The sequence below is a fragment of the Thalassophryne amazonica genome, chromosome 6 (genome assembly GCF_902500255.1).
Source record: "Thalassophryne amazonica chromosome 6, fThaAma1.1, whole genome shotgun sequence".
NCBI lineage: Eukaryota > Metazoa > Chordata > Actinopteri > Batrachoidiformes > Batrachoididae > Thalassophryne > Thalassophryne amazonica.
In genome coordinates, this window is record NC_047108.1 from 61261629 (window position 1) to 61549986 (window position 288358).

General features: G+C 42.5%; 4 protein-coding genes, 2 long non-coding RNA genes and 1 pseudogene across 7 annotated transcripts in view; 4 read left to right on the forward strand and 3 right to left on the reverse strand.

Moving 5' to 3' along the window:
- The first annotated feature begins 16190 nt into the window (after positions 1–16190).
- Positions 16191–19233, forward strand: LOC117512264 (annotated as a pseudogene).
- A 150-nt stretch (positions 19234–19383) lies between these two features.
- On the forward strand, positions 19384–21852 carry LOC117512265. The gene is made up of 2 exons (XR_004561257.1): positions 19384–20306; positions 21204–21852. It is a non-coding gene; the product is annotated as an uncharacterized LOC117512265 (long non-coding RNA).
- Positions 21853–41385: 19533 nt separating this feature from the next.
- On the reverse strand, positions 41386–223224 carry slc16a4 (solute carrier family 16 member 4). Of its 2 annotated transcripts, XM_034172273.1 has the most exons (11): positions 223029–223224; positions 222714–222780; positions 157117–157236; positions 140875–140997; positions 130356–130488; positions 130016–130159; positions 125990–126151; positions 125188–125832; positions 90621–90832; positions 81204–81297; positions 41386–41877 (listed from the first exon to the last, which is right to left on the reverse strand). In XM_034172273.1, exons 4-11 carry the CDS (start codon positions 140965–140967, stop codon positions 41669–41671), a joined length of 1692 nt encoding a protein of 563 aa, XP_034028164.1. In that variant the 5' UTR covers positions 140968–140997; positions 157117–157236; positions 222714–222780; positions 223029–223224; the 3' UTR covers positions 41386–41668. The 2 variants fall into 2 exon arrangements, with proteins under 2 accessions (XP_034028164.1, XP_034028165.1); XM_034172274.1 differs by lacking the exons at positions 222714–222780; positions 223029–223224 and adding an exon at positions 190292–190315.
- LOC117512267 lies at positions 222711–223278 on the forward strand. The gene is made up of 2 exons (XR_004561258.1): positions 222711–222774; positions 223012–223278. It is a non-coding gene; the product is annotated as an uncharacterized LOC117512267 (long non-coding RNA).
- A 1562-nt stretch (positions 223279–224840) lies between these two features.
- Positions 224841–235247, reverse strand: lamtor5 (late endosomal/lysosomal adaptor, MAPK and MTOR activator 5). Its single transcript, XM_034172275.1, has 4 exons — positions 235102–235247; positions 234966–235027; positions 229990–230107; positions 224841–225219 (listed from the first exon to the last, which is right to left on the reverse strand). The coding sequence occupies exons 1-4, from the start codon at positions 235134–235136 to the stop codon at positions 225159–225161; spliced, it is 276 nt and encodes a 91-aa protein (XP_034028166.1). The 5' UTR covers positions 235137–235247; the 3' UTR covers positions 224841–225158.
- A 24047-nt stretch (positions 235248–259294) lies between these two features.
- prok1 (prokineticin 1) lies at positions 259295–263860 on the forward strand. Its single transcript, XM_034171586.1, has 3 exons — positions 259295–259515; positions 263002–263127; positions 263502–263860. The coding sequence occupies exons 1-3, from the start codon at positions 259444–259446 to the stop codon at positions 263769–263771; spliced, it is 468 nt and encodes a 155-aa protein (XP_034027477.1). The 5' UTR covers positions 259295–259443; the 3' UTR covers positions 263772–263860.
- Positions 263861–281449: 17589 nt separating this feature from the next.
- LOC117511637 overlaps positions 281450–288358 on the reverse strand; it is an 11028-nt gene continuing 4119 nt past the window's right edge. Inside the window, exon 5 of the mRNA XM_034171587.1 lies at positions 281450–281611. The gene's annotated coding sequence lies outside the window, so the exon portion shown is untranslated. The remainder of the gene's footprint in view (positions 281612–288358) is intronic.

Consider the following 288358-nt stretch of genomic DNA (forward strand, 5'->3'; position numbering starts at 1 on the left):
TTCATAGCCTTAAGAGTGTGCAAATCATGAATGCTTGGTCTTGTTGGATTTGGGAAAATCTACTGAATCCACTGGTACCTTGTTTCCCATGTAACAATAAGAAATATACTCAAAACCTGGATTAATCTTTTTAGTCACATAGCACTACTATTATTCTGAACACTACTGTACGTAAATGCAGTCCATTTACTGAATATGTCTTGAACTTTATTTACATCAGTTATGAAGCATTACAAACAGTATGGCACTCTATGGTAAATCTGTATGGAGTAGACAGTTCTCAAAAACTGGGTGGCTGTGCAAGAATGAAAACTGAGGAAAGCCACCAAGACACCCAGATAATTCAGAAGAAGTTATAGACTTCTGATTGGAGAAATTGTGGAGAGTGCATGTTTTACATTTTGTATCATCAGTTATACAGCTTGGCAGGGGTGGTGGCCAAGTGGTTAGTGCACTTGGTTTCGGTGAGGAAGGCTCCCGGTTCGAATCCCACCTCTGCCACATTTCTCCATGTAACGTGGAGTTGCATCAGGAAGGGCATCCGGCATAAAACTTGTGCCAATTCATCATGTAGATCCACCTTGGATTTGCTGTGGCGACCCTGAGTGCAAACAAGGGAGCAGCCGAAGGGACTTACTATCACCAGTTATGCAGCTTCATGATTAAGTGGCGTAGAGGAGGATTTTCTTAAAAAGAATAACTGATGAATCAGCTACAATTTGTCAGAAAGCACATCTGAGACACTAGCCTAGATATGATGTTTGGTGGAAAAAAAAAATCCTCTTCTATATCACTTCATCATGAAGCTGTATAACTGAGGATACAAATGCAAAACATGCACTATGTGCACAATTTCACCATTCACAGTCAGAAGCCTATAACTTCTGGCTTGTCTTGGGTGTCTTGGTGGCTTTCCTCACTCTTCTCCTTCTTACACAGTCACTCAGTTTTTGAGAACTGTCTACTCCACACAGATTTACCATAGAGTGCTATACTGTTTGCATTTCTTCATAACTGATGTAAATAAAGTCCAAGACATATTCACTGACTTGGAAATGTTCATGTATCCATCCCCTGACTTGTCTGAAGAAAAGTGGCAATAAACTGATTTACAAGTATTATACCGAAGTGTTCCATTACGTATGCAACCCATCATCTTGGCTTTTATATTTTAATTAATTTATGTCAAATTGTAGAGATTTTTATTTCAGTTTGAGTTTAAGGAAGATAGTTTTAGAATTTTTTATTTCTTGTATTTGTTGTATTTCAAATGGCATAAACAAATTAAAATGTGTGAAATAGCAAGTGTTCCCGTACTTTGGAGGGCACAGTATTTGGACAGTGACATAATTCTAATTTTGCTTCTGTACATCAAATCAAAATCAAGTCAAATCAATTTTATTTTATAGCGCCAAATCACAACAACAGTTGCCCCAAGGCGCTTTATATTGCAAGGCAAAAGCCGTACAATAATTACAGAAAAAACCCAACGGTCAAAACGACCCCCTATGAGCAAGCACTTGGCGACAGTGGGAAGGAAAAACTCCCTTTTAACAGGAAGAAACCTCCAGCAGAACCAGGCTCAGGGAGGGCAGTCTTCTGCTGGGACTGGTTGGGGATGAGGGAGAGAATCAGGAAAAAGACATGCTGTGGAAGACAGCAGAGATCAGTCACTAATGATTAAATGCAGAGTAGTGCATACAGAGCAAAAAGAGAAAGAAACACTGTGCATCATGGGAACCCCCCCAGCAGTCTAAGTCTATAGCAGCATAACTAAAGGATGGTTCAGGGTCACCTGATCCAGCCCTAACTATAAGCTTTAGCAAAAAGGAAAGTTTTAAGCCTAATCTTAAAAGTAGAGAGGGTGTCTGTCTCCCTGATCCGAATTGGGAGCTGGTTCCACAGGAGAGGAGCCTGAAAGCTGAAGGCTCTGCCTCCCATTCTACTCTTACAAACCCTAGGAACTACAAGTAAGCCTGCAGTCAGAGCGAAGCGCTCTATTGGGGTGATATGGTACTAAGAGGTCCCTAAGATAAGATGGGACCTGATTATTCAAAACCTTATAAGTAAGAAGAAGAATTTTAAATTCTATTCTAGAATTAACAGGAAGCCAATGAAGAGAGGCCAATATGGGTGAAATATGCTCTCTCCTTCTAGTCCCCGTCACTACTCTAGCTGCAGCATTTTGAAATAACTGAAGGCTTTTCAGGGAACTTTTAGGGCAACCTGATAGTAATGAATTACAATAGTCCAGCCTAGAGGAAATAAATGCATGAATTAGTTTTTCAGCATCACTCTGAGACAAGACCTTTCTAATTTTAGAGATATTGCGCAAATGTAAAAAAAGCAGTCCTACATATTTGCTTAATATGCGCATTGAAAGACATATCCTGATCAAAAATGACTCCAAGATTTCTCACAGTATTACTAGAGGTCAGGGTAATGCCATCCAGAGTAAGGATCTGGTTAGACACCATGTTTCTAAGATTTGTGGGGCCAAGTACAATAACTTCAGTTTTATCTGAATTTAAATCAGGAAATTAGAGGTCATCCATGTCTTTATGTCTGTAAGACATTCCTGCAGTTTAACTAATTGGCGTGTGTCCTCTGGCTTCATGGATAGATAAAGCTGGGTATCATCTGCGTAACAATGAAAATTTAAGCAATGCTTTCTAATAATACTGCCTAAGGGAAGCATGTATAAAGTGAATAAAATTGGTCCTAGCACAGAACCTTGTGGAACTCCATAATTAACCTTAGTCTGTGAAGAAGACTCCCCATTTACATGAACAAATTGTAATCTATTAGATAAATATGATTCAAACCACCGCAGCGCAGTGCCTTTAAACCTATGGCATGCTCTAATCTCTGTAATAAAATTTTATGGTCAACAGTATCAAAAGCAGCACTGAGGTCTAACAGGACAAGCACAGAGATGAGTCCACTGTCTGAGGCCATAAGAAGATCATTTGTAACCTTCACTAATGCTGTTTCTGTACTATGATGAATTCTGAAACCTGACTGAAACTCTTCAAATAGACCATTCCTCTGCAGATGATCAGTTAGCTGTTTTACAACTACCCTTTCAAGAATTTTTGAGAGAAAAGGAAGGTTGGAGATTGGTCTATAATTAGCTAAGATAGCTGGGTCAAGTGATGGCTTTTTAAGTAATGGTTTAATTACTGCCACCTTAAAAGCCTGTGGTACATAGCCAACTAATAAAGATAGATTGATCATATTTAAGATTGAAGCATTAATTAATGGTAGGGCTTCCTTGAGCAGCCTGGTAGGAATGGGGTCTAATAGACATGTTGATGGTTTGGAGGAAGTAACTAATGAAAATAACTCAGACAGAACAATTGGAGAGAAAGAGTCTAACCAAATAACAGCATTCCTGAAAGCAGCCAAAGATAATGATATGTCTTTGGGATGGTTATGAGTAATTTTTTCTCTAATGGAGACTAGTTTCCAAGTTTTTATTGGTGAGACTACATTCAGAGAAAAAAGGCAACCAGGAACAGTTTCTGTGTAAGTCATGATTTTACTGGTTTGGAAAAGGTGTGGGGAAGATGTGGAAGTTGGAGTGGAAAGGACATGAAGGCTACAGTGCTGGAGTAGGAACTTGACCTACATCTTCAAGAAATACATCTTTACTGCAAATGAAATCCATGGAAATTAAAAGAGAGGTCAGGGTTTATTTTTGGCTTGGTGACCTTCAAAACTAAATGAAGGCCAGTCATCATTGAACTTGACCTAGATGTTCAAAAGATGTATCCTTGATCCCAGTTTGATAAAGCTGTGTTATTTTATTAAAAAGTTATTGTAAGTACAGCATTATGGATATATTTGGCCCTATGACCTTCAAAATTAAGTCAAGGTCAGTCATCATTGAGGTTGGCTGAGACCTTGAAGGGGATGCATGTTTGCCACAAATTAGATGAACCTGTGTGAAATCCTTGCAAAGTACAGTCTTCATCACACACAGACACTTTTTGGCTCTGCAACCCTCAATATTTGGTCAAGGTCACTCATCATCAACCTTGAACTAGATCTTCAAGGGATGTATACTTGCTGCAAATTTGGTAAACTTATCTCAAATCTATGAACGCTGCATGAAGTACAGCGTTTGGATGATCTCCATGCATCAATAAAACAGTCAGATTCTGTGGAGACTTTCAAGTCCAGACTTAAGAGGCACTTATTTTCCCTTTCGTATGGCTAGCATACTGGCATAGTATGTTACTACGCTTTTTACTCTTTTAAATTCATTTCATTAGGAAACGGAGTGGGCCGCGGCCTCAACTTTATCTAAAGTCTGGGTCTTTTAGTGAAGCTTAGGGCTAGTGGCCGGCAATCACCTTAGTATTTTTCTTCTGTTTTTCTTGTTGCTTAATGCTGATAAATTATACTGTATTTGTTGTCTTTCTGATGCCTGATTCTGTTTTTTTTTTCTCTCTGTTTGAGGTGTGGCTCCATCCAGAGATGGGAGTGGTGTCTACTTCTGCAACCCTTCTGTCCTGTGCACCGGCAAAATTTCCTGTATATTCGTTTTGTAAATTGTTTTGTCAATTGTGTCGCTAGCATGGCCTGGGCAGAGGGTCACCCCTTTGAGTCTGGTCTACTTGAGGTTTCTTCCTCACATCATCAGAGGGAGTTTTTCCTTACCACTGTTGACTGTGTGCTTGCTGTAGCGGTTAGTAAGGTTAGACCTTACTTGTGTGAAGAGCCTTGAGGCAACTTTGTTGTGATTTGGCACTATACGAGGTCTGTCAATAAAGTATCGGACCTTTTTATTTTTTTCAAAAACTATATGGATTTGAATCACATGCGATTACATCAGACAAGCTTGAACCCTCGTGGGCATGCGTGAGTTTTTTCACACCTGTCGGTTACGTCATTAGCCTGTGGGCTGGCTTTGAGTGAGGAGTGGTCCACCCCTCCCGTCGCAATCTCTTTGTCTGAGAACTTCCTGAAACCTGGTGCTTGCTTGATCAATTTTTTCAAAAAATGAGCACATTGAAGTGGACACCATTCGAGAAATTCAACTGGTTTTCGTGAAAATTTTAACGGCTGATGAGAGATTATGACGTGATGCTGTCGCTTTAGGCCCACGGAGCAGGACGTCGCGACGCGCTCTGAGCCCCACTGTCTGCCTGTTTCAAGCTGAAAACTTCCAAATTTAAGCCTCTGTTGACCCAGGACATCGTGAGAGAACAGAGAACTTTCAGAAGAGGTCGGGATCAGCAGTTTATCCGGACATTCCACTGTTAAAGATTTTGTAATGAAAGAAAGTGCGGACAGGTCCGCGCGTTGGGACACAACTGGTGCCGCACGCCGCCACAGGAAAAATACCTCCGTTGGAAGCCTTAAGGACAAGTTGGAACATGTCCAGCTGTTAAACAATTTCAGATACTCACTCAACTGAAAGCCACCAAAAGCCACCTGGGTTTTCAAATGGTTATCAACACGGAGGTATTTTTCCTGTGCTGCCGCGTGGCGCCGGCTGGGTGCCGACCCGTCCGCACGTCTTTCATTACAAAATCACCTTTAACAGTGGAATGTCCGGATAAACTGCTGATCCCGACCTCTCCTGAAAGTTTTCTGTTCTCTCACGACGTCCTGGGTCAACAGAGGCTTAAATTTGGAAGTTTTCAGCTCGAAACAGGCAGACAGCGGCGGCTCAGGGCGCGTCGTGACATCCCGCTCCGTGGGCAGTTCTTAAAGCGACAGCATCACGCCATAATCTTTCATCAGCCGTTAAATTTTCACCGAAAACCAGTTGAATTTCTCAAATGGTGTCCACTTCAATGTGCCTCACAGTTTTTGAAAAAATTTTGAACAAGCAAAGCGTCAGTCTCTCAGGAAGTTCTCAGACAAAGAGATTGCGACGGGAGGGGTGGACCACTCCTCACTCAAAGCCTGCCCACAGGCGAATGACGTAACCGAAAGGCGTGAAAAAACTCACGCATCGGCACAGGGTTCACGGTTGGCTGATGTAATCGCACGTGATTCAAATCCATATAGTTTTTGAAAAAATAAAAAGGTACGTTACTTTATTGACAGACCTCGTATAAATGAAAATAAATTGAAATTGAACTGAACTGAAATTGGATGGAGGCACAGTCAACATTCAACATTTCTCAAGAATGTGTGAAATTTTGACTCACTGGGTGCACTGTTGAGAAATCTCGGTTTCTCAGAAGACAAAAGATGGCGAGCCAAGACCTACTTTTTCTGAGTCAGGCTCAAAATCATTCAGTCGCCCCTCGTACATGCTGCTATTGTCTCTGCAGTTTCTTCAGAGCTGATTGGCAACTCTGCTTGTCTGCTTGGTGTGAACAGAACTTTAGGGACAGTGGCACTAACAAGGATGGACAGGATTAGGAATGAACATAACAGAGGGACAGCTCAGGTGGAACGTTTTGCAGACAAAGTCAGACACATGAGACTGAGATGGTTCTGACCCAGAAGGATGCTGAGATCGGAGCCACCAGGCAGGAGGAGAAGAGGGAGGTGAAAGAGGAGGTTTATGGATGTACTGAGGGAGGACATGCAGGTGGTTGGTGTGACAGGGTGAGATGGAAACGAATCATCTGGTGTTGTGACCCTAATGGGAGCAGCCAAAATAAACAAGAACAATCAAGTAAGACCGCACTGTATTGATTCACAAACAATATTTAAGTAACAAATTTTAAAAAATAAATAAATGAAAGTTACATTATTTACAGCTTCTCTGCACTGTGACTGACAGTAATGTCATGACCCTCTTTCCAAAATGTTTAAATGTTCTTAAATATCTCATCCCTATATCAATCCTGAGGATTGGAACCTTTACTTTACTGGTCCATGTAACATTTCCTCATTTGTTGCAGCAAACAGACATATATCTGGCCAGCAACAACCTCTGTGTCTTGTGAGAGAATATTTGCTAGCAAAGACATTTTGAGTAAGAGGAGAAACCATCTCCTTCCTATACAGTAGAATATATTTCTTCTCTAGATAAAACAACCCAAATTATTTTGTAATGTACAGAGGAGATCCTGAGAAACCATAATAGAAACCAATATTCAGACAAATTATGTGGAAATACAAATATACAATATAAAACACATAAGAAGTACACATATGCTCTTTAAAATTACACACCAATCCAACAGAATTTATTGTTAATACTTTTATTTTGCAAATGAATCTGCATATAACTGTCAGATATCAATGTGGGAAGATGTTTTAAATATTCCAAAGATCAAATATTTGTCTAGATCAATAGCCTACTTTCATTTGAGTCAATCCCCTGAATGCGGCTACAGTTAACTCAGCTGCTACACATTCCACTCCAGGCAGCACACATTTGCATGCAGACTGCTTAATCGCTCCAATTGACAGTCCAAAATTACAAAATGTGAGACACTTCAAGGGTCTTAGAATTTCACCATTTTGCCCCTTTCTGAAGGACAAATCCCTCAAATTTGCTTACAAGATAATTCACCAAAGTATAGCAAATAATTCCACATACCTTTGGCAGAATTATCCTTTTTCTAGCAGATTTAAAACCAAACTGTTCAAAATGCTGGCATCCATTATGGGGAAGCCCCTCATTGTTATGACATGAAAGCCAAGCTGGGGTCAGCCAGTGTTTTTTACATTCCCCAGAAACCACATGGATCTGTCAGCCAACAACAGCAAAGCAGATAGCATTTTCACTTTTGGGCTTCAAAGGAAGAAAAGAAAAGAGAAACAACATAGGAAATCAACTATACGAGGGGAGGGGGAGAGAAAGTCAAAGATCGCTATGTATGATAGAAAATACTGAGGTAAGTCCTTACCTTAACATATAGACCATTTCTTTAGGAAAACCTAGACCAATGGCATGGTATGTCACTTCAGCATTTCAGCAATAAAGAAATAAAATAACAAAAGAACAATGCATTCACTAGATTTCCAAACACAGGATAAGATGTTAATCTCCTTTGTACAAGCACATACAGAAGTTGGTGAATGGTTTAAATTTTGGGATGCATCATCAGTAGTGCTCCTCCAGCTCATAGGGTGTTTTGGCCTTTCACACTATACACCCCACCGGAGGCGGCCAGCTACAGGGTGATCAGACCTGAGCTTGCATCCCATGCCCAATTGATCACGAGTCACCTTGGTGTTGAAAAGTGGATATCTCGTGGGACTATGCAAGGCAGGGGTATCAATTTCCCTGCGTCATGCCTAAGATGACTGCATACCTCCCAGCTTGCTACTTGGGGGCCCAGCTAGGGTCATCCCTCTTAATCCAGAGTCACTGGCTGCTCCTCTCTGCTGCCTCTGATGTGGTCTTGATGGCTGCGTGTTGGCTCTTGCCCCTAACTCCCAGGTCTCTCAGCAGCTTGGTGGTAAATGACATCACAAATCCTCTGCAACCCACCTCCACTTGTCGGACTTGTGTATTCCAGCCGCGATGTCGTGCCTTTGCAGCTAACTCAGCATACCGCAGGTGTTTTCGCTTGTCAATCAATCAATCAATCAATTTTATTTATATAGCGCCAAATCACAACAAACAGTTGCCCCAAGGCGCTTATATTGTAAGGCAAGGCCATACAATAATTACGGAAAAACCCCAACGGTCAAACGACCCCCTGTGAGCAAGCACTTGGCGATAGTGGGAAGGAAAAACTCCCTTTTAACAGGAAACCTCCAGCAGAACCAGACTCAGGGAGGGGCAGTCTTCTGCTGGGACTGGTTGGGGCTGAGGGAGAGAACCAGGAAAAAGACATGCTGTGGAGGGGAGCAGAGATCAATCACTAATGATTAAATGCAGAGTGGTGCATACAGAGCAAAAAAGAAAGAAACACTCAGTGCATCATGGGAACCCCCCAGCAGTCTAAGTCTATAGCAGCATAACTAAGGGATGGTTCAGGGTCACCTGATCCAGCCCTAACTATAAGCTTTAGCAAAAAGGAAAGTTTTAAGCCTAATCTTAAAAGTAGAGAGGGTGTCTGTCTCCCTGATCTGAATTGGGATGCCTCGTCCACTGCCTCCTCCCAGGGTATGGTGAGCTTGATGATATACACCTTCTTCAGAGATGGTGACCAGAGCACCAGGTCAGGTCTTAGGATGGTGGTGGAAATCTCTGCAGAAAACACAAGCTGCTGGCCAATCCACCAGCAGTTTCCAGTCACGTGCCAAATACAGCTGTTAGGCCAAGGCCTCCTCTTCCATGCTGAATATTTCCCACAATCTCAGCATGTCTGAGCACTGATGTTGACTCCTCCACTGCTGTTGCTGGTGTCCATTTGCACCCGGTAGCCAGGATTGGGGCATTGTTCCTCACCACTGTGTCCTAAGATTGGTTCAGTGTCATCTGCAAGCGTATTTTTGCACACTTGAACTCCTCCGTGAGACTGGAGGGGCAACTTGAGGATGCCATCTCCGTAGAGGCCTATGGGCCTATTTAATCCCCATTGCTCCCGTGTGGTAGTGAGCGCCTTGTATGGCAGCACCCTGACATCGGGGTGAATGTGAGGCATAATTGTAAAGCGCTTGAGTGTCTGATACAGATGGAAAAGAGCTATATAAAGGCAGTCCATTTACATTTACTTCAAGCCACTTCTTGATGTAGGCTGTAATGCCTCTTTCCAGCTTCTCTACGGTCAAGATGGGGACCTTGTAGACTGAAAGGGGCCACATCACCCGGGGAAGGAGGCCGAAATGAAGGCACCAGGTCATTAGCTTCCCCGGTAGTTGGGTGCTGTCGATGGACTGTAGCCCAGCGCTGATGTTCCTTGCGAGTTGTTTAAACTGGTCACTGTCCTTCAGGTTTGGCATCATATGCCTTCCCAGGTTTTTTATAGACTGCTCAGAAACTGTGGGGATTGAGTATCTCCGATGAAGAACTTCAGATCAGCAAGCACTCCCTTCACCACGGAGACGCTGAGAGGCTGGATGGTTTTATCTTCATACGGACCCAATTGATGTTCTCCTCCAGTTTTCTGAGCAATTTCCTGTGCATGGAGGGTAGTAGTCAGGGTGGTGATGTCGTCCATGTAAGCTCTGGTGGAGGGAGGCGCAGATAAGAGCCGAGTCACTGTCCACCTACCCCCAGCTTGAGGCTTGAATAATTATCGCCATCCGCCATGGTGAAAACCAAGGGAGAGATGGTGTATGCAGCCATGATGCCTACTTCCAGGCACTTCCATCAGGTGGTAAACTCAGGAGTTGAGAGGCAGAACTGCAAGTCTTGGAAGTATGTTTTCATCAGGGTAGTGATGGTGTCTGGAATGTTGAAATCTTAAAGGGAGTCCAGAGAGCTCATGAGGCACAGAACCACGGCATTAGCAAGATCCAGGAAGATGACATGGAGATCCTTTTCTCTAGTTTCGCAGTGGGATCTGATGCCAAATCATGCTGGAGTGTTCCAGGCACCCAGAGAAGCCCGATATCCCTGCCTTCTGCACAATGTACTGATGTACTCATCAATACATACATACTGTACTTGATCTCCCGTTGCCTCCTGGAGACCGGTGGGGTAGGAGCCTCTTTAGCAACTTTTGCCTCTTTTACTCCAAAATGTTCTGACCCATACTGGTAGATGATGTCTCCCATCTGATCCAGCTTTCTCTCTACTGTGCTTCGCAGTTGATCGAGTGTCCGGCTCAAATCAGCATTCACCATCTCCCACAGCTTCTTGTCAGCAGCACCGGGCCACTTCACCCGCAACCTGTGCCCTGGGTGCTTCTTTTCCACTACAGTCTGGGAGGCTGGGCGGGTTCACCATCTGATGTTTGTACCACCGTTGATTCTGTGCTTGGGGTTTCCACTTCCCTGACAGTGGTGCTGATGCACTGCAAGCTGTGGCTTGTATCCAGTTGCTGTGCTTCACTCGACTGATTTCACCACTTCCGCAGAAGACAGTCAAGCACCTTTTCCTTCCCTGGTGAACCCTCAACCCATGGTGAGATGTAACCTTCCTCCATCCGCATGCACAGACCTGCAGCTTGTGGCCTGCTGTTGCATCGAAAGTTCTGACGCATGCTGTGGTGTTCTCTTGTACTGTGCTTTCGTACTCATAGTCATTAATAATAATCCAGTCATTCAAAATTTTCAAATTATGCATCATTTTAATTTGCACACAATACTCTCACCTATTTATACATAGTGATGACGGTAACGCGTTACTCTCTATATAACCACTTTTTTCAGTAACACCAAATCTAACACGTTAATCTTTCCAAATCAGTAATTAGATTAAAGTTACTTCTCTGAGTCCTCGTGCATTACTATTATTTTTGTATGTGGGTCGATTGCAGCTTTAAAACAGGTGTCCTGACGAGATGCAGGGGGAGGTCTGAACTGCCCACCTCGCTCTCTTTGGTACTTTAGTATTGTTCAAGAAATTATTTAATAAGAATATTATAACAAAGTATTACAGTGAAGAAAATATGATGGAACTATAGGTATTGTTTAATTATGGACACATACGTATATGCAGATGTGTGTGTGTGTGTGTGTGTGGACATGAATGTATCATGCGTTTGTGTGAGTGTATGAATATGTGAGTTTGTGTCTGCATAGTGATATGTGTTTACGAGTCTGGGAGTATAGTGAATATAATTGGTGGTATAACGGGTGGGTGTGATAAGCTCTGCTTCAACCCACTCCCTTTCGGACACATGGGTTTGTTTTTTTGGTTAATATTATTGTTATTTTGTTATAATGTTATACTGGTTTATTTATTGTTTTTGTTAAATTGTTATATTATTAACACGTGTGCCGAATAAATAAACTCATTCATTCATTCATTTCAGTGAGCTGCGAGCACAGAGCCGCAGCCACTGTGCAGCTCAGCTCTGAGTTGAAGAACAGTTGTCTCTCAAAGCACGGCGGCTCTCAGAGCTATGGTTTTACAAAGACATTTGTACGCTTTTTATAAAACTCTGTATCGCTCTGTGTGTGTCCTCATTATAAACAGCTGATCCGCAATGCATAAATACTAACGCTTTTTTTCCCACCCAAATGCACCCAAGTCTCTTTCTGAGGATATCATGACATAAAAACACTGATACCTGTCAAGCTGGTCATTTTTTCTGCATAAATAAACTTTATCCATTCTTCCTGCTCAAACAGCAAGCCAGGTGTGAATCCATGCGGGGGGAGACAGCTCCCACAACAGCCTGAGATTAGGTCCACTTTTGAAGACATTTTTTCATACTATTACTACTACTAATGCTACATTTAATAATAATAATTTCAACAACTAAAATGTTTAGAAAGAAAAATGTTACAAAGTGTAATAGTCACATTTATAAACAATGTCGGTTATAACTATAAGTTTAACCATTACAGTGCTGTCAGCAGTTAAATATGAGATCAAGAAAGATGTTTTTATTTAGTTTTTATAAAACAAGTATTTATGTTCATTAAAGTTAATAATGGGTGACTATAAAGTAAGTACTGGCAAAAAAAAAACAGGTTATCATTTTCATGTTGAGGTGACAGGGTGTTGTCGGCAGCTGCTGAAAGTAACTAATAAAGTAACTAGTAATCTAACTTAGTTACTTTTAAAACTGAGTAATCAGTAAAGTAACTAAGTTACTTTTTCAAAGAGTAATCAGTAATTGTATTGCTTTTTCAAAGTAACTGTGGCAATACTGTTTATATACTATATACTCTCCAATTACATAACACACTACACTCTTCCCTGTCTATTTTTTTATGATTCATCCCATTTTTTATTTATAGGCTGTATGCAGACAAAAGACATATGATCAGTGACTGAGTGGTTGTGACTTTGATACAGTGACTGATGAAATCCTATTAATTGGAAAGAATTATGATTTCCTTTAAAGAGAATTCCACTATAAAAATATGTGTCCAATTTTTAGATATTGCATCCAAAATAATTTTTCTACCAATTCTAAAAGCTCCCTCCATTTTTACCTCTGCCAAGGAAGTTGGAGGAGGTATTGTTTTCATCCTGTTTGTTTGTTTGTTTGTGAACAGTCTGGAACCCATCATTTTCATTTATCGCTATGATTTTTTTTTTTTTTTTTTTACTGAAGACTCATATCCTGATAAGCAAGACTTGATTCAGTTTTCAATGTCAAAGGTCAAAGGTCAAAGTCGGGAAAAATCTTTGAAAATAGGAAAAATCCCTATCTTTAACATTGAATGAATTTTCAAAATTTCATAACTCTTTCAAAAAAATTTAATTTCTTTCACATTTGAGATCATTATGTAGGATGACATCCTTTAGACTGACAAAATTTGTTCCAGATCTGATCCAGATTACAGATTTGTGGCCATTTAAATTTAACATTGAAAACCCGATTTAATGTATATTTTTTACATTATATCTTAATCAAACATATGGAAGTTAGATGCAAACTGGCACTCACTATCGCCTGACAAAGTTTAATCCAAATCTGATCTGGATTGTGTATTTCGTGGACATTTGAATTTAATATTGAAAAGCCCATTTGGTGCACATTTTACATTATATCTCAATCAAAAGTACCTCAGTCACTCTCATTTTTCTGTTATTGATTTACCTACACCACCAAAATTGAACAGAGGTTCCAATTTTATGCCTGTTTGTCCAGTTATCAGTCAAAAACCAAGCGCCAAAAAGCAATGACAAATTGTACATAGCAGAGATAAACAATGTGAAAATGATCTAAAAAAGAATTCAGAACCCGAAAAAGTTGAAAAAAAAATAAAAAATTAAAAAACTCTGACAACACCACAAAAAAAAACTTTGATTGAAGTGCATCAGCTAAATACATACTCCTGACATTTGATCAAATCTAATTTAGCTTATGAAAAGCCACTTGTAACAGGACTTTGACCATGAAATTTTTTTCCAATGTAAAATTTTGTGGAATTGGAAACTAGTGTTGGCAGAGGTTTGCACTCTACAAGTACTGTGCTCTAGTTACGTCTTTTGTAACCAATGCATTGCATGTGCTTTAAAAATGTATTTTTACTCGATTTCAGACTTTCAGAATGACAAGGAAACGTATATTAGTAGGAAAATCAAAAGAATGTTTGTGGAGCGGTAAAGGAGGAAAATGTTATCAGCTGAAGAAAAGGAAGAAGAGCTGGCAAAGCAAAGGGAAAGAATGAAAAAGTTTTATCATTCAAAAACTGGTAAGGACAAAGAAGAGCTCATGCAGGATAAAAGAGAAAGGGCATCCAAGCTGAGGAAAGAAAAGGTTAATCCAAGAAGTACCAGACAAAGAGCTGCTGACATGTGAATGACAATGTACAAAAATATTGTATATAAAGAGGCTTTAACATGATAAGATTAGTTTCTCGTTCTGTTTTTAATAGTTATGATCAATCTTAGCATTAACCATCATGTAATAATAAGTAATCAACGTGCTAGTCATATATAAATTTTCCAGGTTTCCATAACTGATATTCATTTTATAAATTTGATAACATCATCACCAACAAACATTCTAAGCAAACACAAAAACACTGCACTAAGGATCAGGAAAAGACGGTTAAAGCTCACTGAGACGTTTATTCGTAACTATAATTTAGCATAACTAAGATTGGAAAAAAAAAAAAAAAAAGAATTAGCCAGAGTTTTATCCTACAGCCAAGAAAAACACAAACACGTAACCACTGTTCGAATACTGCCACCTATTGGTCAATGTGTTTATTGCGACATCACGTTTACCAATGCTGAATACTACTACTGCTACTATTAATAATAATAAATTTGCTTTCAGGTACAAAAATTGTACATTATTAAAACACCAGTGCACAACAAAAATCTTAACATCCATAAGAACTAATTAAAATTGAAACATCAAGTAGAAACACATAACACAAACCAACATATCTCACCAAAATAAGATAAAACCGTAAAATTAATACAGGCAACATAAATAAATAAATTAATGGGTGTAGCTTTAAAAGATTCAGTGTAAGTGGACTTGGAAATGTCAAACAGTCATTCGCCATATGTCATTTTCTTTGCTAAAAATAATATATTTGAATTTGAATTATGTGACCAGTTCTCACTACATTTAATAATTTAACAACCTCAACAGATTTACTTATATGTGACCGATGTGTGCTGTAAACTAGAGTGCCTTAATAGAGAGAGTGGCGTCAATTCAGAACATGGCGCCATTTTATTCAAACTGCGCTGAACTACTGAATGATAACCACACACAGCAACACATCCAGGTACTATAAAAATAGTTAAGCTATCAAATTTACATAAATTTACAATTCATGATGATTTATTTAATTAATTTAAAGCCTGATTTATGCAGCTGCAGCTCTGTAACTCCGTGTCATGCAATGACACGTGTGACAGTTTTAAAGATGGACTAATTTGACCCTCAACAACATTTTCTTTCTACAATCATCACCTCCAAATCAAAAGGTATTTTCCTCTTTTACCAACTTCGTGCTGTAAATCTGCGGACTTTTCGGATCCATTTTTAATCAGCGTGCGCACCGCAAATACTACTATAATATGATGACAAACGAAGGACTAAAGAAAGCAGAAAAGTGTAAAATCACAGCCTTTTGTGTTTAATTTAACAGGTGCACATCCGAGTCTGAGTCTGAGCATAGTGTGAAAAAAAGAAACGGTCAGTCTTTTAATCACAGAAATGACTCCGGCCCGACTTTCCTCAAAATGGCGAATGTCAGAGCTGAACTTTAAGATGTACCTCTGTTACTGTGCCCATCCAGACTGCTCGGGGCTTTTAATGGGAATACATTGCGATCGGGCGGGACATTTTATCCGATGTGAGTAAAAATCCATTGTACAAAATCATGTTATATACGGTGTTTATTACATGGAAAACAATACAAAATGCTGGGGCTTTTTTTGTCGGATGACTGCGAATATCTGATTTATATGATGACGAGTTTTACTGTACATGGGACTGAACAATAAATTTACCTCTCAAAGCTTTCATGATGAAGTCGGCTTCCATCCAAATTTGTGCATCCAAATGCACAGCAACCCGGCATTTTCAGCGAATAAATAAGTAAAATAACTGAATTTCCATGCAGACAGATTAACAGCGAACGCTATTTTGGAACCAAGATGGCACCATAAGTCACGTGACCGGTTTTTCTCGACTCGTCATGCACACTACTGTAAACCCACCCTGCCCAGAGTGTGCTGTAAACATTTCCACCCACTTTTATAACCAATTAGGGCGAAGGGGCGGAGTTTCGCGCAGACTTTACAAAATGGCGACTGTTGTTGATTTGTTGCGGAGTCCGTGAATAAACCGTTCGTTATTTATATATTTTGTTTTTACAAGTTTATGCATTAATTTTCAAGAAAAAAAATCACTACAATTCCAACAAGTGCCAAGGGTTGGCTCCGCGAGGACTGAAATGAAAGGTAAAGAGCGGTCGCCCATTAAAAAACGCTCCAGGGCCTTGGACGAGCTCCGGGACAGAGGAGGAGGAGGATGCCACCCGAGCAGCAAGAAAATGGGCGCTCTGTCTATTTCCACTGGTAGTAACAGTGGCAACACCTCCGCCAAAAGCGACGGCGGCTCGACCAGAAGGAGCCTGCTCGGGGAGAAGCGAGACAGAGACTTTGACGGCCACAGCCGGACTGGAAACAACCACAGCTGTCAGGGAGCCGCGGCTAGCTCGGTGGCTAAGAACCACAGCCTGGGCATGCCGTTGGACGTAGTCCCGCCGAGGGCCGCGGCGCGCGGGGAGCAGCGGGCTCAGCTGCCCGGCGCCGAGAGTGAAGTACAAAACCCTTAAAATCAGCGAACTGGGCTCCCAGCTCAGCGACGAAGATATAGAAGATGGACTTTTTCACGAGTTTAAGAAATTCGGTGATGTTAGCGTTAAGTTAAGCCGCAGCAACGACGAGCGGATAGCCTTCGTAAATTTCCGGAAGTCGGAGGACGCCCGAGCCGCCAAGCATGCCCGAGGCCGGCTGGTTCTGTACGAGAGGCCGCTGAAAATAGAGGCGGTGTACGGCAACAGGCGGAGGAGCCGCTCCCCTGTGGAGAGGGAGCTGTGCGGAGCAGCTCAGAGCCACAGGACACTTGCAGAGGCCCTTGTCGCCCACGGGGCTCGGATACAGAGACTACAGGCTGCAGCAGCTGGCCTTAGGACGGCTCCCTCCTCCCCCACCTCCCCCTTTGCCCAGAGACCTTGAGCGGGATAGGGAGTTTGCCCTATTCGAGGCCAGAACACGCCCGGCGTTCATCGCAGAACGTGCAGCTTTTCGTGAGAAGGATTTTTTATCTCCAGTAGATGACCAAAGAGCCAACAGGACATTGTTTTGGGCAACTTGGACACAGCTGTAACAGAGGCAGACTTACGTAGAGCTTTTGAGAGGTTTGGAGTTATAACAGAGTGGACATTAAAAAAGCCTCGCGGGGACAAACCAGCGCATATGGTTTTTTGAAATTTGAGAATCTTGACATGGCTCACCGTGCTAAACTCAGTATGTCTGGCCAAATAGTGTGTCGCAACCCCATAAGATAGGCTATGGTAAAGCCACTCCATCCACACGTCTGTGGGTAGGTGGTCTTGGTCCATGGGTACCTTTGGCTGCCCTGGCTAGGGAGTTTGATCGCTTTGGTACTATAAGGACCATTGACTACAGAAAAGGGACGCTTGGGCTTACATTCAGTATGAAAGTTTAGATGCTGCACAAGCGGCATGCAAACACATGCGGGGCTTCCCGCTGGGAGGTCCTGAGAGAAGACTCAGAGTGGACTTTGCAGATGCTGAGCACCGTTATCAACAACAGTTCCTGCAGCCTCTCCCGATATCTCCATTTGACATGGTGGCAGAGTCATTTGTCCATCGAGCCACACCTGAACCTTTGAGGGTCAGGGAAAGGACTCCACCTCCACTTCACTTTAGAGAGCGAGAACTCTTTCCTGGTACTGAGTGGCCCAACCCTGCTGTTCGTGAACGTGTTCGTGCCTCAGCTTTTGAGCCTCTAGACCACTTGGAACGTGATCGGCGGCCACGGGAGCCTTGGTCTTTGGAAAGGGAGCTGCAAGGACGTGAACCTGTATGGAAGAGACGCATAATGGAAGATGGTCGTCATATAGACCACTCCCCGACAGCACCGAGAGACAATAAGGCGCAGACGTACCTCTCCAGAAGGCAGTCCGGGGTAGCAGCAGAGATGGAGGGCGATTCAGTGACTCGGAGCGTCCCCTCCGGAGTGAGAGGTCCTCTCCGACACGGGAACGTCACAGTAGTATGGAAAGGGGTGGGGTTGACGAAAACTCAAAAGTCAGAGTCTCTCTGACAAAGGACCTGCAAGCAGTGTTGTTTCTACAGTGGGAGAGAGAAAGCGCAGAGCAGGAGATGGCAGTAAAGGGCCAGCTAAGAGAGAACGCTCTGATGGCAGCTCCAAAGGAGGCCAGCCATCCAAGCCAGATGGCACCAAGCTGAGTTTGGCATGGCATGGTATGCTGCTGCTGAAGAACAGCAACTTCCCGGCCAACATGCATCTTCTGCAGGGTGACAGCAGTGTAGCCAGCGACCTGCTTATTGACGGCACTACACGGCGGCAGGTGAGCGAGCTAAAGATCACCCAGCGTCTCCGCCTGGACCAGCCCAAGCTCGATGAGGTTTCGCGACGCATCAAGATGGCGGGGTCAGGAGGCTACGCCATCCTGCTGGCGGTTCCTGGAAGAACAGGGGATGCATCTTCATCTGACCCTGCTGCCTCGACTCAGCGGCCACTTCGCAACCTGGTGTCCTATCTCAACCAAAAACAAGCAGCTGGCGTCATCAGCCTGCCTGTGGGTGGGAGCAGAGATAAAGACAACACAGGGGTTCTACATGCATTTCCTCCCTGTGAGTTCTCTCAGCAGTTCCTGGATTCCTCTGCCAAAGCTTTGGCTAAAGTGAGGAGGACTATCTGGTCATGATTGTCGTCCGAGGAGCATCCTAAAAAAACAGCACACCAAGATTCAGTGTTTAAAAAACAAACAAACATACAGTTGCCAGGAACTCTTGCATGCTGTGTGTTGTGCGTCCACGGGGTATACTGGTGTGGCTTTTTGTTTTCTGGTGGGGGGGGATGTGTTGTGTTTTGCCATGTAATTTGCTAATTGGGAAGAATGTGTCTCCTTAAAAACAACAGGTGTGCTTAAAAGATTCTCAATGGGCATGTAATTGGTCAGATTAACAAACGGTAAAATGTTTCAGTGCATCAAGGCAAATGGAAGAAATGAAATGTAACTTAATTCAACAATACAAGTGGTATAGGAATAAATTTACATCAAATGCAAAATCACAGCCAGCTCTACTCTAAAAGTATATAAGCAAAATAGAATGAGTTCACCTAACTGTAAAATAAGACCGACAACAAAACTAGAAAATTTGGTCTCAAATAATGGCCACTTACATTAACGTCTCTGTTATATTGTTCAGCTTTACAAAAACATGACAAGTGTCACAATAGAGATGGCAATTTTGTAACTTTGAGCCACTTTCTAATGATTTGAATCTATTTTTCTGCAACATTTCAAAATCTGCTGTCTTGTTATTGCAACATCTGGAGTCAGAATTATATGCTATTATAAATTAGTTGAAGTGAAATTTGAGGGATGTATCCTAAGTTGTAAATGCTAAGCCTTTGAATGAGTTGGGAGCAAATTGATCTGAGGTGTTGAAATTGCCATCTCTGCTTTGGTAATGTGATTTGTTTTCATTAATTTATTTTGGATTGCATTGATACTCGTCATTGTGTATGTTTCTTTGTGTAACAGAGGGACATGGACAATGCCCATGTGATAGCTTTGCATTACGGTGCAATAATGGTTCTATGTTTAAAAATATTCCAATGGTTAAGTATCAAACTCAGACTTGGTATTTTTGAGTTTAAAGGACCATGTCAATCATTTTGGTGTGCAATAAGCCTTGCGTTACTAAATATTCTGAGGCCCAAAACTAAGAAGAAATGAAAGGTACACTTGCATTCTTTTACTGTCCATTGGTTTCATTACATTCTGATAAAACTGAAATCAGCGTGGTCATATTTAAGCAGTTATTAGAGGTGTATCCAACATCGTAAACAAGCATAACTGTACTGTGGATATTTTAGCTGTTGTTTCCACTGGAAAGTGCGAAATGATGAGCCATAATGAACTTCAAAGGTATACAGTGTGTTAAAGTTTCATCTTCCTAATATAGTAACAATTCAGTTAAATGTGAAACTTGTTAAACTTTTACAGCAGCACTACTGAGGCACTTCACAGCATGGTGCGCCGCATTAAACACTGCAGATAATTTCTCAAGTACATAACACTACAAAATGAATATTAATTTACCCATCAGATGGAGTACGAGGTCTGTCCAAAAAGTATCAGACCTTTTTATTTTTTTCAAAAACCATATGGATTTGAATCGTGTGCTTGCATGAGCCAACCTTGAACCTTCATGCGCATGCGTGATTTTTTTTCACGCCTGTCGGTTGCATCATTCACCTGTGAGCAGACTTTGTGTGAGCACTGGTCCTCCCCCCTCGTTGGATTTTCATTGCGAGGAAAATGTCTGAACGATTTGGAGCTTTGCTGCATCAAATTTTTCCAGAAACTATGAGAGACAGCCAGGTGGAAACCATTCGGAAGATTCAGACGGCTTTCGGTGATGATCCTATGGGCATCACACAGATTAAGGAGTGTTACAACCGGTTTAAAGACGGCGCACAATGGCAGAGGGTGCGCCGCGCTCCGAGCGGCCATCGACGGGCTGAAACGACCAGATCATTTCCAAAGTAAACGCTGTTACCTTTGTTAACCGCTGTTGCCGGGTCTGACTACCAGAGAAATTGCAGAAGAGGTGGACATCAGTACTTTTTCAGCACATTCCACTGTTACAGGAGATTTTGTAATGAAAGACGTGCGGAAGTTGGAAGTCTCACAGGATATGTTGTGACATGTCCAGCTCTTACACAATTCCTCGGATACTCACTCGACTGAAAAGCCACTGAAAGCCGTTTGATTCAGCGCTGCTCCAATCGTTCAGACATTTTCCTCGCAATGAAAATCCAACGAGGGGGAAGGACCAGTGCTCACTCAAAGCCTACTCACAGGCGAATGACGCAACCGACAGGCGTGAAAAAAATCATGCATGCGTACGAAGGTTCAAGGTTGGCTCATGCAAGCACACATGATTCAAATCCATATGGTTTTTGAAAAAAATAAAAAGGTCTGATACTTTTTGGACAGACCTCGTAGTTTTAGTTATTTAGCTGGCAAGTGCTCTTATGATCGCAAACCAGTGACTTATGACCTGCCAGTTTATGACAGTTGTTTTAAGATGGTAAGAGTGTTATGATGCTATTGCACTGTTATAGAATGGCTAAAGTCACTGAGCAAAACGTGCACACAGTGGCTAAATAATGTTAATGAACCAGCTTGGTCCAATGGCTAAACACTAAACAAACCTCTAAAATTGCTTGCTATGACTTGGCTGTTGCACATCCATTCTAAATATGAGCAACTTGATAATTAATGGCATATCAGAATGAAATGAAGATAATGGCGTCAAAGACAGTGTTTTAGCTTCTCCTTTTCAGTTCTGAGGTGAAGAAAATGCTTCTGTTTACTTCTGTGATACTTGCATATTTTGGCCACAACCATTGAAATGAGAAGTATGGCTTTATAAGATTTCTGTTGGACGGCAAGTAATGAATATTTTATAATTGATAAATCCAACTACAATTTTGTTTCAGTTAATCTAACAATCAGTTGTTGATTAGTCCACTGATTATTTTCTGATTAGCCAGTTATCCATTTTGTCAGTTTACTCATAACTATAAATTCTACCAGTAACTTGCAGTCTTGCATTCAGATAGTCTATCATAAAGTATTTATTTGGCAACTTTGAAAAAAAAATCCCTACATATAAAAATGCCAAAAATATAAGGCATTCATGAAACAAATCAGATAATTTTTTTGCACAAAACATTTTCCACTTTCTGAAACTCAAAAATATAGAAAACAAATTCCTAACATATTTCATAAGGTTGCAACAAACAATTATTTTAATTATTGGTTTTCTGGTGATTTATGAATTGTTCCTTAAGCTATTTGGTTCATCAAATGTCAAAAAATTGTGAAAAATATTGACCAGTGTTTCTCTAAGCCCCAGTTGATGTCTTCATCTTGCTTTGTGCACAACCCAAATATATTTAGGTTACTATCAGAGGAGTAAACCAGAAAACCAGAAAATACTCATTTTAAGGAGCTGAAATCAGAGAATTTGGTCAAAAAAACAATCAGAATGATTACTGGGTTTTCCAGAGTTTAAGTCATGTTCTGTATTGTCAACTCTTTAATTTGGAATTTTTAACCTTTATCAGTGAAGTTGAATGAGGTTACGTTTTCGCCACTGGGTGTTTGTTTGTGAACATCCTGGAGCCCACAGTTTTTCAAATATCATTATGATTTTATATTTTTTTTTACTGAAGATTCATATCCTGATAGGCAAGAACTGATTCAGTTTTCAAGGTCATAGGTCAAAGCCAGGAAAAATCTTGGAAAATTGTAAAAATCCCTCTAATGTTAAACAAATTTTCAAAAAATCCATAACTCTGTCAAAAAAGATCAAAGTTCAAAGTTCTTTATTAATCAAAGAAAGATCAAATTTCTTTCATATTTGAGAGCATTACATAGGATGGTATCCTTTATTGACTGACAAAGTTTGTTCCGGATCTGATCCAGATTACAGATTTTGTGACCATTTAACTTTCACATTGAAAACCTCATTTAATGTATATTTTACATGATATCTTAATCAAACATGCCCCAATCACTCTCATTTGTGAGAATGAGGTGCAAACTGGCACTCAGTGAATAGACTAATTTTGATCCATATCTGATCCGTATTGTGGATTTAGTGGATATTTGATTGTAACATTGAAAAGCCATTTTGATCTATATTTTGTCTTATGAAAGGCCACATCTAACAGGACTTTGACCTTGAAAATTTTTTCCATGATAAAAATTTGTGGAGTTGGAAACTAGTGTTGGCAGAGGTTTGTGCTCTATGAGTGCTGTACTATAGTTGTGAATTGTGTACATTTTATTATTGGCATTTATTCTTTTATTATTGGTGTTTATTTTGTTCAGTGCTTTGATTTCTAGGAAATCCGTACATAAATCGTTATTAAGAATGAATGCATAACGGAACCTCTCAAACTATTTAAAAAAAAAAAAGCAGTAAATACACTGTGGCTTAAGACTCTGGAAAATGCGGTAATCACTTGCAAAATATAGTAGGCAATTAATTTAATAATAGATTTCATTTAAAGTATTTTATTGTATGATTTGGTGCAGGAGTTATAGAGCTGTTTTCTCCCTACAACAGAACCATAACACTTGAGTGGTTGTTAAATTCTCCAAACATGGATTATAAAACTCTGATTTGGTGCATTCTGGTTATCAAGCAATTAACATAAATTGAGGTTCGTATTTTTGATTTGAGTGGCTCTTTATCTTTCTCCGTATAATACAGTATGTATTCACTGGTAAACTTAAACAACTGCAAGATGTTGAAACTAACTGATGTGAAACCATCGTGCAGCCATATATATATATATATATATATATATATATATATATAGTACTTTGTACAGCTCTACGTTAGAGATCTTGTGCAATGTAATTTATGGAAAAACTACTGTAGTGATAAACTTCAGACTTAGACTAAAATCTTTGATATTTGACAGCGTGTTTCGTTTTGATGCCAGTAGGTTCTCAAAGACTGACTTTAATCATTTGTGGGTACAAAGTAACAAATATAATTTGTTCATTAAGTATGCCTGTACTTTTAAAGCTCTTTGAACTCTCCAGAAGTTTTAGAGCTAATTTGGACAGTATCTTCCTCGTGCTTGCCAACATGCTTTGGAGGCTTGCTTCTTGTATTTTATGACTGCTTGTATATGTTTGTCATGCACCAGTTACCTGCTCTGAATTAGCAGATTTAAAAAAAAAAACTCAAAGTCTTTGATATGTGGGGGAGGGGAAAATTATGTTTGAACATTATACCTTCTTCATCGCTGGAGTCCTGAAGAGGCAAGTGCAGAGCACTCCACCCCTGCAGAGAAGGCCACCTAATGTTTGTGGGGCAGCATTTAAGTTGTGTAGACCTTCAGCACCTGTGATGACTTCTGTTTGAAATGGAATTTTGAGCAATGTACACTTGATGTCATGGGAATGGAAAACATCATAGAGCCCATGAGAAGCTGTTCGCATACCTGCAAGTGCATTGAGCACCTAATCTGACCGAATATCAATAAATTGTTTCATTAGAAGGGAAACCTGTTTCTTCGATGGAAGTCAGTTGAAGAAACAAGCCTTAATGTGTCTCGAAGGAGTTGTCACTTGAAATTTTGGTTTCGGCACACGAACAGGGAGACTGTTGAATTTGTTAGCACCAGAGAGGGGAGACGCCTCTTTCGTTTTGAGGATCACTGTTTGCTTTCAATCCTGTTGTGATCAACTTGGTTGCTGGTTGTAATTAACTACCCCGTTAAGTACACCTTGTACTTGGCATGTAAACACCTGAGCAAGATCAAGGAGACTCCGCTGCCCCGTCTTTCCTGCCCATGTCCAGTTTGCAGTGCAGGCCGACAAGCCAGGGATGGAGCAAGCCACAGCACACAGCGGTTTCCTGTTGCGGTTGTCGTCGCAGAGGCCAGTCGTTGCTGCGTCTTTGTTCCTGTTTCTGATAGGAGCCGAGGGAGTCCATGGCTGGCGATCACACACTCCGCTGTGGAGAATGTGAGCAACATTGCTGTGAAATGTCATAGCACCTACCGTTCATCCTGAGTGTGAACCTGCAGGCTGGTTTACTTTATTTTTTAACACTTTGACAACTTTTCATGTGATTTGACTTTATGTTTGGATTGGCTCAAATCTCAGCTATGCGAATCCTGTCGGCGCAGTCGTCTTGTTTTGCGCCAGTATGTTCTCCTCTGATTGAACCCTCTCTGAGGAGGCGAGTCAAGAAGTGCATTTGCAAAACTCCAGGTTTTATTCCACCGTGCATGGAAAATGAATATGAAAGAGGCCAAATTGTTTATTCTTTTTTTTTTTTTTTGGGTCATCGCTGGAAGACGCACACGCTTCGGACCGCTCCCTCTGCAGATGCTTCAACAACACCTGTTTACTATCTTAAAAGCCCCTTTTTTTTATAAGTTAATTTTACACAGAAAAGAAAACTTTTCCACATCCTGCGATTATACATCATAGGTACGTTGTGTAAAAGCAAGTGGTTTGCTCTCTGCTGAGGAAACATTGCCATATTCAGGACCTTGGAGCGCCTGTTTCTACTCTGAGGTACCTGACACCTCAGACAACCAGCACAGGTGACATCACAGTGTCCACTGAAATGGCAGCCTGATGGTGAGTATGGAACACAAATGCTGCCTGCCAGCTCTGTGTCGATGGCTGAGGCAGCAGTGGTAAGAAAGTGTCAGCACCACATCTTTTACAGCGTAAAATGACACACACTTGTTTTCAGATGCACATTTCCACAAGTCCTCATAGATTGCAAATGGCATCTAAAACCTCCAATGTTACTGAGGCCATTTGTAGTTGGATAACCAGTTACATAAGATGCCACTTCAAGGCCACATTCATTATTTTCTTGAATTTTTACCCAGACAAGTATTCTCAATGCTGTTAAATATCTGAAGTACTGCAGATGATTTAATTTTGGCACTGGTTGCTGCAGCTGATAACCTATTACTGACCTTTACAAAAGCATTGCACTTTTTCTCAAAGCTCCAAGATCTACATTCCGGTCTTTAAAAGCATTTGGACAGTGATGACATCTTGGTAATTCTGTATATCAGCTTTAATTCGAAGTGTTAAAATAACCATGTAGGAATTCTGTCCATTTGTACATGGAGCTCCTCCAATTTCGGGAAGCCATAAGTGAGGATTCATCTTCATATAAACTAAATGACAGGTACTTTTCTTTGGATAAGTCAGGTGATGGATGCTTTAACATTTGCATGTCAGTAAATAAGTCTTGGATTTAATTTATGTCAGTCATAAAGAAACACAAAGGGTACAGTAAATCTGTTTGGAGAAAGGTAGTTATCAAAATCTAACTAGAAGAAGCAGATGAGTCACCTTGAAAACTGAAGGAGTTACCAGCATCTGTGGGTGTGATGGGGAAAACCTGGAAGGTGCATTTTCTGCCTGTTGCATCACCAGTCAGCAACATAGTGGAGTGCAGCAGAAAAGCACTTACAGTAGGTTGTTATCTCCCATGTGCCTTCTGGAAAATGAAACGAATATTTCCTATCTTTTTAAGAAAATCCTTCTTGTTCCACTCCACCGTGATGCTTGTGACTTGTGATGCAACAGTCTAAAGTTGCAATTTCCAGGTTTTCCCCTGTCAGTCACAGAAGCCTATAGCTGCTTCAGCATTGTCACAGGTGATTATCCTCACTTATCTCCTCACACAGTCACTCAGTTTTTGAGAACTGACTATTCCAGACAGATTTGCACTGCCATACTGTTTGTATTTCTTAATGAGTGATATAAATGAAGTCCACAGTATTTTCAGTGACTTGGAAATGCTCATGTATCCACCCCCTAACATGTCTGAAGAAAATTGATGATTAGTATTTACAATAAAAGTAATAATACTTATAATGAATTTGTCCAATTACATATGAGGGATGACATCCAAATGACTGACGTTCCTACAGCTGAGTCCATAGTACAGTGTCCTCCAAAAGTATTGGAAGACTCAGTATTTCACACATTTTAATTTGTTAATGCCATTTCAAATACGAAAAATAATTATCTTCCTTAAACTCAAACTGAAAGCAAATCTCCAAAATTTGATATAAATTAATAAAAAATATAACCGCCAAGATGATGGGTTGCATAAGTAATGGACTGCTTCGGTATAACGTAATCAATGGTATGGTGTAATCAATTTTATTGCCAGTTTTCTTCAGATAAGTCAGGGCATGGATACATGAACATTTCCAGGTCACTGTCTTAGGGGAGGTGATGGTCTAGTGGTTAAGGCATTGGGCTTGAGACCAGAAGATCATCGGTTCAAATCCCAGCCTGACTGGAAAATCACTAAGGGCCCTTGGGCAAGGTATTTAATCCCCTATTGCGTCCGGTGTGTAGTGAGCGCCTTGTATAGCAGCACCCTGACACTGGGGTGAATGTGAGGCATTATTGTAAAGCGCTTTGAGCGTCTGATGCAGATGGCAAAGCGTTCAGAATAATAGTAGTGCTATGTGACTAAAAAGATTAATCCAGGTTTTGAGTATATTTCTTATTGTTACATGGGAAACAAGGTACCAGTAGATTCTCACAAATCCAACAAGACCAAGCAGTCATGATATGCACACTCTTAAGGCTATAAAATTGGGCTATTAGTAAAAAAAAAAAAAAAAGAAAGAAAAGGGGGTGTTCACAATAATAGTAGTGTGGTATTCAGTGAGTTCGTCAGTTTTGTGGAACAAACAGGTGTGAATCAGGTGTACCCTATTTAAAGATGAAGCCAGCACCTGTTGAACATGCTTTTCTCTTTGAAAGCCTGAGGAAAATGGGACGTTCAAGACATTGTTCAGAAGAACAGCGTAGTTTGATTAAAATGTTGATTGGAGAGGGGGAAACATATACGCAGGTGCAAAAAATTATAGGCTGTTCATCTACAATGATCTCCAATGCTTTAAAATGGACAAAAAAAAAAAAAACAGACGCGTGGAAGAAAACGGAAAACAACCATCAAAAGATAGAAGAATAACCAGAATGGCAAAGGCTCACCCATTGATCCAATCCAATCCAGTTTATTTATAGAGCACATTTAAAAACAACAAAGTTGACCAAAGCGCTGTACAATGACATAAAATAAATCAATAAATAAATAGATTGGCAACGATAAAAGTTTTTAAAAACAATAAAATCATCATCCTCTAGTCAAAAGCCAAAGAAAACAAGTATGTTTTAAGACGAGATTTAAAAACTAGAGGTGACTCTGCCTGCCTGATACAGAGAGGTAGGTCATTCCACAATCTGGGACCAACAACAGAAAAAGCTCTATCACCTCTACGTTTGAGCTTTGTCTGAGGAACTACAAGCAAAGCTTGATCTCGTGACCTAAGAGAACGTGATGAGGAATAAGACACGAGCAGGTCAGACAGATACCGTGGAGCAAGATCATTAAGACATTTAAAACAATAAAATTTTAAAATCAATACGATAGCGAACAGGCAGCCAGTGAAGGGTAAAAAGAATGGGCGAAACATGGTCATACCTCCGGGATCCAGTCAAAAGACGGGCTGCAGTATTCTGGACCAGCTGCAGCCGTGCAAGTGAGGCCTGGCTAATACCAGCGTACAGTGGATTACAATAATCCAGCCGAGTCATAACAAAAGCATGGATTAAAATCTCCAAGTGATGCCTTGAAAGTGAGGACTTAATCTTAGCTAGCTGCCTCAGATGAAAGAAACTTGCCTTCACAACAGCACTGATTTGTTTATCAAGCTTAAAGCTTATCCATTCTCACACCAAGGTTGCAAACCGTAGATTTAATACATTGTGTCAATGGTCCAAGGTTTATTGAACCACAACTACCTGATTTACTTGGCCCGACCAGAAGAACTTCAGTTTTCTTTTCATTAAAGAGTAGGAAGTTTGCAGACATCCAGTCTTTAATGTTCTCATTGCACTCCAGAAGGTGATTGGCACCAAAAGCATTCTCATGCTTTAGGGGCATATAGATTTGACTGTCATCAGCATAAAGGTGAAATGACACCCCAAATCTACGAAAAACTGATCCCAGCGGAAGCAAATACAATGAAAAAGAAGTGGCCCAAGAATGGACCCTTGTGGTACACCACATGACAGAGGAGCTGTGGAGGAAACAAAATCTCCAAGTCTTACACAAAAACTATCCGTTAAGTAGGATCTGAGCCATTCTAGAGCATAGCCCTGTATGCCAACCACATTCTTAAGGCGATCCAGGAGCATCTCATGATCCACTGTGTCGAACACAGCGGTCAGATCCAACAACACCAAAACAACAGTGTGACCAGAATCAGTGGACACCACCACTGATCAGCTCCAGGATGATCAAAGACAGTCTGGAGTTACCTGTAAGTGCTGTGACAGTTAGAAGACACCTGTGTGAAGCTAATTTATTTGCAAGAATCCCCTGCAAAGTCCCTCTGTTAAATAAAAGACGTGCAGAAGAGCTTAGAATTTGCCAAAGAACACATCAATTGGCCTAAAGAGAAATGGAGGAATATTTTGTGGACTGGTGAGAGTAAAATTGTTCTTTTTGGGTCCAAGGACCGCAGACAGTTTGTGAGACGACCCCCAAACTCTGAATTCAAGCCACAGTTCACAGTGAAGCATGGTGGTGCAAGCATCATGATATGGACATGTTTCTCCTACTATGGTGTTGGGCCTATATATCGCATACCAGGTATCATGGATCAGTTTGGATATGTCAAAATACTTGAAGAGGTCATGTTGCCTTATGCTGAAGAGGACATGCCCTTGAAATGGGTGTTTCAACAAGACAATGACCTCAAGCACACTAGTAAATGAGCAAAATCTTGGTTCCAAACCAACCAAATTAATGCCTCGCAGATGTGAAGAAATCATGAAAAACTTTGGTTATACAACTAAATACTAGTTTAGTGATTCACAGGATTGCTAAAAAAGCAGTTTGAACATAATAGTTTTGAGTTTGTAGCTTCAACAGCAGATGCTACTATTATTGTGAACACCCCCTTTTCTACTTTTTTTTTTACTAATAGCCCAATTTCATAGCCTTAAGAGTGTGCAAATCATGAATGCTTGGTCTTGTTGGATTTGGGAAAATCTACTGAATCCACTGGTACCTTGTTTCCCATGTAACAATAAGAAATATACTCAAAACCTGGATTAATCTTTTTAGTCACATAGCACTACTATTATTCTGAACACTACTGTACGTAAATGCAGTCCATTTACTGAATATGTCTTGAACTTTATTTACATCAGTTATGAAGCATTACAAACAGTATGGCACTCTATGGTAAATCTGTATGGAGTAGACAGTTCTCAAAAACTGGGTGGCTGTGCAAGAATGAAAACTGAGGAAAGCCACCAAGACACCCAGATAATTCAGAAGAAGTTATAGACTTCTGATTGGAGAAATTGTGGAGAGTGCATGTTTTACATTTTGTATCATCAGTTATACAGCTTGGCAGGGGTGGTGGCCAAGTGGTTAGTGCACTTGGTTTCGGTGAGGAAGGCTCCCGGTTCGAATCCCACCTCTGCCACATTTCTCCATGTAACGTGGAGTTGCATCAGGAAGGGCATCCGGCATAAAACTTGTGCCAATTCATCATGTAGATCCACCTTGGATTTGCTGTGGCGACCCTGAGTGCAAACAAGGGAGCAGCCGAAGGGACTTACTATCACCAGTTATGCAGCTTCATGATTAAGTGGCGTAGAGGAGGATTTTCTTAAAAAGAATAACTGATGAATCAGCTACAATTTGTCAGAAAGCACATCTGAGACACTAGCCTAGATATGATGTTTTGGTGGAAAAAAAAAATCCTCTTCTATATCACTTCATCATGAAGCTGTATAACTGAGGATACAAATGCAAAACATGCACTATGTGCACAATTTCACCATTCACAGTCAGAAGCCTATAACTTCTGGCTTGTCTTGGGTGTCTTGGTGGCTTTCCTCACTCTTCTCCTTCTTACACAGTCACTCAGTTTTTGAGAACTGTCTACTCCACACAGATTTACCATAGAGTGCTATACTGTTTGCATTTCTTCATAACTGATGTAAATAAAGTCCAAGACATATTCACTGACTTGGAAATGTTCATGTATCCATCCCCTGACTTGTCTGAAGAAAAGTGGCAATAAAACTGATTTACAAGTATTATACCGAAGTGTTCCATTACGTATGCAACCCATCATCTTGGCTTTTATATTTTTAATTAATTTATGTCAAATTGTAGAGATTTTTATTTCAGTTTGAGTTTAAGGAAGATAGTTTTAGAATTTTTTATTTCTTGTATTTGTTGTATTTCAAATGGCATAAACAAATTAAAATGTGTGAAATAGCAAGTGTTCCCGTACTTTGGAGGGCACAGTATTTGGACAGTGACATAATTCTAATTTTGCTTCTGTACATCAAATCAAAATCAAGTCAAATCAATTTTATTTATATAGCGCCAAATCACAACAACAGTTGCCCCAAGGCGCTTTATATTGCAAGGCAAAAGCCGTACAATAATTACAGAAAAAACCCAACGGTCAAAACGACCCCCTATGAGCAAGCACTTGGCGACAGTGGGAAGGAAAAACTCCCTTTTAACAGGAAGAAACCTCCAGCAGAACCAGGCTCAGGGAGGGGCAGTCTTCTGCTGGGACTGGTTGGGGATGAGGGAGAGAATCAGGAAAAAGACATGCTGTGGAAGACAGCAGAGATCAGTCACTAATGATTAAATGCAGAGTAGTGCATACAGAGCAAAAAGAGAAAGAAACACTCAGTGCATCATGGGAACCCCCCCAGCAGTCTAAGTCTATAGCAGCATAACTAAAGGATGGTTCAGGGTCACCTGATCCAGCCCTAACTATAAGCTTTAGCAAAAAGGAAAGTTTTAAGCCTAATCTTAAAAGTAGAGAGGGTGTCTGTCTCCCTGATCCGAATTGGGAGCTGGTTCCACAGGAGAGGAGCCTGAAAGCTGAAGGCTCTGCCTCCCATTCTACTCTTACAAACCCTAGGAACTACAAGTAAGCCTGCAGTCAGAGCGAAGCGCTCTATTGGGGTGATATGGTACTAAGAGGTCCCTAAGATAAGATGGGACCTGATTATTCAAAACCTTATAAGTAAGAAGAAGAATTTTAAATTCTATTCTAGAATTAACAGGAAGCCAATGAAGAGAGGCCAATATGGGTGAAATATGCTCTCTCCTTCTAGTCCCCGTCACTACTCTAGCTGCAGCATTTTGAAATAACTGAAGGCTTTTCAGGGAACTTTTAGGGCAACCTGATAGTAATGAATTACAATAGTCCAGCCTAGAGGAAATAAATGCATGAATTAGTTTTTCAGCATCACTCTGAGACAAGACCTTTCTAATTTTAGAGATATTGCGCAAATGTAAAAAAAGCAGTCCTACATATTTGCTTAATATGCGCATTGAAAGACATATCCTGATCAAAAATGACTCCAAGATTTCTCACAGTATTACTAGAGGTCAGGGTAATGCCATCCAGAGTAAGGATCTGGTTAGACACCATGTTTCTAAGATTTGTGGGGCCAAGTACAATAACTTCAGTTTTATCTGAATTTAAATCAGGAAATTAGAGGTCATCCATGTCTTTATGTCTGTAAGACATTCCTGCAGTTTAACTAATTGGCGTGTGTCCTCTGGCTTCATGGATAGATAAAGCTGGGTATCATCTGCGTAACAATGAAAATTTAAGCAATGCTTTCTAATAATACTGCCTAAGGGAAGCATGTATAAAGTGAATAAAATTGGTCCTAGCACAGAACCTTGTGGAACTCCATAATTAACCTTAGTCTGTGAAGAAGACTCCCCATTTACATGAACAAATTGTAATCTATTAGATAAATATGATTCAAACCACCGCAGCGCAGTGCCTTTAATACCTATGGCATGCTCTAATCTCTGTAATAAAATTTTATGGTCAACAGTATCAAAAGCAGCACTGAGGTCTAACAGGACAAGCACAGAGATGAGTCCACTGTCTGAGGCCATAAGAAGATCATTTGTAACCTTCACTAATGCTGTTTCTGTACTATGATGAATTCTGAAACCTGACTGAAACTCTTCAAATAGACCATTCCTCTGCAGATGATCAGTTAGCTGTTTTACAACTACCCTTTCAAGAATTTTTGAGAGAAAAGGAAGGTTGGAGATTGGTCTATAATTAGCTAAGATAGCTGGGTCAAGTGATGGCTTTTTAAGTAATGGTTTAATTACTGCCACCTTAAAAGCCTGTGGTACATAGCCAACTAATAAAGATAGATTGATCATATTTAAGATTGAAGCATTAATTAATGGTAGGGCTTCCTTGAGCAGCCTGGTAGGAATGGGGTCTAATAGACATGTTGATGGTTTGGAGGAAGTAACTAATGAAAATAACTCAGACAGAACAATTGGAGAGAAAGAGTCTAACCAAATAACAGCATTCCTGAAAGCAGCCAAAGATAATGATATGTCTTTGGGATGGTTATGAGTAATTTTTTCTCTAATAGTTAAAATTTTATTAGCAAAGAAAGTCATGAAGTCATTACTAGTTAAAGTTAAAGGAATACTCGGCTCAGTAGAGCTCTGACTCTTTGTCAGCCTGGCTACAGTGCTGAAAAGAAACTTGGGGTTGTTCTTATTTTATTCAATTAGTGATGAATAGTAAGATGTCCTAGCTTTACGGAGGGCTTTTTTTTTATAGAGCAACAGACTCTTTTTCCAGGCTACGTGAAGATCTTCTAAATTAGTGAGACGCCATTTCCTCTCCAACCTATGGGTTATCTGCTTTAAGCTGCCAGTTTGTGAGTTATACCACAGAGTCAGGCACTTCTGATTTAAGGCTCTCTTTTTCAGAGGAGCTACAGCATCCAAAGTTGTGCTCAATGAGGATGTAAAACTATTGACGAGATACTCTATCTCACTCACAGAGTTTATGTAGCTACTCTGCACTGTGTTGGTATATGGCATTGGAGAACATAACAAAGAAGGAATCATATCCTTAAACCTAGTTACAGCGCTTTCCGAAAGACTATTACTGTAATGAAACCTATTCCCCACTGCTGGGTAGTCCATTAAAAGTAAATGTAAATATTATTAAGAAATGATCAGACAGAAGGGGGTTTTCAGGGAATACTATTAAGTCTTCAATTTCCATAACATAAGTCAAAACAAGATCTAAAGTATGATTAAAGTGGTGGGTGGAGTCATTTACATTTTGAGCAAAGCCAATTGAGTCTAATAATAGATTAAATGCAGTGCTGAGGCTGTTATTCTCAGCATCTATGTGGATGTTAAAATCGCCCACTATAATTATCTGAGCTAAGCACTAAGTCAGACAAAAGGTCTGAAAATTCACAGAGAAACTCACAGTAACGACCAGGTGGACGATAGATAACAACAAATAAAACTGGTTTTTGGGACTTCCAATTTGGATGGACAAGGCTAAGAGTCAAGCTTTCAAATGAATTAAAGCTCTGTTTGGGTTTTTGATTAATTAATAAGCTGGAGTGGAAGATTGCTGCTAATCCTGCCCCTCGGCCCGTGCTACGAGCATTCTGACAGTTAGTGTGACTCAGGGGTGTTGACTCATTTAAACTAACATATTCATCCTGCTGTAACCAGGTTTCTGTAAGGCAGAAGAAATCAATATGTTGATCAATAATTATATCATTTACTAACAGGGACTTAGAAGAGAGAGACCTAATGTTTAATAGACCACATTTAACTGTTTTAGTCTGTGGTGCAGTTGAAGGTGCTATATTATTTTTTTCTTTTTGAATTTTTATGCTTAAATAGATTTTTACTGGTTGTTGGTGGTCTGGGAGCAGGCACCGTCTCTACGGGGATGGGGTATTGGGGGGATGGCAGGGGGAGAGAAGCTGCAGAGAGGTGTGTAAGACTACAACTCTGCTTCCTGGTCCCAACCCTGGGTAATCAGGGTTGGGACCAACAATTGTGCTGAAATGAAACAAGATGTTCAGACAGTGTTGACTTGAAGCTTTAATTCAAGAGGATGGCAAATATGTTGCATTAACTGTTTAGGAATTACATGTATTTGTGTATTTAGTGCCTCCGTGTGCTGACTGCAGAAGCAATTCAGCAACCATGAAGGTTATTTTAATACATCATCACTGATTTACCGCAGGATGCCACACTGTTTGTACTGCTTAATGATGGATGTAAATGAAGTCCAAGACATTCAATTACTTGAAATTTTCATGCATCATCCTCTGACTTGACAAAAGAATACTGGCTGTAAAAATGATGAAAGTTGAAAGTCTGCACTACAACTGTAATAGATTCATGTCAACTCCACTGTGGTGTGTGGTGGCAAAATTACAGAAGTCATCACTCAAAGGTGCAATATAAAAAATTACAAATTTACAAAAGGTGTCAGTTACATCCATGAGAACATGGATATGACTTGTAAATGATTTAGTTGCAGTAAGTTTTTCTCGTGGCAGTGATGTGTGGGTGGGGTGAGATCACAATAGGCATTTTCAGATGTTAGAGTTTTAACTCTGTGCAATAGAATTCAAGATTCAAACATTTTGCCATAAAGTCACTTTAGGGCCTATACATTGAATTATTTGTTGTTAAAACCTAAGCATTAAAATAATTAATTATAATGTTTGATAAATGTAATTTGAATGAAAATTGCATCCCCAGTGTCTTAGCTAGTGATTCGTGAAATAAAACGCTAATGCAAGATTGGCACATGGTTCAAACCTGCACTCTGTGAATCCACCCCATGTCTGCACGGACCCACTCATCAGTCTGAGCAGTGGCTTTTATTCTGCTTCCATGAGAGCTGGGATGTGCAGCACACGGTCACAGTGAGGAACCGCTAATCGAAAACTGAATGACTACTCATCAGTCTGCCAGCTTAAGTACAGTATATGTAGGAAAAACATATCCACAACAAACATGCCTTAATAAACATGGATTTTGAGGGGTTTGGTGGGATTTGCAGACTGAATTCAGTATGCAGATGTTTTTATTTTGTCCTAAACAAGCAACAGGCATGATTCCTAGGCATGATTTGAACAGTAATGGAGCAACTTTGGTGCTATGAAAGGCTTCTAGATTTCAAAGTTAAAGCACTCAACCTTAAAGATAAAACCAAATGTAATTGGTGTGGAGCTTTAAAGTTTATTATTATTATTATTTATTTATTTTTGTAAACCATCTTGTGGTTTCACAAGAACATGATGTTGACAAAATAATTATTCATCAATTATTATCCATGGTTGTCTCTGTGGAATCATACATTTAACAGGAACCCTATGAAGGACTTCTTATATTTATTTATTTATTTATTTAAATTAAAAAAGTTACACAGTTTAACAAAATACACAAAGTTTTAGAACATTCAGAATTAGATCAGGTTGATCATTAAAGGTCTTCAGAATAGAAGAATCAGCTTTTTAGCTAACAGCTGCTGGATGCGGTTTTTCGGTTTTGTTGTTAATCTTTGTAGAACCAACTTTAGATATTTTCTTATTATTTCATCTTCAAGTGCAAATCTTTTATTAACAAGGAGGGAGATTCAAGGAGTGTAAAACCTGTGCCTTGTGTCACGTTTAGGAAATCAAGCCTCAAGACCATGTGCTGGTGCCGTGTCTCGCCACGTCAGGACACTGCAGAACCACCGTGGGTCCTGGATGACAAAGTGGAGAATTCCCCTTTGGGTGACATGGTGGAGCCTTGGTCTCAACTAGGAGCAATCTGGTGTTTGAACCCCACTGTGGCTGTGTCACAAAGACATGACACCCAGTCACATATGTGTTTACGTGGTGCTGACTGTTGACAGGATTAAAGCATTTTTCCATGTCTCTTCTGCAGATTTCCACTGAATTTGCGAGCCATTGTTGGATCAGTTTCCAGTCCAGATGGCGGCCACTGTAAGTAACCACTTTGCCCTGATGTCACAAACACTAACAGTCTATGATATACTTTCAAAAAGCCATTCTGTACGTGCACTTGGTGTTCTTTCAAACTTGAGCTGTAAATAAATGGAATGACATGAGTTGTGTAATTTTTGGAGATAAGTCAATAAAAGCAGATGAAGATATTGCAATGTGTGCGTCTTTCTTTTGAGCACAGATATAAGCTGACCTGGTGACAGCGTGTTTACTGCTCACTTATCTGAATCACACAACAACAGAAGGGGCCTGTCACAAGTCACTTTATTGCAGCTGACTGTGCACTGTTACAGGGCCTAAAAATGACCCGCAGGAGCTCAGAACAGGATCTCTACTACTGATTAAACATCTAAGGTCAGTGAACAAACCCAGGACTCAGGAAAGTGACAAAACAAAGTTTTACCCTTAAATGCATTTGCTGTAATCAAGATGTAAGTTCAAACAGTTGAATACCTTATCTGTGGTATTCAAACATTTATTCAAAAGACAAAAAAAAATGCTTCCATGATACTGCTTAACCACAGTTCTTAAAATATCTTACGCAGTCTGGTAACTGATAAGCAAAATAAAATATCTTAAAGCATCAGATCATTTTCATTCATGATTTCTGGTGGAAAATATTCAGTGTGGCCCTCGGCACAAAGGCAAGCTGCTTGTGAATGCAACCTGTAAGCCAACAGAGCTTTAATAGAAGACTGCCGTTATTGAAACAATACAAAGAGCTTTGCTCAGTATTGTGAAAGTGAGCTGAGGAGGAATAATTTGGAACTAATTGAACATACATTCTTTGAGCAGAAGCCATCTACTGCCACAAGAGGGCAGTATGGCTAAACAAATATCTACAAGTGGAGTCATAAATGGCTGTTGTGGGAGGTAGTGGGACAGTATAGCAAAATAATTGTGTATTTTGTGATAAAAGCATGAAATTTGGCACACATATTCTAAATTAACTAATGTTTATTTTCAGATATGGAGACATCCTGGAGCTGACCTCTAATGAGCAGGGGTCAATAAAGAATTACACAGGGGTTAAAATTAAAAAATGCTCCAATTCTATTGAAAGGATATAGTTTGGATTAATTATGAATGAATGTTATGGAAGAAAAACAACAAAAGTGGGACAAAGATTAATATAATTTTGTACAGGGGTCAAAAGATAAAGTTACTTCAATTTTGGTAGAAAGTGATGCAGATTATTGGTTGAGCTAATAGGGTTAACAAATGGAATAGTTTTGACTGTGCTGAACGTTTGGTCTCCACAGTAAAGGTCAAACAAGGTTGACGTCCATTGGATTCTGTGACATAAGTTACCCCGTAACATAACTAAGCATGACAGATGGTTCAATCTATTCATTTTTAAAATGCTATTAACCACTAATTTGCAATTATATATATATATATATTTTTTTTTTTTTTTTTTAATACCAAAATTGAAGCAACTTTATCTTTTGACCCCTGTACAAACTGAAATTAACCGTTGTCACCATTTTTGTTGTTTTTAACCTCATAACTCCAGAACATTCAGTAATAGTCCAAAGTATATCTTTTTGGAATCTTTATGATCAGACAAATATGGTATACCTTTCAATACAACTGGAACATTTTTAAATTTTGAGCCCTGTGTAATTCTTTTGTAATTGACTCCTGTATCTCATTAGAGGTCAGCTGCAGGATGTCTCCATTACTTAATTTAGAATATGTGTGCGCCAAATTCTATGCTTTTATCACAAAATGCACTTGTTACAGAAATTTTAGCTAAGCTGTACCATTATGTTTGTTGTGTCTTAAATTATGTACATAAATGTCCAGTATGCCTTTGTTTCAAAAAAGAGGGGCTCAAGTTGTAGATTTCTAATGAGTCTTTGGCTGACATCATAGAAAGTTAATAAAGATACAACACAGTACCTTATAAGGCAAATGGTGAAAAGCAGGAAGTCTCATAAAAAAAGGTCCAACAACCGATAAGAATCATAAATAGACAACAGTGTAATTAGAAGTTGCATTGTGTTTAATTGGCTGCCTTTTTGGCACTTCAAAGGCTTTTACTCTCAGTCCACTTGGGCTCAATTCTTGCCAAAATCTTTGCAACACACAGACACAAAAATTTAACACTCTTGCATTCCACCAACCCCCAGTCCACCGAAATTAAAATGTTGGGGACGATTATGGAGCCTCTTACATCTTAGAGGTGTCAGCTTTGAAGGGCTGGTGTCATTTTGCTGCAGATTAGAGGACGATCATTCTTCATCAGGTCCTACAATGACAACTGATGAAAATTACTCTAAATACACAGTAGTAGTATTATTGTAATCAAAGATATTCAATTAAAATTAATTTGAAAAATCAATAATATGAATAAATGCTACAAATTTTAATCCTGTGCCTACACGCTCTAATATTTTAAAGCACAGAAGCAGGTATTACGGTCTTTTTTTGGGGGGGCTGGGCATAGCAGGTTAAACATTTCATCTCAGCAGACTGCAATGAAGTGCTTCGTATTCTAACCATCTGGCAGAAAAAGGTCATATGGCATGATCATAACCTTGCCCAAAGTGCGCATGTGTGATCAAACAGGAAGAAAGCAGCCGCACGCATTTGCTCCAAGTCACTGGGGACAAATATACTTCAGTTTACTGTGGACCCGGTTCTAGGCTTAACTGCATAGCTTCCATTAACATTATGTGCAAGAAATTCTGCAGTGAAAAGCGAGTGCAACTGATGCAAAAACAACACAAAGAAAGCCACTGATTACAGTGCAATGCCAGTTCCCCAAAGGTTAATGGTTTCTACACCACAATAAATATTTTCATGAGGTTTCCTTAAAATTAAGAGGAAACCAACAAATTAGAAAATATTTGTTGTTTGTTGTTAAGTCTTCTCACACCACTCTAACACTGAGCAGTATCTACAGCACATCCAGAAATTACTCACAACACTTCACTTTTTCACCATTTTGTGTTACAGCCTTATTCCAGAATAGATGAAATTAATTTTCCCCTCAAAATTCTACAATTAGTACCCCATAATGACAATGTGAAAAGTTTAATATTTGTGCAAATTTATTAAAAATAATAATAAAAAAACCCCAAAACAACAAAGAAATCACATGTACATAAGTTTTCACAGCCTTTGCCATGAAGCTCAAAATTGAGCTCAGGTGCATCCTATTTCCATTGATCATCCTTGAGATGTTTCTACAGCTTCCACCTGGGGTAAATTTAGTTGACTGGACATGATTTGTAACGGCACACACCTGTTTACATATATGGTCCCACAGTTGACAGTGAATGTCAGACAGGATTGTCGCGAGGCACAAATCTGGGGAACGGTACAGAAACATTTCTGCTGCTTTGAAGGTCCTAAATGAGCACAGTGGCCTCTATCATCCCTAAATGGAAGAAGTCTGGATCCACCAGGACTCTTCCTAAAGCTGGCCACCCATCTAAACTGAGCAATTGGGGGGAGAAGGGCCAGAGTCAGGCAGGTGACCAAGAACCCAATGGTAGCTCTGTCACAGCTCCAGCATTCTGGTGTGGCGAGAGAAGAACCTTCCAGAAGGACAGCCATCTGCAGCAATCCACCAATCAGGCCTGTAAGGTGAAACCACTCCTTAGCAAAAGGCACACGGTAGCCCACCTGGAGTTTGCAAAAAAGCACCTGAGGGACTCTTAGACCATGAGAAACAAAATTCTCTGTCTGATGTGACAAATACTGAACTCTGGTGTGAATGCCAGGCATCATGTTTCAAGGAAAGTAGGGACCATCCCGACAGTGAAGCATGGTGGTGGCAGCATCATGCTGTGTGGATGTTTTTCAGCAGCAGGAACTGGGAGACTAGTCAGGATTGAGGGAAAGATGAATGCAGCAAAGTACAGAGACATCCTGGATGAAAACCTGCTGCAGAGCGCTCTTGACCTCAGACTGGGGCGACGGTTCATCTTTCAGCAGGACAATGACCCTAAACACACGACCAAGATATCAAAGGAGTAGCTTCAGGACAACTCTGTGAATGTCCTTGAGTGGCCCAGTCAGAGCTCAGACCTGAATCTGATTCAACATCTCTGGAGAGATCTGAAAATGGCTGTGCACCGACGCTCCCCATCCAACCTGATGGAGCTTGAGAGGTGCTGCAAAGAGGAATGGGCAAGAAGACTTGAGGCTGTAATTGCTGCCAAAGGTGCATCAACAAAGTACTGAGCAAAGGTTGTGAACACTTATCTACATATGATTTCTTAGTTTTTAAAAAAAATAAATTTGCAAAAATTAAAAAAGGAAAACGTTTTTCACTTTGTCATTATGGGGTGTCGAATTTTGAAGGAAAAATTAATTTCATCCACTTTGGAATAAGGCTGCGGCATAAAATGTGGAAAGAGTGAAGTGCTGTGAATACTTTCTGGATCCACTGTACACATAAACAGACTTTTGTCTGTTAATTCAATGCTTTTTAGATCATTTTTTTGACTGTCCTTGTTAACACATATTTAACCAGATGTACAATAAAATTTAATTGCATCTTTTCTAGGCAAGGCATAATGTTTACACTACGTTTTGTGAAAATGTGATCATTTTCAGAATGAGGCAAATACCACCTTTGCAGAGGTCATTAGTGACAATGATGTGTTTGGAAACAACTGTTTTAATACAGTATGATCAGGAAGTTGTTAAACCTGCTGGATGTTGTATATAGAGGATACAAATATCTTTGGGTGTGATGCTTCTCTTTTTTTGTTGAGAATGACAGAACAAAGAGATCATACACATAAAAAATACAGTTTTGGCTTTCAAAAGTAGGAAAAAAAATCCCCATCTCTCATCTATTACATATTCTTAGTGATCATGTTACTGCAGCCATAACCACCTTCCTGGACTGTGTTGTGCTTCTGTTAAATTAAGGGTTCACTGAGGTCCCCTCCTTAACAAGGAATCACATCCAGGTTCCAGGTTTGTGGGTTCATGTCCATGAGCAATCTGTTTCAAAATCAAAGGCATTTACTGCATCTTCTCTACACAGCACCATTCTGCAGACCACTGGGAGTGAAGCAGCCATTTGTCCAACATTTGCTTTCAGTCTTCCTGGCATTTGTCCGTTTCATTCTTGCCTTCCAGTGCTGTGCCAGTGGCTCCATAAAAAGGGAGACCGAGGAGAGCAGGTAGCAGAGTCCAGCCAGAAAGAAAGAACAGTTATACGTCTGAGTGTAGTCGTACAGAAAGCCTGCAAGACACAAGCAGCACACATCAGCAGTGTTTGCCAACAACAGTGCACTGTACCCAGGGGGTACATGAGACAGGTTCTAACACAAGCATGCAAACTAGGAAGCCTTTTTTCCCACAGTGCAGACTAGGTAGAAAGATCAACATTAAGTCATTTAGTCCTACAATCCTTTACTTTCATTCAAATTTTTGGGCAGTATCTTGATCTCTTGCACATACGTGAGAGCATGTAGTGCAAATGCACTTTGCTATTTTGCATGATGCATAATCTGACACAATTGCACCCGGTGTTGGCAGATTACTGTGGAGAGGGTGAGCAAACAGCCCAGTCATTATACATTTATCAACTCAATAATTATACCCTTTCTGCTTTTAGTAAATAATACACTTATGGACATGATAACTATTGCCAGTGAAAAGCCTTTTGCCACTTGGAAGTAATTTAAAGGTGATGCAATAGTTAAAAATATAATTAAAAAGATCACCAGATCAATACCACATACCAAATACCACCACCAGACCACTCACTCACTCATTCACTCGTCTTCAACCGTTTACTCCAATTAAGGGTCGTGGGGGGCTGGAGCCTATTCCAGCAGCTGGACAGGACACCTGTCTAAACCTATTTGGGGGAGGTGATGGTCTAGTGGTTAAGGTGTTGGGCTTGAGTCCAGAAGATCATGGGTTCAAATCCCCGCCTGACTGGAAAATCAAAGGGCCCTTGGGCAAGGTCTTTAATCCCCTATTGCTCCCGGTGTGTAGAGAGCGTCTTGTATGGCAGCACCCTGACATCGGGGTGAATGTGAGGCATAATTGTAAAGCGCTTTGAGCATCTGATGCAGATGGAAAAGCGCTATATAAATGCAGTCCATTTGCAGTCCATATTTAGCACAGTTCTTTAATTTTACCTCAAAATATTTAATTTTACAAAATATATCTCGTCATTTTTGAATGGATTATCAATTAAAGAGTAAAAGCTGAAGGAAATCAATTGTAAGGTCTGACAGAAGTTTCTGTCGTAAGTATTTTAGCCATAAGTGAGAGGGGGAAGTGATGGTGTTTTTAAATACATGAAAGACACTGACTCATTGAGAGTAGAGTCTCTTTATTCAGAGAGTAAGAATATATATATATATAAAAAAAAAACAGTCAAGTGACTCATGGTGCCATCTTGGGGCCAAAATAGCGTTCACTGTTAATCTATCTGCATGTAAATCCAACTATTATATTTATTTATTTGCTGAAAATGCTGGGTTGTTGTGCATTTGGATGCACAAATAGACACAACAAGGGCTTCAAGATGTACAGATTCCCTTCAGATCTGAACAGAAGAAAAGTTTGGGAAAATAAAGTCGTGTGGGATGGAAGCTGACATCATCATCAGAGATTTGCGACATAAATTTATTGTTCAGTCCTATGTACAGTACAACCGTCATCGTATAAATTGGATGTTTTTGTGTAGTTTTCCATGTAATAAAAATTGTATACAACCCAATTCCAATGAAGTTGGGATGTTGTGTGAAATGTAAATAAAAACAGAATGCAATGATTTGCAAATCCTCTTCAACCTATATTCAATTGAATACACCACAAAGACAAGATATTTAATGTTCAAACTGATAAACTTTGCTCATTTTGAAATGGACGCCTGCAACACGTTTCAAAAAAGTTGGGGCAAAAGACTGGGAAAGTTGATGAATGCTCAAAGAACACCTGTTTGGAACATTTCACAGGTAAACAGATTAATTGGAAACAGGTGAGTGTCATGATTGGGTATAAAAGGCGCATCCCCCAAAAGCTCAGCTGTTCACAAGCAAAGATGGGGCGAGGATCACCACTTTGTGAACAACTGTGTGAAAAAATAGCCCAGCAGTTTAAGAACAATGTTTCTCAATGTTCAATTGCAAGGAATTTAGGGATTCCATCATCTACAGTCCATAATATAATCAGAAGATTCAGGGAATCTGGAGAACTTTCTACACATAAGCGGTAAGGCCGAAAACTAACATTGAATGCCCGTGACCTTCGATCCCTCAGGCGGCACTGCATAAAAAACCAACATCCTTGTGCAAAGTGTCTTACCTTGTGGGCTCAGGAATACTTCAGAAAACCATTGTCAGTTAACACAGTTCGTCGCTACATCTACAAGTGAAAGTTAAAACTCTACCATGCAAAGCGAAAGTCATACATCAACAACATCCAGAAACGCTGTCACCTTCTCTGTGCGCGAGCTCATTTGAAATGGACAGACGCAAAGTGGAAAAGTGTGCTGTGGTCTGATGAGTCCATATTTTCAATCGTTTTTGGAAATCATAGACATCGTGTCCTCTGGACAAAAGAGGAAAAAGACCATCCAGATTGTTACCAGCACAAAGTTCCAGCACATCCACCGTCTGTGATGGTATGGGGGTGTGTTAGTGCCCATGGCATGTGCAACTTACACATCTCTGATGGCACCATCAATGCTGAAAGGTACATCCAGGTTTTGGAGCAACACATGCTGCCATCCAAGCAACGTCTTTTTCAGGGACGTCCCTGCTTATTTCAGCAAGACAATGCCAAGCCACATTCTGCACGTGTTACAACAGCGTGACATCATAGTAAAAGAGTGCAGGTACTAGACTGGCCTGCGTGCAGTCCAGACCTGTCACCCAATGAAAATGTGGGGCACATTATGAAGCGCAAAGTACGATAACAGAGACTCTGGACTGTTGAACAACTGAAGTTGTACATCAAGCAAGAATGGGAAAGAATTCCACCTACAAAGCTTCAACAATTAGTGTCCTCAGTTCCCAAACGCTTATTAAGTGTTGTTAGAAGGAAAGGTGATGTAACACAGTGGTAAACATAACACTGTCTCAGCTTTTTTGAAACGTGTTGCAGGCATCCATTTCAAAATGAGCAAATATTTGCACAAAAACAATAAAGTTTATCAGTTTGAACATTAAATATCTTGTCTTTGTGGTGTATTCAATTGAATATAGCTTGAAAAGGATTTTCAAATCGTATTCTGTTTTTATTTTTACATTTTACACAACGTCCCAACTTCATTGGAATTGGGGTTGTATGACAGAGTTTGTATATCGGATTTTTGCTCACATCGTATAAACTGTCCTGTTCCAATGCAATGTATTGTGAAGTGGGACCAGAGTCATTTCTGTGATTAAAAGACCAACCGTTTATTTTTTTTCACAGCTTGCTCAGACTCGGACCTGTAGCCTGACGAGTACCTGTTAAATCAGACCCAAAAGGCTGTGATTTGACACTTTTCTGCTTTCACTCCATCTGCCATCATAGTTTAATTGTTTTTGCAGTGTGCGCGCTGATTACAAATGGATCAGAAAAGTCTGCAAATTTACAAAATGGAGTCAGAAAAAAGATGAAAATGTACAACTTACCTTTGAATTGGAGGTGATGATTGTACAAAGAAAAGCTTGTTGAGGGTCAAATTATTCCAGAATAAAGCAAAATCCAGTGACGGAGAACTTTAAAACTGTCATGCACGTCAATCAGGCTTTAAATAATTAACTGTTTTGTGTTGGACAAACTATTTTAAAACATTTATTAGGTCTACTTGTGCATAGTTTTGGAGCTTTAAGCATTGTGTCTACGAGCTTTATTACTGATATTAGGCAGAAGCTCATAGAGCTGTGTGTAATAAATGTTGTCATTGCAGGGAAAATTAACTCTCCTGTAGCTAGTTAAGCGGTGCTTTAGATTAGATTAGGAGGGGTCAGTCTTATACATTATCTGAAGAACAAAAATAACTAAATAAGAGAATCAGCTGAGTTTTTCTTGAAATTGTTGACGTTCTAATAAGCTGTCTATGTGCGGTCTGCATAAACTGCGAGTGTGTGGGCCACTGAGCTATCGAGTAATATATACAGATCATTGGATTTACTCCACAGAGACATGTTTTGAGAGGAGCGCATTTTGTGTCAAAATAAATTTTATATATATACACACACACACACACACACACACACACACACACACACACACACACACACACACACACACACACACACACACACACACACACACACACACACACACACACACACACACAAGATGAATTTTAGCCAGGTCATTGTATATTTCATGCCACTTTAGTTAAGGTGCAGTAAGTTGCATTGCATTGTGTGTATGTTGTCATCATTAATTTTCATAGAGCAATTTGCGACATTCATGAGACTCAAGTGAATGATGATAAAGGGTGACAGATGTCATATCACTGCAATACTCTGGCATGCCATACACAGCAGGTACATTGTAATTAAAAAAATGTACACCTTAACTTGCATGTGGCATGTGCCGGCCCATTCAGACTGTAATTAAAGTGCACCCTAGTACTACTATGTAGTACTTAAAGTGTGATGCTTGCTACCTGACTTGAGAACCACGTGAACTGCGAAAATAAGGGCTCCAGTGAGCGGGTCGTGGTCTAATAAATAATGAGATGGCATGCACAAATGGAGGAACAGGTGAGTTAGAGTGCACTATGCAGAATTATTATTTCAGTTGGGTTGATATGCAGACTGTAGAATATGAAGAAAAAACTGTTATGCTACTACCCACTCACTCTCTCATCTTCAACTGCTTACTCCAATTAAGGACACACAGGGGCGTGCTGGGAACATTTTTCAGCCATGGAGTTTCAGATCCAACCGGCCCACAAACCGCCAGCGCACAGAGGTAATAAGAGTTCTGCTGTGGCATTTAAATCCAGCATTTATGTGCTGACTGACTGTGAAAATTGGGTGGCTTATAATAGAAAGTAAAAGTTAGTTAGTTAAAACAAGAACGGTATTGTTAACTCACGAGTACACAACCTGGAAGAGGTGGTATAGTGGTCCCTCGCTATAATGCGGTTCACCTTTCGCGGCCTTGCAGTTTCGCTTTTTTTTTTTTTTTGTGCAGTTTTGCATGCTTTTTTCTTTTTTTAAACAGCGCATTGTGTTCTGCGTCCTTATCAGGCGGGCCGGTCGCGGCACCGGTCGGCATCACCGCGATTGCTCACTGCCTCCGATTCACTTACTGAGTCTGTGGGCTCGGTAAACACAGCAGCGGGCCACTCATACTGCCCTCCTGTCTGCTGTGCGGAATTGTGGCAAAAATCTGGCGACAGGTCCAGAGACTACGCTCGCTGTTTTGATGCGGATGTTGACCGCAGCCGCAGAGCTCCGTGGCCACCGAGAGAGGACTTGGATTCTTTGCGGGTCCCGCATCCGTACCCCCGGAGGCAGTGAGCAAAGGGAGAGCACGCGCATTGTGTTCTGCGTGTGTCTGTTTATAATGTTCTTGCCCAGAAGAAAAGAGAAGTGAGAAAATGTTAATGTTAATGCCTGTTTGAGAAAAGTGCAAAAAGTGTGTAGTGAGGGGTTTTACAGCGTTAAAACCTCTATAATAATTGCAAAAAATAGCGCTGACTACTTCGTGGATTTCGCTTATCGCGGGTTATTTTTAGAACGTAACTCCCGCGATAAATGAGGGACCACCAGATGTTGATACAGCTCACAAACTGACATCAACTGGCATATAGCCTGCTATGCCTGGCCCTATTTACCATTTCCCTTTTCGCTCTGTCTTCTTGAAAAAATATCTGTGAGCTTTGCACACTTGGCAGCATCGTCCTCCAAAGCTTTTCTTTTTATTTAGTGTAGCTTTTTCAGCTCCACCTGGCTTTTTTCTGTCCATCTTTTCACTCACGGGTAACGCAAGTCCCATCTGAGCGCACAGGGCTTGATTGGACTGAACTAACTGTAATGAATGCATAGGGGTGTTCAACATGTAATGGTATGTCCCTACCTTAGGCTTTGGAAAAGATAACAGTGTTGCAAAAGAAGCAGTCTTAAGTTATTTTCTTGTGAATTTTCGTGATTGTAAAACATTTATAACACTTAATGTCTTCTCTTTAAGATACAGCAGCCCAAGTGTCTTGCTGTGTAGCCTAACAGTTAGTGGTGGTCATATAACACCCCCTCACAACGGCCCCAGGTTGGACCAGCCCACCGGGAAAACTCCCGACTGTCAATAAAGTATAGGTCCTTTTTATTTTTTTCAAAAACTATATGGATTTCATTCCTGTGGCGGAGTGTCGCGTCCCGGCGGCTGCGTCCCGACGCGCGGACCCGTCCGCACGTCTTTCATTAAAAAAATCTCCTTTAACAGTGGAATATCCGGATAAAATGCTGAAACCGACTTCTTCTGAAACTTCTCTGTTCTCTCACGACGTCCTGGATCAATAGAGCCTGAAATGTGGAGGTTTTCAGCTTGAAACAGGCTGACGACGGCGCCTGGGAGCGCTGCACAACGTCTCGCTCCGTGGGAAGTCCTTAAAGCGACAGTATCACCTCAAAATCTCTCATCAGCTGTTAAAATTTTCACCGAAAACCAGCTTAATTTTTCGAACCGTGTCCACTTCGATATGTCTCACAGGTTTAGAAAAAATTTTGATCAAACAAAGCGCCAGTCTCTCAGCAACTTCTCAGACAAAGGAATTCCAACGAGGGGCTGGACGACTCCTCCCACAAGGAGTGCTCACAGGCGAATGACGTCACTGACAGGCGTGGAAAAACTCACGCATGCGCACGAGGGTTCAAGCATGTCTGACGTAAAAACATATGAATGAAATCCATATAGTTTTTGAAAAAAATAAAAAGGACCTATACTTTATTGACAGCCCTCGTATATATATATATATATATATATATATATATATATATATATATATATATATATATATATATATATATATATATATATATATAGCTTCATAAAATACAATATATTATCTCATATATCTCAGGTAAATCAAATCCTAGTATTTAATAAATTCAGAACACCATATATGATTCTTTAAATAAGATGTTTCTGCTTCTTCTATGGTCATGAAAGTCATATCTTATATCGACTTATCCTGAACTGGAATGCACAGCTACATGTATGATAAGGTATTTATTGGCTGACTGGATGATTGTACAGAACTCTAAAAAGGTTGTGAAACACTAATCAGCAACATATGAATCACATGAAAACAGAAAAATAAAATGTAGTATAAACATGTCTTTTTTTATCTCATATGCAGACCACATTTTGCACCTAACTATGGTCTTGTGGTTTGCAAACAGATATTTTACACTTGGTGTCTCAGAACAGTGAATGCCCATATTTTAAGAATTTTTTTTTTCCCTGATAGAGCTCCAGAGACATTCATAAATATGGTAAGGTTCATACATATTAGAAATGCAGGTGAATCTATAGTCCTGGTCAGATTTGTTCACACCCATTAATTTTAAGTCAAGCGTTTAAAAAGCAATAGTTACCACTTTTTATCCTGTTCTTTATGTTAAGTATGTATCACAGCCACTGAAGCTTTTAGCTTATTCAGAGTAGTCCCGGGGCAGCACGGTGGCTTAGTGGTTAGCACTGCTGCCTCACAGCAAGAAGGTCATGGGATTGATTCCCACCTGTGGCCTTTCTGTGTGGAGTTTGCATGTTCTCCCTGTGTTTGTGTGGGTTTCCTCCGGGTGCTCCGGCTTCCTCTCACATCTAAAAACATGCAGGTTAGGTGGACTGGAAACTTTAAATTGTCTGTAGGTGTGCATGCAGATGAGACTGTGTGTTTGTCTATATGTGGTACTGAGACAGACTGGTGTCCTGTCCAGGGTGTACACCACTTCATGCCGTATGACTGCTGGGATAGGCTCCAACGCCCCCCCCCCCGATGACCCCTAATTGGAGTAAGCGGTTGGTCCTGGTGGCTTCCCTCATTAGCTTCCTTGCACATTTTTGAAAACTGCCTACTCCAGACAGATTCACCATTCAGTACTATTGTCTTCATATTTCCTAATGATAGACAGAAACATGTTTAGTGACTTGAAAATCTTCATGTATCCATTCCCTGTGCTGTGTGGGCCGCCCGAAGAGGAGGTACTGCTGGCCCAACACCAGAGGGAGCCCTGCCTGACGTCAGGCTTCAGGCACCAGAGGGCGCAGTCGCCACACAGGAGCACCAGGAGGCCGGAGCTGACAGCTGTCAGAAATCATCCCATCATCACCTCATCCATAAAAGCCTGGGAGAGACATCACAACTCTGCCGAGTTATCAGCTTACCCGTCAGGTAAACTACTCAGCCGTTTTGTGCCGTACGCACGTGTTTTTGCAGTCGTAAACCTTTTTGTACACTTGCAGCTTGTAGCTGAGTTTGTGGAAGTTGGAGGAGTTGGCGTCTCCACTCCTCACTTCAGACTTTGATTAAGTGATACATAAGGCACTGCACGTACTCTGTGTTCCTGTGTTTGGAGGTGGAGATTATTCCCTCAGGAAGGAACTGTATTTTTGCTGACTGTTTTGCTGGGTGTACACACACCCACCTTTAACCTGTGTCTGTTTCTGCCAGCAGTACCGGATCTGACAGCTGGAAGCAGCGGCCACCTGGGGACTCAGGACTTGGCGGCTCCAGTGTGTTGCAGGTCTCCGATGGCCGTGGAACCTCGTGGGTCCTGGCTCTTCTCTGGATAGGAGTCTCCTACCCTCGGGCCTGCCCACACGTCACCTTTTGTGTAGATTGATTGACAGACTAAAAGCATATTTGGTTGTTGTGCACATTTGCAGAATAAATAGTTATTTATTCGGACTTCCTATTGGCCGTTCATTTACGCCCCCTGTCGTGGGTCCGTGTACTTACTTGGCTGTAAAAGTGATGACTTACTGTAAATGCATTTGTTAATAATTTTCATAGGTCTATTTGTGTCAGCATTTTTTATTTCTCTATATGAAAGCATTTCACACACACTTTTGTTTACACACACACTACTAAAACTGTTTTCTTGAAACTTGGTGAAAGAGTGGGATAAGGGTGAAGGGAGAAACCATTAACCTTTGTAGCAGATCTGATAAACTGGATCCAGTAAATTTGTCCATTTCTTTAACATTGCAAGACAGGACATTTTTTTGAAATTTTTGTGAATTTTATCAAAAGACAGTGGAGATATTTGAATGTAGCACTTATATATTTTTAAAGTAGACCTGCATTGAAATAAATGTGGTCAGATTTCAGAAAGAAATAGCTGATATGTATTTATAAGACCCTTGTGAATGCAGTAAAGTAAATCTGTAAGCCCAAATGTGTAATTCAGCGGAGAAATCTTCGTTTAAAAATGACAAATTTGCAGCTAAAATTTAGCCCTCTGTGAAAACAGTTTGTACAGCCGTATCATTTCCATGACGTCAGGGACAAGACGACGCGCTCCCGCCTTCAGTCCGATCCCGCATTGAAATTGATTTTATCTGTTAGTAATGTTACTTATACACGTCCTGGTTTCAACATCCAAAAGTAAGCTGCAATGAATGTGAGATACAGATCTGTGTGCTCAGATCAGCAACGACATCGACAGCGGGCGCCGTTCTTCCTCTCCCGCTCTCTGCCTCCGCTACGCTCACTGTTTTAATGCGAAGCGGCCGGTACACCTGTTGCTGCAAGGACAGACCTCTTGCGGCAAAATCCACAGCACCGCACGTCTCGGCAATCGGAGCCCCAGAGCTCCATGGACGCTGAGAGAGGTTTATATATTTAAGTCCCCCAAAATAATTTTCAAGCAAAAATAAAAGAAATGTGTACTCACCAAACGTGCCGCAAGACAATATGAAGTTTTAAAAAAAGTAGATCCTTCCGTATAAGACAAGAAAAAGGTGAAGATGCAAACTGACGTAAATCCACAAATTACAATTGGCGCAGTGCATGCTGGGAGAGGGTCTTGTCCGTGACGTCTCGGCAGTGTCCATGATGAGAGGGACAATTTGCGGAGGGCTAAATGTTAGCTGTAAATTTGTCATTTTCAAATGAAGATTTCTCCGTTGAATGACAGATCTGGGCTTGCAGATTTACTTTACTACATTCAGAATGATCTCATGTGTAAATGTAAGTCATTTTTTGTTCAAAAAATCTGACTGCATTTTTTTCAATGCAGGTCTCCTTTAAAGATCTGTTCATTATCGCTCGAGAAATTCACAAAAATGACTAATCTCACAATGTTAATAAAGAGAGGGATTTAAAAATAATAATAAAATTCTGGATCAGCTCCCTTAATTGGCTTTACTCCAAAAATTAAGAGACAATTTTTTTAAGTTTCAGGCGGGCTGTGATTCAAGCTGACTCAGATTTCAATGAAACATGGCTCAGAGATGGAACCTACCAAGAAACAAACTTTCCCAAAATTTTTCGACCGAAAACCAAATGGTGACCTTGCCAGGGGTCATCAAAGTTCAAGGAAAAATATGCAAAAACTGATATTTCATTAAATTCCCATCTTTCAAGTGGTATAACATTCAGCGTCATCAAGTCCCCAAGCCAGTTTAACTAAATGACTTATGGAGGCAAACTCTTTCATCTTACATACATATTAGGTTGGGACATCAATGGCGCTGAATATAAGGGGCGCTCAAAGTCTGGTCATTTTGCAAAATTGGCTGTATTTAAAGGCCAATAACTCTCTGCGCCATCAAGACCCCAACCAGATTTCAAAGTTATCAACAAATATAGGCCCTACTCTATGAAATGCAACTGAAAAAACATTGTGGTCTTGATGGCACTGGCCACCAGGGGGCACCAAATTACTCGACTTGCCCAATTTTAAAGAAGTTTAGCACCACCTGGTGGCCCGCGCATCAGCCCTTTTTAACAAAATTTGCAGGAGCGGATAAACCGAATTGCATGAATTACCACATGAATGCATGTATGAGCTGATGATATTTTCTTTTGATTCTCCTTCCCTTATGTACAGTCAATCCAATACATGGGTAGTGGTATCAGTTGCTATGGCAACAAGCTTGTGAACATGTCCTGCTCAATAGAACATAAGAATTTTCCTGAAGTTATTTTTCCCATACCTAAATCCTCAAGTCTGCCCAGGGAAAAGGAAATTTGAGGCATATCCAATTAAGTCATGCATGAACTCTTGTACTCCAGATTACGCAGATCGAGAGACAAATGTCAGACCAATGACCTGATTTTAAAGGGGTATCAAATCATTGTAAGAGGAGTCCCCAAAATTCTGCAAATTGTTATATAAAGTAGAGATGTTGGTTTATCCACTCCTGCAAATTTTGTTAAAAAGGCTAATGGTGTGGGCCACCAGGAGGTGCTAAACTTCCTCAAAATTGGGCAAGTCGAGTACTTTGGCACCCCCTGGTGGCCAGTGCCATCAAGACCCCAATGTTTTTTCAGTTGCATTTGATAGAGTAGGGCCTATATTTGTTGATAACATTGAAATCTGGTTGGGGTCTTGATAGTGCAGAGGGTTATAGGCCTTTAAATACAGGCAATTTCGCAAAATGACCAGACTATGAGCGCCCCCAATATTCAGCACCATCCATCCCCCAACCCAATATGTATATAAGATGAAAGAGTTTGCCTCCCTATGTCATTTGATAGTTATACTAACTTGCGGACCTGATGGCGCTGAATGTTACACCACTTGAAAGATGGGAATTTAATTTAATAACATATCAGTTTTTGCATATTCTTGCCTTAATCTTTGATGACCCCTGGCAATGTCACCGTTTGGTTTTCGGTCGAGAAATTTTGGGAAAGTTAATTTCTTGGTAGGTTCCATTTCTGAGCCAGGTTTCATTGAAATCCGAGTCGACTTGAATCACACCCTAATGTAAACCTGCCTGAACTTTAAAAATATTGGCTCTTAATGGTTTCTTCCTTGGTCCATAGCCCACCCTTTCACCAAGTTTCAAGAAAATCAGTTTTGTGGATTTTGCATAAACCTGCAAATGTTATATGGCTGGGGGGGGCCTGGCTGCCGGTTTGTTTCTGTTTTTTGGTTTTCCTCCCAGGTGGCGTGCATTTGGGACTGAGTGGCTGTGTTGCTGAGGCTGTCAGGACCTCACCCTGATCACCTGCGACTCGTCAGGACTCACAGCTGTGGTGCATCTGGATGGAGTGGAACATGTTGGCATTTAAGACTGGAGTGCACAGTGTGTATTTGCCAGAGACTCGACCTTGTGACTAGACGGGTGAGATCGTCGTCTCGGGAGCCATCTCATCAACAGCGGATGCTGAGAACGTCCAGGTTTGATGCACAGTCTGTGAAAGAGGAGGGGGTGAGGTCTCACGCTCGTCAGCACACTTCCTGAGGTACGTTAGATTTTGTGACTAACAGTTATACAGTCAGTAAATGTGGTGTCCCTCACACCTTATTGTATTGAGCTGTTTGTTAGTCATGTATCAGCTTCCACTGCAGTGGAGTTTTGTGAACGGGATGTTCCATGCCTGCAGGTTGGGAAGCTGATCAGTAATCAAGCCAGGAAGTGTTTGCTGTTTGTACACCTTTAAGTGTTCTGTGTGTAGAGTGTGGACTCACATAATGGTTCCTTCTTTCACAGACTCGGTTGTTGCGGCCACCTGGGGGGTGTCGGCGGGGTCCTTGGGTCCGAAACAGCTTCTGGCTCCGGACCGTTAGCGCTGCTGGGAGCGCACCACGCCAGGCCGCACCTTTTTGTTATTATATTATCACTGTTATGTATTAAATTCAGTTAGCCTTTGTACCGTGCTCTGCTTATTTCATACTGGGTCCTTCAAACGCTGGTCGGTTCTCCGAGCTGCGTCCGACACATAACAGTAGTCTCTGGCCAAACATCACGGACCCAGCGGTAGCAGAGACGGTAACGCGCCGGGAAGGCGGCAGCAGACGTTCAGTGGTTATCCGGATCAGTTGCGGGGCTCTCCGCCCGGAAGGTGCGTGTTTGAGACCCATTACTGGATACTGATTTGTGCTCTCTTGCAGCCGTGTTCCTGTGTTGTGCCTTATCCGTGGGTCGTGGTGGAGTGTGACTGGCGACGGCTTCGCGTCACACTCCGACCGGATAAGAGGTTTAAACGGGAGCTGCAAGAGTGCGTTTGTAATGGGTTCACGCGCACGGCGGAGCTCTGTTAGCACGGGTCGCTGGGCTTCCTGTGTTACAGTCGTAGCCCCGTTTCCCCGGACAAAGGTAACTACTGCGTCTGTTGTATCAGCTCCGGCGTTCTTTAGTTGAGCACATTTTGGTTGTGTGTTGCACTCAGCTGCGCACATAAGAGCAGCTCGTTTGTTTTTTCTGTCGCCAAAGGGGTTTTTTTCATTTTTTGCACTCTGGTTCCCCCTTGTGGTGACTGAATCACGTTACCGTCAAGCTCTTGAGTAGGAACAGGTGTGTTCCATTTGGTGGAGCTTGACGGTATAACTCACTGATTTGTTTTGTGTTAGTTCATTTTGTGTGGGCTTTTATTTTTTGTTGTCCACTATTTGTCTGGGGGTGTGACCCTGTAGCCTTTGCAAAAAAAACAAAAAAAACAAAACACAAACGGGGACCCAAACAACTGTGTGTTGGTCTGTTTGTTTTTTCTTTTGTTTCTTTTTGTTTCACATCCCCAGGGTTGGATGGAACGGTCCCCTGGGGGGGTGATGGGGTTGGTACTTGGGTTGTTTTTTCTTTTTGTTTTTTGTTATGCCCTCTCTTCTCCTCTGACTCCAGCCGGGTGTGCCGTGGTGTCGGCATTGCTGGAGGGGTGCAGTTAGGTTGTGCTGGGCGTTTCCCAGGTGGCCTCTGCACCCGGGAGGGGAGGGGGGGGGGTTTGGGGTATTTTTTTGTTTTCCCCCCCCCAGTTTCCGCCCTCAGGGTTTGACTGTGGTGTCCTCTGGGGGGGAAAGGGCGTTGGGTCCATCTAGCCGTGGACAGCCGGGGCTGGGTCCATTAGTCATGAGGGGAGGCGTCTCCTGGGGTTGACGAGTGGTCCTCTGGGGGGCGCTGGTAGTCCCCGTGGGTGACGTTGGATCCCAGAGGGACCTCGGCCGTGGTTATTACTTCTGGAGCTGGCGGGTGGCCCTCTGGGGGGTGTTGGTCCCTACGTGTTGTTTGGGGGGGAGGAGGGGGGGTATTTTGGCATTTTTGTTTGTGAGCTCAACTTTGGGTTGTTTTTCTTTTCCCCCCTTCCCTAGGGTTTGATGGAACGGTCCTCTGGGGGGGGGGGGGGGGGGGGGGGGTGTTTTAGTATTTTTGTTTGTAGGCTTGGGTTGGGTTGTTTTTCCTTTCTCCCCGTCCCTGGGGTTTGATGGGACGGTCCCCTGGGGAGGGGGGGGTGTTTTGGTTGTTTTGTTTTATGACTAATCACACATGTTTGGTTAAAGGCTGACCGCACAGGTGTAGGAACTCCTGGCCACACCTGTGCTAAGAGACTGTCGGAGACAGGGGCAAAGATGCAGCCAGTTCAACCAGTCTGTTGGAGGATGAACGCAGACGCGGTTTCCAGCCATGGTCCCTGGAGGGGGGTGTTTCTCCTGGGCCAGGTGTGTGTGGTCGCCGGGAGGCTTCCCGTGAGGGTGGGGTACTGTTATATGGCTGGGGGGGGCCTGGCTGCCGGTTTGTTTCTGTTTTTTGGTTTTCCTCCCAGTTGGCGTGCATTTGGGACTGAGTGGCTGTGTTGCTGAGGCTGTCAGGACCTCACCCTGATCACCTGCGACTCGTCAGGACTCACAGCTGTGGTGCATCTGGATGGAGTGGAACATGTTGGCATTTAAGACTGGAGTGCACAGTGTGTATTTGCCAGAGACTCGACCTTGTGACTAGACGGGTGAGATCGTCGTCTCGGGAGCCATCTCATCAACAGCGGATGCTGAGAACGTCCAGGTTTGATGCACAGTCTGTGAAAGAGGAGGGGGTGAGGTCTCATGCTCGTCAGCACACTTCCTGAGGTACGTTAGATTTTGTGACTAACAGTTATACAGTCAGTAAATGTGGTGTCCCTCACACCTTATTGTATTGAGCTGTTTGTTAGTCATGTATCAGCTTCCACTGCAGTGGAGTTTTGTGAACGGGATGTTCCATGCCTGCAGGTTGGGAAGCTGATCAGTAATCAAGCCAGGAAGTGTTTGCTGTTTGTACACCTTTAAGTGTTCTGTGTGTAGAGTGTGGACTCACATAATGGTTCCTTCTTTCACAGACTCGGTTGTTGCGGCCACCTGGGGGGTGTCGGCGGGGTCCTTGGGTCCGAAACAGCTTCTGGCTCCGGACCGTTAGCGCTGCTGGGAGCGCACCACGCCAGGCCGCACCTTTTTGTTATTATATTATCACTGTTATGTATTAAATTCAGTTAGCCTTTGTACCGTGCTCTGCTTATTTCATACTGGGTCCTTCAAACGCTGGTCGGTTCTCCGAGCTGCGTCCGACACATAACAGCAAAGAGACAATGGCATTGAAAACATCTGCTTAGTGCAGGTAATAATACAATATTGGATCTGTAGCAATTATTTATTAATACATTTTACATATTTAGTTATGCTTGTAATTCTGAGGAGGAGTGGACATTCAAGCTAAAGACGGTTCAGAGGCAGCTGACAGGCGGTAGTGTCCTGAGGGGAGGTATTGGTCAAAAGGAAAGTTATCATGACCAATGGCCTCTTCCCAGGGAAGCTCATGGTTTGCATAACAATGAGTCTTTAAGTTTAACCGCAGGGATGGTACAACCACATGCTATTTCCGTACTGTTTAAAGGAAGTCATGAGTCACAGTTCAATGCCAAAGTCCATAAGCTTCTTTCAGGGATTGCTTCATAAAGTCAGCAGCAGCCATGTCAGTCGGTTCAAGGGAAGCAGGACCCCTGTACAGGGGCCAAATGTTCATGTTAAAGAAAAGAGTTCTATATTTCTGAGAAATACCTCACAGCATGAGTATGCCGTCTCAGTTGCACTGTTCCAAAGAGAAGAAAAACTTGGACACAACGGTTTAAATGTAAAGCAGGCACTTGATTTATGTAGCTTGTGCAACTCCTGACCAGAAGACAGAAGGTTGTAAACACTGAATGGTCGGATTCCTCCAAATATGAACTGCTCACATATTGTAACCCTAATATGCATATGTTGTGGACATGAATGAGCGAAGCTCGTCAGCATCTCACCATGTTATTTAGGTCCTTCAGACTTTATTTTGAGTAAATGCTTCAGCAGAGCAACAGCATAGCACCCCCCCCGCTGCCTTTTTAAGCATTTTTCTTTATTTGCCTCTCACATGCCTGGAAAAGCTCCTTGCCATCTAACCATGTCTTTTAGGTCCTTCAGACTTTTTTCAGTAAAATAGTTCTTGGGAGCATGAGCATGACTGAAACCTTTCAGCTCCCCAGACCCCCACCTTTTTAAGCATTTTTCTTTTTTTGCTTTTCAGCTGACCCCCCTAATTACAGCCCTCTTAACCCCCTGCCACTTTAAGCATTTTTTTTATGTAGATGTAAATTAATATTCAAAGTTTTCAGTTAGTTGACAGTAGGGCTGTACAATATGGTCAAATTATCGTATCTCAATATTGTCATATAAATTGTCATGTAAATGTCACTTATACGAGGTCTGTGAGAAAAGTATCGGACCTTTTTATTTTTTTCAAAAACTATATGGATTTGAATCACGTGCGATTACATCAGACAAGCTTGAACCCTCGTGGGCATGCAAGAGTTTTTTCACGCCTGTCGGTTACGTCATTCGCCTGTGGGCTGGCTTTGAGTGAGGAGTGGTCCACCCCTCCCGTCGGAATTCCTTTGTCTAACAACTTGCTGAGAGACTGGCGCTTTGCTTTATCAAAATTTTTTCAGAACCTGTGAGGCAGATCGAAGTGGACACCATTCGAGAAATTCAGCTGGCTTTCAGTGAAAATTTTAATGGCTGATGAGAGATTATGGAGTGTTACTGTTGCTTTAAGGACTTCCCACGGAGCGGGACGTCGCGCAGCGCTCCGAGGCGCCGTCGTCCGCCTGTTTTCGAGCTGAAAACCTCCAAATTTAAGCCTCTGTTGACCCAGGACATCGTGAGAGAACAGAGAACTTTCAGAAGAGGTCGGGATCAGCAGTTTATCCGGACATTCCACTGTTTAAAGGAGATTTTGTAATGAAAGACGTGTGGACAGATTGGCACAGGAAAAACATCTCCGTTGGAAGCCTTAAGGACAAGTTGGAACATGTCCAGCTGTTAAACAATTTCTCAGATACTCACTCTACTGAAAGCCATCAAAAGCCGCCTGGTTTTTACAAATGGTTATCAACACGAAAAGGTACGTTACTTTTCTCACAGACCTCGTATACATGCTGTCCATATTCTTGAGCCGCTTAGGTGGGTAGGGAGAGTTCCCATAGGATAAAAAAGCTTTTCAACCTCCCATTCCTAGTTCGCAAGACCAGGAACCTAAGTGGCTCGACTCTCTCCTTTTTTTTTTTTTAAAGATATTTCAGTGTACCTTAGTAAACACTAGCAGAGTTGCACCTTAGATCTGGAACGTATAATAAAAGATATACCTTACTGAATTTTCATTTCAATATGTATATATACGATATGACTATGATTTGACGCAAAGTGCAGCAACAGTGAAAATGAAACATTCTTAAACAAAACAGTAATAATACCACACTCATTTTGCACTCATCATAAAGTTAGGATACTGTGCTCTCCAAAAGTATTGGAACACTTGGAATTTCACACATTTTAATTTGTTTATGTCATTTTAAATACAAGAAAAACAAAAAATAAACAAAAATTTCTAAAATTATCTTCCTCAAACTCAAACTGAAAGCAAATCACTAAAACTTAATAAAACCTGTAAATAATAATCAGTTTTATTGCCATTTTTCTTTAGACAAGTCAGGGGATAGAAACATAAGTGATAAGAATGATAAATGATAAGAATGGTGACAAAGGTCAGTGTCAGTTTGTACAGGGGTCAAAAGTTCAATTTGCTCCATTAATTTTGCTCCAGCTGTATTTGTGCTGAATTTGATGCTTGTTTCACCATTTGAAGGATTGTTTCAGTTATCTGTTGCATTAATAAGCCAAAAGAGATTGAACCAGCTGTTGTCTGTTAGCTTAAACATGTTTGCACTCTTAAACAGCTAACAGACAGACATGGCAACCTGAATTAAAGGAGAAATGCTGCTTTTAACAACTTGGATCTCATTTCTGACATAAAATACAGTCGTTTACTCACCAATATAAGTTTGGTGTGATTAGAAGTCCATAGTTCAATCGACATGTTCAGTTCAAATTTTTCTTCTTCTACTAAGGTGGATTAGAACTTTTTGTGGTACACAGCACAAAATACTGCACAGGAAGAACCCAGCAGTCAATGTGACTCACTGATTTGAAAATGCAGCTCTTTCAACCAGACGTGTGGTGCTGTGACCTGTCAATCATCTGTGTCCAATCAGATTTCAGGAGAGTCCAGTGAAACCCCAGCCTCCGTTCTAGCTCCACTCATGCCAGGAAGTGTTCAACATTTCCTGTTTCACTGTGACTGAGAATTCGGCACTTCCTGTTTGAGTGTGAGCTTGCCACTGAGTTCCCATGAGATTTCATGGGATCTCGTCTGTCAATCCAGGAAGTGTTTGACATTTGAACATTTCCTGTTTTACTGTGGACTTGAATTTTGGCACTTCCTGTTTAGGACGCCCTATACCATGAGTGAGCTTTGCGCCGCTGCGCAACACTTTGCTTATATTACAATTCTTAAGTAGTCGATTAGTGTCTAAAACTGTTTCTAGATCTTGGACTTGTTCTCCAGTGTATGCTTCCTTATGACCTAAGACTTCTGTCTCTTTAAAAACAAATATATTTTGTTTCATAAGCACAGGAAAGAATTTGTTGTGTGCATCCCTTTTATTTTTTCATATTTTTCACAATAATTTGTCATTGAAGGTTCTCAGTCATCCAGGTAGGAGATATCAACACATTTTCTTCTCAGTGACTGAAATTCTTGTTGATCTTCAAGATGTTTGACAGGGTTTTCTATATAACAGCAATGTGATTATCAAATGTTAATGTCTTTACTTTGATTTGCTGTCTTTGATTTTGTCTTTGATCTCATTCTCCATATACCCATTTATATACGTGTTTCAATGTGTTTTATTAATATTGCTTTCCTTGTTAATCACTGAATTGCTAAAGTAGTTACATTCACTACATTGATCGATTGATACATATCTATTCACTATATTCACTGAACTGTTTAAGTAATCATTAAACTGCTCACAAGATGATCTTTGACTCAGTGAGAGGGCAGACTGTTTTGCTGGGATCATGTTTTTGCTGAGTGCAGATGTGGGTCTTTAATTAACAGGTCAGCCTTGAGGGAAGAGCGGTGTGACCGGCACACTGATTCAGGGCTGAACGTTGTTATCGGAGGACTAGGAGACTGGAGGCTTAAAGCCATAACAGTTTTCATATCAACGTGAGACCAGACTCTGTGTCTTTTCGTTGTTTTGTCCTATATGCTTGTATGTAACTTTATTCAATAAATACATATGAGAGGCAGATGGGTGTGGCCCTTCAGAGCTGACAGGACGGTTGATGATGAGGGTTAAGCTCGTTTGCTCTCTCCTGATCAGGAAAAGAAATTCAGTGTCTCCTGCGTGATTATTTCCTGCATGATCATTCTTTGTGTTAGCTAACTGAGTTGCTCTTTTACAGATTTCAACTCTGACATCTTGGTCCTTCGAGAGCCAGGTGCCAATAGATTGGAACAGTCGTCGGCCCGTGACGGAGGACCCCCATGGAGTCCGCGGCCGTGGCCCGGGAACCAGTTCCCGCAGACCCTTTTCTGGGGGACAGGTCTCCTCCCTGACGGGTCGACGCTTACCGGGGTGAAGGTATTCGAATTCAGCGGCAAAGTCTGATCATGGGTGAGAACTGAATTTCTTTACGTGCACGTGTGTGAGTGTGGCCGGAACCACCGCAAGGAAAAAAAACTCGTAATGTCTTTTGTGGTTCGTCTCCTGGCTTAAACACTGTAAGGTGTGAGGCAAAAGCCTGGCTGTACAGTGTTATATTTTACTTTCTGGGAAAAAAGACAAAAAGGAAAATCAGGTGGCACAGCAGAGCCGTGCGCTCGCGCTCCGTGCTCGTTTAATTCCCGCTGTGTCAGACACCTGATATGGGCTGTCAGCTCCATGTTGAGCCAACAGCGGTTTACAATTGGGGTTTACAATTGGGAAAACGAAAAGCAAGAGACAACTACAGAGACCACTTTCGGGTCTGGAACAGCGCGTAAAAAAAACTGTACAGTGTTAGGTCGGTGAAACCTTCAGTGGACGGGCCGTAAAATTCTGATAAAAACCGGTTGGAGCAGAAGCGTGATAACAGCGCAGCTAAAACGTGATAACAGCTGAAGTGCGGCAGTGTGGATGTGTTTGTGTGAATGTGTTTTTATGAATGAGAATGTGCACAACTGAATCGCGGGGGCCTGACACCAGTTTTAACCCACTGGCAGAAACGAAGTCCTGACGGTCAAGTAAGCTGTAAACATTCTATACGCACCACACCTGCATGCAAGCCTACGAGTCCGAAAAGAAGCCCTAAGCAAGGTCACCCACCTCTCAGAGGTCGAAGTGGTGACACTTTTCAGGCTGATCGGCGACCAAACAGCGAAAAAAGAACAACAACCTGTTCCTTTAGATCTCCCTATGAGATAACCACGAACAGCTAAAATGGGTAACAGTTGTTGTTCTCACAGCCAACATGGCGCACAGTAAAATGATGTTAGGTACATGGAGACAAAAGATCCAGCATCACGGGAACACTTAAAAATGTGGCAAGAGACAGTTAACTTCTCAGGAAAATTACAGTTAAACTCCACAACAAAGTCATTTGATACTATAAAAGAGAACACCAGTGATTTTACAAAAAGGCAAGAGAGATGTGGAGTGAAAAATACACCAGACCATGCTTTTGCACCAAACATAGCAGTTTTTAAACCTGTCGGAGCAGTCATAATGATGTATGATGTATTTTGTAGGAAAGGGCAAAGGGCAAAGGTCAGCGCCGCAGAGCGGCCAACGGCAAAGCCCGTGGGCATGAGATAAAGAGGAAATTGACATGTTGGAAGTGTGGGAAAAATGGACACTTTGCGCGTGAATGTACACACTCGCAAAGATAGTTCTCCGTTTTCAACATGAATTTTGTTTATGCACACAAAAGGTTGTAATTCTTTCTTTTCTAGATGATTATACTTCTTGTCAATTTTTCCTTACTTTTTATTCTGCTGTCGCTATATAGACAGATTGTGTGTAATTATTGTGACTTGTTTTAGATAAAACTGTCAAGGTCACAGTTGCTGGCACTTCAACATTTTAAAGTGTGAAGTTAAGATACTGAGAAATAAGTGCACATTAAGGTGGCAGTAATTAAACCATTACTTAAAAAGCCATCACTTGACCCAGCTATCTTAGCTAATTATAGGCCAATCTCCAACCTTCCTTTTCTCTCAAAAATTCTTGAAAGGGTAGTTGTAAATCAGCTAACTGATCATCTGCAGAGGAATGGTCTATTTGAAGAGTTTCAGTCAGGTTTTAGAATTCATCATAGTACAGAAACAGCATTAGTGAAGGTTACAAATGATCTTCTTATGGCCTCAGACAGTGGACTCATCTCTGTGCTTGTTCTGTTAGACCTCAGTGCTGCTTTTGATGCTGTTGACCATAAAATTTTATTACAGAGATTAGAGCATGCCATAGGTATTAAAGGCACTGCGCTGCGGTGGTTTGAATCATATTTATCTAATAGATTACAATTTGTTCATGTAAATGGGGAATCGTCTTCATAGACTAAGGTTAATTATGGAGTTCCACAAGGTTCTGTGCTAGGACCAATTTTATTCACTTTATACATGCTTCCCTTAGGCAGTATTATTAGACGGCATTGCTTAAATTTTCATTGTTACGCAGATGATACCCAGCTTTATCTATCCATGAAGCCAGAGGACACACACCAATTAGCTAAACTGCAGGATTGTCTTACAGACATAAGGACATGGATGACCTCTAATTTCCTGCTTTTAAACTCAGATAAAACTGAAGTTATTGTACTTGGCCCCACAAATCTTAGAAACATGGTGTCTAACCAGATCCTTACTCTGGATGGCATTACCCTGACCTCTAGTAATACTGTGAGAAATCTTGGAGTCATTTTGATCAGGATATGTCATTCAAAGCGCATATTAAACAAATATGTAAGACTGCTTTTTTGCATTTACGCAATATCTCTAAAATTAGAAAGGTCTTGTCTCAGAGTGATGCTGAAAAACTAATTCATGCATTTATTTCCTCTAGGCTGGACTATTGTAATTCATTATTATCAGGTTGTCCTAAAAGTTCCCTGAAAAGCCTTCAGTTAATTCAAAATGCTGCAGCTAGAGTACTGACGGGGACTAGAAGGAGAGAGGATATCTCACCCATATTGGCCTCTCTTCATTGACGCTGAACCATCCCTTAGTTATGCTGCTATAGACTTAGACTGCTGGGGGGTTCCCATAATGCACTGAGTGTTTCTTTCTCTTTTTGCTCTGTATGCACCACTCTGCATTTAATCATTAGTGATTGATCTCTGCTCCCCTCCACAGCATGTCTTTTTCCTGGTTCTCTCCCTCAGCCCCAACCAGTCCCAGCAGAAGACTGCCCCTCCCTGAGCCTGGTTTTGCTGGAGGTTTCTTCCTGTTAAAAGGGAGTTTTTCCTTCCCACTGTCGCCAAGTGCTTGCTCACAGGGGGTCGTTTTGACCTTTGGGGTTTTTACGTACTTATTGTATGGCCTTGCCTTACAATAAAAAAAAAACGCCTTGGGGCAACTGTTTGTTGTGATTTGGCGCTATATAAATAAAATTGAATTGAATTGAATTGAATTAATCAATTTTGTACGTGTATATGAGTGTGAGTTGGTGTCCAGGGTAAAAGATAGAGTATTTTGAGGGAGAATTCTGAACTACATCTGTTGATGAAATAAAACTTTTCAGCTTGTTAAGATGATAACTCAAAGACAATAAATACTACCATCTTCCTACTTTCCACATTGAATGATCATGTAACTGGGATGAAGTGGTTAAAATATGGTTGATTTTTTTATACACTGGATAAGGTGTAAAAGTTGGTTAGTTTCGCCTACTTAACAGATTTTAAGCAAAGCTGATCACGATTATATTCCAGTAGACTGATTAATGATTGGATTTATTGTTGTGTGATATATTTTTGTGTGTGTTGGTTTGAAATTTGTGTGGGTTGATTCTTTTCTGTCTGGGGAAAAAGAAGAAAATTCAGGTTGACTGCTTCAATTGAACAATGCAGTATTTGGCCAATCTTGTCTCAGTAATCATGAATGAGCTACTGTGGAACTGACCAATTAGATCAATGAGTCCCAGCGGGTATTCATGAACTTGTCTGGAAACAGGCTCATCTAGGCAATGAAGACTTTGGGTTCTAAAACATTTCTATGAATCAGTTCCCCACTATACATATTAAATGCTGCTAAAAGATTGAAAAATTGTTGATTGACTGATCCACTAATTATTTTTGATGACATAACAGACAGAAGGGAGCAGTGGTTGTGGTAGATTCTCTGAGGACTAAAAAAAAAAAACTGATTGTGAGACTGTGATTGCATACCCGGTTCTTGACCTCCGGGCTCCAAACAGCCTGACAGAAGGTTGGCGAAAGAGAGAAAAAAAAATAGTCTCCTATCAGTCCACTGTAATTAACAGTTCCGTTGAGTTCTATGTGTCTACATGTGTGTATAATATGTTGCGTGTAATGTAACACAGGTCTTCTTTGGACCTGTGGGCGTTTTTATTTGAGAAGAGTTGGGTTATTTTGCTTGTTTGTTTGTAGCAGTTGTGGTATTCTGTTCCTGGTCTGGGGTGCTGGAGGAGGAGCGTGTATACACACAGCTGCTGAGGGAAGCTCTAAATGTTCACTCTCCTCCTCCTCCTCCTCTCCCCGCCGCTCCACACCCCCACAACTTGAGAAATTGAGAAACAAACACTGCAACAATGTTTGATTGTGCTATAACACATAAGATACAGGGGTTTTACATGTAATTGCTTACATGTAATTGATAATAGTGTTTTAAAAGTGTTTGTTACTGTTAAATTTAGAGAGATATTGTTTATTTGATGTAATCAATTCCAGCTTTAATGTTGTTTTGCATTATGTTGCATTGACTTCACCAAATACATTCAGTGTTCTATTTTTTGAACCGTGGTTTGTTTTGGAAACAAAGTGTAATTTATCACTCCAGCCGAAGAGCAGAGCAGAAGGTTGTACAGTGTGTGAACAGTAAAACTATGTTGATTATTGTAACATGTTTATTGAGCTCCTGTTAGACACATTAATGTTGGTGAGGGTGAATTGACAGCAATGTAGAAGCAACAAATAATAATAACTCAATATTTTTGATCATCCTGTGTTCCGATTGAAATAATGTGAACTCTCATGTGATGCAACTAACCCCTGCTGCAAATCAAACAAGAAGCTGCAGGCTTTCATAAAGCATTGATGACCAATGAAGTGCTTATCAATTATTAGTTGATGTATGCAGATTAAGTTAGGCCTTAAAGGATAGAGATTGTTGGACAGCTTTTCACATGATTATTGTCCATCCTGACCCATAGTTATTCCTGCGACCCAAACATTGTTTATGTATCAGATTCTGTCATTATTTCTATTTATTATTGGTGTTTAAGCATTTGATTAATCCAACAGTTCTATTCTGGGATAAATTGCTAAAAGATACTTCAATTCACTTTCACTGATCCTGCATGTTTGATGTTCTGTGCAATTAAAACTGTTTAGACATGACACCTCTTAATGGGTGTTCCCCCACCCCTTGGAACCCCTGCCCAGTATGGAAGGCTGTGAGCCCATGACAGGTAAGATCCCATCTTAAACCCTGGGACAACCTAAGGCAGGCCCAGTCACGATTACTCAACCTTGTCTGTGTGATGCTCTGACTCACTAGGACATGAGGATATGGCACTGGAGTACTGTGGTGGGGTTAAATTTGCCAGTATGCCTACATGGTAGGCAGTGTATTGATCTAATTGGAGTACTGGATCATTGTCAGGAATTGAATTGTCATATTAAGATTGGCCTGCCCGTAATAATCAATATTAATCAATGCTTATCATTCATCCAATCAATCAATTTTTGCAAATTAATGCGTCACAATATCCACCAAACCGCTGATGGTGTGTATGCCTAATCCTCAAACCCTCAAACAAACCAGTCCTACCCCACAGCCTTTTCAAGTTTTCTACTTGGTTTACTGTGCTGAAGATTGGGGCAATAATTATCAAACTACACTGCAATATTATTCATTCTTCAAAAAAGAGCGTTAAGAACAATTCACAATGTAGGTTATAAAGACCACACCAATTCATTGTTTATTAAATCTAAAATATTAAAACTTCAGAATATGATTATATGTGGCATGTGAAAGGGAAGTCTGGGGTCCCCTGTTGGAGCTGTTGCCCCCGTGACCCGAACCCGGAAAAGCGGTTGAAGATGAGTGAGTGATGAGATGAGAGCTATACTTTATTGATATCACAGTGAAGAAATTATGTTTACACTCCAGTTACCTCAGACAGCAATTAGTCCACAATAATTACTTGTTTACCGTAATAATGGCACAGATCAGAATTAAAGACAGCACAAACACATTTGACATTGTTTATGTGCACTAAGTTTGAAGAAGTCCGTTATCCGAATTGAGGCAAGTGGGTGAAGGTCACGCAGCAACCCTGAGATGCGCCATGAATGATATGATTATGTTTAAGACTGAAAGTGAAAAATAAGCAACTGCCCCTCAGAATTTAAGAATTTTTCAAGGAGAGAGAGGGAAAATATCATTTAAGGGGCCTGTATCATTTTAAAATTGCTGGCGTTTGGACGACCAGGACAGGCTTTTGTGTTTCTACTTGTGGCCCTAAAATATGGAACAATCTGGCGAAGGAACTCAAGCGATGTCCAAATGTCAATCAGTTTAAACTGATGTTTTCTGAATATGTGAAAAATGTCTAAATTCTCTGAAAATGCAATTCATGTTGAAGGACTATATAGCTGTTGGTTACAGTATGGACAATTAAGTTATGGATTTTGTATTATTATTTTTTGGATTATGTGATGTGTGCTGTTATTGGTGTGGATATGATGAGGAATTTGAGTTTATTGATTATTTTAAGATGTCTTTGTTTTGCTGTTCTGCTCACTTTTTGTTTTGGTTTTGTTGTGTATGTGAATAAGAACATGGATTATAAAGTAGTAGAAAATATGACAGTTGTGATTGATAACTTATTAGAATGTATAACTATTGAAATATGTGAAGGAAAACATAAAAATTTAATAGTCAGCTGTATAAATAGAGCACCAGAGTCAAGTATTGAAGCATTCACTGACTGGATGGGAGAAATATTCTCAAAAACCAATCAAAAAGTTGTCTTCATTTGTGGTGACTTAAATATTGATCTGCTTAATCCAAACAGGCATAAAATAACCGATGAATTTATCAACACAATGTACAGCATGAGTTTATATCCAAAAATAACTAGGCCAAGTAGAATTACATCCCATTGTGCCACCTTAATCGATAATATATTCACCAAAGATATTGAAAACAATACAGTGAGTGGATTACTAATCAATGACATCAGTGACCACTTACCAGTTTTCATTGTTTATAATAGAAACCACTGAAGGAATCAGCCAGAGGAAAAACTAAAATACAGGCAAGAGCGAACAGAGGAAAAGATGAATATACTGAAGTATGATTTACGGGTGCAAAACTGGGAAGAGGTATACAGTGACGGTGATGTTGATAGAGCATATGGAGCTTTTTTAAAAATATTTACATCACTATATGAAAAAAGTGTCCAATAAAACAATACGGTAGAAAACAAAAATTCAAAGATCGGCCATGAATGACGAAAGGATTACAAAATGCATGTAAAAAGAAAAATACTCTATATAAAGAATTCATAAAACTAAGGACTAAGGAGGCAGAAAATAGATATAAGAAATATAAAAATAAGTTAACTAATATTATAAGGGTATGTAGGAAGGAATACTATAGTAAGATATTATATAATAACAAAAATAATATCAAAGGAATATGGGATATATTAAATAGCATTATTAAAAATGGTACAAAACAGCAGAGCTATCCTCAATATTTCATTGATAACAATATCAGAAAGGAGAATATGGATGAGGTGGTTAATGGCTTTAATAATTTTTTTTTGTAAATGTTGGACCTAACTTGGCAGAAAAGATTCCTGATTCATTGTTATCTGAGGACTGGAATGATAACACTATGTAACACAATTTTTGTTCCTGGCTTCTAAGTGTTATATTTCAACTGCTTATGTCTAAAGTCTATGGAAAAATGACTACATTCAGCACAAACTTAGATTTTTAACATTCTAGAAAGTTCTAAAAGTTTCTTGAAATTTCTAGATAATTCTGGAAACTTCTAGAAAATTCTGGACAGTTCTAGCAGTTAAAGAATATTCTAGAAGACTACTCAGTAGTAATGAAGGTGAATTGAGAATATTCTTGAAAACAGACACATTTCAAAATATCATTGTCCTGATCACAGAAGCAAAGTTTTGGAATAACAGCTATTTTCTATTTATTTAAGGCATAACAGGTTAGGAAAACACACTGTGTACCCAGGAACAAAGCAAAAATAAAAATTTATTACATAGTGTAATCTTATAGAGAGGAATCCCTGTTCAATGTTCCTCACAGCAGTGGAAGAAAAATAAATCATAGATATTGTTAACAATTGCAAATACCAAACATCTACTGATTTAAATGAAATTGACATGATAGTTGTAAAACAGGTCATTGAAGGGATTTCAGAACCATTAACATATATTTGTAATTTGTCATTTCAAACCAGTAAATTTCCCAATGAAATGAAAATAGCCAAAGTTGTACCACTGTATAAGACTGTGGATAGACACCACTTCACAAATTATAGGCCTGTTTCTTTGCTTCCACAATTTTCCAAAATATTAGAAAAATGACCCTGACTGGGGATGTTGTCGGGCGGTGGAAGAGGAAGCAGAGACTGGGGACTCAGAGGCGGACTAATCCATTACCCAGGCCGAAATCACTGAGGTGGTTCGACAGCTCCTCGGTGGCAAGGCTCCTGGGGTGGATGAAATCCGTCCTGAGTACCTTAAGTCTCTGGATGTTGTGGGACTGTCTTGGCTGACACGCCTCTGCAACATCGCATGGCGATTGGGGACAGTGCCTCTGGATTGGCAGACCGGGGTGGTGGTCCCTCTGTTTAAGAAGGGGGACCGGAGGGTGTGTTCCAACTATAGGGGGATCACACTCCTCAGCCTCCCCGGTAAGGTCTATTCCAAATACTGGAGAGGAGAATCTGACCGATGGTCGAACCTCGGATTCAGGAGGAGCAGTGTGGTTTTCGTCCTGGTCACAGCACACTGGACCAGTTCTACATGCTCCATCGGGTGCTTGAGGGTTCATGGGAGTTTGCCCAACCAGTCCACATGTGTTTTGTGGATCTGGAGAAGGCCTTCGACCGTGTCCCTCAAGGCACCCTGTGGGGGGTGCTCCGGGAGTACGGGGTCCGGGGTACTTTGCTAAGGGCTATCCGGTTCCTGTACAACCACAGCAGGAGCTTGGTTTGCATTGCCGGTAGTAAGTCAAACCTGTTTCCAGTGCACGCTGGCCTCCGCCAGCGCTGCCCTTTGTCACCGGTTCTGTTCATTATTTTTATGGACAGAATTTCTAGGTGCAGCCAGGGTGTAGAGGGGGTCTGGTTTGGGAACCACAGAATCTCGTCTCTGCTGTTTGCGGACGATGTGGTTCTGTTGGCTTCATCAAATCAGGACCTTCAGCGTGCACTGGGGCGGTTTGCAGCCAAGTGTGAAGCGTCAAGGTGAGGAGTTTAAGTATCTCAGGGTCTTGTTCACGAGTGAGGGATGGATGGAGCGTGAGATCGATAGACGGATCAGTGCAGCATCTGCAGTGATGCGGTCGCTGTATCGGACCGTCGTGGTGAAGAGAGAGCTGAGTAGGGGGGCAAAGCTCTCGATTTACAGATCTATCTACGTTCCGATCCTCACCTATGGTCATGAGATTTGGCTCATGACCGAAAGAACGAGATTGCGAGTACAAGCGGCTGAGAAGGGTTTTCTCCTCAAGGTGGCTGGGTGCTCCCTTAGAGATAGGGTGTGGAGCTCGGTCACTCGGGAGGAGCTCGGAGTCGAGCTGCTGCTCCTCCATGTCGAAAGGAGTCAGTTGAGGTGGCTCGGGCATCTTTTCCGGATGCCCCCTGGACGCCTCACTGGAGAGGTGTTCCGAGCACGTCCCATTGGGAGGAGGCCCCGGGGAAGACCCAGGACACGCTGGAGGGACTACATCTCTAGGCTGGGTTGGGAACGCCTTGGGGTTCCCCCAGAGGAGCTGAGGGAGGTGTGTGTGAATCGGGAGGTCTGGGCGGCTTTGCTTGAGCTGCGACCCCACGACCCGACTCCGGATAAAGTGGAAGAAAATGGATGGATGGATGGATGTATGGATGGATAGAAAAATTATTCAACAACAGATTAGATAAATTCATAAACAAACATAAATTACTTATTGACAGTCAAAATGGATTTAGAGCAAATAGTTCAACATCACTGGCATTAATAGAATCAGTTGAGGAGATCAAAAATGCCATAGATCATAAATTACATTCAGTTGGAATATTCATCGACCTTAAAAAAGTTTTCGACACAATCAATTATGATATATTAATCAATAAACGTGAACAGTATGGGATCAGGGGATTAGTGTTGCACTGGGTGAGAAGTTATTTGAGTAACAGAAAACAATTTGTGAAGTTGGGGGAATATACGTCATCATGCTTGGACATTGCTTGTGGTGTCCCACAGGGGTCAGTATTGGGTCCGAAACTCGTTTTACTTTATATAAATGATATTTTTAATGTGTCCAAGATATTAAAATTAGTATTATTTGCAGATGACACAAGTATTTTTTGTTCTGGGGGGGGATTTGCAGAAACTACTAAGGAACATCACTACAGAAATGGGAAAGCTGAAAATGTGATTTGACAGAAACAAATTAACATTAAACTTAAGTAAAACAAAATATATGTTATACTTCAGCACCTTATTAAATTGTCTGGCACTTATTTCTGTGTTGCACCAGTTATTTTTGTCTTTTACAAAATATGTTATTTGGCAATTGTAATAAAGACATACAAGTACAGTTGCAAGTACAGGGGGTGGATACTGAAAAAGTTTATAAAACTAAGTTTCTTAGGGTGATAACTGATGATAAAATAAACTAGAAGTCTCATATAAAACATATACAGAGCAAACTGTCAAGAAGCATTTCAGTTCTGAACAAAGTTAAATACATTTTGGACCACAACTCACTCCGCATTCTCTTCTTACCATATTTACACTATTGTGCAATAATTATAAATGTACAACACAACCATTATTCATACTGCAGAAAAGAGCTATAAGAATATTTCATAATACTGGTTATAGAGACCACACAAATTCACTATTCTTAAAATCAAAAAATATAAAATTTACTGATCTGGTTCGTTTTCAATCAGTACAAATCGTGTATAAAGCAATAAACAATTTACTTCCTGGAAATATTAAAAACATATTCTTTAATAGAGTAGGGGATTATAATCTGAGGGGGGAGTTTAACTTAAAACATCAGTGGGCACGTACAACATTAAAAAGTTTTTGTATTTCTGTTTGTGGAGTGAGGATGTGGAACAGATTGAGGGTGGAGCTCAAGCAATGTCGAAGCATGAATCAGTTTAACCAGCGGTATAGGTACATGGTTTTTTCTAGGTATAAGGAGGAGGAAGGGTGTTGAGGGTTAGGGTGTTTTGTTGATCACTGTTTAGTTGTGTGCACTTTGTTTTTCTATCTTGTAAATATGTAGTATAAAACCACAAGCATTGCATATGTATGTAGGTATGTGTATATGTGTATATATGTATATATGTATGTATCTACACTAGAGATGTTTATGATGATGGGACTTGAGTTTGTGTTGTGTTAAATGTGTTTGTAGCATGGCCCAAGCAGAGGGTCACCCCTTAGAGTCTGGTCTGCTTGAGGTTTCTTCCTCAATACATCGGAGGGAGTTTTTCCTTACCACTGTCGCCTGTGTGCTTGCTCTGGGGGTTGGTAATGAGTATATATGTATGTTTGTATGTATACAAGTGGTGGGTGTTTATAAGCTTTGCTTCTGCTCACCCACTTTTGGTCACACATGTCACTGTGGAATTGTCTTGTGTATCAGTTTTTTGTTACTGTTGAGTTTGTGTGCCAAATAAATTCAAATTCATAAGTAAAAGTTGTTGAGGTAAAAGGGGTAAGTGTATATAAGCTTTGCTTCTACCTACACCCTTTCGGTTGCATGGGTTGACTGGCTGAGAAATCAGTTTTGTTTTATTTTGTTGCAAAGTTCTTTCCTTGAACCGAGTAAACTTGAACTTGAACTTGACAGATGAGATCTCGTGGAATCTCACGGGAACTCAGTGGCAAGTTCACACTAAAACAGGAAGTGCCAAAATTTGAGGCGTAAAGCTCACTCATGGTACACTGTGTCCCAAACACTAGGTGCCAAATTTTGAATCTACAATGAAACAGGAAATGTCAACTGTTGAACACTTCCTGGCATGGGTGGAGCTAGAGCAGAGGCCAGGGTGGCGCTGTACTCCCCTGAAATCTGACTGTACACAGATGATAGACATATCATGGCTGCATTTTGAAATCAGTGACAGATATTGACTGCTAGGTCCCTCCTGTCCAGTAGTTGGCATTGTGTAAAACAAGAAGTTCTAATCCACTTTAGTAGAAGAAGAAAAATGTTTGACTCAGATTTGAACTGAACACGTTTGAACTGTGGACTCCTAACAACACCAAAGTTATGTTGGTGAGTAAATGACCGTATTTTATGCCAGAAATGAGGTCCAGGTTGTTCAAAACAGCATTTCTTCTTTAATTCGGGTTGCCTTATATATACGTGTTTCTCCAGTGATTTTAAATGAGCAGGGAGCTGCTGATTCATGAGATATAATGTGAAAACGCTCAGGCTGAAAGAAATACAGGTAATTTACTCCGCTACTGTTCTGTATAAAACCTGTATAACCTCTTAATTTTGCTCTCTGAAGGACTTATTTTTTAAATAACTTAATTTTGCTGTCTGAGTCACACACCAGTGACACAACTTTAGATAAATAAATCTAAAATTATTTTCCTTAAACTCAAACTGAAAATAAATCTCTACAACTTGATATAAATGAATTAAAAATATACAATACAGCTTCCTGATGAAGTGATGTAGAGGAGGATTTTCCTAAAGAAAAGACCTGATAGTTCAGCTACAATTTTCCACAAAGTACATTTGAGATGCAAGCCTAGATTTGATGTTTTGGTGAAAGAAACTTTTGTATTTCTTCATAACTAAATAAAGTCCAAGACATATTCAGTGACTTGGAAATGTTCACGTTTCCATCCCCTCACTTGTCTGAAAAAAAACAACAAAAAACCTGGCAATAATAACTGATTATTATTTACAGGTTTTATCAAGTTTTAGAGTTTTACTTTCAGTTTGAGTTCGAGGAAGATAATTTATTTTTATTTTTTTATTACCTCCGCCAAGGAGGTTATGTTTTCGGTCGTGTTTGTTTGTTTGTCTGTCTGTCAGCAGGATAACTCAAAACGTTTTGAACGGATTCTGATGAAATTTTGTGGAGTGGCTGGAAATGACAAGAGGAACAAGTGATTAAATTTTAGTGGTGATCCGGATCACGATCCGGATCCCGATGCTAATGCGTTAGCATGTCTATGGCATTTCCAATGTTAAAAGTTAGCATTAAGCAGTTGCAGCTGTCATCACATTTGGGTGCATTTGTTTTCAAATTGTAATATTTCTTAAATTTATTTTTGTTTTTATATTAATAATCTAATGATTATTATATACAATTTTAGAGAAAGAGACAAAAAGAAATAGATCACTGTGCCAAGGAGGGAATCTCTTTAGGGTCAGTGACCCTATGGCCTTGTTTAGAGAAGTGTTTCATAAATGTTAAAAAATTCATATATGAGGTCTGTTAGAAAAGTAGCCAACCTTTTTATTTTTTCAAAAACCATATGGATTTGAATCATGTGTGATTGCATCAGCCAAGCTTGAACCTTTGTGCACATGCATGAGTTTTTTCACGCCTGTCAGTTGCGTCATTCGCCTGTGAGCAGGCTTTGTGTGAGCAGTGGTCCACCCCTCTCGTCAGATTTTTATTGCGAATAAATGTCTGAACGATTTGGAACTTTGCTGCATCAAATTTTTCCAGAAACTGTGAGAGACCTCCAGGTGGACACCATTCGGAAAATTCAGATGGCTTTCAGGGATGATTTTATGGGGATTACACAGATTAAGGAGTGTTCCAGCCGGTTTAAAGACCGCCCACAGCTGCTGAGAGTGCGGCGCACTCCGAGCGCCGATCGACAGGCTGACACTCGGCTGAAACAACCAGATCATTTCCATCGCGAAGGCTTTGTTGATCCGGGACGTCATCTGACTTCCACAGAAATGGCAGAAGACGTGGACATCAAGACTTTTTCGGCACATTCCACTGTTACAGGAGTTTTTTTCATGGAAAGAGAAGGAGGGATGGGAGGGATGCGCCACGAAGCCGCAAATGACGCGGACAAAAGCACCTCCGTGTTGGTCTCACAGGACGGCTTTCAGACGGCTTTCGGTGGCTTTTCAGTCATGTGACTATCCGAGAAATTGTGCATGAGCCTGGACATGCCAGAACATGTCCTGTGAGGCTTCATCACGGCGTTGCTTTGCGCCATGCGGCTCCACCGCGACGCGCGGAATTCCTCCGCTCCTGTTTCCATGACAAAAACTCCTGTAACAGTGAAATGTGCCGTTCATTTCTAAACTGGATGCTGTGCTGATCCGGGACGTCGTCTGACTTCCACAGGAATTGCGGAAGACGTGGACATCTGCACTTTATCGGCACATTGAGACAGACGTGCGGAGGAAAACCTTATGATGAGTGCAAAGTGAGGGTGGTATTATCACTGTTTTGTTTAAGAATGTTTAATTTTCACTGTTGCTGCACTTTCTGTGAAATCATAGTCATATCATATGTTGTGGGCTGGGGTGTTTGGCTGACTTGGTTTTTGTTTTCTGTTTCTCCCACCAGGTGGTATGCATTCAGGACTGAGTGGCTGAGCAGGTCACATGCATGCATGTTTTCACATGCAGGTCATCAGGACTCACAGCTGTGGTGTATTTTGTCTTGATCAGAGATTGCTGCATTTAAACCTTGAATGCACAGTGTGTGATTGCCAGAGACTCGACCTTGTGAGCAGACGTGTGAGATCGACGTCAGGAGAACAATCTCACCATCACGGACGCAGAGACCGCTCCAGGTTTGACACCACAGTCTGTGAAGGAGGATTGGGTGAGGTCTCACGCTCTTCAGCACACTTCCTGAGGTAATTCGGTTTTTGGTGACTTTTATGAAGTAATGACAGTGGATTTGGTGTCCCTCACACCTTGTGTTAGTGAGCTGTCACGTTATGCTAATTGTCTAATCAGTTTCTGCTGCAGTGGAGATTTGAACTGAGTTGTTCCGTGCCTGCAGGGTAAGAAGCTGATGTATAGATTTAAGCCAGGAAGTGTTTGCTGATTGCGTGCACCTTTGAGTTGTGTCTCTCTGTGTGGAGTTGGACTCACCTCATGTTTTCTTTCTTCACAGACTCAGTTTGTCGCGGCCACCTGGGGGGTGTCGGCGGGGTCCCTGGGTCCGAACTGCTGTGGCTCCGGACCGTTTGCGCTGTTGAGAGCGCGCCGTGTTTTCACCTCACCAGACCGCGGACATTTTTGGTTGTTTATCACCCCACTGTTATGTTTATTAAATTCTGTTATCCTTTGAACCATGCTCTGCTTATTTTATGCTGGGTCCTTTCAAACGCTGGTTCGGTGCTCCGACCGCGTCCGACACATAACAATCGTATATCATATTGATATGACAATATTGAGATATGATAATTTGGCCATATTGTACAGCCCTACTGTCAACTAGCTGAAAAGTTTGAATATTATTTTAAATCTACATTTTAAAAAATGCTTAAAATGGCAGGGGGTTAAGAAGGCTGTATTAGTATTGTATATTAGGGGGGTCTGTGGGATGGAGCCCCCACAGAAGCTGAAAGGCAAAAAAAAAAAAAGAAGAAGCTTAAAACGGTGCAGTGTCTGGAAGCTGAAAGGTTTTAGCCATGCTAATACTCCCCTGAACCATTTACTAAAAAAATAAAATAAAAAAAAAAAGTCTGAAGGACCTAAATGACATGGTAAGATGCTGAAGAGCTTCACTCGTTCATGTCTGCAACATGTACATATTATTAGGGTACTGCTATTGTTTTTTGTTATTGATATTATATGATTGTATGTTCCAATTATATGCTTTGGAAAATAGTTGCGGGCAACAAAACATTTATTACATCCACCAAGGATGTTATAAAATCATCACCATTTATTTATTTGTCTGTCTGTCTTTTAGCAGGATTACGTCAAAACTACCGCACAGATTTTGACAAAATTTTCACCACAGATAGATATTAGGTCATGGAAGACTCCATTAAAGTTTGGAGGTGATCTGAATCTGCATTCTAGGTAGAGATTTTACTTTATATAGGCTTTAAAACAACAACAAAAAAGAAAACAAAAAAACTACTTCACAGATTCTCCCCAAATTTGCACCACAGATAGATATTAGGGCATGGAAGATTCCATTCAATTTTGGAGGTGATCCAAATCCGGATTCTGGATCAGGATTTCAATTTGTACGCTTCACTTTGTTGGATTTTGAGGAATCCATCAAAACTACTTAACATATTTTCACCACACATTGGTGTTAGGCCTGGTGTCAGTTTTGCAGGTGATCTGATCCAGATTCTGGATCAGGATTTCACTGATTTCGATTACCAAGGCCACTGTTACTGGAGGTGCACACAGAACTGCGGCCGGCCCAGAGTGCAACACGGTGAGGACCTAGGGGTTGTCTATGCCCACACAGGTGCTGACTACACTGGGCGTCCTGGCGTCAGGGGCATTCCAGCGTGAGTTGGCTGATCGGTCAGACATGTGCCAGTCAACTTTGCGTCAAGCCGCAATCATCCAAATGTCATCAGGTACATTCCAACATTATAGCGCATTTTGTAGCGAGAGCCGGTTTCCCGAATGTAATCAGAGCTATTAACTGCACACATTTTGCTATAAAGGCGCCATCACATGATGAATTTGTTTCTGTTAATAGGAAACATTTTCATTCCATTAATGTTCAAATCATATGTGGTGCACAACAAAGCCTGGAGGTTGCACGGTGTGTGATTGGGGGGGGGGGGTCCTTGTGTTTAAGTAGTTTATTTGTGTAATTGTTCTAAAAGAAAACCAGAGCGGGCACATTTGGGGATAGCTGCAGAGCTTCTTAACAGGCTTCCTGTGCTCCGTATTTGTCAATAAACACGTGTGTAAATTATGAATGGCCAGCGGAGGCGTGCCTCGTAAAGTCAGTGTGTGTGTGCGCTGGTCTGCTTTGTAGCAGATTAATTGATTAATCTGTTTAACAGCGAACTGAATAAACTGTCCCTGTGTTTCTCCACGTAACTTCCATTTGTCAATAGTATAATTTCTTTTCTGTGTTGATGTTGTCTGATGTGACGTCGTGGGGAATCCCTGCTCCAAGGGCCTATTTACATGAAATTGCTTATTTAAATAGGGCGTGGCCAGGGAGGAGCTTGGTTCCACGCTCAATGTATAAATGGAATTTGTGTGAATTCATGCCTGCGCACACTTTCATACATCTGAATATATTGGTGCTTAGGCCAGATTCAGGGTTTTGGGGTACACCATGATTTAGTAGAAAGTCCACGTTAGTCTTTGTACATGAGGCCCCGGGTCACTATGTGAACCACATATCTTTTATTCTGAGTCCTTGTCTAACCTTGGCGGACATCAGAAATTTCTGATTGCTCGTGTTAAAAACATGGTGTGTTACTGAAAAACTGTATATCAAACTTACTTTGGTTGTAATGCATACTTTGGCCTTGTGGATTACACAATAAAACCAGAAAATTAAATAGGTGGCACTCACTGCACTCTCACACTCATACTAAGTGGACTTACTCTATTCTTATGTAAGACATGTTGGCCTTGTTTCTAGGCTGAGAGGCGCCCGCATCATGGGAGTTTCATATTGACTGTTCAAAGATTAAAAACAGTTCTCTGCTAACAAATACAATCTGTCATCAAGAAAAGCCTTGAACACACACTTGTTATCCTAAAGTCTTGGCGTATACATCTGATAAATCGTATCCAGTACTTATGGCATGCAATTTCACAATCCTGTGGTACTTGAAGAGCAACATGACAAAAATATGTTTTTCTCTTTGGATTCTCCCTTCTGCACGCTGTAGCCTGGCAGAAGGCACACACAGAGATTCACATACTTCAAGGCACTGTCACGAATCCAAAGCTCAGTGAAAATATGTGCTGCAAAATCCCACCATACATATGTTCAAAACAAAACATTAGTAGGCCCCTGACAGAGCTCACACTTGCTTACACCATGTTTGGGAATCATCTTGAGATTTCACTCTCCCCTTTATATCACACATCTCTTAAAGAATAGTTCGACGATGTCATCATGGGTTGTGCATGTCTCAACTTAAGGTGCTCTGACACTTGCACGACTTTGAGGCACGCACTTGCATGCACATAGTCATGATGATCCCACCCGCTGTGTTCCCAGCTGGATGCCGTGCTTTGTTCCACCGGCAGCCACGCGCTCTGTGCTGGACACTGCGTATATAAAATAATTATTTTGTAGCGGATTTTCTCTGCAAGGTGGCTGCTGAAAACGGCTCTAATTGCTTCCTGAATCACAGAGGAGTGCTCCAGCAGCAGCTGAATGAGCTGGAGAAAGCATTTGGAGCTGTCTAAAAAGGTAATTATTTGTCATGTTTACATTGCCATGGCTTGGTAAAACAGTTGCATGTTTTTTCCTTCTTGTGTGCAGCTGTAAAAGTATGTTTATCACAGATTTGACATCTCGTGATAATCCTTCAGGCGAGCTGCACTCTGATGTGGTGCGCTGTTCACTTCTTCTTTACTGCAGTTAACGAGCTGCACGTAGTGTTGGTGAGCAGATCACACCACGTTGCATACCATTTATGTGCGAAAGATTTTTTTTTAACATTTCAAAATTCTCTTTGGGCAGGCGCACCTCTCACGTTCAGTCTACACCTGTTAAAGATGAGTTTACTCTCCAGCATGACTAGGGAAGGGTATTGATAAGATTTTATCGATACTGATACCAATATCAATTCCGCTTATCAATCTGATTCCTTATCGATTCCCTTATCGATACCTCTTGTGAATTTTCTGTGTACTAAAAGTAGGGTTTACAGGTTTTCTATGTCAACAACATTTTATTGAGTCTTAAAGTAAATAAATGTGAAATCGGTCACTGGATCCTTAAACTCTGGACATAATAAACTCTGCATGGTGGATCCTTGATCTCTGGACATAAATAGAAATAAACAAAATCTGTAGTTTTTGTCAAAAGCATTTCCTTTCAGACATTATTGGCATGAATGTCTTTCCATACCTCTGAGCTGAGCTCTTGCAGCCGGCCGCACTGCACGTCAGGATGTAATTCATAAAGAATGTAGGACGTCTCATTTGGGAGGAAAAAACATTTTAGTTGATTGTAGTTTATTGTTTGTATTACAGCATTTGGAAAGGTGTCATTTTATTTAAACCGGTGATTCATTTTGAAGTTATTAATTCCGACCGGACTCTGTATCGGCAGAGAGTGGCGCAGTGTTTGGAGCTGTGCCAACGGAACGGAAGATGATTCTCGTTTCTTCACTGCAACAAGACAAGAGTCCCAGTTAGTGACTTTAATCCACACAAAAGTGATTCACGATTAACATTTTTTAATGGCTTTGAGAGGGGTTAAGAAGCGGACTTTCCACTTCTGAAGAGCAACGAATCAAAGAAGCAATGAGCCAGCGGATCGAAGCATTGCTTCATTGTTTCATGCTTCAAACTGGAGTTGATTCAGTTGATTACAGACACGCTGCAGGGTCTGTAATCAACATAGAGGAATGATCATTTTCCCGGAAAACACGCTCAAAAACAACGGCTGCTCTGAAGGACCGATAAGGGAATTGCTAAGCAAAAAGACCATTGATATTGGTGGATCAAATCATTTCTTAACGATACCTGAAAAGAACCGGTTCTCCATACCCGACCCTAAGCACGACACAGGTCATGCAAGTGCGTGCATCAAAGTCGTGCAAGTGTCAGCGTACCTTTAGTGTATGTATACAGTGCGTGCATGTTTAAAAGTAGATAAGCATATACAAAATTCTTTCCATTACACATTGTAGCTCACCTGCTAAAGGAGGCCCCGTGAGGCAGCCCAGACCAACAAAGAACATGGAGAAGCCCATAGAGTTGTTGACTTTCTCTGAGCCCACCAGATCCACCTGCAGAGCAGAACCACACCTTCAGCGTGGAGCCACAACACAACGTCACTACAACTCAACCCAAATCCTATTGCTTATGTTTATAAGACCCTATTTCAGCTTCAACTTGTTTTTTTCTTTTTGCTCGATCTACTGTCACAAAAGTCCATCGCGCTGCATTGCTCACTCACATTGCAGAGGTCAGGTCAGAGTGACATCCAGTTAACAGTGTTTTTTTTTATGTGCAGATTGAGCTTTTGGGGAAACCTGTAAGTGGCAAAATAAATATCAGAAACACAACCTGTGCTGTGGAATTAATGGCTGTGGTTTGAAGAACTTTAATGTTCAAAAACTTGAAAAACTTTTAAACAATGAAACCAGTTACTTTGTTCATTGGATTTAAGTCACAACCTTGGGTGCTGCAAAATAAGACAAATATGGAAATGCCAAATCTTGCAGTTCCTTTAACTGTTGCTTGAGGCTGGCTCCAAAATTGAGTCATTTCCATTGCAACCCAAGCGTTTTATTACAAATATCTAAGATAGGGATGGTGGTTAAACATTAAACACAGTTTCCTGTGTAGAAGGTTGTCGGTTCAAAACCACCCCTGCCCATTCTCTGTGTAAAAAGTGGCGCTGCATCAGGAAGGGGATCCGACATAAAACTTGTGCCAAATCAACATGCAGATCCAATTTAGGTTTGGTGTGGTGACCCCGTGAAAAACAAGGGGGGAGCCCAAAGGACTTGCTATTACAAATATCTGAGATAATGTTGTGCGATAAACTGTGCGAATCGTCTAGGTAAGAAGTCAGTGCTGCAGTATTTCTGTTCAGTATTTTCACTGTAGTATTATTAAATTTGTATATTGTCACCATTACCACTAATCAGCAGGTATGGAGAGTGTGGTGAGGTTATCTCCATTGTACTCTGTGATTACTTAGGTAATATGCCAGTCATAGGTTTTATGCCTGTACCTAAGCCACCAGTTATGAAAACTACCATCCAGTCCACAAAAATATGTTACTGAAACACCCTAACCAATGTCAGCTTATTAGCTTTAGTTTCCTTGGTAACGCTGAGGTGGGGATGTGTTTGGGCTTCATTCATATTGAACAGGTCAAGCCAGTCTTGCACACGTTAAACCTCTTTAGTCATTTGTTGGTTGGCTGAAAGTTAGTGGACTTCAGCACTGCCAAGATGACAAAATTTAAAATCGCCCCATTTAAGCTTCAAACCAGCTCTTCAGAAAACCTATGGAGGATTTGTCCATAATACGAGGTCTGTTAGAAAAGTATCCGACCTTTTTATTTTTTTCAAAAACCATATGGATTTGAATCACGTGTGATTGCATCAGCCAAGCTTTTAATGTCCTATGTGACACGCCAGTACTGTTTCATGTTGAAAGTAAAGGACTTGTCCTTACAGCATTGGGCAGAGCACTCAAACACAGAAGCTCTGACTCGTTGTTTGTGTTGGATTTGTGATCGCCTTTGTTTTTCCTCATAAGTGTCAGTGTTGCTTAAATGCAAAAAATGGCTTGTGTAGCTGACAGTGTACCGGAGTCAATACTAAAAGTTAGCAGTTAGCTGTAGCTTCAAGAAAATTAAATTGACCTGAATATGAAGGATGAACAAAACTAAAGAGAATTACGCTGTCATTTGTGTACTGGATGCTCACAGAAAATAAGTTACTGTAATCTAATTTATTTGACTACTGTAAACTCAAAATAAACAAGTTACTATAATCTAGGTTTCTACGTTTATTTGAGTACTGCAAACTCAAAATGAATAAGTTACTATAATATAATTTATTTAAGTTAATTTGAGTACAGAGAACTAACAAAAAATTAGTTAATCAAATCTAATGTATCTAAGTTAACATAAATTACTTTTTTAAGGCAACGACTTTGCATATTTTTTTGGTGTATGCTATACATCTGTGAAATAAAAGTCATATGAAGTTCGATGCAAAATGTGTGGATTAAAAGGCTTGATAATTACTTTTTTGCAGTGGCTTGCTTTAACAACCGTCAGAAATAAAGATGTGTGCATGCATGTATAAAGATAAGTAGTGAGATTCTGCACTAAATGCAGTTTACAGAACTACACTTTTTCCATATTTTATGTTACAGCCTTATTCCAAAACAAATGAAATATTTTTTTCCTCAAAATTCTATACACAATACCCCATAATGACAATGTGAAAAACTTTTTTGTTGTTTTTTTGAGATTTTTGCGAATTTATTAATAATATAAAAGTATTCACAGCCTTTGCCATGAAGCTCAAAATTAAGCTCAGGTGCGTCCTGTTTCCACTGATCATCCTTGGGATGTTTCTACAGCTTAATTGGAGTCCACCTGGAGTAAATTCAGTTGATTAGACATGATTTGGAAAGACACACACCTGTCTACATATAAGGTCCCACACTTGACAGTGCAAGTCAGAGCACAAATCACACAAATCAAACAGGATTGTCTCAAGGCACAAATCTGGGGAAGGGTACAGAAACATTTTTGCTGCTTTGAAGGTCCCAATGAGCACAGTGGCCTCCATTATCTGTAAATGGAAGAAGTTCAGATCCAGCAGAACTCTCCCTACAGTTGGCTGTCTGTCTAATTTGAGTGATTGGGGGAGAAGGACCTTAGTCAGAAGGCCAACCATCTCTGCACCAATCCACCAATCAGACCTGTGTGGTAGAGTGGGCAGACAGAAGCCACTCCTTAGTAAAAGGCACATGGCAGCCCACCTGGAGTTTGCCAAAAGGCACCTGAAGGACTCTCAGACCATGAGAAAAATTCTCTGGTCTGATGAGACAAAGACTGAACTCTTTGGTGTAAATGCCAGGCATCATATTTGGAGGAAACCAGGCACCATCCCTACAGTGAAGCATGGTGGTGGCAGCATCATGCTGTGGGAATGTTTTTCAGCGGCAGGAACTGGGAGACTAGTCAGGTTTGAGGGAAAGGCAATTGGAATGGGATTGCCAGGTCTGCACTTGCCATTGAGGTAATGGTTCATCTTTCAGCAGGATAATGACCCCAAGCACTGAGCCAAGATATCAAAGGAGCGGCTTCAGGACAACTCTGTGAATGTCCTTGAGTGGTCCAGCCAGAGCCCAGACCTGAATCCAATTGAACATCTCTGGAGAGATCTGAAAATGGCTGTGCACCAACACTCCATATCCAACCTGATGGAGCTGGAGAGGTGCTGCAAAGAAGAATGGACAAAACTTCCCAAAGATAGGTGCACCAAGCTTATGGCACCATCTTCAAGCAGACTTAAGGCTGTAATTGCTATCAAAGGTGCATCAACAAAGCATTGAGCAAATCGTGTGAATACTTATGTACATGTTATTTCTTAGTTTTTTATTTTTAATAAATTTGCATACATTTCAGAAAAACCTTTCCATTTTGTCATTATGGTGTGTTGTGTGTACAGTACATGCAGCGCCTCAAAGTGTCCTACCAACTGTTTTGTGTTAAAACAAAAAATTTGCGCAACGACATGGGATTGTGTGGGCTGTGAAGGATTCACCTGTACCCTTTGTTTGTGGGGGAAAGAAGGCTGCAAAAGTTGGCTGCTTCACAAGCTCCTTTGAAATGGGACAGCCTAGTCGTGCCACTTGTGACATAAACCGTTGACAATTGCAGCCTTCATAGAAACATTTTGAACGTCTTATTACTGCAATAATTACTGTATAGTCACCGTTTTTCAATGTCAACGGTCTTCAGAGATTCATCACTGTTGTGTGGTAATTAATCTATTGCAATAAGCATGAGTTCTATTGATTTTGTGTGCACTGTATGGTAGGGTGACCATATTCTGACTACTGAAAAGCCAGGACACTCGGCCCGACAAAGAGATACTCAAAGATGCCTTATAATTTTGATACATTTAAAGTATGCTTCCTCTGTATGGACAGAAAACTGTTATATCACAAAACACTATCTATAACCAAAGACCAGTGGTGGGCACAGTTCCGCTAATCCGCTAATTAGCAAAAGTAACTTTCAGATAACTTTGAAAACCATCAGTGGATTAATTAGCTTCTGCTAAATTCAGTTCCGCTAACTTTCAGTCCACTAACATTTCTTCGCTGGCATAGTGAGTAAGACCAAATGGTCAAAAACATTTCTAAAGCCTAAAATGAAACATTAATTCCTGTCTGTTGCAGCCCAGCAGCTGTAAGGAACTCAGCCCTCCCACAGCAGAAGGGGGCAGGTCAGCTGCCGGCTGCAGCTGTTGCTGGGAAAAAGAAAAAAATGTAATTTACTTTCAACATACAGCAGCTCAGACAGTGGCAGAAGAGATAAATTGCAACGTTGTTTTCACTTATGGTCACAACGTAACTCTTCACCAAACTAATTACATTCCTTGAACTATAAAACAGAACAAATCTGTAACACTAACAACACTCCTAAACTAACATGTGCTACAAAATTAATAATGAAAAACAAACAAAACCCAAACTCCCATAATGCATTACTGCAATGCATTATGATAGACAGTGTGTCTGCTTTAAAAGACAGCATGTACATGCAAACCTTTACTTTTTTAAGTGAAATGACACTTATTTATGGAGTTAAACTTGTCTCATTGATACCTGAAAATGCACAGAGGGTGATCTACAAATAGTCCTTGATTTGCACATGTGTTCTGTGATCCACAGAACACATGTAACATTTGTAACATGTATTGGTTTTAATTTTCAATTTCAATTTATTTTCATTTATACAGCGCCAAATCACAACAGAGTTGCCTCAAGGCGCTTCACACAAGTAAGGTCTAACCTTACCAACCCCCAGAGCAAAGGTGGTAAGGAAAAACTCCCTCTGAGGAAGAAGTCTCAAGCAGACCAGACTCAAAGGGGTGACCCTCTGCTTGTGCCATGCTACAGACTTAAATTACAGAAACAATTCACAAAATGAATATACAGGAAATGCTGTTGGTGCACAGGACAGCAATGTCTCCAGCACAAATACAACTCCAATCTCTGGATGGAGCTGCACCTTAAACAAAGAGAAAAAACAGAATCAGGCATCAGAAAGACAAGAAATACAGTATAATTTGCCAACATTAAACAACAAGAAAAACAAGAAATACTAAGGTGATCACCAGCCACTAGCACTAAGCTTCACTAAAAGACCCAGAATTTAGATAAAGTTGAGGCTGCAGCATGCTCTGTTTCCTAATAAACTGAATTAAAAGAGTAAAAAGCGCAAAACAAAACTATACCAGTATGCCAATCATGCGAAAGGGAAAATAAGTGTGTCTTAAGTCTGGACTTGAAAGTCTCCACAAAATCTGACTGTTTTATTGACGCAGGGAGATCATTCCACAGAACAGGGGCACGATAAGAGAAAGCTCTGTGACCTGCAGACTTCTTATTCACCCTAGGGACACAAAGTAGTCCTGCACCCTGAGAATGCAAAGCCCGGGCTGGTATGTAAGGTTTAGGTAGGTCAGCTAGGTCGGGGGGCGCCAATCCGTGAACAATTTTATAGACTAGTCGCAGAACCTTAAAATCTGATCTCACTGGGACAGGAAGCCAGTGAAGGGATGCCAAAATGGGTGTAATGTGGTCGAACTTTTTGCTTCATGTCAAAAGTCTGGCTGCAGCATTTTGAACCAATTGGAGAGCCCTAATGCTGGACTGCGGTAAACCAGAAAATAGAACACTGCAGTTGTCCAATCTAGAAGAGATAAACGCATGGATCAGGGTCTCAGCATCAGCCATAGACAGGATGGGATGAATCGTCACTATATTTCGCAGGTGGAAAAAAGCAGTCCTCATAATATTTCTAATGTGTAGGTCAAAGGACAATGTAGGATCAAAAATTACCCCGAGGTTCCTCATTTTGTCAGTGTGATGTCTTACACACGAGCCTAGGCTAAGTGTTAACTGGTCAAATTGATGCCGATATCTCACTGGACCAAGAACCATCATTTCAGTCTTATCAGAGTTTAAAAGCAGGAAGTTTCTAGATATCCAACATCTCACTGATACAAGGCAATCTTCTAAGGATTTTATGTGAACGAGATTACCAGCTATCGGCATGTATAAGTGAGTATCATCAGCATAGCAGTGAGAGGTTATCCCAAATTTTTACAAATTTTTACAAATGGATGTCTATTTGTAAATACGTCATTTTTTTCATTTGTAAAAAAAGGCATTTGCAAAACTGAAATTCTGTTTGTGAAGTGTGACTCAGCATGTTGTCCGCTTTTCACACTCTCATCCAGTAGATGGCAGTGTTCTATTAATTTTGCTGGTGGTGGTGATGGTGGGGGGGTGATGAGACAAGACTGATTTTCCCATAATGCCTTTTTGCCGCCTGTGTCGGTTTAACACTCAAACCTTCAGAATAAGCGCATTACTTTAAAAGTGCAATATTTCCACTTTGTCCTCAGGAACTGCTGCAACCTGTTACCACGCATTACGATTAATGGCATGTGTTGCTGGAGAATTATCAGGAACCATTATGCACGGTCAAGAATAATGTTCCACGGTGTTGCACGGCATCACGCGGCTCTCGTCTCGCGGCTCTCGTCTCGCGGCTCTCGTCTCGCGGCTCTCGTCTCGCGGCTCTCGTCTCGCTTGTTTTCCCAAACATCAGACACATGCAGCAGGTGGAACACCTGCTGGAGTGCACTGAAGAGCATTGGAATAAGACTTTTAGCTGACTTGGTGTCACTGTCCTTCTTCACCATACTGCAGCAATGAAACTGAATGCGGTACAGCAGGGTTTAATTGTGCGCACGTCAGAGACGAACACTGTCATGCTCTATTAAGGATGATCACTAATCAAGATGGATCAACACGCTCAGTTGCGACCTCCACGACATGAGGTGAAATGAGGGTGGTGCGGGACATTCATGGAAGATTTTTTGACAGCCAAAAACATGCTCCACAAAAATCAAGAATATCATACACCAACACGTGGTATTAAGAAACCTATTCAGATGCATTAAGTCACATTAAGAATGTCAGGAATGTGCCAAGAATGATGCAAATATGACATTCGTAATGCACCTTGCCTATGTGTAAATGCACCTTAAAAGTCGGAACTGGTTTATCAGTTATGATTTTTTAAGGGTTTATCGGTTTAGCGCTATAAAAGTTAACTTTTCAGTGAGCGGATTAGTGGTTATCAAAGCTAACTTTATGGTTAGCTGTGCCCACCACTGCCAAATACACAGATTCAGATAGGCTTCTCAGAGAAAACAGGACATTTGGTCACCCTACTATATGGTTCAAATTACAGGTGCACTTGGGGGTTAATGTTGGGGCGGGGGTCTGACCCCTCTAATTAAGACTTGGACCTCCCCACAGCTTGGGGTTCAAAGTATTTATATATTCGTCTTCCCTGTAATTGTAAATAATGAAGTGAATCTGTGAGCTAGTTCTGGCAGACAACTCGAGATGTGTGCTACATGTACACTAACATGCCTCATTCATATAATTAGCACACACTTCCTATGAAAACACACTGTTTACAAGATCCTCTAAAAGACTCCTTCTATAATTGGGTGTAAGTAAGTAAGTAAAGTTTATTTGTATAGTACCTTTCAAGATAAAATCACAAAGTGCTGTACAAGAATTTAAGAACACATAAATAAAAATATAGAAACTAAAAACAGCAATAACATAAAACTAGTTAAAAGCAAGTCTCTACAAATAGGTGTTGAGCTTCTCCTTAAAAGTTCCAACAGAGTCCACAGAACATAGGTGTAGTGGCAGTGCATTCCACAGTTTGAATGCCACAACCTCAAATGCGCAGTCTCCTTTGGTCTTCAGCCTGGACCTTGGTACAACCAGCAAGTTCTGGTCTGAGGACCTCAACAACAAATGCCATTAAATTAGGCGCTAACACCTTTCTGCCAAACTAGGAACACATAAGTTCCATCATCATATCAAAGAGAGGGGCAACACACTCCACGAACTTTTTGAGGTAATGGAGAGGTGTACAGACATGTGGAAGCACTCTGATGAGGGCTGTTTTCATAAGGTTTGTTTTTAGACTGAGATACATAGGCCTGCCAATAGCACAGCAGATAACTGAAGCAATATTTGAAATGGTGTTACAAGCACCAACTTTGCCACAAATAAACATTACTCTTTTGAAAAAGCAGACTATCCAACTGATTGTTCAATAGGCGGCCAAGTAGGGGTCAATGAAGTATTACACAGGGGTCAAAATTTACAAATGCTCCAATCATATTGAAACATATACCACATTATGTGTCTGATCATAAAGATTCCAAAAAGGTATAGTTTGAGCTATCCTTGATTGAATGAAATGAAGCTATGGGGAAAACCGTTTTTGCTGTTTTTACCCCATAACTTCATAACATTCAGTCAAAGATAGTCCAAACTATACCTTTTTGGAATATTTATGATCAGACGAACAATGTGGTATATGTTTCAATATGATTGGAGCATCTTTTAATTTTGCCCCCGTGTAATTCTTCATTGACCTCTACTTGGCCGCCTATTGAACAATCAATTGGATAGTCTGCTTTTTCAAAAGAGTAATGTCTAAGGAGTATTTGTGTTGAATTTGGTGCTTGTATCACCACTTGAAAGATTTCTCTGTAAATATTCTCTAATCTGCTGCACTACACAGGGCAAAAGTCAGTTCTCCCCAGTTACATTATGCTCCAAACAGATGGACAGACACAGTATCTGTAACGATACTTTAAATAGAAAAAACATAAAACATTCAATGTAATAAAAAAATCAAATAAAAATAAATCCAATATTCATAAACTAAAAGTAAAATATCAAGTACATGCAATATAAGACTTAACGACCATCAAATACTGTAAAATTTAAACAGATCAAACAATAAAACTAAAGACAGCAGTAAAATAAATATGTTTTAAATGTACTTTCTAATATCAACAGGCAAGCTGTTCCACAAAGTAGGGGCACGACAGTCAAAGGCTCTGGAGCCTGCTGACTTCTTCTTAACCCCTGGGATATGGAGAAAGCTGGTTCCTGGAGCCAGTGAAAGGAAGCCTGACCAGATGTGACCTCCTGGTTTTAGTCAAAACTCTAGCAGCAGTATTGTGAACATCTGCAAACATCTCACATTTTTGCGTGGTAATCCAGAAATTGAAATTCAGGAGGATATATAAGCATAAATCAAAATTTCTACATCTGTCATAGACAGGACAGACAATATGTGATGTATTATCACAGCCAGGAACGCTGACAGCTCACAACAGGCCAATACAGTCTGGAAACTCCAGTCCTTGTACTCGCAACTTGCACACACTGCAATGTGACCTCTTCAAGAAAGCACAGACACGTAATGCTCGGAGATTTGGTTTAATCTTACCAGGACTGGCAGCAGCAAGGCCATGTATCCTCCACAGAAGATGGCAAAGAAGACAGCATAAACCATCAGACAGATGTAAGAGGTGGCCAGTGGGGAGAGCAGGTTGACCAGCCCACATAGGATCAGGTAGGCCTTGTAGTAGTGATACTTATGGAAAAGGTTCCTGTCTGTTACCCAGCCTGAAGCCAGCTGAGCAATAGTCTCTGTGATACCTGAAACAGAGGGAAACAGATGAAGTGGAAAAACAGATATATAGGACAAATTGGGATAAAGAGACATGGTAAATTAATTTAACAACAAGGAAAATATGTAAAATAACATGTGAAGTCTATATTATATACAGAAAAAAGATGACAGTGGTAAGGGACAGGATGAAACATCACACTTTAGCATAAACATCAACGCCAATAGCACATCAATTCCTGATCTACTTGTAGTACAATTAACATCTGGGGGCAGGGGAAGCACACACCTCAGGGTTTTTCATCAGATTCCCCCCATACTATATTGTATTAAAGAAATATTATGATAAAGAACAAGAGCAATAAGAGATTTCAGACGTACATCAATCCAGATCCCGATCACCTCTAAAATTCAGTGGAGTCTTCCATGCCCTCATATGCATCCGTGGTGCAAACTGGTGAGAATCCGAGAAGTAGTTTTGAAGTTTGGGAAACCTTTGTTATCAAATGTTACCTGCATTGTATATATACAGGGTGGCCAATAAAATGTTACCACGTTTTGATCGTACACAAGTTTTTGAAATGAGAACTTATTCAAAAATCTTATTTACAGATTGTAACGGAAGTATCAAATTAACATTTGATACCAAAGGTTTCCCACTGTGTCTCTTGTTTTCCGCACAGTTCAATAATTGATGACATGCTCAGTCCACGCTCCTCTTCTTTGGATTACAGCTGCAACACGCACATTGAGGTTTGTGATGACATTGCCACACATCTCAAGAGGGATTCTCCAAATTTCTTTTTCATCCCTCCTCTTGGTATCAAATGTTAATTTGATGCTTCTGTTACAAGTCTGTAAATAAAATTTTCACAACAATCACAACAAACAGTTGCCCCAAGGCGCTTTATATTGTAAGGCAAGGCCATACAATAATTACGTAAAAACCCCAACGGTCAAAATGACCCCCTGTGAGCAAGCACTTGGTGACAGTGGGAAGGAAAAACTCCCTTTTAACAGGAAGAAACCTCCAGCAGAACCAGGCTCAGGGAGGGGCAGTCTTCTGCTGGGACTGGTTGGGGCTGAGGGAGAGAACCAGGAAAAAGACATGCTGTGGAAGAGAGCAGAGATCAATCACTAATGATTAAATGCAGAGTGGTGCATACAGAGCAAAAAGAGAAAGAAACACTCAGTGCATTATGGGAACCCCCCAGCAGTCTAAGTCTATAGCAGCATAACTAAGGGATGGTTCAGGGTCACCTGATCCAGCCCTAACTATAAGCTTTAGCAAAAAGGAAAGTTTTAAGCCTAATCTTAAAAGTAGAGAGGGTGTCTGTCTCCCTGATCCGAATTGGGAGCTGGTTCCACAGGAGAGGAGCCTGAAAGCTGAAGGCTCTGCCTCCCATTCTACTCTTACAAACCCTAGGAACTACAAGTAAGCCTGCAGTCTGAGAGCGAAGCGCTCTATTGGGGTGATATGGTACTATGAGGTCCCTAAGATAAGAAGGGACCTGATTATTCAAAACCTTATAAGTAAGAAGAAGAATTTTAAATTCTATTCTAGAATTAACAGGAAGCCAATGAAGAGAGGCCAATATGGGTGAGATATGCTCTCTCCTTCTAGTCCCCATCAGTACTCTAGCTGCAGCATTTTGAATTAACTGAAGGCTTTTCAGGAAACTTTTAGGACAACCTGATAATAATGAATTACAATAGTCCAGCCTAGAGGAAATAAATGCATGAATTAGTTTTTCAGCATCACTCTGAGACAAGACCTTTCTAATTTTAGAGATATTGCGTAAATGCAAAAAAGCAGTCTTACATATTTGTTTAATATGCGCTTTGAATGACATATCCTGATCAAAAATGACTCCAAGATTTCTCACAGTATTACTAGAGGTCAGGGTAATGCCATCCAGAGTAAGGATCTGGTTAGACACCATGTTTCTAAGATTTGTGGGGCCAAGTACAATAACTTCAGTTTTATCTGAGTTTAAAAGCAGGAAATTAGAGGTCATCCATGTCCTTATGTCTGTAAGACAATCCTGCAGTTTAGCTAATTGGTGTGTGTCCTCTGGCTTCATGGATAGATAAAGCTGGGTATCATCTGCATAACAATGAAAATTTAAGCAGTGCCGTCTAATAATACTGCCTAAGGGAAGCATGTATAAAGTGAATAAAATTGGTCCTAGCACAGAACCTTGTGGAACTCCATAATTAACCTTAGTCTGTGAAGAAGATTCCCCATTTACATGAACAAATTGTAATCTATTAGATAAATATGATTCAAACCACCGCAGCGCAGTGCCTTTAATACCTATGGCATGCTCTAATCTCTGTAATAAAATTTTATGGTCAACAGTATCAAAAGCAGCACTGAGGTCTAACAGAACAAGCACAGAGATGAGTCCACTGTCTGAGGCCATAAGAAGATCATTTGTAAGAAGATCATTTGTAACCTTCACTAATGCTGTTTCTGTACTATGATGAATTCTAAAACCTGACTGAAACTCTTCAAATAGACCATTCCTCTGCAGATGATCAGTTAGCTGTTTTACAACTACCCTTTCAAGAATTTTTGAGAGAAAAGGAAGGTTGGAGATTGGCCTATAATTAGCTAAGATAGCTGGGTCAAGTGATGGCTTTTTAAGTAATGGTTTAATTACTGCCACCTTAAAAGCCTGTGGTACATAGCCAACTAATAAAGATAGATTGATCATATTTAAGATCAAAGCATTAAATAATGGTAGGGCTTCCTTGACCATCTGGTAGGAATGGGGTCCAATAGACATGTTGATGGTTTGGATGAAGTAACTAATGAAAATAACTCAGACAGAACAATCTGAGAGAAAGAGTCTAACCAAATACCGGCATCACTGAAAGCAGCCAAAGATAACGATATGTCTTTGGGATGGTTATGAGTAATTTTTTCTCTAATAGTTAAAATTTTATTAGCAAAGAAAGTCATGAAGTCATTACTAGTTAAAGTTAAAGGAATACTCGGCTCAATAGAGCTCTGACTCTTTGTCAGCCTGGCTACAGTGCTGAAAAGAAACCTGGGGTTGTTCTTATTTTCTTCAATTAGTGATGAGTAGTAAGATGTCCTAGCTTTACGGAGGGCTTTTTTATAGAGCAACAGACTCTTTTTCCAGGCTAAGTGAAGATCTTCTAAATTAGTGAGACGCCATTTCCTCTCCAACTTACGGGTTATCTGCTTTAAGCTGCGAGTTTGTGAGTTATACCACGGAGTCAGGCACTTCTGATTTAAAGCTCTCTTTTTCAGAGGAGCTACAGCATCCAAAGTTATCTTCAATGAGGATGTAAAACTATTGACGAGATACTCTATTTCACTTACAGAGTTTAGGTAGCTACTCTGCACTGTGTTGGTATATGGCATTAGGGAACATAAAGAAGGAAACATATCCTTAAACCTAGTTACAGTGCTTTCTGAAAGACTTCTAGTGTAATGAAACTTATTCCCCACTGCTGGGTAGTCCATCAGAGTAAATGTAAATGTTATTAAGAAATGATCAGACAGAAGGGAGTTTTCAGGGAATACTGTTAAGTCTTCAATTTCCATACCATAAATCAGAACAAGATCTAAGATATGATTAAAGTGGTGGGTGGACTCATTTACATTTTGAGCAAAGCCAATTGAGTCTAATAATAGATTAAATGCAGTGTTGAGGCTGTCATTCTCAGCATCTGTGTGGATGTTAAAATCTCCCACTATAATTATCTTATCTGAGCTAAGCACTAAGTCAGACAAAAGTTCTGAAAATTCACAGAGAAACTCACAGTAACGACCAGGAGGACGATAGATAACAACAAATAAAACTGGTTTTTGGGACTTCCAATTTGGATGGACAAGACTAAGAGTCAAGCTTTCACATGAATTAAAGCTCTGTCTGGGTTTTTGATTAATTAATAAGCTGGAATGGAAGATTGCTGCTAATCCTCCGCCTCGGCCAGTGCTACGAGCGTTCTGGCAGTTAGTGTGACTCGGGGGTGTTGACTCATTTAAACTAACATATTCATCCTGCTGTAACCAGGTTTCTGTAAGGCAGAATAAATCAATATGTTGATCAATTATTATATCATTTACTAAGAGGGACTTAGAAGAGAGAGACCTAATGTTTAATAGACCACATTTAACTGTTTTAGTCTGTGGTGCAGTTGAAGGTGCTATATTATTTTTTCTTTTTGAACTTTTATGCTTAAATAGATTTTTGCTGGTTATTGGTGGTCTGGGAGCAGACACCATCTCTACGGGGATGGGGTAATGAGGGGATGGCAGGGGGAGAGAAGCTGCAGAGAGGTGTGTAAGACTACAACTCTGCTTCCTGGTCCCAACCCTGGATAGTCACAGTTTGGAGGATTTAAGAAAATTGGCCAGATTTCTAGAAATGAGAGCTGCTCCATCCAAAGTGGGATGGATGCCGTCTCTCCTAACAAGACCAGGTTTTCCCAGAAGCTTTGCCAATTATCTATGAAGCCCACCTCATTTTTTGGACACCACTCAGACAGCCAGCAATTCAAGGAGAACATGCGGCTAAACATGTCACTCCCGGTCCGATTGGGGAGGGGCCCAGAGAAAACTACAGAGTCTGACATTGTTTTTGCAAAGTTACACACCGATTCAATGTTAATTTTAGTGACCTCCGATTGGCGTAACCGGGTGTCATTACTGCCGACGTGAATTCCAATCTTACCAAATTTACGCTTAGCCTTAGCCAGCAGTTACAAATTTCCTTCAATGTCGCCTGCTCTGGCCCCCGGAAGACAATTGACTATGGTTGCTGGTGTCGCTAACTTCACATTTCTCAAAACAGAGTCGCCAATAACCAGAGTTTGATCCTCGGTGGGTGTGTCGCCGAGTGGGGAAAAACAGTTAGAGATGTGAACGGGTTGGCGGTGTACATGGGGCTTCTGTTTAGAACTACGCTTCCTCCTCACAGTCACCCAGTCGGCCTGCTTTCCCGGCTGCTCGGGATCTGCCAGAGGGAAACTAACGGCGGCTAAGCTACCTTGGTCCGCACCGACTACAGGGGCCTGGCTAGCTGTAGAATTTTCCACGGTGCAGAGCCGAGTCTCCAATTCGCCCAGCCTGGCCTCCAAAGCTACGATTAAGCTACACTTATTACAAGTACCATTACTACTAAAGGAGGCCGAGGAATAACTAAACATTTCACACCCAGAGCAGAAAAGTGCGGGAGAGATAGGAGAAGCCGCCATGCTAAACCGGCTAAGAGCTGCGCTAAGCTAGCGGATTCCTAAAAACACGCAAAGTGAATAACGTGTAAATAATTTAGAGGTAATTCAGCAGAGGGAGTGCTTTAGTTAAGGCATGTGAAGATTACACTGTGAAACAAATCGTTATCTAGGTAACTAGATCAATCTAACTGCGCAGATTAAACAGCTAACAGATACAGAAAAACACCGCTGTGCTCCAGAACAGGAAGTGATACAATACCGCAGTGAGAGCCAACCACCAGTAGAGGCAAGCAAGGCAATTCAAGGGGTTTAGCCAAATATCCCATTAACTGTCGCCATATCAACTCCGGCTCTTTTATCTACTGAATCCTTTAGTTCTTGATCTCTATTATTGTTAGAATGGCCGAAGCAGTGAGTCACCCTCTGAGTCTGGTCTGTTTGAGATTTCTTCCTCAGAAAAGACCTGAGGGAGTTTTTCCTGATTACTGTTGCCAATGTGCTTGTTCAGAGGAGTTGGTAAGGTTAGACCTTAACCTTGTGAAGCACCTTGGGGTGACTTATGTTGTAATTTATCACAATAAAAATAAACAATTATGTTGAAATTGAATTGAATTTTTCATGGAATAACGATAGTCTCTGTACATGTGTATAACAATGGCTGTCTGTGGTATATGTGAAACCCATGAATTAAAGCAGAAAATTCCCGCATCTACTACACTACAGAACCACTTTGGGTCTTGGGTGGCAGCCACCCAGGCAGACAGCCAGTCCATTCCCACCTCTAAAAAGCAACCATCTATCAAATGCAACCAGGTGAAACATGGTAAATGGAAATGGTAAATGGACTGCATTTATATAGTGCTTTTCCATCTGCATCAGATGCTCAAAGTGCTTTACAAATAATGCCTCACATTCACCCCGAAATGAGGGTGCTGCCATACAAGGTGCTCACTACACACCGAGAGCAACTAGGGGATTAAAGATCTTGCCCAAGGCCCCTTAGTGATTTTCCAGTAAGGCTGGGATTTGAACCGAGGATCTTCTGGTCTCAAGCCCAATGCCTTAACCACAGCCACATGGGTGTCCAGTTGGCCTCTGCCAGGCACTGGGGTCCTCCACACTGAGGCACCTATGTGCGGAATCATTCCCAGAGAAATGCACCACATAGCCAATGATACTCCTTATTTGAGTAACCGTTCATGTGACACACAGTCATTCCACTGGCACCCAAGGATCCTCCAAAGAGACCTAGTACCAATGACATCCAGTCATGCCCTTAGGACAGCGGTTTGCATCCAATCTCACAACTACAGAGTAAGATAGGAAGCACCAGGACCCTAAAGACTTAGACTTCTGTTCTCCCGAAAAGCTACTGACTTCGCCAAACACCCCTGTCCAGCTCCATCATGACTCCATAAGGTCTTTACAGGTGTCACTCAATCAAAGGCTGAAAATCCAGAAATATGAACATCCACTGTACAAAATAATGACTTTAGCGTTAATAATGACCAGTGATGCCGGTAACGCGTTACTTAGTAACGCGTTAGTCTAATCTGACCACTTTTTTCAGTAACGAGTAATCTAACGCGTTAATCTTTCCAAATCAGTAATCAGATTAAAGTTACTTCTCCAAGTCACTGTGCGTTACTATTATTTTTGCATTGTGGGTCAATAGCAGCATTAAACTTGGTCCGTGGGCAGGAGGTCGGGGTTCGACTGAACTGCCCACTTTAAACGAGCTGTGAGCTTTTCATCCGCGGTTTTCTACAGCAGCTACAACTCGTCCTCACCTCTTAAAGCGCAGTGATAACAGCACACCTGCACTGAGATTTACAAAGACATTTTTATACTTTTTTCCTCCTTTATTTAGAATTCTGAGCTGAGCCGCTCCGTATCTGCTGCTAAAAACAGCTGATCCTCCGCGACACGTCAACAACTAACACTATTTTCCACTCAAATGCACCTAAACTCTCTTTCTGAGGACCACATGATGTGAAAACGCAATAAAACTTTCTTACCTGTAAATCTGGTCATGTTTTCTGCATAAATAAATGTTATCCATTCTTTGTGCTCAGACGCCAAAGCAGGGGCGAATCCAGATTGAATGGGGGCGTGGGGCAAGGATGTGCCCCCCCCCCCCACAACACCCCTAGATTAAAGGTCCAGTTTTGAAGCCTTTTTTGTTTACTACAACTACTAATACTACTTATAATAATAATTTGGACAAGTAAAATGTTTAGAGAGAATTTAAATGTTAGAAAAATGTTAGAAAAAAATTCAATAGTTACATTTATAAACAATGTAGGTTAGAAATGGCAAGTTTTACTGTTACAGTGCTGTCAACAGTTAAATATGAGGTCAAGAAAGACGTCTTTATTTTACTTTTTATAAAACAAGTATTTATTTTCATTGAAGTCAAGAAAGGGTGACTATAAAGTGAGTTTTGGCAAAACAGGTATCATTGTCATGTTGAGGTGGCAGAGGGTTGTTGTCAGCAGCTGGGAAAAGTAACTAAAAAGTAACTAGTAATCTAACTTAGTTACTTTTCCAATTGAGTAATCAGTAAAGTAACTAAGTTACTTTTTCAAGGAGTAATCAGTAATTGGATTACTTTTTCAAAGTAACTGTGGCAAAACTGATAATGACATTAGCCTTAAGGGTAGGTAGACCAAATTTTCAACTAAACATAACAATATACTGATCAACCAAACATTTATGCGGCAGACCACAGTGGTCAGAGAGAGTCCTGACTGCTGTTTGAGCTGAAACCTACTGTAACAGTGTCACAGCACAGCAAAGATGACAAGCAGAGACAGAGTGAAACATACACTGATGTGCTTATTTTAAATAAATGCCTGGGATGTACGTGGGTGTAGATGTGCACGTGTGGATGGCTTCAGTGGGAGAGTGAAGGAAGAATCAACATCCTGCAGCATGTCCACACTGTGTTAGCGTTCATGATAATCTGTAGAAAAGTCTGCAAGGATCCTATCTTAACATCAGATGAAAAACAGTCCTAAAAATCCAGACAAACTGTGATCACACATCTGAGCTGACTCATTGTTTTTGGCTGTGCTTGTTTCACTGGGGTACAGTGACTGTGCAGATATGTGCTATTCTCTGCTGAGGTCAACAGGAACACGATAGGCGGTGCAGAAACTGCAGTGGTGTATTGACCGTTGCAGGAATAGCTACAAGCAGACAGCACTGTGCCACAGATCAATGATTCAAACTGGAGCTATGCAGATCAGAGTTACTGCACCACAGGCTGCACACGCTGGTCGACTCATAATTTTACAACTGCATAGTACGTATGAATAAAGATTCCCGCACTGAAAGTCAGTCGGGTACAGCTTCACCTCTGCATTAACAGAAAGTGCACAGAAATGTGCACCGAGGTTAAACAGATGACATGAGGCAGCTGTACTGTGTTTACGTGCCCTCCTCTGCCGACCCGGAATGGTGTCCTGGAGTGTCCCCTGCTTACATATAGACAAGTTCCAAGTTTGTTTGTGTGTTTTTGTCACAGCAGGTTGTCGCAAGCCTGCAGCTGTTCTTGTTCAAACTCAGCTCAATGCTGCTTAAAAATGGCCTTTCTTAGTAGCACAAGTGGATCAGGGACACTGCTTGATAATGAAGTTCTCCTATCACAGATAAAACAGACGGACGGACATGTAAGAGTGGACTTTGAGGTGCAGAGAAATGACAGTCATGGTTCTAACAGACACTGAACTGGGAAAGGTTAATAAAAGATTGATTTTCCCTTTGTACTGAACTTTAACAAATCTTATCTGTCTTTCTTATGTCTGTTTTTGTGAAGCTGTTCTGTAATTTACTTGGCACATCTGGTTTTGCTTGTTGGGGGTGTGTTAACCCCCAAAACGTGAATCAGCTGCAAATTGTGAATTATCCACAAACTGTTAATTGCAAAATGTGAATACTGAAAAAATATCTCCCGAAACATGAACGCAGGTCTCACAAACCATGAATATCATTCATGATATAAATGTTTTTTTAGTTGAAGTAGTTTACGGATTTCAGTTTGCAGAAATTACTTCAGGAAATCTTGATCACTGCAAAATTTTAGATTTTTTTTTTTTGGGGGGGGGGGGGTCACTACAGCCAGTGAGGCGGAAAAGGTCTTCCTATCCTCCCTGAGCTTGACACGTGTTACCATTTGACAGGTGTACCACCCCAGTCAAACGGGCCCAGGCGCTTGTCACCAGAAGCAAGAGCCCACTCGGGGCTTGCCTCCCCGCCTCACCGGCTGTAGTGACCCCCCCCCCCCCCCCCAACAAAAAATTGCGGTGACAGAGAGAGTTGATGACGTGTTTATATATCTGCTGAATGTTTGCATGTCTTACAGAATGATTGAGGGAGGTGGAATTCAAAGCTTCGGCCAGGAACAAAAGTTAAGCTGACATGATGATACTATCAGTTATCAAGTTGTTCACCAATGAATATGGCTTTATACACACTGAAGAAAACCATACACCCTGAGGCCAAAGCCATATTCACTTGTAAAAAGCCATATTCATTTGGTGAACAACTTGATAACGATTTTATCATATACCTATAAATGATAAATGCACGCAGAACACAATGCGCGTGCTCTCTCTTCGCTTACTGCCTCTGGGGGTACGGATGCAGGACCCGCAAAGAATCCAAGTCATGGCCACGGACCTCTGCGGCTGCGGTTACCGAGACCATGCAGCGGGTGCTGCACATCAAAACAGCGAGCGTAGTCTCTGGACCTGTTGCTGGAGTTGGATGCAGCTCGGCACAGCAGACAGGGGGGCGGTGTGAGTGGCCCGCTCCCGGCCTCCCCACTCCCCAATTCAAGGGGGTACCTACGCTTGTTCCCCATTTCGAGAATATACCCCCTATCTAGGGAAAACCTTGGTCCTGCAATTGTGTAAACTCCTAATTTTATTTTTTACTGGGGTCTGACGAAAAACTACCCCCTTTTTCGAAAATCTCGGGAGATGGTTTGAAAAGCAACCCCCTCAACCTTCTCGGGAAAAATCTTCCCGAGACGAATGGTTAAAATGTACCCCCTTTCCCGAGTAAATCAGAACGCGCATGCGTCCCCTTATGTGTCTGGAGTGGGGGGGCCGGGGGACTCAGTAAGCGCATCGGAGGCAGTGAGCGCAATCGCAGTGATGCCAACCGGTACCGCGACCGGCCCGCCTGATAAGGACGCAGAACACAATGTGCTGTTAAAAAAAAGAAGAAGCATGCAAAATTGCACTAAAATATCCGCAAAACTGTGAGGCAGCGAAAGGTGAACCGCGATATAGTGTGGGACCACTGTATTAAATTACACATTGAGAATATCTAGGATCGCACGTGCCGTGACGTCACAACATATGTCTGGATTGGCTGATTACCAAGGCGACATTCACTTACTCGGGTGGTATGAAAAATATTACCAGTCTGTGAAAAATATGACAAGGGTGTATTGCTATTTATTCTTTAGTGTTTTATCCAATCATATTGGCGTATCATTTATAGGTATATGATAAAATGTGATACTGCCATATCATGAACGCATCCACATGATGCAGGGTTCTCCCCAGAAATTTAGAGCATGATGGCGTTACAGGCTTGGGGGGAGGAGGGGTAACCCCTGCATTTGTTGGGGAGACACTCTAGCATTTGGCTTTTTACGGAGGTCTATCCATCTGTCTGTGCTCAACATAAGTCCAGTCCTATTACTGCCAGTCTTTAAATTCACAGGGAACATTCTTGGGACACAGACCTTGGACAAATTCAAAGATGACTAACCTTGATTAACCTTGACCACACCACCATGATATTAGTGGCTGGTCTGTGTAAAACCTCTTCTTTTAGTCTGTAAAAGCTAGCAAGAAATAAACACTTATAAAACTGAAAACGTTGTTTTTGGAACCTATTAACAACTGATTTAGACTTTTCACGGATGTTAGCATGGTGGCGTCACAGGCTGGTCTAGCTAGCTGAAAATCTGTTTCATTTGTGTATAAATATAACCTCTTTGCCATATATTAAGTAAAAGCTATCGAGAAATAAATACATCTAAAAATGAAAATGCCATTTTTGTAACCTGGTAACACCCCTGGAGTGATTTACAACACATTTCACAGATGTCAGCATGCATGCTAACTTCCGCTAACTCAAAACTAACTTTCATGCTTCTCAAAAGCTCATGTACACACACATATACTCCCTGCTGTAGATGCCATTAAAATGTAAATATTGTTTATGATTGATAGAGGGGCTTTACTGAACATGTACAAATTGTAAATAAGACAACAGGATCTTAATTAATTAAACTGCAAATTATAAAGAAGACAATGGTCATATGACCGAGGGTATTTTAGCATTGCGTTATATTTTCAAAAACGTACCAACGGAAGCCATTTCCTGCAACTTCAGCTTTACATTTTATTCAAAATTTCAAACAAAGGCCTTGTCCTTTTTAATCTGACCTGTTGTCTCCTTTCAGCTGAATTCATCATGACAGCCAACCAAAAGGTGTTATCTACACAACACGCCATTGTTTTAGAAGACCATGTTGAAAATGCTTTAATCCAATTTTGGAAATTGGTGGTGTTTTTAAAGTCCTTCACTGTTTGTCTGCTCCTTGTGCATTTCTTAGCCTGGGCTGGAGGATGCTGCCACTTGTCCCGCCACCAACAAAAAGAAAAAAATAATATTTTAAAAGCTGAAAATATTTTCTGCAATTCTGTTATTAATATCATAATGGTGCCTTTTTCACATCAGAGTTTACCACGGCCGTTCTTCGTCTCTGCAGCATTCTGCCATCATCCATTATGAGCGGTAGACGTGGGTGTGTTCAGTGAGAAAATTCTTGATAAATGGTAAATGGACTACATTTATTTAGTGCTTTTCCATCTGCATCAGACACTCCAAGTGCTTTACAATAAAGCCTCACATTCACCCCGATGTCAGGATGCTGCCATACAACGTACTCACTACACACTGGGAGCAACTAGGGGATTAAGGACCTTGCCCTTAGTGATTTTCCGGTCAGGCTGGGATTTGAACCAAGAATCGTCTTGTCTCAAGCCCAACGCTTAAGCATGAGACCATCACCTCCCCCGAAATAAATAATAGAAATAAAAACAATTTTGTTACTGTTACATGACCACTTACAGTTGGGTCTGAGCTTACAGACGTGGGTCTCTGACACGTTAAACATTGCGTGATGATGGCACTTTAAGAGATTTCACAGGAAAACAATGGCACTGAGGAAAATGATGCTGTGTGGCTGCAAACCGACGGATTTAGATAAACTTAAGCAAAATTGCATGATAAAACACAGAGGGAACACCCTAAATTTGAAAACTGGCATAATGTCGCTGCCATCGTAGCATGGTGCAGTGCCATTATTCCATTGCTTAGGTAGAGCCCTGTGATGAAGAAGCATATTGCAGAAGAGCCAACATGCACATTACACTGTGAGGTCACAGTTGCTCAATGAAGCAGAGTAAGCATACAGGATCAGTGCAACAGGTTGGACCCATTTGCGTAACACGCAGAGGTCCAGAATGAAAGAGAAAATATGGATATATTAAGTCACGGTGGTTAAATCCAACAATGTGTGTCCAGAACATAGTTTGTTTGAGCAATTTATTTACAAATCATCCATCCATCCATCCATCCATCCATCCATCCATCCATCCATCCATCCATCCATCCATCCATCCATCCATCCATCCATTTTCTTCGGATTCATCCGAGGTCGGGTCGTGGGGGCAGCAGCTCAAGCAAAGCCACCCAGACCCCCCGATCCACACACACACACACACACCAGCTCCTCCAGGGGAACCTCGAGGCGCTCCCAAGCCAGCTGCGAGACATAGTCCCTCCAGCGTGTCCTGGGTCTTCCCCGTGGCCTCCTCCCGATGCGATGTGCCCGGAACACCTCTCCAGCGAAGCATCCAGGGGGCATCCGAAAAAGATGCCCAAGCCACCTCAGCTGGCTCCTTTCGACTTGTTCTTTCGGTCATGAGCCAAATCTCATGACCATAGGTGAGGGTCGGAACGTAGATCGATCGGTAAATCGAGAGCTTTGCCCCCCTGCTCAGCGACTGCATCACTGCAGACGCTGCACCAATCCGTCTGTCAATCTCACGCTCCATCCGTCCCTCACTCGTGAACAAGACCCCAAGATACTTAAACTCCTCCACTTGAGGCAAGGCCACTCCACCGACCTGAAGAGGGCAAAGCACCTTTTTCCGGTCGAGAACCATGGCCTCGGATTTGGAGGTGCTGATCTTCATCCTGGATGCTTCACACTCGGCTGCAAACCGCTCCAGTGCACGCTGAAGGTCCTGATTTGATGAAGCCAACAGAACCACATCGTCCGCAAACAGCAGAGCCGAGATTCTGTGGTTCCCAAACCGGACCCCCTCTACACCCTGACTGCGCCTACAAATTCTGTCCATAAAGATAATGAACAGAACCGGTGACAAAGGGCAGCCCTGGCGGAGGCCAACGTGCACTGGAAACAGGCTTGACTTAATACCGCCAATGAGAACCAAGCTCCTGCTGCGGTCGTACAGGAACCGGATAGCACTTAACAAAGGACCCCGGACCCCGTACTCCCGGAGCACCCCCCACACGGCGCCTCGAGGGACACAGCCGAACGTCTTCTCCAGATCCACAAAACACATGTGGCCTGGTTGGGCGAACTCCCATGAACCCTCGAGCATCCGATGGAGGGTGAAGAGCTGGTCTGGTGTGCCGTGACCAGGACGAAAACCACACTGCTCCTCCTGAATCTGAGGCTCAACTATCGGTCGAATTCTCCTCTCCAGTACTCTGGAATAGTCCTTACTGGGGAGGCTGAGGAGTGTAATCCCCCTGTAGTTGGAACACACCCTCCGGTCCCCCTTCTTAAACAGAGGGACCACCACCCCAGTCTGCCAATCCAGAGGCACTGTCCCGAACCGCCACGCAATGTTGCAGAGACGTGTCAACCAAGACAGTCCCACAACATCCAGAGACTTAAGGTACTCTGGACAGATTTCATCCACCCCGGGAGCCTTGCCACCGAGGAGCTTTCTGACCACCTCGGTGACTTCGACCTGGGTGATGGATGAGTCCCCAGTCTCTGTTTCCTCTTTGGAAGACGTGACGATGGGATTGAGGCGATCCTCGAAGTATTCCTTCCATCACCTGACAACATCCCCAGTCAGGGTCAACAGCTCCCTGCACTGTAGACAGTGTTGGTGGAGAGCTGCTTCCGCCTCCGGAGGCGTCGGATGGTTTGCCAGAATTTCTTCGAGGCTGACCGATAGTCCTCCTCCATGGCCTCCCCGAACTCCTCCCAGACCCAAGTTTTTGCCTCTGCGACCGCACAGGCTGCAGCACATTTGGCCTGCCGGTACCTGTCAGCTACCTCCGGAGTCCCATCTGCCAACAAAGACAAGTAGGACTCCTTCTTCAGCTTGACGGCATCCATTACTTCCAGTGTCCACCACCGGGTTCGGGGATTGCCGCTGCAACAGGCACCAGAGACCCTACAACCACTGCTACGAGCGGCCGCATCGACAGTGGAGGTGGAGAACATGGTCCACTCGGACTCCATGTCTCCAACCTTCCCCGGGATCTGGGAGAAGCTCTCCCAGAGGTGGGAGTTGAAGACCTCGCTGACAGAGGGTTCCACCAGTCATTCCCAGCAGACCCTCACGATACTTTTTGGCCTGCCAGGTCTGACCGGCCTCCTCCCCTCCCAGCAGATCCAACTCACCACCAGATGGTGATCAGTCGACAGCTCAGCGCCTCTCTTCACCCGAGTGTCTGAGACATGTGGGTGAAGGTCAGATGATACGACTACAAAGTTGATCATTGACCTCCAGCTCAGGGTGTCCTCGTGCCACGTGCACTTATGGACACCCTTGTGCTCGAACATGGTGTTTCTGATAGACAAACTGTGGCTAGAACAGAAGTCCAACAACTGAACAACACTCGGGTTCAGATTGGGGAGGCCGTGCTTCCTGATCACCACCCTCCAGGTCTCACTGTTGCCACCCACGTGGGCGTTGAATTCCCCCAGGTGAGCAATAGAGTCCCCAGTCGGAGCACTATTTAGTACCTATCCCAGGGACTCCAAGAAGGTCGGTTACTCTGCAATGCCGCTCAGCCTGTAGGCCGAGACAACAGTGAAAGACCTGTCCCTGACCCGAAGGCGTAGGGACGTGACCCTCTCCTTCACTGGGGTGAACTCCAACACATGGCAACTGAGCTGGGGAGCAATGAGCAATGCTACCCCCGCCCGCCGCCTCTCCCCGTGGGCAATGCCAGAAAAGTGGAGCACCCAGCCCCTCTCCAGGAGTTGGGTACCAGAGCCCAAGCTATGCGTGGTGGTGATTGATTTACAAATCAATCAATCAAATATACTTACTGCCCTTGCAGGCAAATTTTGCTTGGGTAAATGGACAGTTTATGTGGATAATAAACAGAAAAATACAATTATCTATCACAGAATAGCTTTTGTTTGCTCAGACATACATGAATGCAGAAGAATGAATACCTACACCTCTATGCAGTCATAATTAATGATTTATCTCATGCACACAAACGAGTCAAACAGTGGGAACAGATTAACTATATGTTCTTTAAAGGTGTGCTGCTTTTTCCCCTCTTTCTTTCAAGTGTTCCTGTTCTGGGTTTCAACAATGCAAACATTAATCTCCACCTCTCACAAATTCATCATGGAAGTCCAGTGTGATGAAGGGTACTACTTTTATATTGTCACTTACAGTTCAGTCCAAAAGTATTTGGCCACTTGGAATTTCACGCATTTTAATTTGTTTATGCCATTTCAAATACAAAAAACACAAAAACTACAAAAAAACAAAAATTTCTAAAATTACCTGTAGGCTGGGGGCCAATAGGGTCCACCATGCCTCCCTCAGGACAAATTTTCATGGGTGCCAAATTGTTCCCTAGGGTCTACAGAATGAGAAGAATTTTTTGTTTCCATAAATAATCTCATTCTCCCAATATACATTGGGAGAATTTCCATGGCAACCTTTGTTCTTTCAAATAGTGGTGGGTAGACTTTAAATCAATCATATCTTGCTAATTTCTTAAGATAAATTGACAAACTTAGTACCAAAATTAAGCAGATCCATTGTTCCTTATCCTATCAATATGCTAATGGGCTAATTTGCATATCCATGCATGTTCATTAAAATTTTATTTTTTGGTCCAAATTTTGTACAAAATCCAATTATCATCATTTCTGAAGCCTGATGCAATGACAAGTAGGTTTATATTTAGACAAATATGCTCCAGTATTCTCACCGAGATAATATGATGATTAAGTTAATTATATGCCTGTAAGTGACGAGAATTTGAGATAAATTTCCATAATACTGTTTCTATAGCAACCAGATATCAGACCTCTTCTTCAGCTTTGACGGACAGAACTATGCAAGGTATCTCACTTTCTTCCCAATTTTTGTGGTAAACACTGAAGAAACTCCTTTCCTGGGGCAAAGAGGTCTTACTGTTGCAAGGTCTTTTATTCCTGGAAACAGGTTTTCAGTAGACAAGACAGTGGAAGAAACTTTCATGAAGCAATCAAAAAGTCACAGTGGAGCTACAGGAAGTGGAATTACAGGAATTTCTAGCAACTATGAAGCCTACAAGCAATGGGTACGAACAACGCATGAAAGATCAAAGTATGTTGAGGTGACATTAAATATGGTAGATATGGTGACCGACAGTGACTCCAGCACACGGCACAGAGATCTACGGCCTGCAGAAATTCAGAAGAGTGAACAAGAAGTCTACAAAATGCAAGAAGCTATCAAGGGATTTCTACAACCATTTACAATACATGAGAAAGAAAATTTGTTTTGCGTATCCTCTGGCGCTCAAGTGCCTGATGCCAGTGAGAATGATATTCTCATGGCTGAAACTCGAGTAAAGGAAGCTAAGGAAGCCTTCATCAAAGATAGATTATAAGGAAATGAAAAGTTCTTTGAACCCGTGAAAAGGCTTAAAAACAATGGAGCATGGGAAAGGCATATGGGAAACTCAAGTTATCAAAGAATAAGGTAGTTGAATACAGGCAACAGGGAAACAATTGCAATTCAACTGCTAGTCAAGTCACTGAAACCACAGAATCAGATAGATATGGCAGACATCAAATATCCACTGACGCCAGTCCCATGCAGTATTGGGCCAGCTGATGGAAGCTTAGTGAAGAATGACAAGTCAAAAGGGTTCAAGTATTTAGTGGGAAATACAGACATAGCAGATGTACCCAAACAAGATGACAGCCTACTTGTAGTAGAAGATGGCAATGTACTGTTTCACTGCATGAGGGACGTCCCCTCAAATTTCAAACAGATTGCAGAGAAATTGTTCAACATGATGCCAGAGAACATCGATGTTAGATTCAGCACAAACATGTACCTGGAGGAGTATGGAGAGAGTGTGCAGGGGAAGTGGAGAAAAGCTACTCATCCAAGGTAAAAACACAAAGAAACCTTCAGACTGGAAGTTATTTCTATCCAATGATGAAAACAAAAAACAGCTGGTACAAATGATTTGAAAACATGGAACAGCAATTCTTACAATGAGAAGCTAAAAGGTACAAAGGTCACACTGATTTATGATGGAGTAGGCTACTGCTACATGTCACTTGATGCGGAAAAGAGAGCCAGTCGAAATGCAGTCGACACAAGAAGAGACAGATTCTAGAGTAGTTGTCTGGATACAAGACAGTCCAGGTGAAAATGCCAGACAGTGACATATTCTACGTACATCCTCCTCCACTACTTCCGTCATCTGACAGGGATTGTTGTTTTGTTTGACACGGGTTCAAGGAACAACAGAAAACTCATCAACATGACAGAATTTGGTTGTGCTTACACAGAGGAATATCGTGCAGCACTTCTGGGTTTACATGCATACTGCGGATGTGATTCCACAAGTGCATTTAAAGGAAAAGGGCATGTCAAACTGCTAAAGATAGAAGAGAAGATGCCAAGGTATGTGGCTGTATGGAGGAATCTAGGAATGTCTTGGAATGTTCCACAAAGTCTCAGATAAGGTGGAAGAGTTCACTTGTGCTTTGTATGGCAAAGCACGGTTCAGTTCAGTCAACGAGCTAAGGCTGTTTAGAGTTAAGGAGACCTATGATGACAAGCTTATTGATATCTTACGCAATGTTGACATGGCAACATTGCCTCCTTGCAGAAACTGTTTGCTTCAACACATCAGGTGTGTGAATTACCAAGTGTCAATTTGGAAGAATGCCCACATCACACAGCCAGATGTTTCAACCCCATCAGAAGATCATGGCTGGACACAGGTGAATGGAAAAATTGAGCCACTGTGGACACAAGGAGATATTCTCCCATCATCAATGGTTGACATACTTCAGGAAACATTGGATGACGAAAGTAGTGGAGAGGCTGAGGACGTCAAAGAGGGAATTGAAGAGATGTTTGACTGGAACAATGAGTGACCGGTGAAGAAAGAGATGTCTCATGAGTAACTTGGAGAAGTTAATGTGACTGAGGATTGAGGAGGAGGTGTTGTCTAATAAGTAATAGTGGGATTTAAGACTTGTTTCATGAGTGACTAGGGGACAGTCAGACAAGAGTCAGGATAAGGAAATGTTATCTCATAAGTATTAAGGGAGAGATGAGAAAACTGTCTCAAGGGGCACCAGAAAAATCTGCCAATGTAATAATAATGTAGGACAGAAAGTTCATAATACAAGTATTTGCAGACAATTTTAACAAAATTCCATATATAGATACTTAGTAAATGTGGATTTTTTTTTTATTATTATTATTACATGAACATTCATGTGTATGCAAATGACATAATCAACATACCTATGCCTCAAAATAAAACCCAATACCTCTTCTCTAGTTTAGTACAATGCTTGTTATTGTATCCTTAAAACTGTCAGAGATATAGCTAGTTTACTTTCAATACTCACTTTTACTTAATGGTTGCCATAGAAACAGTATTATGGAATATTATCTCAAATTTGCATCACTTACAGGTATATAATTACAACCCCAATTCCAATGAAGTTGGGATGTTGTGTAAAATGCAAATAAAAACAGAATACAATGATTTGCAAATCCTCTTCAACCTATATTCAATTGAATACACCACAAAACCAAGATATTTAATATTCAAACTGATAAACGTTTGTTGTTTTTGTGCAAATATTTGTTCATTTTGAAATGGATGCCTGCAACACATTTCAAAAAAGTTGGGAAGGGGCAACAAAAGACTGAGAAAGTTGATGAATGCTCAAAGAACACCTAATTGGAAACAGCTCAGTGTCATCACTGGGTATAAAAGGAGCATCCCCAAAAGGCTCAGCCATTCACAAGCAAAGATGGGGTGAGGTTCACCACTTTGTGAACAACTATGTGAAAAAAATAGTCCAAAAGTTTAAGAACAATGTTTCTCAACGTTCAATTACAAGGAATTTAGGGATTCCATCATCTACAGTCTATAATATAATCAGAAGAGAGAACTTTCTACATGTAAACAGCAAGGCCAAAAACCAACATTAAATGCCCGTGACCTTTGATCCCTCAGACGGCACTGCATTAAAAACAGACATCATTGTGTAAAGGATCTTACCGCGTGGGCTCAGGAACACTTTAGAAAACCATTGTCAGTTAACACAGTTCATCGCTACATCTACAAGTGCAAGTTAAAACGCAACATCCAGAAACGCCACCCCCTTCTCTGGGCCTGAGCTGGTATGGGGGTGTGTTAGTGCCCATGGCATGGGCAACTTACAGATCTGTGATGGCACCATCAATGTTGAAAAGGTACATCCAGGTTTTGGAGCAACACATGCTGCCATCCAAGCAACATCTTTTTCAGGGACGTCCCTGCTTATTTCAACAAGACAATGCCAAGCCACATTCTGCACATGTTACAACAGCATGGCTTCATAGTAAAAGAGTGTGGCTATTAGACTGTCCTGCCTGCAGTCCAGACCTGTCGCCCATTGAAAATGTGTGGCGCATTATGAAGTGCAAAATACAGAAACGGAGACCCCGGACTGTTGAACAACTGAAGTCGTACATCAAGCAAGAATGGGAAAGAATTCCACCTGCAAAGCTTCAACAATTAGTGTCCTTAGTTCCCAAATGCTTAATGGGTGTTGTTTGAAGGAAAGGTGATGTAACACAGTGGTAAACACACCACTGTCCCAGCTTTTTTGAAACGTGTTGCAGGTATCCATTTCAAAATGAGCAAATATTTGCACAAAAACAACAAAGTTTATCAGTTTGAACATTAAGTATCTTGTCTTTGTGGTGTATTCAATTGAATATAGGTTGAAGAGGATTTGTAAATCATTGTATGCTGTTTTTATTTATATTTACACAATGTCCCACCTTCATTGGAATTGGGGTTGTAGCTTAATCATCATATTCCTGTCTCAACGAGGATACTGGAGCATATTTGTCTACAATATAAACCTATATGCCATTGCAACAGGCTTCAGAAATGATGGTAATTGTATTTTGTACAAAATTTGGAAAATAACGTGGTGATTATGCATATATAAGCAATTGAGCTAATTAGCATTCTGATATAGTATGAAAAAGACCAATGCATCCGCTTCATTTTGGTACCATGTTTGTCAATTTATCTTAAGAAATGAGCAAGATATGACTGATTTAAAGTCTCTACACACTGCTATTTGAAATAATAAAGGTTGCCATGGAAATGGTAACATTGTCGTGGGAATGAGTTTATTCATGGAAACAAAAATTCCTCTCATTCTGTAGTAGACCCTAGGGAACAATTTGGCACCCATGAAAATTTGTCCTGGGGGGGTGCATGGTGGACCCCACTGGCCCCGGGCCTACTGTCATGGTCTGCCTCCCTGTCCTGTTTTTAACCTTGTCTGTAGTTTGTGAGTTTTTTCCCTCAGATGGCGCAATCAGAGCCGTATTACACCTGCTGCGCATCACCGCTCATCACCGCCACACACCTGCTGTGCATGAGGGGCTCATGATTGGGAGGTTACTAAAACCCAGGCTTTCAGCTCGTTCATTGCTGGATTCTACACGTTTACTCTCCATGAGAAATCCATGAGCTTGTCTACACCGATGCTTCCATGCACTCTGACATCGGAGCTTTTCGTAGCTATAGTCAAGGTAACCCAGCCACTCTTTGCACTAAGTCACTCTGGAACTCTCTGCCTCTCAGCTTCAGAGCGCGTAGCTCTCCCACGCTTCAGTTAAGTTCCTGCAAGTCTGTGGGATCCTGTTCTCATGCTGTTCCTGTCTGTGACGGTGCATGTCTAAGAACTGTTTCTAAGAACTGTTTCAAGAACGAGTACCAAGAACTATTTCAAGGACTGTTTCTCAGGAACTGTATGAACTCTGATTTTGAACCACTAAGTACTTTCCAAGTCATTTCTAAAGTCAAGTCCTGTTTAATTGGAACTGCATCACAAGACAAGCAGCACTTGACCTCTGACCTCTGAAGATAATTCATGAACTGTGAACGATTCGGAACAGCAAACCTTATTTCCTAAACGGAGAACATTATTTCCAGAACTGTGAACATTTCTGTGTTAAGTCTTCAGTGAACTGTCAATGGTTAAATGCTTCCAGTGTTACGAGTGCAATCACTCACCATCTCTCTCCTCCATTCTCCTAGTTCCTGGTCCTGGCTCTGAGCATTTCCAGATCTCAGTTCATTTTCAAGACTGGCTCGGGAATCTGCAGCTCCCTATTTTCCAGCACCACAAGCAGGCTGACTCTCCACTCTGCTGGTACCCCCAGTGCAGAATTATTATTTCCTCATTGTACATAAATACCTTTTCGTTCACAACCAGCTCTCTTTCCTTGCTCCCAACATTTTGGTCCATAGCCTGAACTGGTCCGGTCTTGTCCGGTCCTCTAACCACAACATTACCTTCCTTAAGCTCAAACTCAAAGCAAATCTCTACAACTTGATATAAATTAATAAAAAATATAAAAGCCAGGATGATGGGGTGCATAAGTAATGGTCCACTTTGGTATAATACCTGTAAATAATAAAGGATTATTAACTGAGTGCGAGGTCTACACAGGAAAATATTAGACCGAGGTAAATACGGACCAAGCATTAGCGTGGTTTGTGCGAAAAACAGAGGTCTGATGATCGCATACAGACCAAGTAAGCGAGGTTAATAATCAATAATAATTGATAATAATAATTATATGGCTATTATAAATATAAACATGCAAACTCACAGTATCGCCTGAATATGAAAGCTGTTGATGGTGTTGTGCTCGTAGTCAGACCTGTTCGCTTCACATCCATGAAGAACTTGCTAACAGATGTTCCGGTCATTAGCTGGTAAGCTTTCAATCTGTGTGTTTTTTTCTGATGCTGTTTAGATATTTATGAAGTATGTTCATGTCGGACTTGGTTTTTCTAATTGTACTTTTCGGTTTCTGGTTTGTAACAAATGGCATATGCATGTCAGACCATTTGTCATGGTAACCAGATTTGGGAAAATGTCGGACAGGTGTCACAGACCGAAAGGTCCACTCCTAAAATCAGCCCGCCTTTTGCATCTGCGCATGCATCGTATCAGACCACCGCAGCACATCTGAGATGGAGTCTCTTCACTCAAAGCAATCAAATGGATTAATGGGATTATTAACCATCAGATGATCAAGGTAAAACCTCTTAAATCATTCTAAAGTCAGTTTTAAGCAGAAACAAGGCGAAATTCCGTGATGCTTTGAAATGCACAGTGCACAGTGAACGCATCAGCTAGCAGCTCATTTAGCCGCGGCGCTCTCATCGCTTCCACCGCCTTTTATTATGAAATAATGCTGAATTTATGTGGAAATGATGTACAAAAGCTTCAGATATCTGTTGCTGAGACAGATGATGACTGGTGTGCAGTTTTAAGCAGAAACGAGGTGTTAATCCGTGAACCGCGTCATTGGGGGGACTGATTATTTAGGGGGACCGTTCAGCCTGCGACACCATACTGTTTGTATTTCTTCATAACCGATGTAAATAAAGTCCAAGACATATTCAGTGACTTGGAAATGTTCATGTATCCATCCCCTGACTTGTCTGAAGAAAACTGGCAATAAAACTGATGATTTACAGGTATTATACCAAAGGGGTCCATTACTTATGCAACCCATCATCTTGGCTTTTATATTTTTAAGTAATTTACATTAGGTTGTAGAGATTTGCTTTGAGTTTGAGGCTAAGGAAGATCATTATATATATATATATATATATATACGAGGGCTGTCAATAAAGTAACGGTCCTTTTAATTTTTTTCAAAAACTATATGGATTTCATTCATATGTTTTTACGTCAGACATGCGTGAACCCTCGTGCGCATGCGTGAGTTTTTCCACGCCTGTCGGTGACGTCATTCGCCTGTGAGCACTCCTTGTGGGAGGAGTCGTCCAGCCCCTCGTCGGAATTCCTTTGTCTGAGAAGTTGCTGAGAGACTGGCGCGTTGTTTGATCAAAATTTTTTCTAAACCTGTGAGACACATCGAAGTGGACACGGTTCGAAAAATTAAGCTGGTTTTCAGTGAAAATTTTAACAGCTGATGAGAGATTTTGAGGTGATTCTGTCGCTTTAAGGACTTTTCACGGTGCGAGACGTCGCGCTGCGCTCTCAGGCGGCGTCGTCAGCCTGTTCAAGCTGAAAACCTCCACATTTCAGGCTCTATTGATCCAGGACGTCGTGAGAGAACAGATAAGTTTCAGAAGAAGTCGGTTTCAGCATTTTATCCGGATATTCCACTGTTAAAGGAGATTTTTTTAATGAAAGACGTGCGGACGGATCCGCGCGTCGGGACGCAGCCGACGCGGTGCGGCGGCACAGGAAAAACACCTCCGTGTTGATAACCATTTGTAAAATCCAGGCGGCTTTTGATGGCTTTCAGTGGAGTGAGTATATGAGAAATTGTTTAACAGGCAGGACATGTTCCAACTTGTCCTTAAGGCTTTCAACAGAGGTGTTTTTCCTGTGGCGGAGCGTCGCGGCGGCTGCGTCCCGACGAGCGGACCCGTCCGCACGTCTTTCATTAAAAAAATCTCCTTTAACAGTGGAATATCCGGATAAAATGCTGAAACCGACTTCTTCTGAAACTTCTCTGTTCTCTCACGACGTCCTGGATCAATAGAACCTGAAATGTGGAGGTTTTCAGCTTGAACAGGCTGACGACGGCGGCTGAGAGCGCTGAGCGACGTCTCGCACCGTGAAAAGTCCTTAAAGCGACAGAATCACCTCAAAATCTCTCATCAGCCGTTAAAATTTTCACTGAAAACCAGCTTAATTTTTCGAACCGTGTCCACTTCGATGTGTCTCACAGGTTTAGAAAAAATTTTGATCAAACAACGTGCCAGTCTCTCAGCAACTTCTCAGACAAAGGAATACCGACGAGGGGCTGGACGACTCCTCCCACAAGGAGTGCTCACAGGCGAATGACGTCACCGACAGGCGTGGAAAAACTCACGCATGCGCACGAGGGTTCAAGCATGTCTGACGTATAAACATATGAATGAAATCCATATAGTTTTTGAAAAAAATAAAAAGGACCGTAACTTTATTGACAGCCCTCGTATATACATATATTGTAGTTTTGGCATTTATTTATTGAAATGGCATAAATTAAAATGCATGAAATACCAAGTGACCAAATACTTTTGGACTGAACTGTATATCTGCATCACCAAAAATATCATGAAACACTGACATAATTTGAAGTCTATATCATCCATTCCTTCCATGTTTGTTTTTTGCTCTGTTGAACTGTATTTTTTTTTTTTTTTATTGTTGCCCATATCTGCATTCTTCTCAGATGCAATAAGTCACAATTATTTTTTAAAAGTCGTTCTTGATTTTATAGTGACTTTAGATTGCTAACGCTGCACTTGGTTACGGCCTTTTGGCTAACTTTGGTATATTTACAGTAGTATGCACGAGTAAGTTAGTAAGTCCCTTTGGCTGCTCCCTTGCTTTCACTGGGGATCGCTACAGCAGATCAGAGGTGTATCTGCATGTTGATTTGGAACATGTTTTTTACGCTGGATGACCTTCCTGACGCAACTCCATATTACATGGAGAATGGGCAGGAGTGGGTTTTGAACCAAGAACCTTCCGCACTGAAAACAAACACACTCAGAAATTAAATGAATGAAAATAGTAACAAAACTGGGAACCACATTTGTCACCACATCATTTTACTCCAGTAGCCGCTGCTTAGCGACAGCAGTTAGTGGTTATTATCTGAGTGACCTGGATGATAGAGGCCCGCCTCCCCGGGTGACATCAATGGGCTTTTTCTGACAAGCACTAGGATTAAGAAAGAGGGACAGCGGGACACTGGCATGGCTGCTTTGTGGTGTGGGTGGCCCGCTGTCTCTCTGGCTCAATGTCTCTTTCTTTTTCATTACGACAAACATGATCAGAGAATGATACAGAGTGTACATGTATGTGTTAGCCAAAAGAATGTATGGCTGTGTGGCTGATCGCAGCCACAGAGCTCATTTGAGGAAACTCAGAAACCTCCATGAAGTTCACCAACATACTGTGTTAGTGCTTACAAAGAAACAGACAAAACTCTTCCTCGGTCCATGTCCATCTCTTTTTTTTCTATTTTCTATTTTAGTGTATCCTGTATAATTTCAATACAGTTCAATACAGTATACAATGGTACAAGAGACAATTGTGTGTGTGGGGGGGGCCTGCTTCAAGCTACCAAACTACTGTACATACTTTGTGCAGCTGCACCCTGCAATGATTGATGCCTACCATAGTGCATAGATACTATGCACTCAACAATTTCCACATACATGCAGATTGTCATGGTCGTGGTCTGTTTAGTCCTAGGTTTCTTCAAGGAACCCTTCAGTAACACTGGAGGAACTTTGTATTAAAATAATCATGACTTGATGATTCAAAAAAAAAAAATTGTTTACATTTAACTACTCTTTTAGTTGACATTTAAAAGGTGCAAGAAGACTTTTAGCAAGTTTTTTGCACTAAAACAGGTGTCCCTGCCCCTGCCTGTAATAACAGGCGTAGCCTAATAATCCTGCCGTATGTGTAATAACAGGTCCCACAGATGTAGATTCAGGCTCATACATCCATCAGTAAACCAGCTCTACTTACAATTAATCCTTAACTCACAACCCGCCGAGTGCGTTTTTGACACGCCACCGGTCACAGGGTTTGGTAGCTCATAGCCATACTGCAGGAATCTGGGGGAAAGTTTGGGAGGAGTATGGGTGTAGTACTTGCCAACAGTGTTGTGCAAGTTCACATTTTCAGTTCAAAGTTCAGTTCACATATGTTCAAAATGAACTGTTCACATTCATAGTTCACCATTTCAATTTTCAACTAGTTCAAAGTTCAGTTCATTTTTTTTTAGGTGAGAAATGAAAATGAAAGACTGAACTTGTTTTTCAAACTATGACTTCAATCACTATGCCTACCGGCGTCTAGCCTAAAACTGTTCACTGTAGATCTTAAATTGTATCACACAAAATGGAAGTTATTGCATATGGACAAAGGACAAAAAAAAAAAAAAAATCATTTTTGTTTTTAGTTTATTTGTCTGTTGCCCCAATAATGTTCCTCTAGAAAAGGCCCGGAAAAGAAATGTATCATAAAAAACCCCCCAAAAAAACAACATAATAAATTTTAGTGTGACAGGCAAGAATCTTTGTCAAATAGCTTGACGTACGAACGTTTCAGATTAAAGTGCTGAAATACTGCTTATACAAAAAGGCTATGGTGTCGTACTGCATTTAAACAGAAACTCTTTTTACTACTATCATCTAATGCACCCCTGTAAACTAGGAGTGCCTCTGTATTGAGAAGGTGAATTCTCAAAAACTCTGAGTACACATATATGAAAAAAAGTATTCTTATTTTGCTATACTCCATTGATGTTGTAACACGGAATAAACAGTTGGGTAGCAAGAACAAGTGTGTTCCAGCATTGCTATGGTCGTTGTTATGGCTTGTGTATGCAATGCAACATGGGTAACGTAGTGTGAAGCTGTGTAGTTGAAGGCTGGCTCACACTGCAAGATTTTACAATTATCTGTAGGTTTCCAAAACCTGAGAGACCACACACGCGGAGATTAAAAAAATCATATTGTAGATCTGACAGTTTTGTTCGTACAGTGTGTGTTGTGCAGCCACACGGTGAAGACAACACACCACACACGAACAGATTTCACACGTGAACATTCCCAGGTCAGACAGGAAATCTTGCAAAATCTCTCGAGATTAAATGTGACTTCAGAGTAAACAGACAGAGATAGTTTGTGGACTATTTACAGCAGAGAAAAAAATGATACAAAAAGAGAAAGAAAAAGTGTTCTTTCTTTTTGTCACTCGAATCATCAGGAGAAAACAAATTCCATAACGTTTAATTGGACTTCAACATTGACGTTCATCCTTCATTTCACACAGTCTGAACTAATTCACATTCAAGTTCTTTATTTGCAAATGTGTTGCGTTAAGTTCAAAGTTCACAGAAAAAAGAACGTGTTCAATGAACACATTCTTTTGAACTCGTTCATGCACAACACTGCTTGCCAAGTACAGGTTGTGTGCCTGACTTGCACGAGGTGTGGGAAAAATTGCATCATTATTCCACGCAAAGTGTATGTCTGACGCTCATGATCAGTGCACGTTCAGTGTGTGTGATTTGCAATTATCCAGTTTTACAAGCCAGGAGTTTGGGCCGCACTTGTAACGCATGTCATTAGCATGGTAGCTTGTGCCTCTCCTCAGCTTCTACTGTCGGCCAATAGAGGCCCAATGCCCTCAGTCGTTGCGGCGGTATGGCGACACCCATTGTCTTCCCTTATACAATGTTACACACTACACAATCTCCCCAATATATACCCTGGAGCCTTGCCATTTTTGTAGCGTGTGTGTTGTGTGTGTTGCATGCACGACACACACTGGGGTAGAAAATGTCTTGAGGGATGCACAATAGCAAGTGTGGAGTACTTGTGCAGTACTTCTGAGACACGTCACATTTCTTTGAGAGGGAATGTGGCATACATATCTGTGCGGTGTTATATTTTCAGGGTTGGCACGGCCCACGTTGAGGGGGCCCAATGTCATGTCTTTTATCCTTGGCTGTATCCCTGCCAGGACATTCCTTTGTGAATTTCCAGACACTCCAATTCCTCACTCAGCTTCTCAAGGGTTGCTATCAGAACATCCATCAGGAATCCACCAAGAATGATACTAGGCCATCAATTCACTCAGCAGCATTACTTCAGTCTATTTTGCCTTTTGGCACAAAATCATCTGTGCTTATTTTCTTTAGCACATGATGTATTTTCCTTTTATTTATTTTTTAACATTGTCTCTAGTAGTTTGTGTTGTGTAAAATTAAAACAAAGTAAAACACTATTATATGAATCCAGACAACAGTCGACATAAGGTGCAATAAACAAATTATATTTTTTTTCTGCATTAAGTGGCTTCATCAACAACATGCTGCAGAACCAGTCCTGACCACTCAACCAAAGTTCACCTTTTATGTAAGTAAGCACTTTACTTTCATTACATAAGACTGCAGAGTCTGAGCAGCTCACAAATAATTAATGGCTTCAAGATGACTGGGGACTTTTTTTGTACATCACTTCTTACTGCCACTCTCAGAATCACCCAAAGGACCCTTTTCAGATGCAGTGAAATCCCTGCAGGAAGATACAGTCAAATACATCAGGAGCCATCCACCTCTACATAAATTAATTCAGTGTATTTATAAATTTCCTGTATGTTCCATTTGTAATTTGTAAGACAGAAGTATTTTGTGTTATATTTAGTCATGACAAAGAGTTCAACTAGAAGACATAGCTTAATAATACTTTATTCATGAAAACAAGGAGTTTACGGTGCATCCGGAAAGTATTCACAGCGCTTCACTTTTTTCACATTTTGTTATATTGCAGCCTTATTCCAAAATAAATGACCTGACCAATAAAAATCGGATTCAGATCTAGGCTCTGGCTGGGTCACTCAAGGACATTCACAGAGTTGTCCTTAAGCAACTCCTTTGATAACTTGGCTGTGTGCTTAGGGTCACTGTCCTGCTGAAAGAAGAACCGTCGCCGCAGTCTGAGGTCAAGAGCACTCTGGAGCAGGTTTTCTTCCAGGATGTCTCTGTACATTGCTGCATTCAACTTTCCCTCAATCCTGACTCATCTCCCAGTTCCTGCCACTGAAAAACATCCCCACAGCATGACACTGCCACCACCATGCTTCACTGTAGGGATGGTGCCTGGTTTCCTACAAATATGATGCCTGACATTCACACCAAAGAGTTCTAACTTTGTCTCATCAGATGAGAGAATTTTGTTTCTCATGGTCTGAGAGTCCTCCAGGTACCTTCTGTCAAACTCCAGGCGGTCTGCTACGTGTCTTTTACTAAGGAGTGGCTTCCGTCTGGTCACTCTACCATACAGGCCTGATTGGTCAATTTCAATTAATTTTAATTTATATAGCACCAAATCAGAACAAAGTTGCCTCAAGGTGTTTCACACATGTAAGGTCTAGCCTTATTTGCAGCAATCTATCTTTTTGGTGGATTGCTGCAGAGATGGTTGTCCTTCTGGAAGATTCTCCTCTCACCACAGGGCAATGCTGGAGCTCTGACAGAGTGACCATTGGATTCTTGGTCACCTCTCTGACTAAGGCCCTTCTCACTCGATTGCTCAGATTAGACGGGCGGCCAGCTCTAATAAGAATCCTGGTGGATCTGAACTTCTTCATCTAAACTTGATTTCTTAGGGGGTTTTTTTGTTGTTGTTGTTAATACATTTGCAAAAATCTCAAAAAACAATTTTTTTCACATTCTTATTATGGGGTACTGCATGTAAAAATTTTGAGCAAAAAAAAATTTCATCCATTTTGAATTAAGGCTGTAACATAAAATGTGAAAAAAGTGAAGCGCTGTGAATACTTTCAGGATGCATCTTATATGAAGTCACCATTTGGCAGTTTGGTAGCAAGCAGGATTACTCAAAATGTTTTCAGACAGTCTCCTGGAAATTTGGTAGAATGACCCATGTTGTCAGGTGGAAGAACGTGGTTGTAGATTGCTTATCATTGCTTTTCTGCCTTTGGCAAAGCAAAATTTGACATTTTAAGATTATGAGAGATCTTCCTACCTGTCTGCCCTTGGAGAAGACACCTCATTTGCACTGTCCCAGTCCACACTAGTGTAAATGGGTACCAGCTTTGGCTAGGGATGTACCCTGTGGTGGACTGGCATCCTGTTACACTGTGAAGCCTAGGGACAAGCATCAGCACCAATGGGCCTTAGGAGCTATATAGGATTTGCATGGGTTATCTGGGCATTCCCTTGATCTGGTATAGTTGCTGACATCCTCAGGAGTACAGTGCCTATGTGCTGGAATAAACATGAACGTTTGTGTTCTTCTCCCCCTCTAGCTGCCACCTTATCATGGTGGGGGAGTTTGCGTACCCGGATGATGCTAGGAGCTATGCTGTTGGGGGCTTTGTGCCCCTTGTAGGGTCTCCCAAGGCAAACAGGTCCTAGGTGACGGGTCAGACTAAGGGCAGTTCAGAAGCTCCCATGACCAGTAAAAAATCAAGGACCGAGACGTCGCCCGGTATGACGGAGCTGGGGCCCCACCCTGGAGCCAGGTCTGGGGTTGGGGCTCGCGTGTGAGTGCATGGTGGTCGGGCCTTAACCCATGGGGCCCGGCCGGGCTCAGCCCGAAAGAGCAATGTGGGCCCGCCCTCCTGTGGGTTCACCACCTACAGAGGGGGCCATGGGGGTCATGTGCAAAGAGGATTGGGTGGCGGCCGAGGGCGGGTGGCCCGGTCCACGCTCACAGCCGCGGGCTGTTGGGACGTCACCTCGCTGGGAGAGAAGGAGCCTGAGCTTGTGCGGGAGGTTGAGAGATACCGACTAGAGATAGTCGGGCTCACCTCCATGCACAACTTGGGCTCTGGTACCCAACTCCTGAAGAGGGGCTGGACGCTCCACTTTTCTGGCGTTGCCCACGGGGAGAGGCAGAGAGCTGGGGTCGCATTGCTTATTGCTCCCCAGCTCAGTCACCATGTGTTGGAGTTCACTCTGGTGAACCAGGGGGTCGCGTCCCTATGCCTTCAGGTCAGGGACAGGTCTCTCACTGTTGTCTCAGCTTACGGGCTGAGCGGCAGTGCAGAGTATCGACCTTCTTGGAGTCCCTGGGAGGGGTACTAGATAGCGCTCCAACTGGGGACTGCATTTTTCTCCTGGGGGATTTCAACGCCCATGTGGGTGGCGACAGTGAGACCTGGAGGGGGGTGATCAGGAAGCACGGCCTCCCCGATCTGAACCCGAGTGGTGTTCAGTTGTTGGACTTCTGTGCTAGTCACACTTTGTCCCTCACCATGTTCAAGCACAAGGGTGTCCATAAGTGCATGTGGCACCAGGACACCCTGAGCCGGAGGTCAATGATCGACTTTGTAGTCATATCATCTGACCTTCGGCCACATGTCTCAGACAGTCAAGTGAAGAAAGGGGCTGAGCTGTCGACCGATTACCACATGGTGGTGAGTTGGATCCGCTGGAAGGGGAGAAAGCCGGTCAGACCTGGCAGGCCCAAACGTATCATGAGGGTCTGCTGGGAATGACTGGCGGAACCCTCTGTCAGCGAGGTCTTCAACTCCCACCTCCGGGAGAGCTTCTCCCAGATCCCGGGGGAGGTTGGAGACATGGAGTCCGAGTGGACCATGTTCTCCACCTCCACTGTTGATGTGGCCGCTTGTAGCTGTGGTCACAAGGTCTCTGGTGCCTGTTGCGATGGCAATCCCCAAACCCGGTTGTGGACGCCAGAAGTAAGGGATGCCGTCAAGCTGAAGAAGGAGTCCTACTTGTCTTTGTTGGTAGGTGGGACCCCAGAGGCAGCTGACAGGTACCGGCAGGCCAAGCGTGTCACAGCCCGTGCGGTCGCAGAGGCAAAAACTCAGGTCTGGGAGGAGTTCGGGGAGGCCATGGAGGAGGACTATCAGTCGGCCTCGAAGAAATTCTGGCAAACTTTCCAACGCCTCAGGAGGCGGAAGCAGCTCTCCACCAGCACTGTCTATGGTGTGGGTGGGCAGCTGTTGACCCTGACTGGGGATGTTGTTGGGCAGTGGAAGGAATACTTCGAGGATCTCCTCAATCCCATCGTCACATCTTCTGAAGAGGAAGCAGAGAGTGGGGACTCAGAGGCAGACTCATCCATTACCCAGGCCAAAGTCACTGAGGTGGTTAGAAAGCTCCTCGGTGGCAAGGCTCCTGGGGTGGATGAAATCCGTCCTGAGTACCTTAAGTCTCTGGATGTTGTGGGACTGTCTTGGCTGACACACCTCTGCAACATCGCGTGGCGGTTGGGGACAGTGCTTCTGGATTGGCAGACGAGGGTGGTGGTCCCTCTGTTTAAGAAGGGGGACCGGAGGGTGTGTTCCGAACTACAGGGGGATCACACTCCTCAGCCTCCCCACTAAGGTCTATTCCAGAGTGCTGGAGATGAGAATTTGACCGATAGTCAAACCTCGGATTCAGGAGGAACAGTGTGGTTTTTGTTCTGGTCGCGGCACACTGGACCAGCTCTACACGCTCCATCGGGTGCTTGAGGGTTCATGGGAGTTCGCCCAACCAGTCCACATGTGCTTTGTGGATCTGGAGAAGGTGTTCGACCGTGTCCCTTGGGGCAAACTGTGGGGGGTGCTCTGGGAGTACAGGGTCCAGGGTCCTTTGCTAAGGGCTATCTGGTCCCTGTATGCCCACAGCAGGAGCTTGGTTCGCATTGCCGGTAGTAAGTCAAACCTGTTTCCAGTTTACATTGGCCTCCGCCAGGGATGCCCTTTGTCACCGGTTCTGTTCATTATTTTTATGGACAGAATTTCTAGGCGCAGCCAGGGTATAGAGGGGGTCTGGTTTGGGAACCACAGAATCTCGTCTCTGCTGTTTGCGGACGAAGTGGTTCTGTTGGCTTCGTCAAATCAGGACCTTCAGCGTGCACTGTGGCAGTTTGCAGCCAAGTGTGAAGCGTCCAGGATGAAAATCAGCACCTCCAAATCTGAGGCCACGGTTCTCGACCGGATAAAGGTGCTTTGCCCTCTTCAGGTCGGTGGAGTGTCCTTGCCTCAAGTGGAGGAGTTTAAGTATCTCGGGGTCTTGTTCACGAGTCAGGGACGGATGGAGCGTGAGATCAATAAACGGATCGGTGCAGCATCTGCAATGATGTGGTCGCTGTATCGGACCATCGTGGTGAAGAGAGAGCTGAGTAGGGGGGCAAAGCTCTCGATTTACCGATCGATCTACGTTCGGATCCTCACCTATGGTCATGAGATTTGGTTCATGACCAAAAGAACGAGATCGCAAGTACAAGTGGCCGAGATGACTTTTCCTCCGCAAGGTGGTTGGGTGCTCCCTTAGAGATAGGGTGAGGAGCTCGGTCACTCGGGAGGAGCTCGGAGTCGAGCTGCTGCTCCTCCACGTCGAAAGGACCCAGTTAAGGTGGCTCGGGCATCTTTTCCGGATGCCCCCTGGACGCCTCGCTGGAGAGGTGTTCCGAGCACATCCCATCGGGAGGAGGCCCCGGGGAAGACCCAGGACACGCTGGAGGGACTACGTCTCTCCGCTGGCTTGGGAATGCCTTGGGGTTCCCCCGGAGGAGTTGGGCGAGGTGTGTGTGGATCGGGAGGTCTGGGCGGCTTTGTTTGAGCTGCTGCCCCCACGACCCGACTCAGATAAAGCGGAAGAAAATGGATGGATAGATGGATGGATGGATGTTTATGTTCTTGCCAAGATACATGTAATGAGCCTCATCCAGGTGTCCTATAATAACCCTTTCACATACAGTCATTCCATTGATACCCAAGCATTCTCAAGACAGACTCCTGAGTTTATCTTAGCTCGCTGGTTAGTATCCAGATCTCACAACCATAACACAGAAATGCCAGGACTTTGAACATCTGAGCCTGCTCATGGTTTACAATCCTGTTCAGCACAACTCAACTGGTATGTACTATAACTCAGGAATGATCATGATAGCAGAATTGTTTCACGTATGAAAAACAACAAGCTAGCTTTCTTATATGATTGTGCTTCATTAAGATGGCTCAAAATTAAAGTCTCACCTGCCACAGAAATGATAAATGAAGCCTCCATTGCAGTGATACCCAAAGTTCTGGCTCGTGCAGACAAGTGAAAGTATGGGATGAAATATGCCAACTGACTGAAGAACACGGACCATGTGTAGATGCAGAAGAATGGGTTCTTTAACAAGGAGAAATCCAGAACTTTTGATTTTTTGATAGGCACCTCAGTAGGTGTGCTTGCTTGTGAGGATAATCCAATGACAGTGGCCCCATTCATGCTGCCATTAAGCTCCATGGATCCATCTGGTGTGGGTTTGCACTGACTGAAGTGGGGATCATGGCCATTCACCCCATTCAGAACCAGTCTAGTAAGTTCCTGGTTGTCTGACCGGTCCTGATGTCCCTGAGTGCACTGGCTAGCTTGGTTTTCAACATCTCTGTGAGGGCGAGGAAGAGAGAATGGGGGCAAGTCTGATTTTGAGACACCATTAGTCAAGTGAGAGCCATTCCCACAACTCTTCATATATTCCTTCTCTGAGGATTTTTTGAGGGAGATAGCAGGGCTCTTGTTGATGGCAGAAGAGGTAGGGTTTGGCATAGTGGTTGGCTTCACTTTGATGGGTCTCAAAAGCATCCCAGAAGCTACTAAATTCATCATGAGACCACCAAGAATCAGCATGGCCCCTGCAAGTGACAAAGCATACTGAACTTAGTCATTGGTCCCAAAATATTGTATCTTAATGCTGTAGTTTTACTGTCACAGACAATAACAACATAGAGTAGAAAACACTTTATAGCATACAATGTGCAACAATTTTAGGGGAAAAAAATCCTCACCTACCTTGCCAAGCATATTGGTCCAAGAGCAGCTGAGTGAATGGAGCAAGTGCAAAGGTCAATCCCATACCAGATCGTCCAATTGCATATGCTGTTGCTAACCTCTTTTTGAAGTATAGTGCTGTGACGACTGAGAAAGCTTGGTATAGTAGTGCAAAACCCATTCCTACATGGTGTAAAAAACATTATTACAAAACAAACTGTGCATCACTGGAATATGACCAATCATATTTATTATTCCTTTATCATTCATCCACATTCAATGTATTAATATCGGCTATTATTATTTTTAGTTAACCCTCTGGGGTCCGAGGGCATTTTTTTTTGACCGTTCACTCGCCTGGCGTAAATGTTTTATTATTGCTGTTAAAAGCTCACCCTGCATCCCACAATAAAATGGCATGTCTCTTTTTTCAGGACAACCTGTACTTTCAGAATATATATGCTATAGTGGTGTTTTATAAGTGTAATAAAGGTTTACAATAATAACAAAGGTAATAAAGGTTGTAATAAAGGTTTGGTCCCCCTCTAGCTGCCACCTTATCGTGGTGGGGGAGTTTGCATACCCGGATGATCCTAGGAGCTATGTTGTCGGGGGCTTTGTGCCCCTTGTAGGGTCTCCCAAGGCAAACAGGTCCTAGGTGACGGGTCAGACTAAGGGCAGTTCAGAACCTCCATGACCAGTAAAAAAATCAAGGACCAAGACGTCGCATGGTATGGTGGAGCCGGGGCCCCACCCTGGAGCTAGGCCTGGGGTTGGGGCACGCGCACGAGCGCCTGGTGGTCGGGCCTTAGCCCATGGGGCCTGGCCGGGCTCAGCCCGAAAGAACGACGTGGGCCCGCCCTCCTGTGGGTTCACCGCCTTTCAATGCCCACGTGGGCGGCGACAGTGAGACCTGGAGGGGGGTGATCGGGAAGCACGGCCTCCCCAATCTGAACCCGAGTGGTGTTCAGTTGTTGGACTTCTGTGCTAGTCACAGTTTGTCCATCACAAACACCATGTTCGAGCACAAGGGTGTCCATAAGTGCACGTGGCACCAGGACACCCTCAGCCGGAGGTCGATGATCGACTTTGTAGTCGTATCATCTGACCTTCAGCCATGTGTCTCGGACTCTCGAGTGAAGAGAGGGGCAGAGTTGTGGACCGATCACCACCTGGTGGTGAGTTGGATCCGCTGGGAGGGGAGGAGGCTGGTCAGACCTGGCAGGCCCAAACGTACTGTGAGGGTCTGCTGGGAACGACTGGCGGAACCCTCTGTCAGCGAGGTCTTCAACTCCCACCTCCGGGAGAGCTTCTCCCAGATCCCGGGGGAGGTTGGAGACATGGAGCCCGAGTGGACCATATTCTCCACCTCCATTGTTGATGCAGCCGCTCGTAGCTGTGGTCACAAGGTCTCTGGTGTCTGTCACAGCGGCAAGCCCCGAACCCGGTGGTGGACACCGGAAATAAGGGATGCCGTCAAGCTGAAGAAGGAGTCCTACTTATCTTTGTTGGTAGGTGGGACCCCGGAGGCAGCTGACAGGTACCGGCAGGCCAAGCGTGTCACAGCCCGTGCGGTCGCAGAGGCAAAAACTCGGGTCTGGGAGGAGTTCGGGGAGGCCATGGAGGAGGACTATCGGTCGGCCTCAAAGAGATTCTGGCAAACCGTCCGACGCCTCGGGAGGTGGAAGCAGCTCTCCACTAGCACTGTTTACGGTGCGGGTAGGGAGCTGTTGACCCTGACTGGGGATGTTGTCGGGCAGTCGAAGGAATACTTCGAGGATCTACTCAATCCCATCGTCATGTCTTCCGATGAGGAAGCAGAGACTGGAGACTCAGAAGCGGACTCATCCATTACCCAGGCCGAAGTCACTGAGGTGGTTAGAAAGCTCCTCGGTGGCAAGGCTCCTGGGGTGGATGAAATCCGTCCTGAGTACCTTAAGTCTCTGGATGTTGTGGGACTGTCATGGCTGACACGCCTCTGCAACATCGCGTGGCGATCAGGGACAGTGCTTCTGGATTGGCAGACCGGGGTGCTGGTCCCTCTGTTTAAGAAGGGGGACCGGAGGGTGTGTTCCAACTATAGGGGGATCACACTCCTCAGCCTCCCCGCTAAGGTCTATTCCAGAGTACTGGAGATGAGAATTCGACAGATGGTCGAACCTCGGACTCAGGGCTGCCCTTTGTCACCGGTTCCATTCATTATTTTTATGGACAGAATTTCTAGGCACAGCCAGGGTGTAGAGGGGGTCTGGGTTTGGAACCACAGAATCTCGTCTCTGCTGTTTGCAGACGATGTGGTTCTGTTGGCTTCATCAAATCAGGACCTTCAGTGTGCACTGGGGCGGTTTGCAGCCGAGTGTGAAGTGTCCGGGATGAAAATCAGCACCTCCAAATCCGAGGCCAAGGTTCTCGACCGGAAAAAGGTGCTTTGCCCTCTTCAGGTCGGTGGAGTGTCCTTGCCTCAAGTGGAGGAGTTTAAGTATCTCGGGGTCTTGTTCACGAGTGAGGGACGGATGGAGCGTGAGATCGATAGACAGATCGGTGCAGCATCTGCAGTGATGCGGTCGCTGTATCGGACCGTCTTGGTGAAGAGAGAGCTGAGTAGGGGGGCAAAGCTCTCGATTTACCAATCAATCTACGTTCCGATCCTCACCTATGGTCATGAGATTTGGCTCATGACCGAAAGAACGAGATCGCGAGTACAAGCGGCCGAGATGGGTTTCCTCTGCAGGGTGGCTGGGCACTCCCTTAGAGATAGGGTGAGGAGCTCGGTCACTCAGGAGGAGCTCAGAGTCGAGCCGCTGCTCCTCCACGTCGAAAGGAGTCAGTTGAGGTGGCTTGGGCATCTTTTCCGGATGCCCCCTGGACACGTCGCTGGAGAGGTGTTCCGGGCACGTCCCATTGGGAGGAGGCCCCGGGGAAGACCCAGGACACGCTGGAGGGACTACATCTCTCGGCTGGCTTGGGAACGCCTTGGGGTTCCCCCGGAGGAGCTGGGGGAGGTGTGTGTGGATCGGGAGGTCTGGGCGGCTTTGCTGGAGCTGCTGCCCCCGCGACCCGACTCCGGATAAAGTGGAAGAAAATGGATGGATGGATAAAGGTTTACAATCAGAAATAAGAAAAGAAAAATAAAGCAGAAAAATTTTTCACACATTTATTCAAAACACACAGCAAACTACAATAAACAACTATTTTGACACTTTAGAAAGGTAGTTTGGGGTCTTGTACAATAGAATGTACAAAAATAAAGGTTCTAAAATAAACACAATTACACATTTTGAACAATATATACAAAATGGTCTATGCGTTTTGTTTGTCTTTATGCCACATCTCAAAGCAATTTCTGTCTGCTATTACACAAAGGCTTACACACAAACTTTTTATTTCCATGGAGTTTGACTCCCTCTTGGAATGTGTTCCTGCAACAACCTCTCTTCACAGTTTGAGACCCTGGTAACACCCCTCCCTCCTCCTTTCATTAAAATGTGTAAATGACACTTTACAAGTGAGAGTGAGAGTGAGAGTGAGAGAGGCTTATTCAAAAATATTCCCTGGCCAAGTAGTGAATCATTTCTCTCAGTGACACTCTTTGGTCCACCACGTGAGGTTGTAAGAGACCCTCTTACGCTGATCTCCTTCATTCATATGCGCAATGCTGTGCTTGTACGCATGGAGCCAGCAGCCAGAGGGCTATTCAGACAGCATTCACATGCCAAAGAGTAACACATTGCTTCTACAAACGATCTTTTGGTCTACCATGTGAGACTGCCCTACGATTGGATACTGGAAAACCATGTGATGGTGAACCAATTCCAATTGGACACTCACACTGTGCACGTCATCACACAGCTTCTATGAGAAGTACAAAGATGGTGGATGGCTGGTTCGAAAGTCTCATATCATATCATATCTCATATCATTAAAAAGTTATTTATAATTTAGTAAAACTTGTACTCAGCCATCGTATATGACAGCGTCAGCCCCAGAGGGTTAATATATTGTGGTGTATGTATAAGAAATTTTGGATTGTCAATTATTTTTACTCACCAACTATCACTCCCATGCTGACGTAGAGGTACACCACGCTGGTAGCAAAGATACTTAAGAGAAACCCTCCACTAATCAACAGTGCCCCAGTGATTGATGTCACTCTGGTTCCAAACTTGGCACAGGCCACAGAGGCGAGGGGTGCTGCAGAGGTTATAGCAGTATGAACACAATGAAACAGGATCTCAAAAATAAATAAATAAAAAATTTTTTGTGTGTATGTTTGGAGTTTGTCATCAAATAGTACTTCTAAACATATCAAGAATGACAGTTCCTCTTTCAGTTTTTCTTCACCAACGTGAAGTAAAACCGAGTCCCAGGAATGTGGTGAAGTTCAAACCTCCAGACAAACGCAGGCTCGACATGATGGAACCAATCCAGCTGATACTTTCTGCGGAGCCTCCGAACTCGTCTTGGAATGCCACAAAGAAGATCCCAAAGGTTTTTAGTGTTCCCATCACCAGGACATTTACCTGCAGATAATGAATGAAACATATCAACAAATGTACAGTATATATATGATATGATTCAGTGAACTTTGCATTGTTTTATATGTTGTGGGCCTGTCCGGTTAGTTGTGCCTGTACCCTCTGTTCCTGTCTGTGTCATATGCCGGTGTGTTTTGTACATCCTCCTGATCTGTCAGTTGTGTGCATGTATGTATCTGCACCCCTGGCTCTGGTCTGGTGTGTGTGTGTGCCTGTGCATGCGTGTCCTTGCTTTATGTCTCAGCTGTACATGTATGTGTTGGTGCTCCATTGTCACTCCCCCATGCCCATGTGATCTGTCCACGATCTGTGTCTATCATTGTCTGTTTGATGTCTATCGGTTGCATCATCCGTCTGTGTTCCTGGTCTTTGTACTCTTCCTGTGGTCATTTTGTTTCTGTGAATCTTACATGCCCCTGAGTTCCATGTTTTCTCTTGTACTCATGTTGTTGTTATGTTGGTTTTCCCCTATGGTGTTTCTTATCCGTTTGAGTTCCAAATGGTCACTGCTTGTTTGTGTATTCAGTTGTTGATCATGGTTTAGTTCTTATTTAGGTTCTGACTGCCTTCTGGTTCTTCTTTGTCAGTTTGCCCTTTGTTACACTCACACATTAGTTCTATGTTTGTTTTTGCATTTTGTGTACCTTATGCTTTGGTTTTCTATTTCTTGATAAGGTTTTTGTCCACTTACCTCATGATGTCTGTTTTATCTTTTACCTCTTTCTGTTCCTTTATTTCCTCTCATGTGTAGGCTTTTCCGGTGTCACTGATCTTACACCTGTTGTTAATTAGTTGAGTTTGTTTTGAAGCCACACCTTTTCATTGTTTACTGCCGGTCATTGCTACAGTTACGCATGTTGGTCTCCACCTTGATCACCATTTGTAAGTACAGTATGTTGCTCCCGCTGTGTTTTTGACATTAGTTGGTTTAATCCTCATTTTGTTCCTCACCCCATCACTGATGTATTGGATTGTGTGGCACTGTGGATCATTGCTGTTATATTATTTCCACTGTGGATTATTAAAGCACCCTGGTTTTTGCCCTTCACTCCTGTGTCCTGGCTGCCTTCTTTGGGGGGTGTAGTTTGACTCTGCTCAGCTCAAATAGTAACATTATACCTTTATCTCAAGCTTTAACCTCACACTATTGTTACAAAAGAAGTCCCCAAAATTCAACCTGATCTCACAGACAAGTGCATTTTGATCCCCCATGTGAGTCACGTGTTAATAACTTTGCATCTCCATAACATATTGGTACTGTAATCCTCAAAATAATAAATCCAAACCCATCAGCCAGATCATTGTTAATATTGTTTTAAACAGATTCTTGAAGATTTAGTGTTTTCTTGTATCTGCAGTTTCTACTAAGACCTGAAACAACATCAGTGTTCACATATTGCATAGCATTGCTTTGGGAGAAACTGGAGTTCAAGAATATTTTACTGTTTGTCACTAAATATCTGAAACTGTCATACTGGGAAATTCTTATTGGACTTAGGAAGCGTAGCCCTAAACAGAAGCCCCGTGTACACCGCCAACCCGTTCACATTTCTAACCGTTTTTCCCCACTCGGCGACACACCCACTGAGGATCAAACTCTGGTTATTGGCGACTCTGTTTTGAGAAATGTGAAGTTAGCGACACCAGCAACCACAGTCAATTGTCTTCCGGGGGCCAGAGCAGGCGACATTGAAGGAAATTTGAAACTGCTGGCTAAGGCTAAGCGTAAATTTGGTAAGATTGTAATTCACGTCGGCAGTAATGACACCCGGTTACGCCAATCGGAGGTCACTAAAATTAACATTGAATCGGTGTGTAACTTTGCAAAAACAATGTCGGACTTTGTAGTTTTCTCTGGGCCCCTCCCCAATCGGACCGGGAGTGACATGTTTAGCCGCATGTTCTCCTTGAATTGCTGTCTGTCTGAGTGGTGTCCAAAAAATGAGGTGGGCTTCATAGATAATTGGCAAAGCTTCTGGGGAAAACCTGGTCTTGTTAGGAGAGACGGCATCCATCCCACTTTGGATGGAGCAGCTCTCATTTCTAGAAATCTGGCCAATTTTCTTAAATCCTCCAAACCGTGACTATCCAGGGTTGGGACCAGGAAGCAGAGTTGTAGTCTTACACACCTCTCTGCAGCTTCTCTCCCCCTGCCATCCCCTCATTACCTGATCCGTATAGACGGTGCCTGCTCCCAGACCACCAATAACCAGCAAAAATCTATTTAAGCATAAAAATTCAAAAAGAAAAAAATAATATAGCACCTTCAACTGCACCACAGACTAAAACAGTTAAATGTGGTCTATTAAACATTAGGTCTCTCTCTTCTAAGTCCCTGTTAGTAAATGATATAATAATTGATCAACATATTGATTTCTTCTGCCTTACAGAAACCTGGTTACAGCAGGATGAATATGTTAGTTTAAATGAGTCAACACCCCCGAGTCACACTAACTGCCAGAACGCTCGTAGCACGGGCCGAGGCGGAGGATTAGCAGCAATCTTCCATTACAGCTTATTAATTAATCAAAAACCCAGACAGAGCTTTAATTCATTTGAAAGCTTGACTCTTAGGCTTGTCCATCCAAATTGGAAGTCCCAAAAACCAGTTTTATTTGTTGTTATCTATCTTCCTCCTGGTCGTTACTGTGAGTTTCTCTGTGAATTTTCAGACCTTTTGTCTGACTTAGTGCTTAGCTCAGATAAGATAATTATAGTGGGAGATTTTAACATCCACACAGATGCTGAGAATGACAGCCTCAACACTGCATTTAATCTATTATTAGACTCAATTGGCTTTGCTCAAAATGTAAATGAGTCCACCCACCACTTTAATCATATCTTAGATCTTGTTCTGACTTATGGTTTGGAAATTGAAGACTTAACAGTATTCCCTGAAAACACCCTTCTGTCTGATCATTTCTTAATAACATTTACATTTACTCTGATGGACTACCCAGCAGTGGGGAATAAGTTTCATTACACTAGAAGTCTTTCAGAAAGCACTGTAACTAGGTTTAAGGATATGATTCCTTCTTTATGTTCTCTAATGCCATATACCAACACAGTGCAGAGTAGCTACCTAAACTCTGTAAGTGAGATAGAGTATCTCGTCAATAGTTTTACATCCTCATTGAAGACAACTTTGGATGCTGTAGCTCCTCTGAAAAACAGAGCTTTAAATCAGAAGTGCCTGACTCCATGGTATAACTCACAAACTCGCAGCTTAAAGCAGATAACTCGTAAGTTGGAGAGGAAATGGCGTCTCACTAATTTAGAAGATCTTCACTTAGCCTGGAAAAAGAGTCTGTTGCTCTATAAAAAAAGCCCTCCGTTAAGCTAGGACATCTTACTACTCATCACTAATTGAAGAAAATAAGAACAACCCCAGGTTTCTTTTCAGCACTGTAGCCAGGCTGACAAAGAGTCAGAGCTCTATTGAGCCGAGTATTCCTTTAACTTTAACTAGTAATGACTTCATGACTTTCTTTGCTAATAAAATTTTAACTATTAGAGAAAAATTACTCATAACCATCCCAAAGACGTATCGTTATCTTTGGCTGCTTTCAGTGATGTCGGTATTTGGTTAGACTCTTTCTCTTAGATTGTTCTGTCTGAGTTATTTTCATTAGTTACTTCATCCAAACCATCAACATGTCTATTAGACCCCATTCCTACCAGGCTGCTCAAGGAAGCCCTACCATTATTTAATGCTTCGATCTTAAATATGATCAATCTATCTTTATTAGTTGGCTATGTACCACAGGCTTTTAAGGTGGCAGTAATTAAACCATTACTTAAAAAGCCATCACTTGACCCAGCTATCTTAGATAATTATAGGCCAATCTCCAACCTTCCTTTTCTCTCAAAAATTCTTGAAAGGGTAGTTGTAAAACAGCTAACTGATCATCTGCAGAGGAATGGTCTATTTGAAGAGTTTCAGTCAGGTTTTAGAATTCATCATAGTACAGAAACAGCATTAGTGAAGGTTACAAATGATCTTCTTATGGCCTCAGACAGTGGACTCATCTCTGTGCTTGTTCTGTTAGACCTCAGTGCTGCATTTGATACTGTTGACCATAACATTTTTTACAGAGATTAGAGCATGACATAGTTATTAAAGGCACTGCGCTGCGGTGGTTTGAATCATATTTATCTAATAGATTACAATTTGCTCATGTAAATGGGGAATCTTCTTCACAGACTAAGGTTAATTATGGAGTTCCACAAGGTTCTGTGCTAGGACCAATTTTATTCACTTTATACATGCTTCCCTTAGGCAGTATTATTAGACGGCATTGCTTAAATTTTCATTGTTACGCAGATGATACCCAGTTTTATCTATCCATGAAGCCAGAGGACACACACCAATTAGCTAAACTGCAGGATTGTCTTACAGACATAAAGACATGGATGACCTCTAATTTCCTGCTTTTAAACTCAGATAAAACTGAAGTTATTGTACTTGGCCCCACAAATCTTAGAAACATGGTGTCTAACCAGATCCTTACTCTGGATGGCATTACCCTGACCTCTAGTAATACTGTGAGAAATCTTGGAGTCATTTTTGATCAGGATATGTCATTCAAAGCGCATATTAAACAAATATGTAGGACTGCTTTTTTGCATTTACGCAATATTATCTCTAAAATTAGAAAGGTCTTGTCTCAGAGTGATGCTGAAAAACTAATTCATGCATTTATTTCCTCTAGGCTGGACTATTGTAATTCATTATTATCAGGTTGTCCTAAAAGTTCCCTGAAAAGCCTTCAGTTAATTCAAAATGCTGCAGCTAGAGTACTAACAGGGGCTAGAAGGAGAGAGCATATCTCACCTATATTGGCCTCTCTTCATTGGCTTCCTGTTATTTCTAGAATAGAATTTAAAATTCTTCTTCTTACTTATAAGGTTTTGAATAATCAGGTCCCATCTTATCTTAGGGACCTCATAGTACCATATCACCCCAATAGAGCGCTTCGCTCTCGGACTGCAGGCTTACTTGTAGTTCCTAGGGTTTGTAAGAGTAGAATGGGATGCAGAGCCTTCAGCTTTCAGGCTCCTCTCCTGTGGAACCAGCTCCCAATTCGGATCAGGGAGACAGACACCCTCTCTACTTTTAAGATTAGGCTTAAAACTTTCCTTTTTGCTAAAGCTTATAGTTAGGGCTGGATCAGGTGACCCTGAACCATCCCTTAGTTATGCTGCTATAGACTTAGACTGCTGGGGGGTTCCCATGATGCACTGAGTGTTTCTTTCTCTTTTTGCTCTGTATGCACCACTCTGCATTTAATCATTAGTGATTGATCTCTGCTCCCCTCCACAGCATGTCTTTTTCCTGGTTCTCTCCCTCAGCCCCAACCAGTCCCAGCAGAAGACTGCCCCTCCCTGAGCCTGGTTCTGTTGGAGGTTTCTTCCTGTTAAAAGGGAGTTTTTCCTTCCCACTGTCGCCAAGTACTTGCTTACAGGGGGTCGTTTTGACCGTTGGGGTTTTTACGTAATTATTGTATGGCCTTGCCTTACAATATAAAGCGCCTTGGGGCAACTGTTTGTTGTGATTTGGCGCTATATAAATACATTGATTGATTGATTGATGACAGTCAGACACGTCCATCTGTATTGAAGGTGAAGCTTAATTTGTTATTAATTAATTCTTATTAATTATTATTCTTAATTCTAATTCAGTGACCATCAAGACTGCTCCTGGAGACCACCTGTTCTGCACATTTACTATTTCTCTCTGCTCTGTTCACACCTGATTAGGGAAGCCTGCTGTCTGCCAACTCTTGTTTGGCTGAACACATCTCCTTGGCCTAATTAACTATGAGCAACACACATAAAGATGAAAATATTCTGGACACAATTGCAGGTGAAACTTCACATAAGTTGTGGCTAAAAATTTTAAAACTCAAATTTGTGTAAAGTCAATTATGATGCCTACTTTATTTCTACATAAAGATACTTAAAGTCATACTTACAATAAATATTTATTTAAGTTTTTTTTAAAATATATGTCAGTTTTCAAACATGCTGTCACATCTCACAATACGGCGATGCTGCTGGGACGCTTACAATCACACCAAGGTTTTACAAGCCTGTACTTGTTCCATCTTTTAATTACTTATATTTCAGGTTTATTTGGATTAATAGTTATTTGACATGCTTTGAGTGTTTTACTGTTGTCAGTCATCTGTTGTTGTTTAGTACACTTCCTTGTAGCGGCGAGTGTTGCCTGTAAGCATTAGGTAATGAGGTTAATTCCTGGACAAAGGCTGCCTATATTAGCCAGCCATGTCTGTATATTCAAGCAACTTATTACAGTGGATAATAATGACAATATGAAAATGGCTTTTGAGACTTTTGCAAATTTATAAAAAGAAAAAACAAACAAGGAATTACTTGTAGATAAGTATTCACAGCCTTTGCCATGAAGCTCAAAATTGAGGTCAGGTGCATCCTGTTTCCACTGATCATCCTTGAGATGTTTCTACAGCTTAAATGGAGTCCACCTGGATTAAATTCACTTGATTGGACATGATTTGGAAAAAACACACACCTGTCTACATATAAGGTCCCACAGTTGACAGTGCATGTCAGAGCACAAACCAAACATGAAGTCAAAGGAATTGTCTGTAGACCTCTGAGACAGGATTGTCTCAAGGCATAAATCTGGGAAAGGGTACAGAAACATTTCTGCTGCTTTGAAGGTCCCAATAAGCACAGTGGCCTCTATCATCTGTAAATGGAAGAAGTTCAGATCCACCAGGACTCTTCCTTGTGTTGGCTGCATGTTCAAATTGAGCAATCAGGGGAGAAGGGCCTTAGTTAGAGAGGTGACCAAGAACCCAACAGTAACTTTGTCAGAGCGCCTTTGTCAGAGGAGAACCTTCCAGAAGGACAACAATCCATCAATCGAACCTGTATTTTAGAGTGACCAGACGGAAGCCACTCCTTAGTACACAGGTTACAAACTGATTCCAGAAAGGGCCAAGAGAGTGCAGGTTTTCTTTGCAACTACCCATCACTTTGAGCAGATAGAATCAGTTAATCACTGAAATCACCCGGTGGAGTGAGTGGTTGCAAAGAAAATCTGCACCGCCTTGGCCCTTCTGGAATCAGTTTGAGACCTCTGCCTTAGTAAAAGGCACATGGCAGTCCACGTGGAGTTTGCCAAAAGGCACCTGAAGGATTCTCAGACCATAAGAAACAAAATTCTCTGGTCTGATGAGACAAAGACCAAAGACTTTGGGGAGAATGCCAGGCATCACGTTTGGAGGAAACCAGGCACCATCCCTACAGTGAAGCATGGTGGTGGTAGCATCATGCTGTGGGGATGTTTTTCAGCAGCAGGAACTGGGAGACAGGATTGAGGGAAAGACGAAGATGAGGGAAAGATGAATGCAGCAATGTACAGGGACAACCTGGATGAAAACCTGCTCCAGAGCGCTCTTGACCTCAGACTGGGGTGACAGTTCATCTTTCAGCAGGACAGTGACCCTAAGCACACAGCCAAGAAATCAAAGGAGCGGCTTCAGGACAACTCTGTGAATGTCCTTGAGTGGTCCAACTAGAGCCCAGACCTGAACCTGATTAGACATCTCTGGAGAGATCTGAAAATGGCTGTGCACCGACGCTCCCCATCCAACCTGATGGAACTTGAGGTGCTGCAAAGAGGAATGGACAAAACTGTCCAAAGATAGGTGCACCAAGCTTGTGGCATCATATTCAAGACGACTTGAGGCTGTAATTGCTGCCAAAGGTACATCAACACAGTACTGAGCAAAGTCTGTGAATACTTATTTACATGTGATTTGTTTTTTTAGTTGTTTTATTTTTAATAAAGTTGTAAAAATAAAAAAAATCATGTTGACATTATGGGATGTTGTGAGTAGAATTTTGAGGGGAAAATTAATTTACTCCATTTTGGAATAAGGCTGTAACATAAAATGTGGAAAAACTGAATGTCTAGGAATACTTTTCAGATGCACTGTACTATCTGTGGAGATTTTCAGTAATCCAGGTCATGGCATCCAAGCAGGTTGAGTCAGGTCAAGTGGACTTTTTAATTCCTTGAATACATTTCACTTGACCTGACTCAATCTGCTTGGACACTTAACAGGTAACATTTCAGTCAAACAGTAGTGTTCAGAATAATAGTAGTGCTATGTGACTAAAAAGATTAATCCAGGTTTTGAGTATATTTCTTATTGTTACATGGGAAACAAGGTACCAGTAGATTCAGTAGATTCTCACAAATCCAACAAGACCAAGCATTCATGATATGCACACTCTTAAGGCTATGAAATTGGGCTATTAGTAGAAAAAAGTAGAAAAGGGGGTGTTCACAATAATAGTAGTGTGGCATTCAGTCAGTGAGTTCGTCAATTTTGTGGAACAAACAGGTGTGAATCAGGTGTCCCCTATTTAAGGATCCATTGGATGGGTAGATGACTGAACAGGCCCAGTCTTGACGCTCACTGTTTTTGACAGACATTGCATGTGGTTGTTGCTGTGGAAAGCTTCTGTCAGTCAAGATCTCTCTCTCTCTCTCTCTCTCTCTCTCTCTCTCTCTCTCTCTCTCTCTCTCTCTCTCTCTCTCTCTCTCTCTCTCTCTCTCTCTCTCTCTCTCTCTCTCACCCCTTCCTTTTTCTCCTCATCTCTTCTGTGTTGTTTGTTTGCATGTTTTGGAAGACTTTCAGTCTCCTGTGGATCATTGTTCACCAGTTGGCTCAACCCCTCACTTGTTCTTCCTACATCTTTCCATCAGTGGAGCAGCTCTTGAGTTTGTGCTTCAGGAGGTCCTTGTAGTGTTTCCTCTGCCCTCGGGTTTTCAGGTGGCAGCAGTAGGTAGTCCAGGTCTCAGATGTGTACATCAGGGTTGGCACGACAACAGCTTTGTAGATGAGGACTGTTGTCTCGTGTCGAAGGTCTCTGTTGTTGCAAACATGGCTGCAAAGCCAGCCTAAGGCAGTTCCTGCACATTTGAGTTCGTATTGGATCACATCATCTGTGTTTGCTGACACATGGCTGCTTAGGTATGGAAAGTGGGTCATATTTTCCAACACCTGTCTGTGCAGTTTGACAGCAGGACGCTTTGGATTGATCATGTTGGGTGGAGGCTGATACAGGACATCAGTCTTCTTCAGGTTGATGTGAAGACCAAACTTGGTGTAGGCTTCAGAGAAGGTTTCAAGGATTTTCTGAAGACCTTCTGTAAAGGATTATACGCTGCTGTCGTTGGCATACTTGAAGTCTAGGAGTGACATGGTGCTGATTTTCTTCTTGGCTCTGTCGGCTCAGGTTTAAGAGCTTTCCATCTGTTCTGTACACAGTGTCAATTAATGTTGGTACCTTGTCCTTCATTAGGTGGAGGATTTTGTATCTGAGACAAAACACTCTTTTGACCCATCGTAAGACTTTTACACTGCTGTGCTATTTGTGAAAGATATAACCTTTCCTAATGAGTAAAATATAGCTCAGAATGAGATACAAAACCTTTTTTCAAGAAATCATAAGTGAATTTCCATTTGCTCCAATGGTACTTTTTTTTAACATAAAAACAAGCAGTCCATGTGCCAAGCAAGTTGTTGCCACCATTTAAGGTGCCCAAACAGCACTTACAATCCAGCCTCAGGATTTCATGGCCTACAAAAAAATGTATGATAGTCATCCTATGGTGATAGCTATAGCCACGTAGGAATCAGTGATTATACATGGGTCAAAATTTATCAGGTTACAAAACAGTGTTTTCAGTTTTAGATGTGTTTATTTCTCGCTAGCTTTTACATAATATATGAGAAACATTTTAGATTTACACTGAAACGCAGCAGATTCTGAGCAGATTCTGCCATGTTGGATTAGCAGGCAGAGAGAAACCAGGCAGAAACCTGATTGGCTATCACTGTTTCCTTCCCAGAATCCCGACTTGCGCCCCCCCGCCCTCCAAAAAAACAATTGTTTTTTTGCATGATTCATGCTGTCGTCCATGAGCATAACAACAGGAAACAGAATGTGACCTTTTGACCTCTTAAAATAGGTCAAGGTTAGCCATCTTTGAATTTGTCCAAGGTCTGTGTCACAAGAATGTTCCTGTGAATTTGAAGACCCCAGCAGTAATGGGACTGGACTTATACTGAGCACAGACAGACAGACAGATGGACAGGTGGACAGACGGGCAGACGGACACAAAGACTGCAATACCCGATGGCCATATTTTTGCCTCGGGTAATAAATATAAATACTAGTAAAACTGATGAAACAATGCAAAGATTAAAAACATCTTGCACAATTAAAAATGATGCAACATAGGGATTTTAAATGTTCATTAATCATGTTTGCAACAAAATGTGGATTGAAGAGAAGAGAGACATATACCAGGAAACAATGCAGCACCACCATCCACCCCCAGCCTCCATCTGGAGGGTCTTCATATTGGATCTCTTTATCGTTCTCCTTTTTACTGGTCATGGTGTCCTTCCCGAACAGGTTCCAAGCAGCCTATGTTTCACAAAACAAAAAAAAAGTGCTTAGTGTTGTTATGAAAGGAGCAAAATTTAGAGTGGTAAACTTCACCTTCATATGGAAAGTCAATGATAAAACATCATTTACACAACAATGATGTACGGGTCAACCCATGACCCACAGGTCAACTAGGTGTGGGTAAGCTTAGTGAGAAAATAGTGCAGGTGTGGGCGGGCGGGTCAAAAAGTGACAAAACAGAGTTCCCATGAAGTAATTACCACAATCATCATCACCATCATTTTCTGCTGCTTATCCACGTCTGGGTCACAGTAGCAGTAGACCAAGCAGTTTGCTGTCAGACTGTCCTAACAGTCTGCTGTCAGGACAGTCTGCCTGACAGCAGAATGTCTAGGATGGAGCTGAGAAATGACTCGTCCTGAGCCCCATGAACACAGCATTCCATGCACACCTCAACTAATCAGCTCTGTCATTATTTAAGCAGGAACTCATGCCATGTCAGGTTGTTGGATTATTGTCCAAAGCTTCCTATGCAGTCCACAGCAGAAGACCACTGCTATATCTCCACTATCCTTAAGAGGATCTCAAGTTTTTTCCAAGTCACTGAAAGAACCACAGAACTCCGGAACTCCAGACATCATCTTCACCACTAAAGCCAAGGACAGCTGAGTAAGGAAGACGCTGCACAAATTGCTTCTTCATTAATTTGACTCACAACTAGACAAAGTCCAGATCATCCATTGTCAGTTGACTGTTTTTTGATGTTATTGCCTGCTGGACCTAATTCTCTCTGTTATTCAGATGTCATCTTTTGTCTTTTCTATCACAGTCAGAGTCAGGATAATCTAAGCAGAACAGTTTTAAGGAGAGGCACTCAACCAAATGGCGCTACAGACTTTCACAACTTCTTACTAAATGGACTGCATTTACGAGGTCTGTTAGAAAAGTATCCGACCTTTTTATTTTTTGCAACAACCTTATGGATTTGAATCATGTGTGCTTGCATCAGCCAAGCTTGAACCTTCGTGCGCATGCGTGAGTTTTTTCACGCCTGTCGGTTGCGTCATTCGCCTGTGAGCACGCTTTGAGTGAGCAGTGGTCCACCCCCCTCGTCTGATTTTCATTGCGAGGAAAATGTCTGAACGATTTGGAGCTTTGCTGCATCAAATGTTTCCAGAAACTGTGAGAGACAGGCAGGTGGAAACCATTCGGAAGATTCAGACGGCTTTTAGGGACGATTCTATGGGGATCACACAGATTAAGGAGTGTTACAACCAGTTTAAAGACGGCGCACAATGGCTGAGGGCGCGCCGGCGATGGACAGGCTGAAACAACCAGAGCATTTCCAAAGTGAACACAGCCCAGATCTTATAGAATAATGCCTTACATTCACCCCAATGTGAGGGTGCTGCCATACAAGGTACTCACGACACACCGGGAGCAACTAGGGGATTAAAGACCTTGCCCAAGGGCCCTTAGATATTTTCTGGTCAGGCTGGAATTTTCACCGAGGAAATGAAAACGCTTTTCATCACACTATCACGAACCAATAGATTAATGTATATTTCGTGCTGCTGAATCACGACTTGCCGCAAGACTGGGTTGCACACACACACACACACACACACACACACACACTCCCTGTGATGCATTGAGTATCAGTCTTTTCTTGATGACATGGGCAATAATTTATTTCATTGAAAGATACAGCATTTTGCACATGTTGGCCATTCTGTGCTGCTGGATATATGTACCATAACCTATGCCTCACAAATCTCTTTGCACCCAATCATAACAATAAAATATTATTTATAACACGTTTACAGGCTGGCAGTAAGTGGGTTTGGCTCAGAAAAATCTGCTGCTCTTTTTAAGGTGCCAGACATGACTGCTTTGTGTGTGTGTGTGTGTGTGCGTGTGTGTGTGTGTGTGTGTGTATGTGAGAGAGAGAGAGAGAGAGAGAGAATATATACTCAACAAAAATATAAACGCAACACTTTTGGTTTTGCTCCCATTTTGTATGAGATTAACTCAACGACCTAAAACTTTTTCCACATACACAATATCACCATTTCCCTCAAATACTGTGCACAAACCAGTCTAAATCTGTGATATTGAGCACTTCTCCTTTGCTGAGATAATCCATCCCACCTCACAGGTGTGCCATACCAAGATGCTGATTAGACACCATGATTAGTGCACAGGTGTGCCTTAGACTGCCCACAATAAAAGGCCACTCTGAAAGGTGCAGTTTTGTTTTATTGGGGGGGGGATACCAGTCAGTATCTGGTGTGACCACCATTTGCCTCATGCAGTGCAACACATCTCCTTCGCATCATCCGTGAAGAGAACACCTCTCCAACGTGCCAAATGGCAGCAAATGTGAGCATTTGCCCACTCAAATCGGTTACAACGACGAACTGGAGTCAGGTCAAGACCCCGATGAGGACGACAAGCATGCAGATGAGCTTCCCTGAGACAGTTTCTGACAGTTTGTGCAGAAATTCTTTGGTTATGCAAACCGATTGTTCCAGCAGCTGTCCGAGTGGCTGGTCTCAGACGATCTTGGAGGTGAACATGCTGGATGTGGAGGTCCTGGGCTGGTGTGGTTACACGTGGTCTGCGGTTGTGAGGCTGGTTGGATGTACTGCCAAATTCTCTGAAACGCCTTTGGAGACAGCTTATGGTAGAGAAATGAACATTCAATACACGAGCAACAGCTCTGGTTGACATTCCTGCTGTCAGCATGCCAATTGCACGCTCCCTCAAATCTTGCGACATCTGTGGCATTGTGCTGTGTGATAAAACTGCACCTTTCAGAGTGGCCTTTTATTGTGGGCAGTCTAAGGCACACCTGTGCACTAATCATGGTGTCTAATCAGCATCTTGATATGGCACACCTGTGAGGTGGGATGGATTATCTCAGCAAAGGAGAAGTGCTCACTATCACAGATTCAGACTGGTTTGTGAACAATATTTGAGAGAAATGGTGATATTGTATATGTGGAAAAAGTTTTAGATCTTTGAGTTCATCTCATACAAAATGGGAGCAAAACCAAAAGTGTTGCGTTTATATTTTTGTTGAGTATATATATATATATATATATATATATATAAAATACGTATCATGAAAGTAGTCCTGACTGAATTATTTTTAAAAAACTTTACATGGAACCAAAGCAGATGTGAACTGACTCACACAAACCTAAGACTATCTGAAAATCTAACAATGAATAAAAAGTTAATTTATAAAACTTTGCTATTATTTTTAAAATAATTTTATATTTAAGTGACCCTTATGTTGTACTCAACCTAAACACGTTTTATTCTGCAATATTTAATGTGTGGAGTTGGAGAAAATTTAAAATTTTTAGTCGATGTGCATTTAAACAAAGAATCTCAACTGAAATTCCTGTGACATTTATGATAATGAATCGTCTCCATTCGTCAATATGTGATTAGCACCATCAAACCACAGAAAAGAAAAATACACCTCTGATCTGAGTCCAATGGGAGGAAAATGTGTAGTATTTCTGTATTTACTGGGCAAGCTTTTGTTACTGTATACTTCATTTCTAACTCAGTGTGACAGAGGCATGTGCAAGGAGCCAAGACCAAATAAGGCAGAGTGGATTAAAGTTGAATGAATTGGACCAGTGTACTACTGTGTACCTCCAATCCTATACACACATACACATGTGCTGTTCACAAGTTGTCTTCAGAGTGAGCAGGGTAAATGTGTGGCACGCCTGAGGGCGTGATTGGAGATCAGCACCTTGTCATGAGGTATTAACTCGTGCAATATTATAAAGGAACTAAGGGAAGCCAAATCATGATAAGACTGAAGGAGACTTAAAAAACTCCATAAAACATATTTAAAGGCCCCTTCACACATCGTGTGAAGTTTGGTCAAATACGGCAAAACAGCGTGAAACAGTTCGAATTAGCACACCACGAAACATCTCGCCAACTGGCAGGCGCGCACAATCCGGGTGTGAGGGTTCCTGCACACGATGGTGTCTTTCAAGCAGGAACACAGTGCGAGGTGCATCACATCTTGCCGCTCATGTGGAATAAATAAAACCTAAAAACCAGCTGGTACCTGTGGAACCACATCGCGCCACTGATGTGGAATAAATAAAACAAAAAACATACCACCCACAGGATTCATACCTGCACTTTACCACTGAGCTACCATCACTAGCCTGTAAATGGTGCGGGAAAAATGCCTGAAATCAGCAAAGAGATGGACGTATTAAAAAATTAAATAAAACCAAACACCATAAAAAACACAGCACTTTATATTGAAGCCATCTTATCAAGCGGGCAATACAACTATGATCCATCTATTCCTCTGTAGATGACCCATGGTCACAGACATAACAGTCCCGAAATTATATAAATGAGAAGCAGTTCGCTCTTTTCATGTCCACATCTGCTTGTGCACGTCCAGCCCACCCACACTCGTGTAAGACACGCGTGCCTTGTGGATGGTGCACCAAAACTGACACTGCACCATATGGATCAGAGCTCATGTGGGTGACGTGAAAGTGAGATTGCCCGCTGCGTGTTCTGATAGATCGCCCTCTGCATGTTCTGATCTGATGGTCCATTTCAGCCTGGGAGCAGCCTATCAATGGGCTGCAGTGAGCATGCACACGCTCCCTTGCATATATTTAGTTTATAAATTCTCAAAAAGGCATATATCGCCACAGAGATATATGTTTTTATTCATGTCCTCGTGATGACAGCAAACAGACACGTGCGTCACAATGGGCAGTTGTTAGTCCATGTCTGTCCAAACACAGTATGTGTTGTTCAGCTGGGATGTCCAGAATGATAGATTTCCACAGCCGCTTCAGTGAGCGGACACACCTCCTATCAGTTCAGCATACACACCAAAGCCACACTCGTGGGGAACTTAGACAAATTTCACTGCCAGAACGACAGTGATTGTCTGCAGACTGTTGTCGTACCAAGACTGTGAATGGCCACACATTTTCTAAGTGCCAAAGTGTGTCAGCTGGAATTTGGCCGCCACCTGTCGCAAGAGGGATCGATGGGTTCGCACAGCGCACATTCTGTCTTTCAGCCACTGGTGTGCACAACACGTTTTGCACACGATTCCTGCTTCATGTGCATTTCATGCGCACTTCAACCAAACTTCTCACGATGTGTGAAGGGTCCCTAACATATTGACCCGAATCCAACACATGGTTTTGTTTCAGAAGCAGGGCCATCTTATAATTACAGACTACTCCATCTTCACAAATCATTTATGTATGTTGTATTTTACAAAATAAATTCAGTCATCCATAAATGGACTGCATTTATATAGCACTTTTCCTTCTGCATCAGATGCTCAAAGTGCTTTACAATAATGCCTCACATTCACCCCAATGTCAGAAACACGATGAGTAACATTAATAAAGCCCAAGCGTCCCCTGAGTTATTGACAAATGAGTAAAAATGAAACGGTTTAACAGAAAGGGGAGGCTGACTCGGCTCTGAGAATGGAGAACAGTTTGAGAACCACTGTACCAAATGACTCAAACAAAACAGCTGAGCTTTGCCTCGAGATACTGCACAGAGACACAGTCGACTCTGACGTGCTCCGTTTGGTACCGTGTGGGCAAACAGGCATCGCCTCAAAATGTGGCTCAATTCAACAACCAGTAACAGCACATACAAAGTGTGTGAGTCATCACTGGCGGGGTTGTTACTGCAGGTTGAAGGTCAGGATGAATGTGGCGAGGACTGTCCCCGTGGAGTCCTCGCCACATTCATCCATACCCTTACATGATTAATAACATTTGGGCTCTTCACATGAGTGTAATGATGCTAATTTAAAATAATAAATGAGCTAACAAAGAAGACAATCCAAAGCATAGTAACATTTATTACAAAATGATTAATTTTAGAAGTTATTATTGCTTTAAGCTTATTAAAAAGGCATTCACATTTTTTAAAACTTATGGTGACTTGACAAACACAAAATGCTGCTTTTTCATTGTGAAAAATCAGATCAAACTGCTAGATTGGAAATGTGAAGGTGTACGTGTTTAATGTTTTTTACCCTAAAGGAGAATTGTTAGCAGCTTATACAAACCACAGCCTGTGTAGGCTCAGTGTCACAAAGGAAAAAAACAAACAGACATCTGTGACAGAAGTCACAGAATTGTAAAATCAGTGATTTCAAATTAAAATTTTGGAGGCCTGTTTATAGCAATGGAGTTTTTACATGATGCACAACTGTAGAACTCTAGGGATGTTTAATTTGAAATAACCAAATGTAGCTGGAAAATGTTGGTAAAAAAACTTGATTTTGTACAACAGAATGCCTTTAAGCATGTGATTAAACTGCAGCTGTTCTGCATTTAAATACATTTATTGTGATTTTAATGAATGTTATGAGAGTGTTGTGCAACAGTGTTAAACAAGGGAAAAAAAACAAATATTTGCAAAATACAGGTGCTGGTGTCGCAAACCAAACGGTCGGCTCCTAAAAATTAGTCCACCCTGCCTCCGCTATGCATGCGTCATTTCAGAGCTTAGCCGCTCATCTAAGACGGAGTCTCTTCACCCAAAACGATCAAATGGATTAATGAGATTATTAACCATCAGATGACAAGGTTGATTGCTTTCACTCAATCTTGGCTGGAGTGGGTCGTTTTGGTGCAGATACACATTGATGGGGTTGAAACCATCAGCTTCATGTGAGTGCAGAGCGGAGGCCCAGACCACTGCTCACTTACTGGGTGAATGTAAGATCCTTCACCCTCCCCCCCACCCATCATGACCTTACAACCATAGAAGATGATATGGAGAGATGGCTTCAACACCTGGCCAACATTGTTGGATGAGCTTTACAACCCTCATACTGTACACAAGAAGAAAATGACAAGGTAGAACCTCTTAAATCATTCTAAAGTCAGTTTTAAGCAGAAAAGAGGCGATATGTGGTGACGCTACGAAATGACCAACGTGCAGTGAATGCATCAGCTAGCAGCTTGTGGAGCTGCAGCGCTCTGATCGCTTCCTCCGTTTGTTATGATGAAATAATGCTGAAATTATGTGGAAATGATTGTTGTACAAAAGCTTCAGATATCTGTCGCTGAGATAGATGATGACAGGAGTGCAGTTTTAAGCAGAAACAAGGTGATAATCCGTGAGCCGCAGCTGATGACGCATGCGCAGTGAAGGCAGGGCGGACTGATTTTTAGGGGGGGGGACCGTTTGGTCTGTGACACCAGGCTCAGTATTAAATGAAGGTCAACAATAAATAAGATGCAATGGGCTGAAAGCCAAGAAAACACTTTTAAAAAAGTTTAAGAATTACACTACAGTGGCCCTGAGGGACGTTTTATGTCATCACTTGCTGGCTCTGTTTTTAACTTGCACCCAACCAAATGTCACGTTAAAGGTTTTACTGTAAGATGTGCTGAGCACACACACAACAACCACTGATTTTTCTTCCTTAAAAAATAATAATGATAAAAAAACAATGTCTGTCATTTTATAACTAAATTAGTTCTTTAATAACAACAAAATTCTTGCATTTGCTTTTAGTTAGAACAGAAATGCCAAACCTTTGGCCATCAATCAATCCATCCATTCATGCTCTATACCCGCTTACTCCAATTAAAAGTCACGGGGGGGGGGGGGGGGGGGGGTACGGAATAGAGCCTATCCTAGCAGTTATAGGGTGTTTGGCAGGGTACAACCTGGAAAGGATGCCAGTCTGTCGCCAGGCCACATATAGACAAACAACACATTCACACTCACGGTCAATTCAAAATTCCCAATTCACCTAATCTGCATGTCTTTGGATGTGGGAGGGAGCCGAAAGACCTGGAGGGAACCCACGCAAACACAGGAAGAACATACAAACTCCACATAGTAAAGACCCATGTGGGAAGCAATCCTACGACCTTTTCACTATGAGGTAACAGTACTAATCACAAGGCCACCATGCTGCCATCAATCAATCAAGTAGAGCACTGTGCTCGTACAGCGCAAACTGTTAGAAATGGGGTTTACATAAGCTAAATTAGATGTGATCAAATGTCAGGAGTATGTATTTAGTTTGTGTTCTTTTGTGGTGTTATCGAAGGGTTTTTTTTTTTTTCCAACTTTTTTTGGTGTCTGAATTCTTCATTAGATCATTTTTACAGAACATTGGTTATCTCTGCTATACACAATTTGTCATTGCTTTTTGGCAATTAGTTTCCAACTGATAATTGGAAGACAGATAAACAGGCATAAACTTGGAACCTCCATCCACTTTTGGTGGTGTATGTAAATCTATAACAGAAAAATGAGAGTAACTGAGGCAATTTTGATTGAGATATAATGCAAAATGTATACCAAATGGGCACATTTACTACATCTGGGGTATTTGGGCTTGGAAAGAAAGCAATTGTTATGAAAATTAAAACTAATATCCTATTTTGGGAGCAAGCATAGGTTTTCATGAGTGGTGGAGCATGCCAAGATGATATTGCCAAAGTTAAGAGAGATGACTCTGGTGTGCTTGTACAATGGACAGCCTTGACAAGGAATCAACATATGAGATTTCAACGATTTTGCAACAAAATGTCCTATAGCACAGGTCCAGTTCAGCCTGGATGGCTCCTTACTATCTACAGCTGCTGCAGCAAAATATCAGCTTGAGATTACCAGCAAGGCCAGGCATGGGGCTGGAAGGCCATGTATTAAACCCATTACACCCATTTTGGCATCTCCTCACTGGCTTCCTGTCCCTGTGAGATCAGATTTTAAGGTTCTGCTACTAACCTATAAAACTTTTCACGGACTGGCACCTCCCTACTTAGCTGACCTACTTAAACCCTACGTACAGACCCGGGCTCTGCATTCTCAGGGTGCAGGACTACTTTGTGTCCCAAGGGTGAATAAAAAGTCTGCGGGTCTTTCTCTTATCGTGCACCTGTTCTGTGGAATGATCTCCCTGCATTAATACAGTCAGATTCTGTAGAGAGTTTCAAGTCCAGACTTAAGACACACATATTTTCCCTTTCGTATGGCTAGCATACTGGCATAGTATGTTATTATGCTTTTTACCCTTTTAAATTCATTTTATTAGGAAATGGAGCAGGTCGCAGCCTCAACTTTATTTAAAGTCTGGGTCTGTTAGTGAAGCTTAGGGCTAGTGGCCGGCGATCACCTTAGTATTTCTTGTTTTTCTTGTTGCTTAATGCTGACAAATTATACTGCATTTGTTGTCTTTCTGATGCCTGATTTTGTTTTTTCTCTCTCTCCAGAGATGACTGTGGTGTCTACTTCTGCAACCCTCCCATCCTGTGCACCGGCAAAATTTCCTGTATATTGATTTTGTAAATTGTTTTGTCAATTGTGTTGGTATGGCCCAGGCAGAGGGTTGCCCCTTTGAGTCTGGTCTGCTTGAGGTTTCTTCCTCAAATCATCAGAGGGAGTTTTTCCTTACCACTGTCACCTGTGTGCTTGCTCTTGAGGTTGGGAAGGTTAGACCTTACTTGTGTGAAGTGCCTTGAGGCAACTTTGTTGTGATTTGGCGCTATATAATGAAAGTAAATTGAATTGAAATTGAAACTGAATGGAAAATTTAAATCCATCATGACAGACCTTCAACCTGCTCCTCGTTAAGTCTTGGAACTCATTCAATGTACAGTGCCCTTTAAAAGAATTGGAACACAGTATTTCACACATTATAATTTGTTTATACCATTTCAAATACAAAAGAATATACAAAAAAAAAAAAAAAAAACATCTAAAATGATCTTCCTTAAACTCAAACTGAAAGAAAATCTCTACAACCTTATATAAATTAATTAAAAATATAAAACCCAAGATGATGGGTTGCATAAATCATGGAACAGTTTGGTATGAAACCTGAAATAATCAGTTTTATTGCACGTTTTCTTCAGACAGGTCAGGGGATGGATACATGAACATTTCCAAGTCACTGAATATGTCTTGGACTTGTCAGTTATGAAGAAATACAAGCATGGCACTCTGTGGTAAATCGGTGTGTTATAGATAATTCTCAAAAACTGACTGTACAAGAAGAAGAGTGAAGAAAGCCACCAAGACACCCAGATAACCCAGACGTTATAGACTTCTGTTGCTGTGACTGGAGAAATTGTGCATAGTGCATGATTTGCATTTTGTATCCCCAGTTATACAGGTTCATGATGTAGTGGTATCGAGGAGGATTTTCTTTCACCAAAACATCAAATCGAGGCTTGCATCTCAGATGTACCTTTTGGCAAATTGTAGCTGAACTTTCAGGTCTTCTTTTTAAGAAAATCTTCCTCTATACCACAACAGGTAGTAATCGCTGACCATGCGTCAGTCTCTGGGTATATTTGTTTACAAGTATGGTATATTTTACTTGTTGGTCTTGTTGGTTCACTTAAAAAAAAAAGGTGTTTCCTATCTGCCTTGTCAGTCACTGACAGGCATGGATAGTTTGCAACAGCATTGCAGTTAAGTCAGGCTTTTAGAGATAAAAGCAACACAGGGTCAAAAACACACACCCATTCTGGGGTGTAAATATAGACAGCGCAGCAACACAGGAACCCGTATGGTGGGGGGTGTTAATGTGTCAGAAAGTCATGTTAATGTGTCAGAAACATGACAGGGTACTAAAAATCACAATTAATATTTAGTTTATAAATTCTCAAAAAGGTAAATTCATATGTGCCATTCTTCATGGGCTGCAAAGATTAAGATTCCACTGTAAAAAAAATAAATAAATAAAATTATATATATATATATATATATATATATATATATATATATATATATATATATATATATATATGTGTGTGTGTGTCTTGTTCCACTTGGAGTTTTATAGCTGCAGACCAAATTTGAACTCAATCAGATAAGATTTAGAGTGACACATTTTCCTCTCCCTCCGCTGGCAAGGCAACGTCACCCTAATGGGAGAAGACTCTTATGCCATTATTTTTCTTTTACAGGTACATGTGATGGCTTCTAATCGCAAAAAGTGGTGGTTGACTGGTCACCCAGAGGAGAACATTACTGGAAGTCATCTCCCCTTTTTGCTTGTGTGGGGAAAATTGTTGCTTTGTGGGGGACCCCTAAACAATGTCCAATTACAATAAAATTAGGCACTGATCTTTCATTTTATTAGTGGAACAAGAACAACATGGGGCCCAAAAGATTTTGTAACGTTTGACATTTTGAACATGTATGTATGTATGTGTATGTATATATATGTATATGTGCAGGGATGATTGCTTGTTAACATGTACAGCACTCAGCCATAACATTGTGACCACCTGCCTAATATTGTGTATGTTCCACTGTTGCCACTAAAACAGCCACTAGACCTCTGAAGGTGTGCTGTGGCATCTGTCACCAAGATGTAAGCAACAGATCCTTCTGTTGGATCAGCCCACACAAGCCAGCCTTTGATGCCCATGTGTGTCAGTGATCTTTGGCCAGCCATAATCCTGTCACAGTTAACTGGTTTTCCTTGCTTGGACCACTACAGACCAGAAACATGTCATAAGAGCTACAGCTTTGGAGATGCTCTAGCCCATTCCTCGAGCCATGACAATTTGGTCCTCAAATTTATGCGTTCCCATTTATCCTGCGTTCAACACAGCTTTGAGGACAAAATGTTAACTTTCTGCAGAGTGGGCGACCATGTCCAATGAATGTTTACAGCCCGGGAGTCAGACATTAGGGACACCGTTGAGGATTTTCCTTGATGCATAGTTTATTGAATGACACTTGTGTGTGTGAGATTTGACTGAATGTTTTTTTTTTTAATTCACATTGACCACACATTTGTGTTAGCCATCAATAAGCTTCTTGCAGAGTTATGGTTGGATATTTGACCGCTCTTCTTTGTACTGTTTGTAAAGTTAAAATTTGGTGATTTCGTGGTACAGACACACCTTTTAGGCACAGTCCAGGTACTTTAGACAGGGTTGAGGTCTGGACTTCAGGAAGAACATAACAAAAGCTGAATGTCAGCAACCAGGATTCAGGTATGATTTTGGTCTAGAAGTTCTGTTGGAACTCCCAAATATGACCAGGTTTTAACTGTCTCGCTGATTGATTGAGATTTTGCAGAAGAATACTGAGGTTCATTATTGGAGCCTCTTTGTGTAATGCCCCAGTTCCACTGGCTGCCACCACCATGCTTCACTGTAGGGATGGTGCCTGGTTTCCTCTAAACATGACACCTGGCATTGACGCCAAAGAGTTCAATGTTTGTCTCATCAGACCAGAGAATTTTGTTTTTCATGGTCTGAGAGTCCTTCAGGTGCCTTTTGGCAAACTCCAGGCAGGCTACCATGTGCCTTTTATCAAGGAGTGGTGTCGTTTGGCCACTCTAAATTTCCCAGTTGTGGGACTATGAAAGGATCATCTTATCTTATCTCTACCTTACAGGCCTGATTGGTGGATTGCTGCAGAGATGGTTGTCCTTCTAGAAGGTTCTCCTCTCTCCACAGAGGATTGTTAGAGCTCTGACAGAGTGACCATCAGGTTCTTGGTCACCTCCATGACTAAAGCCCTTCTCCCCAATTGCTCACGTTAGATGGGTGGTCAGCTCTAGGAAGAGTCCTCGTGGATCTGAATTTCTTCCATTGACAGATGATGGAGGCCACTGTGCTCACTGGGACCTTCAAAGCAGCAGAAATGTTTCTGTACCCTTCCCCAGATTTGTGCCTTGAGACAATCCTGTCTTGGAGATCTACAGACCCTTTGACTTCATGCTCAGTTTGTGCTCTGACATGCACTGTCAACTGTGGGACCTTATATGCAGACAGGTGTGCGTCTTTCCAAATCATGTCCGATCAACTGAAGTTACTCAAAATAAGCTGTCAAAAGATCTCAAGGATGATCCATGGAAACGGGATGCACCTGAGCTCAATTTTGAACTTCATGGCAAAGGCTGTGAATACTTATGTACATGTGATTTCTTAGTGTTTTTTTTTATTATTATTATTTTAATATATTTGCAAAAATCTTTTAAAAAAGTGTTTCACATTGTCATTATGGGGTATTATTTGCTGGAGGAAAAAATGATTTCATCCATTTTTCATAAAAATATGAAAAAGTGCAGCGCTGTAAATAATTTCTGAATGCAATATACATACCGTGAAATGTTTAACTTTTTAAATGTTCTCCTGGGTTAAGCCACCAACAAGAATTTGATCCCTGCACTGCCGCACAATTCTTCATGCCAATGCGTCCCGCTTGATGCCACACTATATAAGATAAAGCTTGTGTCATATAATTTTGTAACAGATTACGCATTTGCTCTCAGAACTTGGCTGATGAAACCATCCTTTCATCGCTCCCAGAATCACAGAGAAATTATTTACAGCTGCAGGTTGTCTCGTCTGCGTCGTGTGGTGGAGAACGCATTTGGAATCTTGTCTCAAAGGTAATTATTTATAATATATACAGTACTGTTCAGAATAATAGTAGTGCAATGTGACTAAAAAGATAAATCCAGATTTTGAGTATATTTCTTATTGTTACATGGGAAACAAGGTACTCTCATGGGTACAAGGTACACTCTTAAGGCTATGAAATTGGGCTATTAGTAAAAAAAATGTAGAAAAGGGGGTGTTCACAATAATAGTAATGTGGCATTCAGTCAGTGAGTTCATCAATTTTGTGGAACAAACAGGTGTGAATCAGGTGTCCCCTATTTAAGGATGAAGTCAGCAGCTGTTGAACGTGCTTTTCTCTTTGAAAGTCTGAAGAAAATGGGACGTTCAAGACATTGTTCAAAAGAACAGCGTAGTTTGATTAAAAAGTTGATTGGAGAGGGGAAAACCTATACGCAGATGCAAAACATTATAGGCTGTTCATCTACAATGATCTCCAATGCTTTAAAATGGACAAAAAAAAAAAAAAAAAAAAAAAAAAGAGACGCGTGGAAGAAAACGGAAAACAACAATGTATAGAAGAATAACCAGAATGGCAAAGGCTCACCCATTGATCAGCTCCAGGATGATCAAAGACAGTCTGGAGTTACCTGTAAGTGCTGTGACAGTTAGAAGACGCCTGTGTGAAGCTAATTTATTTGCAAGAATCCCCCGCAAAGTCCCTCTGTTAAATAAAAGATGTGCAGAAGAGGTTACAATTTGCCAAAGAACACATCAACTGGCCTAAAGAGAAATGGAGGAATATTTTGTGGACTGATGAGAGTAAAATTGTTCTTTTTGGGTCCAGGGGCCAAAGGCAGTTTGTGAGACGACCCCCAAACTTTGAATTCAAGCCACAGTTCACAGTGAAGACAGTGAAGCATGGTGGTGCAACCATCATGATATGGACATGTTTCTCCTACTATGGTGTTGGGCCTATATATCACATACCAGGTATCATGGATCAGTTTGGATATGTCAAAATACTTTAAGAGGTCATGTTGCCTTATGCTGAAGAGGACATGCCCTTGAAATGGGTGTTTCAACAAGACAATGACCCCAAGCACACGAGTAAATGAGCAAAATCTTGGTTCCAAACCAACAAAATTAATGCCTCGCAGATGTGAAGAAATCATGAAAAACTGTGGTTATACAACTAAATACTAGTTTAGTGATTCACAGGATTGGTAAAAAAGCAGTTTTTAGTTTGTAACATCAACAGCAGATGCTACTATTATTGTGAACACCCCCTTTTCTACTTTTTTCTACTAACAGCCCAATTTCATAGCCTTAAGAGTGTGCATATCATGAATGCTTGGTCTTGTTGGATTTGTGAGAATCTACTGAATCTACTGGTACCTTGTTTCCCCATGTACAAATAAGAAATATACTCAAAACCTGGATTAAACTTTTTAGTCACATTTATTATTCTGAACACTACTGTATAGTAATGGATTGGGAAATCAGTTGTATTTTCATTCCTTCTTATGAGTTAGATAATGTATCTGTAAAGTTATGTTTATTATAGATGTAACATTCATTCATTCATTTATCTTCTACCGCTTAGTCCAATTAAGGGTCGCTGGGGGGCTGGAGCCTATCCCAGCAGTCACAGAGCGTGAGGCGAGTTACACGCAGGACAGGACGCCAGTCTGTCGCAGGGCCACAAATAGACAAACAAACACAGACACACCCACACACACACACCTACGGACAATTTTAAAGATTCCAATCCACCTAACCTGCATGTCTTTGGATGTGGGAGGAAACCGGAGCACCCGGAGGAAACCCACGCAAACACAGGGAGAACATGCAAACTCACACAGAAAGGCTACAGGAACTGAACCCACGACCTTCTCGCTGTGAGGCAACAGTGCTAACCACTAAGCCACCGTGCTGTCCCTATAGATGTAACATCTCATCATAATCTAGTTTCAGGTTCAGATGCCCTGCACACAGTGACATGCAATGTTCACGATTAGTTTATGCAAGTGACACAAAATTAATACATGTCAGAAATTGCAAACATTTCAAAATTTTCTTTGCACACCGGCACGCAGCCGCGCACAGCTCGTGCACAGCTCGTGCACAGCTCGCGCACAGTTTATGTTGAGTTTATTCATTGGCACACAAGATTGCGTGCCAGTGCAAGGATCAAATTCGTGCAAGTGTCAAGGTGGCTTTAGGTTACAGTGGCCATTTATCTGAGAAGAAGCAGAAAGATAGAGCTGTCTCTGCACTGTGATGCCAAAACCTTCTTTACTAGAATGATTAATACTCGACTGAGCAATTATAACTATCAAAAAATGATGTGTGCGCTAGTTTTTGGAAATCTTTTAATATGAGCGATATTCCTGTCTGCTCTCTCTCTCTCTCTCTCTCTCTCTCTCTCTCTCTCTCTCTCTCTCTCACACACACACACACACACACACGTAAAAACACAAATATTTAGGAAATTCCAAGGGGGAACAAGCCACAAAAATATTTTTTTTTGAAGTTGCACAACTGTGCAAAAGACTATCAATGTGTCAGATGGAGCCACTCTACAGCTTGGACTGAGCACAGTGCATGTGTGCACCAGCAGGAAATTTAAAAGTGATGGGGATGTAATATGAAGGTTAATTACACTACTTATACAACTAAAGAGAAATAAAATTAATTTTCACCCAAGAATCAACATGAGTCATGATAAGACGTATTGTGTGTAACTTCCGATTACCTGTTATGTTGTCTGACTGTGTGGAAGCTTTGCAGACTCAGACATTTGGCTTTCTCAGCATCATTCTCAGGTTGGTTGAAGAGAGCGTGAAATTAGTGCTGCATCAAGATGACCTTATGCCTGGGAAAAAAAATCAACAATGACAAGTAAAATAATGCAGAAATGCATGAGAAAAAATGTTATCGAAGATGTGAACGTGCACATACACATGAAACTTGAAAGCAGATGGACCTCCTCTTTGGCCTCCCTCTTCTCCTACCTGGTGACTTCATCCTCAGCATCCTTCTCCCTGTATACTCTGGGTCCCTCCTCTGCACATGTCCAAACCATCTCAATTTCGCCTCTCTGACTTTGTCTTCAAACCGTCCCACCTGAGCTGTCCCTCCAATATGTTCATTCCGAATCCTGTCCATCCTTATCACTCTCAAAGAGAATTGCAACATCTTCAGCTCTGCCATCTCTAGCTTTGCCATCTGTCTTTTTGTGAGTGCCACCATCTCTAAGCCGTACAACATAGCTGGACTCACTTGTAATTGTAATTGTCTTGTAAACTTTCCCCTTCACTCTTGCAGATATTTTTAGGTCACACATCACTCCAATCACCTTTCTCCACCCACTCCATCCTGCCTGCACGCTCTTCTTTGCCTCTCTGCCACACTCTTCAATACTTTGGACAGTTGACCCCAAATATTTAAACTCATCTACTTTCACCACTTCTACTTCTTGTAACTGCACTATTCACATATTCACATACTTCTCTGCCACTCCAGACTTCCTCAACAATACAACTCTTCTCTTGGCACCCTGTCATAAGTGTTCTCTAAATCCACAAACACACAGTGTAACTCCTTCTGGCCTTGCCTATACTTCTGCAACAGTAGTCTCAGCAAATATTGCATCTATAGTGCTTTTTCTTGGCATGAAACCATATTCCTGCTCAGATCTTCACCTGTTTTCTAAGATTAGCATCTTGACCGCTCTTCTTTGTACTGTTTGTAAAGTTAAAATTTGGTGATTTCCTGGTACAGACACACCTTTTTTAGGCACACCTTTCTCATAACTTCATGCTGTGGCTGATCAACTTTACGCCTCTGTAATTACTCTAGCTCTCCACATCACCCTTATGCTGCGTTTACACATAACGACGACAAGTCACGAATGCCACGAAGTACACATTCTTGGCCACTGATCACGAATGTGATTATTCGGGGCAGAGGCGTCAGGTGTCCTCAGGAACTGCTGCAACCTGTTACCACACGTTACGATTAATGGCACGTGTTGCTGGGGAATTATCAGGAGCCATTACGCATGGTCAAGAATAGTGTTCCGCGCTATTGTGCGTAACAGCACATATTTAAGTTCTGTCACGTTATGAACCAGGTGAATTGTCTCCACACACATACACCCATATTCATACAACCAAATTCAGATCGCTCCAGTTTTTCAGAAGAACTTTGTGACTGCATGCGTAGTTGGGCTCTGTGCCATGGAGTGGCGCAGAGAGGAGGAGGAGGACAGAGCCAGATGTGTGGCTTCATGTGGCTCTCATCTCGCGCATTTTCCCAAACATCAGGCACATGCAGCAGGTGGAACACCTGCAGGAGCACGCTGAAGAGCACTGAAATTAGACTTTTAGCCGACTTGGTGTCAGCAATCAAACTGAATGCGATGCAGCAGGGTTTAATTGTGCACACGCTTCTTCCTCCGCCGGACTGGAGGAGGTGCAGAGATATCTGGCTGCACGTGAGTCTCCTCTCGCTCCTCTGGTTCAGACTCGTTCTCCCGCTCATCAGTTACAACATCAGGTGGAACACCTACAGGAGCATCCTGAGGAGCTTCAGCAGGAACTGTGGAACGACATTTGGAGCCGAGTTTAATTGTGTGCACGTGACAGAAAACTGATTCGTCGTAGCGTGCAGTGAAATGTGACGTCGCATTACAAGTCATGTCAAAACTTGACAGTTTCCGTGTCACTTCATAATAACGCGTGACAGTTTGGGCTCCAATAACCATCACAGGAACCACTCCGAACGTTGTCACATTCTATTAAGGATCACTACTCATCAAGACAGATCAATACCTTCAGTTGCGACCTCCACGACGTGAGACGAAATGAGGGTGGTGTGTGACATTCGTGGAAGATTTTTTGACAGGCAAAAACATGCTCCACGAATATCAAGAATATCATGCACCAATACGCACTATTAAGAAACCTATTCAGATGCATTAAGTCACATTAAGAATGTCAGGAATGTGTCACGAATTACAGAAAAATGACATGACATTCATAATGCGTCTTGGTTATGTGTAAATGCACCTTTATTCTTAAAAATAGGAACCCACATACTTCATCTCCACTCCTCAGGCATCCTCTCACTTGCCAAGATTTTAATAAACATTCTGGTTTGAAACTCCACTGTCACCTCTCCAAAGACATTTCCATGCCTCCACTGGAATGTCATCTGGACCAACTGCCTTTCCACTCTTCATAGCTGCCCTCACTTCATCCGTACTAATCTTTTGTACTTCCTGATTTACTCTTTCTCCACATCATCCAGCCTTCTCACTCTCATTTTCTTCATTCATCACCTCCTCAAAATATTCCTTCCTGTTCAGGTTCATGTAGAGCTCACTAAATGCCTTTTCCTTAGCTTTTGCCAATTCTCTTTTGCCTTATGCCGCATCTCCTTGTACTCCTGTCTACTGTTTTCATCTCTCTGACTATCCCACTTCTTTTTCAAAAGCCTCTTTCTCCTTTTGAATTCCTGAACATCTTCATTCCACTACCAAGTCTCCTTGTCTTCCTTCCACTATCCATATGACCATCCTAGCTGTCTCCCTCACCACATCTGGCGTCCATTTCCCGTTGTCCAAAATTGCTTCCTCTCAATCCAGTGTCTGTCTCACCTGCTCCCACAATTTTACACAACATTCTTCCTCCTTCAGCTTCCACCATCTGATCCTTTGAGATCTCATTCTCTTCCTCTTCTTTAACTCTGAAGTCATCCTACAATCCACCATCCTATGCTGTCTAGCTACACTCTCCCCTGCCACCATCTTACAGTGTCTAATTTCTTTTACGTTGCATCTCCTACAAAGAATGTAGTCCACCTGTGAGCACCTTCCTCCACTCTTATATGTCACCCTGTGCTCCTCCCTTTTTCTAAAGAAGCTATTCACCACAGCCATTTCTGTTCACTTGCATAACCAACACACTCTTAGCATACTCTTCCTTTAAAATGACCCCAACACTATTTCTCTTCCTATCCTCACCATGATACACTTTGAACCCATTGCCTATGCTCTGTTCCCTTCCACTTGGTCTCTTGCACACGCAATATGTCTACCTTTCTCCTCTCCATCATGTAAGCCAGCTCTCTCCCTTTACTAGTCACACTACCAACATTCAAAGTTCTGAATGTCACTTTCACCCTTCTAGTTTTCCTCTTCTCTGGCTATCTCTGGACACATTCTCCTCCTCTTCTTAGTCTTCACACAGCAGCAGACAAATTTCCGTCTGCACCCTGTGAGGCAACGGCACCGGTTGTGGTCCAGGCCTCAACCGATCTGGAATGGAAATTCGATTTGTACTCTGCATATTTGTTTTGGCTTGTTTTACGTTGGATGCCCTTCTTGACACAACCTTCCTCATTTATCTGAGCTTGGGACTGGCACTCAGTATGTACTGGGTGCACACCCCATGTCGCTGAGTTCTTTTGTCTTTATGACAATAATTACTGGAAATATTTTGAACATGCTGCAGTAACATGTAAATTGATACCTTCTAGTAATACAAGCAAAAGAGCAAAAAATGTATGTTCATACCACTGAGTCAAATTAGACTTTTTCTGTGACTATATCCAGTCTTTCCAAAAAGTACATATTTGCAAATTCTCAAAAACTCTTGTAACAGATTTAATTAAAATATTCCTAATTCAAGTATCAATAATGTGAACCACTTCAACTTAATGTGAATTTTTATATGAAAATGAAAACAAATATGGACATTAATTTATTTTCTCAACCCACTTATTCCAATTAAAGATCATGGGGGCTGAAGCCTCTGCCAGCAGTGACTGGGTGAGAGGCAAGGTACAACCGAGACAGATGGCCAGTATATCACAGGACCACATATAGACAGACACATTCACACTCCCACTCACGCCTACGGTTAATTTAGAGTCACCATTACAGCTAATCTGTATGTCATTGGAAATGGGACGAACTAGGAAGAACCCACACAGACAAAGGTATAACATGTAAACAGCACACAGAAAGGATGTAGCGAGGAGCCTGCATTCAACAACCTCCTAAGTTTAAATTAAGCAAAAGTTGTAAAATTTCTTCAAAGCAAACCCATCACAGTGAGCTCTGGGATATATCAAGTTGTCAAAAGGAGGCTTTCCTGACCACAGCACAGGATGGTCAACTGTCATCAACCCCCACCACTAACAGGATTTAAGATTCTCTACAGTGCATTCCTCACAGAGCTGTGAATCCTTTATCAGCCCCCAAACCAGATGTTGCCAACTCCTTTGTCATCTAAAAAAAAAAAAAAAAAAAAAAAAACAGACCACAGAAAGACATATTTGTCCCCAAACGTTCCAGAACTATGTCTTTACAGCAAGATTCCAGTAAGGTCATACCACAGACGAACTGCCCTCAACTTGGAAATCACACTGCAGTTTGTCTGGTTAAAATCGGTGCAAGATTAACGGATTTCATATTTTATGATGAAATCCAAAACCCAGTCCCTTCCAGTCCGTGAACCAAGAGTGACCCCTGTTGGACAAATTGGGGAAGGGCATGTAACTACCTTGTACAGTATTATAAAATTGTAACCACATTTAAAAAGTGTATTTTGTTGTTGTAACAGAAAAGAAGAAAAGAAATAACCTGCGATCATTTAATCTCACACATGGAATTTATATATGTCTTGTGCCTTTTTGCTCTGATCATAGATTGTAGAACAGGGGTGGCCAAGTTCGGTCCTCGAGAGCCACCTTCCTGACACTCTTAGTTGTCTCCCTGCTCCAACACACCTGAATCCAATGAAAGGCTCATTAAAAGTCTGCTAACGAGTCTTTCATTGGATTCAGGTATGTTGGAGCAGGGAGACAACTAAGAGTGTCAGGAAGGTGGTTCTCGAGGACCGAACTTGGCCACCCCATTGTAGAAAGTTTATCCAGTGTGCTTTTTCCTATCTAATCGTGTTGTGTGGTAGTTCTAAGGAAATTGTTTACTAGAGTTTTGCAACACAGGACTTGCATGGTTTTCAAGCGGGAATTTAAAGATCGCAGACAATTTATTTATTATAAAACTAGACAAAAGAACCTAGAGAAAAACTACAGTACCCAGAATTCTTGGGGGTGGAACTTTTAACCCTTTAAAAGCATGCACCCCGGGGAATCGCCCTCTTCCCTTTTTGGCCCTCTTCTCCTCCGCCTCTTCTTTCTCTTGGGTCTCGAGATGCAACCTTAACTGCCCAAAGGTTTTATGACCCTTTGTCTACCACCACATGCGTTCTAAACTTATTTCTTGCTTGTGCGCGCAAAGCTAGAAATTACTTTTTCATTTTTTTCTACAAAGAAGTTTTTCTCCACTTTTGTCAAGTTAAACGCACAGGCACATTTAACTTCCTTTTGCGATTTTTCAAATTAAAACCTTTTTCTTCTTGAACTCAAAATTCATCTTGCAAACATTTTTCTTACAAAGTCAACTATTTTTGTATTAAGTTTTTGTGATTTGATCCGGCTTCCAAAGACGACGACGAAAGATGAATTTTTGTTTTGGCGAATAGAAAATAAAGACACACAAGCTTTTATTCTAACGGTCCCAGACGGTAAGCGTTGCAGAGATAAAAACATCCAGGTTAGCTGAGCCGCGACAGCGATCGAAAGCGCCGCCACAAGTCGTGGCCTAACAACTGAAAGAGCCTCTGGTACCCAAGGAACCGGAGATAGCTGCACAGATGGATGGTTCATCGACTGAAAGCGAGATGACCCCCAGCATCTGACCGCATGGAGACCATCTGCACAGCACATCCAAGACCGGGCTACGGTGTCAGATAAAAACAGAGTGGCTTTATTTATCTGTAGTCACTGTCACTAACCATCTCTCACATTAATAAATACCAAAGTAAATTCCCTGATGATTAGGACAAAATTCATTCTTAAATTCCCGCAACTAAACCACATTATCTGAACGTCATATAATAATTGCTCAGTGAAATTCATCATCATCAAATTGCTTATTGTGATATGTACTGTTATTTAATGCCTGACTGAGTTAAATAAATGTTTTAAACGTGTGAAGTTGTCTGTGATTTTGTATGGTTTTACAGAGGGGGTCGGACTTGACCTGTAGAACTTACTACTGTAAGATCAGAGACTGATTTTAATATTTCCTATTGACTGACCCCTGAAATCAGTGATATTATAACCTTGTTATAATATCATTCAGTCATAGGTGGTGCCCCCATTATTCAAGGTAAAATGATCCACAAGTGATAATTTCAAAATATCCTAAAACCAGTGGTGGGCACAGTTCCAATAATCCGATAACCGATAATTATTGAAGATAAAGTTTTTATTATCAGATTATCTTTTCAGATAACTTTGAAAACCATTATCAGACTAATTATCTTCTGATAAATTTTTGTCCGATAATTTTTAGATCGTTAACGTGATAAACAAAGGTGAGCAGATGTGTAGTTCTACCTTCTGCAAACGGAGAAGAGCTGTTTCTAGAAGAAATCGCTCTATCCTCTGCAGGCAAAGGAGAACTGGTCACCCCCCAAAAAAAATTATTTTAACCCCATACTGATACGTGAGCAATATCACCCAAGTCATCCAGAAGCATACATTTTTAACTTATGGTTCAAATTTTAACCAAACTTATTTCAGACAAGTTATTTAAATTAACGTCATGTCTGAAGGTTTATAAAGTGAAAATATCAGATATATGTTTTAGTTTTAAAGTAATGCGATAATTTTTAAGCTTTTAGTGTGGACGTACTGTGTCCAGGTGCATTATGGCTGATTGGGGGGGGGGGGGGGGGGTGATTGTTTTGGCAAGTTTTCAAGGTCTCTACTGCCATCTACTGGCCAGTAGTGTTCATGGCAGTATTCAAACTGAAGCTGGGCTGATATTTTCAATCACTGTACTCGGTTCCAGCTCAAACTATACCACAGAACCGCATGGTGTACAAGTTCAGAGCGCCCGATTTATGTTCTCACACACATTGTACGTTCAAAAACTGGGTCGCGGGGGCAGCAGCTCAAGCAAAGCCGCCCGGACCTCCCGATCCACACACACCTCCCCCAGCTCCTCTGGGGGAACCCCAAGGCATTCCCAAGCCAGCCGAGAGATGTAGTCCCTCCAGCATGTCCTGGGTCTTCCCCGAGGCCTCCTCCCAACATATATTCTTCCTGCTACAAGAACCAGAAGCAAACCTGGGATGTTCTCACTGTGAGGCAACAGTGCTAACCAAACTGGAAGACCAAGTGAGAGGAAGTAAAGCTTAAGGAAAAATACATGGAGCAGATAAAATAAGACCACGAGGAATTACAAGGAGACAAATTCACTAAGGAGCATGAAGAATTGATGAACCATGACACAACCTTTGTTGACAATCCAAGTTTGGCATAAATCAATAAAAACACCCGGGATGAGTAGGTCAACAAACAAGATGGGCACAAATGTACTTGACCCCAGTGACCTCTTGTGCCATACCAGAAGACAGCTACATATATGTAACAAGTTTGTTTGACAGCAGACTGAAGAATGCTCATTTTGACCTGTGACCCCAATGATCTGTTGACATTTGGGTTTGACTGTTACCCACATTCAAGTTTTGATGGAAAGTGGTGAAAGGGCATGGGAGGAGTAGGGGAACAGACAGACAGACAAAACAATATTTTGAACTTTAGCCCAAATGACCTTGACCTGTGTGTGTGTGTGTGTGTGTGTGTGTGTGTGTTGTGTGGGTGTGTGTGTGTGTGTGTGTGTGTGTGTGTGTGTGTGTGTGTGTGTGTGTGTGTGTGCTGGGGGAAGAGATAACCTTTCAGAACAATTTTGGGGTCAGCCTACATGCACACAGCCAGCTGGGTGGAAATCACCTCAATCACCTCACTGGAATAGCGGAATAAGCAAGTACACAAAAAATGTTTCTGAATGATTGTACTATGTGATGATACAGTCTGTTTTTAGGCAGTTATCATAAAAAGCCCTTTATCTGTTTCATTTGAAGAAGAAAAATAATCAAAATCACTTAAATGGCTCATCAGGGTCACCGTGAAAGTACTTGTCAATTTTTGTTTTGAAGGAGATTCATTATTTGTGCAACAGAGTTCTACTGAGTGAAATTAAATCTGGATTCTCTCATGCAAACAAATGATGAACGCACTGGTGAGTGCTGGAAGGACAACAGCTGCCAATCAGCTTCTTTTTTAATCAATGGCAGTCTATTCATTTCAGTGTTTTCTAACTGTCACATTTATGCCTCTTAACTTGTCTCATTATGTCTAAGGCAAAACGTAATAAATCCCAGTCAAAAGGGCAGGTAATTCAGCTTTTGGCAATACCTTGTTGTTAATCAAATGAACTGTCAGATAAACATCCAACTATGCATTTTTGATGACACCCAAAATTAATGTGTATTTTAATGGGGCACACCTTCCATTTTTGAAAGCTAATCCTTCAAACTAACTTTTTTCACATATAGGTTTGTTGCATGCACACCACACCCTAATCCCTGTGCTCAGACTGCATACAGACGTTTGTCGTCTGAAATGTAAAAGAATGAAAGAAAGACGTGGGGGGAAACATGAAGAAGGGCTGCTTTTACAGGCCTGCCAAAAACAAACCAGTTTACCAGCAGATAAAAGGTTTTAAGGATCATCTGCACCTCCCACTTACCTGTGTGTTTTTTTTTTTTTTTTTTTGCAGATAATAAATACATTGTTAATTTTCTTCTTCTTCTTTTTGAAAATACAATGGCAAGAGCTGTTCCTCCACCTGGAATGGCTAAGACAAGAAATGTTGTGTTTGTTCTAAAACTACACAACTCTTGAAGTTGTTGAAAGATTAATTTATTTATTTTGCATGACTGACTATCTGTATCATCTATATCACCTTATGGGGGTCTCAGACTAAAATTCATGGGTTGTGAGAATTGTGATGGATGGAAAAAAGGCAAGACAATTTCACATGTTGACAAGGCAACGGCTTGTCATTTATTCTTTCATCTCAGGTTCCAAAAAAATCCTCACACACCTTGGAACAAAGTTTGGCACCACACATCAAAAACACAGCTGTCCTGGTGCAAAGACATCAAAACAACAGCATCCCTGTAACTTTGGATGAGACAAACCTTGATGTGTGCAGCATGCACCTCCGTGCATTGTTAAATGTACAACACAGGACAAGCTAACCACAAATGATAACTGGGTATGGTGAATTATGTCCACAATGTCTTTTACATATTGAATTATGTCTGCTACATACGTCCCCCCAGAATTCACCATAAACAAAAACAACAAATGGCATAAAGGGGCAGGCGAATAACCCAGCCACAATGACCCCTCTGCACCAGAGCGTCAGAGGCACTGTGGCGTAAGGCCGGGAAAAGGAAACCTTAGGCCTCCCCCTCGGGGACCTAGGCTGAGCAGAGGTTCGTCCCTGTTAGGAGGTTGCCCCCGTTGCAGAGTTTGGGCAAACAACATGGGTCTGTTCAGATCCAAGTGCGCTGGCTTGAGACAGTCCACTGAAATGTGCTCGGGTTTACCACCTATGTTGACCACAAAGCTTTTGTGCCCTGTCCTCAATACATGAAACGGGCCATCACAGGGAGGCTGCAGCGGTTGTCTCTGTGCATCATGATGAATAAAGAAACATTGTGCTGACTGCAGATGAGAGGGAGTGTAGGAGGGTGTACGGTCATGTTATGAAGTAGGCATGGGTGTGAAAAGCCTAACCTTGTCCTGAAGCACACTCTGTGGGCAGTGGACCAGGGGGTGGGGGTGTCAGGCATGAAATCTCCTGGGACCCGCAGTGCTTGGCCATATACTAACTCCGCTGACGAGGACTGGAGATCCCCCTTAGGGGCAGTTTGTAGGCTCAGCATGACCCATGGGAGTCTGTCCACCCAACCGCCATCTGTTAGGCTGGCCCACAGCAAGGCCTCCATAGAGCAATGGGTGATACGTGGTGATGCGGTGGAGCTTCACACCCAGCCTGTCTGCAATGGCATTCCAGACCTCAGATGTAAACTGTGAGCTCCTGTCAGAAGAGAGGTTAGATGGAATGCCATACCGGGTGACCCAGGTACTGATGAATGCTCGGGCCGCTTCAGCAGTTGTTGCAGCTGCGGTCCTATCCACCATGGTGAGGAGGTGTATGAAAACCAGGGGGCCCATGAGGTCTACATTAACATGGTCAAATCTCTGCTCAGGCACAGGGAAGTGTACCAGGGGAGCTTTGGCATGGCGATGGAACTTGGCATGTTGACACTTTCCACAAGAGTCTGCCCAGTCCCTCATGTCCTTCTTGATCCCATGCCAGACAAACTTGGCTGCTGCCAACTTTTGGGGTGGTTTTCTACCCAGGTGGGAAAGGCCGTGCACAGCATCAAAAACATGTCGCTTCCATGTGTAGCGGCTGCATCCTGCATTGTGTTGTTATGACTCTGCCCATTCACTCCACTCGGGACACAAACTCACGATCTCCGGCATGGGAGTTGGACTCTCCAACCAGAAGGTTAAAACCCAGGGTTATGGCCTTGTGACCAGAGAATCCTTTTGAGATATTGGGAGTGAGGTTTACTAACTACATCTGCATAGCGACACCTGCTGGCCTCCGTTACACTCACGCCCCCTAAACTCACTCCCATCCGGGTCACGGCACCATTGTAGCGACTGCACTCAGCGTTGTGTTGTTATGACTCCACCCATTTGCTCCCCTCAGGATGCGAACTCATGATCTCCGGCATGGGAGTCGGACTCTCTAACCAGAAGGCCTAAAACCCAGGGCTCTGGCCTTGTGACCAAAGAATCCTTTTGAGCTATTGTGAGTGAGGTTTACTAACTACATCTGCACAGCAACACCTGTTGGCCTCTGTGACACTCACCCCCCTAAACTCACTCCCATCCGGGTCTTAGCAACATTGTGGCAGCTGTACTCTGCATTGTGTTATGACTCCGCCCATTCGCTCCCCTTGGGATGCAAACTAGCGATTTCTGGCATGAGAGTCAGACTCTCTAACCAGAATGTTAAAACTCAGGGCTCTGGCCTTGTGACCAGAGAATGAGGTATTGGGAATGAGGCTCACTAACTACATCTGCACAGCGATACCTGCTGGCCTCCATTACACATGCAGTGGGGACAACAAGCCGTGACTGTCCACTGGAGATGTCGCAAAGCATCATGGTACCACCCTCACCGAAAGTGATCTCTGTTAACTGCAGTCCAGTGGCAACAGACCTGAGTGACTGCACTTCTGGATCGGTGCCCTGATCGGCCACCATGTGGGTGAAGTCTAGCCTGAGGTGGGCAGTGGCTGCAACAGCTCCACAGCTGATGATAACATTGCCCATTGTCCTAACCATAGACTGTGATAGTGACTGCTGTCAGCTCCCATGTACAGCCACATATGGGGGCTGTGCTGGACAGACATGCACAGGACTTTCTTCTTATATTTCTATTACATAGAAAGACAAGATGTCACATTTCCTTTTATTTTGTCAGTAGATATTTTGTTTTGTTAAAAATAGTCTGCTATAAATTCATGATTAACCATGGTGTTTTCTGTGTAAAAGATTAGTGAGTGAAAATAAAGACATGCATACCCAAACAGCCAAGAGAATGACTTCAAACCAGATTTATGTGTGTCTGCAATGAACGCACAACACTGAGTACAACCCCAAGAATACAACCAACCAACCCAGAATACAATGATTTGCAAATCCTCTTCAACCTATATTCAGTTGAATACACCACAAAGACAAGATATTTAATGTTCAAACTGATAAACTTTATTGTTTATGTGCAAATATTTGCTCATTTTGAAATGGATGCCTGCAACACATTTCAAAAAAGCTGGGACAGTGGTATGTTTACTACTGTGTTACATCACCTTTCCTTCTAACAACACTCAATAAGCATTTGGGAACTGAGGACACTAATTGTTGAAGCTTTGTAAGTGGAATTCTTTCCCATTCTTGCTTGATGTAGGACTTCAGTTGTTCAACAGTCCAGGTTCCATTGTCGTATTTTGCGCTTCATAATGCGCCACATTTTCAATGGGCGACAGGTCTGGACTGCAAGCAGGTCAGTCTAGTACCTGCACTCTTTTACTATGAAGCTACGCTGTTGTAACACGTGCAGAATGTGGCTTGGCATTGTTTGCTGAAATAAGCAGGGACGTCCCTGAAAAAGACGTTGCTTGGATGGCAGCATGTGTTGCTCTAAACCTGGATGTACCTTTCAACATTGATGGTGGCATTACAGATATGTAAGATGCCCATGCCATGGGCACTAACACACCCCATACCATCACAGACAGTGGATTTTGAACTTTGCGCTGGGAACAACCTGATGGTTTCTTTCCTCTTTTGTCCGGAGGACACGACATCCATGATGTCCAAAAACAATTGAAATGTGGACTCATCAGACCACAGCACACTTTCCACTTTGCGTCTGTCCATTTCAAATGAGCTCGGGCCAGAGAAGGCAGCGGCATTTTTGGATGTTGCTGATGTACGAGGGCTGTCCGTAAAGTATAGGTCCTTTTTATTTTTTTCAAAACTATATGGATTTCATTCATATGTTTTTACGTCAGACATGCTTGAACCCTCGTGCGCATGCTTGAGTTTTTCCATGCCTGTCGGTGACGTCATTCGCCTGTGAGCACTCCTTGTGGGAGGAGTCGTCCAGCCCCTCGTCGGAATTCCTTTGTCTGAGAAGTTGCTGAGAGACTGGCGCTTTGTTTGATCAAAATTTTTTCTAAACCTGTGAGACCACATCGAAGTGGGACATGGTTCGAAAAATTAAGCTGGTTTTCAGTGAAACTTTTAACAGCTGATGAGAGATTTTGAGGTGATTCTGTCGCTTTAAGGACTTTTCACGGTGCGAGACGTTGTGCAGCGCTCTCAGGCAGCGTCATCAGCCTGTTTCAAGCTTAAAACCTCCACATTTGAGGCTCTATTGATCCAGGACGTCGTGAGAGAACAGAGACGTTTCAGGAGAAGTCGGTTTCAGCATTTTATCCGGATATTCCACTGTTAAAGGAGATTTTTTTAATGAAAGACGTGCGGACGGGTCCGCGCGTCGGGACGCAGCCGACGCGGCGGCACAGGAAAAACACCTCCGTGTTGATAACCATTTGTTAAAATCCAGTTGGCTTTTGATGGCTTTCAGTGGAGTGAGTATATGAGAAATTGTTTATCAGCTGGAGATGTTCCAACTTGTCCTTAAGGTTTCCAACGGAGGTGTTTTTCCTGTGACGGAGCGTCGCGGCGGCTGCGAGCCGACGCTGCAATCCGCCCGCACGTCTTTCATTAAAAAAATCTCCTTTAACAGTGGAATATCCGGAATAAAATGCTTGATGAACTGACTTCTTCTGAAACTTCTCTGTTCTCTCTCGACGTCCTGGATCAATAGAGCCTGAAATGTGGAGGTTTTAAGCTTGAAACAGGCTGATGACGCTGCCTGAGAGCGCTGCGCGACGTCTCGCACCGTGAAAAGTCCTTAAAGTGACAGAATCACCTCAAAATCTCTCATCAGCTGTTAAAATTTCACTGAAACCCAGCTTAATTTTTCGAACCGTGTCCACTTCGATGTGTCTCACAGGTTTAGAAAAAATTTTGATCAAACAAAGCGCCAGTCTCTCAGGCAACTTCTCAGAAAAAGGAATTCCGACGAGGGGCTGGACGACTCCTCCCACAAGGAGTGCTCACAGGCGAATGACGTCACCGACAGGCGTGGAAAAACTCACGCATGCGCACGAGGGTTCAAGCATGTCTGACGTAAAAACACATGAATGAAATCCATATAGTTTTTGAAAAAAATAAAAAGGACCTATACTTTACGGACAGACCTCGTATGTCAGGATTTGCCCCTGCTCTGTCTGCGATCATTATGATTTTCTGTCACTTTGTCTTTGTTGAGTTCTTTTGTCTGCTTTTTTGATCATCTGTTTTTTGCTTTGTCACGGCTGCTGGTTTTCAGTTCATCACACTTCAACCACATATTGAGTTTCATTCTGGTTTAGTTTAGCCTTTGAGCCACTGTCTTTGATTTTTGTTCATTATTGCTTTTGTCGCAGCTTGTTTTTCTGTTCATCACACTTCAGCCACATGTTGAGCTCCATTCTTGTTTAGTTTTGATCCACTGTTTTTGTTTATTTGATGATTGCTTTTGTCACTAGTTTGATTTGTCAGGTTTACCACATTTGTCTTCAGTTATATTATTCATGTCAGTTCCGTTCTAGTTTTAGCTTTTGATTTTCTTGTTGTCTAACCCAATTCTGTTCATGTTTAATTTCAATGCAGTCTTGGATATTTTAGTATTATTTGTCACGTCCATGTTGTCACTGCACTCCTTTGTCTCAGTTCTTATATTTTCACATCCAGTTTCATTTGGATCACAGTCACATCCTCAGATCACTCCACTCTCTTGTCCATCACCTTCTCAGCTCTGTTGGCCACGCCTAATTTTGTTTGTCACCTCCTTGTCCACCTGTCACAGCCATGGAAATATTGACATGGAATGGACGTGCGCGCCTCAATCTATTAGTGTCGCTCAGGACAGGAAGGCGCCATTACTAAGGGTGGAGATGTGCCGATCATCAATAATAAACTGACCGCTTTTTTGCACTAGCGTCGCTATTTCTTAATGGATTTTAATAAATGTAGGTTTGTTTTAAAGCCATTTGAAAGCTCTTTCTAATGAACCTATGCATGTGTGGGTGAAAAAAAAAACTTTTATGTAAAATGCAGAAATTTGGGGAAATTATGACAAACTGTGCTGCTTTTCTCGCTCTATTGTCCTATTTGTTAACAGATTTTAATAAAGTAGGCTTGTTTGCTCTTTCTAATGAACCCATACATGTCTGTGAAAACAAAAAAGTTTTATGTAAAGTTTGGAAATTTGGGGAAAATATGCCATTCTGTTCATTTACTGTGATGTTTTTTCTCCTTGTCGTCATAATTCTCGAAGGATTTTTATAAATGAAGACTTGTAAGTTGTATTCAAGCTGATTAAAAGCTCTAATGAACCCATACATGCCTGGATGAACAATCCTTATGTATTAAAATATAAATCTGAAGCATGCCTTGCCATTGTGGTCTTTTACCTTGCTGCTTTTTCCACTGTAATATTATTGCTAGTCTTTTAATGACAAACAACAATATATGATTTTTACTAACATTTTATTACAAGTAGATATAAAGCCATTCAGAATTTATGACTTTTGACCAGGGGCGTAGGTTTGCATATGGACCATAGGGACAAGTCACAACCAATATTTTGGGATGGCAAAATAGTCCCTACCAATATTTAGCATTTTTGTTTATATAACAAAATCATTCACTATTTTTTTGCGAACTCGATACTATAATTTTAGTCGTCACGTTTTGTGTTTTCGACGTGCCAGAATGACAGGGTTACCCATGTTGCAATTTCATTGGCTCACGTTCTTCTCACATGGACGTAAACAAAGCGCATCTCGTGGCAGGCAGTGCTTAATTTGTAAAGTGGGAGGTCCCGGAGCGCAGAGGATGGGTGGCTCCAGTGCAGTGTTGCCAGATGTACGATAATTATCGTATTTGTACGATAGTTTTGCCATCTGTACGATGTACGATCTATAATGGGAAAAAACCCAAATATGTATGATAATTTCAGTTGGTTGCCCAAACACGCATCTCTCTCTGACACCCAAAAATCATTTTGCAGGCGTTGCACTCAGGCGGCATCAAAGACACACCACACACAGGGCTGCTGCTGGCTTTGGCTGCCGGGACAGTCATTTGAAAGCCCGCCCCCTCCCCATACAAAGTAATGAGTTCCCATCCAATCTCTGCAGGACAGGACAGGAAGATTCCCCAACCAACATCTTTTTCTTTTTTTTTCGAAACTGTATTTCAACAAATGCAATAACAAACGAACAAAACACAAGAGCAAAGAGATATACAAGAAAAATAAAAAAAGTTCAAGTTCCTTATGGAGGTGTTAACATTTTTTCTGTGTTCAACAAAATCTGCACAAGTGGCCATGGCATCGGATGACGACAGCGACCTCGAGGTTGAATTCGACTCTTTCTAGTCTGGTAATTAACACATGTTTGTGTTACTTCACAGTCTGGTAGTGCATTTGCTTGTGCATTTGCGTTCTTTTTGTGCCATAGTTTCCCCATTAATATAATTACTGTTTAAAAATGTGACATAAAATTCTTTGTAAATTTAAAAAAAAAAAGCTAAAATAGCTATGTTGTATGCGTTTTGTTTGTGTATGATAATTTCTCCCAAAATACGATAATTTTGAGGTTTTGGTACAATAGTTTCATATCAATCAATCAATCAATTTTTTATATAGCGCCAAATCACAACAAACAGTTGCCCCAAGGCGCTTTATATTGTAAGGCAAGGCCATACAATAATTATGAAAAACCCCAACGGTCAAAACGACCCCCTGTGAGCAAGCACTTGGCTACATATTTCATATCTGGCAACACTGCTCCGGTGCAGAAAAACAAGAAGGGGGGGGGGGAGGGGTTGCGAACAATGCTGTGCGCCACACTTAAAATAAACTGCACACCCACACAAACATGCACACACACCTTCACAAATGACATCCTGCCTTTTCCTCAAAAATACTACATTTATGTTTGCTGTCTGTCTCTGTACTTTTCTGTCACTTTTGCGCTCTTTTTCATACTTTTCCCTCGTTTCAAAAGTCACCGAACGCACTTTACTGTAATATATGCAACATATAGCACACTGTTGAAATTTTTCAGAGTGAGGGCTTACATGAGAACTTACGGTAATGAGAATCAGCGGCGCACTAGTGTGAAACTTCCGTGTTTTTCCTCTGCGTTATGACATCACAGGCTTACGTTTACCGTAATACACCATATATATCATTGGAAATCCCTTTTTTTTTTTTGCAAATTAGGTTGCCAGATACCTACAACTGCATTATTGATGAAGAGAATAGATTATACATCTTGTTTGCAAAAACGTTTTTTTTTTTTTTTGTTAGCTCCACAAGTATTTTTTTTTTTTGTTGTCTTGTTCTCTCGGGTGTAGGCCTATAGAATAGATTCGTGATTTTGGGTGCAATTTTGTTATTTAAGCTATTTGTTTGTTTGCCTACACACTTAATATTGTAAATAAAGTGTTAAATTATTCAGCATTATGTCGTCATATGTTATGTATTATGCTGTACTTGTGCATCTAATGGTATGAGTGGGTTAGGGGGTGATGGTGGTGAGCAGGGGGGCCGGGTGGGGGGGGGTGGTATTGTCCCTACCAAAGCTGAGACCAAACCTACGCCCTTGCTTTTGACCCTCAGTCAGGGTAAAAAGTACCTCCTCCATTCCCTCCAACCACACTGTTAAAATTTAAATGCTGACTGTGACCACCATGTACATATCATATTAAACAACAACTGCAAGTATATATACATAAATATATTTAAACATTTTTGTTTCCATATCTGTATGCATGTGAACGCAGCTTAATGAAAAGAACTTAGGTGTTGAGTTATAGTCTCAGTATCAGTGGTGGGCACAGATAACCAAAAAATTAACTTCGATAACAGATAATCAGATAACTGAAAAGTTATCTTTGATAACGATAAACCACCCAAAATGTATCGGAAGTACAGATAACCAATAAATTCCAATATTGTCTCTGGTACATTTACAACTACTAATAAACTGAATTTGAGTTGTAACGCCACAATAGCGTCTAATAATATTAAAAGTGACAACAGACCCAAACAGTGAGACCACACTTTTGTCTTTGAACATCCTGGCCCTTCTGGAAGCTCTTACTTACTACACAGCTTCCAGCAGAAAGGCACCCTGAGAGCAGCCATAAAGCCCAGCTCTCTATCAATCACAACGCTCCGGTCAGGCGGAGGTCTTGGAAAATAAAGTCATGCTGACTTATGGTTTTGATTTATAAATAACATTAATACCGATAGAATAACTCCATTAATGTCAATTCTGTCATTTGTACAAAGTTAAAATATAACATATATCTTTTAATGTTGAATAATGCACTAATTCTGAGGTTTTGTAACAAACACAGACAGATCGCAAAGTGATTTCTGGGTAAAAGTGCCTCTGCTAAACACTGATTGGTTCAGTCATTCATTATGTAAACCAACATGTTAATGTGACGTGTGTCGTGTGTTGGTGTTACAGATAAATGTTCTTTTGTAAAATATTCCATTTTTTATTTGTAAAAACAGGCATTTTTTATGGCATTTTACACTGTTGCGAGTTTTTGGCCCTTTTTCAGATGATTTTTCATTCGTGCGAGAATTTTTTGGACCGAGTTTCAGGTTAATCGCACGTCGTGCATCGTGTAGTGTACATGGAGTAACAAGCTGCGTTTAACATCTCACGACCACCTCCTGATCGCCAATCGTATGGTCGAATGAAAATCAAACCTGTTTGATATTCTGGTTGGCCGTTGTGAGGGTTTCCTGCTGCTGAGGGGCTACAAGCGTCCAACCGCTCGCACTGTGCCTGTGCAAACACCGCAAAGCTGTCTTGTAATGTTGTTGTTTTGTTTTTAAACTTAATTTGTAAAAAAAAAAAAAGCCATTTTGCAAAGCCAAAAAGTTGATTTGACAACCATCTGATATAACCGGGGTCAAAACAAGTAGAAAACTGCCATCTACTGGTGCCCAGACGCTTAGGGCGAATACTGCCATGAACACTACTGGCCAGTAGATGGCAGTAGAGGCCGGAAAACCTTCCAAAACAAAATCCCAGATAATCCGTGTCTGCTACATTTAAGATGCGTGGAATTAACAAACGCAAATACACTAACGTCTATAAACCCAGAGAATATATTCACAAGAGTTTTAGGCAGTAGAGTTTAACGCTGCTGTCCATGGACGCCTGAACAAATCAAATCAAATCAATGTTATTTATATTAGCGCCAAATCACAACAACAGTTGCCCCAAGGCACTTATATTGCAAGGCAAAGCCATACAATAATTACAGAAAAACCCCCAACGGTCAAAACGACCCCCTATGAGCAAGCGCTTGGCGACAGTGGGAAGGAAAAAACTTCCTTTTTAACAGGAAGAAACCTCCAGGCAGAACCAGGCTCAGGGGAGGGGCAGTCTTCTGCTGGGACTGGTTGGGGTGCTGAGGGAGAGAATCAGGGAAAAAGACATCTTGTGGAAGACAGCAGAGATCAGTCACTAATGATTAAATGCAGAGTGGTGCATACAGAGCAAAAAGAGAAAGAAACACTCAGTGCATCATGGGAACCCCCAGCAGTCTAAGTCTATAGCAGCATAACTAAGGGATGATTCAGGGTCACCTGATCCAGCCCTAACTATAAACTTTAGCAAAAAGGAAAGTTTTAAGCCTAATCTTAAAAGTATAACAGGTGTCTGAAATACATTTGTCCTGTCGTGAACGTACTGAGATTACATAATCCTACCCATAACGCACTGCTGGGCACAGCATGTGCTCACAAAACCTTAAAAATTAGCACATTACTTTAAAACTAAAACATATATCTGATGTTTTCACTTTATAAAACTTCAGGCATGACAGTAATTTTAAATAACTTGTCCAAAATTAGTTTGGTTAAAATTTGAACCATAAGTTAAAAATGTATGCCTCTGGATGACTTGGGTGATATTGCCTGCGTATCAGTATGGTGTTAAAGAAAATGATTTTTTTTTTTTTTTGAGACCAGTTCTCTTTTGCCTACAGAGGATAGACTGCTTTCTTCTGAAAACAACTCTTTTCTGTTTGCCGAGGATAGAACTATGCATCTGTTAGGAAACGTTTAACAGGTAACTCAATGTATCTTAAATTTTAAAAGTGTTTGTCACTATTGATCTTTGTTTACTATGTTATCGGTCTAAAAGTTATCGGACAAAAATGTATTGGAAGATAACTAGTCCGATAATGGTTTTTAAAGTTATCTAAAAAGATAATCCGATAACGAAAACATTATGTTCGATAATGATCTGTTATCGGATTATCGGAACTGTGCCCACCACTGCTCAGTATACTGATATTAAATTGTGACATAACGACTTTAAAATAGACATTTGTTTTACATAATTACATTAAGACTATTGTACAGTTCATTTTAGTATTGGAGAATTTGTTTTTGTAGCTTGTGCAGTTGATGGTGAAGCACTGGTTGCCTTTTTTCCCCTCATTTCGCTTCTGTTTAACTGGCTCAAGGCGCTCTCTCCACCCTTAGTAATGGCCGCCGTGCGGCACGCCGCTAATCACGTGACGTCCATTGCAGTCTCTATTTCCATGGTCACAGCCTTCTCTTGTCTCACAGCCTCTCCTCTCTGTTAGTCCACGCCCTCCTCCTGCCTGCTCTAAATCACTTCCTAATTAACTCAGTGTATTTAAGCCCTGCATGTTTTCTTTTCCTTTGCTTGCTCGTTGATTTTGTTATCTTCGTCCTGGCTCCTTTGTCACAGTTTCTTGCTCTCACGTTTTGTTTGACCTCACTTGTGCTCTGGATCTGGATTTTGTCTTTGCCCTTGTTACAGTGTTTTTCTGTGTTACTGAACCCTGCCTGTTTTTTGACGTCGCCTCTGCTTATGACCCGCCTGTACCTCCACAACGCTGACTGCCATTCTGTGTACCAGACCCTACCTGAATTATCGATAAAGCCATTTTCTTAATCCACCACCTGCCTGTGTGTCTGCATTTTGCTCCCTACCACCTGCTGTGCCCTGACTACCTGTGAATCATGACAATGTATGGCTTTCACTTTGCATGGTAGAGTTTTAACTTTCTTTAGATGTAGTGATGAACTGTGTTAACTAACAATGGTTTTCTGAAGTGTTCCTGAGCCCACGCCGTAAGATCCTTTACACAATAATGTCGGTTTTTAATGCAGTGCTGCCTGAGGGACCGAAGGTCACAGGCATTCAATGTTGGTTTTCAGCCTTGCCGCTTACGTGTAGAAAGTTCTCCAGATTCTCTGAATCTTCTGATTATATTATGGACTGTAGATGATGGAATCCCTAAATTCTTTGCAACTGAACATTGAGAAACATTGTTCTTAAACTGTTGAGCTATTTTTTTCATGCAGTTGTTCATAAAGTTGTGATCCTCGCCCCATCTTTGCTTGTGAACAGCTGAGCCTTTAGGGGATGCTCCTTTTATACCCAATCATGACACACACCTGTTTCCAATTAATCTGTTCACCTGCGGAATGTTCCAAACAGGTGTTCTTTGAGCATTCATCAACTTTCCCAGTCTTTTGTCCCAACTTTTTTGAAACGTGTTGCAGGCATCCATTTCAAAATGAGCAAATATTTGCACAAAAACAATAAAGTTGATCAGACTGAACATTAAATATCTTGTCTTTGTGGTGTATTCAATTGAATATAGGTTGAAGATGATTTGCAAATCATTGTATTCTGTTTTTGTTTACATTTCACACAACGTCCCAACTTCATTGGAATTGGGGTTGTATACACAATTTTTATTACATGGAAAATTACACAAAAACATCCGATTTATACAATGACGGTTTAGGTGAGTTTTACTGTACATAGGACTGAACAATAAATTTATGTCGCAAAACTTTGATGATGATGTCAGCTTCCATCACACACGGCTGACTTTATTTTCCCAAATTTTTCTTCTGTTCATATCTGAAGGGAATCTGTACATCTTGAAGCCCTTGTTGTGTCTATTTGTGCATCCAAATGCACAACAACCCGGCATTTTCAGCAAATAAATAAATATAATAGCTGGATTTACATGCAGATAGATTAACAGTGAACGCTATTTTGGCCCCAAGATGGCACCATGAATCACATGACTGTTTATGTTTTTACTCTCTGAATAAAGGGATTCTACTCTCAATGAGTCAGTGTCTTTCATGTATTTAAAAACACCAACACTTCCCTCTCTCACTTGCCCTTATGGCTAAAATACTTATTACAGAAACTTCTTTCAGACCTTACAATTGATTTCCTTCAGCTTTTACTCTTTAATTGATAATCCATTCAAAAATGATGAGATATATTTTGTAAAATTAAATATTTTGAGGTCAAATTAAAGAACTGTGCTAAATAAATAATTTTCTGATTATATTATGGACTGTAGATGATGGAATCCCTAAATTCCTTGCAAATGAACATTGCAAAACATTGTTCTTAAACTGAACTATTTTTTTCATGCAGTTGTTCAGAAAGTGGTGATCCTCGCCACATCTTTGCTTGTGAACAGCTGAGACTTTTTGGGATGTTCCTTTTATACACAATAATGATAGTTCCAAAACACTTATTGAGTGTTGTTAGAAGGAAAGGTGATGTACACAGTGGTAAACATACCACTGTCCCAACTTTTTTGAAACGTGCTGCAGGCATCCATTTCAAAATGAGCAAATATTTGCACAAAAACAATAAAGTTTATCAGTTTGAACATTAACTATTATCTTTGTGATGTATTCAATTGAATATAGGTTGAAGAGTAGAGAAGCTTGGATTCAAGCTTCTCTACTATGGAAACCACCTGGACAACTGACAGCCTACACAGAAACACTGTGACCAACTGTGGGCATGAGGCCCTGGCACTGGTACATAAGCTGGAAAAGACTGCTAAAAAGATAGCTGACTTTAGAAACCACTTAAGATTTAACCTGAGATGCAAACAAAACAATGTTATTCCCAAATGCATTAAGCAAAAGGCACTAGAAGCAGGTCACACAGCAGAAAAGATCCAGCACAGTTACCTTAGGAGGATTTTGGGTCTTAGAATGAGAAGGCTTCATTTTAAAATATTAGACCTCCAAAATAATCTTGATAGTCTTTACAAAAGGTTAGAAACCTTAGTGGGGGAAGAGGCTCATAATAAGATCACAAAGTTCATAGTTAAACCTCAAATGGCTGAGCATTTAAAAAGTAAGGAGCGACAAATCAGGAAGTTTCACAACCTTTTAGTGCAGAAAAGGCATACTTTCAGTGGAAGTAGTTTTAAAGATACACCCAGACAAATTAGTGACAACAGGGAAAACTGGGTAAAGAATCTCTCCAACAGGGTTCTTACACAGACAGAAAAGGATGTGCTCGCTAAAGGACTAAATTTCTCAGTGACCCCAAAACATATACCGACAGTAGATTACATCACTGCAGTAGAGTCAGCCATTAAACATAACAGTTTGTCAGAGTCAGAAGCTGGAGACCTCCGACTAAGAGTCACAGCAGTGCTGAACAGTGCTAAGCCTCCTCTGTCCAACATCACAGGAGAAGAACAGAAAGCTTTGTCAGCACTGCAAAAGGACCAAAGCAAGCATCATCCTGCCAGCGGATAAAGGCAGATGCAGGGTGGTGCTGAACACATCGGACTACGAGGCCAAGATCAACAACTTGCTCAGTGACTCCAATACATACGAACGTCTGAAGAGAGACCCCACGAGCGGCTATAAGAAGAAAATCATTAGCTACCTCAAAAACCTGGAGAAAGAGGGACTCATCAACAGCTTTTGTGGCTTCTGTTTATTCTTCTCTATCAATCAATCAATCAATCAATCAATTTTTTTATATAGCGCCAAATCACAACAAGCAGTTGCCCCAAGGCGCTTTATATTGTAAGGCAAGGCCATACAATAATTATGTAAAACCCCAACGGTCAAAACGACCCCCTGTGAGCAAGCACGTGGCTACAGTGGGAAGGAAAAAACTCCCTTTTAACAGGAAGAAACCTCCAGCAGAACCAGGCTCAGGGAGGGGCAGTCTTCTGCTGAGACTGGTTGGGGCTGAGGGAGAGAACCAGGAAAAAGACATGCTGTGGAGGGGAGCAGAGATCGATCACTAATGATTAAATGCAGAGTGGTGCATACAGAGCAAAAAGAGAAAGAAACAGTGCATCATGGGAACCCCCCAGCAGTCTACGTCTATAGCAGCATAACTAAGGGATGGTTCAGGGTCACCTGATCCAGCCCTAACTATAAGCTTTAGCAAAAAGGAAAGTTTTAAGCCTAATCTTAAAAGTAGAGAGGGTGTCTGTCTCCCTGATCTGAATTGGGAGCTGGTTCCACAGGAGAGGAGCCTGAAAGCTGAAGGCTCTGCCTCCCATTCTACTCTTACAAACCCTAGGAACTACAAGTAAGCCTGCAGTCTGAGAGAGAAGCGCTCTATTGGGGTGATATGGTACTACGAGGTCCCTAAGATAAGATGGGACCTGATTATTCAAAACCTTATAAGTAAGAAGAAGAATTTTAAATTCTATTCTAGAATTAACAGGAAGCCAATGAAGTGAGGCCAATATGGGTGAGATATGCTCTCTCCTTCTAGTCCCCGTCAGTACTCTAGCTGCAGCATTTTGAATTAACTGAAGGCTTTTTAGGGAACTTTTAGGACAACCTGATAATAATGAATTACAATAGTCCAGCCTAGAGGAAATAAATGCATGAATTAGTTTTTCAGCATCACTCTGAGACAAGACCTTTCTGATTTTAGAGATATTGCGTAAATGCAAAAAAGCAGTCCTACATATTTGTTTAATATGCACTTTGAATGACATATCCTGATCAAAAATGACTCCAAGATTTCTCACAGTATTACTAGAGGTCAGGGTAATGCCATCCAGAGTAAGGATCTGGTTAGACACCATGTTTCTAAGATTTGTGGGGCCAAGTACAATAACTTCAGTTTTATCTGAGTTTAAAAGCAGGAAATTAGAGGTCATCCATGTCTTTATGTCTGTAAGACAATCCTGCAGTTTAGCTAATTGGTGTGTGTCCTCTGGCTTCATGGATAGATAAAGCTGGGTATCATCTGCGTAACAATGAAAATTTAAGCAATACCGTCTAATAATACTGCCTAAGGGAAGCATGTATAAAGTGAATAAATTGGTCCTAGCACAGAACCTTGTGGAACTCCATAATTAACTTTAGTCTGTGAAGAAGATTCCCCATTTACATGAACAAATTGTAATCTATTAGACAAATATGATTCAAACCACCGCAGCGCAGTGCCTTTAATACCTACGGCATGCTCTAATCTCTGTAATAAAATTTTATGGTCAACAGTATCAAAAGCAGCACTGAGGTCTAACAGAACAAGCACAGAGATGAGTCCACTGTCCGAGGCCATAAGAAGATCATTTGTAACCTTCACTAATGCTGTTTCTGTACTATGATGAATTCTAAAACCTGACTGAAACTCTTCAAATAGACCATTCCTCTGCAGATGATCAGTTAGCTGTTTTACAACTACCCTTTCAAGAATTTTTGAGAGAAAAGGAAGGTTGGAGATTGGCCTATAATTAGCTAAGATAGCTGGGTCAAGTGATGGCTTTTTAAGTAATGGTTTAATTACTGCCACCTTAAAAGCCTGTGGTACATAGCCAACTAACAAAGATAGATTGATCATATTTAAGATCGAAGCATTAAATAATGGTAGGGCTTCCTTGAGCAGCCTGGTAGGAATGGGGTCTAATAAACATGTTGATGGTTTGGATGAAGTAACTAATGAAAATAACTCAACAGAACAATTGGAGAGAAAGAGTCTAACCAAATACCGGCACCACTGAAAGCAGCCAAAGATAACGATACGTCTTTGGGATGGTTATGAGTAATTTTTTCTCTAATAGTTAAAATTTTGTTAGCAAAGAAAGTCATGAAGTCATTACTAGTTAAAGTTAATGGAATACTCAGCTCAATAGAGCTCTGACTCTTTGTCAGCCTGGCTACAGTGCTGAAAAGAAACCTGGGGTTGTTCTTATTTTCTTCAATTAGTGATGAGTAGAAAGATGTCCTAGCTTTACGGAGGGCTTTTTTATAGAGCAACAGACTCTTTTTCCAGGCTAAGTGAAGATCTTCTAAATTAGTGAGACGCCATTTCCTCTCCAACTTACGGGTTATCTGCTTTAAGCTACGAGTTTGCGAGTCAGACACTTCTGATTTAAAGCTCTCTTTTTCAGAGGAGCTACAGCATCCAAAGTTGTCTTCAATGAGGATGTAAAACTATTGACGAGATACTCTATCTCCCTTACAGAGTTTAGGTAGCTACTCTGCACTGTGTTGGTATATGGCATTAGAGAACATAAAGAAGGAATCATATCCTTAAACCTAGTTACAGTGCTTTCTGAAAGACTTCTAGTGTAATGAAACTTATTCCCTACTGCTGGGTAGTCCATCAGAGTAAATGTAAATGTTATTAAGAAATGATCAGACAGAAGGGAGTTTTCAGGGAATACTGTTAAGTCTTCTATTTCCATACCATAAGTCAGAACAAGATCTAAGATATGATTAAAGTGGTGGGTGGACTCATTTACTTTTTGAGCAAAGCCAATAGAGTCTAATAATAGATTAAATGCAGTGTTGAGGCTGTCATTCTCAGCATCTGTGTGGATGTTAAAATCGCCCACTATAATTATCTTATCTGAGCTAAGCACTAAGTCAGACAAAAGTTCTGAAAATTCACAGAGAAACTCACAGTAACGACCAGGTGGACGATAGATAATAACAAATAAAACTGTTTTTGGGACTTCCAATTTGGATGGACAAGACTAAGAGACAAGCTTTCAAATGAATTAAAGCTCTGTCTGGGTTTTTGATTAATTAATAAGCTGGAATGGAAGATTGCTGCTAATCCTCCGCCCCGGCCCGTGCTACGAGCATTCTGACAGTTAGTGTGACTCGGGGGTGTTGACTCATTTAAACTAACATATTCATCCTGCTGTAACCAGGTTTCTGTTAGGCAGAATAAATCAATATGTTGATCAATTATTATATCATTTACCAACAGGGACTTAGAAGAGAGAGACCTAATGTTTAATAGACCACATTTAACTGTTTTAGTCTGTGGTGCAGTTGAAGGTGCTATATTATTTTTTCTTTTTGAATTTTTATGCTTAAATAGATTTTTGCTGGTTATTGGTAGTCTGGGAGCAGGCACCGTCTCTACGGGGATGGGGTAATGAGGGGATGGCAGGGGGAGAGAAGCTGCAGAGAGGTGTGTAAGACTACAACTCTGCTTCCTGGTCCCAACCCTGGATAGTCACGGTTTGGAGGATTTAAGAAAATTGGCCAGATTTCTAGAAATGAGAGCTGCTCCATCCAAAGTGGGATGGATGCCGTCTCTCCTAACAAGACCAGGTTTTCCCCAGAAGCTTTGCCAATTATCTATGAAGCCTACCTCATTTTTTGGACACCACTCAGACAGCCAGCAATTCAAGGAGAACATGCAGCTAAACATGTCACTCCCGGTCCGATTGGGGAGGGGCCCACAGAAAACTACAGAGTCCGACATTGTTTTTGCAAAGTTACACACCGATTTAATGTTAATTTTAGTGACTTCCGATTGGCGTAACCGGGTGTCATTACTGCTGACGTGAATTACAATCTTACCAAATTTACGCTTAGCCTTAGCCAGCAGTTTCAAATTTCCTTCAATGTCGCTTGCTCTGGCCCCCGGAAGACAATTGACTATGGTTGCTGGTGTCGCTAACTTCACATTTCTCAAAACAGAGTCGCCAATAACCAGAGTTTGATCCTTGGCGGGTGTGTCGTCGAGTGGGGAAAAACGGTTAGAGATGTGAACGGGTTGGCGGTGTACACGGGGCTTCTGTTTAGGGCTACGCTTCCTCCTCACAGTCACCCAGTCGGCCTGCTTTCCCGGCTGCTCGGGATCTGCCAGAGGGGAACTAACGGCGGCTAAGCTACCTTGGTCCGCACTGACTACAGGGGCCTGGCTAGCTGTAGAATTTTCCACGGTGCGGAGCCGAGTCTCCAATTCGCCCAGCCTGGCCTCCAAAGCTACGAATAAGCTACACTTATTACAAGTACCGTTACTGCTAAAGGAGGCCGAGGAATAACTAAACATTTCACACCCAGAGCAGAAAAGTGCGGGAGAGACAGGAGAAGCCGCCATGCTAAATCGGCTAAGAGCTAGTAGCTACGCTAAGCTAGCGGATTCCTAAAAACACGCAAAGTGAATAATGTGTAAATAATTTAGAGGTGATTCAGCAGAAGGAGTGCTTTAGTTAAGGCACGTAAAGATTACACTGGGAAACAAATCGTAATCTAGATAACTAGATCAATCTAACTGCGCAGATACAGAAAAACACCGCTGTGCTCCGGAACAGGAAGTGATACAATACCGCAGTGAGAGCCAACCACCTGTCTTGACTCTACAAGAGTCAAGACAGAAGTCAGACTACCAGAGCAAGAATTTTAGCTGAGGAAGCTTCTGTGATTTGAAGCGAAACGTCCTCGCGTCAAGCAACCCAGTCCAGGCGAAGATTCAAGCTTCTCTACTATGGAAACCACCTGGACAACTGAGAGCCTACACAGAAACATAGGTTGAAGAGGATTTGCAAATCATTGTATTCGTTTTTTATTTACATTTTACACAACGTCCCAACTTCACTGGAATTTGGGTTGTAAATTAGTGCCAAGGTTTTAAATGTGTAAAATTCCAGACACAACTTCATAGCCTGAAATTGCCTTAAACTATGATAAATCATGTTGCATGTGCTAATCTCACCTATTTGCATCTTAAACAGACAATTTTGGGCAGTCGAGTGGAGACACCCCAAAATGGATATTTATGAAAATGTGTAAATGGACAATACGAGTATGTACTTCTAAATCAGTATACACTTTTTTGGTGGACCTATGTTATTTATGCACATTGTTAAACACACAAACTTTTCGTAAATCAGACCCTTAGTGTTTCAGATATCGGGGGGTAACTGTGCTTGTTTCCCATTCGGAAGGTTCCCAGTTCTAGGCCACCCTTGCCCATTCTCTGTGCAATGTGTCATTGCATCAGGAAGGGCATCCGGCATAAAACCTGTACCAAATCAATATGCAGATCTACCTCGGATATGCTGTGACGACCCTGAGTTAAACAAGGGAGAAGCCGAAGGTAATTTTTCAGGTATCATGAAACTGTTGATGTCACGTGGATGAACAGTTAAACATCTTGGAGACTAACAAGATCTTCAGGTTTGAGTACATTTCAAGACATGTCCTGACTTGATGACTGAGAACACTGTTTAAACAAAATGTCACTTAATGTTTTGAGAATTTACAATGTGATATATTTAAAGCAAGTGCTTCATTTTGTGTTTCCTGCATGCCACAACCTGCTCCTGATTCTCTGCCTGTCTGGAATGCACATTCCAGCTGCCAGCCAGAGCTTGCTTCCCCACGGTAGGAAGGAGACTTCAGACTTTCATTTAAGCATTTGTTCAATATCTGAGCAGAGCAGACTGATCACAAGAATGAAGACAGAAGGGGCCAGTGGACAGACATGTCAGGCTAATCAGCAAAGTCCTATCAGCATGATACAGTGTCTATCTCGCAGGCATATGGAAAATTTGATGTGAGATTTAGTTTGTCTCTAAATAAGAAACTGCAGCTCTTGAAGATGGTGCAGAATCCACAGGACAAGACTGCAGTAATAAACCATTAAGAAACTGATACACTTTTTATGACAACTATTCAGGAGTCAAGTCTGAGAGCATATGCTGATGCACTCCGTCGCATCCACAACACCATGGAACTTCCACGTGTCCTCGAGAGCAACCACCCAGGCAGACAACCGGTCCATCCTCTCATCTCGAAAATAACCATCTATACCTGCTGCAGTCAGGTAAAATGTGTGCATTCCCTAGGAATTCTCCAGCAAATGGATCATGCAAAGTGAAATGAACAAAATGTCAAAGCTGATACTTCTCATCCCAGTCTGCCTAAATAATTGCTTGTTTGACACAAAGTCATTCCAGCAGTACCCAAGGATCCTCTGAAGAGAAGTAGTACCAAAGACATCCAGTCATTGCCTGAGGTCAATGGTTAACATCCAAGTCTCACAACCATACAGGAAGTAGGACCCTAAAGACTTTGACCTTCCTTCTCCTGCAGAGATACTGGCATCGCCAACCACCGTTGTCCAGTGACCTCATGACTCTGTTAGCACTACACAGAGAATTCTTGATATCAAAGGCCAACAATTCAAAGACATGAATGTTAGCACAAATATTATGTCTCTTCAACTTCTACACTTTCACCACATGCAGACAGAGTGAGATGGATAGCTGAGTCAAAGAAGTCATCAGAAGCATAGATCTTAGAACTGATCTAAAGTCTCAGTCACAACCTGCGGCACTTATGTTGGACGCATACATGTCACAGGGAACAGCAGGTCACAGCTGTGCTGCAGGCATCAGGGGAAGTTTGTGAAAGAGGACAGGCATGGTACTTGTCAAGTACAGGCTGCACAGCTGTGGTGCACATGGCGTGGGGAGTCAGCCTGTGCCAAGCATATGTCTGACGCACGTGAAGTATGTGCAGTGCTTCTGGAGTGCATGTGACTTGCAAATAACCATCCCCATAAGCCAGGAATACAGGGTGCCCCTGTGATGCAGATAGTCTGCATAAGACAATCACTCCCGATTAGAGTTCGAAGCAAGCCAGGTGTGAGTATTAAAGGAGGCCCACCACTGCCTCTGCCACCTCGCGTTCCGATGTCAGTGTTCCTGTGTTAGCACAGCCAATACTACTTCATGTTTCTCCTCAGCTTCTGCCATCTGCCTGTGGAGGTTCAACACATTCAGATGGTGCAATGGCATAGCGACAGCCATTGGCGCCATCAGCCGTAATACTGGATGCACTGTGCTTACATTTGGACAGGAGCCTCAAGGCTGCGCATTGCCCCAGGGGCTGAAAGTGTGCAAATGCCCACTGTGGGTCTGTGCTACACTATAGTGCAGTTCTCTGACACCCATCACTACGGAGGTCAGGACTGATCACATCTCCTCCCTTTTTTAAATTAGAACCCATGCATCAGATTATTTGGGGGCGTGTCTGGTGCGTACTATGGGATATAATGCTGGTGGCGCCGTCTTCTTACCTTCTCCAGTGCTACATGCTAAATGATATCCCCTATTTATACTGGGAGTCTTGTCGTGTATGTTGTGTGCACACTACACATGGGGTGGAAAGTGGAGGTACTTCTGTGTTGTGGGCTGCATAAATAGCAGGTGTGGTACTTCTGAAGCATGATGACTGTGTGTCATGCAGTCATCACAGAGCCCCTAATGGCTGTACAAGGGCAGTACAGGCCTTGTATGTCCTGTATGCATTCTTAATTTTGTCGCTGGACCCTTAGAATTTGCATGTACAGGACAAAGAGGACACGACACACACAGGTGATGCATACGTCTCATGCATAGTTTGGCCATCCCACCATAGACTGCCCATACCAGTAGGTACAACAGGTTGTGAGTGAGGCTTAAGACCTTTGCAAACCCTGTCACTCTGAGTCCTTGCTTAGGGTCCCCTGGCACAAGCATGACTTTTGATTCACGCACTTGCACACCCGTCGTTGTGACAATCCCACCCACTGTGTTCACAGCTGGACACCGTTCTTTGTTCTACTGGCTGTCACGTGCTCTGCACTGGACACTTATATAAAATAATTATTTCATGTTGGATTAATCATTTTCTCTGCAAATTGGCCATTGAAAATGGCTGTAATCGCTTCCTGAATCACAGAGGATCGCTTCAGCTTCAACCGTCCGCGCGTGCGCATACACGCGTGCCTAACGCAGAAAGCATTTGGAGCCATCTAAAAAGGTAATTATTTGTCATGTTTACATTGCCATGGCTTGGTAGAACAGCTGTGTGTTCTTTCCTTCTTGTGTGCAGCTGTTAAAGTGTGGTTTTTATAGCTTTAACATCTTGTTATAATCCTTCAGATGAGCTGCGCTCTGATGCAATCCGCTTACGCAACCACTCGCTGTGTTCACTTGTTCTTTACTTGATGAGCTGCACGTCATGTTGGCGATTAGATCGCGCCACGTAGCACGACATTTATGCGTGAAGGATTTTTTGAACATTTCAAAATTCTCTTTGCACAATTGCACGTGCAGGCGCCCCTCCTATGTTCAGTCTGCACCAGTTAAGATGAGTTTACTCTCCTGCACAGCATAGGTCGTGCAAGTGCATGAATCAAAGTCATGCTTGTGTCAGGGGGCATTAAGTTTCTCTAGTACTTCAATCAGGGCATGCATTGATTACACAAAGATTACAGCACTGTCCACAAAGACTAAGTCACTGTTGCTTTCTTCACCGACAAAGACGATCAATTTGCTGGACTCCATGAACTTTTCCAACACCTAGTCAACACAAGCACCGAAGAGAGTAGGAACCAGAACACATCCCTGACAAATGCTGGAAGTCACTGGGACTCAGTGCAGCCCAAAGGCACCTTGACACTAGCTAGAATTTGATCACTGTGCTGCAGTGCAATCTGTTGTGCCAATGCGTCCCACTTTGTCCTGCTTGATACCACACTATATAAAATAAAGCTGGTGCCATATCATTTCATAGCCAATGATGCATTAACTCTCAGAACTTGGCTGATGACACCAGATTCTCATAAGAATCACAGAGAAGTTATCTACAGCTGCAGGTTGTCTAGTGCTTGCCGTGTTGTGGAGAACGCATTTGGAGTTTTGTCTCAAACGTAATAATGGTTTAGAAAAAAACAGTTGCATTTTCCTTCCTTCTCATGAGTTAGATAATGTATCTGTAAAGTTATGTTTATTATAGATGTAACATCTCTTTATAAGCCAATTTCAGGTTCAGATGCCCTGCGCCCAATGACACACAGTGACACGCAGTGTTTTCAAATATGCTGTGCAATGTTCATGACTAGTTCACACAAGTGGCATGAAATTAATCCGTGCAAGAAATTATGAACATTTCAAAATTTTCTTTGTGCACTGGTATGCAGCTGTGCACAGTTAACTCCCAGTTTATGATGAGTTTACTCATTGGCATGCAAGATTGCATGCTGTGCTGGGATGAAATTTGTGCAAGTGTCAAGGTGCCTTCTTCAACTAAATCAAATGGATAGCAAAATCCAACAGATGGTGCATAGAAACACTGCAAATATTCATGTTTGTGCTGAGTGAATACTCACAGAGACAGGAAGTAGTTGATGACTCACTTCTTAAACGTGAAGCCAGACTACACAGGTCGCAGAGAGGCAATTAACTGGAAGTGAATCCTCTTGAGTATGACCTGTTTTGCAAGAGGGATCAGTGCCACAGGGATCAGTGCATTTCAGAACATCATCCTGTCCTTTCCAGAAAAGGAAAATTGTTTCATTCATTCTGGCATTGGTTTAGCAGAGTCATCTGTCAGGACCATGCTGTCACCTGCCAAGACTGCACTGGGACAAGGTGTATGTTTGTGGGAGTACAGTGTTTTGATGTCACTATAAGCAGGTCAAAGGTCACCAAAACACAAACCTGCTCACACATTTGGTGATCAAATGCATCATTGTCTAACCTCTGTGCCATCACAGCGCACTTCCTCAGCTCCTTATGCAGTCCAGAATGTTCACCGTGTCATGCACTATGACGCCTCTGGATGATATCCAGAATGTCCTCTCTGATGTAACACTTCCTGTGAGCACACTGAGTCCAGTGAAATCCCTGGCAGCATTCAGGATCTTGTCATGAAAGACTGCCTACATTCCATTTGTATCAAATGTTCTGGGGAAAACCTGGTCTTGTTAGGAGAGACGGCATCCATCCCACTTTGGATGGAGCAGCTCTCATTTCTAGAAATCTGGCCAATTTTCTTAAATCCTCCAAACCGTGACTATCCAGGGTTGGGATCAGGAAGCAGAGTTGTAGTCTTACACACCTCTCTGCAGCTTCTCTCCCCCTGCCATCCCCTCATTACCCCATCCCCGCAGAGACGGTGCCTGCTCCCAGACTACCAATAACCAGCAAAAATCTATTTAAGCATAAAAATTCAAAAAGAAAAAATAATATAGCACCTTCAACTGCACCACAGACTAAAACAGTTAAATGTGGTCTATTAAACATTAGGTCTCTCTCTTCTAAGTCCCTGTTAGTAAATGATATAACAATTGATCAACATATTGATTTATTCTGCCTTACAGAAACCTGGTTACAGCAGAATGATTATGTTAGTTTAAATGAGTCAACACCCCCGAGTCACACTAACTGCCAGAATGCTCGTAGCACGGGCCGAGATGGAGGATTAGCAGCAATCTTCCATTCCAGCTTATTAATTCATCAAAAACCCAAACAGAGCTTTAATTCATTTGAAAGCTTGACTCTTAGTCTTGTCCATCCAAATTGGAAGTCCCAAAAAACAGTTTTATTTGTTGTTATCTATCGTCCACCTGGTCGTTACTGTGAGTTTCTCTGTGAATTTTCAAACCTTTTGTCTGACTTAGTGCTTAGCTCAGATAAGATAATTATAGTGGGCGATTTTAACATCCACACAGATGCTGAGAATGACAGCCTCAACACTGCATTTAATCTATTATTAGACTCAATTGGCTTTGCTCAAAATGTAAATGAGTCCACCCACCACTTTAATCATATCTTAGATCTTGTTCTGACTTATGGTATGGAAATTGAAGACTTAACAGTATTCCCTGAAAACTCCCTTCTGTCTGATCATTTCTTAATAACATTTACATTTACTCTGATGGACTACCCAGCAGTGGGGAATAAGTTTCATTACACTAGAAGTCTTTCAGAAAGCGCTGTAACTAGGTTTAAGGATATGTTTCCTTCTTTATGTTCCCTAATGCCATATATCAACACAGTGCAGAGTAGCTACCTAAACTCTGTAAGTGAGATAGAGTATCTCGTTAATAGTTTTACATCCTCATTGAAGACAACTTTGGATGCTGTAGCTCCTCTGAAAAAGAGAGCTTTAAATCAGACGTGCCTGACTCCGTGGTATAACTCACAAACTCGCAGCTTAAAGCAGATAACCCGTAAGTTGGAGAGGAAACGGCGTCTCACTAATTTAGAAGATCTTCACTTAGCCTGGAAAAAGAGTCTGTTGCTCTATAAAAAAGCCTCATCACTAATTGAAGAAAATAAGAACAACCCCAGGTTTCTTTTCAGCACTGTAGCCAGGCTGACAAAGACTCAGAGCTCTATTGAGCTGAGTATTCCTTTAACTTTAACTAGTAATGACTTCATGACTTTGTTTGCTAATAAAATTTTAACTGTTAGAGAAAAAATTACTCATAACCATCCCAAAGACATATCGTTATCTTTGACTGCTTTCAGTGATGCCGGTATTTGGTTAGACTCTTTCTCTCAGATTGTTCTGTCTGAGTTATTTTCATTAGTTACTTCATCCAAACCATCAACATGTTTATTAGACCCCATTCCTACCAGGCTGCTCATGGAAGCCCTACCATTATTTAATGCTTCGATCTTAAATATGATCAATCTATCTTTATTAGTTGGCTATGTACCACAGGCTTTTAAGGTGGCAGTAATTAAACCATTACTTAAAAAGCCATCACTTGACCCAGCTATCTTAGATAATTATAGGCCAATCGCCAACCTTCCTTTTCTCTCAAAAATTCTTGAAAGGGTAGTTGTTAAACAGCTAACTGATCATCTGCAGAGGAATGGTCTATTTGAAGAGTTTCAGTCAGGTTTTAGAATTCATCATAGTACAGAAACAGCATTAGTGAAGGTTACCAGCATTAGTGAAGGTTACAAATGATCTTCTTATGGCCTCAGACAGTGGACTCATCTCTGTGCTTGTTCTGTTAGACCTCAGTGCTGCTTTTGATACTGTTGACCATAAAATTTTATTACAGAGATTAGAGCATGCCATAGGTATTAAAGGCACTGCGCTGCGGTGGTGTGAATCATATTTATCTAATAGATTACAATTTGTTCATGTAAATGGGGAATCTTCTTCACAGACTAAGGTTAATTATGGAGTTCCACAAGGTTCTGTGCTAGGACCAATTTTATTCACTTTATACATGCTTCCCTTAGGCAGTATTATTAGACGGCATTGCTTAAATTTTCATTGTTACGCAGATGATACCCAGCTTTATCTATCCATGAAGCCAGAGGACACACACCAATTAGCTAAACTGCAGGATTGTCTTACAGACATAAGGACATGGATGACCTCTAATTTCCTGCTTTTAAACTCAGATAAAACTGAAGTTATTGTACTTGGCCCCACAAATCTTAGAAACATGGTGTCTAACCAGATCCTTACTCTGGATGGCATTACCCTGACCTCTAGTAATACTGTGAGAAATCTTGGAGTCATTTTTGATCAGGATATGTCATTCAAAGCACATATTAAACAAATATGTAAGACTGCTTTTTTGCATTTACGCAATATCTCTAAAATTAGAAAGGTCTTGTCTCAGAGTGATGCTGAAAAACTAATTCATGCATTTATTTCCTCTAGGCTGGACTATTGTAATTCATTATTATCAGGTTGTCCTAAAAGTTCCCTGAAAAGCCTTCAGTTAATTCAAAATGCTGCAGCTAGAGTACTGACGGGGACTAGAAGGAGAGAGCATATCTCACCCATATTGGCCTCTCTTCATTGGCTTCCTGTTAATTCTAGAATAGAATTTAAAATTCTTCTTCTTACTTATAAGGTTTTGAATAGTCAGGTCCCTTCTTATCTTAGGGACCTCATAGTACCATATCACCCCAATAGAGCGCTTCGCTCTCAGACTGCAGGCTTACTTGTAGTTCCTAGGGTTTGTAAGAGTAGAATGGGAGGCAGAGCCTTCAGCTTTCAGGCTCCTCTCCTGTGGAACCAGCTCCCAATTCGGATCAGGGAGACAGACACCCTCTCTACTTTTAAGATTAGGCTTAAAACTTTCCTTTTTGCTAAAGCTTAAAGTTAGGGCTGGATCGGGTGACCCTGAACCATCCCTTAGTTATGCTGCTATAGACTTAGACTGCTGGGGGGTTCCCATAATGCATCTTTTTGCTCTGTATGCACCACTCTGCATTTAATCATTAGTGATTGATCTCTGCTCCCCTCCACAGCATGTCTTTTTCCCGGTTCTCTCCCTCAGCCCCAACCAGTCCCAGCAGAAGACTGCCCCTCCCTGAACCTGGTTCTGCTGGAGGTTTCTTCCTGTTAAAAGGGAGTTTTTCCTTCCCACTGTTGCCAAGTGCTTGCTCACAGGGGGTCGTTTTGACCGTTGGGGTTTTTCCGTAATTATTGTATGGCTTTGCCTTACAATATAAAGTGCCTTGGGGCAACTGTTTGTTGTGATTTGGCACTATATAAATAAAATTGATTTGATTTGATTTGATTTGTGCCCACACTGTAAACCCAAACATTCAAAAATACTTACACAGATTAAGTTAACACTTATTTATTTATGGCAGCACAGTGGCTTAGTGGTTAGCAATGTTACCTCACAGCAAGAAAGTCATAGCCTACATGTCGCTGCAGCCACGAGCCCTGAGCTCTCTTTATCCAGGAGCAGTTCGACCTCTATATCCTTTCAAGTTACTTATAACATGTCTCCATATACATTTCAACACGCTTTAACTTTTTCTTGTTCTTTTGATTAATATTATTATATTAGTGATAAAAATGGAGGAGTGGGGTACAATTAGTTAAACCTAACAGCTAACATTAGCTTATCTAGCCAGCTGTAGCACCATTTATCATAGCTAACAATATAGTCGATTCTGTTCTGTTTGGAAAGCTAACGTTAATACACACTTTTGTTTACATTTGTTGTTATATTTATTTGTTAATACTGTTATTATAGGGTTAAACTATGCTAATGTATTTTATACGCTAGTTACCGGCTTTGTTTAGCCTTGTTGGCTAGCTAAGTACAGTTGGCTTTTTAACGACTAATTTAACGGTAGCTCATCTAGATATAGTTAGCTTATTTTTGTGATTTACATTTTTATTTTACATGGTGTAGATTTTTAATGATTCTCCAGTTTATGGGTTCTTTAATAGATATCAACATATAGTATCTAAGTTTGAGGTTTCCATTAGATAGCATATAGAATACAGTAGTGTTCAGAATAATAGCAGTGCTATGTGACTAAAAAGATTAACCCAGGTTTTGAGTATATTTCTTATTGTTACATGGGAAACAAGGTACCAGTAGATTCAGTAGATTCTCACAAATCCAACAAGACCAAGCATTCATGATATGCACACTCTTAAGGCTATGAAATTGGGCTATTAGTAAAAAAAGTAGAAAAGGGGGTGTTCACAATAATAGTAGCATCTGCTGTTGACGCTACAAATGTTGTGAAAGTGTAGGAACACGGACCCACAACAGGGGGCGCAAATGAACGGACAATGGAGTAAGTCAAATAACAAAGCTTTACTGTTGTGAAACTCGCACAACAAACACAACAGATTACAATTTCGGGAACAAGCCGAATTCCAATGGTGTCGTGTGGGCAGGCTCGAAGGTAGGAGACGTCTGTCCAAGTCGAACCGGAACCACTCGATTTCCACCGCCACCGAACCCCGGGAATACTGGAGCCGCCAAGTCCCGAACTCCCAGGTGACCACTGCCTCCGCTTGTCGGATATGGTACTGCTGGCGAGGAACAAAAACAGTCAGAGGTGGGTGCGCTGCACCCAGCAACACGGACGGTGGTAACACCACCTCCCCCTCTCGTCAAGAAAACACTGAAGTGCAGGAGTGTGAGTACTTATCCAATACTGTCTCCTGCTGCTCTTCTCTCTCTCTCTGTATAAAGGCAAAAAGTATTCAAAGTTGATATAGTCAGCTGGATACGTTACCTCCTCGGTAGAAACGATATCTCGGCAATGAGGTGGAGATGCCGTCCTGCTGATATACCCCACTGATGATTGCTGTCAGCTGTCTCAGGTGATGGGTGACAGCTGTCACCCTGGCTGCTCCTGTGAGGCGGCAGCGCCCTCTGGTGCCTGGAGCCCGCACTCCAGGCAGGGTGCCCTCTGGTGGTGGTGGGCCAGCAGTACCTCCTCTTCAGCGGCCCACACAACAGGACCCCCCCCTCAACGGGCGCCTCCTGGCACCCGACCGGGCTTGTCCGGGTGGCGACGGTAGAAGTCGGCCAGGAGGGCCGGGTCCAGGATGAAGCTCTTCTTCACCCAGGAGCGTTCTTCGGGACCGTACCCTTCCCAGTCCACCAGATATTGAAAACCCCGGCCCATCCGTCGGATGTCCAAAAGCCGGAGCACAGTCCAAGCCGGCTCGCCATCGATGATCCGTGCAGGAGGTGGTGCCGGACCGGGTGTACAGAGGGGCGAGGTGTGATGGGGCTTGATTTTCGACACGTGGAACACTGGATGGATCCGCAGTGAGGCCGGAAGCTGAAGCCTGCGGCGGGATTGATGACCTTGAGAATCTTGAAAGGACCTATGTATCTGTCTTGCAATTTTGGGGAGGCCACTTGTAGTGGGATTTCCTTGGTGGACAACCACACTTCCTGCCCGGGACGATACGTAGGGGCCGGGGTTCGCCGACGGTCTCCATGGGCCTTTGTCCTCATCCGGGCCTTCAGCAAAGCAGAGCGGGCGGCACGCCACACCCGACGGCACTTCCGTAGGTGGGCCTGGACCGAGGGCACACCGACCTCTCCCTCAACCACCGGAAACAACGGGGGCTGATACCCCAAACATACCTCAAAGGGGGAGAGGCCGGTGGCTGACGACACTTGGCTGTTGTGGGCGTACTCGATCCAGGCCAGATGGGTACTCCAGGCCGCCGGGTGCGCGGCTGTCACGCAGCGCAGGGTCTGCTCCATCTCTTGATTGGCCCGCTCTGCTTGCCCGTTGGTTTGGGGGTGGTATCCGGACGAGAGACTGACCATGGCCCCCAGCTCCCAGCAGAAGCTCCTCCAGACATGCGAGGAGAACTGGGGACCGCGATCGGAGACGATGTCTGATGGAATCCCATGCAGCCGGACGACGTGGTGGACCAGGAGGTCTGCCGTCTCCTGGGCTGTTGGGAGCTTCGGGAGGGCCACGAAGTGGGCCGCCTTGGAGAATCGGTCCACTATCGTGAGGATGACGGTGTTTCCCTGGGACGGTGGGAGGCCCGTGACAAAATCCAGGCCGATGTGGGACCAGGGGCGATGAGGCACGGGCAGCGGCTGTAGCAGTCCCGGAGCCTTGCGATGGTTGGCCTTGCCCCTGGCGCAGGTGGTACAGGCCTGGATATAATCCCGGACGTCGGCCTCCAGGGACGCCCACCAGAAGCGCTGCCGGACAACTGCGACGGTTCTTCACACCCCCGGATGACAGGAGAGCTTAGAACCGTGACAGAAGTCCAGGACAGCAGCCCTGGCTTCTGGTGGGACGTAAAGTCTGTTCTTCGGTCCAGTCCCGGGGTCCGGGTTTCGTGCCAGGGCCTCCCGGACGGTTCTCTCTACGTCCCAGGTGAGGGTGGCCACGATAGTGGACTCCGGGATGATGGGTTCCGGTGGATCCGACAACTCCGTTTTGACTTCGTCTTCGTGTACCCGGGACAAGGCATCCGATCTCTGGTTCTTGGTCCCGGGCCGGTAGGTGATGCGGAAGTCAAAACGGCCGAAGAACAGTGACCAGCGGGCTTGTCTGGGATTCAGCCGCTTGGCGGTCCTGATATACTCCAGGTTCCGGTGGTCAGTGAAAACCGTGAATGGCACGGACGTTCCCTCCAACAGATGTCTCCACTCTTCAAGAGCCTCTTTCACCGCAAGGAGTTCTCGATTGCCGACGTCATAGTTCCGTTCGGCCGGGGTCAACCTGCGGGAAAAATAGGCACACGGATGAAGGACCTTATCGGTCTTCCCGCTCTGGGACAGCACAGCTCCTATCCCTGAGTCCGAGGCGTCCACTTCAACCACTAACTGGCGGCTAGGATCGGGCTGCACCAGAACGGGTGCAGACGAGAAGCGCCATTTCAACTCCTTGAACGCGGCATCACAATGATCCGACCAGGTGAAGGGGACTTTTGGTGAGGTCAGGGCTGTCAGGGGGCTAACTACCTGACTGTAGCCCTTAATGAACCTCCTGTAGAAATTAGCAAAGCCGAGGAACTGTTGCAGCTTCCTACGGCTTGTGGGTTGGGGCCAGTCTCTCACCGCCGCAACCTTGGCCGGATCAGGAGCGACGGAGTTGGGGGAGATGATGAACCCCAGGAAGGACAAAGAGGTGCGGTGGAACTCACACTTCTTGCCCTTAACAAACAGCCGGTTCTCCAATAACCGCTGCAGGACCTGACGTACATGTCGAACATGGGTCTCAGGATCCGGAGAAAAGATGAGTATATCGTCCTCTGGTGCCTGGAGCCCGCACTCCAGGCAGGGCGCCCTCTGGTGGTGGTGGGCCAGCAGTACCTCCTCTTCAGCGGCCCACACAACAACAAACGTAAAACTATTATGTTCAAACTGCTTTTTTAGCAATCCTGTGAATCACTAAACTAGTATTTAGTTGTATAACCACAGTTTTCATGATTTCTTCACATCTGCGAGGCATTATTTTTGTTGGTTTGGAACCAAGATTTTGCTGGTTTACTAGTGTGCTTGGGGACATTGTCTTGTTGAAACACCCATTTCATGTCCTCTTCAGCATAAGGCAACATAACCTCTTCAAGTATTTTGACATATCCAAACTCATCCATGATACCTGGTATGCGATATAAGTTAAAAAAAAAAGTAGAAAAGGGGGTGTTCACAATAATAGTAGTGTGGCATTTGGTCAGTGAGTTCGTCAATTTTGTGGAACAAACAGGTGTGAATCAGGTGTCCCCTATTTAAGGATGAAGCCAGCACCTGTTGAACACGCTTTTCTCTTTGAAAGCCTGAGGAAAATGGGACGTTCAAGACATTGTTCAGAAGAACAGCATAGTTTGATTAAAAAGTTGATTGGAGAGGGGAAAACCTATACGCAGGTGCAAAAAATTATAGGCTGTTCATCTACAATGATCTCCAATGCTTTAAAATGGACAAAAAAAACACCAGAGACGCGTGGAATAAAATGGAAAACAACCATCAAAATGGATAGAAGAATAACCAGAATGGCAAAAGCTCACCTTTGATCAGCTCCAGGATGATCAAAGACAGTCTGGAGTTACCTTTAAGTGCTGTGACAGTTAGAAGACACCTGTGTGAAGTTAATTTATTTGCAAGAATCCCCCACAAAGTCCCTCTGTTAAATAAAAGACGTGCAGAAGAGGTTACAATTTGCCAAAGAACACATCAACTGGCCTAAAGAGAAATGGAGGAATATTTTGTGGACTGATGAGAGCAAAACTGTTCTTTTTGGGTCCAAGGGCCGCAGACAGTTTGTGAGATGACCCCCAAACTCTGAATTCAAGCCACAGTTCACAGTGAAGACAGTGAAGCATGGTGGTGCAAGCATCATGATATGGGCATGTTTCTCCTACTATGGTGTTGGGCCTATATATCACATACCAGGTATCATGGATCAGTTTGGATATGTCAAAATACTTTAAGAGGTCATGTTGCCTTATGCTGAAGAGCACATGCCCTTGAAATGGGTGTTTCAACAAGACAATGACCCCAAGCACACTAGTAAACCAGCAAAATCTCGGTTCCAAACCAACAAAAATAATGCCTCGCAGATGTGAAGAAATCATGAAAAACTGTGGTTATACAACTAAATACTAGTTTAGTGATTCACAGGATTGCTAAAAATGCAGTTTGAACAGAATAGTTTTAAGTTTGTAGCGTCAACAGCAGATGCTACTATTACTGTGAACACCCCCTTTTCTACTTTTTTTTTTACTAATAGCCCAATTTCATAGCCTTAAGAGTGTGCATATCATGAATGCTTGGTCTTTTTGATTTGTGAGAATCTACTGAACCTACTGGTACCTTGTTTCCCATGTAACAATAAGAAATATACTCAAAACCTGGATTAATCTTTTTAGTCACATAGCACTACTATTATTCTGAACACTACTGTATGTATTTTGTCTTCCTATAGTAAGCTAGCAGGTCGTTACTGATTAACTGATTCCTTCTGCTCAAAGTGATATTAATCAGTGAAATCACCTGGTGGAGTCAGTGGCTGCAAAGAAAACCTGCATCCTCTTGGCCCTTTGTGGAACAAGTTGCCCACCCCTGATCTACCAGATGCAACTCTACATCTCCTACAGAATGGGCAGGGGCAGCCTTGGACCAAAAACTTTTCACGTGGGAACCAAGTGTACTAAACCGCCAAATGAAAAGCGGAGAAGCCAAAAGGACTTCTTCTTCTTCTTCTTTTTTTTTTTTTTTTACAAAGTAAACTAATAAATAGTGGGTTAATATAAAACTGTGTTCACAGAGTTACAAACATCTCCTTGTGCACTCTCAGGACAATCACAGTCCACTTTCTTAGCTCTCTGTACAGACTAAAATTAAAAATACACAACATATGTTTTCAGAAATGGCTACAAAATGTGCAAATATTTTTCCGAGAAATACTCCCGTGTCAGTGCCCATCGTCAATCTGCTCTGTTTAAGCCTGATCCCGTCAGATCTCAGAAGCTAAGCAGTGAGGGACCTGGTTAGTATTTGGATGGGAGACCTCTTTGGAACACCAGTGGCTGTGTGTGTTTCTCCAGGTAACACTGGAGTTACGTCAGGAAGGGCATCCGGTATAAAACCTGTGCCAAATATCAATGCGGATCTGGCTGCATCCGCTGTGGTGACCCCGAACACAAAATGGGAGCAGCCGAATGAACAACCAAACTCCCGTGTCAGTGCCCACCTCATTGTCAGAAGGGCTCTTAGTCAGAAATGCTGGTAGTTACAAAATCAGTTGGGTTTCAGTAGAAAAACATTTGAACAATAATACCGAAAAGTAGAAAATGTCTTTGGCTTTATTTAAAATATAATTCAAAAATAAATAAACACCAGGACAAATGAATAGCATGCATATGAACACTGTTATTATTTCACCACTGTAAGGAGAGGAACTGCACAGAAGTCTGCAAACAAACCATGAACAACAGCTACATTAGCCAACAAAATGTGTCCTATAACACCTTTTTGTATAACATTAATACTGTAAATTGTTGCATAATGTTCAGTGGCCCCCCTACTCTGAGTAGGGGGGCAAAGCTCTTGATTTACCGATCGATCTATGTTCCGATCCTCACCTATGGTCATGAGATTTGGCTCATGACCGAAAGAACGAGATCGCGAGTACAAGCGGCCGAGATGAGTTTCCTCCGCAGGGTGGCTGGGCGCTCCCTTAGAGATAGGGTGAGGAGCTCGGTCACTCGGGAGGAGCTCGGAGTCGAGCCGCTGCTCCTCCACATCGAAAGGAGTCAGTTGAGGTGGCTCGGGCATCTTTTCCGGATGCCAACTGGACGCCTCGCTGGAGAGGTGTTCCGGGCACGTCCCATTGGGAGGAGGCCCTGGGGAAGACCCAGGACACGCTGGAGGGACTACATCTCTCGGCTGGCTTGGGAACGCCTTGGGGTTCCCCCAGAGGAGCTGGGGGAGGTGTGTGTAGATCGGAGGTCTGGGCGGCTTTGCTTGAACTGCTGCCCCTGCGACCCGACTCCGGATAAAGCGGAAGAAAATGGATGGATGGATGGAATGTTCAGTGGCAAAAATAAAGTCTCTGAAAAACATATACTTGTATGAACAAAGTATGGAATCCCCCAAAATACACGTTTTCTGACCGGGCCTTCTGACAACTAGGCCATCTGAAAACAGGGCAGACACCCCCTCCCCTCCCCCAAGGTCAAACCCACATAAATTTTCAGCCTGACTCTGTAAAATCTAGGGATGGGTATCGAGAACCGGTTCCTTTAGGGTATCGTTAAGAAATTATTCGATCCACCGACATCAATAACCTTTTTGCTTAACAATTCCCTTATCGGTCCTTCAGAGTGGCTGTTGTTTTTGGGGGTGTTTGTCAGGAAAATGATCATTTCTCTATACTGATTACAGACCCTGCAGCGGGTCTGTAATCAACTTTCTGCAGCTTGAACCAATCAAAGCAGTGATTCGCAGATCGAAGCAGTGCTTTGATCTACTGCTTCGTTGATTCATTGTTTTATTTCACTTTATCTTAATTTTCCACCGCTAAAACCCTAAAGAGCATACGTCTGTGAGTAAATTTTTTTTTATTATTTGTATGTTAAACTGACCTGTTATGGTCTTCTGAAATTGTTGACAGATGTATGTACGGGGCTGATGCTAACATGTTACCATGTCTATGGCATTTTCAATGTTAAAGTTAGCATTAAGCTGTTGCAGCTGACAGCACGTTTGTGTGCATTTGTTTTCTGTATAATTAATGTTGTTGTATTTGTTGTCGTAAAAGAGTCAAATATATTACAAATTGTAATTTTTTTATTTATTTTTGTTTATATTTTAATAATAATAATAGCAACAACAACAACAACAACAATAATAGTAATAACTATGACTGCAAGCAGTCATATACGGGCCCTCATTCCGTGCAACCGCCTACCCAGGCCAGTGGGTGCCCTTGTGACCACATGTGGGCATGTGCATGCAGGGGCAACCACTCATCACACAGTTAAAATTTTAAACAAATCACACAATGCATCAAGGAGTTATGACATGTTGATTGTTCATCCACTAGGCGGTTTAAGTATAATGTTCATATGGCGAAGGGTCAAAATGGCGGCACCATAGCGGCCACACCCTTCGACATATAGAAAAGCTTTCGATAACTTTTGGTCAGTATCGTCTCTGGGTGATCTGTAAGAAATTTGAAGTGCATTGGACAAAATCCCTAGGAGGAGTTCGTTCAAATACAACATGCGGAAATCACGCCAAAATGAGAAGAAAATTCAAAATGGCCGACTTCCTGTTTGGAGTAGACCCATGGTGCAAGAGACTTTTTTGTACATCTATGCAAGTCACACGTGTACCAATTTTCATCTCCCTACTCCAAAAAACCCCTATGGGGAGGGGGTTTTGAAAGTTTCAAGGGGGCGCTATTGAGGCATTTTGCCCTGCCCATGGGTGACGCCCCTATGAATTGTAAGAGGTTGTCGTGCTCGACCTGTGTATCAATTTTCATGATGATGTGACAAAATTAAAGCCGTCAAAAGGAAGAACGTAATTTCATGGCGAATGGGCAATATTCGGTACGCCTCCACACGGACGCCGTTACTCGTAACTTCACAGCGTTTATCGCCTATGTTCACCAATTTGTTCTGCATGTTTCAAAAGTGGAATGAAGTTGATTGGGTTAAGTATGTGACATCAGGACCTCTTAAAGTAAAAATAGGACATTTCCCACCACCACCGGGGGGCGCTATGGTGCAGGTGGGAACTTAAGATATGTAGACGTTCAGGGCGGAGCCCTCATTATGTCCAGCAAGTTTGAAGGATCTACGATGAAGTATGTGGGCGTGACAGCCGTTTGAAGTGAAATGGCGTGCTCCGAAAAGCTCGCCAAAGTTTGACGACCCCTAGCAGCCACGCCTTTTGACTTAATTAGAATCTTTTGATAACTTTTGATCACCATTGGGTTGTGATGATTTTGACCAAATTTGAAGTCGATCGGATGAAATCCCTAGGACGAGTTCGTTCAAATGTAAGTAGTGGAAATGGCCAAAAATGGCAAAAATTTGCTCAAAATTGAAACTTAAAATCAAAATGACCGACTTCCTGTCAATATTTCACCATGACAGTAAGAGACTTTTTCGTGTGTCCTGGCATGGTAATTATGTGTACCGAATTTCGTGAGGCTACGACGAAAAAAGCCCAACGCGGAGGGGTTTTTGAAAATTTCTAGGGGGCACTATTTCGCGATTTTTCTCCGACCATGTGCGACGCCCCCAAAATATTGAATTTCGGATCCGGCCGGACCACTTTGGAAAGTTTGGTGAGTTTTTGAGCATGGGAAGAGGCCGAAATTTCGATTTCAAGAGTGAGAATAATAATAATAATAATAATAATAATAATAATAATAAACAGCGCAATTACAATAGGGTCCTCGTAGGACGTTGCCTACTCGGGCTCTAATAACTAATAATGCTACAATACAATTTTAGAGAAAGAGACAAAAAGAACCTGATTAAAAACACAACAAAAAAGATAAAACGAACTAACAATAAACATAAATAAATAGATATAGAAATAAATAAGTGTTTCCTGTAAACACAGTGACTCTTACACCTCCACTTCATCCCTGTGTTATTTAAGTTTAATGACAATTTGTTTCGGTCAAACCATATTTTCAATTTGTTAATTTCTTCAGTGATTTCTTCCAGAACTGTCTGCCAAACTAGAAAACTGCTGCATCCTAGTAAGAGCAGAATACTACTGGAATGAATTTGGACAAGGAAAACTGGGTTTTTTCACACCTAAATGGATGCTGCACTCACTGCAGTTTATTGTCTGGAATAGTCCCAGATTGCATTTCAGAGCTTCTAGAATTCAAACATTTTCATGCAGGTGGTGCTGGGGGGTAATTTTGGGTTACAGCTTTATTTGTTTTTCACCACTTTCATCCCTGAATATGTCAATCATGAGTCACTTTTGTGAGGATTAAAGTCACTAACTGGGACTCCTGTCTTGTTGTGAGAAAGAAACGAGAATCGTCCTCCACTCTGTTCACACAATGCTGTGCGGCTCTCTGCTGAGTCAAGGAAGAATGATAGAGTCCATTCAGAATTAATAAATTCAAAGTGAAATGCCATTTAAATCAAATGACACCTCTTTCCAAACGTTGTAATACAAACAAACTGCAATTGATTAAAACATTTTTTCCTCCCAAAATGAGACGTCCTGCACTGACGTGCAGCAGCCGGCTGGGCTCAGCTCAGAGGTATGGAGAGACATTCATGCCAAAATTTCTGAAAGGAAATGCTTTTGACAAAAACTACAGATTTTGTTTATTTTTGTTTATGTCCAGAGATCAAGGATCCAGTGTCCAATTTCATATTGATTTACTTTAAGACTCAATAAAATACATAGAAAACCTGTAAAGCCTACTTTTAGTACACAGAAAATTCACAAGAGGTATCAATAAGGGACTCGATAAGGAATCGGGTCGATAAGCAGAATCGATAATGGCATCGATATCGATAAAATCTTATCAATACCCATCCCTCGTCAAATCTCAGAAGCTAATATTCCTATTCAACACAGTGCCATTCCTTCCCGTTTCATTCCGAATAGCAAATTGGAGTGCGTTTTCAAGCTTCACTGCTTGATCCATGTTTTGTCAATTTTGAACAAACTTGGTGTAAGCAGTAGTTTCGCCCATAATTGGCACCAGTTTTGAAATGTTCAAAAATTTCATCCCAATTCACCAAATCGGCATCATTACGTGGTCACTTCTGGGTGTTCACAGTCTTAACAGCTTCAATCACATTCAAACATCTTTAAATGGGGTAGTAAGTACAGCTTGAAACTTGTTTGATTGTGCTCCATCGGGGTAAAAATTTGAAGCAAAAACAGTGTTTGCTGCGGTTCTGTTTGAGAATGCAGCTGGGCACAGCTTTACTTTGGTTTTCGAGCGGGTTACCAAGTATGTGCTTTATAAACCAGCCTTATAGGAGGCATGCTGAAGAAAGATGTATCAGCCTGTTTTTGCACTTTTTCTGGATCGTGGTGGATTGCAATAGAACGGTGCCCTGTGGAATAGGGGTATAAGCAGAATGGGTTCTGGTTCGCACTTGGGTGGGAGACCGCTTCAGAAGACCAATGACTGTGTGTGTGTGTTTCTCCAGGTAAAACTGGAGTTGCATCAGGAAGGGCATCCAGCATAAAACTTGTACCACAAGTAAGTTGCCCATAAAGGCAAGGAACACAAATTAATTTTGATTTTTGGCTGTCAGCCCATCATATTTTATTATTTTTTTCCCTACTTGAAACCCAAAATTCAGTAAAAAAAACATTACATTTATAAGTGTCAGAATGGCATGATTTTTTTGGTAGGCAGTATTAATTTTTTGATGTCTCAGTATTAATGTCTAAATATTTCAATTTCTAGAGTTTTACAGTTCTTGAGTTTTAGGATGCAGAAGGTTTTGCTGTATGGAGGACCAGCTGAAGGATAGTAATGGGCGCCGTAGTTGTTGTGAAAGTGTAGGGACACGGACCCACAACAGGGGGCGACAATGGAATAAGCCAAAATATAACAATTTAATGTTGTGAATGTGCACAACAGAGCAACAGACAACACAACTGAGATCAACAGTCAATAATTCACGGTGACGTGTGGGCAGGCTCGAGGATAGAAGACGCCCGTCCAGAACAGAGCCGGATCCCATACGCTTTCCACTGCCACCGGATCTGAAGCACCCCGGAGCCACCAAGCGCTGGGTCCCCAGGTGGCCACTGCCTCCGGCTGTCAGATCGGGTACTGCTGGCAGGAAGAACAGACAGGTGATGGTGGGTGCGTGAACACCCAGCAAACAGTCAGAACGGGTGGGAAACACCTCCACCTCTTAAGCACAGTCACACAGGAACAAAAACGTGCAGCGCCTGAAAGACTACTTATCCGAGGAGCGAAGACGTCGTCTCCTCCCAGCTTCCAGCTGCTAACCAGTCAAACAGGTACGCCTGTAAATGTTCAGAAAGTTGTATGGCACAAAACCACAGCTGAGTGTTTACCTGATTGGTAGACGATTTCTCGGCAGTGAGGTGAAGATGCTGCCCGGCTTTTATGGAGATGTGGTTGTGGTGATGATGAGTGACAGCTGGTGCTGGTGATGACTGCCAGCTGCCACTCCTGGTTGCTCCGGCGCCCTCTCGTGCCTGAAGCCCGCACTTCAGGCAGGGCGCCCTCTGGTGATGGGCCAGCAGTACCTCCTCTTCAGCGGCCCACACAACAGGACCCCCCCCCCCTCAATGGGCGCCTCCTGGTGCCCAACTAGGCTTGTCCGGGTGACGGGTGTAGAAGTCGGCCAGGAGGGCCGGGTCCAGGATGAAGCTCCTCTTCACCCAGGAGCGCTCTTCGGGTCCATAACCCTCCCAGTCCACCAGATACTGGAAACCCCGGCCCCATCGACGGACATCCAGGAGCCTGCGCACAGTCCAAGCAGGCTCCCCATCGATGATCCGGACAGGAGGTGGCGCCGGTCCGGGAGTGCAGAGGGAAGAGGTGTGGTACGGCTTGATGCGGGAGACATGGAAGACTGGGTGAATCCCCCAGTTCCCTACAGAAACTCCTCCAGACTTGCGAGGAGAATTGGAGACCACGGTCAGACATGACGTCAGATGTAATCCCATGCAGACGTACGACATGGTGGACCAGGAGGTCTGCAGTCTCCTGGGCTGTCAGGAGCTTCGGGAGGGCCACGAAGTGGGCCGCCTTGGAGAACCGGTCCACTATCGTGAGGATGGTGGTCATACCCTGGGACGGCGGGAGGCCCGTGACGAAGTCCAGGCCGATGTGGGACCATTGGCGGTGAGGCACAGGTAACGGCTGGAGGAGTCCCTGTGCCCGTTGGTGGTCAGCCTTTCCCCTGGCACAGGTGGTGCAGGCCTGGACGTACTCCCGGACGTCGGCTTCCATAGACGCCCACCAGAAGCGCTGCCGGACCACTGCCATGGTTCTTTGCACCCCAGGATGACAGGAGAGCTTGGATCCGTGACAGAAGTCCAGGACTGCAGCTCTGGCTTTTGGTGGGACGTAGAGCCTGTTCTTTGGGTCGGTCCCCGGGTCCGGGTTCCATGCCAGGGCCTCCCGGACGGTCTTCTCCACGTCCCAGGTGAGGGCGGCCACGATAGTGGACTCGGGGATGATGGGTTCTGGTGGATCTGACAGCTCGACCTTGACTTCCTCTTCATGGACCCGGGACAGGGCGTCAGATCGCTGGTTTTTGGTCCCGGGGCGGTAGGTGATCCAGAAGTCAAAACGCCCGAAGAACACTGACCAGCGGGCTTGCCTGGGGTTCAGACACTTGGCGGTCCGGATGTATTCCAGGTTCAGATGGTCCGTGAAAACCGTGAAGGGCACCGTAGCTCCCTCCAACAGGTGTCTCCACTCCTCAAGAGCCTCTTTCACCACTAGGAGTTCCCGATTGCCGACGTCGTAGTTCCACTCTGCCGGGGTCAACCTACGGGAAAAATAGGCACAAGGATGGAGAACCTTATCGGACTCTCTGCTCTGGGACAGCACAGCTCCTATCCCTGAGTCAGAGGCATCCACTTCGACTACAAACTGGCGAATGGGATCGGGCTGCACCAGAACGGGTGCAGACGAGAACCGACGTTTCAACTCCTTAAACGCGATTTCACACCGATCCGACCAGGTGAAGGGGACTTTAGTGGAGGTTAGGGCCGTCAGGGGGCTAACTACCTGGCTATAGCCCTTAATAAACCTCCGGTAGAAATTTACAAAGCCGAGGAACTGTTGCAGCTTCCTACGGCTTGTCGGTTGGGGCCAATCTCTCACCGCCGCTACCTTGGCCGGATCAGGTGCGACGGAGTTGGAGGAGATGATGAACCCCAGGAAGGACAAAGAAGTATGGTGGAACTCGCACTTCTCGCCCTTCACAAACAACCGGTTCTCCAACAACCACTGCAGGACCTGACGTACATGCTGCACATGAGTCTCAGGATCTGGGGAGAAGATGAGGATATCGTCCAGGTATACGAAGACGAACCAGTGCAGGAAGTCCCGCAAGACGTCATTAACCAATGCCTGGAATGTCGCGGGCGCATTGGTGAGGCCGAACGCCATGACCAGGTACTCAAAGTGACCTAACGAGGTGTTAAATGCCGTCTTCCACTCGTCTCCCTTCCGGATCCGAACCAGGTGATACGCATTCCTAAGATCTAGTTTGGTGAAGATTTGGGCTCCAAGCAAGGGCGTGAACATAGAATCTAGCAGAGGCAGCGGGTATCGATTGCGAACCGTGATCTCGTTCAGCCCTCTGTAGTCTATGCATGGAGGGAGTCCGCCGTCCTTTCTGCACACGAAAAAGAAACCTGCACCCATCAGGGAGGTGGAGTTCCGGATCAACCCGGCAGCTAAGGAGTCCCGGATGTAGGTCTCCATTGATTCGCGCTCAGGACAAGAGAGGTTGTACAACCTGCTGGACGGGTACTCAGCGCCCGGGATCAAATCAATGGCACAATCATACGGACGGTGCGGGGGAAGAGTGAGTGCCAGATCTTTGCTGAAGACGTCAGCAAGATCATGGTACTCCTCCGGCACCGCCGACAGATTGGGGGGGGACTTTAACCTCCTCAGTAGCTGTCACACCGGGTGGAACCGAGGATCCTAAACATTCCCAGTGGCAGGTGTCGCTCCACTGCGTCACTACCCCAGATGGCCAATCAATCCGGGGATTGTGCTTAATCATCCATGGAAATCCCAAAATCACTCGGGAGGTAGAAGGTGTTACATAGAACACAATCTCCTCCCTGTGATTCCCAGACACCACCAAAGTCACGGGTGGTGTCTGGTGTGTGATTAATGGGAGAAGGGTGCCATCTAGTGCCTGTACCTTCAATGGTGAAGGTACAGCCACTAGAGGGAGCCCTGCCTCCCTGGCCCATCTGCTGTCCAGCAGATTCCCTTCAGACCCCGTGTCCACCAGTGCTGGAGCGTGAAGGGTAAGATCCCCACAAAGGATCGTCACTGGGATGCGTGCGGATCTACGGGCTTTCCCCGCGTGGATGTTATGGCCCACCCTTAACCCAGTCTCTAAGGGTGGGCGTTGAAGTTTAACCGCTTGGGAAAGTCTCTTTCAGTGTCTTTGTATGTGCTCATTCGAGCCACAGAAAAAACAATCTCCGCGAGCCAGTCTCCGTTATCTGTCATGTGATTTTACTTTAGCCCTGCTCGTGTCCATAGCTTCATCAGCAGGGGGAGCTGTTGCTCCACGGAGCTCTCTGACTGTGGAGCGTGGGGACGGCGGCACCCTTTCGGACCCGGAAGGAAGAGGGACAGCTCGCGCCCGGCCACACCCTTCGCCCCGCTCCCGACGGTGTTCTTTTAACCGGTTGTCTAACCGTATGACCAGGTCGACAAGCCCGTCAAAATCCCGCGGCTCATCCTTAGCCAACAGGTGCTCCTTCGGGACCAGAGACAGTCCGTTTACGAAGGCGGCGCGGAGTGCAACGTTATTCCAGCCAGACCTCGCAGCCGCGATGCGGAAGTCGACTGCATACTCGGCTGCACTCCGACGCCCCTGTCTCATTGACAGCAGCACGGTCGAAGCGGTCTCGCCTCTATTGGGATGATCAAACACCTGTTTAAACTCCCTCACAAACCCAGTATATGTCGTTAGGAGCCGTGAATTTTGCTCCCAGAGCAGCGTAGCCCAGGCGTGTGCCTCTCCTCGAAGCAAATTAATAACATAAGCCACCCGGCTGGCATCTGACACGTACATGACAGGATGCTGTGCAAAGACGAGTGAACACTGCATTAAGAAGTCTGCGCACGTCTCGACACAACCTCTGTACGGTTCCAGAGGGCTTATGTATGCTTCGGGGGATGGGGGGGGGGGGGGGGTGTTCGTTGAATCACCACTGGAATGTTTGTATTTAGTGCTCGGTCAGCTGGAGGAGGTGCTGCAGCAGCGCCCTGAATGCGCGCTTCCACCTGGGCGGTGAGGGCCTCCATCCTCCGATTGAGTATAACGTTCTACTCGGTTACCAAGTCCAACCGAGCAGTGAAGGCGGTTAAGATGTGCTGCAGTTCACCTAACACGCCTCCTGCCGACGCCTGTGCACCCTGTGTTTCCATTGGCGGTTCAGTCGATGGTTGACGCCCCTCGGGATCCATGACGCTGGCCGAGAAATCCGGTTGTGAAAGTGTAGGGACACGGATCCACAACAGGGGGCGCAAATGAACGGACAATGGAATAAGCCAAAATATAACAATTTAATGTTGTGAATGTGCACAACAGAGCAACAGACAACACAATTGAGATCAACAGTCATTAATTCACGGTGACGTGTGGGCAGGCTCGAGGATAAAAGACGCCCGTCTAGAACAGAGCCGGATCCCACACGCTTTCCACTGCCAACGGATCTGAAGCACCCCGGAGCCACCAAGCGCTGGGTCCCCAGGTGGCCACTGCCTCCGGCTGTCAGATCGGGTACTGCTGGCAGGAAGAAAAGACAGGTGATGGTGGGTGCGTGAACACCCAGCAAACAGTCAGAACGGGTGGGAAACACCTCCACCTCTTAAGCACAGTCACGCAGGAACAAAAATGTGGAGCGCCTGAAAGACTACTTATCCGAGGAGCGAAGACGTCGTCTCCTCCCAGCTTCCAGCTGCTAACCAGTCAAACAGGTACGCCTGCAAATGTTCAGAAAGTTGTATGGCACAAAACCACAGCTGAGTGTTTACCTGATTGGTAGACGATTTCTCGGCAGTGAGGTGAAGATGCTGCCCGGCTTTTATGGAGATGTGGTTGTGGTGATGATGAGTGACAGCTGGTGCTGGTGATGACTGCCAGCTGCCACTCCCGGTTGCTCCGGCGCCCTCTCGTGCCTGAACCCCGCACTTCAGGCAGGGCGCCCTCTGGTGATGGGCCAGCAGTACCTCCTCTTCAGCGGCCCACACAACAGTAGTCTCATTTCAGGGTGGCCGATAAAGGGGTTAAATGAAAGCGCATATGATGCAAAAATTGTACTTCCAGGGAGAGCCTCATTATCATTATTCACATTAAATCTCAATAAAACGTATTGACACAACCTCACCCATTTGCCTTGTCTTCCTGTCTCCACTGGGAACCAAAAAAAAAAAAAAAAAAACGGCACTTTTTGCGACTGCTTCAGTGATTGCAGCCGAAAACCAAACAGTACACTATCTTTCCATGTGAAGTTATGCTGTGTTTGTGCTGTGCACTGGCAGGCTGTCCCCAGAAGTGGTCAAATCCCGCGATATCACGAAGGGGTTCAAACAAGACTGCGCTGACCCATTTCTTTTGACAAGCACAACTTATAGTTGTAAATAAGGTTTTCTTTGGATGTGAAAAGATACAGAGATTCCTTAGGCAATCTAATAAATGTGTTGAAGGAAAAACGCCAATATTATTGTGATGGTACACAATTTGCAAATCATACATTATGCAGCAGGTATCCCAATGCCCTACAAATTCAACTATATTTTGATTACTTGAAAAAACTAATCCTTCATAAAATGGGAGCCATTTACTTTTGCTTGAGAAACTTGCCTGTAGAATTCAACTCCTCCCTTCTAAACATTCATCTTTGTCCGTTCTTCAGTCCTACAGACAGAGAGGTAGAAGTTGCTGGCAAAATACTGAAGCCTTTGTTGGATGACATTAGATCGTTGAAACTAAAGGGATTAAGCTTGAAACTAATGGCCCTGTCTCACCTTGATGATTCAGCCTACGTATGCCAACATATTAAAAATGGTGTGACAGCTGCATAACTCATTCGACACAGCCAGCATATTCAGCAAATTTTTCATAAATCGGTATACACTGGCGAAATCATCAACGTGTGACAAGCCTTTAAGGGTCAGATTTCTCTGCTTTATGGTACTATATGCATCTTGACTGCTGACAATCTTGCTTGTCATTCACTTGGAGGATTTTTAGAAAGTATTTCAGCCAACAACCTTTCTAACTTATAAACAAGCTGCCCAGTGTGTGTTTGATGAGGATCACCAAATGTGTAATGAAGTAAACTATCAAGAACACACTGTGCTTAAAAATGAAACTTTAACTTGTATAAAAGACGATTCATCTTTAAACTCACTCAGTTACTTTCATGTAGCTGAAAACATTTGTACATGTTATTTGTAACATTTTAGAGTAGTGCAGCAAATAACTGAAACAATACTTCACATAGTGATACAAGCACCAAATGCAGCACAAATTCTCCTTATTCACATCGGACACCACGTGACGCCACAAATTTGCATCCCTCGCCTGGCGATAGACGCGCCACCATCACCCGGTGTGTTGCTCTGCTTGAGCCGCGTTCATACTGGATGCCACGCGACGCCATAAATTCATCATTTGTTGTAGGAGCTGCGTCTGGATGACGCCCACTTTCAGAGGTACTTCCACCTCTCCAGGACCCACTTTGAGGAGCTCCTGTCCTGTTCGCACATGCACATGTGAACAAAGAAAAAAAAACTGGCTGCTGCTGCTGCAGTTCCTCGCTCTCCTCTCCAACTCTGTCATAATTATGTTATAAACCAGTCACCATTTGTTTTATTATACATCTGTGTAGTTAATAAAATTAGCTTCACAGACGATTCGTTCGCATGCACATGTGGAAAAAAAACTGGCGGCTGCTGCTGCAGTTCCTCGCAATCCTCTCCAACTCTGTCATAATTGTGTTATAGACCAGTCACCATTTGTTTTATTATACATCTGTGTAGTTAATAAAATTATCTTCACGGTCGATTCGTTCGCGCGCACACATGAACAAAAAAAAACTGGCTGCTGCTGCTGCAGTTCATCACTCTCCTCTCCAACTGCATCATAATTGTGTTAAATAAATAAAGGACAAAAGGGACACATAGGTCCTGCTCACAGGCTGACTGCCAGAGACAGGACATGTCCACATCAAGCATAAACTCCAGACATCTCCACGTCACTACATATCCAGTCCTTGATTGGTCATCGCGGTGCGACAAGATGAAAAAGTTCCGATTTTTCAACTTGGGGAGGAGGGCAAGGTGATGCAAGGCGACGCAATGCAATGCGATATCGCGCCCCAAACGCGCCAATCGGTCAAAATCTCATTATTCGCGTCGCTTGATTCGCATCCATCGTGTCGCATTGCATGGCTTGAACTTTTGTGGCGCCACAACGCGTCCTTCCATAGGGATTACATGGTAACCTGTCGCCGCCGTTGCTCACATGGTTTCCAGTGTGAACGCAGCATTAGTCATTGTGCTTTTGAAAAAACCAACGGGCCACTTGAATTTTCAAGGGGTCAATTGAAGAATTACACTGGGGTTAAAATATAAAAATGCTCCAATCATATTGAAAACTATACCACATTATTTGTGTGATCATAAAGATTATCTATGACTGAATGTTATGGAGTTATGGGGTAAAAACCTTAAGAATGGTGACAAAGGTCAATTTCAGTTTGTACAGGGGTCAAAAGTTAAAGTTGCTCTAATTTTAGTAAAAAATGGTGATTGGTGATTGAGCTACTTGGATTAATAAACTGAATAGTTTTGACTGTGTTGAATCCTTGGTCTCTAAAGTAAAGGCCAAATAATGTTGACGTCCATTGAATTCTATGACATGTGACATATGTTACCCCGTAACGTGATAACTAAGCATGATACATGGTGCAAACTATTGCTTTTTGAAACCCTATTAACTCAACCAATAATTTGCATCACATCTGAACAAAATTGGAGCAACTCTAACTTTTGACCCCTGTACAAACTGAAATTGAACTTTGTCACCATTCTTAAGGTTTTACCTAATAACTCTATAGAATACAGTCATATATGTAAACAGAGTGTGCAACATGAATTGGGCCACAGGTGCTGATGTTATGCCCAAATGCTGTCAAATTTTCAATGAACAGATCAGTTTTTTCAAAATATCCAACCATGAGTGGAAAGGTGTTTGAGACAGTCTTGCGATTTTGCAAGTTCTCCCACTTAGAAATCATGGAGGGGTCTGAAATTTTCATCTTAGGTGCATGTCCATTGAGAGAGAAATCACAATGTATGATTTTTTAATAATTTATTTGTATGGTACTGCTGCAAATAAGTATTTGAACACCTGTGAAAATCAATGTTAATATTTGGTACAGTAGTCTTTGTTTGCAATTACAGAGGTCAAATGTTTCCTGTAGTTTTTCACCAGGTTTGCACACACTGCAGCAGGGATTTTGGTCCACTCCTCCATAGAGATCTTCTCTAGATCTTTCAGGTTTGGAGTTTCAGCTCCCTCCAAAGATTTTCTATTGAGTTCAGGTCTGGACACTGGCCAGGCCACTCCAGGACCTTGAAATGCTTCTTACGGAGACCCATCTTCAATGCTCTTACTGAGGGAAGGAGGTTGTTTGCCAAAATCTCACAATACATGACCCCATCCATCCTCCCTTTAATACGGTGCAGTTGTCCTGTCCCCTTTGCAGAAGAGCACCCCCAGAGTATGAAGTTTCCACCCCCATGCTTCATGGTTGGGATGGTTTTCTTGGGGTTGTTCTCATCCTCTAAACATGGTAAGTGGAGTTGATTCCAAAAAGCTCTATTCTGGTCTCATCTGACCACATGACCTTCTCCCATGCCTCCTCTGGATCATCCAGATGGTCACTGGTGAACTTTAAATGGGCCTGGACATGTGCTGACTTGAGCAGGGGGACCTTGCTGCCCTGCAGGATTTTAAACCATGACAGCATCATGTATTACTAATGTAATCTTTGTGACTGTGGTCCCAGCTCTCTTCAGGTCATTGACCAGGTCCTCCTGTGTAGTTCTGAGCTTTCTCAGAATCATCCTTACCCCACAAAGTGAGATCTTGCATGGAATCCCAGACCGAGGGAGATTGACAGTCATATTGTGTTTCTTCCACTTTCTAATAAATAAACATTAACAGTTGTTGTCTTCTACCAAGCTGCTTGCCTGTTGTCCTGTAGTCCATCCCAGCCTTGTGCAGTTCTACAGTTTTGTCCTTGGTGTCCTTAGACAGCTCTTTAGTCTTGGCTATGGTGGACAGGTTGTTATGTGATTGACTGTGTGTGGACAGGTGTCTTTTATACAGGTAACAATTTCAAACAGGTGCAATTAATACAGGTAAAGAGTGCAGAATAAGAGGGCTTCTTAAAGAAAAATGAACAGGTCTGTGTGAGCCAGAATTCTTGCTGGTTGGCAGGTGTTCAAATACTTATTTGCAGTAGTAACATACAAATAAATTATTAAAAATTCATGCAATGTGATTTTCAGATTTTTTTTTTTATTTTTTTATTTTTTTATTTTTTTTTAGATTATGTCTCTCACAGTGGACATGCACCTAAGATGAAAATTTCAGACCCCTCCATGATTTCAAAGTGGGAGAACTTGCAAAATTGCAGGGTGTTCAAATACTTATTTTCCTCACTATATATGCTTAGTCAGAGATGTAGAACTGGATACGTATTTACTCTAAACTGTGACTTAATGCTGCATTCACATGTTGGTAGTAAGTGGCAGACAGAAAACTTAATGTTCAGTATTTTTCAATGAGAAATTGATGGAAACATTCCGCTACTTATGGCTGTAACCGCGGCAGCCACACACCATGGTGGTACTTGGTGTCAAAGTTGAAAATTTTCAACTTTGCTGCTTTCCGCAGCATTGTGGACAAACCACAAGTCAATCAATCAATCAATCAATGTTTTTATATAGCGCCAAATCACAACAAACAGTTGCCCCAAGGCGCTTTATATTGTAAGGCAAGGCCATACAATAATTATGTAAAACCCCAACGGTCAAAACGACCCCCCTGTGAGCAAGCACTTTGGCTACAGTGGGAAGGAAAAACTCCCCTTTTAACAGGAAGAAACCTCCAGCAGAACCAGGCTCAGGAGGGGCAGTCTTCTGACTGGTACGGTTGGGGCTGAGGAGAGAACCAGAAAAAGATATGCTGTGGAGGGGAGCAGAGATCGATCACTAATGATTAAATGCAGAGTGGTGCATACAGAGCAAAAAGAGAAAGAAACAGTGCATCATGGGAACCCCCCAGCATCTAACGTCTAATAGCAGCATAACTAGGGATGGTTCAGGGTCACCTATCCAGCCCTAACATAAGCTTTAGCAAAAAGGAAAGTTTTAAGCCTAATCTTAAAAGTAGAGAGGGTGTCTGTCTCCCTGATCTGAATGGGAGCTGGTTCCACAGGAGAGGAGCCTGAAAGCTGAAGGCTCTGCTTCCCATTCTACTCTTACAAACCCTAGGAACTACAAGTAAGCCTGCAGTCTGAGAGCGAAGCGCTCTATTGGGGTGATATGGTACTACGAGGTCCCTAAGATAAGATGGGACCTGATTATTCAAAACCTTATAGTAAGAAGAACAATTTTAATTCTATTCTAGAGTTAACAGGAAGCCAATGAAGAGAGGCCAATATGGGTGAGATATGCTCTCTCCTTCTAGTCCCCGTTAGTACTCTAGCTGCAGCATTTTGAATTAACTGAAGGCTTTTTAGGGAACTTTTAGGACAACCTGATAATAATGAATTACAATAGTCCAGCCTAGAGGAAATATATTATCAAGTTTTAGAGATTTGATTTGGATGACAATTTGGCCATATTGTACAGCCCTACTGTCAACTAGCTGAAAACGTTGAATACTAATTTACATTTTCATAAAAAATGCTTAAAGTGGCAGAGTGGCAGGGGGTTAAGAGGCTGTAATTAGGAGGGTCTGTGGGGTGTAGCCCCTCCCCAGAAGCTGAAAGCAAAAAAAAGAAAAATCATTAAAAAGACGGGGGGTCCAGAAGCTGAAAGGTTTAGTCATGCTCATGCTCCCAAGAACCATTTTACTGAAAAAAGTCTGAAGGATGTAAATGACATGGTTAGATGGTAAGGTGCTTCCAGGCATATGAGAGGTAAATAAAGAAAAAATGCTTAACATTAATAGGCCCAGAGAGAAGACTTTAGTCTGTAGTGAAAAGCCCCCAAAAGTTTAAAATATGACCAACCTCCTCCCTTTGTTATATAAATGAGCTGAGTCCCTGTGTGTTTTGGATAGCCTGTAATAACATATGGAGGCTGACACAGGTTTCAGCAGAGAAAAGCAGTCTATTGTTTCTTAGGAATGTGCCAATTATCACTTGAAGGCAGTTTCACTTCGGCACCAACCTCCACCCTTTGTTATATAAATGTGCTGAGAATTCAACCATAAATAGGGGATGCCTTTTACACAGACCCAAGATTTTTACAATGTCACAACCAATGCAATCAAGAAGGATCAGACTGGAGACTATTCTGTTCATGAAACTCCACAGACAGCATTCAGTGGATCTGGAGGGCCAACTAAGTTTGCAAAATGCAAAATCATGACTCGCCTTCAAAGTTTCCTGTGTTTGGTGGATATGAGCATGTTGTTGACCATCAGAGACTGCACAGTCCAGGAGGGCCGTAGAACAAACCCCAGCTGGCAGATGAGCGTCTATGAGATGATGCCGTTCCTTGCAATCCCTTTCCAAAGGGCTGCCAAGGGCTACGTTGGTGCCATGTGATTCATGTGGGCCAATAGATTCAGCAACCCAGATATCAAAGCCATAATGCCCCATAACCGCTATCTTGAAATAAAGCGGTACCTTCACTTTGACAACAAGGACACCTGCAAGGAACACTTACAAACAGACAAATTTGCAGCAATTTCTGACATCTGACAGCGGTTTGTTCAGAATTGTGTGTTGTCCTATAGTCCAGGGCAGCATGTTACAGTGGATGAGCAATTATTTCTGTCAAAGGTTCATTGTCCCTTTCTGCAGTACATTGCATCCTGCAAGCCTGACAAGTTTGGAATCAAGTTTTGGATTGCAGCAGATCTGGACACGAAATACATGTGTAATGCTATCTCTTACTTGGGAAAAGATCCCACTTGTACAGCGGGAGAGAGGCTGTCAGAGAATGTTGTTTTGAAGTTGATGGAACCATTTATGGACCAGGGAAGGACTGTAACTATGGACAATTTCTTCACCTCTCTGTCTTTGGCTAACAGGCTTCTTCAACAAAAATCAACTCTGCTTGGCACCATCAACAAAAATCGTTGGTAGCTACCAGCAACTGCCAAGGAAACCTCAGGCCGCCATTTGTACTCAACACAGGTGTTCACATCTGGAAGTGCCTTGCTGATGGTGTACGCAACAAAAAAAAAAAGAAATCTGTCTGTCTTCTGAGCACCATGCATCAGAAAGTGGAAATTGTGGACACCCGAAAACAAAAACCAAACACTGTTGTTGATTACAACCATTTCAAATGCGGTGTTGATATCATGGACCAGAAATTACGCAACTACTAAGTGCATGCAGGAACACATTGATGGCTCATGGCTGTGTTTCACAACCTGTTAGACATGGCTGCCACAAAAATGCATGTTTTATACACAGCATGTACAGGATCAAAAGAAAGTCCCAGCAGAAGACTGCCCCTCCCTGAGCCTGGTTCTGCTGGAGGTTTCTTCCTGTTAAAAGGGAGTTTTTCCTTCCCACTGTCGCCAAGTGCTTGCTCACAGGGGGTCGTTTTGACCGTTGGGGTTTTTCCGTAATTATTGTATGGCTTTGCCTTACAATATAAAGCGCCTTGGGACAACTGTTTGTTGTGATTTGGCGCTATATAAATAAAATTGATTTGATTTGATTTGTTCTTGCTGGAGCTCGCTGAGGAACTTCAAAACAGACATTTGCAGGAAAAGGCACTAGGGGAAGAGCACAAACAGCAGCGTTGTGAGATGAGACTTTCTCAGAAGAAAAAGACACACTGCCAGGTGTGCATACTCTGCAATAATAACAGAAGCACTGAACGTTGTGTACACTGCCAAAAATACACCTGTGGCAAATGTAGGAAAGACGCACCTTGGGAATGTGGAAACTACTAGTTATGACAACTGTATGCTACATTTGTGTGCTTTGTATAGTCTATGTAACAAGCCTTTTCTTTGGGGGAAATAAAATTTTGGTTTCTTCCTGATGTTATACCTTCTGTTTGTTGTTATTCCAAGAAGAAATGTTTTTTTTTGGGGGGGGGGGGGGGGGGGGGGGGGGGCTAGTCCCAGTTCTATGCCAATGTGAGGTTAGTACAGTACTTTGTCATTGTAACTGGTGGTTAGCCTACAACCAAATTACCATTCATGAAGGATTTTTATCAGAAATACTTCTGCCCTTCTTAAAATGACAGGCAGTTATTACAATAAGTGTTTTTTTATGACAAACAGAAAATATATCTTGGATCAAATGATAAAAATAGCATAAAACCGTATGCTGGCTAAATAAAATATAAAATGAAACATGGTTACTCTTAGTACATGAAATAAGATATGACCTCAACGAAATTGACTGCAAAAAGAATAATGTTGCAGGGGCAGTGGTGACAGACTCCAGCTGAAATAATACTTTTGCACTCAGGCTCAGACACGACAGAGGAATGTGGCCTATTGTTTCTTTGGAATGTGCCTATACAGGTTCACTTGAGCTGCATGTTAATTCCTGTCCAAATGTGACCCAAAATACATAAGTATACAAATGGCAAATGCCAGCTCTCCCCAGTTTCTCCATAGAGGCCACTTGAGGCCACATAGAGACCCCTTGGCGATTATAATATACAATTATAGAGTTTTGATGAGGTGTACCCGTGATTATACAGGATGGGGTTCACCGAGGCCTTCAAAAGTCTATAACTGCTTTATTATATGGTAAACAAGAAAATTGGGAGTTTGTCAAACATACTAATACTGAAAAATCAATCTCAAGTTTCAACTCTTTATTATTACTGTCATACTGCACCAACTGACATCCCATCGATCGACTGGAGATGCCTGTTAAGTCCATGATGAAGAGTCACCAGGCTTTTCTTATAAAGTTCGCCATTTGCCAGTCTAGCTTCTGCATAAAATCGACCAAGTACTCCGTCAAGCATCCATCTGTCATAAGTTTCAAAGTCGGGCGCATGTCCCTTTTCAGTGACGCACTTGTGAAACATGGCTGCTGACTGTGTATTTCTGCGGGTGTTCTTCGCATCTTTTTCGTGTAAAATTTGTTTTAAGTTAGCATCGCTAACAGACGCAAACCTGTCTTCTGCCATCTTGTCAACAAACAGACAGTCAAAGTAGGCTTGTATCGTGTTATCTGATTGGTCGTTATCGATAGAAGGCGTCGCTTGATTAGCTAGTTCTATGCTGCACGTGAGGTGTACTCTTTTCGCATGCACGGTCTACTCGGCTCCACCAGCGATCAACTCGGCATGTGGTACAGCTCAGAAAGTGGCAAATGGGCCAATCAGAAGTTGGCAAAATCACATACCATATAATAATATAGAATAAATATCTATCCATTTTCTGTACCCGCTTACCCCAGTCAAGGGTCATGGGGGGCTGGAGCCTGCCCCAGCAGTCATGGGGCGTGAGGCAGGGTACACCCTGGACAGGACGCCAGTCTGTCGCAGGGTCACATATAGACTGATAAACACATTCACACCCGCACACACACATAAGGACAATTTAAAGTTTCCAATTCACCTAACCTGCATGTCTTTGGATGTGGAAAGAAGCCAGAGCACCAAGAGGGAACCCACGCAAACACGGGGAGAACATGCAAACTCCACACAGAAAGGGTGAGAAGCGATACCACAATCTTCGCCACGACTATGTCACTATATTTCATTTAATAATCAGTGATGCCGGTAACGTGTTACTTAGTAACGCGTTACTCTAATCTGACCACTTTTTTCAGTAACGAGTAATCTAACGCGTTAATCTTTCCAAATCAGTAATCAGATTAAAGTTACTTCTCCATGTCACTGTGCGTTACTATTATTTTTCATTGTGGGTCGATAGCAGCATTAAACTTGGTCTGTGGGCAGGGGGTCGGGGTTCGACTGAACTGCCCACTTTCAGTGAGCTGTGAGCTTTTCATCCGCGTTTTTTTGCAGCTGCTCGACTCGTCGTCTCCTCTTAAAGCACGGTGATCAGCACACCTGCACTGAGCTTTACAAAGACATTTTTATATTTTTTTCCTCCTTTATTTAGAGCTGAGCTGAGCCGCTCCATATCTGCACGTTAAAACAGCTGATCCTCCGCGACACGTCAACAACTAACACTATTTTCCACTCAAATGCACCTAAACTCTCTTTCTGAGGACCACATGATGTGAAAACACAATAAAACTTTCTTACCTGTAAATCTGGTCACGTTTTCTGCATAAATAAATGTTATCCATTCTTTGTGCTCAAACACCAAAGTAGGGGCGAATCCAGATGGAATGGGGGCGTGGGGGAGGGATGTGCCCCCCCCCCCCACAACACCCCTAGATTAAAGGTCCAGTTTTGAAGCCTTTTTTAACTACAACTACTAATACTACTTAAAATAATATTAATTTCGACAAGTAAAATATTTAGAGAGAATTTAAATGTTAGAAAAATGCTAGAATGAATTTAATAGTTACATTTATAAACAATGTAGGTTCGAAATTGCAAGTTTTACTGTTACAGTGCTGTCACAGTTAAATATGAGGTCAAGAAAGAGGTCTTTATTTACTTTTTATAAAACAAGTATTTATTTTCATTGAAGTCAAGAAAGGGTGACTATAAAGTAAGTTTTGGCAAAACAGGTATCATTGTCATGTTGACGGGGTTGTTGTCGGCAGCTGGGAAAAGTACTAAAAAGTAACTAGTAATCTAACTTAGTTACTTTTACAATTGAGTAATCAGTAAAGTAACTAAGTTACTTTTTCAAGGAGTAATCAGTAATCAGTAATTGGATTACTTTTTCAAAGTAACTGTGGCAACACTGTTAATGATAATAATAATAATAATAATGACACTTTTAAGGTTTTGATGAAAAAGTTAAGTGCATTCTGTGTAGTTTTGCTGCACAGATCCTTAATCACTGCACTGGACTATGAGAAATGCCAGACATCACAAACAATTGTGAGATTATGTAGTAAAGCGGCAGAAAGCTCTCACACACACAGTGGCATTATGAGCACAACTTACCTTGAGTCGCTGTTGCTCTTCCATTGTGGCCCTCAGTCTGCGCTGCTGGGAGCCAGGAAACGTCCACCTTCAGCAGATAAAAAAAAAGTGACAAAGAGGCACAAACCTGCACTGACACCATCTGGATAGAAAGTTTGAAACTTAAGCAGAACTTTGCCTCATTTCAGATTGTTTGGTTTCTCACAAATGAGAAGTCCTCCAAAAATAATAATAAAAAAAAGTTCCCAGTTAAATATTTTTTTAATGTTTGAGGTAAATTTGAGCAAATGTATTAATTATTACATTTATTGTTCATTAGTTTTTTAAGCCACATACCTGATGTCGCCTGTAAGCGGCTCCGCTGCGTTTAGTCTAATTTGACGCGTATTTTGCGGTTTTGTCGCTCCGTCGTTGTGCGTCTCCGCAGCGAAACGGGATGCTGTGAGCGGGCGTGTTTCTGCGGGGATGACAGCGCCATTCCTTTGCGTCTGTGAGCGAATCAGTCCCACTTGAGCCTCACATCTCCGCACGGGACTGTGCGCCGAGGAGGCGCATAAAGCCATGCGCCCACATGACCGAGGGTTTTTTTAAAAAAAACAAAAATTCCAGGGGCCGTGTACGGCCCTTATTTGTGAAATTTTAATCTCAAGTGGAAGCAGAGCAGGCTAAACCGTTGATTCCCAAAGTGTGGGCAGCGACCCCTGCTGGACCGAGACAGGTTATTTGAAACAAAAATGTATTTGATTAATTTTGGAATAAATCTTGAATTACCTCCATCCCACAAAAAAATTGGTTTAAAAAATAATCAGAGATAACAAAACAAGTCATGGAATTTAAATGTTATTCATTTATCTGAGTGAAGTGGGCTGCAACATTCTTAAATTAGTAGCAGATCTAAAAGAAGTTTAAATAGATGCAGTTTGCAAAAATGTTGATTTTTTTTTTAAAGAAATTAACAAAACTATTACGAATAGACAAGGACTCTCTAAAGGAGCTCATACTTCTGCCAGTTTCCATCAATTTCCCTGAGGGAGTCTTCCCCAGGGATTAATAAAGTTCTATCTAATCTAATCAATCAATATTATTCATTTTCAACAATATCTCACGTGTTCATAACATTTGTTCTGCACAAATTCCATGTGATTGATTGCTGTTGTATTTTACCTTCTGGTTTTCTGGGGCTGGTACACAAACTCAACGACCGAAAACAGAAGTAAAGTCAAAATGTTTAGATTGTCAGCAACTCAGTGCTGCACAAGATTCTTGAATTCCAGAATTTCACACTTAAGAAAAATACAGTTTTGCAAGAAATTATTAACAGCTTTTCCTTCACCAAATTGTCCACAAAATTCTGTCAATGTCCGTCCAATTTGTTTTGACACAGGATATAACCTCTTTCATCGATTGGTGTAAAAATACTTTATGGTTAACCTTTGTCATGTTAAAGACATCGAAAGACATGCAGGTTAAGTGAACTGGAAATTTTTATCATTGTCCAGGTCTCCCTTGTAAAAGAGACCTTGAAGTCAATGGGACTAACCTGGTTACATTTAAATAATAATAATAATAAAAAAATACACATTAAGTAATTTATCAGTTTACACTTCTGGCAAACACATTCTGTAATTTATTCCACAACAGTACAGTAGACATAATATCAGGAATTTAACAAGAGCAATCTGAGATTTCTGACATCTACCAATCCGTATCTGGATCACCTCCAAAATTTAATGGAATTTTCCATGCCCTAATATCTACCTGTGGTGCAAATTTCATCAACATTCGTGCAGTAGTTTTGACATAATCCTGCTAACAGACAGACAACAAAGAAATAAACGACTTTATGGTGTCCTTGGTGGATGTAATACGATTTTTTCCTTAGATTGTAAAGGAAAAGAAAAGATAAAAACCAAAACTAAGCTGCCTTCACGTAATGTTTTTATTTCATCCCGGTCAGTACTGGAGTGTTTGCCTTTAGCGCTGTGATGGCATTATTCATAGAATTGTGGTTTCCTATGCAATGGCCATTTGAGATGTCATTGCTAAATCTAATTTGTTTATTTTCATGGTACAAATGTCAGGCACCAGGGAAATACTATTTATTCAATAACAGCGACATCGTGAGCAAAAGAGAAAATGATGCATGAGTGAAGCAACAAGTTAAAGTTTAATGAATGTTGTTGTGACATGTGTGACACTTTGGACTGATGAATAATCAATACCTGGTTGTTAAACACAATGGTTTCGGTGCTCAGCACCAGCTGACATGGATTACAGGTTTTTAAACAAAATACGGTATCAGTATTTTCAGGAACTCATCATTACAGAAAACAGAGAAGACCAACAGAGACTCATTATTACTCTGAGTAAAAGAGCAGAAATTTAACATTCTTTTCATAGTTCATTCTGTGTGCTATGTGCTTAAATACACAGGAGGGGGTGGGGGCTATAGAAGTGGAGCTGATTTCATGATGCTATCTTATGAACAGCTACTGTGATGGTCCCATGACTCCTCACCAAAATGTTCCTGCAAAACACAAAATAACAAAAAGAAGTCAGACATATACCACATCATGGAGTCTGATAAGTTTTTGTAAGACAGATTCGCTCTCAGTGATGAAAACTAAATAACCGGATTCCCAGATGTAGACTGTACGCTATTTCTATCAGAAATTGTTACACTGACATGATGTGTTTGCGTATTTACAGGTCATGCTAATGGAAATGCTAACCACAGTTAGCATGGAGAGCTTCCCACTAGTCCTAGTACTAGTACTTAGTGTACAGTAGTGTTCAGAATAATAGTAGTGCTATGTGACTAAAAAGATTAATCCAGGTTTTTAGTATATTTCTTATTGTTACATGGGAAACAAGGTACCAGTAGATTCTCACAAATCCAACAAGACCAAGCATTCATGATATGCACATTCTTAAGGCTATAAAATTGGGCTATTTGTGAAAAAAAGTAGAAAAGGGGGTGTTCACAATAATAGTAGCATCTGCTGTTGACACTACAAACTCAAAACTATTATGTTCAAACTGCTTTTTTAGCAATCCTGTGAATCACTAAACTAGTATTTAGTTGTATAACCACAGTTTTTCATGATTTCTTCACATCTGCGAGGCATAAATTTTGTTGGTTTGGAGGGCATGTCCTCTTCAGCATAAGGCAACATGGCCTCTTCAAGTATTCTGACATATCCAAACTGATCCATGATACCTGGTATGCGATATATAGGCCCAACACCATAGTATGAGAAACATGCCCATATCATGATGCTTGCACCACCATGCTTCACTGTCTTCACTGTGAACTGTGGCTTGAATTCAGAGTTTGGGGGTCCTCTCACAAACTGTCTGCAGCCCTGGACCCAAAAGAACAATTTTACTCTCATCAGTCCACAAAATATTCCTCCATTTCTCTTTAGGGCCAGTTGATGTGTTCTTTGGCAAATTGTAACCTCTTCTTTTATTTAACAAAGGGACTTTGCGGGGGATTCTTGCAAATAATTAGCTTCACACAGGCATCTTCTAACTGTCACAGCACTTAAAGGTAACTCCAGACTGTCTTTGATCATCCTGGAGCTGATCAATGGGTGAGCCTTTGCCATTCTGGTTATTCTCTATCCAGTTTTGATGGTTGTTTTCCATTTTCTTCCATGCATCTGTTTTTTTTTTTTTGTCCATTTTAAAGCATTGGAGACCATTGTAGATGAACAGCTTATAATTTTTGCACCTGCGTATAAGTTTCCCCTCTCCAATCAACTTTTAATCAAACTAACGCTGTTCTTCTTAACAACGTCTTGAACGTCCCATTTTCCTCAGGCTTTCAAAGAGAAAAGCATGTCCAACAGGTGCTGCTTCATCCTTAAATAGGGGACACCTGTTCACACCTGTTTGTTCCACAAAATTGACAAACTCACTGACTGAATGCCACACTACTATTATGTGAACACCACCCTTTTATACTTTTTTTACTAATAGCCAATTTCATAGCCTTAGAGTGTGCATATCACGAATGCTTGTGGACTTGTGACAATCTACTGAATCTACTGGTACCTTGTTTCCCATGTAACAATAAGAAATATACTCAAAACATGGATTAATCTTTTTAGTCACATAGCACTACTATTATTCTGAACACTACTGTATATGTTACACTTAAGTAGGTCAAGTAATGTTAAAATAATAAAAAATACCCCCATCACACATAGCTGGAATCACATTGCACACAGTCCATGTGCAATGTGAGCACCATCTGACCACAATTTGCATATTCCGATGGTGGCAAAACAGGATCCAAAATGATTTGAGCGCATACGGGGGTACCTTGAGATGGATCTGGCACGATATGCTTGCCAGTATGACCTGCACGTGCCACGTATAATAATGTCCACCCCCCCGGAGTGCAAAGGCACTGTTGAAATGTATGTGGCACATTTCATCATGACAATAATAATGACTTATTATCATGTACAGTGAATGTGAACAGCGGCTATCAAATTGAAAGCACAGTGCGCTACTGCGAGCATACTGCCACAAATCTGAACAGGCTGCTATATCCACAATAGACCTTACAGTACAGATTTTTGTCCATTCCTTCCCATGGGCGACTTAAATAATGTGAATACTGTCTACACGGGCAGCTGTGCCTCTCCGTGGTGCGCAGTAACACATCTTTGCACGCATCAGGCTTGAAGCTGAATGGATCTCACACTGTAATAAATGATCACCTTCTAACTCTGTAGGAGATATGACATGGAACTGTTGCGCCAGGCCATGACAGCATTAATAAACATGAATCTCACCTCCAACAACGGCCAGGAGTGTTTCACAACATGGACGTGGAGCCAAAACCCGCAGCCTGTGGTTAAATAAAATCCTCTCACCCAAAATAAAAAATAAGTCCCATGTGATAAACCAACCATCTTGTATCCAGAGTTGCGTTGTGCTGCTCAAGTGAGCAGAAAAGAAAAAAGAAAGTTCCCTGGAAAGGCTCTGCGTCTGACACAGGGGACAGCATGGCCCACTACCAGTAAACTTTCAGCGAGGCTGTTCAGTGGCACACCCCAAGTACGCACTTAGTGGCCCATGCAGCGTTATGCATACATACATGCATGCATACACACACACACACACACACACACCACACACACACACACACACACACACACACACACACACACACACCACACACACACACACACACACCACACACACACACACACACACACACAACTGAGTGATAATTGCAGCCCCACTCGCAGCACTGTTGCGCGTGAGGAACACAGCGCTCCCTCCCACTGTCCTGTGTTTGCCATCCAGACGTTTGGACATCGAGCAGTCTTCAGCGCCTATTGTGGCCGCCTGACAGCAGTCTGTGTCATCTACCTGTTGTCTACATGTGCTTTGGATGCCATCGTGCAAGTGTGGACGAGGTAATCTGGATGCATTCTGACACTGCTGGCCACGCCTCTTTTCCTCCCGGCTGCGTCAGATTATGGTAATATATGCTGTGTTGGGAATGGTTCCAGCACATTCTTGCTATGTGTGGCGGGGGCTTAAGTAAGTAACAGAGGTGGCACAAAGTCACTGTCAAGTCATTTTGAAATCATCAATCTGCAAGTCCCAAGTCTCATGTCAGCTTGCAAACAATTTGTGGTCATTATGACTTGAGACTTGACTTGGGACTTGCTGATTCTTGACTTGAGTGACAGGATGGTGACTTCATCCCACCTCTGGTAAGTAATGTCAAAAGTGCGACAATAAAAAAAACAAACATTTAATTATGGTGAATTACCATTATATGTTGATTTTCAATTCAACAGATTTATAGACAATAGTAAAATTAAAGGTGATTAATGGTGTATGTTAACAGAATCATATGTTCATTTTTTTAATTGAACAAAACTGGATCTGGCTTGTTAGGTATTTGAAAGTATTACATTTATCTGTGAACTTTAAAATCAGTTTGGGGTTGTATTATACACCATCAAATAATATAAAGAGGTTAGGACCAGTGGACCCTGCACGTTAACATATGTGCTCACACATTAGTGGCTAGTTTTAGAATATACCATGTTGCGGTCAAGCTAATAGCAGTTAGAGCTTTCTTAGTAATACAGCTTCATTGTGAAGTGGAACAGAGAAATTTGTTTTATTATTATTATTTTTTTTAAGACTAAAAATTTCATCTACAGTTTACGAGAAGGCACTTGGGACACATGCGCCGAAATTAGATTTGTTTTGTTGTATTCCACTCCACCATGAAGCTGTGACTGGTGGTGCAATGGAGTTTCTCCAATCACAGCCACAGAACCCTAAAACTCCTTTAGAGTTGTCACAGGTGTCTTGGTGGCTTCCCTCACTAGTCTCTTTCTTGCATAGATACTCAGGGTTTGAGAAATTCTAGTCCAGACAGATTTACAATACTGTTTATTTTTTTCTTAATACTGATGAATATAAAGTCTAAGTCATAGTGACTCAAAAACGTTCATGTATCCATTGTCTCCTGATATGTCTAAAGAACACTAGCCGGCCGTATGAAGTGAAGATTTGTTTGTATTACTCTAATTGTTAAAGCCTTCATGGCAAAGGGGGTGCAGACATATACATGTACCACCTAGCAGTTTTTAATGTTGGTGAATTTTTAAAACAAGTTGGGGGGTTTTTTCTCCCCTCCAGTTCATTTCATCAATTTGGATTATTTTGTTTCACTGCATAACCCCCCCGCCCAATAAAACTAAAATTAATTTAAATTGCAGTCTGTAATGCAAATAAATAATTCAAATAAAATGAAAAAGGAAGACCCCAGCGGAATGAATATCTTTGCAAGTCACTGCAACAGTTTAATTGTACTGTCACATAAGCTGTACTGAAATACTTTTTTTTTTTTTTTACATTTTATTGACATTTCTATACTATCTGACCAAACATCTTGTCAGTTGGAATAACACAAGTTCACACAGACATGAATTACTTTTAAAACATGCTGAAATCACAAATCCATGCACTGATAATTATTACAGTGTCCAGAAGGTGCAGCATGGACACACCAACAACAACAAATTCCTTCAAAACTCTGAACAATGTCAATGGAGAAAGAATAATGGATGCTCAAACTTTGATATTGGATCTCTTTCAACCGTATCCTCGAGAAATTTATCTCTCCTGGTATTGATCAAAGCTACTATGAAGTCTTAAATTCTCCCAGATGAAATTAGAAGAGGACAGGAGTGAGTGAATCAAGCAAAGACAAGAATACTGAAGTGAAATGCTTCTTTCTCTCAGAACTCACCCTGAGTCAGACTCCAGACACACAGTTGGGATGTCTGTTGGGTCTTTGGTGAGAGCTGCAGCTTGTTTGGCCAAAACAGACACAACACCTCCATGTTCGTCAGACAAGGAGCCACGGCCTGGAGATGAACACAGACCAGCATTACTACAAAAGAACTTCCAAAAAATTAAACCTCATTTAACTGCACCCATAGTTCATTAAAGTACATAATAATGATAATGATAATAATAAGCAGCAAGGTTGCCTCTCGGCGATAGGAAGGTCCCAGGTTGACTTCTAACCTGGTCTTTTCTGTGTGGAGTTTGCATGTTCTCCCTGTGTTTCTCCCCGCACTTCCTCCCACTTCCAAAGACAGAATTTCAGTGAACTAATGACTCTAAATTGACTGCACATGTGAGTAAGTGTGTGAATGCATTCGTCTGTCTGCATGTGTCAGCCCTGCGATAGACTCATGGCTTGTCCAGGGTGTATATCACGTCTCGTCCAGTGACCAGTAGGATTGGCTCCAGCCCCCGTGACCCTTAATTGAAACAAGCAAGCATAGAAAATAAATAAATTTACCCACCATGAATACTATAAAACTATGCAAGGTAGACTATTCCACAAAACACAATAAACAAAACAGATCATGAGCCCGAAGACAATTTTGACCTAATTGGTAGGTGATACCTAAGGTGCAGTCACCTTAGGGCAGCCACCATGTTGCCCTAAGGTGATCACTTAGTGCAGCATGGTGGCTTAGTGGTTAGCACTGTTGCCTCACAGCAAGAAGGTCATAGATTTGATTGCCACCTGTGGCCTTTCTGTTTGGAGTTTGCATGTTCTCCCCGTGTTTGTGTGGGTTCTCTCCAGGTGCTCCGGCTTCCTCCCACATCCAAAAACATGCAGGTTAGGTGGATTGGAAACTTTAAATTGTCTGTAGGTGTGCGTGTGTTTGTTTGTCTTTATGTGGCCCTGTGACAGACTGGCGTCCTGTCCAGCATGTACACGGCCTCATGCCCTATGACTGCTGGGAATGGCTCTAGCCCCCCGTGACCTGATCTTGGATAAGTGGTTGAAGATGAGCGATGAGTGTGTGGTATCACTTAAGGGGCCTAAACTGCAATTATAGTAGACAAGTTGACACAAACATCTAAGATAGCCTTTCCAGTCAATGAAGGATTATGCAAGGGTTAGCATTTAAAAATGTTCCCAAGTGGTGGAAATTGTTGGTTGAGGTAATAGGAGTCAAGAACGGAATAGCTGTGTTGAATGCTTGGTCTCCAAAGTCATGGCAAAACAAGGTCAATGGCCATTGGACTGTATGACGTGTTGCCTCATAAAGGGATATCAAAGCAAACTATTCCTTTTTTAAAAACTCTAATAGCACAACCAATAAATTGAATCACTTTTTACCTAAACTGGAGCGACTTTAACTGCTGAACCCTGTACAAAATGAAAATGTCCTTTGTTACAATTTTTGCTGTTTTTACCCCATAACATCCAGTCATATAATCCAAACTATACATTTTTGGAATCTTTATGATCAGACAAATAATGTTGTATACTTTTCAATATGACTGGGCCAGTTTTAAAATTTGAACCATATGTAATTCTTCACTAAGGCGTCACAGTGGATTAGTGGTTAGCACTGATGCCTCACAACAAGAATGTCATGGGATCGATTCCCGGCCTTTCTGTGTGGAGTTCTCCCCGTGTCTGCGTCTCTGGGCACTGCAGCTTCCTCCCACAATCTAACACATGCTTATTTGGGGTCTGCTCCTTCTCTGCCTCTGACCAAGGCAGCGTCTCTACATCTGGAGTTGGCCCCCAGATGCTGGACTGCTCACTGCTCCTAGTGGTTGGATTGTGTCTAACTGTAATTGGGATGGGTTAAATGCAGAGGACAGGTTTCGTTGTATATGTGTGTACATGTATATGTTGTATATGTGCAATGACAATAAAGTTTCTATTCTATTTGGCACACAAAACAATAACAAAATTAACAACAAAACATCTCAGCAACAAACCTGTGTGACCAAAAGGGCGATAGCAGAAGCAAAGATTGTAAAAACCCACCCCTTATTTCATAAAAATAAGAACTGTATACACATGAATGCCTTAGTGGATTTGGAGCAGTGTTTAGGGTCACTGTCTTGCTGAAAGATCCAGCCCCGGTGCAACTTCAACTTTGTCACCGATTCATGAACATTGTATTGACTGGAATCCATGTGACCCTCAACTTTAACAAGATTCCCAGTACCTGCACTGGCCACACAGCCCCACAGCATGATGGAACCACCTCCAAATTTTATTGTAGGTAGCAAGTGTTTTTCTTGGAATGCTGTGTTCTTTTTCAGCCATGCATACCACCCCTTGTTATGTCCAAATAACTCAATTTTAGTTTCATCAGTCCACAGCACCTTATTTCAAAATGAAGCTGGCTTGTCCAAATGTGCTTTAGCATACCTCAAGCGACTCTGTTTGTGGTGTGTACGCAGAAAAGGCTTCCTTTGCATTACAGCATCTCCTTGTGCAAAGCACGCTGTATAGTTGAACGATGCACAGAGACACTCTCTGCAGCAAGATCATGTTGTAGGTCTTTGGTGCAGGTCTGTGGGTTGACTATGACTGTTCTCACCATTCTTCGCTTCAGCTTATCTGAGATTTTACTTGGCCTGCCACTTCAGGCCTTAACTAATACTGTGCCTGCAGTCTTCCATTTCCTCACTATGTTCCTCACAGTGGAAACTGACAGCTGAAATCTCTGAGATAGCTTTTTCGATCCTTCCCCTAAACCATGATGTTGAACAATCTTTAGTTCAGGTCATTTGAGAGTTGTTTAGAGGCTCCCATGTTGCCACTCATTAGAAGAGATGCAACGAGGGAAAACATTTGCAAATGGCCACCTTAAATACTCTTTCTCATGATTGGATTCACCTGTGTAAGGAGGTCAGGGGTCAATGAGCTTTAATACTGTGTTCCAATAATTAGTGCTAAATGTATTCAAATCAATAAAATGACAAGGGTGCCCAAATTTATGCAGCTGCCCAAATTTGTTTAAAAATTATTGCACTTTCTGTAAATCCTACAAACTTCATTTCACTTCTTAAATATCAGTGTGTTCGTCTGCACTATGATATATTTAAGTAAAATTGCTGATCCTAACAAGCAATGATTTATAAAGGAAAATCATGGAAATCATCAGGGGTGCCCAAACCTTTGCGTACAACTGTGTGTATATCTATGTGTATATCTATCCATGCTTATTTAATTATTTTATTTTTTAATTAATTAAGAATGACTAGTTTAAAGTTATGGACCTGCCAGTGTGATGTATAGAGCCAGGCAATGTTCCCTGCTTCTTTTCAAAACTTTATTTAAAAAGATATATTAACAAACATTAAACAAACAGTTAATAGAAAGAGATAGAAAATAAATAAACTGTACAAAAGTAAAGGGATTCTTTAACATTAACTCTGTTTAAAAAATTCCTTATAGAGTGGGACAGTTTTGGACAAGTTAATTTTTCTGGCAAAAAATATGAAGGCTGAATAAAACTGAACAGGGCTTCATGCTGGAACTGGTGTGCTGCACTTTACTTGTGGAAAGGTTTTGTTAAAAGCTGTTCACTAAGAATTTTTTTTTTTATAATACTTCATACATTTGTTGTTTATTTGAGAACATTTTATTTAACTTATTACCAGGCAGCACTTTGCAATTATTTTATTTTCCTGTTTGTATAATGTTACAATAAATTGTTGATTTAAACAACAAGCAAATTTAGGTACTGCATGTTTTACCTGACAATTACATCCCCCTACCTTAAAACATCATCTCACTAACAACACTTGAGTAAGAACAGTGTATTATGCCACTGCTGTGAATAAATAATTTATTACATGAACATATCAGAATTGAAATGTTGTGTTACTAGAATGGGGTGACTTCACCTAGACTGGGGTGACCTCACTCGGGGGGAGTTTGCAATGGGGTGATTTCACTATGAACCTACTGGGGGTATTCAGGTCAGTAACCGGACAATTCATAGACATGGACCATTCATAGACAAATAAAAAGAAAGACCATTCATAGACACAATGTGCAAAATTCATAGACAAAAAAAGACCATTCTTAGACACCAAAACTATAAAATTAAAATTATTTACTGAACGAATGTGTCAAAGAAAGTGTTAAGATGTCAACTTATACTTCTGAAAGATCACACCTGTGTTAAAGAAAGTGTCACATATAAAAAGAGCTGCACCAGACATAAAAATCAGTATGGAGTGGGAGCTAACACCATGGAATATCCCTGCATCTCCTGCCATAAACCAGTCCACAGTCATCACCTGGCCATCACTTGTGACAGCTGTGACCAGTGGAATCATCTCAAGTGTGACACTGGTATTTCCAGATATACATACCACAGAGTCAATATGTACCTCCTCATCCACCTCTTGCACCAAGAAGCCACTGATGTCATCTTCACCTCCAGATTCTTACAAGAGGGACGTCTTGGCAGAGTGCAACACAAGGCCTACAGATGTCTTCATGAAAAGATCCTTTTACTGATGTCCTGCTGTCGGACCAGAACATCAGTAAAATGAGTAATAAAGGGTTGTGTTTTGATAAAGTGCTATATTTTGGTTTTGGTTATCTGTTGCATATGAAATAATTAATGGTCCTTGACATGTCTATGAATGGTCTGTGTACCATCAGGTCCCCCCCCCCCCCCCCCCCCCCAACAGCAAACACACACTATTGACTCTCGTGGATTTACTTCCAAAAAAATTAAAGGTACACATTTTTAATGAAGGATTTCTCACAAACTGAGCAATCACCACAATGAGTACAACACTCAGGCCTGATGGATAACCACGTTTAACACTGCTGTGGTTGTAAATGAACCTTTAACACTTTAAAACTGAAATATAGTACAAGGCAACCGTTAAAGTTGAATAATTGCCGTGTGGGTGTGTTGTTGTGTGTCTTACAGCCCAGGTTGTGTCCTTGTTGATCTGTACACAGCACTCCAACAACTGCAGGATTCTTCATACTGCCACAAAACACAGATCGTCACAGTCTGAACAAATTAAATACAAAGTGCCTCACACTCACAAACTCACTCACGTATCGTCAAGATGCTGCTCCAGCGTCGATTCCATGACGAACAGCCTTCAGTTAGAACTTTAAGGAAATTTTGTTTTGTTGTTGTGATGCGCGTCTTCTTCCTCAAAGCTTCCTGCTGGTGTCAGCTGACACTCACGTGCGCTACAGGTCCCATAACATCCAAACGGCACGAAACGCGATCGTACTAACTTCATTCTCCTTATTGAGAAATCCCATAACCCCTTGCGCGCCAGAGAGTTGCACTGAACTCTACACTACTAGTTTTGCAGAAGTAGGAACATTGCAACAAATCACAATCACTGTTGATGTAAAGCAGTCAGTCCATTCACACATGTCAATGTACACTCTATCAAATTGAAAATTAACTATGTGACAGCTTTAGCGTCTGAAACAACAAAATACAACTAGAGCAATGGCCCAATTTTAAATGAGTTGTTTACAGTTGTTTACATTTCAAAACTTCACAGCATCTGATTAACACATTTTGAAAAATACCTTTTTATGTATGTACAAAGCATGTACTCACTTTCATCATCAGATGGAGCAGCATCTTATTTGGATCCAAAATAAAAAATAGTATAGTAATATTATTTGATATTATGATATTATTGATGCTAATAAGTTGATGGGTCTGGACAAAATACGTCCTCGAGTTCTTAAAGAGTCGGCTGAGGCCATCTATTTACCCTTATTTTGCATTCTTAGACAATCTTTTGACCAATGTAGACTCCCTGACACTTGGAAGAGGGCCAATGTGACCCCACTTTTAAAGAAAGGTGAAAAGACCATAACAGGTAATTACAGGCCTGTGAGTCTGACATCACAGGTTTGCAAATTATGTGAAAAAAATCATTTGAGATAAGCATGTAATCTTTATAGAAAAAGTGCTCTCGAACGATCAGCATGGTTTTCGAAGGGGCAGATCCTGTCTCACTAATTTACTTGTTACTCTTGAAGAATGGACTCAAATGTATGACGAGGGCTTACCCTTTGACGCCCTGTATCTCAATTTTCGAAAAGCATTTGACTCTGTGCCGAGTGGCAGACGAATTTATAAACTGCGAAAGTACGGTATAGAAGGAAAACTTTGTAATTGGATAGAAAATTTCTTAAGTGACAGGGAACAGAGAGTTTGCATGAATGGTGTGAAGTCCTCTTGGATGAAGGTCACCAGTGGTGTCCCCCAGGGATTGGTTATAGGGCCGATATTGTTCTTGCTTTTTATTAATGATTTGCCATCTGCAATAAAGTCAATTTGTAAAATCTTCGCCGATGACACGAAAGTGTATCACCCCATCCTTTTTTTAGCTGATGAGCTGATGGGGAAGACCTCCAGTCAGACATAGATAGTCTCATGGCTTGGTCTGAAGAATGGTTACTTGGGTTTAATGAAGGAAAATGTAAAGTTCTCCATATTGGTAGAAAAAAATCCATGTTACAATTATTTTATGAATGAAAAACAATTAGAAGCGGTTTCAGAAGAAAGAGACCTAGGAGTGTTGATTTCTAAGGGCTTATCCTTTCCCGACACATTGCTCTTTCGGCAGCTAAGGCCAATAGAATTCTTGGGATGATAAAAACGGCCTTTTTGTTTATTGACAAAACGTTTGCTCACCCTCACCTTGAATACTGTGTGCAGGCATGGTCACCATATTTGCAGAAAGACAAAAATATTTTAGAGAAAGTACAGAGAAGGGCCACTAAGTTGGTTCCAGAATTTAAAAATTTGTCTTATGAGGATTGGTTCTTGCAACTGGGTCTTACAAGTCTTGAAGACAGAGGAACCCGAGGTGATTTGATTGAAATATATAAAATTTTGCATGGCTTTGAGAATGTTGACCCCACTGTATTTTTTGAAATGAGAAGGTATACTGGCCTTAGAGGTCATGAATTGTGCTTGGAAGTTAATTGAATGTGAGGAAAAAATTCTTTAGTAACCGAGCAGTAAAGATCTGGAATAGTTTGCCACCTGAAGTGGTCTTATCCTTGAGTACAGATATTTTTAAATCAAATTATGATCTGTATTATAGTATAATGAATGCCACCAGATTTTAAAATTGTTAATAGCTGTTTTTATGTTATGATTTGTTATGATGTGTCGTTATATACAATCGTGTATACAAATATTTTACACAATAAAAGGAATTATGAATTATGATAATGCTCTATAGAAGTTGACATTTTCAAAGAAGCCAGACCAAGTTAGAGGCAGAAAATTTCAAAATGTGTATTACATGTATTATATATGTATTATTATTATTCTATCATATTACATATATTATATATTATAATAGTACATATTATATTCTTATTATAGTATTATATATATTATATGTTTTACTGTATAATATATGTATTATATTATATGTATATTATTGAATAATGTATATTGCTGAATCTGGCCTGTCAACTTCATGGAAAACTCATAATAATAAAGCAAAACTGAAAATCCTGAAAGTCCTCTCCCACGATTTTCACGAGTATCACGATTCGTGCAATTAATTGCAGCGCAAGACGGCATTTTGCGGTGCAAACAAAGCTAAATTGGCGATTTCTAATCTCAATTGTGCGTGTGCGACGAACGTCTTTTTTATATCGGCGTTCGAAGTTCTGGGGGACACAAGATGGCGTTTTCTTTACTTCCGCCGGCTTCACGCCTCAGCGGCCAATCAGGGTACAGTGATCGATCGGGCCCATTCCACGTACTGTAGAGATCAGTGGAGAGTCGCTGCCACAGATCGGCCCGAGCGGATCGCGGTTCCGCCATCTTGGAAGGTTGAAGCGCTGCAGCGGTCTCGCGCTGTCGTGGAAAATGCGTGCTCTGCGCTTGTAATTACTGTCGATTCTCTGGCTGACGTCTCTGCCGTTATTTACATTTAAAACGTGAAACTTTGTGCTTTGGTCAATTCAGATACGTAGATTAGATTTCTGAAGTCAGATTGATCATAACTGTTGATCCTTTCTCCCTATAAGGCTGCAAATGGAGCGTAAAGTGGGGCTCCTGTCAATAGAAAACTCACGTCATCAGACAACTCTCTGTCTGATTCCTCTTTTCTCTCTCTCTCTGTGCTAATCCTTGCTGGACCACAGCCCCCAGCTGACCGCGCCCACCGCCCGCCGAGTAAGGGCAACCACGCAGATCGCATGGGTGCCGGAGCCCCTGCTCACTCAGCGGCTGCGTTCGAGCACCTGACCGCCGGTAACGACACTCATGAGCTCCTCGTTGTTGCGGACAGCCTGCTACAGGTGACGGCGAATGATACGAGTAATCCCACTGTACTGAGCAGCGCCGCCGGCTGGCGCGAGGATCCCAGTAGCCAGACACCCAAAAGCACAGCCGCCAGATAAAGGGGGCTCCGGCACCCACAGCCCCCCGGCAGACGATGGATATGACCGACTGGAAACTGCAATCCAGCACGAGAGAGTCTTCACCTTGGTTCTGGCTTTACCGCCTGTTTTGCCTCTTCTGTTCATGATTTCGTTCTAATCCTTAGCTGTCAAAGCATAGAAAATTTAAAAAAAAGAGAAATCAGCCAGAGTTGACTGATGACATGAGCTTTCTATTGACAGGAGCCCCACTTTACGCTCCATTTGCAGCCTTACAGGGAGAAAGAATCAACAGTTATGATAAATCTGACTTCAGGAATTGAATCTACATATCTGAATTGACCTAAGCACAAGTTTTCACGTCTTAAATGTAAATAACTGCAGAGAAGTCGGCCAGAGAATTGACAGTGATTACAAGCACAAAGCATGCGTTTTCCACTGACAGCGAGAGACCGCTGCAGTGCTTCAACCTTTCAAGATGGGCTGCTCAGTGCTCCAGGTCATGTGACCATAATACCGGCCTATTATGGAATGTCTATGGTTGCTGCAGTCTAAACCATAGCCTATTGGAGCTGATGTATCAGCCGCTGCCATCTTTGCTGGGTCCCTATTGCGCCCCCCATTGCATTTATTTGCATTGCGGAACGTGTATCCCCAACTACAATAATTCGTAACTCCCTGATTTTTTTCCCATGGTTTGATTTGTTAGAAACAGCAGAGATTCAGTTATGATACAGGATGCTGTCACACATTACAAATACATACTTTCCTGCTGAAAGACTTTGTCTTGTGCTCTAACAAAGACATATGGTATGACATATACGAGGGCTGTCAATAAAGTAACGGTCCTTTTTATTTTTTTCAAAAACTATATGGATTTCATTCATATGTTTTTACGTCAGACATGCTTGAACCCTCGTGCGCATGCGTGAGTTTTTCCACGCCTGTCGGTGACGTCATTCGCCTGTGAGCACTCCTTGTGGGAGGAGTCGTCCAGCCCCTCGTCGGAATTCCTTTGTCTGAGAAGTTGCTGAGAGACTGGCGCTTTGTTTGATCAAAATTTTTTCTAAACCTGTGAGACACATCGAAGTGGACACGGTTCGAAAAATTAAGCTGGTTTTCAGTGAAAATTTTAACGGCTGATGAGAGATTTTGAGGTGATTCTGTCGCTTTAAGGACTTCCCACGGTGCGAGACGTCACTCAGCGCTCTCAGGCGCCGTCGTCAGCCTGTTCAAGCTGAAAACCTCCACATTTCAGGCTCTATTGATCCAGGACGTCGTGAGAGAACAGAGAAGTTTCAGAAGAAGTCGGTTTCAGCATTTTATCCGGATATTCCACTGTTAAAGGAGATTTTTTTAATGAAAGACGTGCGGACGGGTCGGCGCGTCGGGACGCAGCCGCCGCGACGCTCCGCCACAGGAAAAACACCTCTGTTGAAAGCCTTAAGGACAAGTTGGAACATGTCCTGCCTGTTAAACAATTTCTCATATACTCACTCCACTGAAAGCCATCAAAAGCCGCCTGGATTTTACAAATGGTTATCAACACGGAGGTGTTTTTTCCTGTGCCGCCGCACCGCGTCGGCTGGTTCCCGACGCGCGGATCCGTCCGCACGTCTTTCATTAAAAAAATCTCCTTTAACAGTGGAATATCCGGATAAAATGCTGAAACCGACTTCTTCTGAAACTTCTCTGTTCTCTCACGACGTCCTGGATCAATAGAGCCTGAAATGTGGAGGTTTTCAGCTTGAAACAGGCTGACGACGGCAGCTGAGAGCGCTGAGCGACGTCTCGCACCGTGGGAAGTCCTTAAAGCGACAGAATCACCTCAAAATCTCTCATCAGCCGTTAAAATTTTCACTGAAAACCAGCTTAATTTTTCGAACCGTGTCCGCTTCGATGGGTCTCACAGGTTTAGAAAAAATTTTGATCAAACAAAGCGCCAGTCTCTCAGCAACTTCTCAGACAAAGGAATTCCGACGAGGGGCTGGACGACTCCTCCCACAAGGAGTGCTCACAGGCGAATGACGTCACCGACAGGCGTGGAAAAACTCACGCATGCGCACGAGGGTTCAAGCATGTCTTGTTGTGTGGGCCGCTGAAGAGGAGGTACTGCTGGCCCACCACCACCAGGGGGCGCCCTGCCTGGAGTGCGGGCTCCAGGCACCAGAGGGCGCTGCCGCCTCACAGGAGCAGCCAAGATGACAGCCGTCACCTATCAACTGAGACAGCTGACATCCATCAGTGGAGGGGTATATCAGCTGGACGGCATCTCCACCTCATTGCCGAGATATCGCTCTACCAAGGAGGTAATGAACTCAGCCAGCCATACGGATTAATACCTTGTTGCTTGTGTGTAAAACAACTGAAGACTGAGAAGGACGTATTTGGATAAGTACTCTTATTCCTACATTACAGTGTTGTGTCTGATTAGAGGTGGAGGTGGTGTTTTCCACCCCACGTGTTGTTGGGTGCAGCCGCACCCACATCTGACTGTTTCTGTTCCTCGCCAGCAGTACCGGATCCGACGAGCGGAGGCAGTGACCACCTGGGAGTTCGGGACTTGGTGGCTCCAGTATTCCCGGGGTTCGGTGGCGGAGGAAATCGGGTGGTTCCGGTTCGACTTGGATAGACGTCTCCTATCGTCGAGCCTGCCCACACGACACCGATGGAATTCGACTTGTGACCGAAATTGCAATTTGTTGTGTTTGTTGTGCGTGTTCACAACAGTAAAGCTTTGTTATTTGACTTTCTTCATTGTCCGTTCATTTGCGCCCCCTGTTGTGGGTCCGTGTACTTACACTTTCCCAACAGGATATCTCGGCCAGCGTCATGGATCCCGAGGGGCGTCAACCGGCTGTTGAACGGCCAATGGAAGAACAGGGCGCACAGGCGTCCGCAGGAGGGGTGATCGGTGAGTTGCAGCAGATCCTCACCGCTTTCACGACTCGGTTGTATTTGATGACCGAGCAGAACGTCCTCCTGAACCGCAGGGTGGAGGCTCTCGCCGCGCAGGTGGAAGCGCGCTCTCTGGGCGCCGCTGCGGCTCTCCCTCCCGTCGACCCTGTGCGTAACAGTGACGTTCCACTGGTCGTTCAACGACCCCTCCCACCTTCCCCTGAAGCATACATAAGCCCCCCAGAGCCGTACGGAGGCTGTGTGGAGACGTGCGCGGATTTCCTTATGCAGTGTTCTCTCGTCTTCGCACAGCGTCCCGTCATGTACGCGACCGACGCTAGCAAAGTAGCTTATGTGATAAATCTGCTTCGTGGTGAGGCACACGCTTGGGCTACAGCGCTCTGGGAGCAAAATTCACGGCTCCTTCAGACATATGATGGGTTTGTGAGGGAGTTCAGAACAGTGTTCGATCACCCTAATAGAGGAGAAACCGCTTCAGCCGTGCTGCTGTCAATGAGACAGGGGCGCTGGAGCGCAGCTGCCTATGCAGTCGACTTCCGCATCGCGGCTGCGAGGTCCGGCTGGAATAGCACTGCCCTCCGCGCCGCCTTTGTAAACGGACTGTCGTTGGTCCACAAGGAGCACCTGGTGGCTAAGGACGAACCGCGGGATTTAGATGGGCTCATCGATCTTGTCATACGATTAGACAATCGGTTAGAAGAGCGCCGTCGGGAACAAGACGAAGGGCGTGGCCGGGCACGCGTCGTCCCTCTCCCTTCCAGTTCCGACCGCGTTCCGCCCTCCCCACGCTCCACGGCCCCTGTGCTCTGTGCGGTTACAGCCCCCCCCTGCTGACGAAGCTATGGACACGAGTAGGGCAACATTTAGGGCACCGGTTACACAAAGGAGGCTGGCCCACGGGGCGTGTTTTGTTTGTGGCTCGATTGAGCATCAATTAAGAGACTGCCCCGAGCGGTTAAACACCAACGCCCGCCCCTAGAAACTGGGCTAGGGGTGGGCCGAGACATTCATGTGGGACACACCCACATCGCCACATGACTCCCAGTTACCATCCTGTATGAGGATTTAACCCTGAAGGCCCCAGCACTGGTGGACACGGGCTCAGAAGGGAATTTGCTAGACAGCAAATGGGCCAGGGAGATAGGGTTCCCTCTGGTGGCGCTTACCTCGCCTGTGCAGGTACAGGCGCTAGATGGCTCCCTACTCCCTCCAATCACTCACAAGACACCACCAGTAACTCTGGTGGTGTCGGGGAATCACCGGGAGGAGATCAAGTTTTTTGTGACTCCGGCCACCTCCCGTGTGATTTTAGGGTTCCCTTGGATGTTAAAACACAATCCCCGGATCGATTGGCCGTCCGGGGTAGTGGTTCAGTGGAGCGAGACCTGCCATCGGGTATGTTTAGGTTCCTCGGTTCCTCCCGGTTCCCAGGCCAGGGAGGAGGTCAGAGCCCCGCCCAATCTAGGGACGGTTCCGGGGCAGTACCATGACCCTGCGGAGGTGTTTAGCAAGGATCTGGCGCTCACCCTTCCCCCGCACCGCCCGTATGATTGTGCCATTGATTTGGTTCCAGGTGTTGAGTTCCCGTCCAGTAGGCTGTACAACCTCTCACGACCTGAACGCAAATCAATGGAGACCTACATCCGGGACTCTTTGGCTGCCGGGTTGATCCGGAATTCCACCTCCCCGATGGGCGCGGGTTTCTTTTTTGTGGGGAAAAAGGATGGCGGATTACGTCCATGCATCGATTACAGGGGGCTGAACGAAATCACGGTTCGTAACCGATACCCCTTACCCTTGTTGGATTCGGTGTTCACGCCCCTGCATGGAGCTAAGATATTCACCAAGCTTGATCTTAGGAATGCGTATCACCTGGTTCTGATCCGGAAGGGAGATGAGTGGAAGACGGCATTTAACACCCCGTTAGGTCATTTTGAGTACCTGGTCATGCCGTTCGGTCTTACAAATGCTCCCGCGACGTTCCAAGCATTGGTTAATGATGTCTTTCGGGACTTCCTGCACCGATTCGTCTTCGTATATCTTGACGACATACTCATCTTTTCTCCGGATCCTGAGACTCATGTTCGACATGTACGTCAGGTCCTGCAGCGGTTATTGGAGAACCGGCTGTTTGTTAAGGGCGAGAAGTGTGAGTTTCACCGCACCTCTTTGTCCTTCCTGGGGTTCATCATCTCCCCCAACTCCGTCGCTCCTGATCCGGCCAAGGTTGCGGCGGTGAGAGACTGGCCCCAACCCACAAGCCGTAGGAAGCTGCAACAGTTCCTAGGCTTTGCTAATTTCTATAGGAGGTTCATTAAGGGCTACAGTCAGGTAGTTAGCCCCCTGACAGCCCTGACCTCGCCAAAAGTTCCCTTCACCTGGTCGGATCGTTGCGATGCCGCATTCAAGGAGTTGAAACGGCGCTTCTCGTCTGCACCCATTCTGGTGCAGCCCGATCCTAGTCGCCAGTTAGTGGTTGAAGTGGATGCCTCGGACTCAGGGATAGGAGCCGTGCTGTCCCAGAGCGGGAAGACCGATAAGGTCCTTCACCCGTGTGCCTATTTTTCCCGCAGGTTGACCCCGGCCGAACGGAACTATGACGTCGGCAATCGAGAACTCCTTGCGGTGAAAGAGGCTCTTGAGGAGTGGAGACATCTGTTGGAGGGAACGTCCGTGCCATTCACGGTTTTCACTGACCACCGGAACCTGGAGTATATCAGGACCACCAAGCGGCTGAATCCCAGGCAAGCCCGCTGGTCACTGTTCTTCGGCCGTTTTGACTTCCGGATCACCTACCGTCCCGGGACCAAAAATCAAAGATCGGATGCTTTGTCCCGGGTACATGAAGACGAAGTCAGAACGGAGTCGTCGGATCCCCCGGATCCCATCATCCCGGAGTCCACTATCGTGGCCACCCTCACCTGGGACGTGGAGAAGACCGTCCGGGAGGCCCTGGCACGAAACCCGGACCACGGAACCGGGCCGAAGAATAGGCTCTATGTCCCACCAGAAGCAAGGGCTGCGGTCCTGGACTTCTGTCACGGTTCTAAGCTCTCCTGTCATCCTGGGGTGCGAAGAACCGTGGCAGTCATCCGGCAGCGCTTCTGGTGGGCATCCCTGGAGACCGATGTCCGGGATTATATCCAGGCCTGTACCACCTGCGCCAGGGGCAAAGCTGACCACCGCAAGTCCTCAGGATTACTACAGCCGCTGCCCGTACCTCATCGCCCCTGGTCTCACATCGGCCTGGATTTTGTCACGGGCCTCCCGCCGTCCCAGGGAAACACAGTCATCCTCACGATAGTGGACCGATTCTCCAAGGCGGCCCACTTCGTGGCCCTCCCGAAGCTCCCAACGGCCCAGGAGACAGCGGACCTCCTGGTCCACCACGTCGTCCGGCTGCATGGGATACCATCAGACATCGTCTCCGATCGCGGTCCCCAGTTCTCCTCGCACGTCTGGAGGAGCTTTTGCCGGGAACTGGGGGCCACGGTCAGTCTCTCGTCCGGGTATCACCCCCAAACCAATGGGCAAGCAGAACGGGCCAATCAAGAGATGGAGCAGACACTACGTTGTGTGACAGCCGCGCACCCGGCGGCCTGGAGTACTCATCTGGCCTGGATCGAGTACGCCCACAACAGTCAAGTGTCGTCAGCCACCGGCCTCTCCCCTTTTGAGGTGTGTTTGGGGTATCAGCCCCCATTGTTTCCGGTGGTTGAGGGAGAGGTCGGTGTGCCCTCGGTCCAGGCCCACCTGCGGAAGTGCCGTCGGGTGTGGCGTGCCGCCCGTTCTGCTTTGTTGAGGGCCCGGACGAGGGCGAAGACCCATGCAGACCGGCGGCGGACCCCGGCCCCTACGTATCGCCCCGGGCAGGAAGTGTGGTTGTCCACCAAGGACATTCCACTGCAAGTGGCCTCCCCGAAATTAAAAGACCGATACATAGGACCGTACAAGATCCTCAAAATCGTCAATCCCGCCGCAGTGAGGCTTCAGCTTCCGGCCTCACTGCGGATCCATCCCGTGTTCCATGTGTCAAAACTCAAACCGCATCACACCTCGCCCCTCTGTACTCCCGGTCCGGCGCCACCTCCTGCCCGGATCATCGATGGCGAGCCGGCTTGGACTGTGCGCCGGCTTCTGGATGTCCGACGGATGGGCCGGGGCTTTCAATACCTGGTGGACTGGGAGGGGTACGGCCCCGAAGAACGCTCCTGGGTGAAGAAGAGCTTCATCCTGGACCCGGCCCTCCTGGCCGACTTCTACCGCCACCACCCGGACAAGCCCGGTCGGGCGCCAGGAGGCGCCCGTTGAGGGGGGGGGTCCTGTTGTGTGGGCCGCTGAAGAGGAGGTACTGCTGGCCCACCACCACCAGAGGGCGCCCTGCCTGGAGTGCGGGCTCCAGGCACCAGAGGGCGCTGCCGCCTCACAGGAGCAGCCAAGATGACAGCCGTCACCTATCAACTGAGACAGCTGACATCCATCAGCGGAGGGGTATATCAGCTGGACGGCATCTCCACCTCATTGCCGAGATATCGCTCTACCAAGGAGGTAACGAACTCAGCCAGCCATACGGATTAATACCTTGTTGCTTGTGTGTAAAACAACTGAAGACTGAGAAGGACGTATTTGGATAAATACTCTTATTCCTACATTACAGTGTTGTGTCTGATTAGAGGTGGAGGTGGTGTTTTCCACCCCATGTGTTGTTGGGTGCAGCCGCACCCACATCTGACTGTTTCTGTTCCTCGCCAGCAGTACCGGATCCGACGAGCGGAGGCAGTGACCACCTGGGAGTTCGGGACTTGGCGGCTCCAGTATTCCCGGGGTTCGGTGGCGGAGGAAATCGGGTGGTTCCGGTTCGACTTGGATAGACGTCTCCTATCGTCGAGCCTGCCCACACGACACCGTTGGAATTCGACTTGTGACCGAAATTGCAATTTGTTGTGTTTGTTGTGCGTGTTCACAACAGTAAAGCTTTGTTATTTGACTTTCTTCATTGTCCGTTCATTTGCGCCCCCTGTTGTGGGTCCGTGTACTTACACTTTCCCAACATGTCTGACGTAAAAACATATGAATGAAATCCATATAGTTTTTGAAAAAAATAAAAAGGACCTATACTTTATTGACAGCCCTCGTACGTAGATGTAAAAGTAAGTCTCTTCGGCTGCTCCCTTGTTTGCACTCGGGGTCGCCACAGCAAATCTAAGGTAGATCTGCATGTTGAATTGGCACAGGTTTGACACCGGATGCCCTTCCTGATGCAACTCCACATTACATGGAGAAATGTGGCTAGGGGTGGGATTTGAACCCGGAACCTTCTGCACTGAAACCAAGCGCATTAACCACTTGGCTATAAAATAATTTTCTAATTTAGTAAAGAAACAAGTTTGGATTGTTCATATGAATTTGTTTCTCTCTCTCTCACACACACACACACTCACACACTCACACACGGGACATCACTTTAATTTTCTCTGCTTCTGTTACAAAGATGAATCAAAAAAGACACGCAAAACGGCATGCTGGATCAAGGTAAGACAAATATTAAAGCAAAAATCCGCACAGCCTAAGCGCTCCCATTCAAAAAAAAACTTATTAGACATCCCTAATAAAATAAAAAATTATATATATATATATATATATATATATATATATATATTATATATATATATATATATATATATATATATATATATATACTGGCATGGGAGCGCTGAGGTTGTGCAGAGTTTTGCTTTAATATTTGCTTAATATTTTGCTTTAAAACATTTGTTACCTTGTTACGAGGGGATATCAAAATGTTTTGAGCCTTGCACATTTTTCCCAGTCGCAATGTATCATTTCTTGTCTCGGGCAAGTGACCATATGCTCCCACTCTGGCCAGAGTAGGACCATATGTACACTGGCAGTGTTAATTTAACACTGTCAGTGTTACTTTTACACTGGTGATTTTACTGTGTACGTAGCTGCAATGGTACTATAGTTACAAACAAATCCTTTGTTTCTTTCAGCTTTCAGCTTTCAGGAACAGGCCAGCTCATGGCTGCACTGATCTCAGTTGGAGCCACCCCAATATCTTTAGGGGATATGGAAAAACCTCGGAATAGCACAGAAGATTGGTGAATTCATATTCTCAGATTTCACAAATAACTGATGCTCAGGCAAACACTAAAGAACTTTTTTCACATGACACATGTTCCTCAGGAGAATGAGAAAAAAAACCCTCAAAATATCATCCAAATAAACACTCCAAAATATCTAATGTGTCTCTTCAGGCACCATTCACTTTCACCATATTTTGGAAGATTGCAGGAGCAGATGAACTAAAAAGCATGACAAAGTATTCATACTTTCTACTAGGTGTGTTAAATGCAGTCTCCCTTCATCTTCTTGTTAATTTTTACTAAATGATGTGTTTCTTCAGTACAGTTTGGTGAATACAGCAAGCTCTTCTTGCATGTATTTTGTCATTTCCTGGAGCTTGGGTCCTGACAGACTGAGCCATAAACTCCTCTCCTGATCTTGCCCAGATCTTTGAGATCCTCAGCTGTGAAGTCACAGTGCTGTGCTGGAGGGATCTTTAAGAGAATAGAGGATACAGGTCTCCCTTAGGTAGAGAAGATCCTGTCAGGAGGTCAATGGCGTAATCATAGGTGAGATGTGATGGAAGAGCCGTGGCCCGACTTGCTGAAAACCTCAGGGATAACTAAGGGAGAGTCGATTATGTTGAACTGAGTGTGTTGATTGTGGTTACCTGGCAGAGGTAACCACAGTGAACAGCTGAACAGGCGCAGCCTTATGGGTCACCAAGTCCAGTAGCTGGTTGTCCAAGGTGTTAGCCTGTAATGCTTCCTCCACGGTCTCCAAAGGACTGTAGAGCTGCGGTGCCAGGTTATGATCCATAGAATTTTAATTAGCCCTATTGTCCAGAAAGACCCTCAGGTCAGTGGGTCTAGAATAGATGATGAGGGTAGCTGGGACACCAAGATGGATGTGGCTGAGGAAAGTCTTTTAATGGGCACTCAACAATGATAAGGCCTGATGTACCATACTGTATGCACAGGCCCAACTTCTACTTTTGTTGTTGAGCCATGGGACAACCAGAATGTGCTTTTTGATCCTTTAGATCAAAGAGAGCCTACACAGAAACTTTGATCCTTTAGCTGATTTTATAGTCAATCCATGAAGGTGTCTTGTAGAGCTGCCATGTCTGCAGCCAGTGTTGAACAAGATAGTATAGTCCAGGAATCTGTCAGTTCCATAATCCAGGGTGAGCAGGCCCTGGACCATCTCTTGTCCGGGTGTTCCATATTCAAGCAGTTTTCTTGCAGCTCTTGAGAAGGCTTGGACTCACTAGACAGATTGCTGGTTCCACTCTGCTAGAAACAATCCCTGGCCTGGCTTGTAAGATGAGTTATTATGAAAGTGACGTCAAAGGTCTCCATGGTGTATGAGCTGTGCTGTAGGGAGTTTTTTATTTGTCCAAGTAATATTCCATCAAATTTGAAGGAAATATGTCCAACCGTTCATAGTTATTTTGTCCACAGTCACACATGCTATTGAAAACAATACACTGTAATAAAATCACAAGATGTGCATGCAACATCATGGCCTTGTGATAACTTGGAAGATTTATGACAATTTTAGCAAGAACTGCCATTATTTAGTTTGGCAGAGCAAGACTCTATCAAAATAGCATAAGATGGTGCTACAAGGGAAAAAAAATGTCCACAATGTGACACAATGTGTATAAAAGTGGCACGACAGCTGGTCCAGAACTACAAGTATTTTTAAATGTGAATTGACCTCAGCTGAAGATGACGACAGTCAACAGAAACAAGATTCAGAAAACTAACAACTTTAAATCAAGGACCAAAAACAAGTACGCGCGTCAAAAATCCCCTTTACTAATGCGCAAATATTGTTTTTATTGAACATAAAATATAGCATTAATATTAGTGTATAAAACAAGGATCCGTTTTCTCTGCTGATTGATTTTGTTAATGTGTTTTGTTCAAACGCTCGCTTGAGGCTCACCTCCTTGTATGATTTCTGTTCCTGTCCTCAGACGGTGAGGCTGCAGTGGTTACGCTGACAGGACAGAAACGGGTGAGTGTAATTATGTGGCCGGTCCATTGAAGAAATCCATCACCTGCACTGCAGCGGGGTAATGTCCTGCTATCTAATTCACAGGGTGTACTCCCCCTTGGCTCCTCTAATTCTATATTTTTTCACTCATCCTCTGTTCTCTCGCTCATATTTCTATTTTTAAATCTTAAATCAGAGGCTGCCTGCTCCTGCTGATACCACAATGTCCATCACTGTCTGAACATACACGTACCAAAGCATGTATACGAGTGCAACTACACTGCACCTGCATGCACACACAATCACTAGTCATAGTTGTTTGTACAGTTGTGAGTGTAATGATTCTTTGCGATGGCATATATTTCACTACATTCTGCTTATGGTTGCTTTGCAGACAGTAAATGTGAAAGCTGAAGTCTGTGTGATGTCATCCTCTCAAATGACTGCCTATATGTTGTTTCTCATATCAGGTAGGATGTGGGAGTATGCAACATCCACAACATCATGAAAACATATTAAGGCATGGATGATAATCACCCAGACCTGTGACAGACTGGCAGCCTGTCCAGGGTGTACCCTGCCTCTCATCCAATGACTACTGGTATGACAAAAAGGTATGGAAAATGAATGGGTGAATAAAAGGCAATCACCCAGTCAAACAATCAGCCTGTGCCCACCTCTTTAAATTAGGCTTCTCAAGTAGGATCCTCAACACTGAGGAACCTGTGTGCAGGATCATGCACACAAAAACATGCCACCTGTTCATTTTAGTCTCCCTAAGTAACCTCTCATATGGCACAAAGTCATTCTAATGGTATCCAAGGATTCTTCAAATTGACCTCGTAACCAAGAGATTGAATCTTTGCCTTTGGGCACTGGCTACCATCCAAGTTCTCAACCATACAGTAAAACAGGGTGCACCAGGACCCTAAAGGCTTGGATCTTCAGTCTCCTGCAAAAGTATCAGCATTGCTGAGCAACTCTTTTCAGAGATCTCATGACTCCATAAGCTCTCCCCAGGTGTTTCTCATAATTAAAGGCCAAAGATCTAAATACATGAATGTCACAGTAGAGATGTGAATGTGTAGTGAATGTCTTTGCAAGTTTAGCGGTTTCATAACATACAGATACACAGTAAATTTTGCAGAGTAAAATATACTCTACTGAGATAACATTTGGTCCCAGTCCAAATAGTCAACGGTTTTAATAATTTTTTTTGTAAATATTGGACCAAGCTTGGCAGAAAAAATTCCAATTCCCAACCTGAGGATTGGGATAATAATCTCATAGAAAGAAATCCCTGTTCAATGTTCCTCACAGCAGTGGATGGAAAAGAAATTATAGACATTGTGAATAATTGTAAATATAAAACATCTACCGATTTAAATGAAATTGATATGGTGGTGGTAAACAGGTCATTGAATGGATTGTAGAACCATTAACATACATCTGTAACTTATCATTTTCAAACTGGTAATTTCCCAATCAAATGAAAATAGCTAAGGTTGTGCCGCTGTATAAGACTGGGGATAGACACCACTTCACAAATTATAGACCTGTTTCTTTGCTTCCACAATTTTCCAAATTATAGAAAGTTATTCAATAATAGATTAGACAAATTCATAAATAAATATAAATTACTTACTGATAGTCAATATGGATTCAGAGCACATAGTTCAACATCACTTGCATTAGTAGAAGCAGTTGAGGAGATTACAAACGCCATAGACCACAAATTACATTCAGTTGGAATATTTATAGACCTAAAAAAGGCTTTTGATACAATCAATAATGACATATTAATCAATAAACTTGAACAGTATGGGATTAGGGGGTTGGTGTTGCACTGGGTGAGAAGCTACTTAAGTAACAGAAAACAGTTTGTGAAGTTGGGGGAATATACATCATCATTGCTTGGACAATGCTTGTGGCGTCCCACAGGAGTCAGTATTGGGTCCAAACACTGTTTCTAATTTATATAAATGATATTGTCAATGTTTCCAAAATATTAAATTAGCATTATTTGCAGATGACACAGCATTTTTTGTTCAGGGGGGATTTGCAGGAGTTACTGAGGAGGATCAGTATAGAAATGGGAAATTGAAAAATATGGTTTGACAGAAACCTCATTATCATTAAACTTAAGTAAAACAAAATATATGTTATTTGGCTATTGTAATACAGACATACAGGTTCAGTTACAAGTCGAGGGGGTAGATATTGAAAGGGTACATGAAAATAAGTTTCTGGGGGTGATAATAGATGATAAGATAAACTGGAAGACTCATATAAAACATATACAACGTAAACTGTCAAGAAGCATTTCAGTTCTAAACAAAGCGAAACATATTCTAGACCACAACTCACTCCGCATTCTTTACTGCTCACTGGTTTTACCATATTTACAGTACTGTGCAGAGGTATGGGGTAATACTTATAAAGGTACAACACAATCACTATCAGTAATGCAGAAAAGCGCTCTAAGAATTATTCATAATACTGGCTATAGAGATCATACAAATCCACTATTTTTACAATCCAAATTCTTAAAATTCACAGACTTGGTTCATTTTCAAACAGTACAAATCGTGTATAAAGCAATAAACAATTTACTTCCAGCAAATATTAAAATATGTTTTTTAAACAGATCAGGGATTGCAGTCTGAGGGGGAAATTTAATTTAAAGCATCAGTGGGCACGAACAACATTAAAAGGTTTCTGTATTTCTGTCTGTGGGGTGAGGATGTGGAACAGATTGGGAGTGGGGCTCAAGCAATGTCCAAGCATGAACCAGTTCAACAGCGGTACAAAAATATGTTTTTTTTCTAGGTATAGGGAGGAGGAAGGGTAATGGGGGTTAGGGTGTTTTTGTTTTTTGCTTCGGCTTGTAAATATATAGTATTTTGTATGTAAGTAGGTATGTGTAGGTGTATATTTATGTTTGTATATATATATATATATATATATATATATATATATATATATATTGGTTTAGGTGTGTAGAAATCTATGTGTATATGTGGCAAAGGGTATTACTGGTGTGGGGAAGAAGGGGTAGGGATAAATAAGCTGATGCTTCACCCTACCCCTTTTCGGACATGTTGGGTACACAGTAGGAACTTTTTTGTTGTTGTCTTCACTGATCTATCTTGTAATTGTTGTATCAAATGTTCGAAATAAACAGTTTTCATTCATTCATTCATTCATTCATTCATTCATTCATTCAAATAGAGTGAAATATACGCTATCACAGTCAATTTCAATTTATTTCATTTATATAGCGCCAAATCACAACAGAGTTGCCTCAAAGCGCTTCACACAGGTAAGGTCTAACCTTACCAACCCCCAGAGCAACAGTGGTAAGGAAAAACTCCCTCTAAGGAAGAAACCTTAAGCAGACCAGACTGCTTTGGCCATGCTACACACATAAATTACAGAACAATTCACAGAACAATTCACGGATGAATATACAAGAAATGCTGTTGGTGCACAGGATAGGAGGGTCGCCAACACGAATACAACTCCCATCTCTGGATGGAGCTGCACCTTAAACAGAGAAAAAAACAGAATCAGGCATCAGAACGACAAAAAATACTATATAATTTGCCAGCATTAATCAACAAGAAAAACAGAAGAAATACTAAGGTGATCGCTGGCCACTAGCCCTAAACTTCACTAAAAGACCCAGGTAAAGTTGAGGCCGCGACACGCTCCATTTACTAATAAAATGAATTAAAAGAGTAAAGCGTAAAACAAAACTGTACCAGTATGCTAGCCATATGAAAGGGAAAAGAAGTGCTAAATCAACTCTGTCACGGTGTAAAATTAACTCCATCATGCTGTGAATGACTTACTGTAGAAGAAACACTTGATTTGACAAGACAGTAGAGCTGATTTCACTCTATAATAGCGTGTATTTTACTCTATTTAGACTGGGACCAAATGTTATCTTGGCAGAATATAATATACTCTGCAAAATGTACTGTGCACGCTTCTGATGGCAGAATACAGGAGTCATTGAAAGCCTGGAGCTTCAGCTTGATGCAGGACAATCAAAGGCACTCAGAGTTCTCACTCAGTTTCTCAAAAAATCACAGCATCACCAGTGAAATGCAGGTCGGTAAACATTTATTCACCAAAAAGGGCACAGAAACTGCTGGATTCCACAGCCCTAGACAACACCCAGTCCATGCAGGCAGTGAACAGTGTAGGATCCAGAACACATCCCTGATGAACACCAGATTCTGGCCCCACTCTGCACATGGCCCCACTCTGGTTATGATGTCCTACAACTTGTTGGCAATTCCACAAATTCTCAGTATGCCCCAGAGAGCAGTCTGATCAACCGATTCAAATACTACGTGAAAAACAACATTAGCTGCAAAGAAGTACTGCTGATATTCTTTGAAGACACACTTCATAACTGTTCAAACGTAAACTACATTTTCTGGAGCTGTTTTGAACAATGTGAAGTAGACATTCAGGCTCTTTGTCAAACTAAGCATGCCAAGTGTGCACTCCAGAACCTTTCAATGCAAGTTTGTTTTGAAAAGGTGAAGGAGTGCCTGAGGAACATAGGACAAGATAAATTAATGTCACAGTGATTCCATGAGTTTAATAAATTATCACAGGCAGACTCAAATGATATTTACCTCTGTCAAGGTAAATAAATAAATTAGGTAAATAAATTTACCTCCGTCAAGGTAAATATCATTTGAGACAGGGGAAGGGTGGCCGCCTAAATGTTTTAATGTATTTCAGCAAAATATTTGGTTAGGGAAGAGTTAATTCAATTTTGGTGCCACTTTCTGTCAGTTGGTGCAGGTATTAATAATCTGAGTGCCTTTGTAGGGGCTATTGCATTATTACTTTCATCAAAGACAATATGCTTCTCTCTCCCTCTCTGTCTCTCACTCTCTCTCTTCCTCTGTGTGTTGGTCTGTTTCAAGGGGGCAGATCTTGTCTTTGATTTTTAATCTCAGCAATCAATATTCAAGTCAGTGATTAGGCTTATCCCTTCTTGGCATTACCGAAGTGGCTACCGCTTACTTCTAACAATGCCATGCTTTAATCTGTAGTCTACAGACTTTTGTTTTAAGCCAGTGCGGTCAATACTCTGCTCCCGTGAGGCCAGAACTTCAATAAATATTCACAGAAGACTTTTGTTTACCTTGTCATTGCTTTGTGTTGCCATGTTTCTGTTGAATTTATGTAGCGGTAGAGACCTCCGCAAACACCACGCAGGGCTATGATGATTAGGGATCAAGGAGAAGTGATCACAATCAGAGATAACTGATTAAGAGTCCAATCAAAGGTTAGAGAAGGTTCCACAAGAAATCAGAGAAATAACAATGACAAGGAAAAATCTAAAACAAAAATGTCAAAAGAAACAATGTAAACAGGCAACTGTTCAGCTTTGGTGGCAGCAGACACTTTCTCAGCGCTGTCCTCTGTGACTGGCAGAGGATTTAGTTTGGCAGAGTAAAATAGACTGTCAGGGCTACATTTGAACACACTCCAATTAGTGATCAAGTTTAATAAAAAAAAACTCATAGACAATACATTAATTGCCAGTTGATCAGAACTGTGTACTGTGCTGCAGGTGCACAGAACACCTGTGCTGACTCACAAGCTGCTTGAAGGGCATTTTATGTTTTCCTTCAACCCCAGACAGTAGCTGATAGGTCATGTCAGGATGATGACATCACACATACAGAGGGATTGCCCTGAAAACTGACCAATAACAGGTTGAATCATTCATTTTATTTTGCAGAAACAAAACCAGTAACTAACAATAACATCCATCCATCCATCCATTTTCTTCCGCTTTATCTGGAGGTCGAGTCACGGGCTCAAGCAAAGCCGCCCCAGACCTCCCGATCCACACACATGTCCCCCCAGCTACTCCGGGGGAACCCCAAGGCATTCCCAGCCAGCTGAGAGACGTATGTCCCTCCAGCGTGTCCTGGGTCTTCCCCGGAGCCTCCTCCCGATGGGACGTGCTTGGAAACACCTCTCCAGCGAGGCATCCAGGGGGCATCCGGAAAAGATGCCCGAGCCACCTCAACTGGCTCCTTTCAACGTGGAGGAGCAGCAGCTCGACTCCAAGCTCCTCCTGAGTGACCGAGCTCCTCACCCTATCTCTAAGGGAGCGCACAGCCACTCTGCGGAGGAAACTCATCTCGGCCGCTTGTAGTCGCGATCTTGTTCTATCGGTCATGAGCCAAATCTCATGACCATAGGTGAGGATCGGAACGTAGATCGATCGGTAAATCAAGAGCTTTGCCCCCCTACTCAGCTCTCTCTTCACCACGACGGTCCGATACAGCGACTGCATCACTGCAGATGCTGCACCGATCCGTCTGTCGATCTCACGCTCAATCCGTCCCTCACTCGTGAACAAGACCCCGAGATACTTAAACTTCTCCACTTGAGGCAAGGACACTCCACCAACCTGAAGAGGGCAAAACACCTTTTTCCAGTCGAGAACCACGGCCTCGGATTTGGAGGTGCTGATTTTCATCCCGGACGCTTCACACTCACCTGCAAACCGCCCCAGTGCACGCTGAAGGTCCTGATTTGACGAAGCCAACAGAACCACATCGCCCGCAAACAGCAGAGACGAGATTCTGTGGTTCCCAAACCAGACCCCCTCTACACCCTGGCTGCGACTAATTCTGACCCTAATCTGATCTAATCCTAATTCTGTTCATAAAGATAATGAACAGAACCGGTGCGAATGCAACCACGGTGCGAACCAAGCTCCTGCTGCGGTCGGACAGGGACCGGATAGCCCCTAGCAAAGGACCTCGGACGCCATACTCCTGGAGCACCCCCCACAGGGTGCCCCGAGGAACACGGTCGAATGCCTTCTCCAGATCCACAAAGCACATGTGGACTGGTTGGGCGAACTCCCATGAAGCCTCGAGCACCCGATGGAGTGTGTAGAGCTGGTCCCGTGTGCCGCGACCAGGACGAAAACCACACTGCTCCTCCTGAGAGGTTCGACTATCGGTCGAAATCTCCTCTCCAGTACACCTTACCGGGAGGCTGAGGAGTGTGACCCCCCTGTAGTTGGAACACACCCTCTGGTCCCCCTTCTTAAACAGAGGGACCACCACCCCGGTCTGCCAATTCAAAGGCACTGTCTTGACTGCCACGCGATGTTGCAGAGGCGTGTCAGCCAAGACAGTCCCACAACATCCAGAGACTTAAGGTACTCAGGACGGATTTCATCCACCCCAGGAGCCTTGTGACCGAGGAGCTTTCTAACCACCTCGGTGACTTCGGCCTGGGTAATGGATGACTCTGCCTCTGAGTCCCCAGTCTCTGCTTCCTCTTCAGAAGACATGACGAAGGGATTGAGGAGATCCTCGAAGTATTCCTTCCAGCGCCCGACAACATCCCCAGTCAGGGTCAACAGCTCCCCATCCGCACCGTAGACAGTGCTGGTGGAGAGCTGCTTCCGCCTCCTGAGGCGTCAGATGGTTTGCCAGAATTTCTTTGAGGCCAACCGATAGTCCTCCTCCATGGCCTCACCGAACTCCTCCCAGACCTGAGTTTTTGCCTCTGCGACCGCACGGGCTGCGGCACGCTTGGCCTGCCAGTACCTGTCAGCTGCCTCTGGGGTCCCACCTACCAACAAAGACAAGTAGGACTCCTTCTTCAGCTTGATGGCATCCCTTACTTCCAGCATCCACCACCGGGTTCAGGGATTGCCACCGCGACAGGCACCAGAGAACTTGTGACCACAGCTACGAGCGGTCGCATTGACAATGGAGGTGGAGAACATGGTCCACTCGGACTCCATGTCTCCAACCTCCCCCGGGATCTGGGAGAAGCTCTTCCGGAGGTGGGAGTTGAAGACCTCGCTGACAGAGGGTTCCACCAGTCGTTCCCAGCAGACCCTCATGATACGTTTGGGCCTGCCAGGTCTGACCAGCTTCCTCCCCTCCCAGCGGATCCAACTCACCACCAGGTGGTGATCGGTCGACAGCTCAGCCCCTCTCTTCACTTGACTGTCAGAGACACGTGGCCGAAGGTCAGATGATACGACTGCAAAGTCGATCATCGACTTCCGGCTCAGGGTGTCCTGGTGCCACGTGCACTTATGGACACCCTTGTGCTCAAACATGGTGTTCGTGATGGAGAAACTGTGACTAGCACAGAAGTCCAACAACTGAACACCACTCGGGTTCAGATCGGGGAGGCCGTGCTTCCCGATTACCCCCTCCAGGTCTCACTGTCGCCGCCCACGTGGGCGTTGAAATCCCCCAGGAGAACAATGGAATCCCCAGTCGGAGCGCTATCTAGTACCCCTCCCAGGGACTCCAAGAAGGTCGGGTACTCTGCACTGCTGCTCGATCAGTAATCCGAGACAACAGTGAGAGACCTGTCCCCGACCCGAAGGCGTAGGGATGCGACTCTCTCATTCACCGGAGTGAACTCCAACACATGGCGACCGAGCTGGGGAGCAATAAGCAATGTGACCCCAGCTCTCCGCCTCTCCCCATGGGCAACGCCAGAGAAGTGGAGCGTCTAGCCCCTCTCCAGGAGTTAGGTACCAGAGCCCAAGCTGTGCGTGGAGGTGAGCCCGACTATCTCTAGTCAGTATCTCTCAACCTCCCGCAAGCTCAGGCTCCTTCCCCCCCAGTGAGGTGACATTCCACATCCCAACAGCCAGGGGCTGTGAGCGTGGACCGGGCCGCCGGGCCACCCGCCCTCGACCGCCACCCAATCCTCAAGCCCCTCATTGACAGTTGACAGGTGATTATCACCTGTCGACTGTCAATGAGGGGCTTGATCTTACAGAACAAACCCTCATTGGTAGTCAGCCTGTAATCACTCAGTGGACAGCAGCCCCAGGTGGTGGCTAGGAGGCTCTGGTAAGAGGTTAACTGTGTAATCTATTATATTAAACAAATATTTACATTTAGTGAGGTAAACAGGTATACATTTATCTCTGTGCTTCACTTCCAATGACATTTTCCTCTGTCCAGTATAAAAACTTGCCTATTAGCCCATGATTGTGTTTGTGTTCTCAATCACTAATGTGGAAATTCATTTTGTTTTGGCTCTGAGTGACAAGCTGAACTCCAAATCTTCCAAGAATTAGAGCCTAGGTTGTAAAAATTCAGATTTCCCCTTATAAAGCTGAGTGATGAAATCAAACGAGACTTGATGTTGGTTTCCACATTTTGTTATATTATGGCCTTATTCCTTAATGGAGTAAATTATTTTTTTTCCCTGAAAATTCCACTCACAACACCCCATAATGACAACATGAAAAAAGTTTTTTTTTTAATTTTGCAAATGGATTAAAAATAAAAAAAACATGTGCTCTGCTCTAACATGCACTGTCAACTGTAGGACCTTATATGTAGACTGGGGTGTGCCTTTCCAAATCATGTCCAGTCAACTCAAGGATGATCAGTGGAAACTGGATGCACCTGAGCCAGTTGTTTATTTTTAATAAATTTGCAAAAAACAAACAAACACACAACAACAAAAAAAGTGTTTGACATTGTCATTATGGGGTATTGTGTGTAGAATCTTGAGAAACAAAAATGAATTTCATCCATTTTGGAATAAAGTTGTAACATAACAAAATGTGGAAAAAGTTAAGCGCTGCGAAAACTTTCTGGATGCACTGTATTCATCACCCTCTCTCAAACTAATGTCATTTCCAGTAAAAAGTATATTCATGGTGTTGGTTTGAAGCACATGACAAGTCTGTCAGATTTAAAAGTATGAGTCACTGTCATCCTTCAGTCAGATAAATAAGATGGCAATGCTCCTTGTGCGTAGGGAGACATCTCAATGGAAGAAGGGAGGGAGAAAGGGGATTGGGTGGGGGTCTGAGGTGGATAAAGTGAGGGAGAGTGTGTGGTTCATCTCTCTGAGGATCCTTCATGACTGACTGGAGACCTGCTGATCCACTGCGAAGAATCCTTTGACAGTCGTGCAGCGTTGACGTTGTGGATAGAGTCCCGCTGTCCTGTTGCTGTCATGAGCTTCAGGGCGGTGCTGCTGTTCCTCCTGGTGTCTCTTAGCTGGTCCAGAGGAGCCATCATCACGGGAGTGAGTCAAAGCCTCTCCTCTTTTTTCCTGAATCTTTTTTTTTTTTTTTATCACTTCAGGTGTTTGCATTGTTTGAAATTTGTGTGTAACTACCACAATTATCTGATGTAACAGAAAGCTTGCTGTATATGAAGAAAACTTAAATGCTCTTGATTTTTGATTATTTTTTCCTTTGTGTGTGTGTGTGGGGGGGGGGATCTGTACAGAAATTATGGATATGCAAACACTGCAGTTCACTTTTACTGAGAATTTCATATCAACATTGTAATGCCGCTGTAAATGAAAAATGACGGTGATGTCTTCCTGGGCTAAAGGTTTTCAGGAAAACACATTTCTAATTGATCTTCAGCTGTTTATTTGATTCCTAAATGAATTAGGTAAAATAGGTGGTACATCTTTTACTGTTAGAAAACAAGAGGATGCATTTAAATTGTAACTAGGGGAAGACTCTACTCTGTAGACTGAATCCATCTGTCAGTGCACAACATATGGTTGAACACTATGAACCCAATTTCACATTTAACTTCAAAGTGTATATAGCACAAATTTAGTCAGTTTAAGCACGAGGAGCGTGGCTTAAGATGAGCTCACTTTGACTCCAAGTGGGATACATGCATTTGCGCTACATAGTGGATGAACCCAGCTGAAAATGTACTATGATGTTTGTATGAAGCACAATGTGAGAATACCTGTCATGACATAGGTGACAGTTTTGTGGCATGAAGCCCTTGGCGTAATTTATTTGCAATAAGGAATTTCTCATGGTGCTGTGTTCAACGTGGTCAGAACATTTTTAATACAAAGGGTCGGCTTGAGTACACTGTAAAAAAAATGTTGGGGAAACTTTAAAGGTGAAGCACATGTATGGATGTTTTTGAGTTTACTCAACCTAAAAGAACAAAACAAAATACATTTCAGTAAAGTTTTTAAGTTGAGTAAACACAAAATTGTGTTTAGTCAGTTACTTTGAATTTTTAAATTTTCTCAACTTTTTACATTTTTCTAAATGATTTATTTACGGTATATATTTAGCACCAGCCTGCATGTATTCAACCTGTGTACTCTGGACGTTTGTGCACCAAACCATGCTCATTCCAGACTGAGCATGGTTTTACTGGCCTCACTGACTATTCCACTGAGTTTCCTGCTCTGAAGTGCTCTGTGGAAGAAGACTTATATTAGGTCCTGAGGCCCATTTGTGCCTCTGCTTATCCCCAGATTCTGCAGCATGAAGTGGATGAGAGTCTACAAATCCCCCTGGATGGGACACCAGTCCATTGTAGGTTACTTCTCCAGCCAAGTCTAGTAGTAGTAGTATTTGCAGGACTTAAATAACCAATCAAGGATCAACTTAGTAATTTCTCTGCTTCTTGTTGATTTACTACTGATGAATTATACCTTAGGTGTAGTTTTTCAGGCTGACTGATTCAGCTCTTTTTCTCTCTGTCTGAGGCACGTAAAACATCGCTTAGGGTCCCTTCACACATAACATGATTGAAGCCGACAAGTGCACAAAGGAGGAATTGCATTCCATTCATGAAAAATTGGAGCCACCTCAAATGTCTCGTACACTTGTTGCTCCAATCATTCGCACACACAAGCAGCCAAAAGACAGCAAATGCCCTGCGCGTGTTCATTCAATCCCCCTCTCCGCAGGTGTCGGCCAATTCCAAGTGTCACACATGAACATCTAACACCGCTCGCCGCACACTTAGAAAAGGAGGCGCTATTCTCGCTCCTGGTATGATAGTAGACAGTAGGCAATCACATTCGACCTGTCTGTGAAAATTGTTAAAGTGGAACACGAGTGTGGCATCACACACACAAATGGCATGTTGAGTGTGCCGTCATCATCCACTCCCCCACACAAAAGGCTTGTGGAGTGTTTCGCCCCCCCGCCACCAACACACACACACACACCATGTATTTAACATTGTCAGCCGTGGCTGGGGTCCCGGAGTCCAGTCGCTGTCCAGCGCAGTGTGCTGTTGGACCAGCTGACCGCTGTGTCCTGCAACTTAACTGGAGAACACACAGTGCACATGTGTATGCGTGCGCCCGTGCCCTCATAAGGACCAGCCAGCATCTGAGCACGTGGCACGGTGTGAAGCCGCCCAGTTGGCTTATGTCACTTCCACCAAGTGAATTGTAATTTACATAACAGACAGAAATAGTGGAAATTAAATAAAACACATAAGGGTGAAGGCATGAACTCATTCTTCTGTGATCACTTTGCTCATATGCTTTGCTGTGGACATACATCGCCTGTCAGCTGACCACAGACTGTCAGCTGGACATGACCGTGCACACAAGGTGTCAGATTAAAAACAGACATCAGACAGATGTAGGACAAACACATAATAATACATTCATTAAATTAAAATCACAGAACAAAGCAACAGAGAGTGAGCCTTTTTTTTTCTGTGAGCTGCCGAGGTCCACTGCCGAGGCACTCACAAGTCATAGCTCGGGAACACCTGTACTGGCTTGTAGGATATTAAGTCGCATAACTACAGTGTGAAGCACAGACGTCAGCATACTGTCCTCACATGGAAATACTGTAAATTAAAACACATATTGCTTCAGCTGACTGCTGTATCAGTGCACTGCAATGCTGGTGAATATCGTGCCGTGCAGTATTGTGCACATCTGTCCAACTGTGCATCCCTCCCAACAGCAGGTGAAATGTTTCATGGTTCTCCTTTTCATTTTTGGTTTGCGGATTTTCTTCCGGTCTCTGTGTCTTTTGTGTTATGTGTGAAGGGGCCCTTAGGTTTGCAGGACTGACCGCTCCAAACCGCAGGGCGCCGGACTGCCTGTGAGATGCCAGGCCTGCAGCTGTGCAGTCTGTGTTTGGCATAGACATTGTCGCAGGAGCAGGTCCGCTGACGGTATGAGGAAGCCTGGATGCACCACAGGCAGGTGTTTGCACCACAGGCAGGTGCAAACACCTGCCTGTGGTGCAAACACCTGCGTGGACTTCTCATCAAATGATTCTTTTTTCTTTTGTAAAGTTGTGTTGTTTGATTTCCTGTTTTCTCTTTCTTCAGCTTTGTAAAACTTTGCAAAATCCTTGTAACTGTTAGAATGGCCTAAGCAGAGGGTCACCACTTTGAGCCTGGTCTGCTTGAGGTTTCTTCCTCAATATCACCAGAGGGAGTTTTTCTTTACCACTGTCTCCTGTGTGTTTGCTCTAGGGGTTGGTAAGGTTAGACCTTACTTGTGTGAAGTGCCTTGATGCAGCTTTGTTGTGATTTGGCGCTGTATAAATGAAATAATTTAAATTAATTAAATCCAAATCAACCAACCAAACAGTCAAACAACCTGACCAACCATTCACCTGACAATGGTAAAGGCATACCCTCCTTGACTGAAATAATAAATAAAAGAGATTGTCATAAACAAAATCAAATTTCATTTGATAAGAACTCTCCCATGATGCCTCCCTTGGGTTGTTCTTTATCTTAGTTCCTCTGTGTCTTTCAGGCCTGTGAGAGAGACATACAATGCGGTTTTGGTCTGTGCTGTGCTGTCAGCCTATGGCTGAGGGGTCTGAGAATGTGTATCCCAAAAGGTGTGGAAGGGGATGAATGTCACCCTTTTAGCCACAAGGTGATGACAAATATACTTTGTCTCATAACATCATGCATCTCACTCTCTGCTAAACCTATTGATCTTTTTTCATCTCTCACCTACCCTTGTTCTCTGCATTTGATGATATCAAGTGCTGACAGGTTGGCTGAGGCTTTCCAAAAGCTGCTGATAACTGCACAGACTATTGATCCACTTCAGCTTAAACCAAGCAATCAGAGCAATGAATCTCTTTGATCACCTGAAGATGGGGACAGTTAGTTTTGCAAACACCACATCAATATGGCATTTCAGACCTTTAAATAGCAGCTTTTTAAAACCATCAGCTCACTTGCCAGTCATGTTGATAACGGATAAAGTAAATTAGATTATACCTATTCTTTTCTTGCTTTCAGGTACCCTATCCAGGGAAACGGCAACATCACACCTGTCCTTGTCTTCCTCACTTGGTTTGCAGCAGATATGCTGAGAGCAAGTACAGATGTACCGATGACTTCAAAACATGGACTTTTAATGGATACCTACCATTCAAATCACAATTGCAACAGAAAAAAAACACCACTAAGGACCTAATGAAAAACATGAATGATACAAGATATTCCATCAAATCTGAATGTATATTCTTCATTTGTTTTTCCTATGCATATCATTTGGGATTATTATAGCACCACTAAGTTGTAAAAAGAAATGGTAAGACAATGTAACAAGGGACAAGATGATTTTTTTTTTTTTCAATAAAACTATATTTCTTGGTCAACTGTTTGTCAAGATGTTATGAAGAGAAAGGTGTAATGTACAACAGTTGGCTGAAAAGGTTATAGGGTAACAGTGATAGACTTTCAGGTTCAGACCTGTGGATTATTTTCTAGCAAAGTATTTTTTAATGACTACAGAGCTACAACACTGAATACCCACGATGTAGAAGCTTTCATCCTAATGGACAAACAAGTCTTCAATGACGGACATAATGTTCACTTCTACAATGCTTCTTTTCAGTCTTTTTTTATGTTTGGAGACAGATGTAATTCCAGTGATGCAAAATCAGGACAGTATTATAGGTGGTTAACCAAATGGAAGCTACTGTACATTGATGCACAACAGTCATAGTAGCCATTGACTTGTGAGCTGAGGCATTGTCCCGATAAATGGGGGTAAATGGGGAATCTTCTTCACAGACTAAAGTTAATTATGGAGTTCCACAAGGTTCTGTGCTAGGACCAATTTTATTCACTTTATACATGCTTCCCTTGGGCAGTATTATTAGACGGTATTGCTTAAATTTTCATTGTTACGCAGATGATACCCAGCTTTATCTATCCATGAAGCCAGAGGATACACACCAATTAGCTAAACTGCAGGATTGTCTTACAGACATAAAGACATGGATGACCTCTAATTTCCTGCTTTTAAACTCAGATAAAACTGAAGTTATTGTACTTGGCCCCACAAATCTTAGAAGCATGGTGTCTAACCAGATCGTTACTCTGGATGGCATTTCCCTGATCTCTAGTAATACTGTGAGAAATCTTGGAGTTATTTTTGATCAGGATATGTCATTCAAAGCGCATATTAAACAAATATGTAGGACTGCCTTTTTGCATTTACGCAATATTTCTAAAATCAGAAAGGTCTTGTCTCAGAGTGATGCTGAAAAACTAATTCATGCATTTATTTCCTCTAGGCTGGACTATTGTAATTCATTATTATCAGGTTGTCCTAAAAGTTCCCTAAAAGCCTTCAGTTGGTTCAGAATGCTGCAGCTAGAGTACTGACGGGGACTAGCAGGAGAGAGCATATCTCACCCGTGTTGGCCTCTCTTCATTGGCTTCCTGTTAATTCTAGAATAGAATTTAAAATTCTTCTCTTACTTATAAGGTTTTGAATAATCAGGTCCCATCTTATCTTAGGGACCTCGTAGTACCATATTACCCCATTAGAGCGCTTCGCTCTCAGGCTGCGGGCTTACTTGTGGTTCCTAGGGTTTGTAAGAGTAGAATGGGAGGCAGAGCCTTCAGCTTTCAGGCTCCTCTCCTGTGGAACCAGCTCCCAATTCAGATCAGGGAGACAGATACCCTCTCTACTTTTAAGATTCAGCTTAAAACTTTCCTTTTCGCTAAGGCTTATAGTTAGGGCTGGATCGGGTGACCCTGGACCATCCCTTGGTTATGTTGCTTTAGACGTAGACTGTGGGGGGTTCCCATGATGCACTGTTTCTTTCTTTTTTTGCCCCGTATGCATCACTCTGCATTTAATCATTAGTGATCGATCTCTGCCCCCCTTCTCGTTATGTCTTTTTCCTGGTTCTTTCCCTCAGCCCCAACCAGTCTCAGCAGAAGACTGCCCCTCCCTGAGCCTGGTTCTGCTGGAGGTTTCTTCCTGTTAAAAGGGAGTTTTTCCTTCCCACTGTGGCCAAGTGCTTGCTCATAGGGGGTCGTTTTGACCGTTGGGGTTTTTCATGTTATTGTATGGCCTTGCCTTGCAATATGGAGCGCCTTGGGGCAACTGTTTGTTGTGATTTGGCGCTATATAAGAAAAAAGTTGATTGATTGATTGATTGATTGATAAAAGAAGACCCCAATTGTCAATGTTCCTAGATGCTTGGTCTTGATAGCCTCAGACAGCTGTCTCAGCAAGATGGCAGAGTACTCTCCAGTGCACTTTGCACCACAGACAAATGAAATCATCACCTTCCCTACAAATAACAGTAAGTTCTTTTGGCAGATGAAACACCTTAATCTTCTCTGAATGAGGTGAAGGGGTGTGTTTTCAATGAGTATTTCTATGAACATATCACAGAGTGATGGACCCAGTACTCAGCATGGGTTCAGAAACATTCGATGAAATAATACAGATCTGCTTCATTGTCTCGCTTGACGTGACAAATCTATTATGCATTTAATCAGTAGTTAGAAGACACTGCACACACTCTGCTGAAACCTTTGAAATGCCAAGTTCTGTCTGTAGAATGTTCTCAACTCCCTCATGGGATATTTCAGTGGGATTTGACTAATTGTCCTCCACCTATTGTTCATCACCATGTGGTGAGCACAATCAGGAATTTACTTAGTGTCGCCAGTCATAGGCCCTCAAGATCTTGGGTCACTTTCTCTATCCTTCCTAAATTCAGCTGAGTACATTTGTGCTGTTGATGAAGCTGCAGTATCACCCTCTAACATAGCAACCATATTAACATGAATGTCCATGGCAGCTAAGATGTTTTTCTGCAGATACTTGATTCTTGACACACGTAATGCAAAATCTTTTCATTCTAATAAATACTATACTAACTACAACCATCAATTTGTGTCTTCTAAAAATCATCAAATTTTGCTGTACCTAGAAAAAATACAAGTGATAATCAAAAGACTTTAAAATTAAGGAATGAAATGAAATGAATAAAATGAATGAACGTTTCATTGAAATGGTACTACTGCTTTGCAGTCAACCAAGTAACCTTTCAGCTGAGTGTTGTTAGTTATTTTCTCTGTGGAGGTGTTTCTTTTGTGTGTTCCATTTATGCAGCTTAAATAAACACAATTTCACAGTGTGTCATGAAGTGTTATGTGGTTGTAATCACAGTTTGATTATGCTGAAGGGCACGGTCAGAAACTCACTGCCAACACACTCAGAAACAAATATATGACCTTTCTCTGTAAATCATGACCCGATATCTTTCAAACTTCAGCTTCACAAGATCACAGACTGGCATTACCTTCAACAGACTGTGACAGGGGCAAGGAGACTATTGAGGGCCATGGCCCGCTGTGGATCTGTGGGGATACTGGAGGACTCGTGGAAGCTGCTCTGGTTTTATTAGGATTAGATCTGTCAGCTGACTATGATGATCCCAGTTGTGTTCCACTTCACGAGTTCATGATCTTCACCACTTGATTGTTACGACAAATGGTTAATACGACCACTGGACTTTAGAAGTAACTGGATTGTTATGTGTCGGACGCAGCTCGGAGAACCGACCAGCGTTTGAAGGACCCAGTATGAAATAAGCAGAGCACGGTACAAAGGCTAACTGAATTTAATACATAACAGTGATAATACAAAAAGGTGCGGCCTGGCGTGGTGCGCTCCCAGCAGCGCTAACGGTCCGGAGCCAGAAGCTGTTTCGGACCCAAGGACCCCGCCGACACCCCCCAGGTGGCCGCAACAACCGAGTCTGTGAAAGAAGGAACCATTATGTGAGTCCACACTCTACACACAGAACACTTAAAGGTGTACAAACAGCAAACACTTCCTGGCTTGATTACTGATCAGCTTCCCAACCTGCAGGCATGGAACATCCCGTTCACAAAACTCCACCGCAGTGGAAGCTGATACATGACTAACATACAGCTCAATACAATAAGGTGTGAGGGACACCACATTTACTGACTGTATAACTGTTAGTCACAAAATCCAACGTACCTCAGGAAGTGTGCTGACGAGCGTGAGACCTCACCCCCTCCTCTTTCACAGACCGTGCATCAAACCTGGACATTCTCAGCGTCCGCTGCTGATGAGATGGCTCCCGAGACGACGATCTCACCCGTCTGGTCACAAGGTCGAGTCTCTGGCAAATACACACTGTGCACTCCAGTCTTAAATGCCAACATGCTCCAATCCATCCAGATGCACCTCAGCTGTGAGTCCTGACGAGTCGCAGGTGATCAGGGTGAGGTCCTGACAGCCTCAGCAACACAGCCACTCAGTCCCAAATGCACGCCACCTGGGAGGAAAACAAACAGACAAACAAACCGGCAGCCAGGCCCCCCCCACCCATATAACATGGATGCTTAGTTCTATCATCTCCATCTTTATATGTGTGTGTGTATGTGTGTGTGTGTGTGTGTGTAAAAGTTAAATCAAAACTGAAGTTAAATCAAAATTGGCTGGACGAATTTACTTCCAACTGGGTGGGAATATTACTTGGATCAATATACAGTTGTATGCAAAACTTTGGGCACCCCTGATAATTTTCATGATTTTCCTTTATAAATCATTGGTTGTCTGGATCAGAAATTTCATATAGCAGATGAACACACTGATATTTAAGGAGTGAAATGAAGTTTCTAGTATTTACAGAAAGTGTGCAATAATTATTTAAACAAAATTGGGCGGGTGCATACATTTGGGCACCCTTGTCATTTTATTGATTGGAATAGATTTAGCACTAATTATTGGAACACAAAGTTGGTTTGGTAAGCTCATTGACCCTTGACCTCCATACACAGGTGAATTCAATCATGAGAAAGAGTATTTAAGGTGGCCATTTGCAAATGTTTTCCCTCTTTGCATTTCTTCTAATGGCGACATGGGAGCCTCTAAACAACTCTCAAATGACCTGAAACAAAGATTGTTCAACATCATGGTTTAGGGGAAGGATTAAAAAAGCTATCTCAGAGATTTCAGCTGTCAGTTTCCACTGTGAGGAACATAGTGAGGAAATGGAAGACCGTAGTTAAGGCCTGAAGTGGCAGGCCAAGAAAAAGCTCAGATAAGCTGAAACGAAGGATGGTGAGAACAGTCATAGTCAACCCACAGACCTGCTCCAAAGACCTACAACATGATCTTGCTGCAGATAGTGTCTCTGTGCATCGTTCAATTATACAGCACACTTTGCACAAGGAGATGCTGGATGAGAGAGTAATGCAGAGGAAGCCTTTTCTGCATACACACCACAAACAGAGTCACTTGAGGTACGGTAAAGTGCATTTGGACAAACCAGCTTTATTTTGGAATAAGGTGCTGTGGACTGATGAAACTAAAATTGAGTTATTTGGACATAACAGGGGGTGTTATGCATGGCTGAAAAAGAACACAGCATTCCAAGAAAAACACTTGCTACCTACAGTAAAATTTGGAGGTGGTTCCATCATGCTGTGTGGCCAGTGCAGGTACTGGGAATCTTGTTAACTGATTCATGTTCATGAATCAGTGACAAAGCTGAAGTTGCGCCAGGGCTGGATCTTTCAACAAGACAACGACCCTAAACACTGCTCAAAATCTACTGAGGCATTCATGCAGAGGAACAAGTACAACGTTCTGGAATGGCCATCTCAGTCCCCAGACCTGAATATTATTGAAAATCTGTGTTGTGATTTTAAGCGGGCTGTCCATGCTTGGAAATCAACAACCCTGAGATGTTTTGTAAAGAAGAATGGTCCAAAATACCTTCAACCAGAATCCAGACTATATAGGAAGCGTTTAGAGGCTATTATTTTGCAAAACGAGGATCTACTAAATATTGATGTATTTTTTCTGTTGGGGTGCCTAAATTTATGCACCTGCCTAATTTTGTTTCAAGAATTATTGCACACTTTCTGTTAATCCTATGAACTTCATTTCACTTCTCAAATATCACTGTGTTTGTCTGCTTTATGATATATTTCTGATCCAAACAACCAATGATTTATAAAGGAAAATCATGGAAATCATCAGGGGTGCCAAAACTTTTACATCCACCTGTACTTAAACTTCTCACTCACCAAGTCAGCAAGTGCATTTCTGGAAAATGTTGAACGCGGGGTGGGGGGTCACTCTGAGCAAACTCAAAAACAGCACAATGGTGAGCTCAAAGAGTGAAACAAGCACTGAAGCACCAGATCATGAATCTCCTGACTGGTCATTCAAAAGTGATATACTCGTATTCATTGCATGGATCAGTTTGAATACATCAAAATAGTTGAAGAGGTCATGTTGTTTATCCCGAAGAGGAAATGCCCTTGAAATAGGTGTTTCAACAACACAATCAACCCAAACACACCAGCAAGTGAGCAGAATCTTGGTTCCAGACCAACAATATTAACATCATGACGTGGCCAGCCCAATCCTAGGAGCTTAATCCAACAGAAAACTTGTGGGTTGACATTAAAAATGCTGCTTCTGAGGCAAAACCAAGAAATGCAGAGGAATTGTGGAATGTAGTTCATCTTGGGCTGGAATGCCTGTTCACAGGTGCCAGAAGATGGTCAGCTCAATGCCATACAGAGGTGAAGCAGTTCTTAGAAACTCAGCCTTGTTATGTGTCGGACGCAGCCCGGAGAACCGACCAGCGTTTGAAGGACCCAGTATAAAATAAGCAGAGCACGGTACAAAGGATAACTGAGTTTAATAAACATAACAGTGATGTGCTAAATATACAAACAAATAAGTGCGCGGTCTGGCGAGGTGGTAAACGGTGCGCTCCCAGCAGCACTAACGGTCCGGAGCCAGAACCAGTTCAGACCCAAGGACCCCGCCGACACCCCCCAGGTGGCCGCGACAAACCGAGTCTGTGAATGAAGAAATCATCATGTGAGTCCACACTCTACACACAGAGAGACCACTCAAAGGTGTACAAACAGCAAACACTTCCTGGCTTAATTACTAATCAGCTTCCCACCCTGCAGGCATGGAACACCTTGTTCACAAACTCACTGCAGTGGAAGCTGATTAAAACGACTAACATAACAGCTCAATATAATAAGGTGTGAGGGACACCACATTTACTGACTGTACAAATGTTAGTCACAAAACCCAACGTACCTCAGGAAGTGTGCTGACGAGCGTGAGACCTCACCCTCTCCTCTTTCACAGACCATGCATCAAACCTGGACGTTCTCTGCATCCACTGATGATGAGATGGCTCTCAAGACAACGATCTCACCCGTCTGGTCACAAGGTCGAGTCTCTGGCAAACACACACTGTGCACTCCAGACTTAAATGCCACCATGTTCCAATCCGTGTAGATGCACCACAGCTGTGAGTCCTGACGAGCTGCACGTGATCAGCCTCAGGTGATCAGGGTGAGGTCCTGATAAACTCAGCTACACAGCCACTCAGTCCCAAATGCGCACCACCTGGGAGGAAAACCAAAAGACAGAAACAGAAGACAAACAAAAGCCAGCCAGGCACGCCAGCCACAACAGCACCCCACCCTCACGGGAAGCCTCCCGGCGACCACACAAACCTGGCCCAGGAGAAACACCCCCCTCCAGGGACCATGGCTGGAAACCGTATCTGCATACATCTTCCAACAGAATCTTCATTTAACAGAACGGTTGATGTCTTCTCCTCTGGCTGCATCTTTGCCTTTGTTTCTGTCTGTCAATTAGCACAGGTGTGGCCAGGAGTTCTTAAACCTGTGCGGTCAGCCTTTGTCCAACCATGTTCACAGTCTGATTAGTCATAAAACAAAAAAGACAAACACAAACAACCAAACCACCCCCCCCTCCCCAGGGGACCGTCCCATCAAACTCCGGGAAGGGGAGAAAAGAAAAACAACCCAAACTTAAGCTTGCAAATAAAAATGCTAACACCCCCCCCCCCCCCCAACAACATGTAGGGACCAACACCCCCCAGAGGACATCCCGCCAGCTCCAGGAGTAATAACCACAGCCGAGGTCCCTCTGGGATCCAACGTCACCCATGGGGACTCCCAGCGCCTCCCAGAGGACCATTCCATCAACCCCAGGAGACGCCTCCCCTCATGACCAATGGACCCAGCCGCGGCCGTCTATGGCTAGATGAACCCACAGCCCTTTCCCCCCCAGAGGACACCACAGTCACACCCTGAGGGCGGAAACTGGGGGGAAAAACAAAAGGAGAAAAAAAAACATACAAACAAAACAACCCCAACCCCACCCCCTTGGCGCAGTGGAAACTGGAAGCACGTCCAGTGTCACCAACCGTGACTATACCCCAGAAGCCAACCGGGAGGAGTGGAACAGCGGTTATGGCAGACGGCACAAAACAGCACCACTCCTCTGACTTCTAAACCAGCCACCAGCTGCGGGTATATCCCACTGCCCCAGACCTCAGCCACGCCGATGGCAGACGGCTCAAAGGCGCGCTGAAGCCGGAGGTGGAACAGGGAATCAACAAACAAAACCCCCCCCCCCCAGGTGCAGAGGTTACCTGGGAAACGCCCAGCATAACCAAACTGCACCACTCCAGCAACGCCGACAACCTATGGCTCACACGGCTGGAGCCAGAGGAGAAGAGAGGGAATAAAAAGAAAATACCCCAAACCCCCCCCTCCCCTCCCGGGTGCAGAGGTTACCTGGGAAACGCCCAGCATAACCAAACTGCACCACTCCAGCAACGCCGACACACACGGCTCACACGGCTGGAGCCAGAGGAGAAGAGAGGGCACAACAAAAAAAAAAACAAAAGAAAAAAGAACCCAATTCCCCCCCCCCCCCCATCACCCCCCAGGGGACCGTCCCATCAAACCCTGGGAGGTGAAACTAAAAGAAATAAAAAGAAAGACTAACAGACTAACAAACAGTTATTTGGGTCCTGTTTCTGCCCCAGATAGACTGCAGGGTCACGACCCCAGACACTAATAGTGTAAAAAAAAATAAAATCCCACACAAAAACCAACTCAAAAACCACCCACAAAAAATGAATCAACACAAAAATAATAAGTGACTCATACCGTTAAGCTCAAACAAATGGAACACACCTGTTCCATCTTAAGAGCTTAACGGTAATGTGACTCAGTCACCAACAGAGGGAGCCAGAGTGCTGAAAATAAAAACCCCCTTTGGTAACAGAAAACAAACTCAAGCTGCTTTTCTGTGCGCAGCTGTGTGTAACACACAAACTAAATGTGATTCAACTAAGTAACACCGGAGCTGACACAACAGACGCAGTAGTTATCTTCACCCGGGGAAACGGGGCTACAACTGTAACACAGGAAGCTCAGCGACCCGTGCCACAGAGCTCCGCCGTGCGCGTTCACCCATTACAGACACACTCTTGCAGCTCCCGTTTAAACCTCTTATCCGGTCGAAGTGTGACGCGAAGCCGTCGCCAGTCACACTCCACCACGACCCACGGATAAGGCAACAAACACAGGAACACAGCTGCAAGAGCGCTCAAATCAGTATTCAGTAATGGGTTCTCAAACACGCACCATCCGGGCGGAGAGCACCCGCAACTGATCCGGATAACTTCTGAACGTCTGCTGCCGCCTTCCTGGCGCATTACCATCTCTGCTACCGCTGGGTCCGTGATGTTTGGCCAGAGACTACTGTTATGTGTCGGACGCAGCCCGGAGAACCGACCAGCGTTTGAAGGACCCAGTATAAAATAAGCAGAGCACGGTACAAAGGATAACTGAGTTTAATAAACATAACAGTGATGTGATAAATATACAAACAAATAAGTGCGCGGTCTGGCGAGGTGGTAAACGGTGCGCTCCCAGCAGCACTAACGGTCCGGAGCCAGAACCAGTTCGGACCCAAGGACCCGCCGACACCCCCCAGGTGGCCGCGACAAACCGAGTCTGTGAATGAAGAAATCATCATGTAAGTCCACACTCTACACACAGAGAGACCACTCAAAGGTGTACAAACAGCAAACACTTCCTGGCTTAATTACTAATCAGCTTCCCACCCTGCAGGCATGGAACACCTTGTTCACAAACTCACTGCAGTGGAAGCTGATTAAAACGACTAACATAACAGCTCAATATAATAAGGTGTGAGGGACACCACATTTACTGACTGTACAAATGTTAGTCACAAAACCCAACGTACCTCAGGAAGTGTGCTGACGAGTGAGAGACCTCACCCTCTCCTCTTTCACAGACCATGCATCAAACCTGGACGTTCTCTGCATCCACTGATGATGAGATGGCTCTCAAGACGACGATCTCACCCGTCTGGTCACAAGGTCGAGTCTCTGGCAAACACACACTGTGCACTCCAGACTTAAATGCCACCATGTTCCAATCCGTGTAGATGCACCACAGCTGAGTCCTGACGAGCTGCACGTGATCAGCCTCAGGTGATCAGGGTGAGGTCCTGATAAACTCAGCTACACAGCCACTCAGTCCCAAATGCACACCACCTGGGAGGAAAACCAAAAGACAGAAACAGAAGACAAACAAAAGCCAGCCAGGCACGCCAGCCACAACAAGCCTAAGCCTTTTGAACAGCCTAATATTCCCTTTTCTCCACTTTCTGTGAAGTAATAACAAAAATTCTTCATGTTTTGATTTTGAATAGAATGTGCAGTATTCCCCATGCATGTATGGAGTGTATGGAAATTAAAGGTATTATAAGGATTTTGATCTTTGCTCACTTTTTTTAGACACACTGCTATTATTTTGAACACAACTGTAAAATTTGTAGTTAATATGTTGCTCCGTTACAACACTAATCATGATGGATAAGGGACAGTACATTATTACCAATATATATATAACATATGGCTGCACTTTTAATAACACAGAATCACTGTAGTGGTTGTCACAGCCTCCTACATTCCTTGTGTCACTATGGATGTGTATAAATTGATCTAAATGTTGCATGATTGATGAGTTAAATTGCATTGTTGTGAATTCTGATGTTATCAGCAGTCCAAGATGACGGCAGTGCTTCCACAGCGCCGCCAGTGGCTGTTTTCTAAAATGCATCGGAGCGTCGCCTTTTGGTACTCTATTCTCTGTGCAACTGGGCTTTAGTGAGCATGGCAGTGAGCATGATGATGATGATGTCTGAAATACAATAAATACATATTGGACAATTGGCTTTGATCTTACAAGTATTTAATTTTTTATTTCATCAACTTGCTTTGACAGAATGTTGAGCAACAGTACATTTAAAGATGATCATAACAGCCATTGTTTTCCCAGAAAAAAATGACAGCATGCACCCATGGCTAGTGTTTACAGTCTTTGTTGAGAGCCAACCACCTCTACTGGTGGTTGGCTCTCACTGCGGTATTGTATCACTTCCTGTTCCGGAGCACAGCGGTGTTTTGCTGTATCTGTTAGATGTTTAATCTGCGCAGTTAGATTGATCTAGTTATCTAGATAACGATTTGTTTCCCAGTGTAATCTTCATGTGCCTTAACTAAAGCACTCCTTCTGCTGAATCACCTCTAAATTATTTACACATTATTCACTTTGCGTGTTTTTAGGAATCCGCTAGCTTAGCGCAGCTACTAGCTCTTAGCCGGTTTAGCATGGCGGCTTCTCCTGTCTCTCCCGCACTTTTCTGCTCTGGGTGTGAAATGTTTAGTTATTCCTCGGCCTCCTTTAGCAGTAACGGTAATTGTAATAAGTGGAGCTTATTCATAGCTTTGGAGGCCAGGCTGGGCGAATTGGAGACTCGGCTCCGCACCGTGGAAAATTCTACAGCTAGCCAGGCCCCTGTAGTCGGTGCGGACCAAGGTAGCTTAGCCGCCGTTAGTTCCCCTCTGGCAGATCCCGAGCAGCCGGGAAAGCAGGCCGACTGGGTGACTGTGAGGAGGAAGCGTAGTTCTAAACAGAAGCCCCGTGTACACCGCCAACCCGTTCACATTTCTAACCATTTTTCCCCACTCGGCGACACACCCGCCGAGGATCAAACTCTGGTTATTGGCGACTCTGTTTTGAGAAATGTGAAGTTAGCGACACCAGCAACCATAGTCAATTGTCTTCCGGGGGCCAGAGCAGGCGACATTGAAGGAAATTTGAAACTGCTGGCTAAGGCTAAGCGTAAATTTGGTAAGACTGTAATTCACATCGGCAGTAATGACATCCGGTTACGCCAATCGGAGGTCACTAAAATTAACATTGAATCGGTGTGTAACTTTGCAAAAACAATGTCGGACTCTGTAGTTTTCTCTGGGCCCCTCCCCAATTGGACCGGGAGTGACGTGTTTAGCCGCATGTTCTCCTTGAATTGCTGGCTGTCTGAGTGGTGTCCAAAAAATGAGGTGGGCTTCATAGATAATTGGCAAAGCTTCTGGGGAAAACCTGGTCTTGTTAGGACAGACGGCATCCATCCCACTTTGGATGGAGCAGCTCTCATTTCTAGAAATCTGGCCAATTTTCTTAAATCCTCCAAACCGTGACTATCCAGGGTTGGGACCAGGAAGCAGAGTTGTAGTCTTACACACCTCTCTGCAGCTTCTCTCCCCCTGCCATCCCCTCATTACCCCATCCCCGTAGAGACGGTGTCTGCTCCCAGACCACCAATAACCAGCAAAAATCTATTTAAGCATAAAAATTCAAAAAGAAAAAATAATATAGCACCTTCAACTGCACCACAGACTAAAACAGTTAAATGTGGTCTATTAAACATTAGGTCTCTCTCTTCTAAGTCCCTGTTGGTAAATGATATAATAATTGATCAACATATTGATTTATTCTGCCTTACAGAAACCTGGTTACAGCAGGATGAATATGTTAGTTTAAATGAGTCAACACCCCCGAGTCACACTAACTGTCAGAATGCTCGTAGCACGGGCCGAGGCGGAGGATTAGCAGCAATCTTCCATTCCAGCTTATTAATTAATCAAAAACCCAGACAGAGCTTTAATTCATTTGAAAGCTTGACTCTTAGTCTTGTCCATCCAAATTGGAAGTCCCAAAAAACAGTTTTATTTGTTATTATCTATCGTCCACCTGGTCGTTACTGTGAGTTTCTCTGTGAATTTCAGACCTTTTGTCTGACTTAGTGCTTAGCTCAGATAAGATAATTATAGTGGGCGATTTTAACATCCACACAGATGCTGAGAATGACAGCCTCAACACTGCATTTAATCTATTATTAGACTCTATTGGCTTTGCTCAAAATGTAAATGAGTCCACCCTCCACTTTAATCATATCTTAGATCTTGCTCTGACTTATGGTATGGAAATAGAAGACTTAACAGTATTCCCTGAAAACTCCCTTCTGTCTGATCATTTCTTAATAACATTTACTCTGATGGACTACCCAGCAGTGGGGAATAAGTTTCATTACACTAGAAGTCTTTCAGAAAGCGCTGTAACTAGGTTTAAGGATATGATTCCTTCTTTATGTTCTCTAATGCCATATACCAACACAGTGCAGAGTAGCTACCTAAACTCTGTAAGTGAGATAGAGTATCTCGTCAATAGTTTTACATCATCATTGAAGACAACTTTGGATGCTGTAGCTCCTCTGAAAAAGAGAGCTTTAAATCAGAAGTGCCTGACTCCGTGGTATAACTCACAAACCCGTAGCTTAAAGCAGATAACCCGTAAGTTGGCGAAATGGCGTCTCACTAATTTAGAAGATCTTCACTTAGCCTGGAAAAAGAGTCTGTTGCTCTATAAAAAAGCCCTCCGTAAAGCTAGGACATCTTTCTACTCATCACTAATTGAAGAAAATAAGAACAACCCCAGGTTTCTTTTCAGCACTGTAGCCAGGCTGACAGAGTCAGAGCTCTATTGAGCTGAGTATTCCATTAACTTTAACTAGTAATGACTTCATGACTTTCTTTGCTAACAAAATTTTAACTATTAGAGAAAAAATTACTCATAACCATCCCAAAGACGTATCGTTATCTTTGGCTGCTTTCAGTGATGCCGGTATTTGGTTAGACTCTTTCTCTCCGATTGTTCTGTCTGAGTTATTTTCATTAGTTACTTAATCCAAACCATCAACATGTTTATTAGACCCCATTCCTACCAGGCTGCACAAGGAAGCCCTACCATTATTTAATGCTTTGATCTTAAATATGATCAATCTATCTTTGTTAGTTGGCTATGTACCACAGGCTTTTAAGGTGGCAGTAATTAAACCATTACTTAAAAAGCCATCACTTGACCCAGCTATCTTAGCTAATTATAGGCCAATCTCCAACCTTCCTTTTCTCTCAAAAATTCTTGAAAGGGTAGTTGTAAAACAGCTAACTGATCATCTGCAGAGGAATGGTCTATTTGAAGAGTTTCAGTCAGGTTTTAGAATTCATCATAGTACAGAAACAGCATTAGTGAAGGTTACAAATGATCTTCTTATGGCCTCGGACAGTGGACTCATCTCTGTGCTTGTTCTGTTAGACCTCAGTGCTGCTTTTGATACTGTTGACCATAAAATTTTATTACAGAGATTAGAGCATGCCATAGGTATTAAAGGCACTGCGCTGCGGTGGTTTGAATCATATTTGTCTAATAGATTACAATTTGTTCATGTAAATGGGGAATCTTCTTCACAGACTAAAGTTAATTATGGAGTTCCACAAGGTTCTGTGCTAGGACCAATTTTATTCACTTTATACATGCTTCCCTTTGGCAGTATTATTAGACGGTATTGCTTAAATTTTCATTGTTACGCAGATGATACCCAGCTTTATCTATCCATGAAGCCAGAGGACACACACCAATTAGCTAAACTGCAGGATTGTCTTACAGACATAAAGACATGGATGACCTCTAATTTCCTGCTTTTAAACTCAGATAAAACTGAAGTTATTGTACTTGGCCCCACAAATCTTAGAAACATGGTGTCTAACCAGATCCTTACTCTGGATGGCATTACCCTGACCTCTAGTAATACTGTGAGAAATCTTGGAGTCATTTTTGATCAGAATATGTCATTCAAAGCGCATATTAAACAAATATGTAAGACTGCTTTTTTGCATTTATGCAATATCTCTAAAATTAGAAAGGTCTTGTCTCAGAGTGATGCTGAAAAACTAATTCATGCATTTATTTCCTCTAGGCTGGACTATTGTAATTCATTATTATCAGGTTGTCCTAAAAGTTCCCTAAAAAGCCTTCAGTTAATTCAAAATGCTGCAGCTAGAGTACTAACGGGGACTAGAAGGAGAGAGCATATCTCACCCATATTGGCCTCTCTTCATTGGCTTCCTGTTAATTCTAGAATAGAATTTAAAATTCTTCTTCTTACTTATAAGGTTTTGAATAATCAGGTCCCAGCTTGTCTTAGGGACCTCGTAGTACCATATCACCCCAATAGAGTGCTTCGCTCTCAGACTGCAGGCTTACTTGTAGTTCCTAGGGTTTGTAAGAGTAGAATGGAGGCAGAGCCTTCAGCTTTCAGGCTCCTCTCCTGTGGAACCAGCTCCCAATTCAGATCAGGGAGACAGACACCCTCTCTACTTTTAAGATTAGGCTTAAAACTTTCCTTTTTGCTAAAGCTTATAGTTAGGGCTGGATCAGGTGACCCTGAACCATCCCTTAGTTATGCTGCTATAGACGTAGACTGCTGGGGGGTTCCCATGATGCACTGTTTCTTTCTCTTTTTGCTCTGTATGCACCACTCTGCATTTAATCATTAGTGATCGATCTCTGCTCCCCTCCACAGCATGTCTTTTTCCTGGTTCTCTCCCTCAGCCCCAACCAGTCCCAGCAGAAGACTGCCCCTCCCTGAGCCTGGTTCTGCTGGAGGTTTCTTCCTGTTAAAAGGGAGTTTTTCCTTCCCACTGTAGCCAAGTGCTTGCTCACAGGGGGTTGTTTTGACCGTTGGGGTTTTACATAATTATTGTATGGCCTTGCCTTACAATATAAAGCGCCTTGGGGCAACTGTTTGTTGTGATTTGGCGCTATATAAAAAAAAAATTGATTGATTGATTGATTGATTTTTCATAAAATTAGTTCCCTGACTAATATAATGTGGTATATATATCTTTTTGGATTTGGCATTCTTACCCAGTGCTTACCAAACCTGTTTTAGCGTTAGCGTTAGGATTGGGAAACATTTTTCTAACCAACAGGAATTTCAGTTTTTTAGTATTAAAATATCTTTCAAACATTTAAAAATGCCAGGATACAGGAAACAGAATTTTATTTGTGCTTTCTTCTGATATTGCAAATTAAAATATCAAAATAAATGGCAATACCTGTTATTTATTTATTCACTTTTTAATGACTAAGTGAAAGCTTTTCATAACCCTGCCAAATTGAGACAGGTGAACAAACTAACCTCTTTAGTTTACTGTCGGGACTCTGAGAACAGATGTACTGTCAATTCGCTCGACATAACATAATGACACTGGGAAGAGTAAATTTTTATAAAAAATAGCTTTTCAAGAAAGATTTTGTGGCATGGCTTAAACCACCACCAGGCACAGTGTGTTATAATGCAGGTAACCTTTCAAACTCAGCAAAATGGAAATCACGGCAACAGAATCACTCATGCAAAGTGAGAAAGTCAAGACCACAAAATCAGACGCCACATGTGTCTCAGTTTTGCTATGGTTCTGCCCTCATCTCGACTTCAACTCCACCTCTACCTCATGGACCGGCACCAGGCAAATCTTCGAACAGTACTTGTTTGTACACCTACTTTATTGGGATGTTGATCTGAAATTTCATTGTGACTGGCATTAAAACATCTTAAAGTTATCCTGACTGAAGGTGTGGGAACCCTGTGATTAAATTTTGGAGTAGGTTGTTCAATAACCAAGAATATAAAAAGAACATTTTGGCTGGGTGCAAGGGTGCAAATTGTAATTGCATATAAATCTCGAACATGTAAAAATGAACTTTTGAAAAATTTCATCACAAATTTCGCAAAATTGGTTAGTATTAGATTGTCAGAAGGACCACCAGTGGATTCCTTGGCCTGAAAAACATAAGTATAGACACCAGCATTATGATTCTATGGCAATTAGAAGATATATGATGAAAACTACAAATTTACGACCTGCTGTGGATTCTTTGATGCAGTTGACGGTATCAATGGAAATATGTTAAAATTGCATAGTGCATCCCAGTTTATACTCTGTTACCAGTCAAATTTTGATAAAGGACATGTTTAGGCTTCAGAAAAAATTGGTTTCGCTTTGACATGGGGTGGGGGGTGGGGGTGCATAGTAGAAAACACATTTTTTCCATATCTAAACAACCAAGAAGCCCAGTTGGATAATCTAAATCATATATTGATCAGCAAAATATTTGATTAACTGGAATGAATGACTTCAAAATGAAGTCACCCAGAAGTCATACTGTCAGATGAAATTAATATACGAAAAACACCATACTAGATATACATATGTATATTTACTTACACATTTTTATCGTGGTGTGTTGACTGCACAGGGTATGCCTCAGCTCTGATGCCTTTCATTGTGCTTTGTTTATTTGACTTTTTGTTATTAGTAGTATGGCTAAAGAAGATGCTCATCCCTCTAAGTCTGGTCTGCATGAGGCTTCTACCCATAATCAAAAAACATCTTAGGGATTTTTTTTCTCTACCACTCTTGCCAATGTGCTTGCTCGGGGGTTGGGTAAGATTAGACCTTATGCTTGTGAATCTGACATTTTTCTGACTGTTGTCATAATCAGGTATCTATTGAATAAGACCAGAACAAAAACATAAATCCCTGCCAACTACTTTATATTAATGCACTGAAATGTCACACGACTCTTCCTTGTGTTTTGTCAGAGAACCCTGACCCTTCACAGAGGATAGAAAAAGGATGGACACCAGCTATCACATCAGAAAGGATGATAAGGACAAACAGAGCCACACAAGATAGCCTGGTGACCTGATATCATCACTCTCCTTCCTGAGGACAGAACAGTGTGTGGAATTCTTTAAATCTGACAAAAACCAGGGTTTGTAAAGGAATCATCTTTCATCACAAGAAGCATATAATTGCATAACAGTGACAAGTGTTTCACCGGCTGACTGCCAGCATGGAGTACTCCACTATCCCAGCATGCTGTCCTCTACTGATGTGCGTTCCATGCTTAGTATGTAGTTCTGTGGGTTTGCGGTGAGCTGTGAAATCCACAGTTGTGTAGACGATGGCACTCGCTTCCTGTCAGAGACAAACAGTACCACTCAGCTATGGAGATGAAGAATTTAAGGATAAGTACATTTTTAATACCCACAGTCACGTCTGGTGTGACAGCATGCATGAGTACCGCTCTTTGGTGTATTCACCACACTATGGAACAACAGTCCATCCCCACCCAAAGGGACGATTTTGGCTCTTGCTTGCCTCTACTGGTGGTTGGCTCTCACTGCGGTATTGTATCACTTCCTGTTCCGGAGCACAGCGGTGTTTTGCTGCATCTGTTAGCTGTTTAATCTGCGCAGTTAGATTGATCTAGTTACCTAGATAACGATTTGTTTCACAGTGTAATCAATCAATCAATCAATCAATTTTTTTTTTATATAGCGCAAAATCACAACAAACAGTTGCCCCAAGGCGCCTATATTGTAAGGCAAGGCCATACAATAATTATGTAAAACCCCAACGGTCAAAACGACCCCCTGTGAGCAAGCACTTGGCTACAGTGGGAAGGAAAAACTCCCTTTTAACAGGAAGAAACCTCCAGCAGAACCAGGCTCAGGGAGGGGCAGTCTTCTGCTGGGACTGGTTGGGGCTGAGGGAGAGAAACAGGAAAAAGACATGCTGTGGAGGGGAGCAGAGATCGATCACTAATGATTAAATGCAGAGTGGTGCATACAGAGCAAAAAGAGAAAGAAACAGTGCATCATGGGAACCCCCCAGCAGTCTACGTCTATAGCAGCATAACTAAGGGATGGTTCAGGGTCACCTGATCCAGCCCTAACTATAAGCTTTAGCAAAAAGGAAAGTTTTAAGCCTAATCTTAAAAGTAGAGAGGGTGTCTGTCTCCCTGATCTGAATTGGGAGCTGGTTCCACAGGAGAGGAGCCTGAAAGCTGAAGGCTCTGCCTCCCATTCTACTCTTACAAACCCTAGGAACTACAAGTAAGCCTGCAGTCTGAGAGCGAAGCGCTCTATTGGGGTGATATGGTACTACGAGGTCCCTAAGATAAGATGGGACCTGATTATTCAAAACCTTATAAGTAAGAAGAAGAATTTTAAATTCTATTCTAGAATTAACAGGAAGCCAATGAAGAGAGGCCAATATGGGTGAGATATGCTCTCTCCTTCTAGTCCCCGTTAGTACTCTAGCTGCAGCATTTTGAATTAACTGAAGGCTTTTTAGGGAACTTTTAGGACAACCTGATAATAATGAATTACAATAGTCCAGCCTAGAGGAAATAAATGCATGAATTAGTTTTTCAGCATCACTCTGAGACAAGACCTTTCTAATTTTAGAGATATTGCGTAAATGCAAAAAAGCAGTCCTACATATTTGTTTAATATGCGCTTTGAATGACATATCCTGATCAAAAATGACTCCAAGATTTCTCACAGTATTACTAGAGGTCAGGGTAATGCCATCCAGAGTAAGGATCTGGTTAGACACCATGTTTCTAAGATTTGTGGGGCCAAGTACAATAACTTCAGTTTTATCTGAGTTTAAAAGCAGGAAAATAGAGGTCATCCATGTCTTTATGTCTGTAAGACAATCCTGCAGTTTAGCTAATTGGTGTGTGTCCTCTGGCTTCATGGATAGATAAAGCTGGGTATCATCTGCGTAACAATGAAAATTTAAGCAATACCGTCTAATAATACTGCCTAAGGGAAGCATGTATAAAGTGAATAAAATTGGTCCTAGCACAGAACCTTGTGGAACTCCATAATTAACTTTAGTCTGTGAAGAAGATTCCCCATTTACATGAACAAATTGTAATCTATTAGACAAATATGATTCAAACCACCGCAGCGCAGTGCCTTTAATACCTATGGCATGCTCTAATCTCTGTAATAAAATTTTATGGTCAACAGTATCAAAAGCAGCACTGAGGTCTAACAGAACAAGCACAGAGATGAGTCCACTGTCCGAGGCCATAAGAAGATAATTTGTAACCTTCACTAATGCTGTTTCTGTACTATGATGAATTCTAAAACCTGACTGAAACTCTTCAAATAGACCATTCCTCTGCAGATGATCAGTTAGCTGTTTTACAACTACCCTTTCAAGAATTTTTGAGAGAAAAGGAAGGTTGTAATCTTCACGTACCTTAACTAAAGCACTCCCTCTGCTGAATCACCTCTAAATTATTTACACATTATTCACTTTGTGTGTTTTTAGGAATCCGCTAGCTTAGCGCAGCTACTAGCTCTTAGCCGGTTTAGCATGGCGGCTTCTCCTTTTTCTCCCGCACTTTTCTGCTCTGGGTGTGAAATGTTTAGTTATTTCTCGGCCTCCTTTAGCAGTAATGGTACTTGTAATAAGTGTAGCTTATTCGTAGCTTTGGAGGCCAGGCTGGGCAAATTGGAGACTCGGCTCCGCACCGTGGAAAATTCTACAGCTAGCCAGGCCCCTGTAGTCGGTACGGACCAAGGTAGCTTAGCCGCCGTTAGTTTCCCTCTGGCAGATCCCGAGCAGCCAGGAAAGCAGGCCGACTGGGTGACTGTGAGGAGGAAGCGTAGCCCTAAACAGAAGCCCCGTGTACACCGCCAACCCGTTCACATTTCTAACCGTTTTTCCCCACTCGACGACACACCCGCCGAGGATCAAACTCTGGTTATTGGTGACTCTGTTTTGAGAAATGTGAAGTTAGCGACACCAGCAACCATAGTCAATTGTCTTCTGGGGGCCAGAGCAGGCGACATTGAAGGAAATTTGAAACTGCTGGCTAAGGCTAAGCATAAATTTGGTAAGATTGTAATTCACGTCGGCAGTAATGACACCCGGTTACACCAATCGGAGGTCACTAAAATTAACATTGAATCGGTGTGTAACTTTGCAAAAACAATGTCGGACTCTGTAGTTTTCTCTGGGCCCCTCCCCAATCGGACCGGGAGTGACATGTTTAGCCGCATGTTCTCCTTGAATTGCTGGCTGTCTGAGTGGTGTCCAAAAAATGAGGTGGGCTTCATAGATAATTGGCAAAGCTTCTGGGGAAAACCTGGTCTTGTTAGGAGAGACGGCATCCATCCCACTTTGGATGGAGCAGCTCTCATTTCTAGAAATCTGGCCAATTTTCTTAAATCCTCCAAACCGTGACTATCCAGGGTTGGGACCAGGAAGCAGAGTTGTAGTCTTACACACCTCTCTGTAGCGTCTCTTCCCATCCCCGTAGAGACGGTGCCTGCTCCCAGACCACCAATAACCAGCAAAAATCTATTTAAGCTTAAAAATTCAAAAAGAAAAAATAATATAGCACCTTCAACTGTACCACAGACTAAAACAGTTATATGTGGTCTATTAAACATTAGGTCTCTCTCTTCTAAGTCCCTGTTAGTAAATTATAAAATAATTGATCAAGATTACAGAAACCTGGTTACAGCAGGATGAATATGTTAGTTTAAATGAGTCAACACCCCCGAGTCAAACTAACTGCCAGAACGCTCGTAGCACGGGCCGAGGCGGAGGATTAGCAGCAATCTTACATTCCAGCTTATTAATTAATCAAAAACCCAGACAGAGCTTTAATTCATTTGAAAGCTTGACTCTTAGTCTTGTCCATCCAAATTGGAAGTCACAAAAACCAGTTTTATTTGTTGTTATCTATCGTCCTCCTGGTCATTACTGTGAGTTTCTCTGTGAATTTTCAGACCTTTTGTCTGACTTAGTGCTTAGCTCAGATAAGATAATTATAGTGGGCGATTTTAACATCCACACAGATGCTGAGAATGACAGCCTCAACACTGCATTTAATCTATTATTAGACTCAACTGGCTTTGCTCAAAATGTAAATGAGTCCACCCACCACTTTAATCATATCTTAGATCTTGTTCTGACTTATGGTATGGAAATTGAAGACTTAACAGTATTCCCTGAAAACTCCCTTCTGTCTGATCATTTCTTAATAACATTTACATTTACTCTGATGGACTACCCAGCAGTGGGGAATAAGTTTCATTACACTAGAAGTCTTTCAGAAAGCGCTGTAACTAGGTTTAAGGATATGATTCCTTCTTTATGTTCTCTAATGCCATATACCAACACAGTGCAGAGTAGCTACCTAAACTCTGTAAGTGAGATAGAGTATCTTGTCAATAGTTTTACATCCTCATTGAAGACAACTTTGGATGCTGTAGCTCCTCTGAAAAAGAGAGCTTTAAATCAGAAGTGCCTGACTCCGTGGTATAACTCACAAACTCGCAGCTTAAAGCAGATAACCCGTAAGTTGGAGAGGAAATGGCGTCTCACTAATTTAGAAGATCTTCACTTAGCCTGGAAAAAGAGTCTGTTGCTCTATAAAAAAGCCCTCCGTAAAGCTAGGACATCTTACTACTCATCACTAATTGAAGAAAATAAGAACAACCCCAGGTTTCTTTTCAGCACTGTAGTCAGGCTGACAAAGAGTCAGAGCTCTATTGAGCCGAGTATTCCTTTAACTTTAACTAGTAATGACTTCATGACTTTCTTTGCTAATAAAATTTTAACTATTAGAGAAAAAATTACTCATAACCATCCCAAAGACGTATCGTTATCTTTGGCTGCTTTCAGTGATACCAGTATTTGGTTAGACTCTTTCTCTCAGATTGTTCTGTCTGAGTTATTTTCATTAGTTACTTCATCCAAACCATCAACATGTCTATTAGACCCCATTCCTACCAGGCTGCTCAAGGAAGCCCTACCATTATTTAATGCTTCGATCTTAAATATGATCAATCTATCTTTATTAGTTGGCTATGTACCACAGGCTTTTAAGGTGGCAGTAATTAAACCATTACTTAAAAAGCCATCACTTGACCCAGCTATCTTATCTAATTATAGGCCAATCTCCAACCTTCCTTTTCTCTCAAAAATTCTTGAAAGGGGAGTTGTAAAACAGCTAACTGATCATCTGCAGAGGAATGGTCTATTTGAAGAGTTTCAGTCAGGTTTTAGAATTCATCATAGTACAGAAACAGCATTAGTGAAGGTTACAAATGATCTTCTTATGGCCTCAGACAGTGGATTCATCTCTGTGCTTGTTCTGTTAGACCTCAGTGCTGCTTTTGATACTGTTGACCATAAAATATTATTACAGAGATTAGAGCATGTCATAGGTATTAAAGGCACTGCGCTGCGGTGGTTTGAATCATATTTATCTAATAGATTACAATTTGTTCATGTAAATGGGGAATCTTCTTCACAGACTAAGGTCAGTTATGGAGTTCCACAAGGTTCTGTGCTAGGACCAATTTTATTCACTTTATACATGCTTCCCTTAGGCAGTATTATTAGACGGCATTGCTTAAATTTTCATTGTTACGCAGATGATACCCAGCTTTATCTATCCATGAAGCCAGCGGACACACACCAATTAGCTAAACTGCAGGATTGTCTTACAGACATAAAGACATGGATGACCTCTAATTTCCTGCTTTTAAACTCAGATAAAACTGAGTTATTGTACTTGGCCCCACAAATCTTAGAAACATGGTGTCTAACCAGATCCTTACTCTGGATGGCAATACCATGATCTCTAGTAATACTGTGAGAAATCTTGGAGTCATTTTTGATCAGGATATGTCATTCAAAGCGCATATTAAACAAATATGTAGGACTACTTTTTGCGTTTACACAATATCTCTAAAATTAGAAAGGTCTTGTCTCAGAGTGATGCTGAAAAACTAATTCATGCATTTATTTCCTCTAGGCTGGACTATTGTAATTCATTATTATCAGGTTGTCCTAAGCGTTCCCTGAAAAGCCTTCAGTTAATTCAAAATGCTGCAGCTAGAGTACTAACGGGGACTAGAAGGAGAGAGCATATCTCACCCATATTGGCCTCTCTTCATTGGCTTCCTGTTAATTCTAGAATAGAATTTAAAATTCTTCTTCTTACTTATAAGGTTTTGAATAATCAGGTCCCATCTTATCTTAGGGACCTCATAGTACCATATCACCCCAATAGAGCGCTTCGCTCTCAGACTGCAGGCTTACTTGTAGTTCCTAGGGTTTGTAAGAGTAGAATGGGGGGCAGAGCCTTCAGCTTTCAGGCTCCTCTCCTGTGGAACCAGCTCCCAATTCAGATCAGGGAGACAGACACCCTCTCTACTTTTAAGATTAGGCTTAAAACTTTCCTTTTTGCTAAAGCTTATAGTTATGGCTGGATCAGGGAACCCTGAACCATCCCTTAGTTATGCTGCTATAGACGTAGACTGCTGGGGGGTTCCCATGATGCACTGAGTGTTTCTTTCTCTTTTTGCTCTGTACGCACCACTCTGCATTTAATCATTAGTGATTGATCTCTGCTCCCCTCCACAGCATGTCTTTTTCCTGGTTCTCGCCCTCAGCCCCAACCAGTCCCAACAGAAGACTGCCCCTCCCTGAGCGTGGTTCTGCTGGAGGTTTCTTCCTGTTAAAAGGGAGTTTTTCCTTCCCACTGTCGCCAAGTGCTTGTTCACAGGGGCCGTTTTGACCGTTGGGGTTTTTACGTAATTATTGTATGGCCTTGCCTTACAATATAAAGCGCCTTGGGGCAACTGTTTGTTGTGATTTTGGCGCTATATAAATAAAATTGATTGAAATTGATTGACCTCTCAAAAAATATCCCTCCATCTGCTGCAGCCAGGTGAAACATGGGTGTCCCCTTGGCCTTTTCCAACCATTTGGGTCTTCAACAATGAGGTACCTACATGCTGGATCATTCCCAGAGAAACATGCCATTTCGCAGTTGTGAATCTGGCGGCATCTGGCGGTCCGTAACTCATGCGAGAGGTCGGTTTCAGCAGAGTTCTGGTG

Excerpts from the sequence above, each read along its gene's own strand:
- slc16a4 (XM_034172273.1), bottom strand. The coding sequence starts at position 140,967 with ATGACCAGTAAAAAGGAGAACGATAAAGAGATCCAATATGAAGACCCT. Across the intron at positions 90,833-125,187 it reads ATTTATCATTTCTGTGGCAG|GTATCACAGAGACTATTGCT; the intron begins GTGAGACTTTAA and ends CCTCTGTTTCAG. Across the intron at positions 81,298-90,620 it reads CCTTGCTGCTGCCAGTCCTG|GTGGATCTGGTGGGCTCAGA; the intron begins GTAAGATTAAAC and ends TCTGCTCTGCAG.
- lamtor5 (XM_034172275.1), bottom strand. The coding sequence starts at position 235,136 with ATGGAATCGACGCTGGAGCAGCATCTTGACGATAC. Across the intron at positions 235,028-235,101 it reads GAGCAGCATCTTGACGATAC|TATGAAGAATCCTGCAGTTG; the intron begins GTGAGTGAGTTT and ends GTTTTGTGGCAG. Across the intron at positions 225,220-229,989 it reads TGTCTGGAGTCTGACTCAGG|GAACATTTTGGTGAGGAGTC; the intron begins GTGAGTTCTGAG and ends TGTGTTTTGCAG.
- prok1 (XM_034171586.1), top strand. The coding sequence starts at position 259,444 with ATGAGCTTCAGGGCGGTGCTGCTGTTCCTCCTGGTGTCTCTTAGCTGG. Across the intron at positions 259,516-263,001 it reads GAGGAGCCATCATCACGGGA|GCCTGTGAGAGAGACATACA; the intron begins GTGAGTCAAAGC and ends TGTGTCTTTCAG. Across the intron at positions 263,128-263,501 it reads GTCACCCTTTTAGCCACAAG|GTACCCTATCCAGGGAAACG; the intron begins GTGATGACAAAT and ends TCTTGCTTTCAG.